We start from the raw sequence: 283,475 nt of genomic DNA, 5'->3' as shown, positions 1-283,475 counted from the left end.
TTTATCTTTGGCTTTAATAAAATGTAGCCAAGCCTTTGACCGTTTCGTGCGTTCTGCTATCGTAACTAGCAACAAAATGATAAATGAAGCGAGCTCGTTACTAAGTAGGTAGCGCTTGAGGCAATAACATTCTTCTTTGTTTAGTTTAAAGGCGGTTGGCAGGCCATTCAATTGAATTTAGTCATTTTATTAGTTTATACGTTGTATGTTTGTGCACAAGCGATTTGATTTAAATAACATTACTTATTTCTCGAGACATAAGTCAATGTTACATTATATTACTTGGTCTCGATAGCGGTATCGATAAGCTTGGACCTTATTGATATTCGGGTTTTGAGAAATTTGGAACCGGGTCCTTACAGAACCGGTTCTCGATACCCATCCCTAGTAATGAGTGGAACAAAAGATGAAGGAAAGTGGCATTTTATTTTGTGTGAGTTTTAACTTGTCCAGTGGGGCAAGTACATTTCTCTTCCACTTGCCCTACAAAAAAAATCCACTTGTCCCGGACAAGCCTTAATGCTGAGCCCTGCCGTATTTGTTTTTTATTGATTATAAATTATGAATTTTATACACATCCATTATGCAAGTACAATGTATTGTGACAATACAATTTGATTAGGTTATAATCAACAAATAATCGTGATAATTAATCGTGATCTCAATATTGATCAAAATAATCGTGATTATCATTTTGGCCTTAATCGTGCAGCCCTATTGCATTGTATTTATTTTTCACCAGGAAATGGCTGAGACGATTTCCTCTGTGCCATAGATGGAACGACAGTGGGGATATATGTCGTGAAAGACACTGCCAGCAGTACATCAGAACCCTCTGATGTCAGGATAGTCTTCGAGGGTGTGATGGTGCTTCAAGATCTTGAGAGTGTAGGACTTGCTTCTGCAATGTTGTTTGGGCTCTTTTATGCCTTGAACATAGCCTGGGTGCCAGCCAAACTTAGCCCCGCCCACATAAAAATGTGGTCAGGAAGTTGGATCTGGGGTCGCTTGGTTGGGGAAAAACTATGTCCGAACAAGAGCTGTTCGGACCAATCAATTGTCAGGGCGAGTTTCATACGATGATGGACAGATGATCAACAGAAACGTAATCAACCATACGTCACCAAAGAGCGCTTGGGTTGAATTTGTTTTCAACAAACAACATACTACGTTGCCCTGATTGGTTGTAGATCTATCCAATTGAGCGGAGAGGCAATTTTTTCAGAATTCGGTTGAAACACGCCCCATACTCACAGCCCAATGGAGCGGTATCAGACTCATTATCTGACTAGAATTATGAGTTTGACAACGTCAGGCTACCTTGAACATGCACTACCCTACAAAGCTCCGCTACACGTTTAAGACATTTCAAAAATCATCATGGAGCTGGATGCGAGTGAACTGTCAAGAAAGGCTCATAGCTGGAAAACAAAGCTATGCCAGTGAAGAGACATTATCGTTCTCCCCCTCACCCCTTCTCTCCCTTGTGTTCCAGTATGAGTAGAGAACATGGTACATTGTAGACTCTACATTCCAGGACTGAGTGGTGTTGCAGCCTGGTTTTGTTACAACCAATACAGTTTTTTAGAGTTGTAATCACAGTACAGCTATAGACAATTAGAATTTTACTATTCCATGTGTGTATGTATGGAGTGAACTAGTGTTGCACAGTAAACCTGTACTAAAAAGAGACACTCCTACATAGTTTCAGTGTTCCTGTGCAGACAGGAGAACCTAGCTGAACGCCATCTCTGTAGCACTCCATCCAGTCCAGAACCCGGGGTCCTGAAGTCTCGACTTTTACGATACTCAAACGATGCGATGTTAATATACCTCTCTGATCTGACGAGTCTGACTAGCTGTCGTGACCTCTCAGGTGGGCTTTGGCTACGATGGAGAGATGGTTGTTCTGCTAGGTTCTCCTGTCTCCACAGGAACTGCAGCTCTTTTGCAGTGATGTTAAGGAGCCTAATGATGAATCATGGTCATAATTATGTTGGCCCATGCTACAGCCCATCACCATATATATATATATATATATATATGTAGACACATTGTTAAAACATCTTGGCACATTGTTTTTTTTATGTATTTATTATTTTTTTTAATTGACTTTCTTATGTCTTTAGCAACAGGTCTCATTAGATTTTATTTTCATCATCAAAAAATGACTTGAGTAGTGCAATACATTTACATTTAGCAGACACTCTTATCCAGAGTGACTTACAGAAAGTACAGGGACATTCCCCCGAGGCAAGTAGGGTGAAGTGCCTTGCCCAAGTACACAGTCATTTTGCACAGCCGGGAATCAAACCGGCAACCTTCTAATTAATAGCCCGCTTCCCTAACCGATCAGCCACCTGACCCCCCAAATACTCAACTCTCTCTTTCTCTTGGCTTCAGATTCCCACAGTGAAGACATGTTTTTATGTATTTTATGGTTTTATTCATTCCTTATAGTACCATACCATTAGTAGAATAGAATATCTTTATAGTCATTGTATAAAAAATGTAACTTAGAAAATATATTCTATTCTATATAGTACTAATGGTATTTGAGCAGCCAACAGTAATGAAGAGCAGCGGTCCCCAACCTTTTTTGCGCCACGGACCGGTTTAATGTTGCAATATTTTCACGGACCGGCCTTTAAGGCGTGGCGCATAAATACATAAAATAAAATGATACGACCGGCATACAAACGGTGGCATTTTCTAAATACAATAATAAACGTGAATCCACTGTGTACTCTTATGCAACTTTATTAGCAGCGGCCTCGTAACATCGTGCCAACAACATAACATGAATCCTCTCTGCCCTTATTATGTCCATGTCTCTGCGGCTCTGCCCCGCTCTGCCCCAAACACTCTCTGGTCGCTATGGTAATATTTAAACATGCCTTCAAAATAAGACGCAACACAAAAATAAATATTTAAGGTGCATGAAAAATACATTTATTTTTATTTTTTATAAAACTGAAATAATGTAATTATTTATTCTTTCTCTGCGGACCGGTACCAAATGACCCACGGACCGGTACCGGTCCGCGGCCCGGGGGTTGGGGACCGCTGATGTAGAGTACTAGGGAGAGTGCGTCAGATGTTACCTCTGGCCTTGACCACACAACAAACAACCATCAATGCCCAGAACATCAGTTGGGGTAAAGATGTATACAAATATGTTAAGCCTGAGAATATATATCACTGTTAGGGCTGCAAGATTAAGGCCTAAATGATAATCACGATTATTTTTTATCAATATTGAGATCACGATTAATTATCACGATTATTTGTTGATTATAACCTAATCAAATTTTATTGTCACAATACATTGTACTTGCATAATGGATGTGTATAAAATTCATAATTTATAATCAATAAAAAACAAATACGGCAGGGCTCAGCATTAAGGCTTGTCCGCTTGTCCGGGACAAGTGGATTTTTTAGTAGGGCAAGTGGAAGAGAAATGTACTTGCCCCACTGGACAAGTTAAAACTCACACAAAATAAAATGCCACGTTACTTCATCTTTTGTTCCACTCATTACGTTTATTTTACCGGTTTGATTTAACCGAATTCTGCATGAGCAAAACACAGATCTGTGTTCGCTCGAGTGGCATAGTCCCAAGATCTCTACAGACCTTGCGGCTAATTTAATGCTCAACAATTGAACGGGGGCTATTACTTGAAAGAGGAATTATTTATTGTGTCGTCTTAGTTACACTAGGGCTTTGGAAAACTGTGCCAAGCTCAAATAAGATAATGGCTAGTAGAACATAACATTTCAGAATAATTTCAGTAAATCAAGCAGCGCTGCAAGACCCAGTTAAAAGTTATGCAGCTAGCAAACGTTAGCTAGCATCGCTAACGACATTGGCTAATTCAACTTCGGTAGGCTACCCTCTGTATTTGCAAGCTATCTAAACTTATACTGTATCTAAAATAATTCTTTAGGGATTAGCGAAGGCAGGTCACATGTAGTTTTTTTGTTTTCTTTGTTAAGATAGCAGCCTTATGACCGACTTCTATCTGTTGCGGAATTTTCCTCACGTTACTCTGTCTGTAACCGTCTATCTAGAAATTGAGCTGTATGGTGCAGGGAACAACTCTGACTGGCTCATGGAGGCGCGTGAACAGACATTAGGTGTATTCGACTCCACGCAGCGCCGCAGCCGGCTGCAACCTGCAGATTGGAGAAAGAGTTTACCATAGCCCAATACATAAAATGACAAATTTTCCGACTTAAGGAGCCGTTTAGAACTCCTCCCCGACAGCAAGCGGCAACTCTCGCTGGTCGTTTCATGCAGCCACAGCCGATGTCGAACGCACCTATTGGTTTACGGAGCGCTAGATTGGCTTTGCAAAAAAAAACTTTGATACGGAGCGTTCTATGAACGGAATGACGCATTTTAAATATCGCTCGATCACGCGAATTTGATCGTGGGAAGCCAAAATTGTGATCGTGATTAAAATTCGATTAATCGTGCAGCCCTAATCACTGTTATAAGTTATAGCATTTTGTGTGTCCTAAATGCTTTTACAGCAGGCTGTATATTGTAAGCCTGTAAACTCAATAGGTTGGAATGGACCTGGGTTTTCCTTTATATTGTAGTGTTTGGTTTAGAAAAGGATGGCTCTAGCAATAGTTATGTTTATATGTGTACTTGTGCAGTGTTCCCTCCCTTTTTTTTGCAGTTGGGGCAGGTCTGTCCGAACCCCCCACCCCCCCATCCAAAACAAAGTTCTAACCCTAACCCAAGAATTTGGTTCATTATCCATTGGGTAGAATGCGTTGTCTTAAGATTATTGAATATATGACTTTCTGGTAAAGATTGCAATTATTCAAAATGTTTGTTCTGCAAGCTGAAGCAAACGTCCAAAGTATGTATTGACTTTGTGCTATTTAAATAATGAATACATGTAAATAAAAAAGTATTTGCTTTTCATACCAATTTTGAATGTTTTTTGTAGCTACCAAAACTGCAAGTTTTTACTGTAAATGTTACAGTTCACTTTTAATTATACTGTTAACAGAAGAACATTTCCACCATATTTTTTCAGTAGATTTCAGGCAACCACAGCTGCCAGTTTTTTACCAACATTTTATGGGATTTAACATCCTACGGGTATTTATAAAAAGTACATGCATTTTATCCATTTTGAATAAATAGGGTTTATCCTGTAAACCTGCCTATAATGCATTTCAAACAAATAGTCTTTATTAACATAAACTTGCTTTTATGCATTTCAAACTAATACGTTTTATTACATTGACCAATACAAATCATATTAAGTTTATTAGTTTGTTTAAATTCAAACTTATGTAATGAATGGAAATTCTATATGCAATTCAATTACATAAATCTAAAAGATTAGGCTTAAATATTTCTGTGAGTGTGTAAAGTTGTACAGTGGCGTTGAAATATTTTGATCCCTTTTGATTGTCAACGTTCTAACATGGGTCTAAACTGTGGGTAACGTGACGTAATAGACCAATGCAGGTTCCCAGGCAGGAGTATTATGAAATCCAGCTTCATGACATATTTACAGGATCAGAGGTCAGCATACTCTTGCATAATGACAGATGACCACTTTCGGTGTATGCCTACTAAAGTGTCTAGTTCCTACATGCTTGCTTAACCTGTCGGTCAGAAAGTTAGACACAGCAAGCACAACATGTGTAGGCTTAGTGCAAAATTCAAGTGCAACCTGTCTGTGTGTGTGTTTCAGAGAAAGTGACAGAGAGTTCCTCCCAATGTTTTCCAGGCATGTCACCATATTGCAATACATTCCCTAATCCTGCTGAGAAGAAGCACTGCCGAGAGCACAGGTCAAAGGCAGAGGAGGCCAACAAAAAACAGAATAAGGTGTCCAGAATAATGTGCCCAGCTCATTCCTGTTAAGACAGCAAACCACAAGCAGCAACCAATTTCAATTAAACCTTAATATTTTACTATTAATATTTTATCAAACAAAGGATGCAACCTGGCCTTGATTGTGAAAATCCGTGGCTCTCTTCAGTTTGATATTGTAGCTCATATTCTCTCTAAAGTTGCATTACTATGCACTGGTGAGTTCTGTATCAGAACTTCTTACTTTACTTAAATGTGTTTCAAGTGTTTTTAAGATATGGGGTGGATGGCAACAAGATTCCAAATGTAAGAACCTGTACACCATATGGAAGTCATTTGAAGTTGGCTATTGTTTAAAAAAACAACTTTTTACATTAATCTTTTATCTCCATTTTCTCTGCAACACTTTAAAGAACTGTCTACCGACTTATCCACTCCTCTGAGCAAACTGAGATGTTCAAATAAGTGAGCAAAAAGCCAAGAGTTGGCCTAGAGCCTAGCAACAAATGTTTTGACATCCAGAAATATCAGTTGCAACCATTTTATTAAACATTGCAAAATTACCAGTTTCCATTAAATGACAATTTGACCACAGTTAAAATATGCACTAATTGATTATACAGAAAGTCAGCTGTAGTTATAAGTGCTTTGAAAAAAGAAAACATGCTTGCCTTAGTCAGATCATTAATTTCATTTTCATGAAACAGCTCTTTGTGACCTGTCATACAACTACAAATGACATGTTTACATGAGTGTGTCATGTTCATATTCACTCAGCATTTCCTAGTGGAGACATGGGCTACAACACGTATTACACAGTTACTTGGAATGCATGCTCGAAGCAAGATATACGCACATGAACAGTTTCTTCCCATCCGCTGTTTGCCACTTTAATAAGGCCAAGGACTCACACTGACTTGAAATCACAAGCTGCACAATGACACCCTACACATTGCAAATTGCACTATTGTATTGTTCTTTTGCACACTTTTTTGAGGTTAGATTGTAAATTATGACTACTTATATTTTATTTTTGATTCCCCTTAGTATTAGCTAGACCCCCCTTAGTATTAGCTAGACTTTGCTCCTTTTGTATAGTTAGCCCACATATTTAAGTTTCAATATTCCTATATGTTTAATGTATGCACCTCCCTGCCAAAGTAAATTCCTTGTTTGTGCAAACATTCATGGCGAATAAAATCCCTTGTGGGATGAAGCAGACCTAGAATAGTGGCTGTACAAATCATGCCTGAAACAGACAGACAGGCTACCCTACCTACCCAGCTTTGAAGTTTTTATTAAGCTTCTCCATTCACACATTTTATCATTTTCAAGAGATTTGGTAAAAAGAGGCCACCGTAACAATCTGGGGTGGTTAGGACTATTACAGCCAAATGTCAGAGGTGCAGTCTCCACCGGGGTATCGGAGCTCGTGGGCTAACACAGGACCTCCAGGTTCTTTCCCAAAGTCAACCAGGAAGTTTTTGTTAACCTTGAGGCCACCATTGGCTGTGTCTACGTCCATCTGCATCATAACAGAGCCCTCCCTACAGAGAGGGGGAGACAAAGAGACAAAAGTTTTGTATTTAGATCAGCTTTGACCTAAATCTGAAATGTACTTAGAAAGTAACCAGTAGAATAACTGGGTTTTAATATTAGGTGGTAAACACAATGTAGAGGGTCTGACTTAATCATTTTGGGGTAGAACTGCTTGTCCCATGCGCTGTAGAGAGATGTGGTCACATATAGCCTCTTCCCATCCAGACTCAGCTGTAACATCTGGGGGCTCCCCTGCACCCTTTTCCCCTGAATCACACAAACGTGTACACACACACACACGTCAGAAATGTTACCATGCTACCTATGGCATATAATATCCTGGAAACACATACAGTAAGTTACATATTTTACCACAGCTATTTATCATCTATAGCAACACAAAAAAAAAAAACTTATATTATATAAAGATACAGACCTTGATGATGCGTGGAGGAGGCTGGCTCTGGTCCTCTGGATCCTCCAGGACTTTGACTGGCCCGTCGTTCAAGATGCTGCCACCCAGAAAGATCTGGAAACAACAAAGAAAATATGCATAACTTAACCAGTGTTTGCCTGGAGAAAATGTCATAATCACAACTACTTGCTTACAATTTTAAACTTATTGTACAGCATCACAGTCCAGTTTCACCACACCAATTCAACATTTTAACTCCAATAACTGTTTCATTATTGAGTCGTCATTTTGAACGTTTTTGTATAAAATATATTTAGCATGTTATGTGGTATTCTATGTTCATAGTGAGGTATTCTAGTGATTATAAAACAGAATGTCACCTGGCCAGTCAAACGAGGGTTCTTCCTGTCTGTAATGTCATACTGTCTTATATCTCCATGCAGCCAATTACTGAAGTACATGAAGCGGTCATCAAGAGAGATCAGGATATCTGTAATCAGACCTGAAACAGATCAATCATAGACTTAGTCAAAGAGCATTTAATAGGTTAACAAATCACTCATCTACACTATCATCTCTGGTGCTGCTGATTAACTATATATAAATATCAAAGAGTTTTGAGCCTGTGATAAACCAATGAACTCTAGTACAAAATCGCCTTCCTACAACTAAATATGGTATGCACACATGCGCACACACACACCTGGCATTTCAGGTAAGACCCATCCTTCCACTTTCTTGCTGGGAACCTTGATGACCTTCTCTGCATCCCAGTCCCCTTTCTTAAATAGAGAAAACATAAATATAAAATGTATTTCTATTCATTTAGTGCCGTAGTTCCCTTTTGAGTGATCTGACATGTGAACTGTCCTGCACTCACTCACCTCAGTCCTAAAGAAGTGGAAGACGGTACTTGATAGAGCACAGCCCACATAGCCCTCGGCAGCAGCAGGGTCATGCAGGAAACGGATCTCGAGGGGGACCAAGCCCTCCTCCCCCAGGTCCAGGGTCTGCAGCTTCTTATGGGTGGTCCAGTCCCACACGTGGATGGAAGAGCCATAGTGACCTACACCAACACATTTAGTCAATATTTGGTGACATCTTTATTTGATTGTATTCTGTCTCTTATGTTCACACTGGTATTCTCATATTTCACATGGTTGGCCTACTTCCCAACTATAAACAGACTCCTCAATTTATGCACCTTCTTTGACATGTTCCGGGTTGAAGCCGTTGGCGAGAGCTTTGGGAGCGCCCCATTCACTGCTCATCATGACATTGTGTCTAGGTTGGTACCAGAAGTCGTAGCCAAAAGGTGCAGCCTCCCCAGGAAGTTCCCAGTTACTCACCACTTCAAACGTTTCACCGTCCAGCAAGGCAAATCCTCCTGGGAGCAACAGCACATATGCCTCATTAGGTAATCAGGGTGTTGGTTCCTTTTGGATTCACTGCTGTCTGATTTGTATATGGATTGACCTCACTAATATAAAGTGGTCATGCTTTTCAATATAGACTCAAAAGTTCCCATCTCCTGATGGGTCTCCTACCCTTGCCATTGCCAGAGGGGTCTCCGATGCAGCCTATCATGATCTGGCCATTGGCCAGGCAATGTGTAGTGTGGGGGTTGGCCAAGTTACACTTCCAGAAAAGTTCTGTGGGCTCCACTACCTAGGGGAGCACATCAACTGTTTTAGGTTACATTACTTTTGATTGGGGAAATGTATTCTCGGAACTGAAAAATACAATACAAATATATATATATTTTTTTTTTTACATATATAACTTTCTCAGCACAGTATGTGTCGAACTCAAAGTGGATAACAAAGGCTAAATTGTTGTCAAGAAGATATGAAGTTTTAGTTTTATACTTTTCGGTTGTGAGAAAATCAGAAAAAATTATGCATGCAAGTGTGCATGCACTATGAATACCATTAGAATTCTAAAAAACAGACATGAAAGTACAAGCCAAACATAAACCCAAACACTGCTTGACTTGTTACCTTGTGCATTTTTGGAGCACGGGGGTTTGTTCCCACGTCCACAACATAGATCCGCGAGGAGATGAGAGCAGGCAGGATGAGGCGATTGCGCTTCTTAGAGGAGTCACTGAAACAGCTGCTGCAGGCATTCCAGCCAGAGTGGTGGAGCTCATCCTTCATGTTGGGCATGGGCAGCCTGTGGATGACCTGCCAGGGGGCATCCACAAGGGCACTAAACACTTTATAGTTTCTGGTCAATTTCTTGTTTGTTTTTAGTTCTATTTGCATACTTTTTCATTCAAAAAGTGACTAAAACTGTAATATATTTCAAATGTAACTAAAGATTCCTTCTACAGACTCAAAAAACGGAAAATGCATCATCTGTCACAACACAAACTGACACATCACAGGGGATTATGTCCAAAGGCTTGAAAAGTGTTGCATGTAAATCACAAACTTTAGTACCTGACAGTAGGTGGTGGACTTGGGATCCACATCTACTGTGGCCAGGTAATCTGGTTTCTCGATGTCTGTGTTACGATAGATGCAAGGCAAATACACAATCTTCTCCCGAGGCCCTATTTCAGAAGACACATGATAACTAAACATTCTCATATTCTGCCAATATCTTTAAATGTTGTCAAATGTTTCAATATGCAATTAACTCAAGCCTTTAGTGGTCTCAGTAGTGCGTCCTACAAGTGCAGGGTTTTCACTCACCCTTCATGGCATCCAGGGGGCTCTTGTAGCCAGGACCACAACATGGGCGCTTGGCTGTTAAGATAAACAGGAAAACAGCTGTTTTTCTCACTCCAGTCGAACGTTTGCAAAAAGATAAGCCCAGTTTCTCAGTTAGTTGCCAAATTGAAGTGAATATGTTCTATACTTTACAATATTTTAACATTTTCCCTCAAAATATGCTGCAATAACAATATGTCTATCATTTAAACGATACATTGTTTGAATTGCCTTTCCATCAATATGGAATATCAGCCTCAGTATAGGCTAGTGCATATTATACTATAGCAGTGGCTTTTATGTTGTAATCTCGGTGTAAAAAATATAGCAAACTTCTATAGCACATTTATAAATGTCGCGAACTTTGGACAGATATCCACTTATTTTTACATTTGTTCAAAACATATACAAATGTATTGCGTTTAGAGTAACTTTCGCTGCACAGTTCAAAACCAAATGAACGACTCTGAGAAGAAGTATTCGTAGTTTCTAAACCGTTCGCAGCTGGGGGAGAGATATGCAAAAGTTAATTTACGCATTCTACCATTAAGAACAAGCCTACAATTTCTTTGTATAAAATCCAAACAAGCACTAATGCATGCACAAATGCATAATGGTTCAGTTAAGTTATTACGTTAACAACAAAGTAGAAGTAATCAGGCATATATCCTACTAACCCATCCTGCAGTTACTTCAACCAGGTTCAAAGTTCAGTCCGTAACTGATCTCAGTGTCATTCGGTGAGAAAATGGAAATGTTGTAGCTTTTGTAGAAGCTGTTTGAGTGGTAGGACGTTTATGAGGTATGGTTCATGTAAAAATTAGGCCAAGGAGATAGGGGCGTGTTTTGGCAACTTCGATCCTACATAATACGAGAAGATTTTCTGTCGACTGCCTTTTCTCCAGCTGACATGATTTGATAGGGTCTGCGGCTGGTTTCCTCTACTTTCCCAAGATGAATATTTGACAATTCCTCAAAACAGCACTAGTAAACGACATCCTTCTTCTATTCTGGGCCAAAAGTTGTATTCACTATTTAGTAAAGTTTTATTCACTAGTGTAGTCAATAGGCTACTATAACGTGTCCATCAACGCACATGGGAGTGTCTTGCCAATCCAATCAAAAGTTATGAATTTCTGTTGTTCAGCCAATGGAAAAATAGTACAGAAAATACCAGTGCCGTTTCTAACTTAACTGATTGGATGGGAAGCCTACAGAGACGGCCAACGGCGATAGGCCTACTTGATATGCACATGTGATACGGCTGATAAATTACGTTATGCTGGGTAGTAGGCTACACACTAAAATGTTGTAAATCTTTTAAGATTTTCAAAATGTGAGAGACCACAAACATTAGGACAAATCCTAGATTGAGACGTTGCTCCTATAGTGTGTGGTGTTTGTCCTCGAGGTCCCCCCCACACATCAGGATTTCTGATCGTTAATATTTAACATGTTCGCGATCGGGGCGGATCCGACGTTCTTCCGAGCAAGTTTGCATGGTCACTCTTAACACACATCAAGCCTAGGGAAAATCTGATAAAATAATCTGTAGATAATCGTGACAATACATAGGATTGTTGGGACATTACCTAGGTTTATCGGATTTGGGGAATCAGCCCAAAATTAGCCCTATTATCTTGTGGTGTGTACCCAGCATTAGACGCAATGTCGTTTGATGTTTAATTAAATCTGAAAGGAAGATATGTCACATGGTGATCCAACAGCGAATTTGATTCAGACATAAGCCTATTGTTGCGGGCATCTCAATGAGGGAATTATGAAGAACATAAAACAACATGAAGACGTATGTCAACTGCATTATACTTTATTAAAAGTGAAACAGCATCTCTACAAATATTAACAGCCAGGTTCAAGCAATATACTTTTTAGGATGTATCACACGTCAACAGATTAAGTTTGAGGGACATTTCAAACTTTTGACCCAAAATTACATTAAATAATAGCAAGACTTGCATGGGGTCCATATGGAGTCTGTTTTTTGGGGTGCCTTATGGCACATTGACCAATTAACTGGAGAAACCGATTCAATTAGAAAATAGTGTTGCAGAGTAGGAACCAGAGAGGAAAACAAGATGTTTTTTTATAATGGACGCTGTTGGGGCTGTGTGGTAGATACTTCACCTCACCAAATTGTTTTACTATAATGATCATAGCCCATTTTTGTCCTCAACTGCAATCTAAATGGTTATTGTCATACGTTTACCTAATCCTCATCCATTTTGTCCTCATCCTCTATTACATCATCTTCATCATCAGTTTTTTCGACATCTTCCTCATCCATGTCCTTCTCAAATTCAATTTTGTCCTTATCCGTTTCCACAAGGGGCTGTGGTAAGACATTATCCACCTTCCCACCTAAATCCCTTTCTTCACTGTGTGTATCCTCTTCATCCTCTTGCTCAAATGCAGCCAACTCTGGCCCCACCAGGACTCCTGTCAGAGTAGTCAACAGCATGGACTGGGCATTTTCCAGGCTCTGAATGGTCTCATGGTTCTTCTGCTCAGTGAGCAGCCCAGTAATGAGGAAGGATTTCCAGACCAGTTCGGGCTGATCAGCTAAGCAGGATAGAGCCTCCACCAGCCAATTTGTCAGCAGCCGAACAACATCTTTGCATGAAGCCCCTGTCAGCCCATCCTCAGTTGCCAGCTGGGCCCAGCGGGCAATCAGGAAGCGTTGCAGTATCGGTCGTATGCACATCTCTAAAGGCTGAATACGGCTGGTACAACCGGTAGGAACAACTGCCGGCAGTGTACAGCTGTCACTGAGGGTGCCCAGAAAGTGGTCAGACACGTGCTCGCAATTGCCATCGAGGATTAGCATGGCTTTATTGCTTTGGCTCTTTTCTGGCATGTGCTGCTGCCACACCCGAGAGAGCCATAGATCTAAGTCATCTTCCCTGGTCATGCACTCTTGCTTCGCTACCAGTATGACATGATTAGATGGGACCGAGTCAGGCAGCGGCTCCTTTGTGAGGACCAAGGTGGGCAGCAAAGTGCCATCTGCCAGTGCAGCCAGGTAAATAGTGAACAGAGGATCCCCACTCCCAACCATACGAAGGGCTGCATGCTTCCCCACCTTGGTCTTGTCTGCAAGCCACTTGAAGTCCACAAAGACAGACAGCTCATCCATGGCTGCTATGGCGGTGTGGGGTATCTTGTGGACATGGATTACTCTCGAGGTGAACTTGGTGAAATCACTGATGTTGTTCTCCATGGAGCGTGGCAGGCTGAGGCTGACTGTGGGGGCCCTGCCTGGGGGACGCAGACCCAGTTTATGCTGCAGCATGAATCCCACAGCCCAGTCGTAGGAGATACGAAAGGAGCCGCTGAAGCTGCCCTGTTTGTGGATCTCCGAGGCCTTGTGGAAGAGGTTCCTCTCATTGACAGGCAGTTGCAGCTCACGCTGGGATAAGACCCATTCCACAAGACTCTCTACTGCCTTACCTCTGTCTTGTTCCTTGCTATCGTGCATTAGTTGCCTCCTTTTGTCTGCCAGCCATTTTTGGATGAGCTGGGGTTGGGTGGAGAAGTCTGCTGAGGCGAGGCTTATTCCACTACATAGGGCACATAGAGCTATCCTCAGCTGGCGTGCTGAGAGCACTTCTACATTGTCTTTAACCACCGGCAGCTCTGTTTGAGTTTCATCAGGGGGCTCTGCTGGCATGGGCAGCAATAATGGAGGTTTAGATTCTCTTTGATGACTTGTCTCCTCGCCAATGACCTCAAACTGGCTATCATCATCAGTATCTGAGTCCATCTCCTCAACTGGGGCCATTCCAAGGTCTATGTCATCCTCCTGGTCTGAAGCGACCCACTGGTTGCTTCTGCTATGATTAAAAAAAAAGTATAAAAAATGAGTCACTACAGAGGACACCCAATTTTGGACTAAAACAATATAATTTTATTTGTAATAATGTCTTAACACAATACCTTGTTTCATCTTCAACAAATCCAACCTTTGTGTTTCCTGTAGTAAAAAGAGGTGAAATGGATGAAAAAAAAGCTATCACACAAAATACATTAATAAAAAATAAGTAGAAAAAGAAATTGTGATGATAAAATGATTCATAACCATATTTGAATGACCCATTTTCAAATGGAGTGACCAACCTTGAGTATTTGGTGGGTAGCCATGGTATTCCCAGAAGCAGGATGTCCTCTTGCAAAGGTTGATTTTGCAAATGATGCATCCATACACGCTCTCGTGGCGGAGGTTCTTCAGATGGCAGGTCCGGCACCTTCTGGTCCTAGGGGTGAGTCTGACCATCCTGTGTCTGACAGTTTTCCTTCCGTCTCCATCTAATTGTAGTGTTGAAGCTTCTGTTTTCACCTGAACTCTCAATCTCTTTTTCTTCTGGACTGTATCCGCTTTAAACTCAGAGACCCAAGTGCGTTTCCGGACGCTCTTCAATAATTGGTTTCCTAAGCGCTTTCGAAAGGCGACCTGGGTGAAAAGTCCATCCTGCACCCACTGTGGTGGGTTGTCTTTACGGCTCTCCCGCAACACGATGAATGCATTGACGATGCTCAAGTTAACCAGGAAGCCAAAAAGACTTTTCCAGTACTTGTTGTGCTGCAGGCCTCCGAGTGGGTTGCAGGCTAACAGCTGCTTGCAGATGTCCACACCCCTCATGTTCTCCTGGAGGAGTCTGAAGGCCAGAGGACGGTTGATGGGGCTCAGTTCACCTACTTTAGTCTGGGACTTTCTCCACACCGTGTCTGGCTTCCCGGGCTTGGCATTTGTGGACAGGCAGCCCATCTCCTTGGTGTCCATCCAGCGGGTGGCCAACAGGGGGCCATACTGCCTCTGCAGGAAGTCCCCAGGGTTCTCCAGTCTGCCCTGCTCCCAGATCTCTTTGGGAATGATGGGACTTTGAGTGGGGAAGGAGCTTGAAGAATATATGCCCTGGTCTAGAAGCTTCTGCATGAGTGGCACAGAAGTCAAGGAACTGGCCAGGAAGAGTTGGTGGTGTTTTTCATGAAGGCCCTCCACCAGTGGGGAGACGACACTGAACCCCAAATCAATATTTTTCTCCTTCTTCAACTGAATGAGAAACCTGTGGCAGTAGCCTGACTTGGAGTCGCAGAGCAGCCACACCTGTGGTGGAGCCTTGGAGTCCCCTTTGGTGGAGCTGGTTTTGTCCTCATGACTGGGCAACAGAGCACGGTCAATGGACAGGCACTGGTTGGGCTGGTAGGCGTTCCACATGGCAGGGCCCAAAATGTTATGCATGGGCTGGAAAATATGGAACTTATCACTGCTGGCATTGCCACTATGCTCCTCCGTCAGGAGACTCCCCATACAGATGTTAGAAGATATCTGCTGAAAACGAATGATTGTCATGGCTCGGAAAAAGGTGTCACACTTTGCATTGTGCTTCCAGGACCAATAATGTGGTAGTTCAGCAAGGTTCTCGAGGCCCATAAGGATACTTAGACCAATGAAGACTTTGATATCATGGGTGGTGACAGGGATCCAGTTAAGGTCATGCCAGCCAAGGAACTGGCAAGTCTTGACGTGTGCATTGGTCTCGTAAGCAATGAGTTCAATGAGCTCCTTGGGGAAAAGCAAGTTGAAGTAGTCTATGGCATCACTGTTCTTGGATAAGGAATGTTGAGGGCCAGAGTTTACAGTGAAGTTAAGGGTCTCGGTAATGGCACCGTCAACGCCGGGAGGGAGAGGTTTTGTCCAGTGTTCTATTAAAGCCCAAGCAGGCTTCTGCAAGTCTTCATTCTTTTCTAGTTCCTCGTCTTGGCAGAATCCAATGTCAAACTCCACATATTCTGAGGAAGGGGGGTAGAAAATCACAAAGCCAGCTGTTAGTCTTGTGCTTCAGACTGCCATGATTTCACAACCTCGATTTCATAAGGTCAGAAGCCTCTGCACTATTCTCAAAGAGCAAAAGTATAACACAACTGTTTAATATAAACAAGGTTTAAATAAGGATTTATTCCCCATTATACAATTGTCCTCACTTGATTCAAGACTGTTCCTGTTTATTTACCTTACCAAACCAACCAGCTAAATGTGTAAGAGATGCCATCATCACTGCTGTGAGAAGCTTTTTGGTTGTGCTTTTAAGTTGAAATAGTTAAAACAGAAAACACACAAAACAATACAAACTGTCGATTATTCAGAGTGCACACTTACTCTTTCGTTCACATGTGCTTTTTTTGTGGTCTGGGTTTTGGACCAAGTGCTTGGCCATGAGGTCACCAGTAGGGGAGGAAAAGTCACACCCACAACACTGTAGCTTAAAATAACTGAGAGAGAAAGGGAAGAAGAAAGCAAATAACCTTTGCAGAGAGATTTTACACATACCTGTACAAAGAAAGAGACATTAAAACTGAGCATGACCGATCTTACCAGGGGGGTGGCTTCTTATGCAGAGGAAAGGACTTGGTGTTTGTTTGAGGTACATGGTTGCTGCAAGCAAGATAAATTACAATTATTTTACTTTTCAAAATACTTAACATACGCAAAACTCATGCCTGTCAGAGATTGTGAAACTGAATTACTTCCCACAAATGTTTTATACCTATAAATGATTATCAGAACTTCATATGTGCATAATTGTATGCATGTATGAGTTGTAAAATTAACTTTTGATGGAAATTTCTACACTCACTCGATCATGTGGTCAGCATAGGAGCGGGAGCAACAAGTCTTGTAGGTGCACAGCAAACACCGCACGGAGGTAGGGTAGTGGTCGGGGAAACTGGCCACACCTGTTCCACACTCCATACACCTCTGGTCCAGGAGCATGCCACTGGAAAAGCTGAATGGTCAACTAACCTCATACAGACAGAGCATACACACAAACACCTTAAGAAGTTGTATACAAAAGTCCGAAACAGCAAAAAAAAAATCACCTTTTGTCCTGGAACTTTGTCAGCATATCCAGCATTTTGCTGACTGATTTTCTTTTGTGTGGGTTGCCTTTGCCCTGCTGAGATTCTATGGACAATGGAGATTTTTTGGGTGACTTCAACTTCAGAAGTTTCAAGGCGCTGTAGTGATGGGCAGGTTCTTGCATGGGAAAAGGGGGGAACTCAGGATCAACGGGCATGAGTGGGTTCCTCCTGGCAACTTGGATCTCGTTTGCAGGCCGGGCCCTGATGATCACCTTATGGGGCACATGAATAGTAAGATGATTCAATTGAGGTGTAAGCAACACAACGTAGAGTAAGTAGTGAGCAATGTTGTTTTTATATATTCAAAGAAATGGGAACAATAAAAAAATGAATAAAAGGTAATGACTGATTCCAAGAAATTATATTTCTGTCCACAAAATTACTCACTTTAGTCCCTGATGGCAAGCCTTCCAACTCTTTGGGCTTGCAAACAGTGCGGTGGTGCTGCGTCTTGTGCTCTATCAGGTCCTGTAAGAGGATGAACTGGAGGCGACATTTGTTGCAGTGGAAAGCTTTGTGATTCTATAGAAAAGAATATAAGAATCAACAAAAAAGATGGTTTTAGGGTCCATTCACAAGCAATTCAATGAAAGGATCCACATGATTCTTGCAATATCAGCATTTTAAATACATATTTTTGTTATTTACCTGGTGGCGCAAAAAGTGTTGTTGGTAGGACGTCTCGTTCCTGAAAACTTTCAGGCAGTAGACACAGAGCAAGTAGACTGTCTTACGGTGATACAACAGGAAGTGGTTATACACATGTGAGAAGAAGGATGAGCTGTATTCGCACACCTGTCAACACGAGAAGGAGAGGATGGCAGATTGTGGAAGTTATTAGTTTTTTTGCACGAAACTCAAAATGGTCTGACAGATTTGGGTCATCAGGGTACAAGGAGGTCAAAGTTCACCAACCTGGCAGACGTATGGCATCTCGCCTGGTTTGTGGGTGGCCTTCATGTGGTTCAGGAACACATGCTCACTCTCAAACACCCACTCACAAATCTTACATATGCCTGGTAGGACAGAGACATTCATTTATTTCAATACAACAATAAGTATATTTCTGCACAAACATTTTGCAGTTAATACTTACAGGGATATTCAATGGGACTGTGGACTTTGTCTAAATGGCATTTCCATTGTTTGGTTGAGCAGAACTGCCGGAAGCAGTACTGGCAGGACTTGAGTGCATTCGACAGACTACTTTGTGACCCCTGATTTGAGTGGCACCACATGTGGCTCATCATGCTGTGAAGGGCAAAGACAAAACAGGCTAAGAGCCACAAATCCAACAACACACACACAGAACAGTATCTTAGCATGAGCAGTGTGGAACTCAAATATAAAACATATAATAATATAATAATACTGTAGTACTCTCACCTAACGTTATCAATGAGTGTCATGGAGCAGACTTGGCACTTCATGGGGGTTTTCCTGATGTTGAGATCCGGCTCATGATAACCCCTCTTGGTACCATAGTAAAAGCACTCCACATTCATGACCAACTTCGAGGGACTCAAAGTGTTGACAGGAGCCTGGGAAGCGTTTGCAGAAACCACCCTGCTAGGAGACCCTGCTAGAGTGTTGACTGTGGTGCTACTGGCGTAAGTGGTGTTTACAATGTCTGGACAGCAGAACTAGGAAGGGGGAAGTCACATACAGTAGCACCTTTAACGTAATTGAATTAATAACCATCTGATCAACCAGATTAGTGGTGGTGGCTCATGAGAAGACATTAGATAGTCCCATATATTGAAATTCCAATGACCAAACACCATCATCTCTCTGAATTTTACTAAATGTTGCAGTGTAAATACATTTTTTTTTGCCTAGGTGTACAGAGGTTTAACAATAATCATATGATTGTGTAACGTCATACATATGTCATTATAACAATTTCACACAATTTCAACCTTTTGTGTGAGTAGGTGGGCGGGGTGTTGCATAAATGTCAGTCATTGAGATGCATTAAAAGTCCTTACACACATGTGTCCTTGTAGGGCTGCTTGCATTTTGAAAAGGCTTCCACATCTAGGACACTTCATCTGCTGAGAGGATTTAGAAACTGGAAAAACAACAACGGCATGTTAGCTGACGACAGAACTGCATTTAAGTCGAGTTAAAGGCCTAGTTCAAGTTGTTTTCATGTTATGTCAAAGGCCTTCTGTGAAGGCCATCGTTGACTTCAAATTGAGTATGTGTACGCATACGCATGATGGCTGCCGTTGTGCTGGAAGTGTACGCATGTGCAAGGCGCAATACAAGCAGAGATCGTGTGGCAGTATACCAAAGATCCTCTGACAGCAAAATGGAAAAAAATAAACATCAAACAAGTAATAGTACACAATGGCAGAGCATTTTGGAGAAACTGGCACCACTGCCGCTGTTTCTATCATCTTGTTAAGACATTAACAACACCTCCTCCTCCGTCACCATGTTTACTGTTGTAGAAATCAGAAGTAGTTGGAATGCATGTCCGGACAGGTAGAAAATGTTGTTGCTGACCTGCCTTCTAGTGGACATAACATCCATTTCAGGGTTTCCCACTGAAAATGTGTTAGATAAGGTGGTAGGATGGGGTTTGGGGGGAGGGGGCAGTTTTCACGATAGACTAAAGGGAGGGGGGATAGTTTGTGCGATAGACTAATGCGTTCTGCAGAAAAGGGAGACTGGCGTTTTGGAATGGAAAGGAGAAAATAGGACAGAGGAACATGGCGGATTTTGCTATGTGTTGCTTAGGCGGCCGCCTTAACTGAAAGTGCTGTGGGAAACCCTGCATTTAGACAGAGTACGCAGTGGATTTTGTAAGCAATGCAGCTTGTGTTGTGTTTGCGTACTGTGACAAGGGGGTCTTGTCGGCCATAGGCCTGGCAGCCCGTTACCGATGCAAAGCCTCAGCCCGGCCCTTTACTCCTGGGCTGGGGAAGAGAGCCTCAACGAGGCACACCTGTTGCTCATCTACCCCACTCCTGGTGAGTACAAAAGGGGACAAAAAGGGGTGATATGTTGGTTGATGTGGACATGTTTTCTGCTACACAGACTTGCCGTAAACAGAGAAGAACCCTAAAGATTGAGCCAGGAGGGCCATAGGCTAAGAGACTTGGCGACCGAAGAGACACGCCGACACAGCTTTTTCAGTTTCCTTATTACTGTATTTGATTTATACCAAAAGGTGCTATTAAACACCTAGGGATTACCTTCTCTCTCGTGAGTCTGTCTCAGTGCTTCACAGTACGTACACTTACAAAATGGAAGTGTATTAGGGCCTTGGCTTTTGCCCACCTAGTAACAACCCGAAAGTTTAAGCTTTTCTATTAAACTTACCCGACTGTGTCTGTGAGTTCAGGTTCAGTGTACTGGTGGCAGCAGTTGACAGGGTGTCCGTGGTATTGGAGGTTGCAAAGGTAACCTTGCTGGCATTGCCAGCTTGGCTTGTATGGATGGTGAGGGTGGCAGGTATCTTGATGGTAGGTATATTGATGGCCATGGTGGTTTTTGGTTGCACAGGAGCAGTGGGGGGTCTGAATTGGTGGATCGGAATTTGGGGTCTCACCTGGGCAGGCTTGGCCCTAGGGACTACCTTGGGCACCCCTACCACAGGTCGAAGCACATGGGCACCAGGAGACCCTGGGATATGGGGTGGAAATAGTCAGCACACAAGAAATGTATAGATAAGTTTATGTATAGAAAAATATCTTGCACTCCCATTAGTATCTTTAACCTTACAGAGGATATAAACGCCAAGCAATACATTTGTCTCTACTTGTAAAACATTTTACACAGTACTGTGAAAATGCACCTAATGAAATTGTATTAATAAGCTTATATGTTTACAACACTGAATTACCAGCAAGCAGGGTAATAGGCTGAAAAGGCTGATTTGGCATGTTCAACACAAAGCCCATTGGGTTGATTGTGTTCTGTGCAGGACGTACATTCTGGACTGGGAATCCCTGTGAGAGAATAAGGATCAACATTATGAAACGATCTTTCAAGTTTCCTCAAACCAATAAGAACTAAATCGACTGACGGCATTTTATCTATGGTCGCTGAAAAGCCGTGATTTATTTGAATCACTTGCTGACTGGAACTGAATTGAATGGGTTAAAGTTAAGGAGGAGGGCCTTACCTGTGAAGTCAAGAAGATGGGCTGGTTGATGGATGAGTGGGTGCCAGGTTTGCCCGTGGGCAGCAGTATGGTGCCCAGTCCTGATGAGGTTTGTGTCAGGAACAGCTGTTGTCCCTGGGCGATGCCCGTAGGCACCAGAGAAGCAACAGCCGGTATGGGGGCAGATGCCACTAGGGGAGCAGAGGGGTTGGGTCGCACTGATACTGTCATAGAAGCTGAAAGCCAGAGCAAGAGACAAAAAAGATAAGGAAACAGTCACATTTTCCAAAAGCTATGCAACTACTCATTCTGTCTGACTGGTTCAATATTATTTTCTCTGCCATTAGAATGGTACAACACTTGACTCACGCGTTGTAGTGGAGAGCAGTGTTTTGATGGTCCCCACAGACGAGCAGCCTGCACTGAGGACAGTTTGCTGTGCTGCTGTTGGAGTAGCAGAGGAAACAATGGGACGTGAAGTCTCAGGAGAAGGTGTGAGGGCAGCATTGTTTGCTACAAGAGATACACATGCTACATGTTCAAGTTGAACATTTAAAATGCAGGCAAGAGAGACATATCCACAGAGGCTACAACTGCACTACACATCCAGTTGCACTGTGGACAGTGCCTGCTCAGAATGGGTGTGGCAAAATCTTCATTGAAATGGTTGAGCATTGACTCACCGTTATCGTGACACTCCATTATATTCTTGTCATCTTCCTCCACATCGTCGTCAACCAGTTGCCATGGCTCCAATTCCTCTTCCTCACACTCCATAAATAAGTCAGTGTCCATGTTGCTGCTTGAAAATCCAAGTCAATATATTGTTTGACTATTGCATGAGGAAATTAAAAACACAAATTGCCTACGATATCATGCAAGCAATAAAAGTACTATCTAGGGCAATTCATTTATTTAGCATATTGTTCAGTTACTCAGTGAATAAGACATCGTTTCTAAACACTGCTAGATTGTAACGTGGATGCTGGGTTTCAACACCCAACATCTCTTTTTCTTTATTGCAAGAAACTGTCTGAAAGTGAACCAAATCTCTGAAATAGGCTACTCGCCAAACTTCCCATTACAACCACAAGACAATTTCAAAAGGGGCGGGGAGAAAGTAGTTCATTGCATATATGGCTTGAGGTAAGACTAAATGATAAAATCGCTCAAATAAAACTGCAGTTATATGAATTATAAATGCACATGTTCGTGTCCGCAATGCAGAATAGTAATAATCCCACTGTTTCGGAAAACGGGGTTATTGTTCCACGAACGCGCAGTGATACAAAAGAAAATCGCGTGTTGTGTGTCCCTGCAAGGAGACAGAATGTGATAACATTTGTATTTGATACACATATTTAAAAGCAGCAATCTCGTGTCAAATTTTAACAAATTAAGACGATGGACTGTTTACATTATATACATACCCGTTGGGACAGTCCAATCTGACAACTAAAGAACACGCAGAAATTCTAGGCGCGATTTGCAGAATCCATTTGCAAAATGACTGAGAAAGGGGCAGGAATAGGCTCTTTCAGGAGCTCCCATTGGTTGACACAACACGTGTTGTCATTTCCGCTTTGTGAAGGCTATTGTGATTGGTTTTAAACGCAAAAGACGCCACTTAAAGGCGGTGCGAAGTTTCAGGAAACATGGCAGTTTTTAGACAATTCTGATGTTTATGAAAAACATACGACTCATTTGGCTGTTACCCTGTGGAGGTTCATGCATTTGAAAAAAAATTGAACAAATTAAATAATCTTATTGAGCTAGAGCTACTTAGGTTGTATTGATAGATATACATGTAGCAACTTAATAATTATATTACAATTTGAACACGATTTTACATGATGTATAGCAATTCATTTAGGATAAACCTGAATGGCCATGTTAAATCTAGCTTGAACAGATTGTTTAGGCTACACGCGAAACAACGCGTGTGGACTGAGTAGGCTAATACAGTTGGCTACAAACTGCTCTATTTTCTTTTTCATTGTCCCTAATGCCTCTACTGGCATAAAATAGAAGCACACGTTCGTATACCAGCTATGACCACATTATGAATAGGCTATGCATTCTTGGTTTGTGTTACTACCGTATGAATGCTTCTTAAAGCGTAACTATGGTAGCTAGCCTACATGTTATTGATTTTCTTTATTTTTGTGCTATCCCCCTATCTCAGTGTTTCCCATAGGCTATGTCGAAGAACTGGATCCAATACTTTTATAAAACATAGGCATATAAGTTAATTATGTGTAGGTAGGCCTACATACCGTGGGTTTATGCTATTTGCCCACTTTCAATCAGTCGTCTGTTTGAAAACAAATCGATCTGATTCCAACTCCCAAAGGGCATTTTACACTTCAGGTGAATTTTCTAATGTAATTGCTTCTCAACATTTATTTCACCCTGTTTGCCAGCATTTTAATTAGTTTTCTTTAAATGCATTTGGTGGCACATAGTTGCATTGCTTTAGTTAGTAGGCTAAAAAAAGATAGATAATGCATCCCCCCTCTGCATTTAAAATATTATGAAATCTTACAGTAATATGTGTAGCCTATGTTCTGTTTTACTCAGTCCAGCATTTGCATTTATCCCTAACGGATCGGATACGGATATCCCGAGTGATTAATGTAGTGCCTGTATAGCCTACTCATTTGAAATGATGGTAGGCCTGTTTCGATTGATTCGCTAGACAGTCCAGTCCAGCTAACATATCAGTCCTGCAAGCATCAGTGCGCCTGTAGACGCGTATTGTCCAGGACACATAACACACTATCGGGGGTAATCGCTTCGTAATCTGAAGACAGGCGCTAAAGCTTCTGTTTAAGTTCTTTGACCTGTTCATAGCCTCAATTCGACCGAAACGTTGCCGACGAACACCGATTCACTCGATGAAGAGGGATCCCCACGGAGGGTATTCGGTCCACCCGTGGTCTGGTGGGTCCGGTCCTACGGAGAATATGTGGGATGAAGTTGATTTGTCTACACCGGCGAAGTATGGCGCTGTCATTGCTATGACAGTGATCTGTAAGTCATGGCCTTTATGGCTCTCGCTTCTGTTGTGGTGTCTGATGATTTAAGTATCAACAAAAGTAGCTTATTACTAACAGAATGTTGACCTACGAGGACTGAAACAATCACACGTAAAAAATGTATCGCAAAATGTTTTAAATAAAGTACAAAGATGGTAAAAACCAGGTCAGGTTTTTCCGGAGCATTGTTATTCTTTGTATTTGACCGTGTTTACTTGTTTTGGCTTTAATGTGTTTTTCCTGCTTTTTACGATAACATAAAAAAGGTTGCTGTTATTTTGCTATACAAAATATATGATTTATATTATATATTTAGCCTATTATATTACAACGGGTCTTGAAAGTTATTTGCAATACATACAGGTACTTACACACACGTACACCACTACTGTGCACACAACAACCAAAAGCAATATTTCATCTAACATTTTAAATTCAACATTCACAACGTGCTAAAGGCAAATTTAGACAATGCAAGCCAAAGATCACTGGACCCAGACCTAAATGTGCCCATGCACATGAATATAGTACACTAAACTACTGAGACATTTTAGTCTACCTATATTGAATAGAAACATCACACAATGCTCTGACCAATCTTTCACTGTAACTACAATGACACTGATACTGTGAAAGAAAATCAATCGTTTTACAACCTCATTGTTTGTGGACCCTCTGCCCCAAGGCTTTATTCTATTGAGAAAATGGATAGCTGGTGGTGTGTGTCGATGTTCAGTCCGACTGGAGGGCAAGACAGTGCTCATCACTGGCGCCAACACTGGGATCGGAAAGGAGACGTCTCGTGACATGGCACATCGAGGTACAGTATAGGTTGGGCTCAGCATGGGGCCGTCAGACAAACTCTCAATAAGAGGTGTGTGTGTGTCTGGATCTGAGTGTGGGTGTGCATTTGTTTTCATTATTTTGATTATATCTGTGTGTGTATTAATGTGACCATGTACATCCCTACATTGTATACGATTATGGTATTATGGGTTATCCTAACCAGGCAATGAATCCCTACCTTTAACAATCCAAACACAACCATCCATTGGTTATTAATGATTCAGCTATTATCTCCCAAGAGAGAACAGCATGGAACTGGCTGTGGAATCATTTTATCATCAGAGATCGCCATAAAGCACTCTGAGAGAGAAACCTCAATGGACAAACCATTTCTCCATGACTAGATTATCAGATTATGTGTGTCCTGTGCCATATTTCTATCAGATTATGGTGTGTTGGTTTTTGCGTGTTAGGGGGTTGCATTATTTAAGTAAAGTTGAATGGATGTTTTCTGTTAGATTACTGTGTGTTTAGAAGGGTGAGAGAGAATGAGTTAATGTTAGTATTAGAGTTTATGCAGTTGTATGTGTGCATGTGTGAGTAATTGAAAACACTATCAAACACCTATTGCTGTTGTGGTCCATTTTGGATGCAGGGGCAAGGGTGGTCATGGCATGCCGTGACTTGACGCGGGCTGAGAAGGCGGCAGAAGAAATCCGCCGTTCCACTGGAAATGGCAATGTTGTGGTCCGCCACCTAGACCTGGCCTCGCTGTACTCCGTCAGGGAGTTCACCAAGGAGTTCCTCGCCAGTGAGGAGCGTCTGGACATACTAATCAACAACGCAGGTGGGTGTCAAGAAAACGTTAGGTGTGCCTAATCTTCAAGCAGGGGACCAATGTGATTTTTGTTTCATTTTGATACTATTGAAAGTCACACTTATGAGCCCATCTTAGAGGAGGATGTTGCTCAGTCATTATTGTACTAGATTAGATGTAACTTTAGGTAAAGGTTGAATTCAGGTAACAGCAGCCCAAATTAAATACACTGTACATCAAAAGTATCAAGCATATACAATACAAGTATACATAGTAACATTACAAGTATACACTGTGATAATACAAGTATATACAGTGTTAATACAAGTGTACACAGTAAATTCATAGTATTGCCTACAATAAAACAAAGTTCTGGTGTGCATTGACCTAAGAGTGAGGTCAGAACTAAGTGTAAGTGTACCTGCAGCACTGGCTCAAAGACCTGAGCGTCCAGTACACAGACCATTGTGCAGTCTGATGGCAACTGGCAGGAAGGACCTCCTGAAGTGAGTACAGTTGAGTACTGTAACAGAATGAGTCTGTTCTTGAAAGTGCTTCTGTCATCAACCAGGCCTCTGTGCTCCTCTTCATGATCTTCCTTTACACATCCAACAATTGAGTTGTCCCCTAACTTCTGCAGATGGCATGTCTTACAGTTGTATCTGAAGTCCGATCTGTAGAGTGAACAGGGCCTCCTGTGGGCCCCTTGTGTTGCTGTGTGAATATTGATGGGGCAGAAGGAGTGGGGGAGGTGGACATGATAGTGGGGTGAGAGGGAGAAGGGGGAAAGCGTTGTTAGAGTTGCAGACACCCTTGAATGACAGTGTGGAATAAGGGTTGGGGAGGGTTTGGTTGCGGGTGGATGTGAATCAAACCTGTTAAAAATATAGTTCCGCTCGTTGACCCTGTCTAGACCCTCCTCCGCTAGTCGTTTGGTTTCTTTGTGTCGTACAGGTTTACGTCATGGAATGTACGAGGACTTTAAATGTTTCTGCCAAAGAAATTGCCTTTATAAATGATTATGTACGGTGTATCATGTTTTAGATGAATGTCAGGTAGATTGATCAGATTATCCACTGCATTTACAGTGGGGATTATGTGGATCATGGTGAATTTATCTTGTAACTGCTGTTCATCAGGTGTGATGATGTGCCCTAAGTGGATAACAGAGGATGGCTTTGAGACACAACTGGCTGTCAATCACTTGGGGCACTTCCTGCTGACCAATATCCTTCTGGACAAGCTCAAAAGCTCCGCCCCCAGCCGGGTGGTGAATGTGTCCAGTATTGCACACCGAGGGGGTAACTTGATGAACTTTATTTTTAAAAACATTTACAAGGACAGTATTTTACACTGTCTACATTTGTACATAATTTCTAATGTTGTAGTCTAATGTAAACTATTGATTACATCTGATTAATTATTTGTTCATTGAACACAGGGACATAGGATTGTTTTCAAATGTTGGAGAAAAATAAATAACTTTTAAATAGCTGAGGAAAGGGCCCCTGATTGGACAAAATTGTAATATTTAAATTTATTTTATAAATTGATCTACTGAAAATGATGACATGAAGTCTATGTTTGCTCCAGGAAAGATCCAGTTTGATGATCTGTTCTTCAACAAGAGGCCATACAACTCTCTGATCAGCTACAGACAGAGCAAACTCGCCAATGTGCTGTTCTCCAGAGAGTTGTCCCGTAGGATGAAAGGTAAACACAAAGACGTCACACACTGGTTACTGGATATCACCATAACTGGTTTCACCTCCTTTAATTTCACCCCTGTAACCCTCAATGTCACCACCCTCTTCTCTCACGTCTCCTCTGTAACATGTCACCCGCCCCCACATCCATATCTCCGTATCGCTCTCCCTTGGCAGGGACGGGGGTGACATCCTACAGTCTGCACCCGGGGGTGATCAAGACGGAGCTGGGCCGTCACGTGGAGAGCTGGTTCCCCATGCTGAGGGCCATCCTGTCGGCTCCCTCGATGCTCCTGATGAAGACCCCTGCCCAGGGGGCCCAGACCTCCATCTACTGTGCTGTCACCCCTGGACTGGAGCCCCAGTCTGGCTGCTACTTCAGGTAACCTACTGCCACATGCCCTGCTGTGTTCACAATTTGCCAAGTTGTGTTTATTTGTCCAGTTGTGTTCACTTCACATTTAATTCATGTGGTGTGTGTGTGTTTTAGTGATTGTGCTGTGAAACAGACAGCCCCTGAAGGAAGAGATGATGAAGTGGCCATGAGACTCTGGGAGGATAGCGCCCGCCTGGTGGGATATACTGAGAAAAACTGAACTTTGACCCAAGCAAATCAGGGTACCGCAAAAACTCTAGCCAACATGCCAGGAGTGGAACCTGAATCTCAATCTTCTCACCCACTACTTTAATCCCAGATTATTGTAAACTATTGCTGAATTTACATATAAACGAAGACTCTGTGACATTTGCCTCTATATTGCTACAGGTGAGACATTTTCCATTTTGTTACATTGTAGGTTAAAATTCAGATAAGGGATAATATATACATTTTATTGTAAATACAGGATTAACGATGCCTTGACATAGGTAATTTATAGAGATCTTTGTGGGTATCAGGTTGTTAGATGCGATAAAAAACTTTTTGACATTGTTGGTAGAATTTCATATGAAAATAAGTGATTTGTTTACTAATTGATAATTTAAATTACATTATGTTGATGGCCATTAAAATGTCTGTTTTGGTCTTCTGTGTACTTACTGTAATTAATTTAATGGAGCTGACCCCAGGTTATGGTAGAATCACATTCGGTCCAGGGACTGTAATACTGTGTATTTGTCATGTTTTTACCACCAGAGGGCAGAAGAGTCTGCCAATAAAACAAATATTTTCCATTAACATTTCTGCCCGAAAATTAGGTCCTGGAGTTAAGATTTAATGTTACTAGAATATCCAAAACAGACAGAAAATGTTTCACTCAGACAGAAAATTATACAAAGTAGTAGACATTTTTATACTTGACGGCCTATTAACCACTTTTAAACAAAGTATGCAATTTAATTTCTAACTATTAGTTCAAATTAACACATCAACACATCAATTTCAACTGGTTTTAGTTGAAACGGTCATGAAGACTAAATGTGAGAAATAATGAACAACAAGCACCATAGAGAGGCAGTAGTGCTGTAAGTGTTTTGCTGCTTCATGCTGAAGAGAGGAAAGTCCATGAACTGTGAACCCAAGCCCTAATCTTGTTAAACGATCAGGCTCTTTCACCTTCGGAGGCTTCCAGGTCCTGTGGCCACCCTAACTGAGGAGCTTGACCTGTCACGATTTATAACCAGCAACAGCTGACAGAGGTCAAAGCTCATGTCAAAGATGAGTGGTGGTAGTGGAGCAGGGGGGGGGGTTACTTTGCAGAAAACTTTGTCAAAATACTTTTCAGAGATACTGGCCACTTGTATGAGGATGCCTGAAATCGAGACAAACAGATCAACCCTTCTCTACTATTTAAAACCAAATCTTAAGTATGGAAAGCTACAAGCCAATAGGTCTAAGTCCAGGAAAGTCTATTACATCGGCTTTTCGGGTGAACAGGGTGTTTGTTCTGCTTAGAGAAACAGTTCAACAGTACATTAAATTACACAGGCTCAGGGCAAAATGCAATTTCCCTGTGACTGCCTGACTGGAAAAACACTCAAACAATCAACAGTAAATCTATATGCAATTCGCTGAGCTCCACTCAAAACATACTGTATCACCTCATTACCCAGGCTGATGCTTGAGACAATAGAAAAGCTCTTATGTTATATAGCTGCTGTTGGGCGTTCAGATGCTGACCTCAATGCCTCTTTGCTCAACCCTAAACATATGATATTCTCATTCAGGACCCTGGACAGTAGCCCACGTAATGGCCTCAGATCAATGACAGTGCCAGGGCGGAGCCCCTCAGAGTAGCTGTATGCAAGTACTCTCTCTCTTTCCTTCTCTCCCCCTCTTCCCCCTCCCTCAGCCCCAGAAGGCCTATGTGTTCTGGGCTAATGCAGTCTGGTGGTGTGGGAACATTGATCAGGCTGGGGGGCATTAGTGAAGGTAATGAGGATGGCACCAGCTAGCCACTTACCGCTTACTTTTATAACCTCCTGTCTGGCTTCTGCACTCACCCCAACTCACCCATGTTTCCCCCATGTCTCCCTCATGTTTCCCCCATGTCTCCCTCATGTCTCCCCCATGTCTCCCTCATGTCTCCCTCATGTTTCCCCCATGTCTCCCTCATGTCTCCCTCATGTCTCCCTCATGTCTCCCCCATGTCTCCCTCATGTCTCCCTCATGTCTCCCTCATGTTTCCCCCATGTCTCCCTCATGTCTCCCTCATGTCTCCCTCATGTCTTCCTCATGTCTCCCCCATGTCTCCCCCATGTCTCCCTCATGTCTCCCCCATGTCTCCCTCATGTCTCCCTCATGTCTTCCTCATGTCTCCCCCATGTTTCCCCCATGTCTCCCTCATGTCTCCCTCATGTCTCCCCCATGTCTCGCTCATGTCTCCCCCATGTCTCCCTCATGTCTCCCTCATGTCTCCCTCATGTCTTCCTCATGTCTCCCCCATGTCTCCCCCATGTCTCCCTCATGTCTCCCTCATGTCTCCCTCATGTTTCCCTTTTGTCTCCCCCATGTCTCCCTCATGTCTCCCCCATGTCTCCCCTATGTCTCCCCCATGTCTCCCTCATTGAAGATATGAGTAAGACACATTTAACTCCAGTCTTGCCTCTGTCTTGTTCAGAGTTCCACACACAATATTTTGGGAGCAGTCACAGTTAAGTCTGTTCTATGTGCTTTAAACCTGTGAAAAGGTGAAAGACATACTACCCTTCTGAACTTATGTATGACAATACATGACCTAAATATTTGTTTAAACATTTTTTATTTACACACACACAACACACTCAACTCGTGAACACTCACAACTCAAATTGTCATACACATATCCAGTCAACATGCATTGGTAGCATGCAAGTTTACTAACCCATGTTATTACACAGTGCTTAATTTGACGTCCAACAAACCAATAGCACTGATGAAGTTCTGAAAACAGACCTGAAATAATCATTTATGTTTCAGCCATTCACTTGTGTTCGTTTTCTGCTATACGCCACCTTTTATTGGTATATCATTGTCAGAACAGCCCATCTGTCTCTGTACCTTTCCTATGCTGCTAAACTCTCTTCAGGGACTGAAGCCAACAGCATGCAGAAAAGGAGACAACCTTGTTAAAGCACTCAAGAAACCCTGTTAGGCTAATTATTTAGTACAGCTGTGTGAAAAATGTCAACAAACGGCGCCTCCCTCTACTTGAATATACTCATTATTCTTTCTTGTTTAGTTATGAGTGTGCTTCAAAGAGATGAATTAAGGGACAATTTACTCAAAAGCAATGTCTCTCAAAGGCTTTTCCCTGTAAAAGGTCTAATAGCGAGATAGACCAGGATTGAGCAATGAGGATTTTGTGAATACAGCTATATTCCTCAAGACCAAATACAAGAATCATGTTTAGTGAGTGAATGCTTCTACGCAGTCTGGGGCTGCACTTCAGAAGCAGACAAAAAGAGAGGTTAAGGGTGACCCCTACACACAGTGGGTGAGTGTCTCTCACAAGAGGCTAGGGCTGTAGGAATGTGAGACTGTGACCTAACGGGAAGTTGATGGCGACCAATGACGCACTTCAGCCCAGACACAGAGAAAGGAAGGGTGATGAAGGAGTCATGAGTTGGTGAAAGGGACACGTCATTACGGCTGACCCCATGGTGTAATGGTGAACCTCCTGGTGGGTGTCTCTGCGTTCCCCAACAATACCCTCAAGGATTCACTTGTGAGCTCACAGAGACACACACAGAGACAGACACACACACACAGAGACAGACACACACACAGACCCACATGAACAAGCCCAGTCTCACTTATGCCAATAAGCATGGCAACATTATGCACATTGCCATATAGGCCCAAGTACATAGGACCATTACTCTGGCAGGGTGAGATGATTTGCCATCCACCACCCATTAGAGGTCGTCATTTGGGCTTGTGTAATTTACGAGTTCCCCTATCCTCAACCACCCAGATTCCAAGGCCTCAGGGCATGCAGGCGCAGTGGGGTGCTAAGATGAAAGAAGGCTAATAAAAATAGCCTGAGGGAGAAGAGCCAGTGTGTTTGTTTCAGTGTGCAAGTGCCTGGGCATGAGCCCTCTTGTCATGTAAATGAAGCTTATTCAAATCTGAATTTGTGTGAGAGGAATACTCAAGAGATATAAGAAGTGAAATCCAAGATAGAAAGATGGAGAAAATAGAAAGTTTGGTGAGGGAGAGAAATTGAAACAAAAATAAAAGGACATTTCAGGAAAAGTACCCAAGCAACCGGACCATAAGGAAAAGTCTGTCATTCAAGGGGACACCAACATTCACCTGCAAATCTGAAAATTGTCATTATATTAATTATGAATACCAAGTGTGTTAAAGCATCAAGTATGCATCAAAAAGAGAGAGAGAAAGAAATAAAAAGAGAGAGACAGAAAGAAAGAAAGAAAGAAAGAAAGAAAGAAAGAAAGAAAGAAAGAAAGAAAAGGGAGCCCAACAGGCTTGAGGATCAAACCGAATCCATTGGGTGGGCCTTATTTCATTACAGTGACCTTTCCCTCAAAGGATGTAGCCACTCTGGGCGATTGTCGAAACGATGTTTGGGGAGATTGGATTTGGACGACTGATCGATTGGCCTGCGCAAAGAACACTTCAAAGAAGCTGAGACAAGACAGCTGGCCATGGCCTTTCTTTCTTTCCTTCTTTTTTCTTTCTTGTGTTTATTTTATTCCGCCTCTCTTTCCTTCTCTTCAGGGGAGTGTAGTGTGAAAGGAGGGAGAGTAAATAGTATTTTGGATTTGTCGCTCACTCCACATTAGCCCTCTTCTAATTCTATCATTTCTCTCTCCTCCCTCTCAAATGCAAACTCTATCCTTATTTATGTCCCAGATTACCCAGATTTGTGGACATCCCCCTCCCGTCTCTCCTCCCCTCTCTATCGCCTTTAAATGCTGTGTAGCCCAGTGGTTGGTCTTGGCATCATGTAGCTACACCAGATGATAGGAATCCCTTTGGGCTCAGAGCCAGTGGCACACAGAGAGGAGGGGAGTGGGAGAGGAAGAGGGAGACGGAAATATGTGAATAAATGTAGAACCACACACAGACAGCTTCCACACACACACACACACACACAAACACACACACACACACACACAAACACACACACACACACACACACAGCTTGTCTGGTCTAGACCAGGTCAAGGAGGCAGAGCTGTCCTATTGGCAGAATGTTGGTTTCAGAAATATGTACTGTCCATGCTGTTAGCTTTCGCTTTCAGAATCCCCCTGAAGGTCAAGTATCCACCTTTCTTTCCCCTCCTCTCATCATATTCTTATTTCATGGTCAGTGATGTGAAAGTGTGGTAAATTACATTATTTATCCCCTCCTACGTTCTCTCCCACTGTTCTGTAATGTTCCTGACTTACTGGGTCAGATGCCTTGCATTTGATACCTGCTAAAGCTGGATTGTGAGGTTGATGATTGTCAGTTAATGGGGGAGGAGGAGAGATGGAGAGATGGATAGAGAAAGAGGGTTAAAGAGATAGAGCTGGAGATCATGTCTGATGTGTAATTAAAGCCAGGCTCTGAATCATAGCTCATTGTCGTGTGTGTGTGCATGTGTGGTTGTGTTTGTTGTACACCCACTCATGCGAGTGTGTTACACTGTAGCTCTTTGTGAAACACACACACCAACACATACATAAAAAGCCTATGTCTGAACGTTAATCAGACACATTTCAGTAGTGAGAAAGAGGGGCAGTGTGAGGCCTTTAACAGCAGATAGTCTGGGAGCTGGCTCCTCTTGCTGACAAAGTCTGCCAGAGAAAGAGGCACAAAGGTGTTCCTCTCTTTCTTTCTATGTACCATCTGTCGTTCCCCCAAACGCACATGCGGCGCAGTTAGTTTCTGCACTGGGTATCTGACACTGTGTAAGTGTATGTGTGTGTGTTTGTGTGTGTGTTTGTGTGAAGGCATTTTGCGGTGTATCTTTGTGAGTGTATCTGTGTCCTAATTAAAACTGTACAGTTTGGCAGTCTGTCCAGTGCTGGCAGAATACTTACCTTTGAGTGTGTGGTAGTTTCAATAGAGGGAACATTCTACTGTCATTCCCTCAGCTCTGCAGTATCAAGCTACACTAATATTGCTTTTTAACCATTTCTTCTCCTCTTTATGTCAATGCTGCTACCGATTTCTGTCAAGTGACTAAAGTGAACAAAAGTTGGGTGAAAGAAAAAAACGACAAAGCTACAGAAAGTAATAATTTGAACCTGCATCCGACAACAATTTTGTTTTGGGAATGTCTGTCTGTACTGCATTTAACCTGTGGATGTCGAATGAGAGGTGATATTTTGTAATGAAGGCACAGGAAATCAACCGGAAATCAACCACTGTGGTGGGGGATAGTATGATTCAGAGAGAAAGAGAGACAGACAATGGCATTAGTACAATCAGGTTGCATGCAGATTATGCAGATTATACAACATAACATGGATTAGGGTCCATTTACAAATGTGTCACAGCTGTAATACTATGAGATAGCCTTAACTGTCAATATGGGTGAACGGTGTCGGACATTGTCACTCACGCATTCACACGCACACATACCAGAACGTGCATTCACACATACACACGTGTACATATACCAGCACACACACTCACACACTCACATACGTCCACACACACATGCACACACAATGCCTCTTTACTGTGAGATTTATTAAAGAAGTAATGATCAAAATACGTCTCAGTCTGACAGTCTGAGTTTTTAGACAACAATATGTCTCTATGGACTCTCATCAGACAGATTATTGTTAAGATAAAACACAGTTTCATTTCTTTCATAGCTTATTCAGGGCAGTTTCCATCAAATGTAACCATTTTCTCAATGATCAGCAGTGATGCATTTTTTATTCATTTCACTTACAGCTTCACAGGGGGACCAAACAGTCTGTTTATCCAAGATTCAGGAAGCTAGTTTGGAGTCATGGGAAAGTCCTCATAGGAGCATTGTGTTTGTCTCATGTTTGGAGTCTGTAAAGAAACGAAACACTGATGCCTTTTTAACTTGGAATCAGAGCAGCACGTGCCAGTTAGTTTAACATTTTCAGTGAGAGAGGAAGAAAGATTGAAATGGAGAGAGGAACAGGGGTGAGAGAGAGAAAGAGAGTGAACTGAGATGAAGGGAGAGAAAAAAGAGACAAAGGGATGCAGCCGCTGTATTGATTAAAGAGGTTGTGATTGGTTACCTAACATGAAATAGCTGGCAGACATTTCCATTGGCCTACATTGTTCCCTTTGATGGAATAAAGCCTGATCTCTTGGTCTCACCAGGACCTAGCTCAGCAAAGAACTCACATTGTGAGTCTTAGGTTAGCCAAGCACATTCAATGGGTTTTTCGGTAATGTAAGCTCCAGCATGCTTTATATGTCAGCATTTACATTGCAGGAAATGTGTTGCATTTTGTACTGTAACTGCCAATATTTTTTATTTGCTGTAATCGGGACTGTTTTGAAAAAAGATGCTGGTCTTAATTGGACATCTGGAATAAAGGAAAGCTCAATAAAACGTTTTGAAAGATAGAAGATAGTTTGAAGGAGAGATATTTTGAAATTCTAAACAAGCAAAGTGCCTGGTACAGTTCCTCAGTGTGCAAAGTATATGTGTGTATGTGGGAGCAGGGACTCTTTAAAACAACAGATTATGTAACAGTGTCAAAATATAGATTACCCCCTTGGGATAGATTGATATATTACATCATCTTCTCATGTAATATTAAGGTCATCAACTGAATCTTTACCACTGCTGTGGTCATATGATTTTCAAAGGACCGGATTGAACCAAAATGGGGAGTAAAGTGAGGATCCGAGAGACCGAGCAATTGCGAGGGCATCAAGGCTGGCATGCTCCGAGCCTGCGGGACTTTGTGGCACCCCGTGAGCTGACAGGGCAACAAAAGAGACAGGCAACAGGAGAGAGTCAAAGGGTGGAATGGGGGAGAAAGACAGACATATCGCCTGTCCTGTTCTAGGCCATACAAGATAAATAATGGGTGAGCCAATAGAAGATGGTTTAATTATAGATGGATGTCCAAAGGGCACAACCTCTGTCGAAATGTTAAAATGGGCATATACACATTTTATTTGATCTATGGTCGTGGGACCCATTATCACCCCATATTACGGTCATGTCAAGCACTTTGTGTAGCAGGAAATTTAGTGCACATAATAAATGTAATAACAATAAATTATGCAGGGAAAAAGTCATCATTTATTTTGTTCTAATGAAACCATAAAAGGGATTAAGATACCGTGTAGAGAGTGAGAATTCAACGTTCTCATTAGTAGTAAAGCAGTGTAAGTGTATGTGTGCCAAACAGGTGTGTGTGTGAAAGGTATGCGAAACACTTGTGTGAAATGTGCAGGTGTGTGTGTGTCCTCTTCCTGTCTCAGTAAATGTCACCGAGGTAAAGAGACACTCTCCTTTACAGACACCCAGAACATCTGCACACAGTCAGACTAATCTGAGGGTGAGTGTTTAATCTAAACAGGGAACAGCCCAATCAGGACATTTTGTACAAAGCGCACCACTATCTAATCCACAAACCTCTCACCCAACGCAGTATTCTCATTTGAACCAAGGTAGATTTGAATGCCCATTCTATTTATTTGTTTTGGAGCTTCACGATCAGAAGTGTGACTGGACCTCCACTCCAACCATCGCGGCCGAAAGCATGGCCATAGAGCAGCAGACTAGAGCCTTAGGGAAGAGTAGTGTTACACTGAATGTTTTATTGGCTCGTGCTAGATAACAAAGCACAACTGATCCACAGGGGGACAGAGATATAGGGAGAGAAAGGAAAATAAAATAAAATAGGAAAGGAGAAAGAGAGAAGGTTCAAGAGAATTTGTGATTGATTTATTAGTCATATTTGTTTTCAGCTAAAGTACACTCAGTATTCCAAGGAGTGAAAACCAAGCACCAATTAAATATCTGAGAAATAAGGACTACACATTTTACCCTATCAAACATTCTAGGTTTTGACATTTGTGAAATAGCCATTCAGAAAGCTGAAACACATGTAAAAACATTTGCTGACAGTTCAGGATGCCTTAGTCAACACTCAGACAGTCTTGCACGGGTAGAATAACAGTCACACAAACACACATAGTCACATGCTCTGTGGTGATCATTACATGTTGGTTCTTCAGACCTGCCATTGTTGCATGGAAAAGGTGACACACATCTTCCTCTCCCTTACCAGTAAGTAAGGACAGAATGACGTGAAGAGAAGTCAAACTTACACAAAAAGACCAGAAATCCATAGTTTGCTTGATGTGTCAAATGATAGTGAGACGTAAATGTAATGCAATGGAGTTCCATACACACAAACACACACACACACATCTTTACACACAGTGACTACCAGCAGACATCCAGACCAGACCACACAAAGCAGTTGTGTGGTACGTTCTTAGCATTCCACACCCTGGGCCCTCCTCTAAATCATCAGTGTTCCCTGGGAGAAGCTGTTTATTTTGGGTGTCTAAAATTACACGTCGGGAGGAAACCAAAATGCTCCAGTGCAATTGTATTGACTGTTTACCGAGGATGTGAAGGGAGCAAAAACTTTAACTTGAGAGTCCCTAAGCTTGGTGGGAAGTGATCAGTGATGACATGTGCGGTGTGAGGAATAGCCTTACGAAGATACGACAGCCTATATTGTATTCTAAATATCAGTTTTCATATGTGTGTACACTTACAACACGTATATATTCAATAGCATGAGAAGTTCCCATCTCCAAAGAATACAGTAGTGGATATCTAAACTGCGTAGTAGGCTTTGCAACCAGATCTTCCGTGAGCAGTAAATAGATGATATAGTAATATACACATCTAGTATACTGTGACTTTCGGAACACAGGAGCATTGTAACCAAAAACATATGTGGCCTTACAACTGTCTTACTTACTCCTAGATGGCCTATATTTAAGAACCTTAATTTTTGTTCCTCCAGTCGGGAGTACTCAGACGAAGAAGTGGAGTATTGCCCAAACGGGCATGGCTGAGGGAGGATGGGAGGGGGTTGTTTTTTCAAACTCCCTTGTTTTTGCAGAGTCAGCCCACTTAGCATTGAATTGTGGGTTTTGTGTTTTTTCCTCGTGCTGTGAGTCTTAGAGTGTAAGTCAAGGGGAGGATAGCTCAGCTCTGCAGTCGATGTCCTCTTTGTCCTCATGCAGTTTGTACAAGACTGGTGCAGATATGACACTTTTTAGTTTTACTAGTGGAAGATAATTATTCAATACAGTATCAGCATTCGTGGAAAATGTGCAAGAATAAGATGTATAGTCTTTGTCATGTGTTCAATTTGGGTTAGATCTTAATGCTCCACTGAGTAAATATCATTACATTGTTTTGTTTTTATAAAATCAATTAAATTATATTCATGAATTTACAGGCCGCACACCAGTTTCATGTTTTTTATATTTTGTTTTGAACAATGTTCAATATTTGAAAGCTGTCACATGTCCCAACACTCATCATTATCACTGCTGACATGAACAACAATCTTGAAACATCAAATTTATAAATGGTGACATGACCACACACTCAAATTTCACTTCCTCTTAGAGAAAATAGGCCAGCATAAATGGCCTTATGTGCATTTGACAAAGTTCTCACAAGCTTATTTTTACAATGCTAATGCTAATTAGAACAGATCAGATACAACTGCACAATGACACATTCAACACCTTGTAGGCTACGACATGACAACTCGCTATGCTGTTTTCTCGCTCTCATCATGGCTGTATCTGTTGTACATTGCTGTACATCTAACGTGCTGACAGAACCTGTGGTACACTACAACACCAATCTCTCAGCAAACCCTACTCTGCCGACTGCAAGGCTGGAGGTAGGGCTATCACATGACGCAGACAGAGATGGGTTTTAACCTCAGATAAATACTCCATGGGTGGTTGAACAGCAAACGGCCTCACAAGTTCTGCCGATGTTGGCTTTATGGAGACCATCAATCTTAACTGCGTTGGCTAATTTGAAGGAGAAGGGAGCAGCGAAGGTACTGTAGTGAAAAACGATGCGTCCGCCCTACAGAGGCACAGCATGACCTTGATGTGGAGATGCTGGGTTGGGTGGGCTTGAAGCTTGAGTTTAAAATTGGGTTTTGGGAAATGGAGAAATAAAAGTCAACACATACTTAAAAAGAAATCTATGTCGACAGTCAATGTTTTTCAACCCACATTGTCAACTCAGTTATTTGCTGAGTGGAGGAGACCATAGCAACACTGAAGTTCAAACTTGATTATCACCACCCTCCAACTCCATTTAAACGTCCTTGTGGACTCCATTTAAACGCAAGGGTTTAACAAGTGACAAATTCCTTGTCTCTTCTGGCTTGCCACTGCATAATGAGTCAATGGGGTGGGGTGGGGTGGTCAACCCCCTCTCAGCATCTGTCTATGGTTTTTGTCTCAAGATTAAAGAGAATAAGAAGCATCTCCAATCGGATTTCACACTGCAGAATCCCCCCCACCCACTGAACTTCAACTTCATCACAACCACTGGGGGATGTGGAGGTTGCCTGGTTAATCAGGTTCCTCGTACGTGGTTTACTCACTGCCCTGATGACCTCAAAGGTCAATCCACTGACACAGTATTAGATGGCGGTGTCAGGGTTTTACGAGTCTAATGCTTGACTTTACCTCCCACCCAAATCCCCTCGCCAAGGAGTGACCGCCTCTTCTCCCTGCAACCCCCCTGAATCCCTGTTGTCTGGCCACCACTCCCATCACGTTCTCCCCAGGGACCGTCTGTTGTGTGTCCAAACCCTGGTGCCCTACATTGGTGGTTTACACCAACCGTGCCCCCACCCTCTGGCCCACCCATACCATCTGCATCCCTCTTCAGCGCCCACAAAAATGATTCCCAGACTGGCGAGACCTAATCTCTGCCCTGCCCTTCCTAATCCCGTTGACAGGATCCAGTGGCTTGGCATGATCTCGACAATAGGGGCTTCCCTCTTTAACCCCGTCTCACTTTCCTTTTGGGGTACTTTCCTTTTGAGGAACATGGGATTTGTAGATTTGCGGATCCTCCAGTTCCCTATGTAAAGACATTATGATCTGACAGCAGGGACATGCACAGGTACGCCCTATTGCAGGGAGTCAGATGGCTGAGCGGTGAGGGAGTCGGGCTAGTAATAATATAAGATCACTTTAGAACATGCAGGGGTAAGATTAGAAGTTTTATAGGATGTTTGAGAACATCCTATTACATTTGTGCATGTTGTGTCCAATTTGATTATCAAACATTCACTTTAAGCTTCTTTGCATCTAAGTCAGAACCTGAGCATTCAGCAACTGTTCAATCTTCTTATGATAAATAATTTATCAACAATAGAATGTTGAGGATTGAAAAATATTGTTAATATTTGAAACCATTGCTTTCTCTCTGTTTTTCTGATGCAATGTCAGACATAATCATTTAGATTATTTCCTCATGAAGGTTAAGCTTGGTGTGGCAAACACCAAACCACCAAAACAGCTTTGATATGTTACTTTCTGTTGCAACAAGAAAGCCAAAGGAGTCCTAAACATGCTTGCTTTGAATCTGAGAGTAACTGTTGACTCTTGTGAGGTTATTATAAAATGATCTTCCTTTATTGTCCCCGTAAAATGTACACTGCATTTGAAATTAATTTACATTCATGTAAACAAATGTATATTTATTTTCATATTTTCTACTTTATCCAAACAGATATGTGTAAATATGTTTTTTTCTCAGCATTCATTGGTACTTCAAGCATTCCTCCCCTGAACTCATTGCATGGCTTTAATTTGGTTGAGCTCTGGTTGAGAATCTCTTAAACTCCGCCATCAGAGAGTAAACACCTCCATTACAGACACTGACTGTCTCCCCACCTTCAAGAAAAGGCTCAAGACGCACTTGTTCTTGGAGTACAACGGTACTTAGGAATGATTGGCTGTACCTGATGTTTCCTCCAGGATCACAATGACTCTTATTGAGAGACTTGTTGCTCTTGTTGTAACTGCCTTGTAACTATTGTACTCGCTATGAAATCAAAGCGACTTCATATATATATTTTTGTTGCTTCCTTTTTTTCCACAGGAGGTTCATGTTGTTTAATTGTAACTTGTTTAACTACATGCTCTCATGGTTCTTCCCTTTGGGAGTTATTTAGTTTTCACAATGTATGTTTCATGTTTTTGCTACCCGCAATGTTTGGGGCTATCTCGTTGTTATGATCAGTGACCTATGCACTTTTGTAAAACTCTCATTTGGAAGTCGCTTTGGATAAAAGTGTCTGCTAAATGCATAAATGTAAATGTAAAATAAAAATGTAATGTAAACTCAAGACATAAAGAGGATGCTAAATGAGGGCCTGTGTTGCATGTAGTTGAATGCATTTATGTTGGCATGTATTGGTTGTAAACACTTCATGTCTGTTAATGCATTGTAATTGCAGCCTTTATGTCCAAGACAAATTTCCCTAGGTACCATAAAGTCATCTTAAATCTTGAATCATGAGGCATTCGAATGCACCACAAAATCTCTAACACTGATGCTCACAGGTGGTCTAAACAATGACATGAGTTAATCATGGGTGAATCAATGTGCTATGATCCAATCAGTAGATAATGTAGCCCTAACACGCAAATACATCCTATCTCCTCTGCCAACTAAAGTGGCCCTGTGGTGCCTCTATGAGGCAATCAGACTAAATGTTCTCATTATTGCAGGGTCATAATACACGTACATGCACACATGCATATTGTACACACACAGACACGTGCATTCGCACACTCACACACTCAAACACACAGGTACATACACCCACACACAGACTCTGTCAATCAGTCGATTCTGTACTTCTGAGCAACAGGCTGACACACACACACACCCTTGACATGGTGACAAGTGATCTCTATTTATAGGGGTGACCTTTTCCAACGCAAGAATGAATGTCTGAAGGTGATCACTTGAAGCGAGTGGGCTCTGATCTCATGCATGTCAGGGGATTGTGGAGGATGAGGGGGGAGGGCTGAAAGGGGGGGGGGGGTGATTATTGCTTAAGATGGGGATGGGGCAAAATAGAGAGAGTATTGGAAAACACAAAAAAGGAAAAGAAAAATAATCTGAATCCCAAAACCTAAATTGAGTCAAGAACCAGCTCATTAATTGTGTTGGTTTCCATTCACTTTTTTCCATTCGTCAGTTTGCTTGGACACAAACAACATGGGTTGTTTAACCCAACAAGTCCACACATATGATCTGAAAATATTATTTATCAAAATGATTAAACTCCAGTTGCGGTCGAATTCGATTTTAAAGATGGATTAATGGTGGATTATTTGGAGATTATTAGAATGCATGTGAAGAGTTACAGTATGACATATAGGGGCTTTGACTTTGGACATTTTTTACCATTGCAGGGGTCATTACTACTGTGAACAATGAACTCCCTCAAACATGCACATATTTATTTTAAAGAGCTATAGGTGCACGCACACCACATACACCTGAGCACAAAACAGTCCTTAATAAAACATATTTTTTACACACATGCACACAAACATTTGTGCTCTTTTCCTCTCTCTGAACTACACTCTCACACTGTATTTATTTTGTAGCCCACGTAAGGTTATCTCATTTCCAGCGTCATTGTGTAAGAGAGTGAAATGTATCCTACCACAATGACAGGAGCAAGTCTTACTGTAACTCGAATGGATTAACGGGACTGTTCGGAGATTACTCTGACTTCTTCTGTTTTTCCAAGACTGGATTTCTCTCCTGAAGCCGGCTTGTATCCTTGGAGAGAGAGGGGGGGGGGGGGAGAGAGAGAGAGAGAGAGAGAGAGAGAGAGAGAGAGGGGGAGAGAGATGGAGATGGAGATAGACATAGACATAAACATAGACATAGATGTAGACATAGATGTAGACATAGACATAGACAGACTCAGACTCTCTCCCAGACTGTATACATCATGATCAGCCATTTACACTTTCCCAGAACTCTGGTCATCAGGAACTGCACTAGGCCCTTCTGTCCACAGTGGAGTAAAGACTCTCTCTCTCTCTCTCTCTCCCTCTCTCTCTCTCTCTCTCTCTCTCTCTCTATCAGTCTCGGTTCAGACACAACATTCTGTGAAGTGAATACAGATGCTAGGGGCGCCTGGCTTGAGACAGAGCAGACACGGCCCCCATTGAGTGAGGCCGCTCACTGGATCTGACATGCAGCATTCAGCACATGTCCAGCTGTGTAAGAAGGAAGGTCATACAATATATTATTCAGATGCATCAGTGGCACCCATGCATGCATGCTCTCACACATGTACACGCACACACATACATACACACGAAACTCATTAATTAACCTCCCGATGCCCCATTTTAACTAGTCTCCACTAACTCCCAACCCTAAAATGCCAATAATAACACGAATAACAGATAAGTGACAGATTTGACAGATACGTTCAATTGGATCATTCATCCACAGTAAGTGAGAGGCGAACAAATATTGACTTGATTCTTTACGTGTTCGGTTAGCATTTTAAAAAAACAAGCGCAAATTGACGACAGACTAGCAAAGAATAAACATGAACGAAACGGGGTCGCCTGAGTTTGAAAGCAACATTATTCTGTCGACTATGGTGACCAATATAAATAGGTGGGCTACATTCATTTAAGTGTATTTTAATACATTATTCTACATAGGCCTATTAGCAGCCCAGTTTTATTAATGTTCATAGTTTCCACCACTGCCAACCTATGTCTACCAATCCTCTTCCAACACACTTTGTATCCAGTGTAATTACCACGTCCAGAGTTTTTGTCACGATTCCCCTCGTCTGTATTTCAAGTTTTTTTTCTGCGATGACATCACACCAATATTGCTTGGGCTATAGATGGAGCTGTCGGGTTACAGAGAGTACTCGCGCCACCGTTGCAAATTCTTCATTTACACCAGTCTCAGGGAGGAGAGAGAGACTTAGTAGGGAGGCAATGTACACTCATCGGCGTTATTAGACACTGCCAATTCACTTCGGTGTGCACAGACAAGGCAAGCGAAAACAAAGAACACTCACATTTAGTTATTTCTTAAGGTTTTGCGAAAGCTACAAGTTTAGGAGGTGTCAGGAATAACTGAAATAGATATTGAAGGGTTTCCACGGGGATTTCACCCCGTGTCCCGACTTCGAAGCCTACGTCGATTTGACACCCGAAACGCATTGTGCAAAATTACGGACTAAAAACTGGGAGAGGTCCGAAATAGCTGCCGACAGTTCTATCATCCCATACAATGAAGAAGAACAATTCTGCCAAACGGGTAAGTGCTTTTAAAACGTTATCAGTGTAACTGAGTAATCATCTTTTGTGCTACAGGCTACGGCGCTGGCACACCGCATGCAATTGCTTATGTTCACGATACTTGATCGTTTCTGACTCGGTTACACTGTGGCCTCAATGAAGTGATGGATTTGTAAGACTTGCTTGTTTTGCTTTCATATTTTTTTTTACTAAAGAACATTCTAAAGTTGCACTATTATTTCTCTGTCTTATTGTGTGTGTGATATCTAACGGATGCGGAGGGTCTAGCTGCTATTGCATTAGGGCTGATTAGTGTGTTTTTAAACATATTTCGTATTTGTTGTTGTTGTATCACTGTTGTTGCACGCAACTGATGTAGGATCCGATGACAAAACACTGAGCTTGAGAAAAACGGTGCGCGCGAGGAATGTGACAGCATCTACATGACAAAGGAAATGACAAGGGGGTTGAGTCGCCTTCACAAAACCTCTCCCCTCATTTTCTTGTCTGTATAGCTCCCCTTTTGAATCTAAATGAAGACCACTTGCCATTTCGTTTCGTAACGACCACCAATTTTTTTTCCTTTCATTGAAAATGCAGGGCCCGCAGGACACAAACCAGCACCCTACCCAGCCTGACAAAATCGGATGGCTCCGCAAGTTTTGTGGGAAAGGAATATTTAGAGAGATCTGGAAAAATCGCTTTGTAATACTGAAAGAGGAGCAACTTTATATCTCAGAAAAAGAGGTGAGTGACTGTTGTTGATGCCATCCACTTTTTGAAACTTTATTTTTGAACACGTTTCATGTTTGTCCGTGTCTGTTTTAAGTCAACTTTCTCTAAGCAACGCTTAACTGCTGAGGTGCACCTTACATAGAACCAAACATAATGGCTTATGATATCACATATGCATACAAAGTGCATAGGTAGCTTAATTACACGTATACTACGTAGGTCTACATGTCTTTAAAGCTGAATGAATTAATGTAGCACCGAATTATATTAACAGAAAGAGGATGTTTTCGCCTTGGTCAGGTGACAGGACATCTGTCAAAGCAATAACCCTACATGGCAATACGTTGAGCGTATTGGTAAAAGAGAGCAAAGAGGACAGAACAGAGTCTCTAAGCATAATGACTGGGATTTTTGTTGTGATGTGTTGCCATATCAATACCCCAATTATAACTCTGGTTACCTAGTGACAGAGACAACCTGCAATGTGTCAGGGTGATTGCCCTAGATTATAAAAGGGTTGTGGGTGTATAATTTAATAGGAAGTCAGCCTCACTTAGGTGTTTAGTTCAATGCAGAGAAAAACTGTTTTTTATGCCACTTCATGAATGAAGAAACAACAATTTTATGTGTTTTCATTAATATACTGTAGTCACATTACTGTACACTACTACATTATTTATATATGTTGAGAGGTTTAGGCTTAAAATGCCTAAATAGTTGCCTGTCTATGTTCTGGGATCTGTGAGCTGGTTTAGGGGTGCTTGACCCAATATTCACATTCCTCTCTATCAGTCTTGCACACACACACACGCACACACACACGCACACACACACGCACACACACACACACAGAGTCACACACTGTCAACAGTTCTCCTCTGGATTGTTGTTGCGAGGTGCAAGGGTATTAGAATTCTGCCGAGCTCAGCTGCAGCTTACTGAGGGATGTGTCGGTTGCTTCGTAGGAAGAGCTTTAACACCTAGATCCAATTGTAAACAGAACTCCAGGGATCACAGCAGAATCTGACAGACATGGAAGATTCCAGGCCGCGATGCAAGCTAAGATGACATATTCACACCTTTGATGGGATGTAACCTCCCCCCCTCCTTCCACTTCACTGACACCCCCAGAAGTTGAATATGAAGGCACACGGCAAAGAGATTGCCTGCTTTTTCTCTAGTCTGTCCTTTTGAACAGAAGCCAATCCACCATTCCAGCTGATCCGTAAAGAAGTTTCGGCCGTGGCGTGTTACTCATATATCAAAGACACTGACTGGAATACCCCATACGAGCTAAACTAAATAGACTCAACCATATACAGCCTCTGGGACTCCCCTTCAGAGCAGGGGTGTGCTTTTATCGACGTCTGATAGCATGAATTTATGACTTTTCCCCATTTTACATTTGTCCGGTTGCCCATAAAGGTGCATGACGTTAGTGCAGGTCATAAATTCACTCTGTTTGATTTTACTGGCTATGTTGTGTCAGCAGTCTTCTGACAGAATAGTGAATGAGGTATTGTGAGTCATACGACTCATCGACTCAACCCATAGCATCCAGCTGTAGTAGCCCCTCCGTGCCCCCCTCATAGATCTAAGAAGATCTGATAGGGAAAGCTGAATCTGCTTCTGGCTGTATGTGACGTCATGTGTACCTGTCCTTGCGCTTTAAAATCTGGGGCTCTGGGTGCTGTATTCAGACTGTGTGGTGCTTCAGCAAATGAACATCTACCCCAAACACTCACTTAAAGCCTAAAGCGATCTTGTTATTGGCCCAAATTGCATGATGCAGGGCAGGTCCTCCTCATCAGCATGATATCTGTAAAGCTATCTCTCTACAGATAGGGTTTAAAAACAAGGCAGGCAACTTTTAAACTGAAACCATGAAGCCCTGTCTTTAACAGGGTTTGTGAGCAAAATAGTATGCCGTGCTCCCATATCAAGTGGCTAGGAGGTAACCCTAAGGTAAACAGCTTTCAGGACCTTTTAGGGACAAATGTTAGGACAGACCTGCTGTTCCGTGCCAGAGTGGGCATGGCAAGGTCGGGTTTCTCTGAGATCTGAGTGGAAAGGCCTCCCCAGAGTTGGGACAGCTGTGAAGAAAAAGTGTTGGCAAGAGGATGAGCTCAAGTTTCATCCTGACCATAATGGACAGCCTGTCTCAGACTGATTTGCATGCTTTCATCCTCATCTTCACTCAGTAGTGTTCTTGAAGACGTGGAGGTAGACAAGTCCTACCTGCTTTTAGGGATGTCACTGGGGAACAGAATGTGCTTTTCAGACCTATGTTCATAGTTTCCACTGCATGTGGTCAGTCATTTCAGTTTTCACTTTGACCAACCATATAACCCCTCTTTAGCAGTGAAAGACATGATTGTTCAAACTGAAAATGTCAAGCAACGTCAAGTTCCTTTTTGACTATTGTTCACTGTTCATATGAGGAAGATTCAACATCCCTCTTGGGTATTTTGAAACTGTATACTGTTCTGCTTTTTTGGTAGAGGTTAGTGGTTGTGAAAAGAATGTCTGTGGCGCTAAGCAACAAACAGTGCTTTTTAGCAACGTACTGCATCTTGATCTTGAATGCATGTTGTAATGTGATGGACAAACCTCAAACTACTTATCATCTTTGTCCTAAAGCTAAATTATTAGATCAAACCTGAGTTATTCCAACATTGTAAGCCTGTCTTTGTCTGTCAATTACCAAACCAGATAAAATAAACACGCCTTTGATTGAGATGCTGGTGACCTGGGGCAAGGTAGTGTCATCAGCTGAATGTCTAATAAAGAACCTAAGGGATGCAGTGAGGGCTCACATAACAGAATCAAACAACCCCATTTTCCTGTTCCGACCGGCTAGGTTGGATCATTTTACTTCCCTTCAACGCATCCCATTGGGGACGTTGAAAATCGTTTTGCCTGGTTGGCCACTCTCAAGCAGGATTATCAGCCAGCACACACCATAGTTCTGACTCTTCTTAAACCCAGTCCAACACCAACATCGTTCATCAGACTTTTTCCTGGTCAAGTTATTATAACTGCGTCCTCAGTGGCCTCATCACTGACACTGTTGATTTGAAGTAACTTGATCAGTCTTGGGAAGGTATGAGAGAGAGCATGAGAAACGTCTATCTGACTTGCAGATGAGGCCCCTTGCATTCTGAACCCTGACGAGATGTTGACACATCGTGTATCCCTATAATTAACCGCGAGCTTCCTGCTCAGAGTTAAAGGTGCATTATGAGTTAGAACTTAAGTAGAAGTGTGTGATGACACAGACACAATCCTAATAGTTGTCTTGAAAATAAAGGTTGGCATATACAGTATATTACCCTTAAACCAAATATTAGGAGTGTTGTGGAAGCTTGCCTCTAGTGAAGGAAGCTATTTCACATGGGAAGTTAAGGATTGGAGGAGAATAAAATTAATCATTTTGTTTGACGGGTTGGTGGTATTATAAAGATCAGAAAAAGAAGGGATGCTTCTTTTTGAAGTCTACTTCTTTGTACAACATTGTCAGGGAGCGTGCCGGCACTGCCGGCCTAACTTACGCTAATGTCTGCCAGCAAGCAGTTCATGCTAGGTTTAAGCATGCCAAAGGCCAATTCATGGAAAGTATGTCATTGGGAGGCCCCTTTTTAAACATTATAGCCACAATCCATGATACAAGCCACATCCAGCATGTGGGCGTCTTTATTTATATTGAAGTTGGGATTGCTTGCTGCGTGTTTGTCTTTCTCTCCGTCTCTCCTCTCTGTCTCTCTTTTTGACGGGACAGAGATAATTAAATCTGTCTGATTGTTTAATCTCCCCCCCTCTCTCACCTCCTCCCTGGGTGTTTTTATATTGGATCCGTGGGCTTGTGCCAGTTCGTCTGCAACTGCCGATCAGGGGTGTGTGTGTCTCTGTGTGTGTGTGGAAGGGGGGCTAAATGAGGATAGGGAGGGCAGGCAGGGGTGCTAGTTTCCATGCCAACCTATAGAAAGCCTTCAAAGCCTGGCACGGGGCAGACCTTGAAGTTCCCACTCCCCCCCCCTCCCCAACACTTTCAGCAATCCACCATCGCAAATCTAATAATGGTCAGGACACCAGGTGTGAATGAGATGAACAGATATATGACTGTCTGGAACAGACTGCACAATGCAAATTCATATGCAACACTGTGCATTTGCATCTGAGAGATATTCTTCTTGACATAATTGTCATGTTTTTAATATTTCTGGCTGAAAAAGGTACCAATAAAGAGATAAAGTCACATGCCATGATAAATCAAGCTGTACATTGCAATTTAATCCTAGATTAACTGAAAATGTCATCATTGCTTTTATTCCAATCCAGATATCTGGACATAAATCTTGATCTTATTTAAGTAACGATTTAGAAGGTGTCTTCCTTGTGGGTTAAGGTTGGTTGAGGGGCAGTTCTATGGGCGTATGTGAAGCCTTCTGTGACATGCTTGTGTGTAAAAAGGGCTATACAAATACATTTGATTTGATTTGAAGGTGGATCATGATAGTGATGGCTCTTCCTTGAAGATGATTCATTACTGTCAGGTTATTAGATCTGCCTGATGACATGCTGTTATTTTACCATTTGTATATTGGCCATTAAACTCACAGGGAGGATGATGGAGCCAAAAAAGCTGTAAAAAGCTCATGGCACTTACCCTCATTTGAATGTATTTAGGTCACACTCGACCATAGCCAAAACGTTAACCCTGCATTCAAATGCATTTTGTTCCCTAACAGGAGAAGTTAAGGGCTTCTGGATGTTTGTGTGGTTTTAAGTTAAAAGTTGTAGAATAGTTGAGCATTTTTGGCAAGGAAATTTACTGAATGGTGTATAAGGCACTGGTGTAGGATTAGGAATGTCTTAGTGGGATTGTTTTTGGCATGTTAAATGAGAGTTGCTAGTTGGAGAGTTCATTAGAAAACCCTTCTACTTGATTAAAAAGGACTAAGTCTTACATAACGGGGAAAAATGGAACCAAAACAACATGCTCATATTTTCTGTTTTGGAGAAGTGAGATGTTTGATATTTGAGGAATGACTGAGGTTCGAGTAGCAGTCGGAATCATTTTTCTCCCTTTGGATGACACTACAACCGTCCTGCTCTTACGTTCAGAAGAAACCACACCAGAATGACTCGCTGTCCTCTGGGTCTAACTCATATTCCTGTAATTGGATTCTGCTGAACCTTCTGTGGCAATAAACACCAGTGTATTCCCAGCACAGAACTCATTCACAGCCCAAAAACAATAGACCCTGCACACTAACATTTCACACAAACACACACACACACACACACACACACACACACACACACACAGTGCCATACATTTAGTTATGAGGTTGTGTTTTTGCTACAGGTCTGGGTAGCCTATTGGCCAAAACAGTTATGGATTTGCACTGGTTTAGTTTTGCATGTCTCACTAACATTTAAATGTATTTCAGAAGTTTGTTTGTGAACTCTTACTAGATCGTTCTCTCATGAACTTTCTTGGATCTTCTGTAATTAAGCTCAACGTAATAAAATCATTTGTAACTAGGTATGCCACTGTCAGTAGAGTACCAAGACCTGTGATTCTTCCTCTGGTATTAGCCATTGCTAACTTACTAATTCTCTTCTTGTAACACGAGTGAAGAAAGTGAAACTTGCTAAATAGATCAGAATCAGGACTGCAAAAACTAGGGGAGGTAGTAATTGGTTTTGAGCTGGACATTACTCCAGTCACTGTCTGGGAAGCCGTCGCTCAGCTGATTCAGCCAAATATCGTGATGATTCACAGGGATGCAGTGACTCAGTGTGATTTGAGTAGGAGGAGAGTTTTCACATTAGAAAACACTGAGGCAGAAACAGGGTTCTGGTTCACTCCAAGGCACACGCACTGCAAGCTGAGTAAAACATCTGTCAATTTGAGTGAATAAATGTAAGGAATGCTAGTATGTTCATTTGAAAATGGCCTAGATGTGGTTAGCCAACTAGTAAGCGCTTCCCCATATGAGGATGCTAGCTTGGACATGTACAAGCCTCATGCCTCAGTGGATTGTGTCTGGGAGTCTGTTGTTTGTTTGGACAAGGCAGTGAATACTTTTCATAACTTCGGAGAGAGGAGTGAAAGAGAGAGAAAAGGAAGCCTAGAGTAGGCTACTTCTCTTCCTGTCAAACCTCTGAAGAAACTAATCTCTCCTGCTGTGTGTTCATTCTCGACGCCATGCGCCTCTCTCCTTCTTTTCCACCTCTGGTTCTGGCACAGTGGGAGCTCACAGACACTTCAGCATTCCTCTCTGAAGCATCTCACACTTTATTTATCTATGAATGCAAATACTTTGAACTCCAAGCTTTATATAGATAGGAGATTACAGATTTGAGCCTTTCTAGAGTGTGTGTGTGTATTTCCGGGTTAGGGTTTAGGGTTATACCAATGAGGGATGGAGTCAAGCCAGTGAAACACTTACGGTCCATAATGTAGCTTGTGCAGTGGAGGATGATCCTATTATATGACAGGGTTGACAGCCCATGGTCAAGCTATGTGTTGGTTAGTGACATGGTCAAACCGAAACCTTGCCTCAGTGGAAAAAGCTATGACCTTTACAAATGAATTGCACAAACCTTTGAAACAATGTATTCCCTACAGACTCTTGACTCAATGATGGTAGTGTGAACAAACTATTAGCCCCACTGTCATCCTCCTCAAAAGATTGACCTGTCAGTCAAGATTAGTGTACATTCAGGAGCTGGTCGAACTCAGTACACCTCAGAGATTAGTGTATAAATAATATAAGAACTACCCAGGGGGGTTGAAGAGGTCCCCTGGCGAGATGCAAACACCAATTACAGGGTTAGAGCCACTATGGACTGTCAGTGCAGGATCTTCCAGGGCTTTTAAATGTATCCAGGATATGTTCCTGGAGTCAAATGTATTTGTAAAGTAAATCATTCTTGATGGAAACATGTTTGATGCAGTTGTATTTTCAGAAGGCACTCCAGAGAACTGGACATTTAAAAAAGGTAGGGCTACACAGAAGCCTTAATTAGATGCATCAAAAATGTGAAAGATGCGACCAATAAATGGTTCCCAACCCCAAGCTATTGTTTTACTCTTTTGCTGTTGTACATGGTGTGTACTGCATGTTGTGGTAACTTTGAAAGAATTTCCCTTACTGGCCTAGCTTCCTGTGACCACAAACGGTATATGTTGTATTGCACATATATTAAAATATTCACTCCCATTTCTACCAGATTTTATTTAGAAGACAATTTCAGGAAGCCGTTTTTTAGAGGTTGATGGCATTTTTGTCAGTGGTTCATCCTTTTTGGGGAAAGTGTTTCCTGAAAAGGGATGCCCCTACTTAAAGCTTAATGTAATAAAGGGTTCTCATAAAAATTGCATGACACCCCCCTTGATGGTGCGCAACGGAAAAGGTCCCCTGTAGTTTAGTCCGCACTGCATGTCCTCATGCCAGAATTAGCATCTACCATCTTTTGTTTGCGATGGTGGCTACTTGGGTTTCTCCTACCCAAGAGAAGCGATGGGGATCTAAAGGAAGACGGCCAAGACTTAGAATAGTTGCATGCCACAAAAGAGCTCAAACAAAGCCTGACAAGATGCTGTTTTCCGATTTGTTTCTCTGTAGTCTAGTACCACAGGCGTATGACACGCTTGGATGTTTTTCCAGCCTTCAAAGATAAACCTTTGACTTGACAATAGTTCTTCTTACAATTGAATGCAAACCATGCTTGATAAGCCTGATGTTTATACCCACTTTACTTGGCATGCAGAAAGGCGTCTGACGTTTGGTCAAAACCTAAAGGTGACATTTGAGGGGTTAGCTCCGGTCTGTTGTGAGCTTGTCAAGCAGGTGTCTCCAGGAAAATTCCGTTATTACTTTCGAAGTGTACCAATACTTGCTTGGTGTTTTGTCACTAGTCACCTGACCACAACGGAACTCTTGAAGTATTGTATGACTAACCACCCGTTGGGTCGGATGTCAATGAGAGGCTAATTGTGGCCTTCTCTGGTGTGCTAAGTGACTGAGAACGCTGACCCAGTATTGTAAAGTGTGGTGTAGGCCTATTCTGTTGTTCTTAAAAATCCTGTAGCTCTGTTACCCGTTAGCCTACCTAACGTCCAATCTTAATCCTAAACTTTTACTGCCTTCACTGAGAGAATGAAACACAAAAATGCACACAAACACACACACACACACAGAGATAATGTTAGATCTGTTCATTACATACAAAGTGTACCTGACCTCCTGCAAAAAAAGGCTTTGCCCTTAGCATCCCACTATGACCCTGTTGTTGTCTAACCATGGTTCCAGCCATGCATGCACCCTTAAGGGCCAACACAAAGGGTTTGATCTGGCCTTGTCCTGCTCCACTAATGGAAATTGATTGCCACTTAGCAAGGGGCTCTTTGTGCCCGGGGATGCTCTGCATGATGTCAAAACCAGTCCCAATGTGCATTTTAAAGTCTGTGAAAAAAAGAAAACCGGTTCAGAGAAAGGTTTCTGCGTGGTAAACACACAAGGGTGTGTTGGTGTCCAAGTGTATGCACCCTTTGTCTGGTCTCCGTCCCTAATACTTTGTCCTGTTGTCAGATATTGAATTGAGTCTCGTGGGTCAAAGATCTTAGGACAGGCCACCAGTAAAAACAACCAGATCAAACAAAAGAATTACAAAATCCCTTTGCACACCTGGTTGAGAGAACAGTCCATCCATCTACTGAAGGACATCTCAAGACACTGGGCAGACATTGATGCTTAGATTGGGATTGTAGAAGCCCTCAGTGGGGTAGCAGGGGAATGATCATTGAGAGGTTGGGGCCCTTGAGGTTTGCGTCTCCAAAACAACTTAGGTCAGAGAGAGACAAGTCAGGAGAACAGCAAGAGCAGCCACACCACTGTCTCTCTTTTGGAACCCTTCCCTCCTTCCAACTGCCATCCTTCAATGTGTCCACTGATGAAAAGTGACAGAGTGTGATGAGGGAAGGGGAGTGGCTGAGAAAGAGGAGAGGGAGGGAGGGCAGTGTTAGGGGAGGAGGCAAAGCAGGATTCAAAATCAGAGTGTCAGTGCTGAGGGGGACATTTGGGTGAAGAAGGGTGGGGGTGGGGGGTCATGCGGGGGTACGATATCTCCAAAAACCTTCTGTCGAATGCCAGCTACTCTCTAAATCACAGGCCCTCAGCCCGCAGCCCCCCCTCCCACACACCCCCACACCCACGGCACACTCATACACCCACCCAGAGTAAGCAAAACATGTCCCTTAACAGCTGGCCAGGGTAGCTGTAATCTTATTGGAAGTGTACCGCAGCCAAAACAATTATGTTTATAGAAAGAAGCCAGAGGACGTTTAAGTAACAGGACATGGAAGTGCTAGTGTTTTGTTGTTTTGCACTGACTGAATGAGGAGATTAGGGTTCATATTGTTTTCTGTAAGTACTTAATGTAAGTAAGTGACCATCATTCTGTTTACTTTGCTTTTCTGTTTTCCAAGCAGATCATAGTGAGATTCCTTGTATTTAATGTCATTTTTTAAAGGTGGATTTTTTAAAGGTTGATTTATGAGGTTTGGAACAAAATGTCAGTATGATGTGGTAACTCCCATAGCAGACTGTCTTTTGGTGGGAGGGGGGGTGTAGGGGTGGGGGGTGGGGGGTGGGTTCGAGGGCAGTGGGGTTGTCTGCCACAGCTGTGCCCTCATGTGGCAACTGCTGCCCTGTACCTAACCTCATATGGGAGTCAGTGGAGTCAAACATACAGTATAACCTTACTTGGTGCTATAGACTTCAATTACTGCTTTTGGTTTGCTTTTGGTTCTTTGCCTTTTTATATAATCTGTTGCGGCCTCAGTACCAATCATTGCTTTGCTCCTTTTCGAATCAACAATCAAAATGTCCTTGTATTCATCACACATAGTTTGAGTAGTTGTAATTCTGGTGCAGAAAATACAATTTGACTAAACATTGTGTTAAGCTAAAGGCTACTTTCTCCTGTAGTTGTTGAGGGTATCCAGCCGTAGTGATGCAGCAGAAGAGCTTCAGGATCAGGCCTGTGCCTACTGGGCACCACGCCACGTCGACCCACCTGGGGAGGCTCGGAGCTTGTGACCCTTTGTTTACCCGGCGGCCACTGTGCCAAATTGCTGGGTCATAGCCACACCACTGAGCTTGATAGGATTAAGTTGCCCCAGGGAGCCTGCGGCCAAGCTACACTGCGCTAGGCTAGGCTAACTGAGGCGTATGCCTGTATCCATGTCCGTGTGCCCCAGTTGGGGTGTCATGGTGGGACTGTACCGATGTAAGGGAGTGGGGGTGCAACACAGACATAAAGCCAGAACTGACCTTAATCCAATTAGTTAGTCGGCCGGCAGTGGTGAGTGCCGGCGAGTGGGCTTTGTTTTGAGTCGTTATGATGGTGGTGTTTGTTGACAGTGTGCGTTGGGGGGGAAAAGGGGGGCACTGAGATTAATATCAGCATATCCTAAGTACACACGTCACCCAAACAAGACCCTGGGAAAACAAAGAGTGTGTGTATGTGTCTGTCTGGTGTTTAAAAAGTCTGCGTTATGGTGGATAGGTAGATTAAGAACTGTACTCAAAGAGCCCTAGGGTCAAGGGAAACAAACAACTACCACTTGGGATCAATCAAGTAACCTGACAGGCTGAGCTCATCAGGAATTGATGGGTTTTTAAGTTCACCTTGCAGTGTTATTAGTGAGCTTGGTTGTATTCTGGGAGCTGCTCACTCTGGTCCCGCCCCTACCGTGACCTTAAACATGTTATTAGTCCTGTTGCTGTTGACAATGCTGTGTTTCGCTGTGAGATCATAGCCGACTACTTTTCATCCCACTGCTAATTCTAGCTTGCACTGTAGTTACATAGTAGCTCCCCCACAGGGTCGTAGGAGAGGATATTATGGTTAGGGAGACCTATAATAGCACTAGCATGGACAAAATGCATGCCCTGCTTTCCAAGAAAGGGCAGTTATTACTGATTGGATCATCCAGCTAAAACAAGTGGAATACATTAGTTATCAGTGTGGAAGAAATTTAGATTTCCTGTGTGCTTACATTATTCACTAATCAAGAGAACTAGTCATTGGATACTAGTTAGTATGTTCTCATGTAAGCCTGCTATTAATAAGAGTAGATTGTGTCTATGTGTCAGGGTTAATAGTCAGGTACAAAATATAACGTCCTGTTTTCCTAACCATTGTTTAAGTGATTCAATTGATGATTCAATTTATGATTTGATTAAGTTGATTTATAGTCTTTCTATCCCAAAGCTCAAAATGTTTCCTGTTATCGTTGTTTCTCCTTCAGGTGAAGGATGAGAAGAAGACCCAGGAAATGGTGGACTTGACAGACTACGAGCGATCCGAGGAGCTGAGGAAGGCCAAAAGCCGCAGCAAGAAGAACCACAGCAAGTTCACTCTGCTGAGGTCCAGGACGCCAGGGAACAAGGTCAGTCACCGTGGGATTGGAGGAGAGGGGCCGAGGCAGAGGGATGGGGGTGGGACAGAAAGGACATACACTGGGCATAAGTGCAGATAGTGCAGCAGTTCTAGCAGGCAAGATCAGGACAAGGAACTTCTGTTCATTAAAGGGATGTCCCTGCTGGACATTGTCAAGCCTCAACCCTGCCACAGAGCTGTGTTGTGTGCTTAGCTATACTATCATGCCACGTGCAGGTGTGGACTCTGTGGCAAAGGCTCACAGGTGTGCTGTCTCTGGGTAGTGGAAGGGTAGGTAAGAGGAGATTATCAAGTCAAGCTGGATGAGCGCAAATGACTATGGACAGGACACCCAATGAGACTGGTCAGGCCATGGCAAGCTCTGCCAATCAATCTGGCTGACATAGCTGATGTAACATCACTTTGTACAGTATGTTCCAATACACTGTTTTTTGTTATATAACTATAGGGCCCCTAGTGCAATGGCCTGGGAAGAATGGAATATTCTGTCTCTTCTACATCGCTCTGTGCATTACAGCTGTAGGTTTTAGCTGGTCAGGATGCACATGCAAAATAAAAGGCAAGCAGGCATGAAGACAGGCCATATCACATAGATGCACTCAAATATAAACCGATTTTTCAGCCATCTGTAGGCAATTCCAGAACGCCTATTAGCAACTGGAGGCAGGAGGGTAGGGTGTCATGACAGGCTGCCAGTGGCAGACAGCGTCTATGTCAGTGCATCACACACACACTCACACACACTAAAGGAGCCGGGTGAAAGAGCAGCATATGGTCACATATTGTATGTGTGTGTGTCTGTGCTGGTCTGTACACTGTGGTGGTAAAATGTTTTGGACATTTTAGCAACAAAGAACCAGGAAATTGAAAACCACCATTTGATCTTTCACTCCCATTAACCACAACCTGTGTAAACACTTTGTTGGCTCACTTTGTGTCTTGGGTGCTCCAACATGTCAAAAAAACATATGTCAAAAATTCTAGACATAAATCAGACCAAAAGCGAAACCTCCCACCCCCTACTCAAGCCCTCCATACTGATCCTCTCTTCCCTGTCCTTCCCCAGGTTCCAAACCTCGTATTCCTGGCTGTCAGTCCAGAGGAGAAGGAATCTTGGATCAATGCCTTAAATGCAGCCATAACCAGAGCCAAGAACCACATTCTCGATGAGGTGAGTTTGTCTCCCCACCTTTCCAATGCTGATCCACTTGCTGTGGTACACATCCATTGGCGTTCAGGTGCTGAATATAGCCCTGTCCAGGTTTTTGCATTTAGATTACTCTCACTACTTAAAACTGTTTTTAAATGTGATCTTTTTTGGGGAGCTGTGATGGAATGAATCACTCTCCCCACCACATATGTCTGTACGGATGGAGTCTTACGCACACACACACCCTCTCCCTCATCTTATATACATATATATATATATATTTAACAGATTTCCTGTCGAGGGCATTAGCTCTTTTTCAAGCTAGCTCAACACGCCATCTGCATCCTGGCCACTGCGGACACACAGGCACTTTCTCTCAGACACATACTCACTCACACACACACACACACACACACACACACACACACACACACACACACACACACACACTGTGTTAATGACCGGTGTAGAAGACAGCATGGCAGTGGCAGATGTGACTCTCCTCAACAGCAGTGGCTCATGCTGATCAAAGCATCTCCCTCCCAGCTCGGTCTCCTGTTTGGGAATGGGTGTGGATTCATTCAATACTATGGGGGGGTCCATTTAATTCAGCAGCTTGCCATAGAAAAAAAGACCTGCAAAACCACTTTTGGTCTCACACTCGTGTCACGTGAGTCCCATGTTGATATGAGGACATGGGATCACATTTGGAGGCTTGTTGTAGTATGAGCTGGAGGTATGCTCTCAAGCATGTGAATGCAATCACACAAAGACACAAAGCATCACCACGCTTTTAGGATCACAAGTGTTGTTGGTCTCCTAAAAATTCTCAGCAGGAAAGGGTGCAGACACCTCCCTCCATGACGATGGTGCCCTTTTGCAGCTTTTCCATCTCCACACAAATGGTTTTGTCTTTCGAAAGGATAAAAACAGAGCGAGACTCGCCCGTCTCGTAAAAACCGGACTCATTTGTGGGTGCAGCAGGGCATGAGCGTCGCAGCATTTCAGCCCGCGCATCGTTGCACCCGTAAATGAGTCCATGTTTTTGTTTTAAGAGGGTCAGGTCTCGTTCGGTTTTTGTGGTTTGCCATCTTGCTTCGAGACGGCGCAGTCGAACTCTGTTTGGTAGACGCACCCACGCGGCCCGAAGTCGTCTGCACGCTGGAACGCTGAGACTGAGACGGTATCGGTTACCTGCGGAGCTCGAGTGTCCTCACCGCTCAGTGGTTGTCAACATCAGAGGCGTGACTCTCTACAGATGCATGGGATTTCTCTCTGTTCAGTCGCAGGCTTAGGGAGGGGGGAGGGGGGGGACAAAATACAAGACTCCTGCTATTATCCTGCTATTGTCCTTCACAGCATTTAGTTTCCTAGAGGCGTACCTAAACGACACAAACGACACCGAGCAGAAAGAGACGACGCCTGAAGGCCACGCGGATTGCTCTTCTGTAGCATAAGATGAAGAATTGGCTGCATTGGTTTACAACAGATCAGCTATGTACTGAATAGAATGTGACCTTTGACCAAACGGTTTTCCCGCAACGCTACAGGCACTACAAGACATTTCCGATCTGGATCAGGATCATATACAAAGAATCAAGATATGGATAGAACAAGTTTAGATTAAAGAACAAGACCGGATTATTGTTCCATAAAACCCACTGCACCTAAATTGACCTTTGACCTCTTTTTCCAGACAAATTGTACTCCTAGATCCAGTCTGTTGTTGTACAATACAAAGGATGATACAAGTGTATCAAACCCCCTCCAAGCCTGCTTGGACAAATCCGGACATTATCCAGTCGCTTGCTTTACATCGAAATCTTATCAGATAAGGAAACATATGCATTAGCAATGTCATGCTTTATTCATTGTGAGCATTAGTGGGTAAGCAGGGGGATCCAAGAACTTTACCAATCCACTGAAATTACTCTGGTGGGTGATAGAAGGGCTTACATCATAGATGACGTACACATTCTATTATTGGCAAGAGACGGAGGGCTTATGGAGGCGAGCACAGGATTGTCTATGTTTGTGTGCGCAAACAACAGCTGCATGCAGTAATTACTGTCAGACACGAGAACCCGCCGACAGTCACGTTTACACACTGTACATATAGAGGCTGGGTTCACTGTCCAAATCAAGTAAATCCCTTAAGAGCTTGGAAAATAAGTGGCACTTGCTCATGAGGACTCCCCACTAGCTTGTGAAACCACAGATCCCCTCACAAAGTCCTGTCCAACTGCATGAAACACAGATTAAGCACATGTTTTCAGATAAAAGGAATCCCAAATCCCACATTTAACCCTAAATGACACTGAATTGAGGACAAAAGTCTGGCCTCTTAAGGCACACATATGTCGTTCAGCTCACAGACCCTTATACTCTGTGGTCATTAAATTCTTTAATAATAATTTGATATATTAGAAGGAATATCTACATAGGAAATTACTTAACCAGCATAAGGTTCACTGTCACCAACTCATCAAGAAAGTGAAGATTCTATTTTAGAGGATTTCTGTTAGTGGGTAAATTGTAGTTATTGCTAGACAAGAAAATGATAAACTCCTAGCATTTTGTTAGTTTAGATAATGGTGGGTCAGTGAGCATCTGATTAACATTGGGTTAGTTAAGGTTTTGGCCCCATGAGGGGTTACGCAATACAGTGGGGCTTGTTTGTCCCAGCGAATCACATGTTCACACATAATCTGGAAATAGGTCAATAATCTAATCCATAAATGTACCCAGGGCAACATACACACAGAAGTCCCTGATATTTGTGTTGGAAGTTCAACAGCTCTTTGTTTCACCATGTTTCTATTTCTGACCACTTCCTCTCTCTGTTCAAGGTTACGGTTGAGGATGACAACCATCTGTCCCATCTCACGCGGGACCGGGCAAAGATCCCCCACACACGGCGTCTGCCTACTAGAGGTCACATCATGGCTGTGGTAGGTCTCACACTGCCCTCCTCAGTCTTGTGTTGGGCCGTCATACTGACCTCCAAACAGTCACATGACCTCTGTCTTGGTAATGAAAGATCATTTTATCCCTGTGCCAAGAATCAAGATATGAAATGATACAAAAAGAAAGAAAGAAAAGGACGAAATATGCTTCGGTAGATGTGTCTGTTGCTCTCACAGTGGCAGTCGTTAATGCTTTTTTCCTCCTGGCCTCTCGTCCAGGCATCCCAGTCGTCCTCGGACGGCATGCTGACGCTGGACCTCATCCAGGAGGAGGACGGCTCCTCGTCAGAGGTCGGGGGCATCTGCGACAGACCCTTCCTCGTCGACAAGGACAAATTGCACCTCACCCCCGATTGTCCCAGGTCCAAAACTGACGGCGCCCTCTCTGCCATGACCGCGTCCGAGGCTTCTGGGAAGTCCCACAGCCTGCCTCGCGAGACAGGGGTGGCGTGGGAAGACAAGCAGCGAGGGGAGGAACGCAGAGGGGCAGAGAAGCCCTCCCTCCACACCCCCCAGCCGGGTAAGAGGCTGACACCGGCCGAGAAGAGCCGGTGTGCCTCCATGGACGAGATCTTGTCGCACTCAGAAACACGGGCCACCAAGCCAAGGAATGGCGGGATGCCTTATTCTCCGGCATCGGCGCCCACAGGAAGCTTGGTCCCCATCAGCCAGCTCCAGGACCTCATTTCCCAAAAACTGGAGAAAACTCAGGAGCTGCTGACAGAGGTGCGAGGCATCCAGAGCGAGGAGGACTCGGCAGAGCGAGGGAAGGCCAAGGGGAAGGACTCACCCACCGGCTCAAAGGGCTCGTCCGAGGACGCCCGCGCCGAGGCGGAGAGGCTGCTGAAAGAAGCGGCGTCCACGTGGGGCCAGGCCAAGGATGTCCTGGAGGAGGTGAAGGAGCTGAGGGCGCTGTATCGCCAGCTGGACTCACCGACGAGCACTGCCAACGGCACGCCCTCCTCCCTCTCGCCTCACACGCCATCACACAGCGCCAAGCAAACTCCCTACAGGAAGAGCCTGATGTGACGACCAGATTGCTGAAAGACTCTGAACATGAGCTGATGTGAAAAGGACAAATCCTGCAGCAAAAAAAAAACATAAAAAAACATAAATCATGCAAAGCCACAAAATTGTAAAGAATGTCTGTTGTTTCTACCCCTTCTCTGTCTTACTGTTTCATTTTACTGATGCTGGGACTTTGCAAGGACTCTCGTTTCTCTAAGTAACTGCTGTGCCCGTACACATTGTGAAGGGTATAGAATAGAATTTAAGGAGAAGGTAAACACTGCATAGGTTTGTAGGGCTGTCAGTTCATGCAGATGTATGGTACGGACATGGTAAAGAATGGTCACTAGTGTCAATAAATAAGTGGTGGTCAGAACTGACAGTGGTAAATACTGGATGCTAGTAAAGACTGCTTGTCCTACGAATGGTACTGCTAACGTTACCATAAAGAGAGTAAATGCTATTCTTAAGGTGATCATTAGTGCTCATACTCAACTCAGTAGTTGGTTCGGAAGCCCAGAAACTAGGGTGTTGAGGGGAGTCTGGAGTTGGGACACAGTAACCGCCCCTCCTTGTAGTCCTCCTCTGTGTCCCAGTCCTGTTGGAATGTGAATGTTCTTTTTGGGGTTTCATAACGACCTAGAACCTCCATTAGATCCTACAGGTTCCCTAAAGTCAACAGCAGCCACAGCAGTGTCTTAGCTAGCATCTTCCACTTCCAGTGATGGCTTAATACACTGGTGCTCCTAGAAAAATAGCTTAATAGCATCACTTTGAACGTTTCCTGAAGTCTGTGACCCAGAAGAACTTAATGATATTGTATTTTTGTCTATTAACTGAAAGGTACGCAAAAGGTATCTTTTCTGTCCTGTCGCTTATTTTTCTGCTAGTTCATGTAAAACTTCTGTGAAAAGAATTAAAGAGTGAGGACCATTTGCACCATGCTTGTGGTCCTCACAGCCATTCATCTCAACTACTCATGAAGACTTGAGCCAAGATGGCGTCCATTGGCATGAGTAACTTCAGTGGCTGGTAAGAAGTAGGATATGATGATTTGATGCGGTACTGAAAAGAAGCAACAGATGAAGTACAGTAATAATAACATTGCACTATACAAAATAAGTCAAAAAAGACAATATGGTTGGCAAATAAGAAGTCTTTCAATTCATAAAGACAATCTAACTTGTAAGGGTTTACAGGCTGTACAGTTTTTATATTGTTATACCGAAGATGGTTCTTCCTGCTTTGAAAATGAATGCCTCAACCAATCAAATAAACAAGTGGAATCTCAACTTTCCTTGCTTGCCAGTTCAACTCTGCTTGTTTTACAGTCAGTAGCTAGGTATGAAAGCCGGCTAAATTTATTTGCACAGTGCTGTGGCAATATGGCTAACTCTGGATGGTCAGACAGACGTTATTATAACAGTGTTATCATTTTGTCACAGTTATTTGTACTATTTTATAATGCTGTTGTAGGAAGTTTTTAAAGTGGGACAAAATGCATAGTTTGTTTGAGGGATTGTCAAAGTTTGAGGTGTGTTACCACTTTTTTCACTGTTCATTGACCATCGAACTGTTCATTCTCAAACACCAGAAACAGCAGTCAAATGTTTTGTGAATATTGTTATTTGTCCTGAAGAAGGGATTTGGGGCAGTCCAAAATGGAAAGAATGAAAGGTTTAGGTTTAACCTAAATACAAAGTGGGCCATGAAATAACTTCTGTCAGATGATCTGAGTTGTGGTGGGATCTGAGTGTCATACTAAAACCAAACATTGCTGAGACAATTGCTGTCCCTGTCTTCTCCGATTGGATAGTTTTAAATATTGCATTTTGCAATTAAATCAATCTCAAAACAGCAAATATCCTTGAAATTAATTGCTTATTGATAAGATAACCATTGCTGATCATAGCTGGCATTGCTGTGCTATGAGATACAGTGCCTCTCGGAAGAGCAACAGTGCTGTTTAGAACCTATGTCTAGTTTGTTCATGTAGGAACTAGATTTGAATGTCCTGAATTGGATAGTTCAAGCTTGTCTTCTGGCTCAGTGGATTTTTACCTTCCTGCTTGATCCTACCCAATTCTTTCGAATCTACACAAGTTTTCTAGAGATGCATGGCTAAAGATTGTCTCTAAGCCACTGTTACTACTGGTGCAAACAAAAATGGCTTTGCACTGAAATCATCACCTCTGGGCTCTCTCAATACTTGAGACAACCACTTGTGCAATTATAACAAACCACCTCTATGAACAACTATAGTACAACAATGAATGTTTTTTGTTTGATATTGAAAACAGTCATGCTGAGAATTTTAATAAATAGCTTATAATTGTGTACGTTCTGTATGAATGTCTATCGGAAATTGGTAGGTTGTTATGGCAGGAGAAGATTATAATATGGTCATTTTTCCACTTGTGTAAATGGCAGCAATAATAGTATCCAGAACCAATGCCAAAGACATAACATAATTGTAAGGTAAAACGCTACCCTTGAAATGCATCAACATATATAATTAGAGTTTTCCGTGGTGACCCAGTTACATTTTGACAACATTTCCTACTCAACCCTCTTTTCAAGAACATTCAATATAATTTTGTTGAACTTTTTGGCATTTAATAACATGTTGCCAGTTAGCAAGATCCAGTGTACGTTGCATTATGCTCTAACTGTAAAATGTCTTCCTCTCTATATATTGTTTTGCCCCATCATCAATTTTCCTTCCAACTTCTTTTCCACTGTCTGACATTGGGTTCCTGACATCAGATAGTAGCTACCGTAGCCTTAAAACAGAGGATTATGGAAAAGTTACTTAGGAGCTGTAATGGAGGTCTAGACATTGACAAACATTCAACTCCTGTGTGTGTATGTGACGGGCTAGTTGAGTAACAGTGTATGAGGCAGGGTTGATTGACTTCCAAGAAAGTTTGAAGAGAACATTGTACAGGTTGAAATCCTGATTGCTCAGGGTATTATTCAAATAAATGTGCTAAAGAAATTAAATCTGTTTTAACAAGCACTTTTCATTTTGGGCTTGAATGGGTTTTGCTGCTTGATTAGTAATACAGACATGAAAAAATACAAATACAAAGATAGATGCACGCACATTTATGTAGCATAATGATAATCAACATGCTCTGTCTTGGGTGAATTGATTTTGCACCTCATGCCATGTGGCAGTAGCAGCTGCTATTCCTGCACAGGGTGCGTGTCTGAAAGCCAGTCTGTGTGTTGTCACTCAATGCCACATACAGAGATGGTGGCACCTCATTAAAATGGGGTTGAAATGTCACACAGTTCACAGCTCTTCGGGCGGGAGGAGGAGCACAACATTGACTTTTGGCAACATTCACTCGCAATAAGAGAATATTAACAAACACTGAATAGTATTTTCTACTGTATAGATTCCTTAGAGTAAGTTTACATTCAGGTTTGTACAGAAAAAAGAAACTTCTGTCTGATATCTTGTGGTGACATCACTCTCTGAACCATACTTGACAGATAATAATCAGGTTGCATTAGAAGAAACCAAGAGAGAATTGGTTCATGTGCCTTGCATGTCGTGTGCATAACCCAAACATGCACACCCAAAAGGTTTTATACAAAGACATAACAACCAACATAACAACACACGTCAGCCACACACATGCATACTGAACGCTGTTGCACAGACACAAACATATGCAGTGTGAACACTCCTGAACTCCCTCAGGGAAGAACTGGTCCCTGTCGCCATCACACCAGCTCCAGCTCATTAAACACGAAAAGAAATCCCACTGGCTGCTTTAATTAGCCTGTCTCTATTTGTCTGTCTAACTAGAGTCACATCCCAGATGTTAGCACTTTGTCCGACAGCGCTGCAGACCGGAAACTACTATGTGTAAGGATAATGTATTTAATAAGAAAAAGTGTATCTGTGTGTTTTACGATACATTGCATCTACTATACCAATTTAATATGTGTACTTTGGAATGTGTTCCCTCACACTTCCAAACTCACACTTCCAATCTAGCAGCATGGAAGCTTACAGCTGTGAGCTCACTGGAGTTCTCCTACACACCTCAGACACCCCCGAGGAAGTGCTAGTCAGAAGGGCAGACCAAGGCACGCACACACATCATTGGGGTGTGTTTTTTTACCAGTGTGTTTTTAGTCACACAGGGTGTCTGGAGCCAAGGGCTTGAGCTGATCATCTTCCCCCTCAGAGCATTGTCTTTCAAAGAGTCTCAGGGCTTTGCTCAGATCTTAGTGCTTGAAAGTGTAGTCCTTCTTGAGTCAGTGCTGGTCACTTAAATGGGACCTTTTGTGAGAGTATGTGTCTGTTTGTGTTTCCTAGCAAGGTAGCAATGAGACCTCATCAAAACACTGACATGGTCACCAAAACGTCCCCAACCAGAGGCTGTGCTGCTTCAATGTACAAAAGGTACTCCTATACACACACACACGCATTACCAGTCCAGTAATTGCAAATGTCTTGTCCTATTTCTGCGCTGCGGGAAGAGGACAGATGTCCTGCTAGGCATGCTGGGTACCGAGTGCCCTCTTTGGCAAAAATGCAAAGTGACTCACAGACTCTCTTTTGCATACATTTGTTAGACTCAAGGTGTTTTGACTTTGGAATGGAAGAATGCCTTTCGCACTAACGACTATCAACACAACCTTCCCCTGCATGCCTGGCATGGCTGGTTCCTCGAGGAGAGTGACAGTGTGTTAGTTGAGGGTAAAACAAGGTCAAAACAGTTTTTCCGAATCAGGATCAGAAAGGGATTTGTTCGCCATAAAAGTTTGCACAGACAAGGAATTTGCTTTGGCTTTCCTGGTGAAGTGATGGTGACAGTTTTAAAGAAGACTGTGGCTCTGGCTTTGGCCATTAACAAATCAACTGGATAACTGACTAAACTTGACCTTAACAAGACCAGTTGGTGTATGGGTGTTCAAGAAGGCTTGTTCTTTAGTTTTACATAGCTACTTTACATACATTCTTATTTCCTTTTACCTGCCTATTCAAACGCATTTGATTGTACTTTGCATCGTGCCAGAAAGCAAAAAACATAATGTAGGATACCAGACTTAATTATAAGATGTACCTTTAACACATGCAAACGTATAAGCGCATGACACGTAAGGACAACGTTGCTTTTGGCAATACTGTGTGACAGTTCAAGGGGATTTGTTTTTGCTATGATCACCATGGAGATTTGCAATGGAGTCCACAGGGAGTGGTATATGGATTAGGGTGAGAGGAAGGGAGAGAGAGAGAGAGAGAGAGAGAGAGAGAGAGAGAGAGAGAGAGAGAGAGAGAGAGGAAGCTTGCAGGTCCAGGGGGACAGACTCACAGCTGTTGACTCTTTGTCCCCGTCTGACTCCACTCCTCACCAGGGACGGAGCTCAGACTCTGGCCACTGGGGAGTGGAGGAGGGGTGGAGAAGGTAAGACATACCAGACAGACTTGGGTCACTTGCGTGTGGGAGAGTAGAAAAGAGAAAGAAACTCTGTAATGCACCAGCAGTTTCATTGACAGCTACATTTTTACCTGAAAAATAGCTGTCCCACATGTCTGTCTGTCGGTCTCACCGCTATTTCATAGCGGGTGTGAAACGTTTTTGTGTCCTGTGTTTCCTGAAGAACATGAGTTCTTTCTACGCTACTGTCCCAATGGAAGGGAAGCACAACACATAGTGTGCGTTTCGCTGATGCGCTCCTTTCCTCGAAGCTTCCTTGCTTTGCCGTGTCAGCAGTCTGCCAGAGTCTAACAGGACAGCTGAAGCTCCAAGTGTATTCATGTATCCTGTTCACACACACACACACAATCACCCTGTCCTCCAACACCCCCCCCCCCTCCTCCTCCATACACACACACACAATTCTTTCCAGGGGGGCATGTTGTCACAGGTTCAAAACTCATTATCATTTTAAGGATTCTATTGATCCTCCTGACCTCTCCTCTCGCAAACAGCTTTTGAACGAATTATAAAGAAACAGATATAACTCTAAAATACAAGATTCTTAGTAGGGAATTACAAAACAATATATATTTTTAAACTGTACTGTAAGTATATGGGATAAATGTTTAGTCTAATGTTTGAGACTTTCCACCTAATCCTCTCTGCCGGGCGCACAGCAAATTGGAGCAAAATGGGAGATTCAAAAATCTTCCATTGAGATGAATGCATGATTTGCAAGTGCGTCCCAGATTTGCGTGCTTATGTTCTAGCCTGCAAGCATGGAGATGTTCTGCGGTATTATGGGTAGAAAGACAGACGCTACATCACAAAAAGCCCAGCGTTGTTACGCTGGGCTGGGGGGCTCCCATGGAAATCCTTCCCCTTAGAAACCCCATCCACTCCATATAAGGCTTGAAACTGCTTGAGAGTTGCGATTCGCTGGCTTACAGATTCTGGTGAGAAGTGGAGGGGGGTGAGTGGGAGGGAGCAGAGATGTGGGGTGGTGTTTGTTAATCATGGGAGAAGGGGGGGAGGGTGTGAATCACGAGAAGTCTGTATGTGTGCCTATGTGTTTGTGCATGTTTGTGAGAAAGAGAGAGACAGGGAAGCATGATTGTGTAGTGTGTAAGGATTGCAGAACTGTCTGTGCGCGCATGTCTGGGCTCTTGCAATTAAGGGGAAGTCAACGTTGATTAAAAAACAGATGCATTTTGTGTGCATGGACATAGGTGTTACAAACAGTGTCACAGTGTGAACCTCACACTATACCTACTGGACTTCACTGAATGTCAATGAGTTTGTGTTGTGTGTGTTCATGTGGTGTGAATGTATGTGTGTGTGAGAGAGTGTGTCAGAGATTAATGGGGCTTGAAGGGGTTAGTTGTTGCAACACTTGCGTAGTGACAGACTTATGTAACTGCACTGGCAGCCAGTCTATTGATCAGAGTCCCTAAATGCTGATTCAGGTTAGAGAGGCCTCTCTTTTCCCTCTCCAACAATCTGATAATTCTGTGTTTACAAGCTCTCAAGCCCTGTATGCAACACTATCCATCATGAACGCACGCTCCCATTCGCACATTATGCTCCCACTCTGTGTCCAGCTTGGATCGAATGATGGACCTCTCGACAACTCAATATCTGTCTATTTCTACCTCTCTTTCATCTTTCTGTATTTCTCCCTCTCCTTTCTCCAGCTGACAGAACCTTGCTTCACACCGTTTTCTGGAAACAAATATTCCTTTGTTTTTGTTCCTGTCTTTTCTTTCTTCGTTGTCAGGAACTCAGCAGCAAGTCCACTCCCTTATCTGAGAACGCCAGTCTACTCCAGAGCAAACACAGATGAAAAAGGATATTCAGTTTTCTATCTGGCTGTCTATAAGTACACCTGCTGAATTCATCTGCCCATCCCTTCATTGTTCTTCTCTTTTATCAATCTACTGTACTTATCTTTCACCTCTCCATCTAACCACTCATTGTTTCTGCGATTCTCCACCCTGCCACCCACTCCCCTGTCAGGCATACTGTACACACACACACGCACACACGTTAAGTGGTGCTTCCTCCCCAACCTGACAACAGTGACAGATCCGATGTCCACGATACGGCTTCTGTGTACATGCATTATTCAGAAGCTAGCACAGAGCCCTAACCCTCATCGGTTATCTGTGACTATGCAGAGAGGGAGAGAGACAAAAAAGACAGACAAATAGAGATAAATGCAATCCACAGGATCCTTAAGACGACATTTCAACACCAGTTCTGCTCTGCTTGACTCTATTAGCTTAGTTGCTACTTTCCCTCCAACACAAATTTGTCACTCAATTGACCAATGACGTAGCCTCGTAGTCTGCATTTTTTGGTCAATATTTGATGAAAATTGCCGTCCCGTCTAATGCAGGATGCCAACTGAACACATCTATTAAATACTTGGGACAACTTTAATCAGTTCTCTTTCACACAGTACACACTATCCTCCACTCTCATTGATCATGTCAGTGGGTCAAGACAAATTCTTCTAGAGATTCACTTGGAACACGCCACCACTGAAGCTCACACGCCCTCATTAGTGTCTTTGAAACTCCTTGAGACCAGAGGATCCTCATAAAGCAGACTTTGTGCCCGGACCCCTCGGTAGCCCCCAGGGCTAGAAAACGACAGGCTGGGATGTGGCCCTAACTCTGGGGGCGTTGGGGGCATCTGGAGAGGGATGGCAGGGGGGTGGGGAGGTGTGGTCATCTCTGGTCAACGTGCTTCAGTGTCTGGTTTATCTCGCCATGGGCTTCTGCCTGGGGATGAGAGACAGAGGCAGCTTCTGTGTGCTGTTGGATGAGATGGATAGGATCATGGTTGAGTTGGGTGGTGGTGGGGAGGGGCTGGGCGGGGGGGTCAACAGCGGGGTAGGCCCCCCCACCAGATGTTCCGAGCAGACGTTCCGCAGCCAGACACTGCTTGTCGGGATGGTGGAATGCAGGGCGATGAGTTACGATCAGTTGCAGGGGATTTGTCTCTGGCTAGGTCATCTGATTCATCCCTGGATGGGGGGTGACAGGGATTGTGAGTTTGTGTGTGTGCAAGGGGGCTCTGGGGGGCAAATATCTGATAATAGATGAACGGCTGTGTATGTGTGTGAGAGAGGGATCTATCTTGTTTACCAGTAAGGCTAACCCTCTTGGCTGAGCCGTGACCGTTGGGGTGCACCTCTTAGTGCCACCCGTTAAGCAGCACTGTATGCCTGTCTCTCTGCCAGCTACTGTTCACCTAAACTCACTGGCTTTGCTCAGTGTTGCGCTGGGGCAGGGATTAGACCAATGACCTACCTTTTGTTGTACTGTGTGGGATTATACAGTTTTAAAAGTACACAACGTAAGATATGCTAGATCACGGAACAATGTAATTAGAGTAGCCTACAAAAGGTAGGCTGGAGAATGGTACACCAGCAAACACCATCTCCAAGATGTTTTTAACAGATTAAACCATAGGTACAAATAAAACCAAATGTTATGGGGTAGACATTCAACACTACCCACATGTAAACATATATTTGTAATGTAAGTTTACATTTTGTCATCTTTGTCTTGTATTTAGCATGTCATTAAAATGTGTCGAAATATACTTGTTCAAAAGGAATCAAACTATGAATTTGATCTACAGCAAATACACTCGGTCAGTTTTTAGAAAGTGTCCATTGTCCATATAATCTCCAAAACTGGTTCCAGCAGCCAATTGGTCCAGGCAGTGGGAACAAAAAGATTTGGAGAGCAATATATTATTAAAGTACTGTCTCCAGCACCACCACGTGGTCAATACAGGAACTAGATAAAATTGCAGAACAAGATTAGGTTTCTCAAATGTTTTGGTTCGTTTCACATATTACAGTATAATATTATTAAACTGGTAATTCTAGATATTTAACATTGATTACACAATGTGTTTATTTTCCACTCCACTTAAACCCATGGACTGAGCAGAAGCATCATATAAAACATTCTCGGTCTTCTGACTGAACATCAGTCAAGATGCACTAGACATAAATTTGTAACAGTTCACAGAATTGAATTATTTTTTATTCAAAAACACTCTTCAGAGGATTACAACACACACACTTCAAACATTACTTTCTTAACAGCAGAGGACCAAAACAAAAAATAAAACCACATTGAGGGTTGGGGTCAGAATCTTTACATCCTGACCTGTGCTTTGTGTTTATTACAAAACAGGACAATTAATGTAAAATAAAAACAGGACAAAGACATTGCAAGTTCAAAAAGACCAAAGCAAATGCTACACACACACACACACACACACACACACACACACACACACACACACACACACACACACACACACACACACACACACACACACGATGAGTCAAGGTCTATTTACATTGTTATACAAACACGTTTAAAATTCTTGCGCAGTAAAAACAACAAACTCAAAATGACAAAGCTGACAAAGAAAGGATTGTTTGTTGCAATTGACAGAGTGACAGAGTACAGAGTTGGATTCAGGTTAGATTTGAGATGAACAACTGAGTTCCCCGGATATAGTCAAGACCTTCTTAGAGATAAGGTCCACCTGAGCATATAGAATGTCAACTAAGTGGTCCAAAACTAAGTGTAGCTGCAAATAAAGTATTGAAAACATTTGACCTCCTGGGGATCCTTGAGGAGTAAGAGACCTGAAACCTAAATAGCCCAAAGTTATTAGAGGCCCCCAGGAGTACATAGAGGGATGAACTATACATATATGCTGTTGTTTGACAGTGTAACAAAGGAAATTGATAACTAAGTGATTGGAACACACTCAAGGGCATTGAGACTGCACAAAAACCCTTAGAACACGGCACAGACACACAGAGGTCGCAAGTGTCTTGTTGGACGACACAGTATCACAACTCACTATCCAGAATTTTCCATTAGTCCAGATCACTCAACACCACTTAATGGTCACGTGTCTACAAATAAGCCTAAGAGCTGACAAGACACAAAAGGTTTTCATTTCTCTAGATTATATTTTGGGAGTAACAAGGATGGCAAACATCTAGACATGGTTTACACTCTAACCTATGTGGATGGGTGCACATCTTTATCAGAGGGGGTTTTAAATAGGTGAGTGAGTTTGGAGTGGGAACAACTCCATTCGGCAGGGGCAAATATGCCACTACATGCAACCAGAACATTTATATGCCCTAGTATTTAAAAAGCTTTGAAAATGGAAAATGTCTAAGAGTCTACCTTATCCACATTGCATTGTTAATTTTGGAATGATCAAGAAAAAAATAAAATACAACAAAAAAAACACAACAAAACTTTTGTATGGTATGAAGCTTACCACACACATAAAAAAAACTAAATCTACATGATATTTTTACTATACAAAAGATTTTGTTCACCATTTTCTGTTGTTCCGCAGCTTAAATGTGAACTCCACACACAGTGGCAGTGTGTTGTTCTGAGGAAGGCTAATCATCGTCTTCATCGTCATCATCGCCCTCATCCTCTGGATCCCGCTTTCTCTTCTCACCCTGGACACCTGCCCCATCTTCTTCTGGGGGCAAACACATTCATCAAAAGGCTTACAAAGTTGTTGCACTTGTGCAGATTTATGTGGACATGCAGAATTAATTCTTGATCGTCCAAAACGATCTTTTACACGTTTGACACTTTGAAATAACACTGCATTTATGCAAGTCTCTGGATTCACATAAGAAATCCAAACATACTTATATGGCATTAGAATACATACCTCCATCCTCATCCTCTTCCTCTTCAACATAATCATCATCATCTTCCTCATCCTGCAGACGAAAACAAAATATGACCTCAGTTAGGGTGTTTGAGGAAGCGGAATTTCTTATCCTTACACACTATTCACAGTTTTGTTTGCTTGATTGTTTATTGGGCGGAACTGCAGGACAGTCCTTGGTGCTTCATAAAGGACAGATGTGCTCTAATAAAGTGCATTTATTCTGTTCACTTTGGCATACCAACATGGTTAATTTGATAAAAAATATGTTGATTACGACAACAAAGTGGATCAATAGCTAGGTTTCTTTACACAACCCAAAAATGTGTGTGGCGTGATGTGGTACTCACTTGAATGCCTTCCTTCATCAGATAGGACAGACCAACCTCCTCTTCACCATCAGAAACGTCCTCATCATCATCGTCATCTTCATCATCATCTTCGTCGTCATCTCCAGTGGGACCTGCAGCATGATCGTCGTCTGTAGGTGGGAATCGCAAGTACAATCAGTTGAAGAAAAATGGCTCCAACACAGGTGCAGCCACAACAGGAAACCAAGAGAAACCTTCACTTCCACCAGATTTCCTTGCACAAAAATCATGCCGAGCAAACAATACAAAGTTCTGCTATTTCCCCTGTTCTGAGTCCCAGAGTACTCTTAACCCCCGCCTCCCGCTCGAGTCCCTCTCTCTCTCACCATCATCAGCCTCCGAGTCGGGGACCTCGTTGTCGTCCTGGTCGTACCCGTCCAGGTAGGTGACCTGGGGCAGCAGCTCAAACACGCCGTCACGGTAATCCTCCAGAGTGGTGATCTCACAGCTGTACAAGTCCAAGCTCTTCAGGTTCTTCAGGTTTTGCTGTGTTTGTGTGATGACGGATAGGAACCAATCAGTCAGTGGGACAGGGACATTAGGTGAGCTAACCCATTTCTTTCAGCAATGAGCTTTGGCTAAGAGGCATTACAGAATACATGTAATATGACCATGTACTGACACAGCAAACTGGGCTTGCATCCGATCACTCAATTAACTTTTGTACAAGATCATACTTGGTCCCCGTTTCATCAGCATCTCCTAATCAGCTTCCACATTTCAAGTTAAGTATTAAACAATGAAAGTATTCAGCGACTGTCGTGTTATATTAAAAACCCTAAGATAAACTGTGTGGATGATGCCATGTTAAAATGTAAAAGGTTGGGCGATGAACTTACCAGGGTCTCCAGGGTGCTCAGGTCCTTTATCTTGTTGCCACTTAGGTTGAGGTAAGACAGGTTGGGACACTTCTCCGCCAGCTTGTCTAGACCCCCGGAGATGCCATTATCACTGATCTCCAGCTAGAGAGAGCACAAAATTGAGACACAAAACAAAAATGAATACAGACTACTCAAAACTAGTCTTGCAAAAGTAGGTAATGGGGTGTGGTTATACCTAAATAAGCATTAAAGATACGCTATAAGAATTAACTAGTCAAACTGGGCATATCCAGTCTATACTGCATTTCATATGCGGTGAATTGAAACCATACATGATGATGCATTGCAGGGCTGTAAGTGTTCTCACCTTGCGCAGTTTGGGCAGTGAGGGAAGCTTGGCTAGGGAGGTGAGGCCCACATTCACCATACTGAGTAGCTCCAGCTCCTTGTAGTCATCTGAAAGGCCTTCCACCTCTCCATCACTAGACCGACAGTTGTCCACCACAAGCTCAGCCACCTGCAGAAACACATTGTAGTTGGTTTCCCTGGAGACTGAGGCTTGCAGTGTTTTAGGAGGTGAATAGTTTGAAGCGCAAAGCAGTGTTAAACCATGACTTAAATGCTTTTTAAAACGTTTTATTAATATATGAATAGTTTTAAGGTAAGTAGCGTAAATGCACTTAAGAGCTCAGTGTCAGGAACAAGATTAAGCCAATTTCTAAGCATGAATAAAACAAATTATGTTCATGTCCTCCATCCCAATGCAGATAAATCTTAACACGATACACTATTTTGGTGGCATAAATAATATGTACATTAACATTCTTTACACATTTTCTTCACTGTTCCTTGTACATTGCATTAAAAGGAAACGCAGAGCAGAGGCCTGAAGCACGAACAACCCTCAACTGGTCAGAGTTTACAACCATCATTTAACCGACGGACTATATGCAAAGCGGGCTGACACCATCCTTGCGCTGGTTAGCAGAGCGTGATAATACCAACTGGGTGACGTGAGACGAGTGACACTACAGCATAACAGCAGGGTAGCCATGTAAGACGCTACAAAATGTTATCGTTAGTGGGATTTAAATGGCTGGACGAAGATTCAACCGCAACAAGTCTATTCCCCAGCAACTAACAATTTGGGTGCAATGTACATTATGTTTTGAACAGGCGGTCTTTTTAGGTCACGTCGAAGGACGACAATTTGAGCGGCAACTGAGTCGCTGATCTTCACCTTTCGAAATTTTCATGCGGGCGCAATATTGCTCATACACATTTGTATGTGATATGCTGCCTCAACAGTAGATATGCCTACTTTTCGGTGACAAGTTTAGCTCTGTCCGTCGGACTACTGACATCAGTTGGTTTCTTGTATGCGCTTGGGGCATAGCAAGCTGGACAACTAGCTAATGTATTACAATATATTATAAAATATATTTTATTAGTCTAGCAGTTACTTGCAAGCATAGACATTCCAAATCATCGCAGTAGCAAACGTTATTGTTATGATAGCATGTGAGTGGCAACTCCATTATCTAATCCGTAACACCACACATCGCCATTAGCTACGTGGAGAAGATAAGCACAACTCCATTAGCTAGCCACAGGATAGCTGCTAGGGCTACATGAAGCTTGCGCGAGCAACCTGGCAAGCACGAGTTTGGTGCAAGCATTCAGCACCTTACTATTAATGCAAAACACAGGACCAAATTGTAACGCAATGGCCTCGCGCAGCACACGCCAGGCCAATACCGAGTAATCTAGCAACCAGCCCTACTGTTTAGTTATTTTAACAAATTCCATGAGCATCGTCCGTTCGTATCCATGGTCGACTTCGCATCCTTCGCGAAATTCCTTCAGAAATAATTAAATAAAGACGTAGTTGTGTACCTCGGCTGGGCTCTTGTTCCTCAACTCCAAACTAATCCTCTTCTTCATCTCCATTTCCAGGAGTATAGAAAGTTTGAAACACAACCCAAACAGAGGAAAACTGAAAATAAAAACTGGAAAACTCAAGCACTCTTTCACGTTGCCTTCTTCAGTCAATGGCTGATAGGTGATAACTAAACCTCCATGTTACCTCGCACCCAACCCCCTTTGCAAACACCGCCTCCTTTCTCATGAATATGAAAACATTCTACATACTAAGATACTATTGATCAAATATTGTGCCATTCACTCAAGGCCGCCCAAAGTTATAATTTATGCATTGTTGGAAGTTATGATTGGTCAATTTTGAGTATCTTTGTACTACAACTAGGCCAATGAGATGGCCGAAAGTAAAAATTTAAACTCAGCATACGCCCACTCTTTGTTCTTATTGGCGCCATTACTAAAGATCGACAGTTGAGGAAATATACCCATTAATATGTTCACGATCGAAATATTTTATCATATGCACAAACTGACTCCCAATTAACTGTATGTAACATACCTGTGGTTGCATATTCACTGAATAATAGTATTAACTCGTCATTGGCCAGTACTGTATGTCCAAGTAAAAGGTAATGTAAATTAACCCTGTACTAGTTTATATAATTAAAGTTCATTTTAAAAGGATGCTAAGAAAAAGATAAATGCCTTCCAAGAGGGCAGGGCAAACGGTTTATTTGGTTTACCAAAGTGTTTACCATGCAATAGAAAGAATGGTCACTAGGTGTCAGGCTACACAATGTTGTGTAAATAATTTATTTAAAGGGGCAATTGACTGCAAAACCGATTTTACCTTGTCATAGTTGAATAACGACAGTTTGGTGGGTAAAATGAACATAACGTGAATATCAAAGTCCATTGACACCTCTTTCCTATTCAAATCTCAAAAAGAAAAAATTTGGCTGTAAAACGCTAGCTTTTCAACAAAGCTACCGGTCCTACGTAGGACCGGGGACCGCCCTTTTTGGCTCTAGTCTGTATCTTTGTCACGCCCCCGAATTTACATCCAGACCAGCCCGATAGCGTCTATCTACGATAATAGTTTAGCTGCATGCTGCTCTCTGTAAGCTACTTATAAGGAATTACAAAGAAGAACGTTTTGAATTATAACAAGGATATTGAAAATGGACCACGGATGTAAATGCTGTGTTCCAGGCTGTACAGGGAAGGCTAACACTCAGTCTTCCCAAGGAGCCAAACATTCAACAGGCATGGCTGCTGTTGTCTTATGAGAAGATCCCTGCGAAGTTCGACACTCAATCATTCATTTGCTTTGAACATTTCACCCAAGACAGTTTTGACAACCTTGGACAATTTCAAGCAGGATTTGCTAGGAAGCTGAACCTGGAAAGAGGTGCTGTTCCGACCGTATGCTCATTGCAACCGCAAGCTATAAGGACAGTATGATGTTGTGCTAACAGTTATTAGCAATGCTAACGTTTCCTGTATAATATAGCATACCAGGTAGAATGCTAAATACGTTTCTACACACATCAAATGACTCTAGCTAGACAAGCTGTAGTCGGCATTAGAAGGGAAGCTTCCGAAAAATAGCCAGAAAACAAACAGCAGTCTGGCTTATTGCTAACGCCTATCTATTTGAAAGAACTGGAGAAAGGCAGGTGCTTGATACAGGATACGTTAGCATTGCTAGTAACTGTTACTAGTAACACCTAGACTAGGGTGACCAGAAGCATGACCCTGAAAAGGAGGACACTTGGGTCCAAAAAGGAGGACAAAGGGTCAAAAAGGAGGACAACCCCAAAAAGTTGGGGTGGGGGGGACTAACTGGTTTCCCAGCGGTGCGTGCACCTATCAGTCGGGGGGAGGGGGGGGGGACGGCAGACCAAGCATTATCCTTGTGCAGTTGCGTATTGCAGGCATGCTTAAAGCCCCTTTCCCCCTACTACTCACGTCAATGTCAATGCGACAGAACTTACAGAAGGTATGATATTGCTCTTTGCTGCTCTTATGGCAAAGCAGAGTTCTGAAATACGTACGTTAGAAGGAGGTCTTTCCTTTTGGCATCGGAAAACTAACGCTAGTGGTAAATTGCAACGGTGGGCAGGAAGGGTCAAAAAGGAGGACAAAAGGGCGAAAAGACGGACACGCAACAGCGGTCCGGACAAAAGGCTTGAAAACCGGACTGTCCGGCCGAAATCCGGACGTCTGGTCACCCTAACCTAGACTGTAGGCATGTAAACAAGTTTAGCTTGCTAACGCAAGAGCATAGGTACAATGTGTGATAATTTAGCCTAGTTTATTGGCAATGGGGCTAACGTTGATTCATGTTCCTGACTGTGTTTCATTCAAATAAATAACCTGTGTAATGTAAATCTACAATTCACGATGCATGTTTGTCCAGATCTTGGTCATGTTATTTTTCAGCAAGTTATTTAGAGCTAGCTAGCTAACTGAAGCCGAGTATAATATGGTTTGGTTGCTAAGCTGTAGCCTAACGTTCTACCCACCCAAGTCAATCCAGTTTGCCTCAACAACAGAAATGGAAACAAGTAATGTTATCGTTTCAAATGATATATAGTCAATCTGTTGAAAACAGTGTTGTGTAGACACAATAGATTTATTTGCGCGTTTTTATTTCAAGTCTCCAACTTCAGTCTTTCAGCGAGTGCTGCTGTTGGCCGTGTTGCGTTTTTGCTCCCCAGCTTCACTCGTTGAAAACCAACCAATCAGCGCACAGCTTATCTAAATATTAATGAGCACACCATAAAAGGAGAAAAGCTAGTGATTTTTCCCGGGAACATTTCAGAGGATCTGTCAGTGGGCATAGGACAGCACCCGGGCCATTTTCAACCTAACCAATGTTACATACCCTATTCGGAGACCTTAAGGAACAGTGTGAAATACCCCAAAAACCCAGTCAATTGCCCCTTTAAAAAACTATAAGAATACCCTAACCCTAAGATTATTTGGCATTAAATAAAAATAAAAATCTGTTTATCCAATTTGAAAACTAGTTCATATTTTGCTGGGTGATTAAGTAGATTAACCATTGAATCTGAAACACTGAATCACCCATTTCAATAAGAGACAACATGCAAAAATATGTAAACCAAATACCATACAGTTTAAATATATAGTAATTTGTGAATTCAATGAGAGTTTAATGATCATTTAAGCATAGAATTATGTGGCCTATTTTCTTTATTATAATTTCAACCATATACCTCTAATACAGTACACAATTATACAAAACAATGTTCCCCCAGGACCAAGGTGCAACATAGAACAACCCATCGCACATAATATACCAGTCCAAAAGCCACTGCACCTCCTCTCTGTATAAAGACTTTGTTCTTTCTGATGAGACCCACCACTGTCGTGAGTCAGCAGAGGGAACAGCAGTGGGCTGAGCTCACATCCCTGGGGGGCCTCAGTGTGATGGTGTTAGAAGTGCTGCTCCCGATCCAGACTGATGGAGGTCTTCCAGCCAGAAAGTCCAGGATCCAGTTGCAGAGGGAGGTGTTCATCTTGTGCATGTGAATCATTATAATCTCTGTCATTCCTTTTCAAACTTATCCTGCCCCCTGAAGCGGCTTGTCTGCTTTTTATTTTACACGAGAGAGAGAGATCTGCGTAATGTCCCTGTGGGTGTATACATAATGGCAATCTCTAGATTGATTACAGTGCATCTGGGATCCCTCATTATTTTTCCACAGTCTGCTGCATCCAGTAAAAAAAAAGTGATGAGTGACTAGTGTGTGTGTTCCTCATGTGTTACATGTAAAAGCCTGTGGAACACAATTAACACCCTGTATTTATTCACTCACTCACACTCACTCACTCACACTGTTTTGTCATCCCATTCCTGACACCCTGTCAGACTTTTGAAAAACAGAGGCTAGTTATCTAGGACATTGTGTGTCATACACGCAGCAAAAGGAACATTAAAATAATTTCAGACAGGTGTCCATCTGTGAAACCTTCACAGAATTGTAAGTACAAAAGTTCTACCTTTTCCCTTATAGTCATATTGTTGGTTTAGGTGCAACATGACATGTCATGTAACATGTCAAAGAACAGACACATGCGGCCATGCATGTACCTTTATTGAGACAAGTAAGTAAGCCAGACCTACTTCCCTCCTTAATTGATGGCTTGTTTTACTTCCCCATAGAGACCCATTCCAGCCACCTGGACAGCAGTTCTTTACACCCCTCAACCTCTGACCCCCGTGTGACCTCTTCCAGATGTGACTTACAGGAGGAAGTTCGTTTTTTACGGCCCCTATCATTTGGTTCTGGCCCATGGTTTACCGTCAATGTGAATCTTCATGGAATGTGAGCTTTCTTATGGGAGCGCAGAGATTTCCCAGAAATTGTCGTATTCTTCAATCAGACAGGCTCTATGTTGTCAGTCATTGTGACGTTTTCTCACTAGTGACTGAGAAATGAAGGGTAGCCATCACTCAGTCATGTGACAGCAATTGTAATCATCTGAAAGTGGCTGCTGACACCCGGTTTAAATGTTTCATGCATCCCATTCTGATTTTATGCTCAGATTAAACAGGCCAAGAAGGTCCATGTGCTTCACGACGTGAAGCGTAAAACAAGCATTTACGAGAATGGAGATATACACTTAAAGGTCCACATATCAAAAGTTAAAAGAGGATGTCTCAGAGCTCCAAATCCTGGACAAGATGAAAATATATGTATTCTGTAATCACATTGTCAACAGCACATGCAATTTACTGAAGCTACACTGGAGAGGCAACTGACCCTCAAGTTAGTTCCAGGGTAGTTTCAAGTATGGTAACATCAAACACAACACAACACATACACCCTTGGTACACATCTAGTAGACTTTTTAAATGTCTCAATCTGGTAATTAAAAGGGGACCTCCGCACAATAGGACACCACATAGAGTTATATTGTCCACAGGGTGTTGGAAAATATGAAAAGTCCACCTGAACACACAAAGCAATAATTTTCCCTCACAATATTTCTGGTATGTCATTGCTAGACGGCAGGGCAAGTCTTTAGCTTACAACGCGTCAACACCACAACCCCCCCAACATCTCAACCAGAGTTGTAATTTATGCTCATTGCGATGTGGGACCTTAGCGAGAAAAACAGCCCCTTCGTTCTAAATCGTATACCAGCACGTCACACACTGCCAGGTCTGTGACTTATCAGTCTCCACAGACATTTAACAAGATAAAAGCTATCAAAGAGCAATTGTTGTTTACTCTAGAACACTTGGTTCATACATCAACATGCCACTGAACATTTTGCACCCTCAGTGTTGATTGTCTACCTCATCCATCATTCTGTATTCTCAGGTACAGAGCAAATACAAGGCAGCAGGTTTTTTTTTTTTTTTTTTTTACATAAAAATGTGTTTCTCCCTTCCTGTTAGGGTGAATTTTAAATATTTTTGGGCTGATAAAGGTAGAGATTAGAGAGTGAGTGAATAAGTAAATAACTGAGTGAATGAAAGAGAGAAAGAGAGACAAAAGGAGGCCATGATCTAGACCAATGGTCAGAGGACACGTCTGCCACAAGAAAGGGTTTGTGTCCAAATGGATCTTTTTTGTCCAGTCGTGGGGTTGGAGATATCATTAAACAGCAACAGTGTGAACTCTTGTCTTGCTGTCTCTAAGAAGTTCCTTATGTGACCACTCTGACCACCAAAACTTCATTAGACTCCACAGGAAACTCTCATTCAAAAGATGTCTGTACAACAAAACCAGTCTTTCACAGCAATGCGGTACTAACTGTGTGGTATGCACTTGGCAACCACTTGATTTAATATTTTATTTTCATCAAAGACAGTCCCTTTACACAGCCTTACACAATACTTGACCCAAGCATCACCATGACCTCCAACACAGCTACTGGTTAGTGTTTGTTAGCATTGAGAATACTGCACTCAGTTACCATTTTTAACCAAGATCTCAGCACTTAATGCTGTTATTGTCTCTTTAACAGACGTCAAAAATTGGATCATTTGAAGAGCAAGGTCCCTATATTGATGGAAAATCAATCATACGCACATCACACAACGTGTGAGGTTCTTGTTAATTCCAAAATAGATGAGCTTTCCACTGGCACCAGCGCAGAATAACTAAGAGATAAGAGAATAATAAGCTTTCTTGCAATCTTAAAATACAATAATTCACACTTTAATCTGCCCGCTGTTTACAATTAAAAAAAAACAGTCCGTAGTTGTGCTTCTCCTTCTAGGGCACCTAAAACTAAATCTGCTTGTTGCTGATGATTCAGTCCTTGTGCCCTCAGCATGGCTTCCACCTGAGTCCCCCATCCTACAAATGTTGCTTTTTCCCCATCAAATTTAGGAATCCAAACAGCCCCCATAAACCATGGCATTACAAACTGTACAGTTGCGGGTGGTATAGCACTACTCTGCTGGGCGGCTTCCATTTTTAACAGTGAAACTAGTATCCTGCCGACTACGCCAAATAAATGTCACACAACGTGTGAAGTTCTTGTTGATACCAAAATAGATTAGCTTTCCACTGTTAAAAAGAGGGTACCAACACTAACAACAATACTAGGTAAAAATCCATAGTTTAAAACACACTGACAGATGACCACTCGCAAGATGTGCAAAGAAGTCCCAAATGTCCTTAAAATCTAGATCCCTGAGAGTAGGGTTACTATTGCTACAGGGGTAGCGTAAGCATGGGCCAGCGTCTGCCGTCCGTCACTCGTTGTCCCACGCGAGTTCCTCAGTTCCCCCCTCTGGCCGTCTTGTCACTGTCACTCGTCTCTAGCTCGGCGGCGGTGCTAGAAAGGTAACAGATCCTTTAATGACGAATTCTAAAGAAATATCTACAGAAATGGTGCACAAGTATAGCACGTTTTTTTTGCTTTGTTCACTTCCCTTTACTTAGCTGTGGTTTGGGAACTGCCAACAGGTTGTCTCAATAACTGAACAGTTGCTGTTGAAACTGATAAACTGACAGACTTCAAAGACTGATTAAGGTCAAGTGGCTAAGCATCCTGTAATTTAATTGCTGTATGTATCTGTGTGAGAGAGAGAGAGAGAGAGAGAGAGAGAGAGAGAGAGAGAGAGAGAGAGAGAGAGAGAGAGAGAGTGGGGATATGTCATCAGTCAAACATTTTTGGTGTCCTTAATCTACCTGCGCTGCCTGTTTCAAAAACAAGCAGTCCCCTCAGAGACAACTGTTTGAGCTTAAGTGATCTTCTGACATCATCACAGTAAAGTTATCTGAGAGGAGAGAGAGGGAGCTAGAGAGAGAGACAAAACTAGAGGCACATTTTTACCAGTTTGATAATTTACATTTACATTTATTCATTTAGCAGACGATTTTATCCAAAGCGACTTCCAAGAGAGAGCTTTACAAAGTGCATAGGTCACTGATAATAACAACAAGATAGCCCCAAAACATTGCGGGTAGCCAAAACATGAAGCACATATTGTGCACAACCAAAAATAAGTGCCAAAGGGAAGAACCACAAGAGCATGTAGTTAAGCAAGTTACAATTAAACAACATGAATCGCTATAAGTGCAAGTGTACCTGTAGAAGAGCAAGCAACAGTCAAAAATAAGATAAGTAAAATATTTTGCAGCGAGTACAACCGTTTAAATCAGTTACCACTAACCAACAAGAGCAACAAGTCTCTAAGCTTGAGTCGTGATCCTTGGGGAAACTAGCATTGGGTCCAGCAAACCATTCCTAAGTACCATTGTACTCCCGGAACAAGTGCGTCTTGAGCCTTCTCTTGAAGGTGGAGGGACAGTCTGTGTCTCTGATGGAGGTGGGGAGTTGATTCCACCGCTGGGGGGCCAGGCAGGAGAAGAGCTTGTGTTGGGACCGGGCGGTCTTGAGCGGTGGGACCACCAGGCAGATGTCTAAAGAATACCGTAGGTGGCGGGTGGGGGTGTAAGGCTGCAGGAGAGACTTGATGTAGTCGGGTGCAGTCCCGTTCACTGCTCGGAAGGTCAGTACCAGGGTCTTGAATCTGATGCAGGCCGTGATGGGTAGCCCCATCTCTTTATAATCTACAATAATATCTCTTTATATCTTATAAATGAGTAGTCCAGAAGGAACACAAATGTGTTGTGAGGAAAAAGCTATAGTTTTCAACATAATGCTAATTAGCCTTTGTCACTCCAAACCTGGCATCCTCATCAAACACTTCTGTGAGATACATTCTGAGTCACTTCTTTTGTCACTAAAAACAAGTACAATACTAAACATTGAAATGATTCATGATATTTTTCTTGTGATTTCTCATGATAAGAATAAGTTATTGTCTTAAGACGAGAGAACGAAAACAAGTTGTAACACCCCTAAACATTTGCATGTGCACATGCAGAGGCACGTACACACACGTGCACACACACACACACACATACACAGAGGCACCTTCTTTATTATCCAGTGCCACCAGTCTACAGAAACATCAAGGCACTCCTATGGGTTGTTCTCCCTGCGGCAACCCAATACTGTATGACATCATTTATATGCGACAAAAACAATCCAGCTGTCATGGGTGCATGTGTGGACCATGACATCTAGTGAAAACAAGAGCTGTGGCCGTGTCTTGGCCATGGCCATTTTCCCATGGCAATTATCTACAAGTATGCTGTGCAGCGATGACGTTTTGCCTGCTTGTTATTTTAGAGTTAGTTGAGTGTGTTTTTCTTGCAGACTGAAATTTCTTTAAGTTTCACTGAGTTGGAAGATAGACAGATTGTTGAGTACCTTTAGGCAATGCAGGTAGATCAAAACTGATATTGCAATCTTGCATGGTAAGAATTTGGGATCTAAATGGTATTCCCAAATATAGTTTTTAAATATTGCAGCTCATTTCTTTAAAACATGCAGGTACCTGTAGTTTCAAACCCAAGACTCAAGCATGGAGGTCCATTGTTCCTTTTCACCCAATCAGAAGAGAATGTTTTCAAAACTGGAATTTCTGTGAGGAGGTTTGTGGAGGTTAGGAATGTCCACACCGTACATGTCAAAAAGAGAACCATAAATAGAAACTAATGCACACTAACTAAAAAACATCCCCTTATGGAGCTGGTTCCTCATTTCATTGAATCGCAAGATCACAAGACTGAAATGTAGGATTATCTAAGTGAAAGAGAATATGCCTGGTGTTAGACTCCACTTGCTTTGATGCATTTTTCTCTGCAGATAATAACTAGTTTTTACCTTCACAAACCTCTATCCACTTGATCTAACTCCATGGGGAGGTGGTACAGTTATTGTGACTCTATCCTAGGTGAAGCCAAGTGATTAAGCATGTTGGTCTTCACATACGAGCAAACTACCCCCCCTCCCAAACTACCCCCCTCCAATACTAAACCCCCCTCCCATACTACCCCTGCTAATGCTGCCCCCGTCTATAACACCCTTATCCAACACTGTGCCCCCCAAGGCTAGGCAGTCGCGGAAGTGATGGATAGATACTTGCCAGGAATTCTTCCCTGCAGAGCAACAAACTGTAACCCCCTATGGAGGAGGACATGGGAGGGGGGACAATGGATGAAGGACCCTGTGTGTGTGTCTGTGTGTGTGTGTGTGTGAGAGAGAGAGAGAGAGAGAGAGAGAGAGAGAGAGAGAGAGAGAGAGAGAGAGAGAGAGAGAGAGAGAGAGAGAGAGAGAGAGAGAGAGAGAAAGAGAGAGAGAGACAGAGAGAGAGAAAGAGCAGGAGAGTGTGTTTGTGTGTGTAGGGGGTCTGGGCTGGGGGTACAGTGAATCTGTTTCATGTCTAAGGGAGGGAATTCAACTTCCATATGGAGGGGAAACCCATTAAAGACGCATAAGGATGTCTCACTCTACAGAATTAATTTTATGAAATAAATGTATGGACTAAATTAAAACCTTATGAGCTACCAAACCATAACAAACCCAGAAAATGTGACCACTTATAAATGACTACACCTTGCGTAAGCAATCAGCCAACTGCCAATTTTCAAATAGAAGTTGATCTTAAAATGTCACGTCTGTTGTCAAGCAATATAGGATGACTGAAGTTCAAATTCACTGTTCACTGAGGCAGCCCTACGGAGGGCAAGACTGGCAGGCATTCTTGTTAACATGTGTATGCAGCTTCCCTAACCTTCTGCACACTCAGAGTATACACACACAGCTGCACACACAGACAAATATACATGTGTAAATGTGAATGTTTTTTAACTTCCTGTTGCAGCATGAGATCCCAATATATTGATCCTGAGTCAAAGCCCCCAGTTAAATGTAAACTGACAAAAGTGCCACCAAGATCCACAATTTGATCATCTGTAAGGGATCGCTCAGAGGTTCGGAATCTGTGGTGGTTCCAGCTAGGATTGTGCAACAGATATATTTGTTTACATACTGACACTCCATTCAACTGCAGCATGCGGTGTGGAGAGCTATATGAGTGGAGAGCACCCTGAATGGGAGAATGTGCTGGGTAGAAGGAAAGAAAGACAAATCTGTGTTTGTGTGTCTGACTCTCAGTGGTCATCTTCTTACACCCACGGTCAAACTCACGCATGCCCATTAGACAGCTGTGACTGTTTAAGACAATCAGGGGGAGGCTATGGGGAGGATATCTACACTTCTTTACTGGGAATCTCCATTCTAGAAGGGAGGGTTTTTTGGAAGGACATGGGGGAAGTAAGCAGAGGATAGTAGAAGGGGCTGGCTCCCAGACCTTAGCCCTTGAGAAAGGTGTTTATCTTCACTTCTCACTCTGACTGTTCATGTGATCTTCCTTCAACGCAGGATGGAGGAATGCCAAAGCAGCACCCAGACACACATACACACACTCACACACAAGTAGACAGAGACACGTTGCCAAACTCCTGTTAGTCCTCACAGACTATGACAGCCTGCATTACAGATAAAATGTGCAGGTACAGCACAAATCATCCTTTTGTGTAGAGATCCAACGTCAGATTATACAACGACTGTAACGTGTCAGGATCTGTCTGAGGTGCATGTTTACTTTCACTGGTGAGTTCCAGTTTTACCTGTTGGAAAATCTCTCACCAGCAGTACAAGAGGGAGAGGGGAACAGAAAGTGACCCATGTTAAGGAACTGAGTTAGGAGTGCATTTAACATTGCCTCTGGCTCTGGTCTCCAAGCCCCACCTCCCTGTCACACCAACATGCACGCTTGTTCATTCAAACACCACTCCCCCAACACATAGGCAGTGTCTGCATTCGGTCTTCCATCTCCCACTCTTCCTCTGTCTCCCTACCAGCATGCACAGGCGATTGTTCTATCTCTGGGTAACTGGGGTCCTGGTTCTACCCTTATGCTGGGGTGAGTACTCAATGACCTTAGAAGTTTGCCTTGCTTTGAGGAACCCCAGGGTTAATATCTCAGTGTTGCATTACTGGTATGGAGGGTTGCATGGTATACACTACAGCATCGATGTTACATTCATCGAAGGACCGGTGTCCTAAACGTGAATATATGGAATATCAGACATGCAGAGAGGGAGTAAGGTTTTAAGTCAATCTCACACACTGGGCATTTTGAGGAATAATAAGCATCCATCCAGCACTCTGCAGAGTTGATTCAGAAAGCCACGAGCTGTGTTATTGTAACCCTACCGTGAGGAGGGATGAGTTTTCTCAGGCACCAGGGGAGAGCTTCCGCAGGAGGGAATAATAATCAAGTCTTTCCAGCAGATCCCCTATGGGGATAACGTTTTTTTGTTCTTTCCTCCGTGAGGTCTTTATGCTGTGGAAGCTGTCCATGGACTAGTATAGACTTGCTTCTCTGGGAAAACACTTCAAAACCTTCTTGTTTTTGTTACTTTTGGCTCTGGCTGTCTTGTTGTTTGTCTTGTTTTGGCTGGGGTCCCCCTTGTCCACTGCAGACGTTTGTCTTCATTGGTTTTAGGGAGTTTGCAAGAAAGAAACATGCCAGGAAGTGGGAGAGTTTTGTCCCAAAACTGGTCGTTAGCAGTTTGGTCGGGTGATTCACGTTGCTGTTGGAGAAAGCACAGAGGAAGGTTCAGAAGAAGTAGGCAGCTTAGCTATAAATTGCCAAAAGCTTTTAGGAGTTTATTCTGCAAATTGTTTTTCGTCAAGGTTTTTGACTGACGTTTCCTTTATTACATTGTCATTGTTGTGTAGATTATTTTGTTACTTTTTGGGAATCTCTACTGCCACATGATCTTTCATGAGGAATTCCACCTGATACACTTACTGCTCATTGTCAGACATACCTGACAGTTTAAACATGAAAGGAAACCTATTGCATTGCAAAGACAGGGATGCCTGAACATGCATGGGGTTATTGAAAGGTACGTTTTATACATGGACATCCTGAATGTTTTCAGTCAATTTTCCCATTGTACTTAACATGCCTTCTGGCACTTTTTAAGTTGAAGAGTCCCTTGACATGCTGGACAACAAAGACTGATACAGAAGTTCATGGAGGTTGCAATTATGTTTGTCTCTTAGATTTTTTGCTCAATACTGTGTGTAAGTGAAGGCTTCAACAGACTCCAATCCAATGCGCTGGCAGTGCAGAGATAACCACCCTGTCTTCTTATCAGGACCAACTGTTCCCCTGTGTCTGGCACCCGTCATGTAGTGTATGATGTCATCACCAGGAACACCATATTTCTTTTGTTTTTTAGTAAAGTTCAGAGTAATGACCAATTGATCTATTTTCCCTGAATTAAATTACAAGTTCTACAACTGTTGGGCACCAGCCTCCCAAGTAAATGCAAGTAACTGTACAACATTCGAGAAATAATGACAAGATCAAACATGTTTGGTGAATGACCTGGACACAACATCTAAGGTGTGGTGCTGCATGCAGAACGTCTGTCAGTACACTTCAGGGCCCTCCTCGTCTGCCTGTGGTTTACCATAACTCTGGAGATCTTATCAAAGCTAAAAGGAGAATTTATTAGGTGTAGTGGGGAAAGTGAAAGGCTGGGAGAGTCTTGGTGGGACAAGGTTTTGTGGAGAGTAAGAGGGTAGTGGTGGGTGTAGGGGGGGGGGGGGGGCAGGCAGTGGTTGTCTCTGTGACAGACATCTGACAAGGTTGAGAGGTCACTGTTTGCTTAACTCTGTAACAGGAATGCTAAGATCTGAAAGACACCATCTTTGGATGTGCTACATGGTCATGAACCCAGTTGATTTGCAAAGGCACGTAGAGTTAAACAAAACAGTCAATATGGAAATGGTATTTGACTAATGGAAGTGTTTATTACACATTGTGGAGGAGCATGGAAAAGGATGTTGGGGCTTCCCAGCCACCTTGGGAAATCCCTCTTTCCAATCTCTTCAACCCTCCACCCCCCATAGCCACCAGTAATCAGTTGAGAAGAGTAATCTAATTTTCACCTTTCCCTCAACCTTTTGTCTGACTGAATGGTGAACGGATTCCAGTTGTGACACGTCCAGTACCGGTGTTCCAAGTCAACCAATGGACTTGACTCACTGGCTGAGTGGGTTGTGTCGGGTTGTGACTCATTAAAAAACTGACTGAACAAGCTGATGCTGGAAAATGTAAACCTTATCCCAACCAGTTTGTCACAACAGGCAACGTGTTATCACAGAGACAGTTAGAGACAGTGTTCTGTCTGAGCGTTGCTGAGAGTAACCGCCCTTATCACCAATGAAACAGGTGAACTAAATCCTGAGGATACTGCAAACGGCAAAGCCAACATTGCTCTAAAGACATATCAATTTTATATACAGTATGTGTATATATGTACAGTATATACTGTATATGCACAGTATATACATGCAGTATGTGTATGTATTTATAAAAGAATAAAACACTTTATCAGAAACCTACTGGATAAGTATATTTTAATTCAGTTTGTTTATAATATCTAGTCTTAGAATTGACTACAAATAAAGGATATAAAAGGAAATATTAACTTTAAATGGAAAGTATGGTTTAAACATTAAGACAATAGGTGGAAGAACTACCAGAACAAAATACATTTCCTGCCATTGAAATAAATCAAGGTAGGAAGCTAACTGCTGTTGACTTCTTGAACTACTTTTTCAATGTCAGGATTCATATTTAAAAGCTTTGTTTGTCTAATGCTGTGTACTGGCTCTTCTTGTTTCCACAGTGTGTCATATCACAGTATTGCAGGCCCATTAGTATTACAGTTTGAAGGCTCATTTGGCTCACAATTACTTCCTCTGTTTTTTTCTTTCTTTTTTTCTTGCATTCGTTGAGTTGAATACCCTGTGGTTGGATATAATTGGCTTTTCACTTTGTAAATACACATTTCTCTCAGTCTAAGAAAAAAATATAAAAAATAAGTACAGGGATGTCTTTTCTCCAAGTTAAAATGTACCCAGTGACAAGTGCAATACATAAAATATTTTCATAGGAGGTGGATTCTTTATCGAAATTGCTCAATCGAGAGTTTCATAAGATGTCTGTTTGTTTTTTGGTTCAGCCAAAGAGTGAAAGCTGAAACTCATTGTAACAACACATCTCTGTCTGTAGGACCTTGTCTACAGTCCCTGCACACTTGATTGATGGAAGACATGTTCCTCCTTGTATTGTCCTTCTGCCAACTCCACCATGGATCGTCCTGGGAGACAAACCACCCTCACGCTTCCATTGTTCGCATCGCTTTTTAAGAGTCCATAACTCACACAAGGTGTCTCTATTTGTCTTGGGCAAAGGGACCAAAAAATGCAGGCGCACCTGAGTGTTTATGGCTCCCCCAGGGCAAGCCAAACAAATGAGGTGGGGTTCCCCGGACCCACCTACAACAAATCCGGGGCCCATTGTGTGTGTGCAGTGAGAAAATGTAATCCACATGTTCAACAGGGAATCAAATAGGTTTGAAACAGGAGATGCTGAGGAGCACAATGGTGCTATCCAGAAATACAAATATAAGTAATGAGGTGCAAAGTAACCTTTTGTTTCAAGGCTTGCCAGGTTGTTGACAAAAATGTGTCACTTTTTCCCTCAATAGGAAACCAAGATGAGGAATACGATGACGTTACTCCAACACCAGACTATGACTACAGTGCCACTTTGGACTACATATTTTACAGTAAGAAATTGTCAAATTAAGAGAAGTTTGGGAAATATATTTTTTGTTTCTATGTACAACGTTGATGTAACTGTACTGTTTGCAAAACTCTTTCCATCCTGCTTAAGGTAATAGCAGCCAGCCAATTGACTACAGTTTGTTTGAAACAATAGGGGAGGAGAATGAAAATGAGCCAGGCAATCCTAGGAATGAGGTACCTTATGTTCATTAAAAGCTCTTAAAGGGCACACATGGTCACACTGTTAAGGTATTCGGCACCAAGTGTGTCAACAAAATTATAATATACAGTGTTCTCCATTAATACAGTATATTAACCTCACTATTGCATTCAAGGGACTCACTTCTAAAAGCAATTACTTAATGCCTGTTAAGTTCCTCACATCGTTCCTAACTGGCATGTCATGATCCAAACTAGGCTGCTGTGATTGGCCAATCATGCCTAGTGCTGATCCTAGGATTGGCTGCTCAACAGATATGTCGCTTAGCATGAAGGAGGCCATTCAAGACAGAGCATAGGTAAGACACACGGCTAGGGCATAACAAGGTAAGACATGTGAGATATAGAAACATTCACTAAGAACATGAGGAAATTAGGGAATTCAAGGGGAGAGTTTCTATAAACTCATACTTTTAATCAATAATTTTTAGTACCACTACATGCCAGGTGAACAGTAATAGAAAATGAATAATCTTCACAGTATCTGTGTATGAGAAGAAACATTGTTATCTCCAGTACACATTTCACACACGGGGGTTGACACCTAACTACAAAGGTCAAAGGTCTCCAACACTTTATGGCCAATACCCATATTTCACAGCCATAAAAGTAGTGCTCTCTAGATGCTTAAGTGAAAGACTCAAGTAGGCCTGAGGGCACTGACATAAACATTATCACTTAAAGAAAATAATCTCAACGTAAGCACCATGAAGTGTTCTTTAATACTTTGGAGTCTCATTACATTTTCTGTGTCTCTTTCCCAGAAATGCTGGATGTCGGACAGAGCAGAAGCCTACTGACTGACCTAGTTTGTCCGATGGTTCATATCAGTAGTGCAACCAGAAAATGCAGCATGTGAAGTTTCTCAGCACGATGATAATACAACAATGATTGTATGGACTGTGGAATTTCCTCTGGCCACCCTTTAGGGCACTTTTTTTTTGGAGATGCTATACATTTTTGAGTGTACACATTTGAATATTACTTAATTGTAATAAGGATCCAATCGTTTTTTACTAAATTGAAGGTAAATACAATTGCCTTGATAGTGCCGTTCAAATCATTTTAATTCAATGCAAAGCCACAGTCATTAGTCTATTAGCCCAAGTCAACAAAATGTTTCACCCCACAGTACTTTCGCAGTACTTTGTCTTTGAGAACATTTTCTACAACATGTTTTACTGCTTATACAATAAATACATAATTCAATTTTATGGGTCATATTTAGTAATGCATATCTTTTCATTTCACCTTTCATTTCAATTCAATGTTCTTTGGGTAAAAAAAAGAACAGCTGTAATGTTTTAGAGTTTTCCCTGCCACAAGTCATAGCTAGCTCTAGATGCGTTAACACCTGGGTGCATTTTTCTATTCTCTGTGGTCAGTACTTCATAGTTAGGATGTAGGTTTTAAAGCATTGCAGATGTTAACTGGAAGGAGTCAAGTACCATGTGTATTGATAGTAGGGTTCCAATTATCCTCCCATCCTTAGAAAAGCATTAATGTTGAAATTATATGTTTACCATAAAACAGAGAGGCCTACAGTGGGGTGGGGATAGGATGTGGGGGGGGGGCATTACAGTGCTACTCAACAAGCTGTATTTATTTTATTTTCTCCTCTATTCTTGCACAATCTCTGAGGCTGTATATTTTCCCATTCAAACACAAAGCCAAGGATTTGTAAAGGGAGCGTATTACATTCTGGGAAACGTACAGCCCAAGAAATGGTCAGAGGGCTGGGCAGCAGGAGAAAACCATTAGGGAGGCAGAATAGTCCTGGTGTGATGCCTCCTTCAACCGTCATCTGCTGATCATCATCAAATGAGGGGGAGGTCTTGCCATGTACTGAGAAGGCGGCATCAATGAGCATACTTAAACTTGATTTTCAAGTGAAGAAATCCAATGAAGTCCCACTGCATCAGCAGTATTTGACATGTTTTAAAGTACTGAGAAGTTCCCCCTCAAGTAAGACGTCTATCCAAAAAAGAGTGAAGCCTCACCTTTTTCTCCTATCCATACTCACCCACCCCCTGCTCTGACTTATCCAAAAATGTGTCCCCTCCTCACACACGCACACAACCTGTAAATAACTTCCAGCTGTAAAAGTATTAAAGTCAAACATCTGCATGTCTCTTATACATCTCTATTTATACTGGCACAAACTCCCCTCTGAAGCACAGTCTGTCCCCATGACTCAGGACATGCACTCTGTGGGAGAGCTACGGGAAAGCACAGACCGGCAGATAAAGAGAAGGGAGTGAAAGCATTAAGAGTTTGCAATTACCATACAAAAAGATAAAATACAAGCATTGTCTGCCTATACTGTAGGTCTACTAGTGTAATACAACTTATGAGCGTATCAAGCACAGCACTATCAATATTATATAAAATTGTATTTGGCTAAATTGATCATTATAATGTATTCATAGTATGAGATACTAAGTCGTTATAAAATAAAATAGTAATCTAAAAATGTTATGGGAAATTGATTGAAATCCGCAAAATCAGACAGAATTTCAGAGACCCAATACCTGGAACTGATTGACGTCACATGGAAGATGGTCAAGGCGGCCGACGAATACGTGCCTCTTGACATCATTACTGGGCTATTAAAACCATCTAAAGAAGGAAAAGATTACACCAAGGACAGCCAAGAGATTAAGGCAAGCGGGGTGTTCCCTTTTTATCGCTTTATATAACAGGTGCCGTAAGGATGAAGGAGTGGTCTATAACAAATTTCATTCATTAATTGTTTTGTTTCTTAATGCATTAAGTAAAAATCAACCAGCCCACACACATCCTTTGTGATCCATAAAAAACGAGTCTAAACGTCGAATTACAAGTTGTCATATAAAGTTCACTTGGGATAATGGGTCTAATCCAATTTAACCCAACCAAACCAAACATGTTTTCTTAGCGTAGTCCGCAATCTCTCATCGTCAGCCTGGGGCTGCAACTATGGGATTGATGACATAAAAGAACAGATCCAATGAAGTAAGTGGGTGACGGGTGTGTAGGTGTCTGCTGGGCGATTTCCCAGTACTGATACCTAATTGAAGCTCATTCAACGGAGGAGACCAACAACTAAACCTGCTGCTCTTTTTCAGTACCTTGGACAGCGTAGCAAGAACAGCGAGAAGTCACTTTACTGACTGCATTCCATCCAACACAGAAATGTCAAAACCAGCAGTTATGCTCCTTACTTTTGTTTACTTTTTGTACATATTATCTTCAACGTCAAACGTGGCTGCAGGATGGACTGATGAAAGGTCACCATCTAAGCATGAAGCTACCAAGGACACAAGGGAATTGGTGAGTTCTGGCATACAATCAAATCGCTGGAACCAAGTAGGCTACTTTAGAAGTTAAAAAAGATCCTCATGGTTATTGTACCTTCTGGCCTCTATCTGCTGATAGTGTTACCCCAAGATGTTTTCCCGTACACCTTGTATCATGAAGCTATTGTTGTGGGCTATGAGAACGCCAGACCAGTTCACCAGATCTGTTCTAGAAGCAGCACAATCCAAGACCAAGGAAAATCAAATAACCTAGATAGTGGGTAATTTTTTTCTTTTTGTGATTAAATTTGTGAGCCAATATAGATCTGTTTCAGTTTGTACTACAGCTGAGAATGTTGGCACTAAAATAATACACTATCACCACGAATACTTATGGTTGTTACTGGACATAACCAGGGGTTTACTCTGTTTTTCATCAGCTTGGTGTTCTTCACAATGTTCTAGAGAAACTTCAGAACAGAAGAATGGATTCATGGGACAGAAGACAGAGCCGCCTCCCTAGTGTAAGTCCAATAAAAGGTTATATGTGACAGATTCCTTACAGGTTATATCTCAGAGGATCTCAGATTTTCACATCTTCGACTGTTGAATAAATATAAAAACATTTTTGTCTGTGCATCACAACATAACTATAAAGACAGATTTGTAGTGCCACAGACAAACAACAATTTATCAACTTTAAAACTGGTAGCCTTAGTACAAAGTGAAAATTCACTATACCCAACATTATTTAAAGATTGAATTACACACTTGTCATATGAGGGCATCTAATGGTTGATTGGAGTCTCACAATGTCTGTCTGGTTTTGGGGCTATTAGGAAGCTACAGCAACTGCTCGACACTTCAGCAAGCAGATATAAAAAGTATAATAATGTTATTTTGCTCTCTATTGTCTGTGCATATGTGTAATTTCTCCAAAATGTGTTTGCAGTGTAATGTTGGTGATTTCTGCACAGCGAAAAAAGGACCACGATTTGGCCAACTATGTGACTGTCCAAGAGGGTCAAAGTGCAACCACTTCTTTCTCAAGTGTTTGTGATTGATGGCATTTCATACTGGATTTGACTATTCTTGTCTTGAGTTTTGATTTATATATTTTATCATCTAACATGCAAGTGTTCTTATATAATTTTCCTGTGAAAAAGTTTTGAATTAATGTTCATGTTTATTTGATAAACTGTAGGCAAATACTTTATTTTTTAAATAAAATGTGGTTTACATTTGTAACCGTTGTTGGAGAGCTTATTTGAAATATGTTCACAGGCACACATACCAATTTCAATTTGTATTTGAGGTATGTCCTTCTTGCATGTTGAGATAAGGTCCAAATATTTTTTTACAACTTGGACCAAATCTAGGATACTTGTGAATGAACCATAAACATGCGGGCAAATATATATTTTTACATTTTAATTACATGCAACAACATTAAATGTTATGTAGTACTTTAGTTCTCAGGTTATGGATATGTTAACAAAGCATTGGGACTTTAGTAAGAAGAAACATAATAGATTACATCACAACCTTAAATAACTATATATTGTTGTACTGCATTAACAGCAAGCACTTTGATCTCAAACTGAAAACTTAATACATGATAAGGAATTATACAGATGACTGATAAATAACACCCTGTTTAAACCCTCAATATAATCAGGTAAGAAAGACACATTTGTATCCATAAACTATTACATCTTGGTATATACATACTCAATACGGCCACTACATGAAGAAATGACATTAAAGTGCAGTAAAATGCTCACAATGGCAAATGAGGTAGTTCAACTTTGGAGGAGACTATATGGATTCGATCTGCCGACGGACCTTCTCTGAGGCAAGGCGGTCCAAGCCACGTTGACGGACAATCACAAGTAGGATGAAGACAACTGTCAGAGTCATCATAACTCCCTCAAACTTCCAGAAGAGCTTTTCCTCCTGTCTTAAAGAGTGGCAGCTGACAGAACGATGGAGAATTAAGACTGATGCTAAAGCCTTGAGTCTGCTTCACAAAGCTTAGTGCAGTATCTCAGATTTAATTTATAAATTGTCATATAAATTCCAAACAAGTTCCTTTCCCTGTAAATCCATTCCAAAGTGTTATATTTGTTATTACAGCTACTTTTAATCTTTTAAAAATTCTAATCATTTTCATCAATTCAATGTTATTTAAGAAATCAAGGACAACAAGCCTACCTCTTATGTTCAAGTTTGTTAGACTTTGAACAGTTAATCTGCTCAATGAATCCAGTTAAGTGACAAGGTGGCCACGATTTCTAGGAGTGGGGTAATAAAAAAATCGTAAAATTTGACAATCAAATAATATTTCTGATTAAAATGGGAAAATATGTGTTTTCTCTTACCATCTGAAAAGGTGTACACTGGGCACACACTGCCAAAATTGTAAACTCCTCTTCCTGCCAGCAATGAAGGGATGAAGTGCTCATGGCTGCAATTAAAATTAGGAGTTATTCTTGTCTGCTATTTTGCTGTTGGCCCGAAAACCCGTTGAGAGATGTACACTAATTAAGAGTTTTGGGTAGGTAGGTAACTATAGGACTACTGTAGCTTTTGAGTTCTAGATCCACTGAAAAACTGACAAAGGGTAATACATTTAAGTTTTGTTTTTAAAAGAAAGAAAAACAGACAACGGGTAATGCATTTAAGTAAAAAACAACAATTGTAGGCCTACCTGTTGCACGTTCTTTTAATGAACGAGCAGCACCGTAGACACTTAAAGAAAGCACACTGTTAGAGACTAGGTAAACTCGGTCAGTGTGGTTTCCACGAACACATTCAAGCGGGCCTACCTGAGCGGCAAGCAGATGGCATAGATCGACAACACTAAAGTTGGTGAACAGCGCATTCTGCTGGCCAAAGGGCAAAGGTACAACCACGAAACTGCAACAAAACTTCTAAAAGAATATTTCGACAAAACATAAACAAGTATTTCTAAATAATAGCAAATACGTGTCTTAATAAACGAACTACCTATAATATACTTACACACCAATCACATTCATGCTGTACGAAGTCGTAACTTTGTCTACTTTATCAATACACCGCATGCTTGCTCACACATAGCATTAAGGTAAATACACAGTTTAGTGGCTTACCCCAAAATGAGGTGCTTGTATTACAGTGTTTCCATTTGACAAATGTAGATAGTCTTTTCACGATTTCATTGTAAGATAACCGCGACTGATAAATGTTTGCTTACAAGTCAGTAGCCATCTTGCATTTCCTCCAGTTCCTGCTCAGTTCATGTGACCATGTTTTCAAACATTAATGCCGTTTACTTAGCTAGTCACTTTGTTAGTCGCCCGACGTCCGTTGTTAAGAAAGCTAAGCTAATGTTCTCTCATCGCCAGTATTAGGACGGCTATGGAAATGAGAAAAGGGTGCAAGTAAAGTTGCATAACCACTCTGTTTAGGTTTTTATTTAGTTAAACTGCATGCATGTTAAAATGTTAAAACAATATGAAACCTTACATCAAACATTTTCTTGATCAACTAAACTTTTTTTGTTTTGTTGCATTTTTAGATTCACAAAAACACTTCTAGACTGGTTTGATGACAGTTTAGTCTTTAACGTTTAACTTTTTTTTTTAACTTATAACAGTATCAACAACTTTTGCAACTTCAAAAACAAAACAAAAAGCACCAAATATTCAAACTGCTGGCAAACCTGTCATTACCATAGTTGTCTTGCACAAAAACAAACTATTTCATAATCAGAACAAAACTGATCATGCTAAACATCACCCCCCAAAAAAGTATACAGTTGTAGCTCTTACATGAGAAATTGCTTTTTAAATTTTTTTTAACTTCAGAATTTTCATTTAATATCCAATATAGTCTGCACCGGCCATAGACATGTAATCATCCAGCTGTGCATCCAGATTGCTCTTGGACATGGACATGTACTCGTCAAGCTCGTTGTCCAGCTGCTCTTTGGTGATGACCAAGGGTCCTCTAAAAGTGCCACGACCTCTGTCTCCAAAGGCTGCCCTGGCCCTGAAGCCTCCCCTCGTGACGGAGCTTCCCCTAGCACCAAAACCTCCCCTAGTACTGAACGCTCCCCTGGTGTTGAACGCTCCCCTGGTGTTGAACGCTCCCCTGGTGTTGAACGCTCCCCTGGTGTTGAACGCTCCCCTGGTGTTGAACGCTCCCCTGGTGTTGAACGCTCCCCAGTCTCCAAAACCATGCCTAGTGCCAAAACCACCGTGCCCTCTTGTGCCAGTCTGATCCAGACTGAGACCAACTCCTCTTCTTCCTGCAGAGGGACATAAGGAACAGTGTATTATGCATGCTGAATAATGTGTGTTTCTTTCATAATCCATGTGCAACAATCTGAAATAGTGCTCTCACCTCTTCCTCTTTGGTACCAGGCTCCTTGGGTTAACAGCGCTCCAGAGCTGGTCACCAGACCACCCTGCATCCTCAGCGCAGAACGCAGCTTCTTTCTGGCAACACTGTTCCAGCCGTGCCTCGGACCCACTCCTGCACATTACAGAAATGTTTGACAAGGGAAGCGCTGGTCATTGAAACTATTAACTCAAACCTTCATTGTAAAGTGTTGCACTTCAATCCCTTATTTAGACCATGAGCATAAGCTGAACAAATCAGTTAAACAGCTAGGGTTCACGTAAGGATGAAACCTAAGGATACCAAAGGAACACTTGCTCTGACCAGTCCCGCTTACACACAGAGGGGAGTCCTACTACACATATACAGATTCAGATAACCTCATTCATAAGCAGCATGAAAAATAAACCACATATACTCACTTCTAAAATTGAAGCCTGGTTTAAAGGAACCCTCTCTGACCATCCTCCAACGGAACCCTTCTCTGGATGTGTCTGGCAGTTCCCTCATGGAGAACCGTCTGCCAGCACCCCTCCACGATATGGCCCCCAAGGGCTGGCCCAGCCTGGCCAGCACATTGGGTTTTCCCAGACGGTGCTTCAAACTCTGCAGAGTATAGCATTGGGGAGAATACATATCAAAAGGTCAAAAAAGGATTATATTGGTAAAGGTATTTGATGTGGAAAAGAGATGTAACATTTCAACAGATTTCCCTCAAGTCCAAACCGATAGGTCAAGAGGTGGGGCTACTGCTTATCCAGACTACATGCATTGTTTCCCTCTTCCTCCAGAGTACCCTATGCTGCAGGGCAACCAGTACTGATGGTCTGTCTTCCATCTGCAGGACAAGCTTTCTGTTCCTGAAGCTGGCCTCCTTCTGCTGCAGGTTGGCCTCCACTACCACCTGGTCAGGTTGACTCTTCAGCATGATGGTGAAGCTGTCAGGGGTAACGGAGGGTGATGGACAGAGTTGAGGGATGTAGAGAGGCGAGTATACCTTAAAAGTGAAAGCTGGTTCAAGGAGTATGCATACTGCTAAGAGGGCAGCAGTAGGGCAGAGGCCTTAATCTGTCCAGGACATTTGGGAGGTTGTGCAAGTGGAACAGGCCTATGCCATTCCTCTGCACCGCCTTCTACAACTCAAAATGTGGTGGCTTACATTTCAGCAGGTGTGAAGGATTTGAAGGGATATGTATGCACCTGGTACACACCATTTCTCACATACATGGAAACTCGGAAGGTTTTGCGAAAACAAAATGGTTGTAGCGTGAGAAGAATAAAAGGCGATTAAAGTAAGCGCTGTATATTTTCTTACCGTTCATGGAGAGGTACTGTTGAAGTGCTGTTAAGCACGAGTTTCTCAGCAGTTGGTGGCAAAGACATTGCGTCCTTGATGGTAGAACTAGCCAGCAAGAAATAGTAATATATTTGAACTTTTAAGGTGTCAGTATTTAATCACAGATGTATCTCGCATGGTACCAGTTAGCTAACGCCAAAGCTAGCTATCAGGTGACCTAATTCTTGCTATTAAACTGGTATATTGTCGAAGAAGCTGACTATGAAAATTCCTAGGCCATTTTGGTCAACAGGCGCTGTTTGCTAACGTAACTTTCGTTAGTTGCTAGCTAACGTTAACAGCGTCAGAAAACAAAAGCTTTCTCAGCCTATACTCACCTCCACCAATAAGCAAAAGATGATATAGCTGCTCTAACTTTAACCTCGTAGGACTTCCCAACCTCTTAACAATGACCAGGGGAACTAGAGCTAGCTAGCTGACTTACTTTCGACGCGCTAGTGTTTAGTTGCTGACTGTAAATTTCAAAACTACGGAGAGGCCGAAATGTCAAACCTATAATCAAACATTGGGACACCTATATTTAGGCCGCCAAATATTTAGGGGAAGTTGCTAAAGGCAGTTCAATTAGTTGCAAAAAAATTGCTGAATGACGTTATGATGACATTAGGTGTGGCTGCATATCCAGTCCTGTACATCTCTGTATTTGTACAGAGACAATAATAAAAAAGAATGGTATTTTGTATAGACATAGACGTATATAGAGTACGTAAACCCAAGTCTGCACACTTTGCCATGACGGTATACGAACTAAAACAATGACATTAGAGAACTACAACTCTGCATTTAAGCAATAAGGTACGAGAGGCAGTACTTTATCGCCAATAAAGTACGTGTTCAAGGGTGTTGGCAAACCCTGGAATACGTACTTTATTGGCGATAAAGTACTGCCTCGAGTACCTTATTGCTTTTATAATACGGTTGCCAGCGAAATTATGAATAGTAAATAAATAGTAACCTGCCTTTCAGCACAAAATAGTTATAGACAACAAACATTGTGTATCGCATTTCAGTAGCCGAGAGAAAATAGTCCCTGTAAACGGTGGCTGTTGCTATGCAACGGACAAACAGCATTGTGCACTGCACGTTTGTTAGCCTAGCTAGATCTCGCACCATCTCATTCATTCAATGCTCATATTATAAAAGCTACCTTTAAAATAACAACGACTATGGGACACTTTCAATAAAATTATATTTAATATAAACACTAGGCCTAAACATTCTAAATCAATCATTAATGTTTCGTAGGCACTGGGTGTAAGGTAGCTAGCTAGCCTACTAACCTACATATGCTGTAAACAAGTTACGAGTGACTTGGGACTCGATAGACGAACATTAGGCTGTTGTTAAGGTTAGCTTATGTTGATTTGGATATCTCCATTAATTGTGCATCCGTGGAAAACGTTGTTTTAAGAAGCCAAGTCCAGGTCATGTAATTGCGTGGCTACGAAGCTCAAATTAAATAAGTGTAGTCTAGTTAGCAACTATAGACCTGAGCTTCCGTCCAACGTTTCAGTAGCTAGACCAGCTAGCACTGATAGCACGGGACAGTGCAATATTATTGCTCAAAAATTAACCGAATGTTGCTAGTATAGCTTGCTAACCAATAATTGCTGCATGCCAGTAGTTACTTGTAGACAGTCTTTTTCTACGGCAACATTTTGGTTATTTTGAGTGCGCACTAATATGGAACGCTACCGTTTTAAGGTAAATGTAAGGCATACCAGAGCATTCTCTGGGCGTACAGTACATTATGCTCAATAAAGCACACCCGGTGACTCACTCTCAACCAATCAGAATGCTTGATTTAAACCACCCGTATTATAATAATCTGTTTGACACGCCCCGAGCGTGGTGAACTGTGTAAAGGCGAGTGATGGCAAGCTGCAGTGTAAACTTGTAATGTAAATTTAAATGTACATTTAAATGTAACCATAAACGTACCGAAACTCCTCCCCAACTGCAAGCGGCAAATCTCGCTGGTCGATTCGTGCAGCTGCAACCGACTGCGGCTGCGGTATGGAGCTAAATCAGGGCCAAAATGTTTTGTTAATTCGAAAAATGTATTCAAAAACCATGTATACCATTTTTTTTCAGGTTAAATAACATTTCGATTACATTTTGGAATAATTTTGAATACGTTATTAATTTTCATTATCACTTTCATATTTTCACATATTTTCACATTTCACGTTTTCAGATTCAAAACCTTTTTTTTCAGGTTTTTTTTCAGTTTCAGACTTTTGGCCCCGATTTTGCGGAGGGGGCGTGGCTTCAACTCAGAGGCGGGAATTATAAGTGACAGCATAACCAGAGCCTGTTTAAGGAGAACATGCCCCGAATTTTGTTGCAGTTCCACCAGAGTTCCACTGGGAGTGATCGCGGTCGAGTGCAAAATGAATGAGAGTCTATGGAGCTAAACGGCTAAATTTGTCTCTTTCGCCTGATTGTCATTGACAAATCTCTGATTTGATTGTAGTTTTCTTATGTTCAACATGGATTACAGGTCAAAAGTTGAATGAACGAGTAGTTATGTCCTTTCGATTTCTTACAGGGTAAGTCGTTGTTGCCCATAACACGCTAGCATTCTGCTAACGGATGCTGATTGGTTAGTGAAAGACTGACTACGACAAGAGATCCCGCTTGATGGCATCCGAAGCAGAAACAGAATGTCAGAGCATTAGCAACATTAGCAACAACATTAGCGAGCCAAAACTCTTTCTAGCATGTGTATTGACAGGGAGAGCCTAACCTGCCAGCTGTGTTGTCGATGCCTCAAGAGAAAAGTGGAAGTAACCAGAGCTTAACGTCAAGCAGTAGCACTGGTCGTACAATTTGTTTGACGTCAATGCCGTATATATCTATGACACGGGTTTACACATCTATTTTGCGTGTCATAGATATATACGCAGAAGTATGAGCCTAACGTGTCAGCTGTGTTGTCTATGCCTCGAGAGAGAGAAAAGGAAGTGACCAGAGCTTGCCATAAAGCAGTATCTCTGGTCTACGATGTGTATGACGTCATTGAAAGGCTAAAAGGCTTTCTAGGACAAAAAAGCGACTTTAATAAAATCTAACATCCAGCAGTGTGTATTTATTTTGCCTCCCCTTTTGAATTCAACGTTCAAATTACTAGACAAAAAAATGTTATCCTGAGAAAAATGGATTTTGAGGGCTATAGCTCCATAGACCTCCATTCATTCTGCACTTACCCATTAGCGTCCTCATATGGAACTAGGGTGGAACTGCAACCAGTTCAGAACCCGGAAGTTTCCCAAGAGTCACAGTCAAGCCCCCACCCCTCGCCCCTCGGCTTGTAGGTGGATGTAGGTGGTATTGCATTTACGGTTAGGTTTCCGACTATTCCAGTCGTTTTTATTCTATTAACTCCAGTCAACATTTACAAAACTATCTCCCCCAATAATTTTTGTTCGATTCTTGAACCTGGCTCATACTACTAGCTTTTTCATTGAATAATTTTTCCAGATTTTTGCTAAGTTTGAAACCAATCCGAAATGGGTAAACTAGCACCCCATTTATTTGCCTACGTCAATAAAAGTTGCCTGCAAATGTGCTCGCGGATACTAACAGGGCACGAGCACAAAAGTTCACATTGGCCAATAGCCGATTTACATTGAGCTGAATGAGCCAAAGACTTATATTGAATGAGCACAGGGAGAAATGGCTTGAGTTGCCTGCCTTGTTGTAGCAAATTGTTGTCACACATACATGAAATGTTGTTAATATAGTTTATTCCCGTTATTTTAAAAACAGATTCGATTTTTTGTAAAAACGTTCATGACATGATGGCAAATATATTAAGCTAAGCGCGAGCATAGATTGTTGACATGTCTATCTGGAGCAAAGATGAAGATTAATACTTTAACTGTTAACCACAATAGAAAATGATATATATTTAAATAATATTAGTCTTGCCTTCAGAAGCTTTTGTTAAACACACCCATTATTCTTTTTTTGATTGTGTCATCAAGCCAGACTGCTTTTGTGGGACAATGAAGGTCCTCAGTGACTATGTTTCACCCCCACTTACATCTGATGGAAACGTCTTGTAGCCTAAATGGTTCTATGAATATGCCCCTTTCAAAGGCAAATGTTCAATAAAGTATATTTTAGACACACTTCTCAAGCTTTTATTTATTACATTATTAACTTGTTAGATCACGTTATATCCATTAATAGACGTTTGGTTTTCTAGGTTGAACATATAAAACACAGGTCACATTTCAACACTGATGTGAAATTTAAGGCAGTGAGAAATTCGATGCATTTCGTTTGAATATAAAGTTGACGGCTAAATATAGGGCTATTCTAAATGGAACTCATCACATATGTTGCTTTTTTTCTTCGAGATATGAGTATGATTTCCAACGCATTGTATCGGATGAAATGAACTGTTAACATGTACAGCTCCGTCGTTGTTCTCGCCAGGCAAAGAAAGCTTAATAGTTATTTTGGTAACCAAAATCTTCCATAATGCAGACTTACTGTAGCTTACTGTCAACTTTATATTCAAACGAAATGCCACGAAATTCACACTGCCTTCAATTTATCATCGGTGTACAAATGTGGCCTGTGTTTTATATGTTCATCCTACAAAACCAAACGCCTATTAATGGATATAACGAGATCAAACAACACTTGGTAATACTGTAATAAATAAAAGTGTCATGTCCCCGGACCGGGTTTTAGTCTGTTCTTCCAGGTCCAGTCATCCATTCCACTTCTTCACTCCCTCCCGGTAACTCACCTCACCTGCGGCTCATTCCCTCATCAATACCACAGCTCTTAAACCCCGGATTGTCACCTACTCTCGCCAGTTTGTTGAATTACCGACCCCACGTCTGTATTCCTGCACTGTAAAATGTTACCAGGATTTAACTGCAATATTTCACAATAAATCATTGTATTATAACTTTACAGGCTTTAACTGCAATAATCTAGTGATGGGGGAAACGAAGCTTTCCGAAGCAACGAGCTATTTGACACAATTATCTCGAAAAAGTATCCCTTTTTCGAAGCGTTCGATACATCTTCTCCATAGGGACATCTGCTGGTCAGTTTATGGTATGACGACTGTATCGAGCGATGGAAGGAATCAAGTGACGTCAAGTCCTCGAGACGTCAGTCTCACAATCGTCATTGACAACTTGATAAATAAAGGTTATGTGATAAATGTTTCGATTGGCAAGTGTCAAAAATATGTTATCATATTGTTGTATTATAAACAACGTAACGTCTTTACTACTTTACATTTATAACATGTATTTTTATGGTCTTATAACGTTAGTTCCACTGAGTCCAACTGAGTATGGCCTCGTGGTAAGAGCGCAGACCCCCATTGAGGCATAGTGAGATCGCATCCGCTCATCCCGTTTTAGTAAAGGCTATGCTAAATGAATACATTATTATATGATAATGTAAGCTAGCAGTTAAGGTTTTGGAACATGCTTTTGCAACCGGAAAAGGGATGGCCACATTTGAGGGCTGGTAAAACTAGAGAAATATGTAGGCTATGTGCTTGTGTACACCGACTATCTCATATCTGTATCTATCTCTGTATATCTAGCTCTGGCAATCTATCTGTATCTCTGGCTCTGTCAGTGAATGTGTTGTTGTAGCTTCGGACGTCACTTCGATACTTCGACTCTGATCACGTGGTTTTTGCCCATCTGAAGCCACGCCCGACGTTTCGAAAGGTCGATACCGCTTCGTGAGCACGGTATCGAGCTTAACATCACTACAATAATCCCAATATCACGTTGTAATGTAGAATTTACTGTGAAATCAATGTAGACACAGTAAGTTACTGTAAATGAAACGATACTGGGATTTCACAGCATTTTGTTGGGTTATTTCACAGTAAAATACTATTTTCAAATCATAATTTGAGATAACCCACTACATTACTGTAAAACTTAAACTAGTTTTGAGGTGGAAATGACGTCAGTTTTGGCGCTTTCCCAACCGTTACTCTTTTCCACCATTTCACCTCGGCGCTGCCTGCCAGGATCGTGACTTTTGCTCTGTAACGGTAAACTATCTGCAGGCATCCAATTTAGTTGCTAGTAATCTCTGTGCGTACTTATGTTTTACTTGTGCAGTTTATACGTACTTGACTGATTTGAGTAATCAAATCCAGTAGCGTTAAATCCGTCATGATTGCAAACATTTTCGTCTAGATTGATGGCTAGGTAAGTCTCACATGGTCGATGCTTCAGCTAGGGTTGCTGGCGTCAGTGAAATAGGAACAGAGTATGTTGCCTCAGCTAAAGATTCGTAGCAAGTACTGTTCAAATTATACATACAAATTTGTAGGTTTTTGCCACTCCAAATTTAGGATGAACTATTAGCTAACTCTTCTCTGGGTCAGCGCGAATGCTATTTTTATAGCGAAGTATTAACATTGAAGTGAACTAGCTAGTGTTGCACAGAAAACCTGTACTAAAAAGAGACACTCTTACATAGCGTCAGTGTCCCTGTGCATACATGGAGACAATCACTGCAAAAGAGCTGCAGTTCCGGTGCAGACAGGAGAATCTAGCAGAACGCCATCTCTGTAGCACTCCATCCAATTCCAGAACCCGGGGTCCTGAAGTCCGACTCTTACGATACTCAAACGATGCGATGTTAATATACCTCTCTGATCTAACGAGTCTGGCTAACTGTCGTGACCTCTCAGGTGGGCTATGGCTGCGATGGAGAGCTGGAGAGATGGTTGTTCTGCTGGCTTCTCCTGTCTCTGCACAAGAACTGCAGATATTTTGCAGTGATCGTTAATGAGCCTAATGACGAATCATGGTCAGAATTATGATGGCCCATGCTACACCCCCTACAATGGAAGCCAATTCCAGGTTGATGATAAACAATATAAAACAGTACATGGGAAGTCCAAAAGTTAAATTGTTGAATTTAATAGTGAATTTAATACTTAAATTAGTTTTGTCTTTGTTGTCTTTGTTCATGCTTTGACTTTTAATTGAGCAACTCCAAAGCATGTTTGTGTGGTAAAATCACAGTTAACAAGTCAAATTTGCAGTGTTATTTAAATTTTAAATGTACAGTAAATTACTGGCTACTAGTTGCATTACTTTTACAGTAAAAAACATAGAAATACAGACAATCACTGTAATTTATATACAGCAAGACGATGTAATTCCACAGCTACATACTGCTATATCACAGTAATCCAATGACATGACAACTGTGAAGTTACAATATACCGCTGTAGTTGCATTGCATTTTACTGTGAAATGTTTACAGTTCATTATTGTGAAACATGTGCAATACATTACTGTGAAATATTTATAATAAATTACTGTAAAATTACTGTGAAAGTAATGCAACTAGTAGCCAGTAATTTACTGTAAAGTTACAGTAAAATATTTTACAGTTTCCGTGTTTTTGGACCAGTCTATGCCTGTTTTTTGTGCTGACCTTTGTTCCTGTTCCACCACCAGATCACCGCTTCCAGTCCTACCGGTACCCTGCTCCACCATCCACCAGTTACCCTCAACAGTCCTCCCCATCTCTCTCTCAATAAAAGTCTGCGCACATCTAGAACCTTGTGTGTCGTGCGTTTGGGTCCTCAGTACAAACATGACAAAAAGCTTGAGAACTCTGTCTAAAATATACTTTATTGAACATTTGCCCTTGAAAGGGGCATATTTACAGAACCATATAGACTACAAGACGTTTCCATCATATGTAAGTGGGGGTCATTACAAGGTCCAAAAGAGTTGACTTTCTGTGAACACATGTAAAAGAAGTTACCGGAATCAATCAAGTGTTTTTGTTTGTACAGGAAAGAAAAAAAGTTTTTAAATCTGGTCAGGATTCTCGTATTGGATGTCAAGGAAATCAGCAGTCAACAACAGTCACTGTATCCAAACTGCATCGTGTGTGTTTGTATGTATACAGTGTGTGTGTGTGGATCCATGGGTGTATGTAGTTGGTCATCACCAGACCACCGTGGGTCTGTTGTTGTACTCTAGTTGGAAACTTAGGTACTGTCTCCCAAAGTTTCAAAAATGTTGATCTAGACCAGTATGCATTTAAAAACAATACCAATGTAGTTATTTATGTATATCACATGAATGTAAAAACAGTAAACATTTTAATAATAATAATATTTTAATATCAAGTGACTATGGTCAGATACAATTCAATTTCACTTCAGTAGCTGCTCAAATTTACGTGCAAAAAGTGATTAAAAAAATTGTTAAAACTCTGTTATAACTTCTAACTTACAAAACCCTCCAGAGGCTTCAGTGGATGTATGTGTGCAGTAATGCCTCATGAGAGGTGTTTTTTCTTCTGCTGATGTTGCCATATGCGGTCATTGGCAACCTCTACAATCTTAGTCATAGCCTCCAACACCAGGACATCCATGTCATTGTTCAGCTGTGTCTCTTCATGGTAGTTCTTCACTGGCAGGATGCAGGTCATTGGAACACCCAGCATATTGCTGCAGGTCTCCATCTGGAAGGAAATGAATAGCAAAGGGCTTGGCAATGACCAAAGAAGTTACATATTTATATTTTGTTTATGAGTCCACACAGAGAAGAACTTAACAGTCATTTGATTTTTGTACCTTAGATTTGATCTCCTTGCTTCGGTAGATATTTCTCAGATCACGTGCCACTTCTGGACAAGCAGTGTCTACCATGGTCATGACAACAATTTGAGAAATTCCTATAATTAGATGAGTGTTTGATGTTACAAACAGCCGTGTTCAGCATCCAGAGAATCATAAAGAGTTTCTGATGTTCACTTACCCAAAAAGCTGGCCTTTTGCCTGACAGTTCTCATCTTGTCTGTAGTCTCCTTTGACATCATAGACATTTTGTCTGCAGACACAACACTCACCAGACAGTGAACTTTGTCACTTAGTTTAGGATCCTTGACGTATTCTGGCTTTGAATTTGTCAAAAATGCATTGGGCTTAAACTGTAAAAACAAAATATAAGAAATACGATAAGATAATCCTTTATTTGTCCCGCAGTGGGGAAATTGCAGTTTGTGAAATTGCAAATGGGGTTAGGAATTAACAGGTAAGAATCTGAAAAATATTTTTTTACCGACTGAAAAAGTCAAAGCACACGCCTCGTAAGAGACATTTCCTTCTGTGAAGGCCTACTGTGGGTGGCAGTATACCAAGTTGTAGGCATATTGGTGGGGTCAACCAGATGTGCTTGACTAGTTTTTGACAATGTCAACTGGTGATACCGTGAAAAGCTGTAAGCATTTGCCTATAATAGTAGCTAATCTGGCTATTTAAGAATGGCAGGTTTGTGCAGTAGGCCTGTGTCCCATGCTGCAATTCTTTCTGACAAATCAGTATTCTTCAGTGTTCTCATGGCACGTTTGGTTATCCCTTCAGATCGCTTGCAACCCCGACGGAGTGGTTCCAAGAAAAGTACCAGATACTAGGTTCCATGGTGGCACAATGGAAAACCAAAAAAGTCGAGCTGATCCGAAATCACTTAGTGGAAAAGCATCACAAGGGTAATGCTTTGGATCTTGTTAACTGGCAATGGACAATGCACTATGTGGCTCTTATGGTTCTTCCCTTTGGCACTTATTTTAGTTTTTTCACAATGTATGCATCATGTTTGGCTTCCGCAATGTTTGGGGATATCACAGTGTTATGATCAGTGACCTTCGCACTTTTGTAAAGCTCTCTCTTGGAAGTTGCTTTGGATAAAAGCATCTGCTAAATGAATAAATGTAAAGGTATGTGGAACACGCGGCAAACTCGCTATCCCCCTATCAGTCAACATACAGTGAATTCCATGATCCAAGGTAGTCCATGAATAACAATGCTAATTTTAGTGCATGTTTTTATGTGTTCAGGTTTGGTGTACCTCATAGCCTTCTGGGATATGACCTTTGAGTGCACTGATTATGTCGTCAATGTGCACCCCTCTGGATTCCTGTGGCTCCAGACCCATGATATCGTTGAACACAAAAAGGGAACGTCCTTCTCCCTCTATAATATAATGTGTTTCATACTACAACAGCAAATGAACTCCTTTCAGATTATTTGTATTCATTGTTTAAATGCATGATTTACTAAAGTGTGATTGCGTTTATTGTATAGTATTATATATAGGGAGTCAGGTGGCTGAGCGGTTAGGGACGGGGCTTGTTATCTGAAGGTTACCAGTTTGATTTCCGGCCGTGCCAGATGACGTTGTGTCCTTGGGCAAGGCACTTGAATGTCCCTGTACTTACTGTAAGTCGCTCTGGATAAGAGCGTCTGCTAAATGACTAAATGTAAAATGTAATGTATATTAATAAATATCCTTATGTTTGTCATTCAGGTTTACTTACTTTCTTGGTAAAGCTGAAACAGGAAACAGCATCTACCAGCACACTCGTAACCACACGGCCAGCAAAGACACTTTTGACTGAGTTGATGAAGCTGGACTTTCCTGCCGCAGGATTCTGATCATGCCCAATTCAGGATCATTCAGCAGGAATGTTCTTAGTTTATCCACCATCTGGTCTTTATCACTGTAAGAAAAATGCATTGTTTCACAAATTAATATGCTATGTAATATTTATTTAAGAATTTGACACAGTTTGTGCAAGTACAATAGTTTCTTGCCCATGTATATATATGTATTTTTATCAGTCCTCGCGTCCAGACCGTTTCCCTCCAAGGTTTTTCAAGAAATGTGTTGTAAAAAAAAAGAAGGTAGAATTAATAATTGAATAGCATATTGCTTTGGGGTTTACCAATGTATCAGCATACATGAGAAACACTTTTATAAGGTGAACACTTCATAAGTTCAATTATTTTAGCGTATTGCAGTGCCGTGGTTAATATGGGACTTAATGGGAATAAATGGAAAGTTTACAAAACTGCAGGTTATCCTAAGACATGGAACTTGTATGTAGTTGAAAAAACATCTTGCAGCATAATCTTGGTAAAAACTACGGTGGCCCTGAAGTGCAAATCACACCCCCTAATATGAGTACATCCCCCAAATGAAAACGCTCCCCCCGAATACGAGTCAACTCCCCCCAAATCGGATGACTTGTTCACCTCCCCCCAACACAAAAACATGCTCCCCCAAGATGGAAAACGACATTACATTAACTCTGAACGGAAAGGGTAGGTACTACACTTTAGCGTTGATTGGATGCAGTAGACAAAACTATAATTCAACGGAATGATGTGAAAACCAGGGTTGATATACTTCGGGGCTGATGAGTTGATGGGAGACAGGTGTGGAGACTAAGGCAGTGCGTGTGGGTAATTGGGACTGGAGACCCTGGCCACCCTCACCCAGCGGCGTAACAATGACTTTGCGGGCCCGAGTGCAGATCTCACCAACGGGCCCCTTAACCGACCTATCGTCAGGCGAAATTATTGAGGGTTGATCTTAGTGAGGCGCATGGAAATTTACTTATCAGTGTTGCGTCTGAACACGCTCATGAAGTAGCTCATTATTTTGGTGAACGTGAACTGAACGTAGCCTACTGTATTACTGCCTGATGAACGATACTGTGCAGTGGACACATTCATTCTGGTCTCTGTGAATGGCACGTTCACTCTTTAATTTTGTTTAATAAGGTGTCAGATTTCTAGAGACTTCCAGGCTAAAAACACACCGTTAACCGTCTTGTGTCCAGGGTTACCCAACCTGTTAATAGCTGCGTGTCCTTCCTTCCTTCCGTTAGTTTTATTATTATTGTTATTATTAGGGTTCCTCCATTAGGAGGAAACCTATTGTTTTCGTTAGTTTTATTATTATTATTATTATTCCTCTTCTCCTTGTGCTACAATAACTCAACATGATATTCGTAACTAATTTTCTAATTTGGCGCAGGGATACTACATCTGAGTGGGTACCCCCACACTAACTATGGGCTACATCAGACTATAGGGGGCGCCACAGGAAACGCCCAAAAGTCCGATTTTCAAAGTGATAGCATTTCCACCCCATTGCTAAACTTCTTCTGAAACTTGGTGTGCATTCCTTATTTCTCATGGCGAACAAAAAAGCCTCAAGGACCCATAAGGTCCACCGGATCTATTTTCCTGTAAAGTGATCATTTGGGAAAACCTTCAAAATACCTTTTCTCTTGAACCAAAGGTCTAATTAACTTGAGATTTTGTACAGATATGTATCATTGACATAATTAAAAAACTTCACTTATAGCAATTGAATAAAATACAAAATGGCTGAAAGGGGTGTATTTATATAAATGTCCACATTACCTCAATATGTTTGTGTCACTAAATCAAATGTCATTTTGAATGATGGGTTTTCAAACCTAATAGACTTTAAGGTGACACGCCCCTGAAGTACCATAACAATTTCACCTTGATATGTCAAAATATGACTGAATTACAGCTGTTTGAACTTGGACCAAATCTGACAATGCTCACCATTGGAGAAACAGCTTTTTTTCGTACAGTAACTGAACATGCCAATACTCAACACTAAGAATAGCTCAATGAGTTGGAACGGTGACCTGCAAAGTATAAGGTCGTAGGTTCGAATCCAGCCACACTGAGTCTGTCTTAAATTAGAAAATATGTTTAGTTAAACAGGATGACATCGTTCTGAAGTACCATGCACAATTTCACCATGATATGTCAAAAGATCATTGAATTACAGCTGTTTAAGCTTTGGCCGAAACGAATAAGCCATGCCACAGGATATACAGGTTTTTTTGTTTTTGTTTGTTTTTTTGTTTTTTTTTGTTTTTTATTACAGAAACTGACCAAATTTTCTAAGCCTTGCGGATAGCTCAATGGGTTGAAATGTTGTACTGCAAAGCATAAGGTTACAGGTCCGAATCCAGGGACTGTCTTTTGGCCTGTCATAATTTTGATTACTTGTTTAGTTAAACAGGCAGACATCATTCTGAAATACCATGCACAATTTCATGCAATTTAACCTTGAAATGTCAACCGTTTCTTAACCTTTGTCCCAAAGCTGACAAAAAACTAATACTCATATCACGCAGTCGGAGCACTGCTAGATAATCAGCGGCAGCATCCTTGGGTACCCAGCATGCAGTGCAGCATGTCCAAAAACGCAAAGACTTGTGGAAAATAGTTTGGTTACAACAGCCTTGCGAGGGATTTCAGTTGGTGTGTTCGTTCAGTTGTTTGTAATGTTATTGTTGGTTAGTTATTATAATCTTGTTGGTCACCCTGATTGTGTATGTTGTGTAGTTTAATCGGACCAGAGAGTCGGCTGATAAACTGTCACAGGCTATTCGTGCAAAGAGCTGAATATGAACGCTGCCCTAGCCCAGTTGCCCACATGACTTTGGTTAGTTGTGTATTGACTGAGAGTCTGGAATTGTTTTTGGCCAAACATGAAGTCGTTTTGCTCTCTTGTTGTCCAAGTCTCGATCTTCTGCAGTGTACATGTTTATAATATCTCGCCATTTTGCGGAGGAACCCGCATTGCTGCTTGCAGATATATTTCATTATTTGGAGCTTTGAACTTATTTCAAAATTTTGAATTATGAACCATGAACTGAACTAGTTAATGTAGAAAGTGAACTTTCCCAACACTGCCTATTACAATAGACATTGTGAATTGATTGGTGAATCTTTGATTTTATTTTTGTTAGCTAGATATGCTAGCCTAACATTTAGACTATCTAGCTTTAGCTATTTTCCAACAACATCCTGCACATTGTTTTCAATATCTAACCTGGCTGCTGGCTTATGGATCATATGTTAACCTTTCTGTGATTTACGCGGAGCGAGGGGCCCGGTCAGTTCTTCAGGTAGAGTTCTCACTTGAGATCGAGGATGGGCCCCCTTTCGCCACGGGCCCTAGTGCAGCTGCACCCCCTGCACTCCCTATAGTTACGCCACTGCCCCCACCCCAGGAAGACACAGAAATAAACAAAAAAACACCGCAAGGTGGCAGAGGTAGAGGGCATGATAGGAAGTTAATCAACATGTAGTACATTTAATTATGACTTATGTAGCTTGATGTGAAAGTCAAAAGATATGGCCTGATAGCATATAAGAGTGGTGAAGACTATAGCCTCAGTGTTTTCAAAGTAAACTAATCGTTGAATACTTTTTGAAAATGATATATCTATTTTTCTGCTTCCTTCCCATTAATTGATGGTGACATGCTTAGTTTGTATTAGTTTAATCAGAAAGCATTCGAAGATGAAATAAATATGTTTGTAAAAATATTCAATTCCACACACACCTCTCTGGAGGTTACCTCAGCTGGTCCCACCTTGACGTAGGCTCTGAGCTTCACATAAAGCTTAATTCATCTCCAACTCTCTTCACAAAAAATAGGTAATTAAACATTTCCCAAGCCCCATTACAGTATATATCTAGGTAGCACACAGCCTTATCCACCTCAGGAATCCACATAAGGAAACAGGAGTAAGATTACTGGAACAAACATGCCTGTTAGTACTGGAACAAACATGCCTGTTATGATAATGGACACTCAGAGGTCAAAGGTCATTGATTCAATAATTAAAATGCAGACAAGGGAACTTGACTTAATGACAAAAAGGAAAAAGGAGCTGACTGTTCTGTAAGAAAGACAGCAGGCTCGTTGGTCTAGTGTATCGGGACGGGAGCTAGGGACCATGTTGGCCATTCCTTCAGGCCTGTGGAGGAAGAAGGAGAGGAGGTAAAGAGAGAGGGGTCCTCTGCTCTGGACCTCCACAAAAGATTGTGTCTTCTCTTGTGACTGTGCCTTCCCAGGATCTCTCTGAGACAGAAACCACTCTTGTGGTCCCCTTCTCCATTGACGATGCCAAGGAATCACCCCCTCTGACTCCTCCTACTCCTGAGGCCCTTCTATTCAATCAGCAGGTGCTCCAGGCTTTGACTTCATTTAACCGTGTCACCGTTGGAGTTTTGATTCCTACCAGGTCTTAGACTCCGCCCACTGTGAAGTATTTACTCCACCCCCACAATCCTCACCTGGCTCATATCACCAACTTGACCTCTTACAGTTTTTCACAATTGTTAACACACAAAAAGCAAAACTTTGGCACAATTTTCACAACCTTAACGTCATGTACCAATTGCTCGACAAAATTGATCACTACTTTACACTCCCTTATCTGCATTAGACTCTGACTTTCCTTGTTTACACTCTGATGTCAATTACACATCACCTTGTTGTCAAAACACTACACACAATGTTCAGTTGTTGCACACACTTCTCAAGTAAAGTCTCAAAGCATCAACCTACAACACACAACTATTCAAATCTCTAAACACTCAGGTCTGGTGAGCAATTTGCGATCAGGACTGTAGCATAAAAAGGGCTTTGAGCATCTGTTTTGTTTGGTGAACAATGGAGAACTTAGAACATATCAACAACCAGAGGAGGAGAGGGGTAGGAGTGAGAGGAGGAAGAGGAGGACAAGGAAGAGGACAAGGAAAAGGACAAGGAAGAGGATGACAAGGAGGAGGAGGAGGAAGAAGAGGAGAAGAAGAAGGAGGTGGAGGAGAAAGAAGAAGCAGAACGGTGATCTCTAATGAGATTCGGGCCACCGTGGTTGACCATGTGCTCAACCATGGTTTGAGCATGAGGGAGGCTGGCCAGAGGGTCCAACCAAATCTCAGCCGCTTCACAGATGCTGCCATCATTAGAAACTTTACAATGGAGAATAGGTATGAACCACAACTATGCCACATTCAGAAACATCCAGACCGTTACCCTCTCTACACTGTACCGTTTTCTCCGCAGGTATGCCAAGCGGATGAAACAAGTGTACAGGCTCCTATTCGACCGGAACACATCAAGGAGTTACGGCAAGAGTTTGTAAGTCCCATACATTCAGCACTGATGCATGTATTGCACTTGTAATGTGTCTCACTGTACCCCACTGTGTTGAACCATCTGTGTCCATACTATACAGTAACTTACATTATCATGCTGTCTGTTCCAGCAGATCCAGGATCATGACACAGCTAATGATCTATATGAATACATGAATACATATTCATTGATGATGTTGGATTCAACCTGGTGAAGAGGAGGCGCCGGGGCAGAAATTTCATTGGCCAGCGCACCATTGTTGAGGTCCCCGCCGAGCGTGGTGGGAACATCACTTTGTGTGCTGCAATGGGTTGAGCAGGCCCGTTGACAGTACTGTACTGTTCAAAAAAATACAACCGTTGTTGCTGCATATGTGTGCTGTTTTATGTTTGACTATGAAAAAATGTGGCCTACACTGAGACATTTTACAAAAGTTGAAATGGCTCATTCTCCAGTGTCATTCCTTCATATGGTGTGTTCCATTTTGAGAATTGTGTTTTCAATTTTGCACTACTGTGTGCTGTGAATGCTTGGTAGTGTGCAGCAAATGCTTTTTGTGTGTACTGTTATGAATGGTATGTTTGTGTCATTTGAAAATATGGCTTTCATTTGTACCAAATGAGAACACGAGTTCCATTTTGTGAACAGATGAGATATTTGATGGCAAAGAGTACTCTTGCAAAGGGAGTGTCAGGTTTAGCATTTTGTGTGTGAGGTTTTCAGTTTTGTGTGTGCAGTTTTGAGAAAGACGTTATTGTTTTGAGAAACGTGTGTTAACAATTGTGATAAACTGTAACACAAAGAAGCTGCTGCAAGGAGGATTAGAAGAATTCCAGCAGGTGGGTAATTTTCATCATAATATATGTGCTTGTATTTATTTTTCCTTTTGATTAAAGCAGTAGTTAAAAGCTACAACTTGTCTGTTTATTTTTTGGTAGCCATAAGCATGATGTTGGCTATGATTTGCCAAAGATGTTGAATTTAGATAATGCTGTGCTGTCTGCCACAGCCGTGCCCCCCCTATTGTTTTTGGTTTTGCCCTGTCCTAGTGTTTCCCTGTCATTGTCATCACCTGTGTCTCGTTCAGTTCTCGTCAGTTTCATTGTGTTCACCTGTGTCTTGTTTGTTTCTGTGTATTTAGTAGTGCTGTCAAACGATTAAAATATTTAATCGCGATTAATCGCATTAATGTCATAGTTAACTCGCGATTAATCACAATTAATCGCACATTTTTATCTATTCTAAATGTCCCTGATTTCTTTTTGTCCCAATCTTTTTTCAAATTGTAATGCTCTTATCAACATAAAAAAGTGGTTCGGATTGCCTTGTGCAAATATTTTTTTTATTGAAAACAACATTGCAATCGCCTGGCTTTGACGAGGGGGCAGAGAATTCGCATCAGCTGTGTGCTTGGCCATCAAGTGGTATTTCAGACTGGACGTGCTGCGATGATAGCTCAGTTTACAACGACAAAACACACAGATCACTGATCTTGTCAATAGAACCATTTGGCAACTTTTTAAAAGCAAACTTTCCATTCAGAATCTTATTGGCATCCATTTCGGCATCTCGCGCTCGTCATGCACTCAAAACGTAACGTTAGTCTACTACCAGAGAATGTCTAATATCCGTAAACGGGCTCTGCTACTACTCTTTAGCCAGCTCGCAAGCCAAACGAGTGTTTGGCGTGCCTGTTGTTTTGTTTCAGGTCTAGCTAGATCCGGTGTGGTGTTGTAGTTTTTCTAACGTCGGTAGTTGTTGCAACAGCATGTGAAAAAAACTACAAAGTTTGCTAGGCCAAAAAGAGCGTTAATCGCGCGATAAAATAATTGACGCCGTTAATTTGGGTTTGCGTTAACGCCGTTAATAACGCGTTAAACTGACAGCACTAGTATTTAGGTTCCTGTTTGGTGTCCAGTCTTTGTCTTAGCATACCCTTTGTCATGTGAGTACTCTTCTGTGTCCCGTTTTGAGAATAAACCTGTGTTCCTCGCAATGCCTCGGTACTCTCGTGCATTTGGTAGTGATGGGGGAAACGAAGCTTTTCGAAGCAACGAGCTATTTGACACAATTGTCTCGAAAAAGTATCGCTTTTTCGAAGCGTTCGATATATCTTCTCCATAGGGACATCTGCTGGTCAGTTTATGGTATGGCGACTGTATTGAGCGATGGAAGGACTCAAGTGACGTCAAGTCCTCGAGACGTCAGTCTCATAATCGTCATTGACAACTTGATAAATTAAGGTTATGTGACAAATGTTTCGATTTGCAAGTGTCAAATGTTATCATATATCTTGTTGTATTATAAACAACGTAACGTCTTTGCTAGGTTACTTTACGTTTATGATATTTATTTTTAGGGTTCTTATAACATTAATTACACATTCCTTAACTGTGTATGGCCTCGTGGTAAAAGCGCAGCCCCTCACTCAAATGTAGTGAGATCGCATCCTCTCATCCCGTTTTAGTAGATGTATATGCTAAAAGAATATATTACTAGATGATAATGTAAGCTAGCGGGCAAGGTTTTGGAACATGCTTTTGCAACCGGGAAAGGGATGGCCACATTTGAAGGCTGGTAAAACTAGAGAAAGATGTAGGCTATGTGCTTATGTACACATACTATCTCATATTTGTATCTATCTCTGTCTATCTATCTCTGGCAATCTACCTGTATCTCTGGTTCTGTCATTGAATGTAGTGTCCTTAAATAGGCCTATGTCTCCTCTTTATAACCTACGAATATTAGTGATGTCTGATGTCTTGTAAGCGTTAGAAAAAAACGCAGTTTGTCTCAACTGTTCGTGTGACGTCCGATGCTTCGGACGTCACTTCGACACTTCGACTCTGATCACGTGGTTTTTGGCCATTTGAAGCTATGCTCGACACGTTTGTATCGGTACAAATTGTTTCGAAAGGTCGATGCCGCTTCGTGAGCACGGTATCGAGAGTAACATCACTAGCATTTGGGTCCTACCCCACCTCACAACCTGACAGAATGCTAAGACCATGAATGGACCCAGCAGAGAGATCTTTCGACCCTTTCCTAGGGACCCGCCTAGCCTTCGGTGGACCCCGAAGCCTGCAAAGGAAGACCAGGTCCTGGCTCCAGCCCGAACCCCCACTCCAGCCCCGTTCCTGCCCTGTGCCCCTGCCTCGTTCCTGCCCTGTGCCCCTGCTTCGTTCTGCCCTGTGCCCCTGCCTCGTTCCTGCCCTGTACCCCTGCCTCGTTCCTGCCCTGTGCCCCAGCCTCGTTCCTGCCCCGAGCCCCTGCCTCGCCCCGAGGTTGTGCCGCCCAGTGCCAGGCCATTCGAGGACTCCTGGCCGCCTTCTCCTCCGCCCGAGGACTCCTGGCCGCCTTCTCCTCCGCCTGAGGACTCCTGGCCGCCTTCTCCTCCGCCCGAGGACTCCTGGCCTCAGTCTGCACTCCTGGCCTCAGGAGCGCTCCCATGCGTGCCTGCGCTCCCGGGCGCCCCCTCGTCCGCGCTCCCGGGCGCCCCCTCGTCCGCGCTCCCGGGCGCCCCCTCGTCTGCGCTCCGGCCCTGCCTCTGCCCTGCCTCCGGGCCGACCCCCGGACCTGGCCTCTGCCCTGCCTCCGGGCTGACCCCCGGACTAGCTCCAACCCCCCTGCCCTGCAGGACGTCGGGAGCCGTCCCTTGAGAGGGGGTTCTGTCACGGCCACAGCTGTGCCCCCCCTGTTTTTGGTTTTGCCCTGTCCTAGTGTTTCCCTGTCATTGTCATCACCTGTGTCTCGTTCAGTTCTCGTCAGTTTCATTGTGTTCATCTGTGTCTTGTTTGTTTCTGTGTATTTATGTTCCTGTTTGGTGTCCAGTCTTTGTCTTAGAATACCCTTTGTCTGTGTCCCGTTTTGCGACTAAACCTGTGTTCCTCGCAATGCCTCGGTACACTCGTGCATTTGGGTCCTACCCCACCTCACAACCTGACACTGATTTTCACAAAAAAGCATAAATCACAATATGCACAATAACTGACTGTATAAATAGCGGACTAATTAACTTGTTATCTTTGGGTCATTGTGACCCTTCAGTCATTGTGACCTCCCCACATGTTGCGACAATTTTACCTCATACAAAAATAAAGTGAAGCATTTTCTTAACTGTCGGGCTGTCTCACATCCCCCAGAGCGCAAAGGTTAAAAGAAAATGCTTTTGTATTGGGTAATGTTGTTGCAGCACAAGGATGGGTTATTGTGACCCAAAGGTTAAAAAGAACCATGATTTAATTGGTTCATTGCAATTTTTTCTCAGCTCAGTGATTTTTCCATGGAAGCTTATGTTCTGCTTTCAGAATTTTGCGAAAGAGGATTGACAAAGGGGGAAAGAAGGCCAAAGCCCAGTCATGCATCAAACCACTGACTGTGGAGGTAGTCAGTGAGAAAAAACAAGAGGAAGATTCAGAAAAGAAAGTGAAGGAGAAGAAAAAAGAAAGAAGAATGTGGGAAAGGTGAGGACAGATAGCAGAAAGGCTAAAGGTGGTCATAAAATGTGGTTGAAGACAGCAAGGCCCTCAGTGTAAGGATGTGAGAGTGCATATTGGTATGGCAGATTTAATTTTATATTTATTCTTATGACTGACAGGTTTTTCCAGTTGCTGCTGCTCGAAGTCAGATGTGACTGTTTGGATGTTTAACAAACATCACACACACACATACTGTCTTTCTCTCTTTCTCTTTCACATAGACATACACACGTTTGACCAATCATCTGTTACACACCACCTTTCCTCAGACTTATTTTTCATATTACAGATGCTTCACCAAATTTGTTCTGAATAATATGTTCATAATTTTGGGTTCTCTTTGGTATTGCTTTGATAACTACTTGATGATTATTACTGAACTGCTTCATGTGGGCTTTCTGTAGTGGAGGTGGCCTACACTGAGATGTGTTACGTATCTGCATGGCTAGCCTCCTCATCTTGGGAAATAACCTTTTTCAAAGAGGTTCCAAAGTCAGTGTCAGCTGCAGCAGATGTGGTGTGTTTTCTTCTGGGACTCTGATAATCTAGTCTCATAGTCGATCTATAGGAAGTTAGATTCCTCCGTGTCAACCATAGACTCTATTTGGTCAAAACACTTCTTGAAGTCACAGTTTAGCTATCTGTTTACTGTTGTATAGGAAGGGACGGACATACTAACCTGCAAGATATAACATAATAATATAGATAAATAACGGATCAGGAAAATGAGAAAGAAAACGGTTTTAGTTATGTAGTCAGTTTCTGATCAAACATTGTATTTTACAACGCCATTTATTGAACAGCTAGAAGCTGGCAGCTAATATACCACAGGCTGTATGCAGTAAACTGCAAGCCAACTCGCTAGCTATGGAAAATTATAGTAGTAACCTACAAGGCTTGAAGTCCGATGATCAGTTCATTCTGAATACAAATGTATTCATTTATAGTACATCATCAAAGTTCTTGTAATATTTGAAAAAGTAGTTTTACATTAACATGTGTAGTTTTTGGGGAAAAGCTTAAAGCATGAAGTAAAGTGGAAGTGTGCACTTCTCAAACCATTGCCAAGATAGTAAGCAGTGAACTGGCAGTTCTTTACAACAGAAACCTAACCTACTACTCATGCTCAAACCCCTTTGGCTCACAGAAGTGGGGCATCGTGACACAGGTTACGCTCAGTCATCATAAGCAACAGAACTCTAGTGGCATGAGGAAAGAGGTCTGCATTTTGACACTTCTATTGTAGTCAGTACTGTAGCTTACTGGTTAACCAGTTGATGGCGCCAAAGACTAATTTGGTGGATTGTTAAGTGTGAAATCAGACATGATACAATTATTGGTAGTCTGAAATTAAACGCGGATTGGCGTTTTGACTGGAGCAAAGAAGAAAGACTGGCAATAAGCATTTTTTTTTTACAATACAGAATCTTCAGAAATACATTTATTTTTTATTTTTTATAACATTGTTTTTCTTGGGGGTCCTCAGGATGCTACTGGCCTTCTTGAGTTGTAGACTTTGATCCCTTTCTGCATGGATGAGCGGGCATACTTAGTCAAGAGAGCTCCAGTTGTCTGCTTTTCCCCACACAAATCCCTGTTGAAGGATAATATAGTTTTTAGATTTTTCTGGGAGGAAAGATTTGTAAATGTGTGTTAGAGTTTGTCAAATAGTGTTCATGTCACTGGGTTACATTTTTATTGCCACATAGACTATATTACGCCACTGACTGTATGTAGGGAGTGATGTCCTCCTCTGTCCACTTTTCCCTCATGGTGAAGAGGCGGTTGAAGCGCTCCAAGGTGTCTTCTGGTAGGTCCTCCACTCTGAGCAGAGAGATCGTTTCTGGTCTGGAGCTACGATCCACCAAGGCCAAACTCTGGAGAAGAACATCACAACAAACTCAGTGAAGTGCTTGTAGTTAACTCCATTTCAGTTTGACTGATTCAATTCCAAGCACTAAGCTACTTGAGGAGCTGAAGTACTAATAAAACCAGTCTGTCTCCATCCAGACCAAGTACCTAAGGCAGCCCAAACTCACCCTGAGTTGGTCCAGCCGGGTGCCCATGCCCTCAGGCACGCTCTGCTGCCACACCTCCAGGAACTCAGCCAGGTTGAACTTGACAGCGTTCTGCAGCAGCATAAGAGCTGTGGCCCGGCACACACTGTCCTCATCCAAGGCATAGAATGTCTCACCTGGAAACAGAGAAATACCACCACTCAATGAAACAGGAATACACGTGTAGATGTCTATGAACATACGCAGGATTTTGTTTAATGGCTACACACCGATAGCCCCCCCTACCGTGTTCTGTATAGCGTCTCCCATAACAGTTCAAGCAATGCTCGATCATCTCCCTAGCAGAGCAAGAGAGAGGGAGCGAGCGAGACGGTTATATTATACAGTAGTAAAATGCACTCACTCCATGGTATAAGTACAGACCACCCGCGCCAGCGAGAAGCTAGCTTTTCATTGGCGTAGTTGGTAGTGGTCACGCTTGCGGCGTCAGTGGGCAGTTATTAAGTGTGTATTAAGCTTGCGTGATCACGTTTGTTACAGAAGGAATCCTGCAGTTACCTGGGTTCAAGGGGTGCCAGTTCCTCCAGACTGACCCTGAGGGAAACCTTGCTGAATGACCATGACTCAGAATCTACCAACTGGGTCACATGTCCCAACAACTTCATCTCATAGTCAAAATCCAACATCCTCCAGTAGCCTGCAGAGACAGAGGTAAACACTGGTACCTTAAGACTAAACACCCTTTTTAGTTTCAAGTCATGAATAATCATAGTGTGCACACTCAATCCATTTAACTTATTTCTTTTAGTCATTCTCAGTGGCTAATGAATGGCCATAAATGCTACAAGACCAGGTGATACCACCCATCATGGGCAGCAGGAAAAAAAACATGCTCAGTGTTTATGAAGTGTACCATCTATTTCACAGGCGTGGATTGTCTTTAGTTGGGCCTTAATCTCCTCTTCACTGGCCTGGATCCTCTCCAGTAAATCCATCCTGGTGTACTATGAGAGTAAGAGCGAGAGACAAGGAGTCACAACTGTGCCCGACATATTATCCAAATGCTTTTTCATAGGCATAAAGAGTGATTAGGTGTATTGAATGTCCAAATAGTAGAACATAGACCCGGCAAGCAGGTGTTCTGTTGCAGGATGTCTCCTTTTGTGACATGAGACAGCCTAGAAAGGACGAGGTTCCTATAAAACGAACCTTTTGCATGGTATATGTGTCTTCCTCGTAGGCTGGCGTTGGACCTTCATAGGGGTTCTCCATCAGCAGTTTCTTCAGCTTCTTGAGCCTGGGACGTTGCTTCCGCAGCTCCCAGTAACTGCTGGATAAACCCCATATCTGCAGAGAGATCAATGTACAGTGTTTGTACAGTGGACAAAAAGTGCATAATCTCTAGCCTAAACTACAGCATTACAACATCAAAGTTAAAACAGAGGTGCCCAGAGGAGTTCTTTCTTGAAATGTTATACAAACTTATTCTCTTGCTAGTTAAGTTCATCTTAAACAGATATGTCGCTTGTTATCCAATAATACTAGTTCAATGATGGTCTTAGCAAAGCCAGTTTCTATACCTGTGCATGGACCAGTTGAGAGATCTCCGAGTCTGCACAGGCAGCTAGCTGCTCTGGAGTCTTGCAGCCAGGGACGAAAAGCAAGAGGTTGGAGGTGTCGGCGATCTTCAGGTCGTAAGTCTGGTCCTCACTGCAAAGTACAGCTCGCTCGTCTTTGTCACCCCGGATCACCAAGCTTCAACGAGAAGAATTACAATACTAACAATGTAGCGAATGTCAAGAACAAACAAGGGTTGCTGAGTTAGCTACCTTTTTCCAGACTCTATGTGTTTACAAAGAGTGTCATCCAATTCCATTAGGCAGTAGTCAGTTGACGAGATGCTGTCCCCGAAAGACAGACAATGAACTGTGCTCTGCAAATCCTCCTCCTTTAGTTTAGCAATTTGCAGGGTAGCCTGCACCTCCGCTAATGTTCTCATTTGGTTAAGTTTTAAATATGAAAACTACACGTGGAGGCAAGGTTTGGAATTAAGTTCGTTCCCTCGATGAACGTAGTGAACGAACATCTACAGCACAAATTTTCCCGCAATGTATACCGGATATCCTGAACATACTGTATCTGATGGACAAAAACATTTGCCAATGAAAGACTAGATGACGTCACTTTTCCGCCATCGTTGTGGAACTCGATTTGTATATCAAACTAGCCCGAATCAGGTACCGGTTGACGGAGTTTACGAAGTCTGGCTTTTTAAGAGGTTGAATAAGCCATTTAAAAATAGAAATATGAATGAAATAGTAATACAATAAAAATAAATTCGTTTTTCAACACGATTTGGTGGAATGTGTCTCTATGCGATGTTTAAAATTACTGGCATTAGAACTCTATGTACAAGCCGGCACGATCTGAGATTCATATCGAAATAATAATAGTTTGCATATACCCCGCCTTATCGGTTGACTCCCCTTAATGCTCCCCCAATCCACTGTCTACTTTGCTTCACCGTGGTTAGAAACGTGCGTTCGGCTGTTATTCAGGGAGGCGGGAGTAAACAAAATAGCCACGGATGCGAACGCCTAAGAAAACTGTTAAAAACAGATGTTATATAACAAAATACAGTTTTCTTAAGTACTATTGTATTATTAATGGAAAAACGTGCACGACTGAAGAAAATACGGCCAGAGACTTTCTCGGATATAACGGAATTTAAGCTGAACATTTCTTGTAGGTATAAATTGGAGGCTATTGATTACTGTATACCAGACACATCTGTTCCGGCATCAGTCCAGGTTTAGCCTTGTTGGGATGCCCTCCTTAACAACAACCGACATCGAGGAATATCCTTAAACAGTTTTTTCAATGGTACTTTCAAGGTACATTGTCCGTTTATCTATTATTTAAAAAAATAATGCTAATTTCGTTTGAAAATGCTAATACATGGTGTGCTATACTAATTCATAACATGAACAAATTTCAAGTTGGTCAATGTAAATAACAGTTGACCATTTGTACTGACAAAAAATGAGTCGTCTGGCACAATTGGGCTGCTCTTTTCAATTAAAGCCTGCGGGCAACCGTTGCAGGGTCGTTTGTCTGCACTGACTTTCATTTGACTGATGGGATTCAATAAAACTGGGTTCTCTTTCTCTTACAGTTGCAAAGAAATGGATGGGATTGGGAATACTATGCAAAAGAAGGCTGCGGAGCTCGAGCGCATGGCCGAGGTCCTCGTCACAGGAGAGCAGTTGAGGTAGGTGTGGCGCGTGACTAGAATCCTGCACTGCACTCCACCGCGTACCACTGCAGAGATGGGAACAAAGGAGGATGCTCCTTTCCAAATCGCTGCTTAAATACAAAACATCGTATTTGCATTGTAGAGCATGAGGGTGGCGTTACCGCTCTATTTAATTTGGTCAGTGTGTGTATTTGCAGCAAAAAATATTTGTCCACAGTTCAAGGTGGCATGCTTTGGCGTGATAGTGCGCCAGAGCTATTTGTGGTAAAGTACATTCTGACAGCGTGGCCCACATAATAGGTCATATTAAAATATTAGTAAGAGCCAGGGTAGTGAGTAACAGAACCATTCGTGCTGGCATTGCTATGGTTGCTCGCATTGCCACTTTCCCTACAGTGTGGTGAGATAATTTGCTTCCTGATAAAATCTGTTAAATAAATCATTGTACCACCAACCTAGCATTTTAATGGAGGAGTAATTCACCAGGTGCACCCACCCTGACCAAAGTTGAGTGGCAAAAGAAGTTGATCTTACTACACACACCCACTTTCTCCTTGCTACATTGCAACCAAAATATATTTTCTTCTAATTGAAACGGTAAATGGAGCTCCTCATGTTCAAATGCTGTCAAAACGACTTGCGATACTGACACCAGTATCAGATATACCAGACGTTTTCTAGAAGAAAGAGATGGAGACAAACTTTATATTCTAGATCATTCACCTCAGTTCAACTAGATGGATGACACATTACAGGACCAACAAAACATAAAAACTATCTAGAGGAAAGGCCATGAGAGTAATCATATTGAGACTTGACTGAAGGTCAAGGTTCAGTTTGAAGCCATTTAAGTCTAATGTTTTGGCTGTACTCCATCTTTGAAAATGTGTGAATCTTAAGTTAAGCACAGGAGATGTCAATGCGCACCAGCTCTAACAAGTTTGCAACTAGTTCTAACCTTTCATTTCCCCTAGGCTGCGTCTTCATGAAGGTAAGGTTATCAAAGACAGGAGGCACCACCTCAGGACCTACCCAAACTGCTTTGTGGGGAAGGAGCTCATTGATTGGCTGATTGAACACAAGGAGGCATCGGACAGGGATACAGCTGTCAAGATTATGCAGAAGCTGTTGGACCAGAGTATAATTCACCATGGTATTCACCCCCCCCCCTCTCTCTCTTCAACTGTGTTTCTCTCTCTTGCACCCCCGCACCCCCACAACACGTCTTTGGTAACTTATGAGCTTTGACAAATGTAAACACATGGCCTCTTCCTCTTTCTGTGCTACAGTTTGTGACGAACACAGGGAGTTTAAAGACATGAAGCTCTTCTACCGTTTCCGAAAAGACGACGGAACCTTTCCCCTTGATCATGAAGCCAAGGTGTTCATGAGAGGCCAGAGGATCTACGAAAAGTACGGTTAACTCTCTTTGTTAACAAACTCTGTGACCAAAAGGGTGTATTTACAATGTGTGTTTGTGGATATCGCTGTTTTCTCAGCTCTTGTTGCATGCTCAGAATTGACAAGATACAACAATATATACAGTATGTTTTATAGTTATCTTGTCACTCATTCTGAAAAGTTACATACAAGTCTTGTCAAAGCATTCTACTAGAGAAAAGTAACTAAGACTGAATGATCAAATGTACTGTAAATTAACTCTAAATTGAAACTGTTAAGGTACTCTTATCAAATCAAATCTGCGACAGCAACATGTAGTATATCTATACAGTATGCTGCTGTCATCTCAGATTAAATTTAACAAAATAGTTGCTTTTTCTCTCAGAAACCAAGTGTGGAAAAGGTAGCATGGGTTTTGTCAAAGCATTGTATGTGAGATTTCTTTCTTGCACTCTTATTGCAAGAAAGGACAGCTTGAGGGTTCTGTTGCTCACCACAGTGTTGGGCAACAGATGTAACATGTTTTTTGGTCTCAGTAACTGTCAGGAAAAAAACATGTACCTATCAGAGTGATTGTTTTGACTCACAGCATCAAATGGCTTTCTATTTTTAGATGGTCTGGCTGTTTTTGTTATTGTGTCATGTTTTGTGGCGGCATAAGTTAATTGTTCCCATAGAAACAATCTCCCCATGTTTTAGCTACATGCTGTGCCCATGCTAACAGCTGAACCCATCTAGCACATTTTTTCCCTGTAAGTTCTTGAGGGGCAATTTAATCCCCATTATTGTGCAATGAACAGACTTGATGCATCTCACATCTGGTATATGGTGGTACATGTGTTGGTACACATGAGAGAATGATGACTGTAAAGATATTGTGGCAAGCTCAAACATGCCTAGCACCTCCTGTTTCTACAGGAGCCCTCCATAGCCCCCTGCCTCTCTCTTTTCCTTTCTTTTGCAATGTGGGCAATTGGATGGCTGACGTGTCCTGTAACATATCCTTAGCAACAGAACTGGGGACATTTGAACTCCCGTTTCTAATTGGTTGACTTGAGTTGGGATGTCACATGGATATGAAAAAATGACAGCGCTAAAAGGTTTCATACTGTCTCACTGCCATTGTGAAATGAATGGGAATTCAATTCAGATTGGATTTGCAGATACCAACAGAGTTGAATGTTAGCTTCATAAATCTGACCGCTGCCCAAAAGCTGGAAGAGAAGTGACATTGTTTAGTGAGCTGTATCCAAGCAACAAGGAAAAGTCTATGGGTTCAACGTGCTAGCACCCTCGCTTACAAACTATTGTCTTCCTGTCCAATGTGAAAAGGCCTGGAAGCCTTTTAAAGCGTTTGACACCCTATGTCTATTTACTCTGTGTACACAAGCTGTAGTTCTGTGTGATTGGTAAAGGCTTCTCCCGTGCAACACAAACAGTTAACTTCGACTTGCCAGCCCTTCCCCTCACGAGGAGGGTGGCCTCAGTTGAGTTGATGAAAGTGACAATTTACTGGACCTGTTCTAGATGATGACGTTTCCACTTGTTTCATTGCAAAGACTTCCAATGGACAATGTAAATGATAGCTGGGAACGGGCCTATTTTGTCCTGGATGAGATTGCAATAAATCTTCGCTCAAGGCCTCTACATTATACTGTAGGTTGTGTCTGGGTTCTAATGCAGCGTATCTAGTTTTTGAAATGTCTTGTAATAAAACGGTAGACAAAGTTGGGAATGTATATGGAAGATAGGCAATGTATCTTGTCTCTTATTCTTAGTTGTAAATGGGTTTTGATCCAATCTGGAATGAACAGGAACCGCAAACATCCAAAATGGGGATTCAGCTGGTGAAGTGACAGCACCTTACAAAAAGACACAAGGGACATATCTCTCCGCTATCAAATATTTACACAAAAGCAATGGCCCAGTTAATGAGAGATCTGGTCTGCCAACTGCAAGAGAAAGGACGGGGTGAGAGAACCATGGTCATGTTCTCCAGCTGTGACAGGTGCTAAAGCACTACAGATCCAATATGTTTGGCTTCTGTTTCATCTTAATAGAAAGAAAAAGACAGTTTTTCTGTACTCTGTCATCGTGTGTGTGTGTGTCTGTCTGTCTGTCTGTCTGTCTGTCCTTTGGGCACCTATTTCCTTGTGGATTGGCATCATGAACACAAAAATACTATAATAATGTGGAAAAAAGTACTCTCTTTCAATAATATCTAATCTTCCCTTGTACTGAACTTGGGCTATAGCACTTTCTGTGAAGAAAGTTATACGCATATCCAATTGATGTTGCATCCATTACAGTACAGTCAGTAGGCAGATAGTTTGGTTTACACATACCTACCCTTTTTCTTTCAAAAGGCTGATGAACACCGAGAGCAACCTTTTACAGAGCAGAGAGGAAGAGGGCGGGACGTTTGAGCGAACACTGGTGGCCTCTGAGTTTGTGGATTGGCTGTTGCTGGAGGGCGAGATGGCCACCAGGGACGAGGCGGAGAAACTTGGGCGGAGACTTCTGGAACATGGCATCATTCAACATGGTAACACACCACAAGCATGACAAACAATTAGTAGTTATTTTTCTAATAGTGGACATAGTGTTTTGGAATGAACCACTCCTTTTTGTCTGATGCTGTGTGACACACTTGAACTTGTGTGACAAATTCAGTCTGGGGTCTCTGTAATCTAAACTGACCTAACCCATGGCAGGTCTGAGGTCAGCCATTTTCTTTTGGTTCTCCAAGTAGCACACTGTTTTACTGACATGCTAATAAGTATAGCATGCTGAAAAACTTAATGAGGAACTACGATTTTACCTTAGCTCATGACAACCAGTTACCACATGTTGCCTTGTTTGAGTAAAATGTTATTAGTTTAGCCCTTTTTACAATTAATGTCACAGAAGGCTTCACATATGCCCAGAAAATTGCCCCTAAACCAACCTGTTTGAAACGCGTGTGCAGTCTCATGACCCTAGAAAACTTAATTTGAAAAACACGGGTCTTGTATCTGACCATGTCTGCAGGAAGGACAGCAGTGTCTATTATAATCTGTTTGCACACTCACAGGACCCTTCCATGATGGCAGCACCACTCTCTCTTTTGTCATATTCATTCATTGAAGGTATTCTGGTAGTGGAGCTCTGGTTTCAGTCCTGAGAGGCAGAGGAAGATGATCTCTGTTCTCTGGCCTTAGCCCAGGGTAACACCTCTGCTGACCAGAAGCCTGAGAAGATTACTTACATGCATACGCATATGCATACGTTGTACACATTAGAACAAACACGATGTACTAGCACACCGTGGCACATACTTGTGTTTGCACACAGAGTTACACACACAGACTTCTAACTATGTTAGACACTCTCCCTTGGCAGCTGTATCTGTGGCAGTTATTTTAGTAACAGTTAGGGAGGGACTTTATTTCAGTTCCAATCAAAAAATGATGTATTTCCTCCTCTCTTTCTCTCCCTCTTTCTTTCTGCATGATCCCCCATCATCCTCCCTGTGAGGGAGCCCAGCCTGGCCATCTGCTGCTACAGGGATTAGTTCCTCTCCCATATCCTCTCCTTTTCTCTCTTCATATGTTACGTAATCTGCAAATAATCATCTTAATATATACAAAATTCCCTTGAGACCTTTTTGGTACTTGTCTTACCAATGTCTTCAGAGACTGGCAAATGGAAACTCCTGTTGTCCCCTCCACCGCTACTGAATTATGTTTTTTTAAGATCTCTGTAATTGGAAATTAACTGGTGGAGACTCCTCAACACTATATGGACTTCCTGGGAGATACTGCCTTACTAGGAGGTCAGCTGGTACCAGGTTGGTAGGAGAGGAGGTCAGCTGGTAACAGGTTGGTAGGAGAGGAGGTCAGCTGGTAACACGTTGGTAGGAGAGGAGGTCAGCTGGGAACAAGTTGGTAGGAGAGGAGGTTAGCTGGTAACAGGTTGGTAGGAGAGGAGGTTAGCTGGTAACAGGTTGGTAGGAGAGGAGGTCAGCTGGTAACAGGTTGGTAGGAGAGGAGGTCAGCTGGTAACACGTTGGTAGGAGAGGAGGTCAGCTGGGAACAGGTTGGTAGGAGAGGAGGTTAGCTGGTAACAGGTTGGTAGGAGAGGAGGTTAGCTGGTAACAGGTTGGTAGGAGAGGAGGTCAGCTGGTAACAGGTTGGTAGGAGAGGAGGTCAGCTGGTAACAGGTTGGTAGGAGAGGAGGTCAGCTGGTAACACGTTGGTAGGAGAGGAGGTCAGCTGGGAACAAGTTGGTAGGAGAGGAGGTTAGCTGGTAACAGGTTGGTAGGAGAGGAGGTTAGCTGGTAACAGGTTGGTAGGAGAGGAGGTCAGCTGGTAACAGGTTGGTAGGAGAGGAGGTCAGCTGGTAACAGGTTGGTAGGAGAGGAGGTTAGCTGGTAACAGGTTGGTAGGAGAGGAGGTTAGCTGGTAACAGGTTGGTAGGAGAGGAGGTCAGCTGGTAACAGGTTGGTAGGAGAGGAGGTCAGCTGGTAACAGGTTGGTAGGAGAGGTCAGCTGGTAACAGGTTGGTAGGATAGGAGGTCAGCTGGTAACAGGTTGGTAGGAGAGGAGGTCAGCTGGTAACAGGTTGGTAGAAGAGGAAGTTAACTGGTAACAAGTTGGTAGGAGAGGAGGACAGCTGGTAACAGGTTGGTAGGAGAGGAGGTCAACTGGTAACAGGTTGGTAGGAGAGGAAGTTAGCTGGTAACAAGTTGGTAGGAGAGGTCATGTTGTGTAATTTTAAGACGTCAGACAAGGAAGGAAAAAACCTTAATACACTCCCTCTCATCTTATCTGTGAAATTCACTTATGATTGATACTGTCACTAAACACTCCAGGCCTCCAGATAAGGTGTGTGTGTGTGTGTGTGTGTGTGTGTGAGAGAGAGAGATAGAGAGAGAGAGGCACAGAAAGTGAGCAATGAGGGCACAGGAGGTGAGGGAAAGAGAGTAGGGAGTGACAGAGGAATAGGGGTAGAGTTAGAGAGGGAAAGAGGAAGAAACTGGAGTGGGAGATCTTATCACAGCTGGGGAGAGTGAGAGGGGCCTGTCACTCGACCCACGTCTGCATTCCGGCATTCCTCCACCCACACACACAGCACTTTCTGTGGTTGAAGTGTAGAACAATACCGGCCAAGCCTGGATTTATCCACATTGTGCTTGTTTGGTTTAGTTGACCTGCAGTATGGCTGCATTCCTTTATATACAGTCTCTGCACCCAGCAACTGTTTGTGTCGATGGACAGTTAACAAGCCTTCTACTCTACTATATTATAGGGGTTGACCGATATGCGATTTTCTTCTAACAAGTATTTGGCTAAGACCTGCCTGTAACATGTATGGTATTATAATGTTGAATCTTAGTTGTTCACCTTATGTAGGTCGACGAGAGAATAGTGGTTTGTCACATGCAAGAGACTCCAGTTTGTCAGTGAACTAACCAGCAAGTCAGTCAGCCAGTCTGTCTGTCACTATATTAGCCAGCAACCTATTCAGTCAATAAGTATGCCATTTAGTCAGTCAGTCAACCAGTGTCTTTGAAGGGACAAAGTTCTTGCAGACTTTCAAAGTTAGTCTCCAAGTTGAGAGTAGCTTTGGCCCAAAATCTTGTCGCGTCCTCTCTTGTTTGGAGTGTGTTGGGCAGTGACAGATTAAGAGGATTAATGGATTCCTGGCACCAAGTTGTTTAATCTCTTTGATTGGAATGATTTAAGCTGTCATGAGTTTGATCGCATTCTATTTCACCCACTTAATTACATATCTGTTCAAGTGTTTTTAAGTTCTGTGTACAGCCTTTCGATTGTACTTGTTCCATAATATATCTTATATGGGAACCAGTTTGTTTGGGTTGTTTATAAGTCATGATAACTGTGACTCATGACAAAAAGTAAAACACGAAAGATGATTTTCTTTTACGAATATTTTATCGATACCTTTACCTCCATGTTGGAGAGAGAAATGCATTTAATCACAAACAAATTATATTATATTTTACCAATACCTTTACCTTCATGTTGGAGAGAGAAATGCATTTAATCACAAACAAATTGAACAGAGCCACTCTCTCTCCCTCTTAGTGACCAACCAGCACCACTTTGTGGACGGAGGCCTGCTCTACCAGTTCAGGATGAACTTCCGGCGGCGGCGGCGTCTGATGGAGCTGCTAAGCGAGCGCTGCCGCACCATCCCAGAGAGCCACGACAGCCCCTTCTGTCTCCGCAAGCAGAACCCCGAGGGAGGCAACACCAGCTTCCTGTCTGGTGAGACGGACAAATCAACACTCTGGTTTTTTAGTTGCTTCATTCAAGTCGACGAATTGATTATATTCATTTCATAGGGGAATTCTTGCCGCTTTCCTAAAGAGATTCACAATGTGCGCTAACGCACTAGGGTACCAATTGTATCGTCCTCTCCATGCTGTCTAGCTGCTTGTGATAGTGACAAAAGCATTGTTTTGAGAGCATGCCTGCTATGTGTGACACCTACAGGTAACTTGTGTAGATGATCCAGACAACCAAACCCTAGCACCAGAACTTTCCTCCTGGACCTCAGGTCACAGGTGTGTGGAGCTGATGACGGTTGGATGGGCTGCACCGCACTGCCAACACACTCACCCACTTGACCTTTGTTCTAGAAACAATTTGAGGCATTATTTACAACAAAGAAGCCATAATGAGCATTGTTATCACACACAAAGACGGATAAGGGCACACACTTTGACACACAAGACGTAAACTCTCTGACACACACACAAACACAGGGGAAAACTTTCTGACACACTCATTTGCCCACACTGCACCCTTGTCCCAAGCGAATTCCTCACCCTTTCAGTCTAACCCTAAGAAAACACAGGTGCACCACGATAGCACGGGTAATGTGAACCATGTGTGAAAGCCTGCATTCAGACCGGTCACCCTGCCTTTGTTGCTAGGCGAATCTCGCCGACACATTATCTGTTGGGCCCCCAGTGAGACTTGGCAGTACAGAGGCCACAGGTATTGCCTGGAAAAAGAGCGAGAGCTCTCGTCTCAAACTGAGATAGTTGCTGGCCATGAAGTGCATTGGTCCTGTCTTAACCATGTTACCTCACTCTGCTGTAACATTCCTTCAGGCTACTACCTTGCCTTGTTTTTGGTGTTTCAATTATTCCTGTGTGGCAACTCTTTAATTGATGCAATGATTTTTGCTGAAAACATTTTTCAATTAAATAAGTCTTAACTGGCAGCAACATTTTTTTTTTTACAAAAGGTGCTCTAAATTAAGCTCACATTTGCTTTATATCACTGGGTATCATTCCTACAAGTGACAATTTGTGGCGAATTGAGTACACCTCAGGTATTTGACCTAAATCTGGTCCATGCCCATATCTGGTGATAACCAGGCAACAGCACAGGGCTCGTCCTTCAGCCTTGTCTTTGGTCCAATGTTTGCTTTTACAGGAAGACAAACATTACACTAGCTCTTTTTTCCTTCACCACCATCACTTTGACCTTCTCCGGGGAGAAGGAAGTCGGTTCTGTGCCAAGTGAGGGAATCTCTGCCACTCGTTCTGGGTACACGTGTGAATGCATTGCAGGGCATTGAACCCGTTTCAAGGACGGCGCTGACATCACATGATGTTGAATGTCCTTGCATTTTGATAGACGGGTAGTCCTTTTGATAAACCAGTACTGATCAATCTGTCGGTCTGTCTCGCCCCCTCTCCATCCTTCTCCCCCCCCCCCAGTGAGTCCCACCAAAGAGATCAAGATGGTGGTGGGTGTGCGTCGCAGCAGCATGAGTAGCAGCAGTGGAGGCAGTGGCTACTTCAGCAGCAGCCCCACCCTCAGTAGCAGCCCGCCCGTGCTCTGCAACCCCAAGTCAGGTAAACCCCCACCCTCCCCCAATCACTCACTCACTCACACGTCACAGGAATAAAGTATCTGCTTCCACAGAGAGCCCTGGGTACTGTAGCCTCCGTAACTAATCACGATCCTCTGTGCTTCAGTTTTCTCTCGCTTGCCTCCTTGCCAACCCCACCCCCGACACACCCTAGTTGGCCTGAGATTGAGGGCAGGGGATGAGCTGAGGCAACACGCTGAGGGGGGTCAGATGGATGAGCAGTTAGGTAATCGAGCTATTAATCAGAAGGTTGCCAGTTAGAATTCCCGGGTGCGCTGAATTACGTTGTGTCCTCGGGCAAGGGACTTCACCCTACTTGCCTCTGGGGACTGTCCCTGTACTGACTGTAAGACGCTCTGGATAACAGCGTCTGCTAAATGACCAAATGTAATGTAAATATAACACGGTTAACTTCCAGCATGGGTGGGGGTGAGAGAGACCTTGGTTGTTTTTTCCTTTGGACCAGAAACAAGCATGTCTGTCGTCCTTGGCTCCTGAGTCACTAGGCCTATTAGATGTGGGGTAGTTGCAGTGAGCGGATTGGAGGGGACTGGAGAGGGAGGCTGGAGAGGGGCAGAGGTCTGTGTCAATCTCTCTGTCAGCCTATGTCCCCCTCTCTTTTCAGGTGTAGCCAGGGCTTGTTGCTGTTTTCTGGAGGGACTATGTTTCCATTCAGCCCTGCGTTGACTTGACAGATGGACTAAAGGAAATGTGTATAGATCGATTCTAAAGCCCCACCTGGTTAAGTCCTGCGGTGGATCCCTGGGGTGTTTTTGTTATCAGTTGCTGAGATAAGAACAACTTGGTAAAGAATGACTCAAAGCATTCCACAGTGTTTTGCTTGGAAATTCAACAACATTGTTGTAGACAGCGTTTTCCAATTAACTCCCAAAATGTCACATATTTGTCATCATTCACCCCATTCTTTACTTTATATAGGCTTCCAGTTGCCCCTTCCTTCCCTAGGAGCAACATTCTCCCAGATCACCTGGTTCTACTACTTTCAACAACACTGCATTCAATCTTTTTTGTACTCAGTGCCTTAACTGAACTCTCACCCTCTGAAGTAAGAGCTTGTTGTGTGCAGACAGAACTTTATTACCCAGTAACGGTTGCTGTTGCAACTGTTTCAGTATGTGTGTTTGTGTGGGTGTGTAGAGGAGCATTCGCCTTGTGAGTGAGAGTAGCTGGCAGGAACACACAAGCCCTAAGGGATCGACAGGGAACCAAGCCAGCAGTGCAGACTGCTCTCCTCGCCCACAGGGAACAAACAGAGGAACTATACTGTGTCTCTCTCAAATTTTCACACAAACACACACAAATATGGCCTTTTGCCCCATACACATATCTCACACACTTTTCACTTAAGAAGCCTCTCACACACACATGCACATTCACACAGGTCCCCAAGTGTGACGTGTCACTGGCTTCGGCGCCATGGCAATAGCAAGAAGGTCCCTGCTATTGATAATAAATCAGGAAGTTGTGCTGGAAGAGATTGCCTCTAACACAACAGCACTCTATCTCTGCCTTGGAGGGAAGGGAAGCTTTCTTCACAGACAGCAGCAACCCCCAACCCCGATCATAACACAGACGAGTTTTAGCATCAGATACAGTAGTCCTAGTATGCAATCTAGACATGTCGTGTCAGGCGGTGTCACCCAGACTTCATCCCTGCAGCTTGTCTCAGAGAGAGGGAATGAGAGGGATGCAGCAAGAAAGAGAGACAGAGAGAGAGAGAGACAAAGAGAGAGAGATAAGCGAGGGGCCTAGCCAGTCAGTTGGCTTTTTGTCGATGAAAAGAGCTTTAAATAGAGAGTGGTTCTGGGGAGGCCTCTTGTGATCCGGAAGAGAGCGCACAGGAAAGCTTTGTGTTTCAGTTTGTTTCAACATAAGGAGTCGTTCATGTTTGTTTTTCTTTGAAAGAGGGCCATGGAGCCTCTCCCAAGAACATGAGGTACAAAACTGTACTGTAGAAACATTTGCTGTCAAAACATAATCGAGGTCAGTTGCTTCATCTGCCTGAAAAATACCTTGTTTTTCAGGCTGCTACTGGCTCAAAGAATATTCTTGTTAATGACTCAAAGAACATTATCAGTTTGCTGCTGTGGTTTCCAACCTCATTCTACAGCAGTGTTGTTGGAATGAAAGGCCTAAGCCAGATGAGCTATGTCTCATTCATTTGGTGTCTGGGCCATGTTGGTGATATCTTGTATTTGTAGAATGACTTGTCAATGTCAGTCACTGTGCATACATGGAGATAAGGTTGGATCAGGAAACAGACCAACATCTCGTTCTCTCTCTCTCTCTCTCTCTCTCTCTCTCTCTCTCTCTCTCTCTCTCTCTCTCTCTCTCTCACACACACACTTACTTAATCATTACTCCCACTCTCTCTGTCTTTCTCTCTTAAAAATGTGTGAGATTATAGACGTTTGTCAGTCTGACAGGTAGTTATTCCCTCAGTGACAAGCTATACACTATTGAATGCTCATTCATTGAGTTACAGTGTAAATGTTAAGGTTATTGGTGGATAGACTGTGTGGCTTACTGTGTTTGTGTTTGTGTCATAGTGCTGAAGAGACAAGTGAGTCCTGAGGAACTGCAGACCCCTGGAGGTCCCTACATAAAGAAGACCTTCACTGTAAGTTGTTCCTCCTGCACACACACACACACACACACACACACTTACATTTGTGCAGGCGTACATACACATTGAGCGATCTCTCTGTTCCAGCAAACTGCCCTTTAAGATACATGCACAAATGCCAAGACACACAAGCTGAGACACTAGACACAAGGTCATATATTGTAGTCTACTTGTATAATTTCATCCAAAAAAGAACATCTGAGACAGACAGATACAGTCGAGGAATTACCATTCACAACTATGGTGCTTTCTACCAACACACAGACTTGTTATCAAATACATGCCGACACAGACCACTCCCACAATTTGATAAGGTTGCTCTCTGCCTCTTACCCATGCAACTAGCACTGCCACATGAAAACAAGCCCCACGACCTCTGCAAGCCTAACAAACTGTTAGCAGAGTTGTTCACATTTTGTACAGAATGTAAATGTTTGACACGGACTATACACAAACATGCTTTTTGTTTAGTCCTTACAGTTAACGTCCTTTAGTGCTAACAGTTAACGTGGGTGTGTTTGTTTGATCTTTTCTGAGATTGTGGGCGACGCCGTGGGCTGGGGCTTTGTGGTGCGGGGCAGTAAGCCCTGCCACATCCAGGCTGTAGACCCCAGTGGACCTGCAGCTGCCGCTGGCATGAAGGTATGCAGCCCTTTACTGGACAGTCCTGTGGAAGATGTCACAGTTCATTTGCATTTAATTCATTTCCATTGAACTGAAGATACAAATTTGATAGCTTCATTGAAAGCTACATTTTTCCCAGAGGGGGATTTTGGTCGCAATAGGCGGTAGCTGTATGCCCAATTTTGCATTCTATTCACAGTCTAGTCGAAGGATGTCGAGATTCAAGACAATTGCTTTAACACTTAGGTGGCGTGCAGTGTTACTGTCACCGAATCATTGAAAGCCACCTCCAACATAGATGGGCAAAGTCTGCTTTAGGTAAACTGTGAATTCTCACAGAACACATAATTTTTAAAGGCTCAGAAGGAGGAGAGGGGAGAGAGAAGCATGGAGAAGAGAAGACAATGGAATGGGGCAGAGGTTATCAGATAGAAGGTCAAAGGGGAAGGAGTCAAGTTTAACAACAAAAAAAGGAAGCTTTTTTTGGGAACATGGACGGTATCACTTCAGCTTTTAAAGGTGCTGCAAAGCTAATTCCATGATTTGCTTCTCAGTACATCATGTACGTGTGAAATGAGTTGCTGAAAGCATGTGCAAAGCGTGAAAACTTTGTCACACTGAAATGCGGAGTGAGACCGTTCACCCGTTTTCAGCTCAGGTTTTGCATAGGCGGGGCAAAACCTGTCTACGTCACAGCCACCTATCTACGTCAGATCACAGACGGTTTATATGACCTGCATTCTGTTACTCAGCTGGTACGATGCAAAGACAAAGTAATTAACACATAAAACACTCAGACTGCAGGCAGGTCTGTTCTGATATCTGCAATTGAAGTTGTTGCTGTTGTTGCTAAATTCAATCAATTAGATGGGGCAGAGCTTCAGCTCCTTCAGGCGAGACGCCCCCCCAGTATCAAGCAGGGAAGACTCACGGTTTCCAAGCTTAATTTAACATACTTGTCGGTATTCACATTCGAATTTGGATGGGTTCTTTTGGACCATTCTTCTGTGGTGTGATGAACTGAAAACTCATTTTCAGTTCTGCTTTACAACCACTTTAATGCATTTTTCCCCCTTTAAAATCTGTTAACAGAAAAACAGTCTGTTAATGTGGCTTATCCAATGTAACTATTCTATTGGACTTCAGGCATTTTTATGAGGTAAAGGTAACATGTGAGGTTGATATCATAAGTCACACATACACATATCCAATCTTCATATTGGCAACAAGCTTATGAACATTAAAAGTTTAAAATAAAGCTCTCATGATTTACAGTAAAAGTAGAATACGTCTTGACCCAGCGGTAGGACCGTTGCAGATGGGGGAAGAGTCAGTTCAGAGTTGACTGCATACTCTATATCAAGGCCTGACTACATCAAGTCATTCCTAGTTTGCACTCGACGCAAAGCCGACTTTTCCCTCCACAGACGCACGTCAAAATGACTTTGCGCTCCCGTGGGTGGTTCAGCGAAAAAGGAGGCGTGTTCCGGCGCAAACGTTTCCTGGTGCTATTTTGCAGTTTCCGAAAAACAATTCCGCCACTGACCATGAAAAACATGGTCTAAAGTCAATGGCGTATTATTCAGACGCTATTTTAAGGGCGCAAGCTTGGTCTGTGTGCACCGCTGGCAAGGCCAGGGTCTTCTTTCTGCGAAGCTACGTCACATTGTTTTGATTTATGGCGTGTTACATTTCTTCAATGATTATAAAAATATTTTTATGAGAAACGCATGAAACGCATCCTCCCACGCATGTTTAACCGAAGCTAATTTGGGTGGGTTTCTTCTCCCATCTCCATCAGGCTCAGAATCTGAATCCGGTTTATTTGCCATGTAGCCTCTGTTACACAAACACGGAATTTACTGTAGCAGGAAGGCGCGAACAATAAACATATAGGGCCCACTGGTCTTAAATTAAGTAAAGAAAAAGTACAATAGTTAAACTAACTCTAAGAACTAAACAATTTGAAAAAAAATAACAATTTAAAAAATAAAATACAAATATATGAAAAATAAGAATTTGAATGAACAACATGAGCAGGCAATTTAGTGCAATGAGAAAACTGCTCTGCCTTTCCCATACAATGTAATTTCTCTATCTTTATGGCCCTGAGGAGAACGTCGGTCTCCTCGGCTGTGAACCTCTCCTGGCATGCGGCTGGCAAATCCGCCGTTATAATAGCAATCTGCCATGGAACAAGCGCTGCTCTTAAAGGGAATGTGAGATGATGCTCTGATTGGTTTATTGCACGTTACACCCAAACCACACCCATTATTGGTTTATTGCACGTTACACCCAAACCACACCCATTAGTAATGTAGCTCCTTCAGACCAACCCATTTTAGATTTGCGCCAGGCGCAAAGTCATTTATCCCGCCGGTATAATAGCAACAGCGGTGGAGTCCCGTCTACAAAGTTACTTGCACTTTGCGTTTTGATACTTGCGTTTCAGATCGTCAAAATAGGGGGGTTAGAGTGACACGGTTTTACCATGGGTGAACTACTTTGTTTTTTCTCAATTTCTAAAATACTAAAAACCATTGGCTGATCAAAGTTCTCAGTTGCCTGAACTCATGTAGCTAATTGTGCAGTCTGTTGTCAATACCTTAAACCATTTCACATGGTAAAACACAATTTGCAGATCTCACTTAGACTTTTCAGCAAAACTCTAACACATTCTCATTCTCAAAACACATTCTGCACTCTAATGCACGTCATCCATACTGGTAAACTCAAATGGCAACAATCAAATACAAATAGAGAAAACATGTCATTGACAAAACACAACCACTCAAAATTGATTTCAGTTGTTTCTAAATGACCCAACCAATATAAGCCAGTTCAGACAGCAAACAGGTTGTTGAAGGTCGGAAAATATTGCTTGTGGTCGCCGAAGTGCTCTGGCCTGACCCAGCCGAAAGACAAGAATTGACCACGTTTACTCCTTTTACTGTAGTATTGTATACTGTAGTACAGTGCATTGTAGGCTGTATACTGTACAATAAACAGATTGAATGGCCCTGAACATTGTGCTTTCCATTTGTTACAGTAGCAGTACTGACTGCTCAATAGATTTTGACTGGTTGCAGGTTCATATCAACAAAGAACAAGAGTGAGTTGTGAGTAGTGAGATGCAGGGTACAGTACTGTATAGGGGTGCAAGGAGGAGAGAGAACAAAAAACATTGCAAAGAGAGCAAAGCAGAGTAGTAATTTCTGATCAATTTTGTGCTACTATGATAGAACATGTTTTCGTTCATCAAAAGACAATGACGGATATATATGAATTTTGTTTTGAGTTTTAAAAAAAATTACCTCTCCCTGAGAACTTTATCTTTTCTATTTTTTGGTGTTTTGTTTACTGACTGCTTGATCGCTTCTGTATATGATTTTGATAACTTTGTCTATGATTTGAGAGCAGTGTTTGATTTTGAGCACAGGTAAAACTGTTTTGAGGCGAAAGTTTCATTTTGCAAGAGGATTCAGAGGTTTTATAAATAGTGCTTGAAGATGCGGTTTTGTGTTTACAGTTTTGAGAAAATGGGTGACTGTTTCAAGAAATGTGTTTTAGCAATTGTGAAAAACTGTAAGACACTGAGTCTAACACTGTGGTGGCTTACAGCGTTGACAGTCTTCATCTATGCATAAGTGCCTACGTATGTGTAAGTATAGCCATCAAAATGACCAATTGCCTTCGATGAAAGGAACGAATAAAGTTTTATTGTATTGTATTGGCACCTCATGTAGCTCTGAGACACATACTGATCCTGCTAGCCACCACTACCGAGACACTACTGATGCTGCTAGAGACAAGCATACATTCAGAGCTGAGCAAATATCCTACAGGCTCTTAGCCTCAGCTAACGGAGCAGTTACGCAACTGAATCGACTAATGTGCTGCTCCCATACTGTATTTACATCCATTTTAATGCTCCTTATGTAAGCGTTGAGTGCAGGTTAGTCAGACTGAGCCTCTGGCTTACCAGTCTGTGGTAAAGCAGGGGCTTTGCTACTAAAAGGCAAAGGCGCTCAATCAGTCACACATCCTGCTTTTGCTGCTGTAAATGAACTGGGATGTTGCTCTGCGCCATAATTTACGCTGGCCTCATTGGCTATAATGGAGAGGATGATTTAGGTATATGGACACAGAATGGGATGGTTATGAGTTTGGACCATTGGCTATGGGGATAACCTCTGTTTCATGCCTGTATTTGAAGGTGGCCAAAGAGATTTCATGCAGCGTTGTATGTACAGTCGTGGCCATAAGTTTTGGCAATGACAAATGTGTTTTGCTAAGTTTACTATTTGTATTTGAAGATTTTTCACGTTTTATAGAATACTGGAATACAACAACGCACATTTTATATTTTTTAAATTTTCAATATATGCAAATTGTCCCCTCTTTTACAGCAGTCAATCTGCTCTTAATGATTGGATTGGATTTTCTAGCCAGGTGATTTCACCTGGCTAGAACTAGTTCACACTTTCCCCTGTGCTGATGACATGACTTACTAAACTTATGTTAGCAGTCATTTTATGCCAAGGCACAGCAAGCTTTGCAAACACAAAATGTATGTCGCTCCCAATGCTTTTGTCCACAGCTGTACTAGTGACACCAATGAGTGAATCCATTAGTTTCTTGGAAATCCCAAAATGTGCATGAAATGTTTGAGAAGGGGCTCAGTGTTCTTGTTAGCTGTAGCTAAGCCAGGAGCGATAGTGACTGACGGTAGGAGATTATGATTGTGAAGTTGGGTAGAGTGTTTGTGTGTGTGCGCTTGTAGGGAAAGAGAAGCAGAGAGTTTAGACCATAGTGCATACACTACACCACAATACTCAACATTGTTTCGCAACCACAGCAATAAAACAGGACAGGCATGTTATGTTTTTGCCAATGCTGCAGAAATGACGTGAGTCACCTCAAATAAGGCAGGCAGGCGTGGTCGGGTTGCCACTCTTTAGGGCTAGGCTGAGGCCCTTCAAAAATACATTCCTGACCTTTCTATGACGTGGTTGGTGAGATCAATTCACAAACAGTTGGCTTACACCAATCCCCACAAGTATTTAAACATTCATTCTAGGTCAAGCAATAGCATGCTTTCAATGCAAATATGCTCATGTATATAACTCCCCAGTTTTGTCCAGCTCTCTTCTAATGTAAGTATTGGTTCCCTCTTTTCTCCAGGTCTGTCAGTTCGTGGTTTCTGTCAATGGTCTGAACGTGCTGTCTCTGGACTACCGCACGGTGAGCAACCTGATCCTGACCGGCCCCAGGACCGTGGTCATGGAGGTCATGGAGGAAGGCGACTTCTGAGGCTGGATTAAGAGCGCTGTACAGACAACAACTGCCTCGCCTCTCTCTCAGATCTGACACACACAGTCAGCCTCTGCCGGCCTTCCCTTTTAGTAACTTAGGTACACTGCCACCTGCTGGGCGGTGGGGGGACGGACCCCGGGGAGGAGCCAGATCCCTGATGAGTACAGTTTCACTTCTCTGCTCGGGAGTTGGACAAGACATCATAGAAACTCAACAGGCCCCATAGAGATTAGTTTTAACAAGGAGAACGTTCCCGCCATCAACCGCAACATCTGACCGTGACAGTCCAGGCCACCTCCATGGTGACCAGCTATGTGTTTCCGTACATACTCACTAGCACACAGCTTTGCTGTGTATCAAGCTCTTCAACTGGGCAGCTGGGGTTGTGTCTCCTAGGATGGTGAATACAGGAGGGTAGGAGTGCTCGAAACATGTATCATGCATATAGCAACTAGCGACTGCTCTGAGCCCCTGCTATTGGTTTTCTGAAAGAACTTTGTGTATTGTACTGTGTCAATGTTGTCCTTAAGTACACCAGTGTTCACTGGCTGCACCAGTCTTCAGTCATGATGATCATTTTGCAGCTAGCCTCAGGTTAACCCAATATATAAATATATATTTTATTTTAATTCTTAGTTTCCTGTTAGTTACAGTGCAGCTTTTGAATCCCCTGTCTTTATTGTGAAACAGTTTATTGGACTGTTCTTTACCAGGCCAGAACTTCATAGTTAAGTAGAAGTATCATGATTTATTTTATTTTATGAAGTCATGGTTCCCTTTAGTAACAATATATGAAAGTACAATACATCCTGATTTATCCACCCTATTTTATAAATTGCATAAAATAGTATTTTATCAACATGAATATTGAACCTACATTTTAATAAAGATCTTTGGATTTTAGTGTGATTTAGCACTTAAATGATACTGCTCAGATCTGTAGTGTTGTTTTTAGATGAAAATGTTCAAGTATTGATATGACATAGTCCTGTATCATTCTGTGAGCAGTCCAATACATGACATTTTAGCATTGACCATCCAGTCAGAATTACAGTACCAGAGTACATTTTGTTGAACTGTGATCACATTCAGAAAATGACCTAGTGCGGTATTTCAATATATAATATAAAGTTAAATCTATAACAACTGTAGATCAGTTAAAACGTGTTTTAAGTGTCAAATTATTTCTATTAGAATATAACCTGGATAAAGTACCTGAGAAGTAGAACATCATAGATAGCGAAACAATGAACTAAGATTAAACTTCAGATGTTCAAGTGTATGTTAATGATTCATGGTGTTAGACTACCGCAAGATGCAAGCTTGCCTCGTTCCACCTGATGTACTTAAATGTTTAAAGCAGTTAAATGCATGAGTTAATATATGTTTGTATAGTGTTAGCATCCAATCTAGAATATTTACTCTATCCAGGATTAACAGGCATTGGTGAAAGTTGCATGATGTCCTTATGGCTCGCTCCTGTTTATTGTCCTATAACTAATGTTCATGTACTGTATGTCTTGTAAAGGATTTGCAGAATGTGACCATTAATAATCAAGCTTGGGTTCCCAGACACAGTTAAAGCCTGGTCTTGGATTAGATATCCGTACAATGATGTTAATGTTAGTCTTAACTAGTTTGGGAGTCAAAAGGTCCTGAGCGGTTTTCTGTTTTAAGGAAGAATATTCAGAACTGAATGCTATCCCTGAGTCCCAAACCAACCTCTTGCCCCTACCCACACATCATTTGTATTGGTATATAGATGATGGTTTAGCAAAGGGCAAAATTAAGCCACTACACTGCTTACAGTTCTCCAAATGATTTTAGATTTACACAAGAGTCTAGGATAAGACTGTTTTGTTCTCTATCTGAAGACAGATTGGGACTCAGGTCACAAGTCACTCATGGTTCATAGTTCTCTGTGCAATATGCAACTCTACAATATAAACTTGAAACATTTGCCTTAAGAACTTTGATTTTGCTGCTACCTTGGTGGTCATTTGATTCTCTTGGATCCATCCATGCAGTCTGTCTCTTTCTCCTGTTCTATAATCTCACTGACTCAGTGCTCACCTACTGAGGTCTTTCCTGACAATCAGTGTTTCTCTGTACACACACAAGAGCACAATGGCAGGACAGCAACTGCAGTTGCCTATTGCTCACTGCTTCATTTTCACATTGGGGATATTTATGGCTTTTATTGATTTTTCTACCAATCATTTAAATCACTGGTTTAAAGAGATTGATCTAGTGCCTCCGCACACCCCTATATATACTATAGCACTTAGTGAAACAATGACATGTAAGAGAGTGAATGTCTGGGCAGAAAGACTCAAGCTCAAGGTAACAAACTTCTGTGTTTTGAAATGCAGCTAAAAAGATGATTCTTCTCAAATGTTAGTTCATACGTGTTCAATAAAGATACTTTGATTAAACTCTATTTTGTTGTCGATTTATAAGGTTGTTGGTGTGACTCAAATATCACAGTACGACTTGGTAATAACGTTTATATGTAAGAATTATGTAATGACAACTACTGTAGCGGCAACCCTCCGTCAAATGATGGGGGCTTACTGCCACCGTGTGGAGAGAAAAAGATGTTGGCATGTTCTTGTTTCAGCTTTTTCGTTTTTGTTTTTCATCAGCAGAGAGCAGCATAGATCAATTGTTCTATTGAAAATGGGATCAGTCTCTTCAGCTGTTAAAATTAAAAGCTATTCTACCGACATTTGTATTTAATGCTGGTACTCTTTCTGGATATTGGATTTTTTAATACCTACTATGTTTCTCCAAGTTGCAACATACCTGCAGGATTTTCATTCACCCCATTGATTATTTATGAGTCGCGTGCAATTGCATCCAATTAGCCTCAGAGTAATCCCAAAGTAATTGTCTGAAATATCAGTCCATGTCATTCATCCAGCTTCCTACGCGAGTATTACATTTACACTTACATACCTGAGTAAGTGAGTGGATGGATGAGTTAGTTACTTGGAACTTTTGGACCAGTAACCAACTGATAGATCTGAGGCCTAAATACCACACCTCACTGGGAGTGAGTTTGATTTTGTACCAGTTCCACAGCTCCTCAGTTTTAAAGCAGCGAACCATCCCCTTCCCCCAAACACACATACAATACAACACCCCCTACCACACAACATGTCAACCCACACCCCAGGATGAGTGACAGTCAGGTGATGAATGATGTTTATCACAAAGGAACATCTTATCCATCTATCTGATAAACTGCATCTCAACTGCATCTCCTTCCCCCCCTCCTTTCATCTCACCTTTTTTGTACCCATCTCAAGACATACAGTTTATGTATGGTGTATAGGTAATAGAAATATAGCTACCATGTAATATATATAATCATATATATATATATATATATTTAATCAGTTTTCAAAAGGCTCAGTCCTATTTCACAGAACACAAAATGTCTGCATACAAGCAATCTCAGTAATGCAGACAAATTAAACGAGACATTTGGCTGATTCTGTTGATGTTTTTGGAGGGTCTCGGTCTCCAGCCTCTCTGGCACACAACAAACATATTAATATGGAATCCGAAAAGCCAAGAACAGAATAAAAAAATGGAAAAAGAAAAACTAAAATTAAAACAGACAAATAAAACTAAAGCACATGTGACTGTAAAAGACTACCGGAATATGACATTCTAGTATTTGACATTGTTCTTACTATAGTGACTGGACAGTCTGGGAGAATTACCTATACCTATAGAATTGACTGGGTCTAAACTGGGGAAAACACTCGCAGCCACCAAGAATTCTATTTTGAGCTCATTCACACTGGCCCACTAATAGGGGGTCTTCCTTTGTAGCCAGAGGTGTGTCTGTAGACCCCCAGCCCCTGACAGAAACCTAGCTACAATGTAAACACACTCACAGATAACACAAAGTTTGACCCACTCATTCAAACAAAGCGGGCTATTCATGGAACAGTGGACAATCTTCAGAGTTTGCAATTGCTTCAGTACTGAGGAGCACACAGTAAGTTCACACAAAGTTGAAACAGAGAAGCCGTACTGATTTAACTGAGCAGATAATTACAAGATGCAGGCAAATGTCATGGTGCTAGTTGAGTTAAGTCACTAGGCCCAATGATTAGTACTCTATACCTGGGTGTTAAATGGCTTGTTATTTGGGACCAAGTTTCTGTGAGTGTGAGAGAGGTTCCAAAGTCACCGTTCGGGAGAGACGGAAACAGGTGTCTCTTTACTGATGCATCCATGACTGTGAGATTGTTAAATAATCCCTCATCTAACTTCAGTAATAAAGTGAAATGGTGTAATTAGTGGGTGGGGAGACAATGCAATTTACTTACTGTGCAGCTACACAAAATACTAAGAATTACATGATTTCCTGTGGAAATTTTGAATTTCTCCCATTCATACACAAAATGTGATGCTTTGTGTCGTAAGAACTCCACTAAGGCTTCCACAAAGTGGACAGATAGTTTTCACTCAAAAATTATTTTCAGTTCAGGTCAGAAAAAAGTGTCTCTCATGGTAAAGATTTTTCTTTTCATATTCATTTCCCATTATTAACACGTTTGAGTACAAACTGAACTCTCTAAACTGGTATTGCACATTCCATTCTGTGTTACTTATATGACTTCCATGGGACCATATGGCTGGGCTCAGTGAACTATAGATAAACTCTGAAGACGCTCCTTAATTAATTTATTCATCATTTCTACAGTATTTGGAGGATGCAGCACGTCAGCAGTTCATCCACAGGGCAGGTCTGGTCTGGTCCTTCATCCACTGGGCAGGACAGAAGTTCTCCACAAACAGACACACAGAGATGTAAAAACTTGTAGAGGCTGTAAACACATGTACACACACACACACACAGATAGATATATGACATACACGCACAGAAAACATACATACTGAGATACAAAGGAACAAAGACGTCATTGTAGACCCAGGGAGAACAACTCCATAAATAAACATATATTTACATAAATATAAAAATATAAAAACATTTTAATTCATTTCAAAACTCCCTATTATGATAAACTCCATGTGTTTCACTGTGGTGTCTCCTCACTTGGTATCATAAGGATGCATATGTAGATTCATACATTCACTTATTCAACCTAAACTGGAACGTTTGATGTTGTGCTAGTCAAATATAAAGTCATGATAACCACAACATTTAAGTTACGAGAAGACTACTTTAGGAAGGAATCAAACACACACACATGCACACACATAAGTCCTGGCATCATTCCCTTTTACACACATCCCAAAGATACAAAATCTCCGTCATTCCTTCTTGATTGATGGTGTACAAAATGAGCTGATTCTTAGGCAGCAGCCAGCCGTTCATTCACTGCACTGCAAAGACAGACAGATGATGTGCCAAGTATCATGTGGACTGTCATCCCATCTGGTTTTTCTCATCCTGCAGGGCTGGGGAAGTGGATGGGGGTGGGAGCTGGGGCGTCATGGTGGGGGAGGAGAAGTACCACCAAACCTGATTACAGTGTCTGGACCCAGAATGCTTGATGGGGTGGAGAGGAAGGGCAGGTAGGTTACACCTGGTGCACTTCACAGACATGCCATGCTCCACTCTTTGCTTCCCATGTCTCACATTCCTAAGCCCTTGAGGCAAGTTAAGAGGTGTCTTCACCATTCCTTTAGCCGATAAAATCAATAACTTCAGTTGGCGTTGGAGCTTCCAGCTTGCTTTTACCAATTAGTAATGGCACGATTAGCCCAAGGTAATTTGTTGAACTTTGATTTTAAACAGCAACCAGGCATTTTTGTTACCTCTGTTTACTGCTTAAACAGATGGTTTATCTGCAGAGTTTTTACATTGTGGTAATTCACGTTTCTAACATTTCTAAACATCCTCGGTGTCAAAGCGCCAAGAGCATCAGAATGAACCGCGCACCTGCCACGCGATACCCTACTAGAAAGAAAGAGAACATCAACTTCAGAGGTGCCTGGCTCGTATCGGACTCATGTTAGTAAAAAGAACAAAAGACAATTGAAGTGTTCTTGTTCGCGAATAGATTCAGTTAAATATGTGACAAGTAGTGACGAGGGGAAACAAAAGTGCCCAAGGGCTGTGGAATTGAACCCTCAGTCCGCGCCGTCCTGCACTGCAGCAATTGGTCGCATAAAAAAAAAAAATTCTGCTCGTCCCCGGGATGAAATGAGGTGAAGTAGAGGGTTGGAATAGCTGGAGGGATGGGTGAATAACGACGAAAGAAACACCCACCACAAGATCTACTCTAGACTGACGGAATTCGAACCGGAGAGGGACAGTCGGAGAGCCCGTAGAGGTAGTCACACTCTGGGGTAGTGAGAGACAGCTACGCCGCGGGTAAAAAGCACGAACATTGGATTGATGACTTGTGAGGTATGGGTGATTGCCTTTTCATTCGTTCATTTATTGATTGATTGATTCATTCTATGTGACATGTTTAAGACTAGGTGTGAGCAAGTGACTCAACGTCTGAATAATGAGTTTTCTCTAGGACATTTGTAGCAAATCATACAATTGCCCTCAAACTGGCCTCAAATTATGTGTGGAGACCTAGTTCACAATTAACTTTTAGTTGTCGATTTTTTAAATTCTAATAAAAAATATAGGCTCATGGGATTTAGGTCTTGCATTTTACTACTATAGCTCCTTAATTTACTTTCAACATTAACGTATCCTAAATTCTGTGTCTGTCTCTGAATTAGTTATTGACATTTGAGGACTGAAAGTGTGTCCCATGATAACATTGATGTGTGTTTTTTGCGGCATTGATAACAGTCTACATTTAAGTTTTGGCATAAACTTTTGGTGTGATTTCTTGAAACTATATGGCGAGGTGCTATGTGGTTTGCAGGAATGAAAATGATGAAACAAAGTAACAATGTACATTTTTGTAGCAAAGACGTTCATTTTATGAGCGTTGACGTTATTAAATAAAGTTTAAATAACTGACATGACTCAGCGTTAAGCCACAAAATGATTTCAAGAACCTAATTAAAATAAAGAATTGGACTGCGATATGCATTTAACTGACTTCAGCAATGTATCGATGTAGAAACAGTTCTGATAACTGATTTATCAATTAAGTGATAAAACGTAGTGGAAAAGATTACTAAATGAAGAAAGGGAGGGGCAATGAAAGGAAGAAAAGGAGAAACGAAGGAAGAACAGAAGGAAAGAAAAGAAAGAGGAAGGAAAGAATCCAATGCATGAACGCTTTGTGAAGTATTCCCGTCTGAAAAAGTATATCTAGTGAGCGCCATCTTCATTATTGCCCTAAGTCACAATGTCAGCACAGCGCTGAAGAGGAATGGCAGTCCATCTGCTGTTTCAACCAGCCTGTTTATTCTCCCTCTAATGATGAGTGTCACTCTGAAAGGAGAACTGCTTGGGCTCATTGTCAACGATGGCACTCAGGAAATCTTCTCTTGAGCCTGTCCATCAAAAGTTAACAACATCCTCCACTGTGTTCCTAGATATATTGGGTGGTGGTAGTGGTGGTGGTGGTGGTGGTGGTGGTGGTGGTGGGGGTGCTCTCCTCCTCTAGCCCCACTCAGAGGGTGATGGAGTGGGGAGATGTTGCCCTAAAGTATGGGTCCAGTCCTAGTTCAGATGAGCTTGTCTCCTGTAGTGGTGAGAAGTAATAGCAGTAGAACTAATGACTGATTCTGGATCTGTGCCTCAAGGCAACAAAACCTTGTTGAATCTACAGCACTCTGTTGCAATGTCCACTGGTGAACTCTCTGATCTCGTTATCTATCGACCTTTTTATCTCCCTCTATCTCATTACCTCCCCCTGCCCCTCAAACTCTGGAAAGGGGTATAATTATCTCTTTCTGTTCTCTAGGTATAAAAGGATCAGTACAGTATCAGTGCAACGAGGGTACTGGTTCTCAGATAGTTGAAGATGTGGGCTCCGCTGCTTATCCTGGCTCTCTCTTCTCACCTCCCTGCCCCTACCCTGGGTCAAGGTATGTCCCAGTTTCAGCCTGAATCCCTGAAGTGGCTTCTGCTTCCTCTTTATCCTCTACTTTTGATGTCTAGGTTTGGTCTACCAACCTCTCGTCTTCATGTCAAAACACTGCTTCACCCCACTGGCTTGTCTCTGTTCTGCTACCGGCAGTGGTTCGGCGAGGCTTAATGTTCATTTCTAATACTTATGTTATGTATTGTTATGCTTGCTTATGTTCAAGCATAAGAATAACAAACAGCTTGAGAAAACAGGATATTACAGAATTGTATCTGATGACTGCTGTGATCAGACTGTGGATAATATCCATCAGCTTGATCTCCTCAAGGTGATTGTTCTCACTGTGGTGCTCTCTGTCTTAGGCCGCTTGCTATTTGTCCTGGCCTTGGTCTTGCAACACTGAGAACAGGAAGTGGTAAACTATCCATACTGAGATAATATCTGAATGGCAATATGTGACTGGTCAAGGACTCCAGGGAGATTGAAACATTGAATTTCCTATGAGTGTGCGTGTGTTGTGTGCTCACATTCCTTCTTGGCCTTGGAGTGAGAGAAACTATAGACGGTCATAAGCTATTTAAAGAAATAATGAAAAGAAAAACAAATCATATCAATCCCACAATCCCACACCAAATGAACAATATCAGCACAATCTAGACTGACTATGTGTTCCGTCAATCATCTCCGGGCTTTGTGTGAAAAAAAAGTTTGCCGAGCTGTAGGGATCTTGGAGGGATTTGTTCTGATGATCCCATTTGAATATCAAGTAGGTCGCAAAGCATAAAATAATGATTTTATTTCAACGGTCACCATTTACGTTTTCCTCATCTCATGAATATAGTATTCCACGGTGTGTCTCCACTCAGTTTGCTTATCGTCTACTCTGATAATCCATCTTAATCCTCCTTTTCTGCTGTGTGGCGTTGTTAGGCATCTCGACTCTGCTGATTATGACAGCATCGTTAAGTGTAATGATTCACTATTGATTGGCTGTCTGGGCAGGTCAAGGCCGTGCTCTACCGCACAGCATCACATTAGGTCTCAGATTGGCTCATTTAAAAGCAGCGGAATTTTTTGTTTGTGTGTGTGAAATTGTGTGTGTACGTGTGCGTTTCCATGTAGATTGCTGAATTAATGTGGGCAATGGGTCGTCTGATTAGTAATTAGCAGTTTTGACAAAAACACAAAAAAGCGTCCTCACAGCAAATGTAGGGAATATCTAAACATGTCTGTGTACAATTAAAGCACACAAGCCGGATTCTTTAAAATCCTGCCTGCGTTTAAATGAAGGAAATCATTAAATAAATACAATATTTTGCCCGAGTCCTTAAGACTGGAAAATTTGATTGAACGGCTTAGAGTAAACCTGTCAAACTCTACTGCGCAGCGTACATGGGGATCAAGCTGAGGCCTACATTTTCATATACTGTGTATGGATTTTCATGTTGCTGAAAAGATAAACGTTCCAAGGCGATGAGGCCTTCAGCCAGGTAGACAAGCGGAAGAACGCTGATAAAAGACTTGGTGGATTTGGGTGACGTCTTATCTTCCAACACTGAGGCAGGAGTGTCCTCACACAGTACACAGATAAACCACATCAAAGACTGGTACAGAGTCGTGGAGCACTGCTCTAATGAATAGACAGCGCCCGCGTGCACACACACAAACCCACGCATACAACTTCGCTTTTCAACCTGTCTCCTCAACAAAATGACAAGTCAGCACTTGTCACAAACTCGCGAGGAAAACACACCAGCCTGCACAAGCTGTCACAGACTTCAGGGTTCATTTCTGAGGAGCAAAAGTAAAGGCCAACTTGGAAGAGGGGTAGCTGGCAAAGAACCCATTCTCAGGGAGATTCACCTCCAGATCCCAGATTAGCAGCAGGCTAATCAGTTATATTCATCCATACCATGAAGTTCCTGATCTCTCCATACTGAGAAAGTTCAGACCCAAAGGTATTTGTTTAATTATTCACTCTTTTACTCTTGTTCTATGGGTCTTTTAAGTCACGGTTGGGAGACACATTCCAACTCAACCCAACCCAAGCCCCCAGCCCCCAGTCCCCGAACCCCCAAGCCCTCAGCCCCCCAACCCCTACCTGCCCATACCCCAGCCTTCATCCCACTCAAGCCCCAAACCCCCAAACCCCCAGCCCCCTGCCACTGGTGACCATACTCACCAAGTTATTAGCGGTTCTCCGTCGACCCAATTCATGTGCAATCACTCAGGCTTAAAGCGTAAATTTGTAGTGCTACTTATTCTTCATTCAGCATAAACCCAAAGGAGAAATTATAAGAATGACAGTTTCGTTATGCGCTTGGCTTTAAATTGGGTTTTAGAAAGTGGCTCGTTTACGAGGTTCCTTTATGGCCACATAAAACATGCCTTGGCTTTTCGCGTGGGTAGATGTCAGCTCACAGGTGGACGGCCGAGCACAGGTGTGAAGCACAACACAGGTGTGCACGCTCACACAATGTTCAAGTTATGGAGGAGGTTGGATTGCCACTTGACAAAGGGATACCCATCAGGTTTGTGAGCATTGTGTCTCCCTTATTCACACTCCTCTCTTATCCACAACTTCTTTAACTGCAATGCTATAATTTGTTTGCCCAATAATCCTTATATGTCTTCACTCTGGTTCTGATGGACACAGATTGAAAATGGACCATTTGTCATCTTCAAGAATGTTGACATATAAAGATGACAATTGACGCTCCTTCCTCTCAGAGCTGGTTGATGAGGAAGCAAATGGTTGTGGTTTTTGGTGGGGCTCGGGTGTGATTAACAAAAACCTTTTGTTTAACATCCACACTTTCAGTGTGGGAAAACAGTGGTGTGGTTGTGGGGATTTACGCCGTTACGTAAACTAACCAACTCAATTAGGTGAACAGGTGACAATGACATGAATCAGTAGTAGAAAAGTATTCTATAGCTGAGAAACAATTTGTCAAGCTGTAATCTCCTCTCTGCAGCTACTTCTGTTAATGCCATCACCATGCCAGAATGCAAACTGTAGATATCAAGCTGGATGTTTCAATGTCATTCTGAGGAGACACTGTTGAAGTTTCCACTGTGACAGAAGGAAAAATATCATACGGTTCCTACCATAGATGGATTCTCCATGGAACTAAACTGTATAGATAAAACATTCGTTGATTTTAGAATCTGAAACACCTGCTGTCTTGGAAGGATTTGCAGATGATGTAATTGGCTTAGAGACTTCCATCTATTTGACAGAATGTATTGAAGGAGGGAGAGAGAGACGGTTGGCAGCACAACCTCGTTCACCACTGTGTCTTTGTGCCGTGCACTGTTTGTTGCCGGGTTTGGTTCATTTAGTTGCAGATCTATGTGTGTGCGTTTGTGTGTGAGTGCATGAATGTCACTAACAAAGCTAATGTCTCACATTTGTTGCATAAACACCACAGGATTGAGTCATATTCATCAATTTACCAGATTTATTACAATGACACTGTGTTAATAGGACATTTTATTTTTATTCTAGTTCCAAGTCCACGAAGAATACGTTTTAAAGAACTGGGAACAAACAAATTACATGTCTCGTGGAAAGAACCTAAAGGAGATTTTGACAGCTATATATTTATATACGTCACCAAACCAGGTAAGATGCACGATGACCTTTCATTCTCAGAACCATTTATCTGTTTATGGGAACCCTCAAAATGAGATGTCCAAGATGGAACCCCCTTAAGGTCAGGGAGAACCTTATGGGATATACTGTATGTAGATATGTGCTTCCTCACATAACTCTGTCAAAGGCTGAAACTAGGACCCAAATGTTTCCTGTCAGACGGTTCTACCCCAAACCTTTTTATTTCTTATTTTCCCTAAAGGCACAGGTTCTACATAGAAGATTCCTTCTCTGAGTGTACCTTTTCCTATGATGTCTGTGCATACTGCACTGTTTTTTACTGCACTAAAATAAACTATTATATTCTCCAAGCGCATTTTATAAAAGACTTCCTCTGAGGGAGTAGGGCTTATATAAATACTGAGGAGTATTAGGAGATGTGAAAGTGACACATTTCAGTGCGGAGGTATATTCACCTTGTTTGACTTTGACTTGAAATTCCGAGCCCATAACAAGCTGGGATTAAGGAGTGATCTGGACACAGATACTGTCACTGCAGGTTTTGCTCAGCATGTGGCCAACAGTGTGTTATCAGACCGCCAAACTGGCCCCTCGTTTTTAAACCGATACACTTTAGGAACAAAAAGCAACAAAGGAATCTGACATGATTGTGATTCTTTGAAGGACATAGGTCTTAATCCTGAATGCTAACATGCTTCAGAAAATGAACCTTTCTCTACTACAGTATAGTTGATCTCTTGCACTGAAGACATCTGCAATGAGAAACATTTAGCCAAGAGAAAGGAGTCTTGTAACTTCGGTAGATCTTGCAATCTATGAATCTTTTCAAAATACATTAATAGCCATATGCTATCAATAGTCAAACAAAAGCATATATTTAGGGTTAGCTGAGTATTGGTTCTTTATCTACAGACACTATATGAAGGGCCTGTCAAAATAAGGTAATAATACACTTTGTTAATAGTAAATAATATATTCAACCAGGCCAGCTAGCTTGGGCAGTGTACAGCCGACTCTGGCTATATGTGTTCACTGTGCCAGGTCTTCCGTAAAGTGGAACAGATGCCAGATCCCAGATCACAGCGCAGAGTCAACCGCAGCATATCATCAGGTTGATCATGTTTCTGAAGAAAGACCTGTCCGCATCAGTGAAGTGCGGTCTCCCTCGCTGGCTACTCTCACTCAGTCTCCCTCCCTTGTTCCCCCTCTGTCTCATCAGGCAGGTCTTCAGGACCACCCAGTGGAGTTTTAGAAACACACACACAACTGCACACGTGTACGCACGTTCTAAAAGTCTCGTATTGCATTTTCAAGTATGAGGGGAAATATCTTTGCATTGTACCGTGTGTGGTGATATTATAGAATGAGGTTAGGCACACTACTGTTCTGAGAATCTACATCAACTCTCTATGCTGTCTTGACTTGCAGACTTGCATTTACTGCTGTGTGTCAGCATATTAGCATGGATTTCTTTGCAATGATTCACAGAATCAATGCAGAATTCTAGTCTATTCGTATTTGTCTGGCCACTCCTGACTTGACACTTTCAACACCCCTCTGGAGCAAGTAGTGTGATTGGAGCTGATAAAGCAGGCCCAGTCCATCTGTCTATCGATCTCCACAGGGCTGGGGGATCTGAATGAGCCTAATTGGTCAATAATGTGACCTGAAGTCCACTACACAGTAGATGTGCTTGCCAAGGTCTAGATGAGAAGAATGGATAGGAATAGAAAGGAGAGGACAGGAGAAGAGAGGATAGGGTGTTTGTATGTAACCCTAAATGTATTGTTGATTTTACATTTCTTGCTATGATTAGTAACTTAGTTATTTCCTCACAACAGACGCAATGCTGATGCGTGCTGCATCAGTAGCGATCACCTTTGGTTTTAGCTCTGCCCTCAATGCCCAACACACACAGCTCCAAACACACATACACACACAGGCTACTGGCAACAAGACTCCCAGTAGTCAGTCCACTGTTGTACACAACAATGCTTGACATTGAAACTCCCTGTGCCTGAACGTGTAATGAACCACTGATTGCTTTGTTAACAGTAATGAAACATGGAGGTAGTGAATACTGATGCCGTTCCTCATTCCTCTACCAGGTGGGAAACAGATCGAGTTGCGCATTCCAAAAGGGGAGAGTAAAGTGGTGATAACAGATTTTGATCCCACAAAGGAATACACGGTCAGTGTCATCGCCCTGAGTGGGAACCAGCAGAGCAAAGCTCTCCAGGGAGACTATACAGGTAGGGGACATCATGTACGTCTCTCTGGCATGGTGGCCTTTTTTGTTGGATTGAAATTTGACTGTTAAAAACGGTTGCTCCTGTTCTCAGTCTATTACCTAAAGGGAGGTGATGGTTTCCCAATGGTATTCTATTCTTCTACCCTATTCTATTCTGTTATTTGTATTCTGTTATGTTCTAATCTTTGGGATTGGAACTGACTCCAGTTTACCTGACTGTAATGTGTGCCCCCTACACCCCCAGCCCAGGATGAAGACCCAGAGGGAGAGGATGCCCAGCCCCCAAAGATGAGTGAACCACCTGGACTTGAACATATCAATGAGATCTCTGGAGGTATGTGTGTGTATGTCTTTCTATTTGCAGGTTCTTTCTCCCTCTCTCAAACACACACACTTTTCAATACCATTCCAATACATTACATTTACTTTCATGGGATGTTAAAGTTAACAAACTTGCCAAGTGGTTTACAGCAGGGAGAGGGGGAAAAATACAATTGCGGCAATACATACAATCATAAAATATGTGCCTCACAAATTTTGTCAATTTGGGGTTATGTACAGAAATTGTATGTATGGTAAAAAAGATTTTTTTTAAGGAAGTGTGGCGGGGAGGTTCGACTACGCCACGCTCACAGATGGGTTGAGAGACCCTTAGTTGGAAATACTATATCCAAGACTTGTGTTCTGTCCAATCAAATGAACTGTACAGAGGCTGTGGTATCAAAAGTATACAAAGTTTTATTTTATACGCAATAGTAAAATCAAATGGTATGTAATGGTACGTTATAAAAATAGTTCACGACAAGCCAAAGCACACAAGGTAAACACATCAAACCACTCCTCAAATCAAACAACTTGAAAACAAAAGATTAAAAAATGTGCGAAAAACTGTGGCAGTCGCTCCACACTCCCTGTGGTAGAAATACCCGTATTAGTTAGATACAACAGCATTAGTACATAAAAAGCTCTGACTGACATTTAACCAAACATACTGACACTTGTCCACCATCAACGTTCACCTGAAAGGATCTCTGAACTACCCAGAGCTAATGCCTAAAGCATTAGGTAAAACCGCCCAGCCACTAATTGCCTCCGGTACACAATTTAAACCTTTGCGGGCCTCATTAAGGAACCAGCACGTCAGCTGTGGGCGGCCTAAAAGCTCCTGGGTCCTAAAGCTACCCGGTTACAGAAGCTTTCTGTAACTGTTTTCCTTTTTTTAGCTTGTCGCCACTCTAGTTTGCTGAGACACAATGAGCTCATGACTCCAAATGAAAGGAAACGGATCTCATTTCAATAGAGTAAAAACATATTTGTCTCTCTTTCTCTCTCTCTTTTACGCTTTTCTCTCTCTCTCTCTCTCTCTCTCTCTCTCTCTCTCTCTCTCTCTCTCTCTCTCTCTCTCTCTCTCTTTCTCTCTCTCTGTCCCTCCCTCCCTCCCTCCCTCCCTCTCTCTCTCTCTCTCTCTCTCTCTCTCTCTCTCTCTCTCTCTCTCTCTCTCTCTTCTCTCTTTCTCTTCCCCCCCCCCTCTCTCTCTCTCTCTCTCTGTCTCTCTCTGTCTCTCTCTTTGTCTTACTCTCTTTCTCTCTCTATCTTCTATCTTTCTATATACCGTATTTCTTCGAATAAACGCTGCAGCGTTTATTAAATAACGTTCATTTTTGGTGCAGCGTTTATTCGAGGGCAGCGTTTATTCGAGGGCAGCGTTTACAGTAATTAGTAAGAGAGATTTCGTGAATTGTAGCTGCAGTACAGCCATAGACAACTTTGTTGCTGGCATTGAATCATGCAAATGAATCATGCAGCTAAAAACGCAGGTTTAATTTAATGTAATTCCTCCTTGTTTATTAGTTGTTTGTCTGGTGCGGTAACTCCCTTTCTCATTGGCTATCAATTAGGTGTGTCTTAAATACAAGTGTTCTACATTGTGTAGAAATTTACATTTATATGTATTCATTTAGCAGACAATTTTATCCAAAGCGACTTTCAAGAGAGAGCTTTACAAAGCGCATAGGTCATTGATAATAACAATAAGATAGCCCAAAAAACATTGCAAGTAGCCAAAACATGAAGCACATATTGTGAACAACCAAAATAAGTGCCAAAGGGAAGAACATGTAGTTTCATGTAGTTGAACAAGTTACAATTAATCAACATGAATCGCTGTAAGTGCAGGTGTACCTGTAGAAAACCAAGCAACAGTAAAAAAAAAAACGCAACGAAACGTTCATACACATTAGCTTTCAAACTGAAAGCTGTGCAGAAAGTTATGTACATGTGTAATAAATACTGGGGTTGAATTTCAGAATTTTTTGGTGCGGCGTTTATTCGAGGGCGGCGTTTATTAAACAACGTTCATTTTTGGTGCAGCATTTATTCGAGGGCGGCGTTTATTCGAAGGAATACGGTATATCTCTCCCTCTCTCTCCCTCTGTCTTTCTTTCTCTCGATCTCTCTGTCTTTCGCCCTCTCTCTTCCCTTCCCGACCAGCTGACTAATGGAAGTATGTTTATTTGGTTGGCAGCAAAATGCCCTCTTTTGCTACTAAATATGTTCCCCCTCTTCTCTATGAAACCTGAGAGTGGAAAGGAATGCATTTGCTGAACTGGGTGGAGATAGTGTGCTATGTGCACCCCTCCAAGCCAAACCCTGATCTCTTTACCATAACGCGAGGGTCGGGGGGATCGATGGCCATCAGACGAAGACTCAGACATGAATCTTCCTGTGGCAGGCTCTCAGAAACTAACTGGTGGTTCTGTGTGAAAGTCTTTGTTTTTACAGTATTGAAAGTCTCTTTGGCAGGCATTTCTTGCTATTAACTCCTGTAAACAGGGGTTTGTTACTGGTTGGTAGGAGGTTACTGATGGAACATTGATGCCGGGAATTGTGGGTACTTTGTAAGAGCATGGATGATTGAGTTAGGTTTCATTGTCCGTTGGAACAATATTGGAAAAATAACTTCACTAGCTGGGTCGGCCTCAGTCGTCCCAATCTCATACGACTCTCCATTTCATGGATGTATTCGCTTTGAGATACTACTGTCGAGGGCCTTGTATCAGACTTAATTATATAACTCACTGTATAGTCTGCAAGGCTGACTAAACTGATGGCCCTTGATGCAAAAACAAAGCAAAAACAATGAACACAGATGTTTGCTTTTAGCTATTAGCTACTGATATCCTAATAGCGTGCCTATTCACTAATTTGTGTCATCATAAAATCGACACAAAGCTTTCATTAGTCGCTGTGACCAAAAATAGTTCTGTTTGGCTAAGTGGTCTATTGGTGAATCTTTCCAGACATCAAAAAACTTCTGGCTGGACGGGATGTGTCTGCTTCCGAACCCACTCTCCCCACACAAAGTAGGAAAGGCCAGATGAAAGGAATGATTGGAAAAAGAGAGAAAGTAATAAAAAGAGGAACGAAGGAGGGTGGAAAGAGAAGGAAGTTTGGAATCAACGACATAAAGAAAGGAAGGAAGTACAGTACTTAGGGGTGTTTTAAGGGATAGGTGTCACTGAGCTAGCATCCCGAAAAGCCATTAGTTTGAGCGCCTGGATCTAGTTGATGCAGCCTTGGGGCAGACTTTGTCTGGACCTGCAGTAGGAGGCCTGACAGATCAGAGGGCACGTCTGTCTCACTCACAAGCATCCCATAATAGGTGTGGGGACTTGGGCCTGATAATGGTCTGGGCTGACATGCTTTGTTAGGGGGCAGGACTGAGAGCCAGGAAGTACTTGGAGTTATTGGTTGTTACTGAGGAATGCACAGACACCTGCTGACAAAGACATTTTACAATTTGTAAAATCTGCTCTTTAATTGTTTCGTTTTGTTGTTGTTATGAGGTTCGTTTTTTTTAAATCATTAAGTATCCTATGCTTGACAGTCATAAGGTCTTGACTCTCTTAATCTCTCACTGATTAAACAACTGTATGAAGTTTCCCTGGAGATTACAGTAATTCAACAGCAGACTACCCACTAATCACTGCACCCATATGGCTAATCCACACAACTCTGTGCCTAGCTGGCCCAGCTAAACTGGTGTACACACCGACCATCATCATGCTTCATCATTCAGCCATCAACATCCAAAATCACTGTAGTGACTGTAGTGAAAGAAATACAGCCATGACCCGATTGTGCTTGTATAAAAGTTATTTTTATATTGAAGCGTAGTCTCTAAAATAAAATGTAATCATTTTTCAATATTTTGTTTGGTTTCCCTATGTAATCAAAGACATTTTTAAGGTTAAGAATTCTTCCCTGCTATTCTACAAAAGCAGTTATTTTGTGAAAATAACTCTTACAGGAAACTTGTTGCTACTTTGCTTCTTTGGGACTAAAGAAACAAACAAAAATTCACAGTCAGCATTGTAGTCAGCAGTGCTTTTTCGTGTCTTGTCCTTGTGCAGAAGGAAGGTGGGGGAAGTGGTGAAGTTCGTTATTACTGTTTGCAAGGTTGCCAGGTTTTTCATGATCAGTGCCGGGGAGGTGTCTGGCAGGTTATTGTTTTGCTTAACATCCCTGACTTTAACAAACTGTAGGAGTGGCCCTGACCCCCCCCCCCTCTCCTTTCCCCCACCAGGTGCAGCAATTGAATATACTGTATATGGTTCTATGACTGGAACATATTTTTCAAATACAAGTTGTGTAATCCCCCATGGGTTCTGTTTATTCTATAAGAAGCCGTTTCATTTACACACACACACATACACACATATATATAACCCGTCCTTCACATATAAAGACTGGCAATCTGATCCAGGGGATGGTTGAAATGGAGGGCAATGGGATTCTCTCCTCATGCATCTTCCCACCACAAGGCACCATCCTGGAGTGCCCCCCCCCATTATTAATAGCCCCCTTAATTTCTTACATGATCATTTATTTTGTCTTTGCCTCCCCAGTCGTGGATCTAATGACAGCCTAGAGTGTTAAAAACCTTCTGACAAAACTGTTTCAAACTGAAACAAACTGAGTTTCAAACTACCTGACCCACAAGGTCAAGTGGGAGAGGGTGAAGAGAGAGACAGAGTGGAGGTGAGGGGGGGAAAGGAGGAAGAAAGGGGGGGGGAGTGAGTCAGAGAGTGAACATGAGGGTCCAACGGTGTGTGTGAGTGAGTGTGTGTGTGTGTGTGTGTGTATGTGTGTGTCTGTGTGTAGGTTGGATGGGGTCATTATGAGACCACAGAGAGTTTTGATGAATAGATGGACAGTCACTGGTAACAGGTGATGTCTGGGGAGGTGGAGTGTGAAGAAGCACCTCTGAAAGCCAGGGACCAGCCGTGACCTCCAATCTTCAGCCTTGAGGGAACAATGCAGAAATACACCCGCAATATATCCAGTCTTTCTGTGTATAACAATAGGAGAACACATTTAAATAGGTAATCCTATTAGTGGATCAGTTCAGTTCTTCTATTTTGTGTTTTGTTTGGTAGTCCTGTTCAGCTCTACATAGTGTTTGTTTGAATGCCACGAGATCTTGCAAGCTGAGATGCTGTGACTCCTCAGTTAAACACTATCAGTATTCTGGAGGAGAAGGTTTGTGTGTGTGTGGGGGGGGGGGGGGGGAGTTAAAGTGGAGTGGGGGGGCTAATCCCACAATGTGTCGTTACCCTACCATTCTCTGGACAAGGACTCATTATCCCAGAGGTCAATTATAATCATCATCCAAGATTCTTCCCCCTTTCCTCACTTCCTGTCTCCCTCTCTCCCCACTCCCCTTAACCTGTCTCAAGTGTTGTGACCGGAGAAGCAGACAGAATACAGAGCAACTGTTCTCACTGCAGGGATTGACAGAAAAGGGACGCTCAGCTTGGATGTTATTAAACACATTTTTTCTGCTTTAAAGGTTACTGTAGCTGTAAAGCTACATACACAGAATGTGTCAGACTGAAAGTGTAGTGCCAGATGTTTTGTCAAAGGTAACTGTCATAATGGTGCTTTGCAGCTCCTTCAAAAAAGGCTTTATTCACAATTGGATGAGGTTACATTTTAACCAAAGATAGAAAAAATAGTTAACTACTCTTTGGCTAATAAGAAACTATGGAAATGCAAATACAAATTGTTTTGAAGTCAGTCTGTGCGTGTGTATGTGTGTATGTGTGTGTGCCTTGGGGTGCTTGTGTGCTTGTGTATGTGACTGTGTCTGGTTTGTGTTTTAGTGTCCATGGGACAGAGGCTTGTGTTGTGGTCATATAGTATGAATGAGTGTGTATTTAATGTATTTGCTAACATGTCTTTGAATAGGGAAGGAACACTCCCTGCCTTCCCTACAAAGATGGAAGTGAACTAGCCAGTGAACTTTAAACATGTCTCGTTTCTTGGACACAGCTGTTTCTTGTTGTTTTTCAGGCAATGCTGTTTCAAACAACTGCTTTCCTGTTAAACTCTGATTTCTGGTCTGTTGCCACAGTTATTTGTTATGTGAAAACACTCAACTAATCAATATTAATCTCCCACCTTACAGTGCCGGATCCAGGGGGGTCTGGGGTGGACTGCACCCCCCCCCCCAGATTTCTGCCGCGCCCCCCCCAAGCTCCTTCTGACTTCAGCCAATATGGTTACATGTTGAAGTTATGAAAAAGTCTGTTAGTGCTTTCAGTAATATGCTTTCTTTTTTTTTTTACCAATCTTTTAAAAAGATTCCCCAGTGATTGTCTGGTTGATAATGGGCAACGTAGGTTAGAGCTCCGCATCCACGTTTACCGATAAAAGTGAAATCAACCTCGAATCTCTTGCCACTCACTTGTTCTCGAAGTTATGTATATCGGTCTTTTGTGGAGGATTTTTGACGAATAGTAAAGTTTAGCATTGGTGTTTAATGTTAAACCCTGGAATTTCATACTTCTGTTTCAGTTTTAATCTGTTTTCGTAGAAGATACACAGGTTAAAGACGTTTACAGTAGGCTAGTCTTTTAGCTTCGTTAGCCGTCGATTGTTCTTTGCGTGCGTGTTTGTACCAACAGAGAAAAACCTTTTATCATGCATCAATTTCTGATCCCCAAACCATCTACTACTGCCCCTGCTACAAGGGATATTAAACTCATAGCCTACTCCAGAGCAGGCAGAGCGTGCTGGTCCTAGTGGAAGCACTTCCCTGTCTCTCGGTACCAACGTTACCGCTGCTGTGGTTGAAGGCGAGCATGGTTTGAATGACAGCAATCCAATGCAGCCTGTTCTGCAAACGTGCACATTTTAGCCAAGGTAGGCATCGCACTCATAGGCCTACTTTGTTAGAGTACTCAGCCAAGCTACATGCATGTTTCTGCTTACCCTGACGATAATTTGGAGCCAGAAATGATAGACATCACCTTCATAGACAAGGTCTTTACCAAAGGAAACGGCGGCGGTTTAATTTACATAGAGCTCAAAAAACTATTTTGCACTCAAATTAATGCCCAAAGATTTTGCTCGCGCGGTGCGCGCGCTCGCACTGTGGACGATCCTATATCCAGCATCACACCAAACCCAGGATATTCAGGGAGTGCAGCTGCACTAGGGCCCGTGGCGAAAGGGGGCCCGTCCTCGATCTTAAGTGAGAACTATACCTGAAGAACTGACCGGGCCCCTCGCTCCGCGTAAATCACAGAAAGGTTAACACATGATCCAGTCCAATCAATTCACAAACGTCTCTCAATTATGGTGTCAGTTATTCTCACCTGCCCAATAAACATTTTAACAATAGTCAGTTTTAACAACAGCAAATAGCCTAATTCATATTTCCTCATTTGCCTTTTGCTGAATGAAACGAATCTCGTTTTTATTAAGTAATATTGTCTGGGTAATATGTTGTCAACGCCCACCCACACGTTGTGATCGTTTGCCATCCTGTTGTGTTGCATTGCCTTGTGTGTTGAGTAATTGCAGTTAAGTTACCCCATGCCCTTCATTCAAAAACACAAAGGTGGCTGTAGGAAGCGGCACGAACGCAAAGAGCAGGATGAAAGGGTGGCAACGCTGGCAAAATTATCTTCATTTGGATTTGTGGCGAGGTGTTCAAGAGGACGCTATGTCTGACCCCCAGCCCAACAGCAATGCGTGAAACTCAGCCACCAGGGTAGGCTAACATTTACTGTCTTGTATAGCCTATTGAATGCATTAAGACATGGCTATTAAACGTCATTAAATGCACATATAGGCACAAGGCAGCAGCCAGGTTAGATATTGAAAACAATGTGCAGGATGTTGTTGGAAAATAGCTAACGCTAGATAGGCTAATCAATCAATTCACAATGTGTATTGTAATAAGCAGTGTTGGGAAAGTTCACTTTCTACATGAACTAGTTCAGTTCATAATTCAAAATGTTGAACTAATTTAATTCTCCAAATTACGAACTAAGTTAGTTCAGTTCTTTTTTTCAATATGTGGCTGCCGGGTTGGGTAACCCTATACACAAGACTGTTAACTGTGTGTTTTTAGCCTGGAAGTCGCTAGAAATCTGGCACCTTATTAAACAAAATTAAAAAGAGTAAACGCGCCATTCACAGACACCAGAATGAATGCGTCTACTGCAAAGTATCGTTCACCAGGCAGTAATACAGTAGGCTACGTTCAGTTCACGTTCACCAAAATTATGAGCAAGTTCATGAACGTGTTCAGACGCAACACTGATAATAAGTACATTTCCATGCGCCTCGCTAAGATCAACACTCAATAATTTCGACCGACGATAGGTCGGTTAAGGGGCCCGTTGGTGAGATCTGCACTCGGGCCCGCCAAGTCATTGTTACGCCGCTGGTTAAGCCCCGAATGTTTATAACGTATGGCTCCGTGCCTGATTAACACTCGGATCGTGAAGCAGACTCAAATATGCTAACATAATGGTTATATAAAAAATTATACAACCCCCTTCCGTTATCATGATGCCCCCCCAGAAATGTTCACTGCCCCCCCAGTCAAAGCAGGCTGCATCCGGGCCTGCCACCTTAGTAAAACCTGTGCATAGTTTAGTGTGTTTTTCTGCCCACTAATAAGATCACTTTAGTAATGGTCACTCAAACTCCAACATAAATAAATTATCTAAGCAACAACAAAGTAGGCCAACATCATTATCTGTAATCATCAATAAGGAACATAACATTCAAAACAATTATAATATTTTGGAAAATGCTAATCTTTATGAAAAACAGCCAACCATAGCGTTATTTCAGTATACATGGCCTCTACCAATTATGCACATTATCCATTGCATTACATTACACAAGACATTTTGATAAATGTAAGACAGTTAAATAAATAATTATTCTTTGACATTCTCAAGATCCCAGAAAGTTTTGCTGACTGTTTCTTTAACTACAGCAATCTCAGTCCCTGAGAAACAATCAGGCCAGAGGAAAAAGAAATAAATAACGTTGCAGATTACAATAAACTCCATCTGATCCCCAACAAAACGGAGGTCATCCATAAATCATTCTTGTCAAGGGGAAATACTTGTTAATAAAATGAAGTTTGAAGGAAAGGAAAGAAGGGAAGAAATGCCCTTAAACACATTAACAGGATAAAGGCTCCCTACTTTGAATGATTAAGTGGAGAAAAATATGCCATCAATGAATTTCAGGGTTTGACAGAATCATTTAGTAGGAGTGGAGGGAGAAGCCAGGGCAGCGATATACACCGCCTGATGGATTTTCCAGTAGGGCAGACCCGCTGTGCCGAGCAAGCCTGTGTGACCCGGGGGGACAGGATTACACTGTAATCATTGCTGTTTTCAATTAGTCTGGTCTGGAATCTGTGTGTAGGCGGGACCATGCCCCCTCGTTACTGTTCTGTCACAGGCAACGGTCAGTGATATGACCTGACTGGTGTCTGTCTGTCTGAATGTCTGTCTGACAGTCTGTCTGTCTTTCTATGTCTGCCTGATAGTGTGTCTGTCTGTCTGTCTGTCTTTCTGTCTATTTGTCGGACAATCTGTCTGTCTGTCTGTCTGCCTGTCTGTGAGACAGTCTGTCTGTCTGTGTGCTGTTCTCTTTCTGACAGAAAAGGATGTGAGAAGCCTTTGTGCAAGTGTGAAAGCAGGGAACTACAGTCAAGGACATTGTCACATTCACAGCCACATTGTTTCATTCAATCGCTGACATAAATTCAATTGCCCACTGCCACACACATGGCCAGACAAACGGAGTCAGACCTGAAACTGGAGAGTTTACGTGGTTATGTCATTGTCTGCACTGTGCAGTGTGTATGGATGAAGTTGACTGATTAAGTATGCATGCAGTGCTTCACAAAGACGGCCTTTCTTTCTTCAGGCTCTGCCTCTCGGGGCATAGAAGAGGTTCCCAGAGGCTTGGCTTGTGTCATAGGCATCACAGGCAGGCCTATTCACAGTGGCTCTTGTGTCAGACTGAGGGAGAATAGGCAGCAGCCTTGCTGTAGTAGCTACTTCTGCATGGAGGCTGACTCAGGGTTCTGAAAGGATTTAAAAGTACCTATGATTTTCTGACACCTTTCTTTCTATTCTCTTCCTCTTTCTCTTTTTCTCTTTTTCTCTTTCTCATTGTCTTTCTCTCACAGACACCCACAGAACTAGCATGGTGTTTCTGTTAGTGTTCTGTACTGTAGAGTTATACTGAATACTGGATCCCCTAAACCCACTCTAATAACTTGAACCAATTAGTATTCCAATCTTGAGACAAACAGCAGATTGTTCATTCTCAAAAGGCCCCCGTGTCTGTGACATGGCAAACAGAACATTCCATTCCAGTATGGCGGCAAAAAAAGGCTTGGTCTGTTTTTATATTTGTTGTTTGCATAGAGCCTATCCCTGAGCCCACTGCAAAAGTCTTTCTGCAGTTTTACTTCTTATTAGACTTTGTTATTAGATATTATTTTTTGCTTGTGTTCCAGCATTCATCTAGAACAATCTTTTTTTCTGAATTTAGCACGATTTAGCATTTGTCTGTTATTTAGACAGCACATACACTTGTTTCTATGTAGATCACCATGAACCAGAGGCTGTTTTGTGTACTTTTTTGTGGTGAGACATGCAGACCTGTTAACTGAGTGTTGTTAAGGCCAGGACTTCCCCTCCTGTCTTCTCCAACCAGTAGGCGCTGCAGCGCTCTTAAGGACCTTCCACTCACAGGATTACATTCTAAATCCCTTGTCTCCTTGACCGCATGGAACTAAAGAAAACACACTTTCTCGCACACACATACCTACACACAAACATACACACACCTATAAAAACACACGCACACCACCCGAAATCACACCGTCTCTCACACACATACCGACATGCACACAGTCCAGCCTGCTGTGTTTGATGTGTGGGCTAGGCCCTGGAAGGCCCTGCTATTATCACCACACCAAACAACTAGCTGTCCTTTCATGTCCTGCTGCAGTGGTGTAGGGCACCAGCTTCCCATTGGGAGCAGTGAGCAGACAGAGGAGCGCAGAGCTACTGGGGCTTTTAGCCAGGGTCCTTGAAATTAGGCTCAGTTAAGTCCCCGATGCGTCAGCCTTTCATATCTGGTTTTGCTGTATCATCATTTAAAGGAGTAGGAAGTTTGGTGTTTAGTCTCGTTAACGTGTCTCTAAGAGTCTCTCTGCCTTGTCTGCTTTGTTGCGGTAAGTGATTGGAGGCTGAGGGAAAACAGGAAACGATGGGCAGCTTTTGTTCCCGGGGTGTGGTATGTGTGAGCGTGGGTGCATGTATGCCCGTGTGTGTGGAAGGCTCGTCTGTGTGTGTGTGTGTGTGTGTGGGGGGCCCGTATGAGGGTGTGTGCTTGTGTCGCTGTTGAAATAAATAGACGGTAATCCCCTTACCCCCCCATCTGTCTCAAAAATGAAATGTGCCATGAGCCACAGGTACAGAGAGACCTTCAGGATGATAATACCATCAAATGAGCCACAAAGTCATTCATCCTAAGATAATGAATTTCCCCCGACACTGTTGACATTCATATACAAAAATCGACATTGTTGTTTTTAATTGACTTCTTTTAGGAGTCACCAATCTGGGGAATGGTGGAAAAACCGTCAAGGCGGCAGAGTTTCTCTTCAAAGCCTCAATCTCGACTGGCTCTCAAGCCCTAGGACCGACCGTACAACATCCATAGAGTGGAGTTTAATAATGTTGTCATTGTCATGTCTTGTTCACGTCTCTCCCTCTCTTCTGTTCCCCAGAGCATTGTGTTGTATGCTGCGGCTGTTTGTGGGAAAACCCACTTGGTGATTAATCATCACAGCAAAGCACTGCTGGAGATCAAGGGGATTCTGTTTTCACACCTGCTATTGTACAGCGCATCACATCTGAGGAACCATTTACAGGTTTAGTTTCCTGTGCTACGTTGCAACCTTCTTCACCCGACACAAGCTATAGGCCCCAGGGAGAGTGCGCTATAGCTGAGTTTAGCATGGCTATCCTTACAAAAAAGCCTTACTTACCTACCCTTACTTTTTTTGTACTAAGTAAACTGAATTGGCCTACTTTTTAGGTCATTTAGTACACTTTAAGGTACACTTATTGTGTATTTCAAGGTTTACTTTTGAATACTGCAAATTTGCATGTGTAGTGCACTTTCAGTTCATCAAGTATACCTCCTAAAGTACTTCCAAGTATACTTTGCAATACTTTCAAGTGCACTTTCATTTAATGTAAGTACTTCAAGAAGTAAGCTTTTAAATTTAATTTTATTATTACTTTTTAATGTATTAAAATGTTTAAGGGCCCCTCAGACGCCTCAGATCTTAATCACTTGGCGAGAATGGGCCCTCACAACATTTCCCTGTAGATTCTTAGCTGACAGAAAGCTATTCACTACTTAAGCTAAAATCTGGCTTGAATCCAGCTGTTCTTATGAAATATAACATATAATATATATATGTCATTTAACTCAAGGTTACAATGGTAAACCAGCACAACAATGACAATTACCACGCGACAAAACACTACATTATAAGCAGACGCATTTAAGAAACAAAATTCACGAAGTTACATTTGTATTTCGAAACAAACGGCAAACTTATCAGCAATTTTTAACACTATTTACCGCCTTGCATCATGGGAATTGACTAGCCAATGAGCCACACTATCTTCATTATTTCACGTCGTTATTTCGTTCTTCAATCAGTTTGACAGTATAACCTTCAAATGCATAATGCAACCCTTCTGTCTGCTTCTTTCTCAAGTAGCTTTTTAGTTTTTTCCATTTATATCAAAAGTGAACTATTTTCTAAGTATACTTCTCAAAAGTGAACTATTTTCTAAGCATACTTCTTAAAAGTATATCAAAAGTGAACTAAAAGTGTACTATTCATATTTTAGTATACTTATAATATACTTTAATATACTTTTTTTTGTAAGGGTAGCACCAGACCTGTAATCTCAGAGCTCAGGGAAAATGGATGTTGGCTGCATGGCTAATGAGACATGCAAGTAAAATTGAAGAGCACTACTCTACAGCTTGTTCTTTTGAGTCAATCTCTCAATCTCTAATTATCACAATGTCCCAGCAGGCTTATCAGTGGAGATGGTCGGAACAAAATGGCACAGTTTGCTCACATTTCCAGACAGACTGAGTTGAATGACCATGGTGTAATGCTAAGAGACAGATTATTTCTCTGTTTGCTGATAATACGGAAAGCAAAGAAAGGGAGTACACTTGAAATGATGACATTGACCTTTCTTGCCCGGAACGTGCTGTCATCTCCACTTGGCTGATTCCTTTTAGATCAGTGTCGTTTTCATTAAAATGCATAACATTCTCATTTTGTTGGTGCTTTGGTATCCATGGAGTTACGTAATCAAGCAGCCAGCTAGTTAAAATGGACAGTTCATTCAGATTGTTAGAGGGCCAAATCATCTCACCATCCAGCCTGCCAGTTTTTAGGAACCTGACACATAGCAACCAACATAAACTCCTCCAAACTCCAGCCAAATTCCTTTTAGAACAGTTTACAGCTCCAGGGAAGGTTGGGATGGGACATCAGTGTTCGGCAGCCCTGTTCCTCCCTAAGCTACTTCAGCAACCATCCATCACCCTGGAACAGGAGTGTGTGTTTATCCAACTCCAGACTTTATCCCTCACTTCTTTGGCTGTCTCACTGACACAATCTAACGCACACATACAAACACACACACATGCACACATACACACACATACACACACACACACACACACACATTCTGTCTCATTAAAGCTCTACTGGATCTGGACAGTCTTCACAATGCCAGACTCCCTATCTCGGCAGTCTGTGGTTCTTAGAAGAAATGGTCCACAGAACATGAACTTAAAATGGATAGATTCGCATAAAGCTACAACAATGCTTTGTGTCATTAAACTGTGTGATAAATGTGCTGCTCTGGCAGCCACTGTTCTGCATGTTCAATAAAGATATCCTGATCATCCAACTTTAAAATGTGTGTCTTGTCTTACATTTTGAAAACCTACTTTTGTCATTATTCAAATAACTCCTTGGACTGTTTTGAAGCTGCACACCAAAATACAAAATAGTTTGTTTCCCTCAGCAGTGTTTGTCTACAGGATGTGCTTGGATTGAATGATGGTATGTAGTATGTGCAGATCTGCGTAGACATTGTATTGTATTGCATTCATGTCATGTATATGTCATATTCTGCCTCCTCTCCTCCGTGCTCTTCTGTGCTGTAGAGCCATTTGTGTGCAAGACAGCGGCCATTGCTGACATTGTCATCTTGGTGGACGGCTCATGGAGTATTGGCAGGATCAACTTCAGATTGGTCCGCATGTTTCTGGAGAACCTTGTCAAAGCTTTCAGTGTGGGCATCGACCAGACCAGGATAGGTGAGCCCTTGATTTCAAAAGCTTACTCTTGCTTCCTTTAACTAAATGATAAGTGTTACTAGTGTATCAGTTCCTGATACTTCTATTTCCTCTTGCTAACTATAATTGTCTGTAGCTAACTCTCACTTTCTGCTTCTCCAATATAATCCCTCACAATTCACTCACTCTCATTACCTGTAGCTAACACTGACTAGCTCACTGTCATTTCCTGTATTTATATCTCACTTTCTGTAGCTGACTCTCACTTCCTGTAGCTAAATAGTAACATATCCAGGAACAAGATGTGTTAAATAATTGTTTTACATGAATAAACCCGAAAGTATGTGTGTGTGTGTGTACTGTAGGTCTGGCCCAGTATAGTGGGGACCCAAGGATCGAGTGGCATCTGAATGCCTTCACTACCAAGGACGCTGTGATTGATGCTGTCAAGAACCTGCCATATAAGGGTGGAAACACTCTCACAGGTACACGCATTATTTTTCCAAACATGCTGTCTGAATGTGCCAAACATTCGGGTGAACCACACCTGCCAATGTCAGTTTTTTTAGGAACACGATACAGTAACGCCAGCATGAATTCAATTCTATACGTGTACCACTACTCAGGCCTGGCGCTGACCTATATCTTGGAGAACAGCTTCAAGGCAGAGCATGGCTCCCGGCCCGGAGTTCCCAAAGTTGGGATCCTGATCACGGATGGGAAGTCCCAGGATGACGTCATCCCCCCTGCGGAGAGCCTGAAGGCGGCTGGCATCGAGCTCTTCGCCATCGGTGAGACACGCGGTGCTGCGGGGTCACGCAGACATGCCTCCGGCCTCAGGCTAGAGATGCCCGCTGTTAAAACACATTGTTGGTCTGTCACATATGTTGTCAAGCCTTGTTTTGTGCTGGCTGACACATTTGGATGAAGCCATTTGGATTTCATCCTCCAAGGGTTTTGTACCACAGTGAATGTATCGTAAGAGACCGTTTTATCTTGATGTGTACAGGACCACACAACAGTCATTGTCATGAAAAACCTGCTTTCTGTCAACATATCTGATAGAGAAAAAGAAAACACATTACCGTCACCATCTTCTTCCTATGTGGTTTCTTCCTTTCTCCCTTCTCCCTGTCCAGGCGTGAAGAATGCCGACGAGAACGAGCTGAGGTCCATCGCCACGGAGCCGGACGACACTCACGTCTACAATGTGGCTGACTTCAGCATCATGAGCTCCATCGTAGAAGGCCTCACCATGACAGTGTGCGACGGCGTGGAACAGCAGGACAAGGAGATCAAAAATGGTTTGTCTCCCAGTCAGGATATGTGGACTTGCTAACGTGTCGACGATCTTCCTAATATGCATAATAATGGTCATCTTCACCTACGTTGGAGTACTGCTACCCTTCACCTCACTTGGAAGATGGTGCACAGATCACAGTCCACTCATACCCTCTTACACAATAGATACACATACACACACACACCCGTGACTGTATCCACTAGCTGATTCTTTATCCCTGCAGTTGTGCCCTCCGAGGAGCCGTCAGGCACCCCTAGTAACCTAGTGACCTCGGAGGTCATGGCCCGGAGTTTTCGAGTCTCCTGGAGCCACGCCCCTGGCCGTGTGGAGAAGTACCGCGTCGTCTACTACACCGAGAAGACGGGTAGACCAGAGGAGGTGACAGTGCACGTACACACACACACGCACTTGTTTCCTTCCCTACACCTCCATTCGGTCATCCAGCAGCCAATGTGTGCTGATGTGTTTATCGTTATTTATGTGACTTTTAGTCATTTCCTGTACACACTTATACACTTGTGTACTCCACTTACTTGATGGAGTCCAGATGCATGTGGGAGGGGGGCGGGTGCGGGTGCGGGGGCGTACGAGGAATCATTTCTAAATCCGCAGCACGAATCTCGTTGAGCAGATATCCTCAGATCAGATTAGAAGGGGCCAAGTGTGCAGTTTCTCTCCCAGTGCACTACAGAGGAGGACATTCTGTCACACGTTAATCCCTCCTACAATCTTTTTTTTTTTCACCCCCTTACTTTCTACTTCTCTCTTTAATCTCTCTTCCTCATCCTCGCCCCCTTTTGCTCCGGTCGTTTCCACAGGCGGTTGTGGAAGGCAGCGAGAGCTCGGTGGTCTTGCAGCACCTCAGCGCTCTGACAGAGTACCAGGTGGCTGTGTTCGCCGTGTATGCTAGTTCCGCCAGTGAGCCGCTCAGAGGCTCAGCGACCACATGTAAGATCCCACGCCTGCCGCCTGGCGTCCCACAACTCACACACGCGCTCACTCAAGGGCCGAATGATGAAGAAGCTGAACTGTCCTGTTGGCTCTGGTCAAACCTCATGTTCCGGCTCTGCTTTGTGTGTGTGGGGGCTTGTGTGTGTGTGTGTGTGTGTATGCATTTTCGTTTTAGTGGCCCTTACCAAGGCCAATGGACTGGAGCTGTATGATGTTACCCACAATTCCATGCGTGCACGCTGGAGCAAAGCAGAGGGCGTGTCCGGGTACATGATCCTCTATGCGGCGCTGACCGACGACGGAACCTCCGGCGAGAAAGAGGTGAACCTCTGAGCACTTTGAGATTTGTTTCAAATGTAAAGTGCGTTACAAATAAAATGTATTATTATTATTATTATTATGAACCTCCCAACGTGTGTGTGTGTGTGAACAGTTTTGCATGAGTAATTACAATTTTGTGTGTGTGTGTGTGCAGTTTTGTGTGTGCAGATGTATGTGTGTGCAGTTTATGTACCGAGGCGTTAGGGTTTATCTTCCTGGTAGACGTAAACAATGTCCTTCAGATAAGGACATTAAAGGGTTTCAGCTAATCAAATCCCCTTCTGTCCTGCCAGGTGAGGGTGTCAGAGACAGTGTCTGACCTGGAGTTGGAAGGGTTAACTCCAGACACAGAGTACACCGTGTCGGTTTACGCTATGTACGGAGAGGAAGCCAGCGACCCCATCAACAACCAGCAGACCACCTGTGGGTGACCTCTGACCCTCTCCTGACACACTGGATTGTACCAGAACCTTCTTTGAGGCCTGGACTCAACATTGGTTTCATGAATAATTGGCATCTGTAAAAGTACACAAAGGCTCATGAGTAATCATTTGCCTTCCTGTATTGAACCTAACAACCAATGCATTATCAGACTCCATGTTAGGCAGGATTGGATAGAACTATTCAAGGTTACTTCTTCCAAAGCACATGAATAAGGTTTCACTTGACTTAGCATGTAAATCACAAGTACTTCCCAGCCACATAATTGTAATTACAAACTTAAGCAAGTCTTACTGGTGTCGCAACATGCCATAGACATCAGGTGTGCTAGAAAAAGTGTGCCAGACACAAGCTCCATTCCTTGTGATGTTGAGTGTTGGTTGATTGTGCTCCATTCGCAGTGCCCCTGACTCCACCCAGGAACCTGCAGTTCTCCGACATTAACCACAACTCAGCCAGGCTGACCTGGGAGGCGGCGGCGAGGGAGGTCGTAGGTTACCGCATCATGTACGTCAAGACAGATGGACTGGTGACAGAAGAGGTGATCCTCATGCTCTATATTCTGGAACTCTGGAGATGGCACATTGACATATACATACCATTCTCTCTCTCTCTTTCAATTCAATAACATTTCAGTTGCTTCATTGGCATGTTAGTAATAGTATGCATACATACATACAGTTGTGGCCATAAGTTTTGGCAATGACAAATGTTGTGTTTTGCAAAGTTTGCTGGTTCTGTATTTTAGGAAAAGGTTTTCACATGTTTATATAGAATACTGGAACTGGAATACAGTAAGGCAGATTTCATATTTTTTTAAGCTTTTTTGGGGCAAACATTTTCAATATATGCAAATAGTCCCCTCTTTTACAGCAGTGTATGAAGAATGATAGTGATTTCACTTGGCTAGAACTAGTTCAGACTCTCCCCTGTGCTGATGATATGACTTACTGAAACTATGTTAGCAGTCATTTTATGCCAAGACCCAGCAAGCTTTGCAAACACAAAATGTATGTCGCTCTCAATACTTTTGGCCATGGCTGTACACTCATACATAAACACCTATATATATAGACATACACTATATGTATATATACACACACACTATAGATTCAAATAATCATTACATGAAGTGTAAATAATAGAGTTCAGAAATTGTTCTACTCCATGCAAAATGCTTTGTTCCCATGGCTGTCCATGAGGGGATGGCAGGTTTCCACATGCACTTGCTGTCAAATTTGAACAGTTAGGCTTGTCCCTTAATAAGTAAACAAATGAAAATTAAATGTAAGTAAACCATTTTCTCTCCATTTAAAGTTCCACATTCTTGTGTACAATTTAGGAGAAGTATGTTGTTTTGTTGATCTTCTATTTTAAGTTCACATACTGGTAGGAAAGGGAGCTCCACCTCTCCCTGTGAGCAGAGAAAGCCTCTCCTCCTTGGGTAGTCTGGTCTGCCTGTGATGGCCTGTTTCTGTTTCCAGACTGTGCTCACTGAGTCTGTTCATAGGGTTGGGGTTGGGGTTTTCCTTGGTTTTTGATCAGACACAGTGGTCAGGTAGTCTGTCACTGTGAACTTGTTTTTTTTGTTACTTCTTTCCAATAGATTTTCTTTGTCTTTCCTTGTAGTTTTATCTTTCTCTCACTCTCATTTTCTCACTCTTCACATACACTTTTTCATGCGTTTTAAATAGTGTGTGTGTTTGTGTGGCGTTGTTTAACTATTCTTGTGGGGAGCTGAAGTCTCCACTAGTAAAAATAATAATAATTAAATTGTGGTAAATGTTCTTGGTTCACACAAATTCTGTGCAACTGCTATGGGTTTTTAAGGGGGTTTTAGGTTATGGTTGCAGTGACTGAATTGTGAGTCCCAACATGGATAGCAATACAAACTATTGTGTGTGTGTGTGTGTGTGTTTGTATGATTCTATCCTCAGGTGGAGGTTGATCCAGTCACTTCCTGGACCTTGAACGACCTGAACTCTTTAACAGAATACTCTGTAGCCATCTTTGCCATTTACGATGAGGGCCAATCAGAACCTCTGACAGACAGCTTCACAACCAGTAAGATTACTTTGTTTTATTGTGCTTATTATTATTGCGCTTTCATTTTCACTGCCTGAGTCACAGACAGCGCTTATCGTGAGACTGCCAGGCTCTCTCATTCCTGTTTGGTTTGACCTTTTGTCTGTATTTTACTCTAGCTGTATTCTTTTCTTCCAAATTCCTCCTGCCCTCTTCTCTTCTCAGCTCTGAGATATTTCCCACAGCCATGTCGCCTATGGGAAAAAAACACTCCGACGTCACTTAAAAATGTAAACTTAAATTACGTGGTGTTAAACAATTTAGAGACTTCGTGAAATTTCATTACCTTTCAGTGATGTTTCATTGCCCTCACCTGAATGGCCAGTGAAATAGAAAGGTTGCTCTACAGCCATTAAACTAAAACCCCATTTTACTGCATCCCTTGCTGATTTTGCACAATGTAGCTGTTTGTGTGAAACAATCCAACCCTCATTTTTGTGACACGAGGGGGACATGATCCCTAAACTCGATTTTGGAATTACTTTAGCCTCTCCCTGCCCCCCAACCCTTAGCTTAAAGTCACACGGAGCTGAGTTTAATTTACTTTGTTAATAAAGTTCAATCATTGGGCACAAACAATTAAACTTCCGTAACTTCTTGGGTACGAGCTATTGAAAACAACACTGACATTTAACGTATTACAGAAGGTGCGTGAGGGACGAAACGGGGGTTGGAGGGGCGTGTGGGAATGTGATGCCCCATAAAACAGGTCAGTCCTTGTCCCGTCATTTCTCTCAACACTGTGCAACTTCTCACCCCCCCCCCTCGCCCCCCCCTCCAACCCCCATCAGCACCTGTGCCTGGGCCTCTGAACCTGCGAGCCAGCGAGGTCACCACCAACAGCTTCCGGGTCACCTGGGGTCACGCTGCCACGGACATTGCCCTCTACAAACTGTCCTGGGCCCCTCTAAACGGAGGAGACACCAAGGAGGTCAGCAGTGCAGTAACATCCACCTGTCTGCCTCTGTTTTTGAAGCAGACTGAAACGTTGGTGTCTGAAAACAGTTTGGGATGAGTTTGGCTTGAAGCAGTCTTTAAATGAGTTGGATTTGAGTCCTCACAGCAGCTACGGGTTGTTTTTTCAGTAATTTTTGTTTGGATGTTGGTTGTCAACATCACGCATCACCAGAGAGAGAACCATCTGGGTGTGGTCATGTGATCCGCGCTCTAAAATCGTGAAAGCCCCAGCCGTCTGCTAAAATAACCCTCTGTCCATCTAGTGTGACATCATCATTGCCCGCCGCTGAGTTGTGGGCTGCCAGACTCTGGACTGTGTAGGTGGTCCAATGCACTATAAGCTTTAACGACAATCTGACTTCCCAAGCCAGCTGTTTTTTATAGATAGGAGCTCAGGTCGATGTGTTTACCTAGATTCACTGGAGCAGAAGAGAGGGATGGAGAGCAGGAGAGAGAGGAAGGAGAGAGTAGCAGAGAGAGAGAGACAGAGTAAGAGAGAGGGAGTAGGAGAAATGGAGAGAGAAGGAGTCAGACTGTCTTACTCTGTCTTACTCTGAGTAAGAGAGAGGGAGTAGGAGAAATGGAGAGAGAAGGAGTCAGACAGAGTAGGAGAGAGGGACAGAGAAGGAGTTAGACGGTAGGAGAGAGGGAGAGAGAGTAGGAGATGAAAATAGTATGAGAGAGAGAGCATGGAAGAGAAATTTAAAAAAAGAGAAAGATGCATACTATTAACGTGCCAATGAAGCAACTGAAATTGTAATGAATTGAAAGAGAGAGAGAGAGAGAGAGAGAGAGAGAGAGAGAGAGAGAGAGAGAGAGAGAGAGAGAGAGAGAGAGAGAGAGAGAGAGAGAGAGAGAGCGAGAGAGAGAGCGAGAGAGAGAGAGAGAGAAGGACTGGAAGGTCCTGCCATCCAGACCAAGAACATTTCAGTGAACATTTCACAACTCACAAGCAGACGTTGACGTTTGATGTTAACAGGCCTATCCTGTATGTACTCAAACATTCATAATGCCTTAAAGTACAGTATATCTAAGAGGAAGACTCTGTCTCTCTCCAGGTTGTGTTGAATGGCAATACAGCCTCCTACCATCTGACTGGCCTGAGCCCCTTCACAGAATATGAAGCCATGCTAACTGCCATCTTCCAGGACAAGTCTGAGAGTGCCACTGCGTCTGTATTAGAGACCACACGTAAGACCATACACACTTTCCTTTGAGAAGAAACCAGACCAGTTGTATTAGTCTTTCATTTGGATTTTTTATGTGTACTTCACTACAAAGTCAGATATTGTTTTTGTACCTTGGACACTAAGTTGACAAATGGAAACAGTCATTTCAGTTGCTGTTATTGTATTATAATAAACTTCTATTGAATTTTCCCTTTTATGTGACTGTTTTGCCAGTCGCCAGGACGACAACGGTTGCTACCACAACCCCAGGTAATAAAGGCCCCAATTTTTGTAAAAAAAGAATTACGACTGATTAGTTTATGGAAACGCTTTGTGTTTTCCCACGACTCCCTCCCTACCCTCCATTTGCCTCGCTGGGTCTCCATCTGTTCTCTGTTGCGCAGAGTTCCACACGAGTAAACGCTGTTTGACTTCTTTAAACCTAATTCTGTTGAGATAATAAAAGCTACTGGCTTGAACATTTTTGTTGCAATTTTGGAACTATTTCATGATTTTTTGGATAACAAAATGAAGTGAAACCACACCTCATATTTAAGTGATGTGCTTCCTGTTGGGTCCACTCCATGGCTTTATCCATTCTGCATGATACGCTACTTAAATGTGATACTCTACATATGTGTTTCTTTGTGTCTGGTCTGGTCTAGTTGTGCGTCTGGGTGTGAGGAACCTGCAGATCAGCGACGAAACCACCAGCAGCCTAGATGCATCCTGGGAGCTCGAGGACCCATTGGTGGACCAGTACAGGGTCACCTATACCAGCCTCAAGGGCAACCGCGCTGAGGAGGCTGTGAGTATGGAGAAGGTAGACTGTCCTTGTCTGACAGACTGAGGTGCCTGTGAATGTGGAGGTAGACTGTTCCTGTTTAACTCAGGGATCTGTAGGAGTCTGTAGAACAGGTAAACCTGGCAGCTCTCCATACTTATTAAAGACAGAAAGGAATGTTTTATGTAAGTAAAAGTTTGTGAAGGATTTTAATTGAAATGACCAGCATAAATACTACTGTAACAATGCACTGGAAAGGTTTCACAGCACAAAGCTATTGCACAACAATGTAGCCACAGTACGTTGGTCAATCGGTCAAACATCACGTATATCATGAAACACCTCGTTTGTACTCGTTCTTAATACAGTAATGCTGTAACAACTTTGAAAATATTGTCTAAATAGTGAATTGTGAACACAGGAAAGTACACGTAGAAATCTGACTATAAGTAGACCTGAATGTCTAGTTAACGGTTGATAGTAACACTGTAGAAGTGGAATCCACTAATGTGAGTAATTATCTGTTTGCATCTATAAACATACATTTGGAGCCTGTTTGGTAGATTAACTTTAACTCAAAGCAAATAGGTAATTTGGGCAAATGAGAAAAGAAATTCAGGTCTCGTCCTTTACTCTCCTGACCATCTCTCTCCTTCTCTTCCTCCTCCCTCAATCTTCACAGAACCCTTGTGCCCAGTAGCCTTGAGTGACTCTGATTTTAAGATCTATTTCTTTTACTTTCTCTCCCCCTCCTCTCTGTCTGTCTCTTGTTCTCTCGTTCTCTCTTCTTCCTCTCTCTCTCTCTCTCTCTTCCTCTCTCTTTCTCTAATTCTCTTCCTCTCTCTCTCATTCTCTTCTTCTTCTTCTCTAACCAGTTTTAATTTCCAGCTGGAGTCTGACCTGTCTCTGGCTGGAGCTGTGCAAGAGGGAGGGATAGGACATTCCATTATCTTTTCAAGAACCATTTAGTTCACTGAGAAAAGGAAAGCACACAAACACACACACATACATACATACAAACAAACAAACAAACACACACAGAGATGCACGCATTCAATCGTGCACACACATACAAGGCCATACACACTCACACACACGCTATAAAGCAATCCATTGTCAATACTGTAGATTGAAGTCTTGTGAGGACGTATTGCTGAGAGAAAACTGGGTTGTTGTTCAGCCAACTGGCTGTCAGGCAGGGTTCAGCACCACAGCTCCAGTGGACAGCTCCTTTAAGACTAAATGACTACATGTAACAGGAGATGAATGGCAGGACAGTGCATCCCAGGGTCTGGCAGGACAGGTTAGGACTGGGATAGCACCCTTAGACACTGTTCCTCACCATTCTCCTGTGTGACAGAATCCTTCCAGTTTATCACTCTCTGTCTCTCCCTCTGTGTCTCTCTCCCATGGGCACACACTGTCTCTCTAGCAAGCAAATGCACAACGCCCCCTCCCTCCCTCCCAAAAAAAAACATGTGCACACACTCACTCACGTGTCCCGTTTGGCTCCCTCCTTCCAGATTGTGGTTCCAGGCCAGCAGAGGAGAATCCTGCTTCAACCCCTGCTGTCAGACACCAAGTACTTGGTGACAGTGACCCCCGTCTACCCAGGCGGAGAGTCGGGCGTCAGCGTGTCGTCCGTGGGATCCACGTGTGAGTACACACCCCTCCCTCTCACTCACTGCTGGCTCATCAGTCCTTCCAGTCATGGCCTATGGCACCGAGAGTCCATTAGAACCCATTTGATCAGCTTGACGAACAAAAGTGTAAACAGTCCAAGAGTGGAAAATGTCAACAGCAGCATATGTAGGCTAGCCTGCACATGACATCAGCTTTATGAGGTCTCTGTGGGTCTCTTTTGGCTACCCTTGGTTTAGTATGATGAGTGAAATTGGATCTTTCTGGGTTTGATTCACACTGGGACCATCTATTAACAGTTATGAAAGGCAGTCATACGCTGGATAGTTCCAGTGCGAAGCCCTCAAATATGTGTTTTATTAGATTTCATGAGTTATTTCTTATGATTAGTCGGTATCATGTCTTCCTTACCATTCAGTTTTGAAGTGTTAAAGTAAATAAAAGCCAGAAGGGGAAAATGCAATCCCCTTCAGAACGATTCCATTGTAAATACCCACCCCTGTCCCTGTAAAACGCCAGCAGTTCATGAATCACATGAAAAGCAAACACACAGATGACATCCATACCTCAGTTTTACAGCTGTCTTTGCTCATTTCAAGCCTGTGGTTTACGCATCCCTTTGAGCTGTAGACCATAAGCCTATTAAAAACCAGTGCTGGCGGATATCATCCAGTTAAGTTCTCTGTAGGTCCCTTTCTGCTTTTCTTGGTTAAGTATCATGATTGAAACTTGACAGTTGTGGGTTCAATTCCCACTAGGACCATCTATACCAGATACAATTGCTACACTTAGGTTGGATGGAAGTCTTAACCTAATGTCTTGCCATGTATGACCTTATGTAGGCTGATATAAACAAGTAATCACTAACATTAACATCTACTCTATCTTATCTTAGTGGCCCTCTCAGCTCCCAGCAACCTCAGGGTGTCCGACCAGTGGTACAATCGCTTCCGTGTCACCTGGGATGCTCCCCCCTTCCCAGCCATGGGCTACAGGATAGTCTACCAGCCCACCTCAGGTACACACACACACACACACAAAGACAAATGCATACGCACACATACGCACACACGCATGCACACACACGTCTTCTTAGATACCTGCTACAACAAACCTGGGACCTTCCCACCTCAGGCAACTGCACCGTGCACACACACCCACGCACACACGCACACAAACATACAGTACACACACAAACAGACACAAATCTGGACCAGAACCAAAACGACACTTTCCTAAATTCGGTATAATTTGTCTAAAATGGACAGGCATGCTGTTCACATTAATGCTAATGTACTGTATACTGTTTCCACCTTTATCTCAGATATATCCCACATGCACTGACACACACACACACACACAAATACATACACACACCACTCCCTAACATCTTGGAGTGTCCTTTAACAAGATGAAGTTTTCAGCGTGTATATTTCCATGACTGCCAGACAGAAGTAGACCTAACACCATTACCCTGTCTGCAGTTTCCAACGGCTATATAAACAGAAAGGCTTGATTTGTTTGTAGAACAAATTGGGGAAAATATCCCACTGTTATGGAGTCCACATTGGCCCTCTGTTCTCCATTAGAAGCTGTGTGGTTGAGCAGGCCAAGCCCTCTGCCTCGATTTACAGGCTGCTAAAACACACAGGACAGGAAGCAGAGTGATCTCTCACTAGCGCCAGATTAGATGGCTCTCATGGTGAAGGCTCCATTCCTCTCTCTCCCTACCACCCCAGCACAATGTCCCTGCGTCCTGAGCACATTGTGTGTGTGTGTGTGTATGAGATAACTTGCACTTTTTCACATTTTATTTCGGTCTCACCCAATGAAAGGAATTAGAGTATTGTGGTTCATGACCTAGATACATTAATACTGGTTTTGTTTCTGTGTATGTGTGTTTGTGTGTGTTTATGCGTGATTATTTGTATGTCTTGCTAATTTACTTAAATACCTTATGGTGACATCATTACTTCAATCAGTTGGATAGACCATCAATCTGTGCTGTCTGCTTTGTCTTGCATAATGAGTTGCAGTAAATGCATACAGTCGTTGAAACAAACAGTGGATGTGTGTTTCTTGTCCAGTTCCAGGGTCAGCTCTTGAGACTTTTGTGGGTGAAGATGTGAACACATTACTGCTCCTGAATCTGCAGACTGATACAGAGTACAGCATCAAGGTCATCGCTTCCTACACCACCGGCTCCAGTGAACCCCTCTCTGCCATAGGCAAGACATGTAAGTATCTTGGTCTAGGGCTGTAAGTACCTTTCATGTAAGTTATTAAAGTGAAATCAGAAAACGCTTCTGGGAATTATATAGTTGCCTGGAGCAAACTTTCTAAAAACAATCTGACTTGTTTTCTTTGAAGTAATTGCTCCCCCGACAGACTAAGGAAAACATTTATATTCCGACACTGCCATGGAAATAACATCCTTTGTGCATATGAATTTTATACTAGCAGGTGCAACACAACCCAGAACATTACTTTAAGCTTCTCTCTTAAAAAATAACACAATTCCTGGCTTGTAGAATCTTTGTGCAGAACATCTGCATGGATCTGTATTCTACTGTATGACCAAGTTAAGAGAGTGTTTTAAGTGTTGTTATTTAGGATTAGGCTATCACACACGCAACCACACACACAGACGTAGACAGACACACACACTCACACACACACAACAACACACAGGGCCGGCCCTAGGGTTTTGGAAGCCCTAAAAAAAACTAGTGTATGGGGCCCTTTTGATTGGCAAATCTACCCCCAAAAATTGTGTGTATGTGTGTGTGTGTGGGGGGGGGCGGCCCTGACCACACACACTCTCTCAATGTATTTGCCTCCCTGCCTCTCTCTCTCTCATACTCATCACTCACTCACGCTCACACATGCTCACACACATTCACACTATACTGTATCCAGGTGGTCATAAACCACAATACCGTCTCTCATGTGTTGGATAGATAATTATTCTTAATAAGGCCCAAGCCATCCCATTTATACAGCACTGAACTTTAGGTTACGACACCAAGCTCTAAGAAAAATACTGTCTTACTTTTACCTCTGCCATAGTTCATGTCTCCTTTTACAATTATATCAGCATATTCGTGGTAAGTCACATCAATATTTAATGAAAATTTTAATTGGACCTTTTAATAACTAAAGGGACAATACACTATTTTATATTTCTCCATATCAGGGTTCTGTAGCAGTCAGAAGCCGTCCATGCATACATACAGCTCATTACTGTACTAGGACTTGCATAAAGAAGTGATGTGTTCAATGCATTATTCATACAGTATAGAGATAATCCTACTGACATATGTTTCTCCTGATTTTCTCGGCCATCATGAAAGAGATTCTATTCACAGCCATGTAAATGAGACATGACTGTAGAGTCCCATACGGAATATATAAGGCATATATGTACAAGTCATATATGAAACCTATTAGAAATGGGAACAATTTCGTAAATCACTTATGTATTAAATTATGTAAATGTCTTCCCATAAAATCTTCATATATGGCTTATATACTCATATAAAACAAAATACTATGTAGAAATCATATATGAAACTTGTTAACCAACAAATTAAGTTAAGAAGGTGTTACTGTAAATCATCTGCTATACTTGCCTCAGCAATGTTTGTTCATACCTTTGGACAAGCACAAATGGGATTATATCATGACTTGTAATCATTATGAGGTGACTTTTTAACCCTTTCACATCTGCTGCTTACAAAAGTAAGTTTTGACAACCTTGGACAATTGCAAGCAGGATTTGCTCGGAAGCTGAACCTGGAAAGAGGTGCTGTTCCGACCGTATGTTCATTGCAACCGCCTATAAGGACAGTATGATGTTGTGCTAAGCAGTTATTAGCAATGCTAATGTTTCCTGTATAATATAGCATACCAGGTGGAATGCTAAATACGTTTCTACACACATCAAATGACTCTAGCTAGACTAGCTAGCTGTAGTCGGCATTAGAAGGGAAGCTTCTGAAAAATAGCCAGAAAACGAACAGCAGTCTGGTATTGCTAATGCATGTATAGATAATCTATTTGAAAGAAATTGAGAAAGGCAGGTGCTTGATACAGGATACGGTAGCATTGCTAGTAACTGTTACTAGTAGTAACACCTAGACTGTAGGCATGTAAACAAGTTTAGCTTGCTAACGCAAGAGCATAGGTAGAATGTGTGATAATTTAGCCTAGTTTATTGGCAATGGGGCTAACGTTGATTCATGTTCCTGACTGTGTTTCATTCAAATAAATAACCTGTGTAATGTAAATCTACAATCCAGATCTTGGTCATGTTATTTTTCAGCAAGTTATTTAGAGCTAGCTAGCTAACTGAAGCCGAGTAGAATCAGGATATGGTTTGGTTGCTAAGCCTAACGTTCTACCCACCCAAGTCAATCCAGTTTGCTTCAACAACAGAAGTGGAAACAAGTAATGTTATCATTTCAAATGATATAGTCAATCTGTTGAAAACTGTGTTGTGTAGACACAATAGATTAATATGCACGCTTTTATCATCCAACTTTCAGTGTTTTAAGTGCTGCTGTTGGCCGTGTTGCGTTTTTGTTCCCCAGCTTCACTCGTTGAAAACCAACCAATCAGCGCGCAGCTCATCTAAATTTTAATGAGCATACCATAAAAGGAGAAAAGCTAGTGTTTTTTCCCGGGAACATTTCAGAGGATCTGTCAGTGGGCATAGAACAGCACCCGGGCCATTTACAACCCAACCAATGTTACATACCCTATTTGGAGACCTTAAGAAACAGTGTGAAATACCCCAACAAAACAGTCAATTGCTCCTTAAACCCAATGCAAACCTTAATACTTACTTCAAATACAAGCTACTGCTTGTATCGGGACACACTTTATAAAACCAGGAGCTGGGCGGACCAATGAAATTGCCAGGGCTGGCCTTATACGATGATGGACAGATGATCCACAGTAACGTAATCAATAACTCACGAAAGAGCGCTTGGGTTGAATTCGTTTTCAACAAACAACATATTACGTTGCTATGATTGGTTGTAGGTCTATCCAATTGAGCGAAGAGGCATTTGTTTTTCGGTTGAAACATGCCCCATAGTCAGGGGCACTTGTATTACGGCGCGCCTTTGCGTACTTGACTGATATAATCTAACCTTACACATGACATGTTGGTTGTCAACTATGGTCAGAGATGTCCAAAAATCAATAGACATTCAGCAGTTTCCTTGGCGTTTCGCCATCTACAAAGAAACGCCAACTGGGGCCAGAGCCGAAAAAATCCAAGATATGCAGCTCCAAGATGTGCAGTGGCTTGAAGCTAACGATCATGAGCGCACTGAAATGTGGTGCAAGATTTGCGGCTCAAATCCACATCTAGCAAACAAAACAGGTCCTTTTTAACCATCCTTTATTTTACAAAAATGAAAATAGCAAGCAGCACATGAATGTGGCGCAAGCCATCGCTAATAAACAAGCTAGCCGAGAAATGTCTAGTCGCCCACTTGCCAGATAGCGAGACTCAGTTTAATATTTTTCTCCTCGCCTTCCTTAAAGCTAAACACGCACGTCCCATGTCCTCCTATTCTGAATATATTACTTTGCTGAAGCAGCTAGGAGTAAATGTCGGAGGTGCATATGTAGGCTATATCATCCACGTGAAGGGGGCACACGGATCAGAGCATCACTCACACAATCGGGGAGTTACGTGCCATGTTGCTGTCTGCTGAATTTTGGGGGCTGCGTACCAGACACAATCTCCGGGTACTCACCTGCGTAACCCACTAAAAAAGTTATGTGCACCCCTGCCCATAGTCACAGCCCAACGGAGAGTTATCAGACTCATATTCTGACTAGAATTATGAGTATGACAACGTCGGGCTAGGTTCTATGGTTATCCAGTGGACTAAGTTGTCTGCTTCATCCACAGATCTCTTAGCTTGGTTTGTGCGGACTGCTGGGGGTCATCAATGCTATAAATAACTGGCATTTTTCTTATATATGTCACGGCCACAGGCGTGCCCCCCTGTTGTTTTTGGTTTTGCCCTGTCCTAGTGTTTCCCATGTCATTTGATGTGTTCGACTTCATGCAACGCCGGCGTCGCCTGCAGCCCGACTGACTTGAAGCAGCCAATTGCATTCTCAGCTCCAAGGCAGCCGGCTGCAGCCGACTATCGGCGCCGCCGTGGCTGCATGAATTCGAATATACCTAATGCCTTAACCTGTCTCGTTAGCTTCATTGTGTCCACCTGTGTGTCGTTTGGTTCTGTGTATTTAGGTTTCTGTTTTGTGTCCAGTCTTTTTGTCTTGTCCTTACTACCCATGTCCCTGTGAGTAGGCTACCCTGTCTGTTCCCCGTTATGACATTAAAACCCCTTCTGTTCTACTTTGCCTCCCAACTCTCGTGCATTTGGGTCCTACCCCACCTCACGTCGTGACAATATATTTACATGTTAAATGATAATATGTTAAAATGATGGGATTTTTACTCTGTATAACTTGAGACAACTATCATCTCAGAATTCCTGCGCCTCGTTCATTAATTGTATATTGCGGGACAAGTTATCCCTTATTTCAATGCCTGTGAAATGCAAGGTGTTGCGCGAGAGCGTGAGAAATGGCTGAAATGTGAATCTCACTGCAAATGCGTGAGACTTGAGAGTTCTGTGATGTGTCGTTTTTTGTGTTTAATATCCTCCGTGGCGACTCCTTCAATGTCAAGCCTTTTGTTGTATTACTGTTTTGTCCAGTCGAGCCATCAGAACAATGTTTGTTTGCTTTCACTTGCTACTTTTGTAAGATAGCGATGCGAGCTGAACTCGACTGCTCTCAATCAGACTGTCAGGTTAATCATCCATGATTCACAGTCTCTGCTTAGTGACGATGACACATTGGCCAGGGCTCAGCCATAAACACTTCTCCATTTATCATGGACAAACAGACATGGCTCCGTAATTCATTCGTATTATGCTGTGGTAGCTAATTAAATTACATGTTTAATGCTTACTGTGATCAATTGTGTATTTAGGAAACTGTCTAGTCGGCTATGTCAGGACCATCAACAAAATGTTTCCACTGGAATTCAGTTCTCTCCCTTAATATTACTCACTTGTACACTGTCTATCTCCCTCCCTCTCCAGTGTCTTTGGGGGTGTCTGGTCTGAGTACCTACCAGGTGCGCTCGACCAGTCTGTGTGTCCAGTGGCAGCCCCATCGCCAGGCGTCTCTCTACAGGGTGGTGATTGAGTCCCCACTCAGTGAGTACCCTCCAAATCCTGATTCCTCCAGAATAGGGAGACACAACTTTACCCCTTGTGTGCTGTTTACGTCTGTGGGACTTTTTTATGTTCATCCAGAATCCGGATGTTACATGATGTTACACTGTAGATACACACCTACTGTAGATACAAATCTACAGTTTATAACATTTGAAATACATTGTATAATTTATGATTTATTACAACATTGTAACAATGTTACAACAATGTTAATGTTACACACCCATCACACTCACCCATAACATTTACATTGACATTTATTCATTTAGCAGACGCTTTTATCCAAAGCGACTTCCAAGAGAGAGCTTTACAAAGTGCATAGGTCACTGATAATAACAACAAGATAGTCCCAAAGCATTGCGGTGTAACCAACCTGTTATAGTGACACAAGGGAGAAACAAAGATGTCAGTATAGTTCCTGTGTCCTTATCTTGTCTAGTCAACCTTGCCTAGTCAACATGCTCTGACAGCACTCCTACACCCCTCCACATCACTTTGTCCGAGACATCCTCTCTTTTCTACTGCTCGTCTTTGATGACCTTGCACAATTTTCTTTTCACGGACACCACACCCGGGCTTATCCTCCAACACCCCGCATTCTCCACAGCCCTCTGTCTCCCGGCGTGAGGCAGGCCCGGATCAGCAGCGCTCGGCTCAGGAGATCTGAGATAATCTCCGATATTAAAAACAGAACCCGACTCTAAATTCCCACGTGTCTGAGCGTGGTCATTGATCACGTAGTGTTGGGAATAAACCAAGCAGTAACTGTTACATTTACTGACCATTGTCTTATTATCATAGGCATCCTGTTGGCAACCCATATGGGCACACCATAATTCAATTAGCACTCATGGCTAATTCACTTTTGTGCGTGCACCTGTTTTCTAGGTGATTCTTGGCTGGGCTGACCGGCTATTAGAGCCGCTGACTGGCTGACTGCCGTGTTATTGTACTATGCGCATGTTTGCTAGGTAATCCTTCAAATATATTTTCAAGAATTTCACAGGTTAACCATGATCTTACTATTTTATTCCAGCCAGAACATTTTGAGAGTTCATTGTAAGACCTCGTCAAATAGCAGTATGGCTTAGAAAGAATCCTTTTCCATGTCATTTTATAGCTTGATTTGAAGCAATGTGTTGAGGTGGTTTGGGGACGGCAGTTAATTTTCCAACAAGACTTTGAATGTTTTCCAGAAAGCGTCCTCTCCCACTGTTCCTACCTATGGAGCAGTCTGGGTCCAGATTACATTCAGCAGGTTTATTGGATTAGAATTTCTGTGGTTCACGGTGACTTTGATTGCAAATGAGAAGCCAGACTCATAAATCTTAACATGTATGGGATGCCGGGACATACGATATGATCGTCATGATCTGTTCCCAATATCAGATTTTTTTTTTATTCCCTATTTTCGCACTTCCATGGACAAAAGAAAGAAAAGCTTTTTCCCTTTTTCCATAAGTATCCCATTCCTGGTAGTCCTATCAAAACTAATTTCTGTATAGAGGAACATAGAATACAACCAGATGGAGACATGAAGACAGTGTGTGCTGAATGGTTTTGATACAGAGAAAGAAGAGATACAGGACTAAGCTGCCTCTGCCTGCATACCTGTTTTTCTACCTGTTTACCAGCCTACCTGCCTGTCTATCTACCTGTTTACCCGCTTACAGCTTGTCTTTCTACCTGTTTACCAGCCTACCTGCTTGGTAGCCTACCTGCCTATCTCCCTGATTGCTGTGCAGCCTGTCTGTCATACTCTGGAAGGAGATCAATCAGGGGAGATTAAGGAATTAAGATTCAGTAGCAGGGGAGGCAGATTTCCAGACTACATCATTGTGTTTTGAGTCTCCTGGCTGACTGACTGACTGACTGACTGACTGTCTGGCTGACTGTCAGACCTGCTGCCTGGCTGGCTGGATTGGTAATTTGTAATAGTGTTAAATCAATGCAGCTCTTCTAGGGTCTAGTCCCCAATGGCTGGTGCTTTATCATGAATCTAGCCAGAAAGACACCTTGTGAGAACCAGATGGCTAATTATAGCTGACTAATGGATAACATTAGTTTTGTCATCGACTTGTGTGATGACACTGTTGACGCTAATCCACACAACTCTGCCTCCCTTCTCCCCATCCCTCCTTATACAGCTGTTCTTGATTATGAACCATTAAAATGTCAAGCACAGCCCTCCATCCTCAACTCTTCTCCTCCCCTCTCCCCCCGTCTAACATCGATCAAAGAAAAATCTACTTTTTGGATCATTTATAACATTAGGCTTCAACAGCACAGCAATGAGATAATTGATGATAAAATAATATATCTATTTTGCTTTTCAGATGGACAGCAACAAGAAGTCAGTGTTGGGGGCGGAGCCTCCAGGCAGTGTTTCTATGACCTGTTTCCCAACAGCCAATACCAGATCAGAATTTACACCCAGCTCCAGGACATGGAGGGACCCGGGGTCATGACCAGCGACACCACACGTACGGAGCAGACTGGTTAAATACTGCACACCACACTCTATATATACTCCAGCTGTATACTGCACACCACACTATATATATATACTCTACCTGTATACTGCACACCACACTATATATATATACTCTACCTGTATACTGCACACCACACTCTATATATACTCCAGCTGTATACTGCACACCACACTTCATATTCTTCTCTTATCCTCTTTCATCTCTCCTCTCCCTCCAGCTTCAATGTCACTTAGCAGGTATAATAACAGGCTAATGATGCAGGCCATTGGTTAGCAGATGATGTGGAGAAAGCTCCTGCTTTAGGGACAAGAACAGCTTTCTCTGTGACTGGCTTATAGATAAAGAGATGGATAGATAGGTCTGTCTGCCTTGGAGTGCTGCCGGTAGAAATAGGATTTTCTCTGCCATCTCACGGGAGCAATACACGCCTCTTATCAGGGAAAGCGATGTGTGGGTTTATGTGTGCGCATGCGTGCGTCTGTTTGAGAACGAGAGATGCCGCACGACAGGTCCTGTATGAGCTTATGCGCGTGGGGCCTGTGTGCTCGTATTCATTTGTGTGTGTGTGTGTGCGTGTGCGTGCACATGTGCGTGTGTGCCGCGAATGACTCTGTCATCATGATTTATGTTCCTGTTGTATCTATGTCTAGTCCCTGCTCCCACCCAGCCCCCCACGGAACCCCCCACCACCCCGCCGCCTGCAACCATCCCAGCAGCTAAAGAAGGTAAGAGAGTGTGTGTGTGTGTGTGTGGACGTGTGTGTGTGTGTCCAGCTGCTTTCTATGTTCTCTGACCTTTGTCAAAGCCACACCAAAGCGCTTCTGACAGCTAACCTTTCCCTTTCTGGTTGTTTGGGTTGCATATCACGAGGGGCTGTAAATATGTCTCAGCTATCACCAAATTGAACCACATAATCACATCATCTCATGGCTGAGGTTGCTTTTTTTAAACAACCTTTTTTTGGGGGGGGGGGGGGGTGGCTGGAAATATGACTTAGAGAAACACGTCTTGTTCCTCTTGGAGAACAGCCCATCAATCTCATCAACCATTCGCCATGCAGCTCAAACCCTCTGGGTGCTGTGTTGACACAGCGCGGGTGTGCAGTCGTGATCAGGGTCGCTGGAGCGGCTCTCTATCCTCTACTGACCTGCAGCTGAACCGTCTAACACATGCCCTCCAGACTCAACACTGTAGCCCTCCAGACTCAACTCTTGGGATTTGGGCCTGTTTTGTACCAGGACGCTTATCTGAAAAGTGAAAGGTGGTCTGTGTGTGTGTGTGTGTGTGTGTGTGTAAGGGTGATGTATCACTGTCAGTGTGTAAGGCTAACAATACACTACATGTGTCCCTTCCTGGCTGTCAGTGTTTGAGGCCAATGTAAATAGTACATGTGCACCTGTTTGCCTTGTCAGTTTGCAAGGAAGCCAAGGCTGACCTGGTGTTCCTGGTAGACGGGTCCTGGAGCATCGGCGACGACAACTTCCAGAAGATCATTCGTTTCCTCTACAGCACCATGGGAGCGCTCGATCTGATTGGTCCAGACGGCACCCAGGTGAGCCTTTAAGGATCATATTAGAGTGTGTTAGGTTAACTAAATTTGATCCAGTTGTGCCACATATAAATTTACATTAAAGCAACTATGAGGAGTGGGTGCGAGCTGTAAAGTAACTGTTACCTGGCCCTGTGATTACAATAAATACAGACAGTTTGAAGATAAACAGATTTTTTTAATTTTTGGCAATGATGATGGTTTATATATTTAGATAGCTATTTCACAATGCTAGCCCTCATCCTCACTCCCATCACTGTATCCCCCAGGTGGCCATTGCCCAGTTCAGTGACGACGCAAGAACGGAGTTCCAACTCAACTCTTACAACAACAAAGAGACTTTGCTGGAAGCCATCCAGAGGATAGCATACAAGGGAGGAAACACAAAGACAGGTGAGCAGTACTGCACAGGCCCACGGGCGAGCTATGTCCACAATGTACAAGTTGTTCAGCTAATATAGCTGATGCTTTAGACTGGACTGGACTCTGGACTCAAATGCTGAGATGTTCAGATCCGGTATTTTTCCGTCTCAAGCAATGTTAATTCTCGAGACCCAGATATTTTGCCAGTGTATAAAGATATCTGTTGACCGCCGACTTCATTCTAGCTCGTCTAGCCCTCACAGTTAGCCAGCCTCCCCCTGCTTCCCTCTGCCTCCCCCTGCTTCCTTCTGCCTCCCCCTGCTTCCCTCTGCCTCCCCCTGCTTCCCTCTGCCTCCCCCTGCTTCCCTCTGCCTCCCCCTGCTTCCCCCTGTTGTGTTTGGAGGTGGAAACAGGTGCTCACTTTGTTAACAAGACTGACTATTTGAGTTAGCTCGCAGCCAACTTGCTCCTTGTTCCTTTAGAGTGGAAAGATGGGATTTCACGGTTTATTCTCCACACAGCCCTTTGATGTCTCAAAAGAAATTCATTTTTGTAATGTATTCTTCTCTCTGGCCGAGATGGTCATTCTTTATGATGTCCTAATTTTAAAGAGGCTGATAGCTTTTTTCTAGATATCAGAGGGAAATATTTTGGACTAGATTTTTCATGGAAAGTCTTGCACATTTGCAGAGTGAATTTGTATAACCCTCCGACCTGGTGTTGTAACAGACCACTTTGACGACATACTATATGTTCTGATAGATCTTCCAAACACCTGCTTCCTTCTTCCACCGGGAGAGTGGAGGACTAACAGGAAAATAGAGCAGTTACAATTTCTGGGGAAATTGTAGGGTGTGCTTGCTTACTTGCGTTGGTTGCAGGGGTCCGTATTTAAATTACATTTCTGTATATTTTATATTAAAATGCATAGCCTACTTATTATTTATAAAGATTACATAGATTTAAAAGCATATTTATTTCTGCTCATTTACAACTCAAAATACTAAGAGTGAAGAGTAGAATGAAATAGTTGTCGACTCATTTCCCCTGCAAGAGGGAATGGTGATCAGCAACCTCATAGTTGAATCAAAACGAATACATTTGGCAGACCGGTGTAAAAATTTACCTAATCTCTATGACTTAAACGTCATTGTAAGTTTTTCCCTTCTCGTAATATTTTCAGGCATTTAGCCTACTCATATTGCATTCATTTAATAATAAAGAACCCCCTTTGAAGCTTATTTTAACAACGACGTTACCAGCAGCTATCTCAGAAGGAATCGTGATTCAAATAGTACCATTTGCTAACTGAAAATATGCGTCCAAAAACGTAAATAAGCTTGACATTTATTTGCGGGAAAATCACTCATTCATAAAAATGTCAGTGGTAGCGATCATTGTCAGTAAAAAGGAAAAATGCGATATAGCCGTGTGGAGAAGCTGCCCTGGTCAATTGTAGGCTACAACTAGGCCTACTGCTACAGTAGACAGTCTTGGTAGCAATTGCGTTGGTTGAATTCGATTTAACGTTACTTCCGTTGTACGTTCTTTTCCTTCGTTCTTTTCGTGAACAGATTGAAGTTTAGGCTGTGGCAATGAAGTTCAGGTTAGTAGTCACTAGTCAGATAGTTTCACCTATTGAAAGACTTTTGATTTAAGTAATGGTAGTGCCGAACATGTGCCGTTTGACTTCCTACATAGGCTACTGTACTGTAAACAGCTGTGGAGATGGTTTTTTTTTAGCTACTGTACTAGACTAGGCTACAGTACAGCGTTGCAGTGAGCTACACTGGTTTGAAACCACAGGTAATGATAATTTCACCAACAAATCATTTACTTATAATCTAATGTCATAATAAATCCTACAACGAAAATGTAATTGTGAGGAATGTTTATTTTAACGATTGAAAACAGATGCATCATAGACTGCTGTAGTATGTGTTGCCCGGACAACAGAAGCTAATGTCATGATGCTAATGCTTCAGTGAAATAGTAGACTACTGTTTCCGAAAGTAGATATAACTACTTCCTTATATCAGCTTATATTGTTTTTCATATCACAAAGTAAAATTTGTAAATAGTTATCACCCTGTCCTATTTGCTTGTGGCGTTTCTGCAGCTCCCTTGCAGTAAAGCAGTTAGCCTAGCTATCTCCCAGAAGTTAACGAGCTGCTAAACTAATGTTCTGCTACAGGTAGTTACGCGATATTTCGTGACGTTAGGGACATCAGTAGTGTCAAGTGACTGTGGCTAGCAAGTTAGCCACCGTTAGCTTCACTTTTGCCACAAAAACTTAATTAAAACCTAAACCGTGCAACGGTACATAAATCCCAATAGAACCAACGCAATCGCGACCAAGACGAACCTTTTGACATCGACGTTGTCTATGTAGTCCAAATATTGACTGAGCCTTAGGGGCGCGAAAATAAACAATAATAATAAATAATAAATATATATGTGAGATTACAATGGTTTGTGCTCTCCGAAGGCAAGCACACCCCAATAAACATTATTGTTCCTTAAGGTCCTGAACACTGCACTTCTGAACAATCCCATACACTACCCACAATCCCATAGTTTCTTTCCCAATCCTATGAAGTACATACTGGCTACAGCATCACTCAAACCCAATTCAACCTGTTGGATCTCAGTCAAACCCTGAGAACTGTACCAATTACAATCCACATTAAGCCCAGCAAACTGTACACAGCAATCACAACAAAGGGATTTCAATGTTTGGAGCTGAAGTTTTCCCTATTGTCATACTAGGCTGCAGACTGGGGGAGCTGTGTTTGTGTGAGCAACACATTTTTGGGTAAAACTGCATGAACACAGGTGTTTAGTAGGCTGTCTGTTACTTCAAATCAAATGGATAGGCCAATCACAAGTAATGCCACAGAAGGTTTACTTCCTAATTTACCTTTTTTCTCACACCAAATGTGTGAGCAACGGCCAGTCTTCCCCCTCCAAAATACTCAGTAATACCATGTCTTTGTAGCCCGGCCCCTAGGATGGAAAATCTCCTTGGTGCTGTGTTTATACCATTGTCACCTCCATCAACCTCCTACATGAGTTTGGATTCTTCTTGCAAAACTTAACATCAAAATGTGCCCAAACTAAACCTTTAGGTACAGTCCTGAGCATTTATAGAATCAATACATTCTCACACACTTGACTAGGAGGGACACTTGATTGATGGTGTGGTGTTGAGCCCAGGACCCCTCTGTCTGCCAAAACTAGGCAGGAACAACTCTTCTCTCTCTTCAGGGCCACTTTCCCTCTTCACGCCTGGCAGGGTTTTATATTTCCAATTTGACCCTGTTTAATATAACAACGTTTTGAAACAGATATAAGTCAGACAGTTTCAGACTTGTGGAGACTGATGTTTACCACCCTACGCTTGTCATTACTCTTCTTCTCTGACAGGAGCAGTGTAGTAGAACGGGAGTGGAAGTAGAAAAGAGACTGAAAGAGATACTGATTGAGAGAGTGCAAGAAAGAGAGAGAGAGACAGAGAGAGAGATAGGGAAAGAAAAACATAGAAAAAGAGAGAGGTCGAGAAAGATGGACAGATGAAGAGAAAGATAGCTCTGAGGTAGTGAAGGAGAGTCAGACACCAGCAGCAGGCAGCCAGCCGGACCCCCTCAGCTCCCCTCAGATTAGAATTGATATTCCAATTGTTAAAAGGCCTCGGTGATGCTCCCCCCCCCCCTCACTCCCCCTGTCACCCCTCCCAAGCCGTACAGGGCCCTGCAGTCACATATATTATTCAGAGGAAGGCCCTTGGAGGTTGTTCAGAGCTGCTTTAGGCTGTAAACTGGGCAGTTACAGAGATAGTACTCGTGCTGGCTCTAAGCAGTGCGGCTTCCTTAATGTTCCTCTCCTGACAGGCCCACAGATCATGTGTTTGGGGCCCAGTTTTTGGGAGCACTCTGCCGAGAGGAGCGTATCCAGAGACCCCCTGCGGACTGTTCTGTCCACCTAGTCACAATCCAGGCATCTGATAAGTCTGGCTGCTGCTGCTCTCTATTCGTGTTTCTATGTCACACTTGATTAATCTCCGTAGAAGCATTTTAGATGGGTGTTTATCAGGAGCAGAAATCTGTCAACAAGCACTTTGTCAGAGCCTCTTGTGAGCCATTTAGTGAGGCGAAACCTTTCGTGATATGAAATAATGTGTCCCCCCAGGTTAGTGACAGGGCTTTAGCTCACCGGACTAACAATTGTATTCTCCCTGACTTTCCAAATCTATCACCATGCCTCCTCTATTCTCCACTCTTTCCTTGTCCTCCCTCCCTCCGCCATTCCCCACCTGACTTCTCCCCACCCCCTCCCCCCTGTCCCCTTCAGGCCGTGCCATCAAGCATGTGAAGGAGGCCATCTTCACTGAGGTGGGGGGGTCCAGGAGAGGAGTCCCCAAGGTGCTTGTGGTGCTGACTGACGGACGGTCCCAGGACGACGTCAACAAGGTCTCCAAGGAGATGCAGACCGAGGGTGGGTATCGCCATAGCGATGGAATAGTACTTCCTGTATCTCCACATCATTCGTTTGGCTCCTGAAACCAAACCTAGGCGTACTGCTGGAAAGCAGAGCTGAAAATTCACCTGAAGAATTATACATTTCTGAAATAACCTATCAAGAAAAAAGACAAATAACAAAAACATGTTTTACTGGGTCTTTTAAAACGGGTGCTCATGGCTCTGCAGGACACATCATCTTCGCCATTGGCTTTGCGGACGCGGACTATGGAGAACTGGTAAACATTGCCAGCAAGCCCAGCGAGAGACACGTCTTCTTTGTCGACGATCTGGACGCAGTCAAAAAGATTGAGGAGCAGCTCATCACCTTTGTCTGTGAGGCCGCCACCGCAAGTAAGGACAACAGTCCATCAGTCCAACTGTGTCCTCACTGTCCCAGAATGCATCGCATTCCATGTATTGGCCTCTTAATCTGAATATAAAGGATGCTTAGAAACATTTTGCTCACAATACAATGATGTACAAGACTGTCTGTCCGTGGTAAAACTTTTGTGTTTGTGTTGCAGCTTGTCCCTCTGTCCTGATGAGTGGAAACACTGTGGCAGGTGAGATTTGTGGACTACACCACAATGCAATGGAAAATGGCACTGCTTAATAGTAATCCGGTGTCTAATCATTTCTAATTGTGTGTTGGTGACAGTGGTAATGTTTATACAATGTAGATATTATAATGATGCGAATGATGATAATGACAACAGGGCTAATGTTGAGGATATAAGGATATCTATGATGATGATGATCATGATAAAGAGAGGGACAAGGATATTGATGGTGATGATGATGAGAGTAGGGTGAAGATATTGATGAGGACGAAGAGGAAGAAGACGAGGAGGGTTAATCAGATGTGTTTCCTGTACCCCAGGCTTCAGGATGATGGAGAAGTTTAACCTGGTTGAGAAGGAGTACAGCAGTGTGGCAGGAGTGTCTCTGGAGCCTGGCTCCTTCAACAGCTTCCCCTGCTACAGGCTGCATGGCGACGCCCTCGTATCCCAGCCGACCAAGTAGGCCCCTGCTCTCCGTCTCTCTCGACCCAACAAAAAGCTTTTGACTGTCTAAAAAACGTCCATTCTTCCTTCTTCCCACCCATAAGGTCCTTAATGACTGCCGATAATTAGTAACCATCCTCCCTCTTGGCCATCCAGACACTCTCATTTAGTCAGGGGTAAGATCACTAACTTCTAAGATCTTATTAACGACAAGCACATTGGAACTATCTTGTTACCGACAACGTAGGTGTCTTATTTTACCTGCAAAGAATGTTTCCATTCTTCTAACCCAGCAAGTCTCCACTCCATCCACCCACAAAGCAGCTCCCTTTTTTGGCTCTCTTTTTCCCTCTTAAACACTACACTCACTTATACCAGCCTCCATTTACTGTTGCCAACACCTTGAAAATAGATCTTAAATTTGAACTCACACATTGACATAATTTCATGATGTATATACATTTTATTTGATCACTTTGATTAATTATTGTCCAGAACATTTCTTTCCTCATATTTTTAGGAGCATTTTTTATCCTCGACATCTAACTGCTCTGTGCCTAAAACAGCCCTCAAGAGCCTGGACATTGTGTCTGTGTCTCACTCTGAGATGCATATGCTTCAAAGAGTCTAGGGAGGAGCAGGAGCGAGTAGCTTAGCTGGAAACAAACAGCAGAACTCTTTGAGTCAGGAGCCAGAATCTAAACTCAAGGCTCAAGGTCTCTCCAAAAATCCATGGTCCTCGCCAACAACAATGATCAGGAGAGGCCTGGGGCCTGGTTAACCAGATGTGAAGTAGTGGTGGGCGGGTGGGCGGGTGGGCGGGCGGGCGGGTGGGCGGGTGGGCGGGCAGAGGGTACTGGATGCTGGGGTGTGTGCGGCGTCAGACCTATTCCCTGTGTTGACAGACGTACTTGTGCTCCCACTCGAGATAATATTGAACCAAGGCCCGCTTTCACATGTTGAGATGGGTGAGTGTTTTTACAGTGGAGAGTTTCAGCACCTTTAACGGTTGAGGTCCAGTCAAAAAGACATGTGTTCACACAGAGGCTGCCATCTCATGAGCTTTGTGTCTAGACCACCAGCAAATGGTGTTGATAATGGTATTGGTGCTGTAGGAATAGAACCTGCTGAGTGCCCCGTTGTGAAATGCTCGTAAAAAAATAAAGGCATTGAAGAAGAACTTTAACAAAACTAAGTTTGGGGGTGGAACCTTCCTTTGATAAAAAGTCTCTTGAAAGCAGCTCACCATGAATTTGCCCGTAGCATCACTACATTACTTCACTGTACTACTGTACCAGGCACCTAACAACACTTCCTGTCTGTGTGTCAGGTACCTGCACCCTGAGGGTCTGCCATCCGACTACACCATCTCCATGATGCTCCGCCTCCTCCCTGAAACGCCACAGGAGCCCTTTGCATTGTGGGAGATCCTAAACAAAAACAACGAGCCGCTCGTGGGCCTCCTCCTGGACAGTACGTACAGCATTCCTCCCTCCACCCCTTCACTTCCTGAGTCGAAAAGGAAGTTAGATGCCAGTCACGTCCTGCCATGATAGACGGCATGCTCTTGAAGGCCTCAAGATTAACAAAAGCTCTCAGGAATTGCTGTTTTGAAGGGACATTTTAGAAATACTGTTGTGTACTAATAGGTCTTTGGAACAAGAATTTTTATGTGATGATGTTAAAACCAACGCTGGTCTCTTGCTGCAGATGGAGGAAAGACTCTCACGTTCTTCAACTACGACTACAAGGGAGACTTCCAGACTGTGACATTTGAAGGTCCTGAGATCAAGAAGATCTTCCACGGCAGTTTCCACAAGGTCTGGTCTCTCCGCCACACTCTTTCTCTAATCTCTCCTCCACTTCTCCTCCACCTCTCCACCACCTCTCTTCAATCCCTCCCAAGTCTTCAAGCATCAAGCCGATCATGCTACTCGTGTCTAGCTCTCGGTGAGAGAGCGGCCCAAAATCTACCTTTTGAAAAGGAAATGAAGAAAGCCCATCACCTCGGTCGTCTTCTCGCCCTCCCCTCCCTCCTTCTCTCCACTCCCTTCTCTCTGAGCTTCCAGCTGCCTGAAGGACTGTGAGAGCCTGTCCATCACGCTTTCTCTCCCCCCTCTCGTTGAGCCGCTCGGCTGTTGTGAATGAACGCTAATATATCCCCCCCACCACCGTCTGCGTGGTGCGTGTGCACACTCTGCTGTGGAGGTGCTCAGCCCTGTCTTCCATCACACAAGATGACAAGCAAGAAGGGGGTGGAATAGGGTGTAGGGGGGTAGGGGTGGAGGGTTGGAAGTAGGGGATTGTGGGGGTATGAGGAGGGGATAGGTGGGGTGGGCGATTGGGAGAGAAGGACATCCAGCTGTATTTTCCCCCCCATCACTCTCGGTGTCTTCATATGGTAAATCCCTGCTCGGCCTGGTGCATGCCGGATGCTACTGTAGCACTTTGTGGCTGGAAAGGGGGAAGGGAAAGGGGGAGAGAAGGAAAGGAAAAAAAAATGACAGAAAGAGGACAGGAACTGTTTTGATAGCAACACTATCTGGGAAGCCCAGTTGTTATCTGAAGGGAAAGGGAATATGTTTGCACCCCTAAGAGGGCCCCACCCACCGGCCAATTCCCTCGTTCCTTGTTGCCTGTTGATGGGGAAAAAAAATGAAAAAGAGAGATGGGTAAGAGATAAAAGCTGGCCGGATGGACAAATGCAGCATGGGACTGGTCCCTTTGCTGTTGGGGGTTCAGGCACTGCGCACACTGTTGAACCTGACTCCTGGCCCCAGTGACATTGAGAGACTCGGTTTATATTCTTTCCATATTCCTCTCAGGCTCAAAAATGAGAACAGAGGCTGTTATGCAGGCGTAACAGTCAAATCAGATGTTGGGAACATTGCTACCAAGCTCTGAGTGCTATTTAGTTTTCAATTTTCCCAGCAGGGCTCCGATAGATGCATTTTCTACAAAGATTAGCATAAGGTGTGCGTGTGGCTGTCAATGTGTGTGTGTGTGTGTGTGTGTGTGTGTGTGAGTGTGTGTGGGGGGGGGGCTACAGAGCTCAGGAGTGTGTTAGAGGCAGTGAGCTGAATATAATGTCCAGTATCTTGTAACTGGTAATGATAAACATATTCTATCTAACTGCTGCTGAAGACAGACAAAGCCCAGGGTTGATCTGGCTCTCACTACTAAAACTGGAGCTGACCAAGCACACACACACAACATTATCATAACAGAATCTAAACAAACCCTTGCACCAATAAAGCATCTCATTCTGTCATGTATGTTTGACATAAAGACTTGTGTGTGTGTGTGTGTGTGTGTGTGTATTGTTATTGCACCATATAGCAGATTTTCACCTCATCTGTACCTCACTAATGGAGGTGAGCTGGGGTGAATATGCTAATCCCTCCCCTCCACTCACCTTTCTCTCCTGCCTTGGGCATCAAGGCAGGAATACATGGAATACATTGAGGTAAATGCTGATGCCCAGTTTTTAGAAGGGCCTTTACTAAAAGCTCTGGGAGTTTGCAGGGTTACTTTCTGTCTCACAAAGATGAGGTAATACCAAATAAATGCACCTGAGGTGTTACCAGAAACACCTGATAAGTTTGAGCTATGAAAGTCAAGTGCACTGTAGTTTCGATACTGTGGATAGCAGAGTGCAGGATTTTTTTATGGCGTTCTTCCTTGTGGAAAAATTGTTTCATTAAGTGAGGCAGGGGGGGAGATGCAAACCTCTCATTTTATGTAGTTAGGAGAGAAGCAGAGGCATGAATCTGGCACCTCTGACATTTTACACACACATGCTCACACACACACACACACACACATGCTCACACACACACACACACACACACACACACACACTCACACACGCACACACACACACACACACACACACATGTAGACACACACCATCAGACCCACTGAACCACAGAGAATTGGGTTTCAGACCAAAAACCCATTAAAACTGGATCACGGACGTCACTAGAGAAATGGATTCTGACGTTTGAATATGAACTTTGTCTAACTCTGGATTATTCTTGTGGTGTTAGCGGTGTCGGAGACAAACCTATTACTGGAAACATGATTTTGATGAGGTTGTAATTCTCTGCTGACAGAGTAACATTGGGAACTGCAGACCGGTACACCAGAGCAAACAGACAGTGATGTCTCCAGGAGGCTCCTGGTCTACTGTTAGGATGAAACCACGGTTTGGAGCGGGATGAGGTGACAAAGCTGCTCATTAACACGGATGAGCCCTTCCATGTACCTCAATGTCCCTTAAAGGGATTTGTATTTATATGCTGTCTTTTTAATATGTGCAATACCCATATTTATTATGTGCGATATTTATATTTCATGTGGTATCTATATGCCTTTATTTTTATTTGCTCAGCACAGGAGTACTGTTTTTTTTATTTTTAGTTAGAGCCCTATTTGGGAGCCAGTGGAACAGCATTTCGTTCTTATGTGCACTTAGCTGTACTGTTGAATGACAATAAAAACGATCAGATATTTGGAGCAAAGAGCAGTGTCCCCCCTGAACTGTAGCAGTGTGAAAATGTGTGAAAGTTCTCACAAGTTTAATGCTAACGAGTCGGTGGGTGACACGACATCCCATCTCCTTGTCCCGTCTCCTCTCATCTTCTCGTCTCTCCCTTCTTTCCCCCACAGCTTCACGTGGCCATCAGCAAGACGTCGGCCCGGGTGGTTGTGGACTGCAGGGTGGTGGGGGAGAAGGGCATCAGCGCTGCTGGAAACATCAGCACGGACGGCCGCGAGGTGTTGGGACGCATGGTCCGCTCCAGAGGGGCCGGGGACAGCTCTGCTCCGGTCTGTACCCTCTCCCTGCTCATCTCCCTTTGGGCGAATTTCAATTGGGAACCTGACTTTGGTTGGTTCACGAGTCACAATCCCGGCCTCTGTTGGTGTTGGGTCACAGTAACTAGGGTCGTTCAGATGGATGGAGGGAAAGAGGTGGATGTGACGAAGGGAGGAAGGGTAGAATCTGCAGTGGGCCTTGAACACATGACCTCGGCAGCCAGCACACTGGAAAAGCAAGACTTGTCGAGACAGTTGTCACCATTCACAACAACCCTAGGCCTTGTTCTCCTTCCACCCCGGTGACCTGTGACTCCCAGAGTTATACCACAGAGCAGCATGAGTCTCTGTTAGGAATTCTAGCTGCCATGTAACATGATGAATCCCTTGCTTCATTGTCTATGTGTGTGAGGCCGGAGGCTCTGAAATTATTCAAATTTGACCATGCCTCAGCGATGGACTCGTGGAAAGTGTTGAGCACAGGGATATCTCATCTTATTAGGAGAAGTTTAAATTTTGTTCAGTCAAACATCTATTAATACCTGTAAAGCTCGAAATTAATTTAATCTATCTTTTCCTTAGATTTTCCACCAGATCATGAGGGTGCCTTTGTAGTATCTTTGCACGCTGTATATAAATGTACATGTGTCTGTGTGTGTGTGTGCGCGCTGGCGTGCGTACGTGTGTGTATGTCTGTGTGTGTGTGCGTGTGTGTGTGTGCATGTGTGTGCATGGATGTCTGTGTACGTGCGTGTGTGTGTGCGCGTGTGTCTACTACAGTTCCAGCTCCAGATGTTTGACATCATCTGCAGCACGTCGTGGGCTGGTCGGGACAAGTGCTGTGAACTGCCAGGCCTGGTAAGAACCAACAAAGCATTTCAGGCTCTGAATCTAGGGTCAGTTTGCAGTGTTTCCCCACTAATGATTAAAGTCAGTGTCTGGTGTGGTAACGCTTATTCCAGAAAAGTGCCTGGGGCCATTTTATGCCTGTAGCCATAGTCTGACAGATAGAAAGCAGAGAAGATCACAGTGCCAATTCCACAGAAGAACACCCTGCAGGTTCAGTGGGTTAGACGCCCTGACAGACATGACACTCACACACACACACATACACACACACAGAAAAAGGAAATTGGAAAGACATGTTGAGGATTGACCTAGACGTTGAACATCAACAAACTGTATTCAAACCAAATACGTTCAAAGTTTACTTTCAGCCCGGGAGCCTGTCTGTCAGAAACATGTCCCTGGCAGGGTCTATGACACGTTCTACTGCCACACTCACACACACACACACACACACACACACACAGACTTCTCGCTCAGTGCTCACAGACCTATATATGTGGGTCTCCAGGAGCACTTTCTATTTATTGGGAAAGGGACAGGACAAGAAGGTAATGATAACTGTGTTTATGGCAGACCACTGGCCACCAGATAGCTGTGTGTGATGTATGGGCCTGCCCAGAGCTGAGAGTGCTCTTTTCTTCCCCTGACAGACTGATGAAACAGGGTAGATAGGAACCTGAAGCCTTCCAGGCTGCGCGCACACACACACCCGCTCACATACTCACTCACACACACATACACACTCACACACACAAAACACCTAGAAATTGATGTTTTAGGAGATTTTTGGAGGGGGTGGAAGATTGCTCATTGCACCTTATTTATAACTTTGCTGTACATTTTCCATTTTAGCGTGTGGAGGAGGACTGTCCCGCCATGCCTCAAGCATGCACCTGCTCCCAGGACAGCAAAGGCCCTCCAGGACCCTCTGGACCCCCTGTAAGACTCTGCCTCCCACTTCCTCACTCTTATCTCTATCCTTCTGTATTCCTCCTCCTCCTCATGTCGTGAAAAATATTCTACGTCTTCAACCAATTCTCAAAGTTTGAAACAGCACTGGAACTCAACAAGGTTTGATGCAAAGTGTTTATTAGAATTCAGAGTGACAGAGATTCCAACAAACGTGAGCAGATCCCTGGATCAGACTACAATATTTCTCTGGACATTCCTCTTGTATATCAAAACCTTTTTATTTTCTGTTATTTTGCTATTCGTACAATATTGTTTGTCACAGACGCATTATGCATTTCCCACACCATTGGTCTCTTACTCTGGGGCTTCAGATTACAGTTGCATAGAAAACTCTCTATGCAACTGTTATGCAGTTTTTTTAGGCCTGCTCCAACCTTGAAGGCCAGCTGCATTAGATTCCTGGGCATAGGGCCGTAAATTTGCCTCATGATAGCTGGGCCTTGTAGTTTTCTTATGGAAGAGGCATATACACATAATCTCTCGCCCTCAGTCTCTAATTATCCAGATTTGCACTTTGGGCTAAATATCTTCTACATTTTAGTGGCAATACTACGGTGGCCCACGGGTGCACACCACAGCAACATTAGCAAAGCAAACAAAAGTTGAAAACACAACAACATTAACACACAACACAACGACATTAACAAAAACGAAACATTTATAAAAAAGCTACATTTACATTTACAAAAAAGCTACATTTCAAAAACAATCTACTACTTACAACACAACAGAATTGGTTCACACCCCCAACATCAGCCGAGAACACCGCAGCATTAGCCAAGAACACCGTAGCATTAGCACAAAACACAACGACATTTGGAGAAATGCTGCATTTCAAGTTCACACCAAATCGTTCTCCAGACCACCAGTTTTACCTGTTGTTGTAAAATCAAGTGAAGTAAATTAACTCTACTGGACCATGCTTACGTACCTCTTGGAGGTTTGCTATCGAACAGTAGCCTACAAAATCATTGAAACTAAGAGAAGGCGTGCATTTTGTAAAACATAAGATTATAATGAAAATATTATAAAACCAACTTTTATTGGTGAATTTAAGTTGTGTTCTTGTTTGATGTTCTCGATTTGATTGATTTCAAATTGACCGGCTGTCAAAAAGTTCATTTTTATTTTGGTGAGAACCCAACTAATTCCACTTTGCACTGCCCCTAGTGGTCTGGAGAACGATTTGGTGTGAACTTGAAATGCAGTTTCTGCAAATGTTGTTGTGTTTCGAGCTAATGCTGTGGTGTTCTCGGCTAATGCTGTTGTGTTCTCAGCTAATGCTGCGGTGTTCTCGGCTAATGCTGTTGTGTTCTCGGCTAATGCTGCGGTGTTCTCGGCTAATGCTGTTGTGTTCTCAGCTAATGCTGCTGTGTTCTCGGCTAATGCTGCTGTGTTCTCGCCTGATGTTGGTGGTGTGAACCAATGCTGTTGTGTTGTAAGTAGTAGATTGTTTTTGAAATGTAGCGTTTTTATAAATGTTTCGTTTTTGTTAATGTCGTTGTGTGTTAATGTTGTTGTGTTTTCAACATTTGTTTGCTTCGCTAATGTTTCTGTGGTGTGCACCCGTGGGCCACCGTACAATACTACTCAGTCAACAGCTTTGCATCTGGTTTTCAGTAATATAACATATAAAAGTAAAAAAAGTGATTAAAAGGTTCATTTTCAATCAGTACATCCATAATCATTACCCATCCTTATAATTACAACAGTGTGATGTTTTTCCACAACACATCATCCTCCTCCTCATCCAGCACTCATTCCATTTACCTCTCTGTCTCCCTGTTCACACTCCCAAAGGCAAAGGACTGCAGTGGAGCTATTTCCCTGGCCTGTAGTCTGGACCTTTGGACTAAATAGGACATTAATAGTGAATTTCTAGTTCGGATCAAGAATAAGACCTGATGTAATCTCTGCCGTGGTGGCGGTGGAGTGTGGGGGAGGGAGGCGTGCATGCGGGGGTTGAGGAGAGGGTGTGGAGTGGGTCATTTTCCCTCATGCTGCAGGTGAAACCCAATAGTGTAAATAAATGAACTCAATTTAAGCAGCACTGCTGTGTAGGTATAGGACTCGGGGTAGGGGGGTTTGGGGGGGGGGGGGGCAGAAGCATAAGGCCTGGCTGTATCAACACCGAGATGTTTGAGAAAGTCATTATATGGAAATCGATTTATCAAAGCAGATTAGGCAATAGACTTCCATCCACACACACATACACACACACGTGTGTATATATATATATCTCCAAACCCACTTTCCATCTGTTTTTTTTCCCCAGTCTCCACTACCTGGCTTCTGTTTCAGACATCCAGAAGATTAAATTGTATTTTCTCTCTGCATCCTCTCTGGCCATCCTCTTCATCTGTCCTCAAAGCTCCAGTTTCCTCCACCGTCATCACAACCATCATCTGAGTGCAGGGTGAAATGTAATCAAAGGCAGCCTCAGTAACTACTGAGTTAAATGTCTTACTTCAGGAGCTTTTGGTAAAGTGCTGATTGAAAACAGGCCTGGTAGATGGAGTGGCTGCCCCTCCATCACATCTGCTCTGGCCCTGCCTCCACAGGACTCTGTCCTGTCAAGTAGGAACTACTTGACAGTCACCCTCTTCCCCACAGGGGGGCAATTAAAGTAAACACAGGAAGAGGAAGTCAGCCAGATAGGACAATTACTTGCAGATGCCTTCAGCAGTGCTGAGGAGTCAGAGAGCTGTAGAGCAGGCTTAAGGAGGGCCACTGGGGGTCAGTTGGGGGTCAGCTGGGGGGTTACGTGGGGGTTCCTGGGTTTACTGGTCCCCAGATCTGCAGCAGAAGATCTGATCTGAGACCACTCTGTCACTCAGCCAGGGGTTCAACTGTTTCAACTCTCATTTCAACAGCTGAGGTCAAAAAACATTATGAATATATCTTGAGAATATATATATATATATATACATATATACTGTATGTATACTGAAATGCTTTAAAAACATCCAAATCAATATCACCAATCAACAACATTATGAGGTATTTACAGTATGCATTATATTCCTAATGTGAAATATAGTATATAGACTAGTGTTATAGTTTATATTTTGTTGTCATATGTACTTACATTTGTTACAGCCTAGTTCAATCATAGAGACACCACATGCTGAGTTGTAGGCCAATCAAATTATGTTCATCAAATTTACAACAAATGGTCCGATGAGGCGTGACGGTCAGTAAATCAGTAGTGTCGGTGAGTGGATGACTGGTCAGTCTGTAATGAGAAAATGTTGGAAGGTGTCAAATAAAATCCATGGGCATCAGCCCAAGCCCCACATGAGGCTAACTGAGCAGTCCACCACTGAGAGTAGTGAGAGCTGGAGAGAGTGAGAAAGAGCCAGTCAAGGATGGCTTTATATGTCCTGCAGTTTTCCCAGGTGTGCCCTATCAGCAACCCTCCCTGCTCCCCCCACCAATCGGCTGCAACAAGCAGCGTAGAACAGGAACCAGCAGGCTGCCTGGAGGGACGTCACACATCATATAATCATGTTTTACTCTGTTGTGCACGTGTGTGTGTGATCCAGGGAGGTCCCGGAACCCGAGGAGCACGAGGAGATCGCGGGGAGCAGGGCAACACGGTAACATACACAGTATACTCTCTCATTTACTCTCCAAGGGCTGGAGTCAGTTCTCAGCCTAGTATAGTGCAGTATCATGCACACGGGGACCACCCACGGCTAGGACTCATAGACACACAAAGGAGTTTCCAAAGAATAGCTCTGAAACGGTGGAACAACGTGCAGATTCAACAGTATACTGCATATGCATGAAAGGGGTGAATTCAGTTTTTCTTGGAGTGGCTGTTCTGTGTTTTTTTTCTTCTTCACACTGAGCAAAGCTTTGCCATGTCATTATCTGGCTCTCTGCATCATATCCAGCTTCAGACATTGTAGGCTCTGGAACAGTCGAATCATTCCATCTCACTGTGGTTTATTTGTGCATTTTTGTGTTTTTTGAGGTTCTGCTTTTGTGGGAGTGTTCAATTCTGGGCTCAGGGTTATTTCTTCTCTCTCTCTGCATTTGTCTATGCTGAAATCCCAGCTTCATGCATTCTAGCAAAGTTACAACAGATGTGCAGTGCCATAATAGGAGCTGGGGACTTTGCAGTCCAACATAAACCTGACCCTGGCTGGTTTAATATAATTAAAGTTATACTGGCAATGGCTAAATCAATTTTCTAGAGCATAGTGCACTCTTAAATAAACTCTAAATGCTAATGACTGCCCCCAGAGCACAGACAATATGGCAGACTGGTTTGGACTGGTTTGGATCAATATGTTATTTATTTGAGGCACCCTTATTTAAATGTGCTGAACGTAAGCATCTTAATATTTGTATGTGTGTGTGTGTGTGTGTTTTTCACAGGGACCCGCTGGTCCTTCAGGAGAGAGAGGTCCCCCAGGCCCTCAGGGCCCCCCCGGTCCTCAGGGGCCCAGTGGACTCTCAATACAAGGGCCTCCAGTAAGAAACGGCACAGCACTGTCAAGTGAAACAAACAAACCCCATACAGTCAAAACGTCTCGCATAGACGTATCCCATATCCCCTTGAGTTTCACATGGTGTCTGTGAGTCTGTGTCTGGTCAGTCAGTGAGCTATTCTCCTGGCTCGTGTCTCTCCCTCAGGGTGGTCCGGGGGAGAAGGGAGAGCAGGGAGAGACCGGTGCTCCTGGACATCAGGTAAAAACTGCTGTGTACATGCGCACACACACATGCACACACACACTCGTTCTTTCAGTGTTAACTGTCTCCAAAACAATACAGAAACCTCATTACCTCCCCTCAGTCAGAATCTCATCTCTACTTTCTGGCTGAAAATGATATATTGCAGAGTTTTTGGATTGTGGATATTTAATTCTCGGCATGCACAGCCAGAGGCTTGGGAATTAAACAGCGCCTGGCAAAGAGAGAGGTGAGGCGTTGGGGAAGATGAGGCGTTGCACTTCACTGGCCTCTAGCAGGTGGTGCCATCCATGCTGCTGTTGCTAGGTGTCGGCTGTACTTACTGAGTTGCCCCCCGTCACTGGTGGTCTAATGGAATCACTCAGATGAGCAAAAACTTTTTTGGAGTTACAACATCATCAATGATAGAGAGAAAATATGGTAAAAAGGTGCAGTGGTGGTTGTTCTTTAAGTGGCTTGGGGCAGGGTTTGGTCAGTATGGAGTTAGATTAGTTTCATAATTCAAACAAACAAACGTAACACAATTCACAAATGTATTTTGTGATTCACAAATGTAACGCGATTCACAAATAAATGACCCCCATTACATTCGTTTGCAACCTGACAAACACAAGTTAGAAATCGGAGAACACGAGTTAGAAATCGTGACGCGCTTAGATTCACAAATGCACTTTTTCTAAATTAAATTCTCTGCAGCCTATCAGATCGTCTCTTCCAATTTTAGCCAATCACATTGACGTGTCTTTGTGGACTTGAACAACCTGCCATAATGACGGACATCGTCTCCTTCAGTAGGTAAACCATTGCTTGTTAATCTTATTAAACCGATGATCATACGTGATTGAATATTCTTGAGAATAGCAGGATTCATGTTTAGTAATTTTCCGTGTTTCCTAGGCTAACGTAGAGCCCGTTTACCCATATTAGACATTATCCGGTGATTGGCTAAAATTGGAGACATCTGATAGGCTGCAGAGGATATCTTTTAGAAAAAATGCATTTGTGAATCTAAGCGCGTCAGGGAAGTTCCAAAAATCCAACGAATGCAGGGATTCACACCAACGAATCAATACAGAGATTTGTAACTCGTGTTTTCCGATTTGTAACTTGTGTTTGTCAGATTGCAAACGAATGTTATGGGGGTCATTTATTTGTGAATCGCGTTACATTTGTAAATCATGAAATACATTTGTGAATCACGAAATACATTTGTGAATCACGAAATACATTTGTGAATCACGAAATACATTTGTGAATCACGAAATCTATTTGTGAATCGTGTTACGTTTGTTTGTTTGAATTATGAAACTAATCTAACTCCATGGGTCAGTGCCATCGAAGAAGCAGGTATTGGTCTTTACATCATGACACACGTGCAGGGAGAGGCAACAAGGAAAAACATACACATGCAGACTGAGAAGGAGTAAGAGGGATGCTAGGAACACCAGAAGGGCAAAAAATACAATTGTTTCTCTTTAATTTAACAATTGTATCTTTTATTCTGCCATTCTTTTGCTTTTACGTGTATTCTGTGCTACAACTTCCCGAGCTTAATGGTGCATTCCTTATGTTATACTCATGGTCTCAAATTAACTTGTGTCTTTGTTTGTTCCACATTGTTGTTCGAACATACTTCCACCCCACAACACTGTGTATACTTGCTGGGCCAAAGCCCAGAGACAAGAACTTGGATAGGTTCTCTGTCCTAAAACAGAGTGAACCCACTGGCTAGCTGGACCACCAGCTATTCCTCCAGTCCAGCCTCACCCAGGCACTTACCATGAATAAAACACTACAGTCGCACCTCTGCCTCATACACAACTGTGATACAAGGCAATAAGGTATTTTGTCAGGAACAGGGAATACAGATGGGTGAGGAATATTGCACCCTCAAGGCCTTTCTGTAATCTACAGCGGCTGCAGAGAATATCATACGTTTGGAACATCCATTACAGGATTCCATTTCTCTTTATCTCTCTCTCTCTCTCTCTCTCTCTCTCTCTCACCCACTTCCTCTCCCTGCAGTGCTCCAGTCTGCAGTAAATACAATATAATCCTGTCATGAACATTCCCCTCTCTCAGTTTCAAATTGACATTGAAAAATGCATGTGCAGCCACTTCAATGAATAACAGTGTGTGTGTGTCTTTTTCTTGTGGAGTTGTTTGTGTGTGTGTGGGTGGGAGACATTGTGTCATTATGGTGTCAGTTAGTGTCCATTAATGCTTTGTGTCGTGTATCTGTGTGTTTGACTGTGTGGCTCACAAGGGTTTTGATTTAATCTTGGTCACCTCCCTGATCTCTCCCCGATACATTGAGTATCTGCTTAGTCCTTGTCCTCCAGTCTTCCGGGCTGATTTATCAGGGATGACTGTGGCAGTTTGTCCGAGGCCGGGCAGAGTAACCAGGGCTAATGTCATGATAAAGAAACACTCAATCTGGAGGGGCCCATGTCTCTCCCACACACAAAACCATATTTTAGACACTGTGTGTGTGTGTGTGTGTGATTGGTCGACAGGGTAGATATCATTACCAGTGTCTTGAAGACAAGGTGCTAGGAGTACCTGGCCCTATATAACACCACAGCATTAATAACGCCTGGCTTATCCCATCCCATACATTACACCCTTGCTTTTACTACCTTGGTTTACGAGGCTGTCTAGTAAGGTTGCAGCAAAATGATGAATCTTACCCAGCACCCTATCTACAGTAATAACTATGTATAAAATGGAGGCCGGCTGCTGGTGTGTGACTGTTACACATTCACAGATGAATGGAGTAGAGAAAGTTGTGAATGTTGTGAATCAAGGATGTTATTAGATTATAAATGTAATCCTACTCTGTCTTCTTGAATCAGTAGCTTTCCACTATTGGTGAAACGGGGACGAGGATACTGAACATGATAATTTATTGTTAATCTGGCTCTGTGTCAGAAGCAACTCAAATGGTTTTATAAACCTCTTAAGTCACACCCCCTTCTTTCAAAAATCTGGAAATGTATTTTCTGAAAGGTCACAGCATCAATCATCCCTTTCAGAATTCTTCTTAAAACTTTCAAGGTATCATTTCTTGTGAAGTTCCTACTGAGGCACAACCTGTTTGTCAAAATGCTACCAATGAAAGGAAGTAATGTGAAAATAAAACAACCTAAACATACTTTTCCTTTTGACGTTTAGTAGGTCCTGCAGCTGTGCTGACACAGTATGGACTGTTGTAGGCAGTGTGAATACACTGCAAACTGTTAGGGACAGACTGTGTCTTCATACTGTGGAGGTGCACCTTTAACAGATGCAGCAGGTTGTTATTTGGCTGGTCCATTATCCTTGACATTTCTTCCACTCTGCAGAGGGAGTCAGAGTTAGGAGTCAGCCTAGCCCAGAAAGCCTTGCTACTGTATCTTCTATACTGTGCTATCAGATCTGGCACTGAATTTGATCTTGGCACAATGTACTACTTTGTACCTACTGTACACCTGTACATCCAGAATATGGTGGTAGTTATAATACTGAAACCCAGCGCTAGATACTTGCTTGGTTGATTGGTTCCAGTTGGTTGCTGATGAGTTTAGGAGTCGCTCCTTTACTGACTGGTAAGCCTCTAAACTTCAGACCAAGATGCATGACTTTGTTACTTGGTTCACTCTCCTTACATTACAGTACGTCCTTTTCAACAGATCACTGTTGCCTTCTCTAACTTCACTATCATTCAGAATGCACTAACTCATGCTTTAATATAAAACATGTCTAGGGTGTTCCAGGGTCTGCAGGCTCCCCTGGTCGAGACGGCCCAACAGGACAGAGGGTAAGACGATATATAATCACTGGCATTCAAATATGATTGCAGAATGCTTGAATTATTTATGATGTTGTTTTTTCCTGCAAAACAGTACAGATTGCTCTGCAACCTGCTCTGATGCTCTGAGAACAAGCCCCAACGTGCTTCCTTTCAAACTGCTATATGACCCTGTCATTATGTTTCCTTCCTCCTCAAGTACGACCGTGTAGACAAACAACCAGTGCTGTTTAGAGCTTTGAATCAGAGAGGTTAAAAGTGAATCCCACCAATTAATCCTTGTTTGCCACTAGGCTTAATGATATGACCATATGCCTTTCACTGTCTCAGGTCTCAATCACAGACTACTTTATTATTGCTGAAGTACTCGGACAGATATGGAAAGATACACAGAAATGGGATTTCCAGTCTGTCATTCCACATGGTTGAGTCATCAAGCAAAGGTCAGAGGCTTTCCTTGGCCTGGAGGAAAATACAAGGCCCTTATCTTCACAAACTTCCTCATTGTTAATATCCAGTACTCTTTGGTATCCAACCAGTTATCTACAGTTACATCTTTTGAAGATACAAACTACAGTGCGTGCATTTCTGATTGTGATGAATAAAAATAGATGGATGGAGGTCTTAAATCACTTGTTTTACAAGAAATGGATGGGTTTATTAGTGCGATAGTATGCCATAAAATAAACAATTATGATGATTGGGAGATAGATAATAGAAGTTTCAAAACCCTGTGTCACTTTACAACTGATGTATGCATAGATTAGTGCCAGAATATTCCATTCACAATGATGTTGATATTAGCAAGCTGCCAGTCGTGCTGGAGGACCAGACTGTTACTGCTCACATCTGTGTAATAAAACTCTAAACAGAGTTTTTAATAGTGCCAAATCACACTGTCTACTCATGGTTACGTTTCAGAGTCATTTGGAAGGTGGGAAAGCTAAAAATCATAGCTAGGTCTTGTCGTGTTAATAAAATAACGAAAAAAAGCCACGGTCAACAGGTGGTTTGTTGGTGTGTTAGCATGAAGCCTCCAGGGTGTTGATGACAGATCCCAGTTCTGTGCGAGGGTGAAGCTTAAAGTCTCCAGGGACCTAGAGCCAGCTCAGGGCTTGAAGGGGGGCGGGGTGGGGGGGGGGGGGCTTCCATCCCATGCAGTGTGTCGTTCCTCCCTGGCTCCGAGGTTAGTCTTGAAGTTGCAGTACTAAACCGTTGGAAGGAGAAAAGCTCACGAGTAAGGATCTGTGTTGGTTAGGTGACTTTGGCAGAGTTCTTTCCCTAATAAGCTTGTTTTGAAGTAACATACTGTATATTCGTTGGATCTCGGTGCAGCTGTAAGTCATTTGGATGTTGTAATGCCAGTCAACTTGTGTTGTAGCCAGCTGTTGACTGGTGTGGCGTTAAGAGCTTACTCAGTATGTGACCGGCAAAGACGATGCTGACTGTAGCCAGCGCTAAGAGGTCAGCCAGAGGAATACAAACCTTGCCAAACACCGTCACAAATCTAGGAAAGTCTGGCTTCACGAGCAGCTGTCATGTAAACAAACTCGGACGCTCACTGGACTCTCACCAACCCATCCTCTGCCTTCGAGCTGACGAGCCTCGCACCTCCTTTTAATTCTGTACCAACTCTGCATCAAAATGTAATTGACGATTTGGTAAACCCCTGCTATGTTCCTGGTCCCAAAGGTTAAAAGCACTGTGATGACTCACCCAGAAATAACGTCCTCCTCCTTCTCTCCCCAGGGTCTGACAGGGAAGGATGGGCCACAGGGACAGCAGGGCCCTCCTGGACCTTTAGTAAGTGCTGCCCCACCCCCCCTCCCCCACCTCCACCACCACCATACAAGCCCTTATTCCTCTCTCTTCTATTAAAAAAAACTAATGACAAGCCCATTTTACCCTCAATTGGACAATTTTAACTTAATACTTGGAATTAGGACAATTTGTCATGTCTACATTGTAGGTGCTATGTGTGTGTGTGTTGAATACAGATGATCACTGGCCCTCTCCCCCTCTGTCACAGGGAACCCCAGGGGCCCCGGGAGTACCGGGGCCCAGTGGACCAGCAGGGTCAATAGGAGACCAGGGGCCACCAGTAAGTATCCCGCCTTTGAATTGAAGATATCTAGGGGGCCGATTGCTTTATGGTAATCTGTGCAATGAGACCAATGGATCTGGCCAACTGTGAGCCAAAGAAAACACACTTGGCTTTCAAATAATTTCGAGTCACTGATCTGTGTAATTGATCCAGTTCTGCACCCCGCCCTTGTGAGTTGCCTGGCACCTGTCGATGTTTCATAATGTGCTGCATGTTTGAGATGAGCTCTCACACACATAGGCGACTGGCCTTGCTTCTCTCTGTATGAGGGGCTTGGTCATCAGGGTCTTAAAAAGTCCTAAAGAGGTCACTACACCCGTGGGACCAAGCCAGGTCTGAATGATGAAACCTCATTGCACTTTCTTTTCTCATATTCCTCTGACATGTCAGTGACTTGTCAGAGTGTGAGAGGGCGAGAGACACCAGAGGGAGAGTGCTGTAGAGGCTGGAGGTAGTTTGTAGTCAGAGAGGGAAGGCATGGTGATCTCACCCCTGGACCCCTCTCCTCCTATCTGTGTCCAGTCCTGGCACATCATATAGAACACATGCTCAATACACACACACACGCACACACACAAATGTTTGGTCAAAGACAGTGATCCATGAGTCCATGTTTCCCCTCTGAAAGCCCTGTGGTTAGGTCCAACAGTTTTTATGATATCAGCATAGCAAAACGGCCACAGTATTTATTTGAGACTCTTTCCTGCTTTCCCATAGTGTTTGCTCAGATATGCGTCCATTTTACTTTATGTGCTTGGCAGTATTGGAAAGAGTTCGATCCAGCAGGTCATAAACTCACAACAGTCTCTGTGTGTCTCTGAAGGCGCTGACGACATTGCCGAAACACTTGTGCTCTTATCTTACAGCTGTTGATTCAGAGAAACTAGCACTTTTGAATAATACAAAAGGAGGACTGTGAATCCTTCTCATACCCGATCCAAACCCTGTGTTTATTCTCGTTTCAGGGCACTGCTGGTACCAAAGGCGATAAGGGAGAACGAGTAAGTTTTCCGACCATTTTTCCAACCGGAGTACATATTCCAGCTGAGTGTAACAATACTCAAAACTTCAGCCAGCGTCTCATTGTAGTTTTGTTTTTTAACTGGCTGCGGATTTGCGGAGGGCCTCTCGAACGATAACAAACTGTCGCAGAGTAGATGAATCAGCAGCCAGCAGGCTGTTCATGCACCGCCAAGCTCCTCTCACAGCCCCTCGCTGTGCTTTATAGCTGTTAATGCAGCCTCCTCGAAAGCTAGTAAATTAACCCAGCCATTCAGGTACACAGTGTGATTTTCCCAGCTATACATGGTGGTAGATGTTAAATTCCTTTGACAGAACCTCTTAACTTGACTGCTATTCGACTCTTTGATTGCTGGCTGCTGCACAGTATTCTCACTGCGAGGGTGCTAAAGGTGGAGGATCTCGCTATTTAACGCCTACACAGGCTAGGCTTGTGCGTATGACGGACAAATAGTGTGCGTGCGTGTGCCTGTGAGAGACCACTCAAGTGGAACAGCAGTGTCATTCCCATGATGTTTGTTTTGAAGGGTGACATGCAGTCACAAGCTGCTGTCCGCTCCATCGCCCGCCAAGTGTGTGAGCAGCTGATTCAGAGTGAGTTTCCCACTTGTGTGTGGGTGTATGTGGGTGTGTGTGGATGCATGCTTACAACTCGACATCAAAACATTGTAAAAACAATTAGAAAAAAATTGGACAATATCATTGTCATTTCATGGTTTTTAAGGTCACAGGCCGTAACATAACAGAGTGGACGTACAGTAACTGCTCTCCATCCTCCAGGCCACCTGTCGCGGTACAACTCTGTCCTGAACCAGATCCCCAGCCAGGCAGTGTCGGTGCGGACGGTGGTGGGTCCGCCAGGCGAGCCGGGCCGGAGAGGCTTACCAGGACCCCAGGGAGAGCAGGGCCCTGCAGGCAGACCGGGCTTCCCCGGAAGCAACGGGCAGAACGGCCGGGCAGGGGAGCGAGGTATGGATTTAGAGGGTACTGTGTGTGTGTGTGTCTGTTTGAAGTCTCTAACCATACGGTACTATGAGCTATGCATGTGCCGGAGTAATTTTACTTAAAAGAAACACAAAAACCGAAAACCTCCACAGAAATCCCTAATACACTTAAACTGTAATACTTTTTGTGAGCCATAATAACAGTCTGATTGTAGTAGGCAGTAAAAAGGGCTCAGGCTGAGAGAGCTTGTTTCTAGAGCAGTCTGATGGTCCACACATCACCACCTAAACACACAAACAACATGTCAGATGGGTGTCAAACCCAAACCGCAACCACAGCCAGTCTGACTCAGCTGGACAGGGTTTGGATGGTGTGTGTGTGTGTAAAGAGTACACAGTACTGAGACAGGTTTTCATCCTGTCTGTGTGTGTACAAGTGTGTGCCTGTGTGTGAGTGTGTTTGTGTGCTTGTGTATGCATGATTAAGTTTAAGGGTTTTACATCTCTGGTTCAGAATGTCTGACACTCTGAAAACAGAGTAGAAATGTATTTTGTGTGTGTACAGAGCATGCTGGAAATGATTTTTGGGGAGGGCTGTGTGCAGGGATGGGTAGTATTTATGATACATGTATTTCAAATACATATTAAAAATGTGTATTTCAAAGGGCTGATGAAAATGGCCACCCTCCCGTTCAAACTGATTTCCCTCTGACCAGAATCTGGTCGGGTCAATCAAAACATTTAATCTGATAATGGACAAAAATGCCTGTACAGAGGAGCACCTTCATAACCAACCAAGATGACGTCTTGTTTCTCTGATTGGATGCAATTGGACAGAACTGGACAAATACAACCAGAGGCATTTTGGTTTGCCGTTGATAACGCCCCTTGGAAATCAAAATTAACTGAGATGTTCAATCCTTTTTAAATGGGTCTGGATAATATGTATAGGAAGAAACAAGACAAGTGGATTACACAGCCATCTGGTTTGTGCCTCGCCAGGTTTGGTGGTATGAAAGCTAATTGTTTGTTCTGTGCATGCGTCTAGGTCTTTCAGGAGAGAAGGGAGAGAAGGGGACCCCAGGAGTGGGAATGCAAGGCCCCCGAGGGCCCCCAGGACCCCCAGGTAAGGACCTACACATGACCATGAGCCTGGACATGAAATAGATAGCCTGAGCTAGTGTCTGGTTGACTGACTGTCTGTCTGGCTCAAACAAACACGCATACACTTGCACACATACCCCTTGGGACCAGATAAACAGTATACTGAATTATGCTGCCATTATTGCTGTTGCATTCACGAATCCCCATTGGAATTTCACCTTAATAAAAAAACAAAAAATCTGTTTTATAATTAGCAAATAATAAGAGTTTTTATTTATGGTGGGGTTCTTAAATATTTCACATTGCTCAATGCAAGTACTAGCATAGATTTTACTTCTTGCAGCTCAGATAAAAAGTCAACAGTAGACATTGTTTTAGATTGCTGTTAAATCGATACCCAATGCTCACAAACTGTCTGGAACTTCTTAACAACTAAGCAACTTAAAACAAAAACAGTAAGATTGTGGCTTCTGGAAGAGTTTTTGTCTTTCAGTAGAACAAATATTAACTCCAGCCCCAGAAGATCCACAAGTTACTGGCAATTGAAAACTCTGAAAAAAGATTGGTTTCATATTTTTGGTGACCACTAGAATGACTGCACTTTGGACACAAAGCTCACAACTGTAGTTCTGTATTTCTTTAGTTCTCTATTCTGGGAGATGTGGAAAGAGAGTGTATGGTACTGTAGAAACTAGACTAACAACCAGTAAATCATGGGAAAACAGATTTAAATGATGAGCACAGAACCTCAATGGTCGGTTGAAAGCACACAGCGACCATAGGAAAGATCACTCTCAGACGGGAGATGGGGGGTTTGGCTTGATTGTGTCTCCTCCCTATCAGGGCTCCCTGGTGAGGGCAGGACAGGCAGCCAGGGCCCTCCTGGCCGGCCTGGTAACCAGGGAACCTCCGGGCGACCCGGCACCCCTGGCCCCACCGGTCCTGCGGGAGCTGCAGGGTACTGCGACCAGAACGCCTGTCTGGGTTACAACGTAGGAGGTAAGGAATTGTACATTCAACTGAAACGTCTTTGCAGACAGCCTACTAAACAGACATCTGGCACCAGTTCCCTTACTAAAAGGAAGTCCACAATAAATTGCATATTTTTTTATGAGAATTGCCATAGACATGTTGACTTCTGTCTGGGACTGGCACTTTACACATATAGTAGGGACACTGTATCTGGAATGATAACCTGGCAACCCATTCAACCCTCGAATCGCTCTGTCCACTATAATCATTCTCCACCGCTTCAATTATGGAATAATTGTACAAGTGGCACAAAATAGAATTCAGGGTTGAGCTCTAAGATGATACAGGTAGAGCGACTGTCCGGAAACAGGTCGTTCGTAACACTTCTCTCCACAGCAAAAGAAGAGGAAAACTGCATTTGTAATTGAATTGTTCCTCATAGAGACAAAATGACTGGACAATGATGCTCTAATGTTTTTACTTTCTAAAACAATTCAAATTGTCTGGCCCAGCCCTGACTTTTTATCCAGTAAAACATCTATTCGTAGATGGTCCTAGTAGGATTGAAGTGGTCATTGTATATACAGCATGTCTGTACACTGTTCTAGCCATCTGAGGGTAATGGTGAAGCTTGTGTTCTTGTGAGAACTTTATGGGGAACTATTCACCATTGGGCTTTAACAGGGCTGACCATGTGTCTGGTCATTTCTTCCAGACTGTAAAATGTCTGACAGACTTTTGACAAGGCATCCTCACAGTTAAAAAACTCACAAAACCTGATCCTGAACATATTTATTGGCAATTTCTTGAATTAAGAAAAATAGTCAATACAATCTAAGGACATATTGTCCTAACCGGATTGTTATGCTCAGTTTCAGACATGTATCGAATAGTAGAATCTTACATTCTGAAATAGTAATAGTTCTTTCTGTCTGGCCTAGGGTTGCATGTTAAATGTATGAATAATTTTTGCACTGATAAACGTGAAATGTTTTTCTTTGTTTCTTTCTATCAACCCCAATCTTCCTCCTCCACCCTGGCCCTGACTAAAGGCCAGCAGGAGTATGAGAATGACTACTGAGGACCATTCTCCACACTCCAGCTACTCCTTCCAACCCTCCCACCACCACCACATGCACATACCTCTTCTTCCCCTTAACCCAGACCAGTCATGCTAACTGGTAGCAGCTCTGTGGTGTAGCTCCTTGTGTGTATGTTTGCGTACTTGGCCTCCTCCCTAACCCCCAGTCCTTCAATGCCATGATGACCCAGCGGCTGTGTTTCCCATCCCTCATGACCCCCTTTCTCTGTGCGCCGTGGCTGCCTTGTGAATCTGGAACACATGAATCCCACTAACTCTCCGCTGTTGCTTGGCCCTCTTTCCACACACACACACACACACACATACAAACACACACACACAGACAGACACACACAGGCACACACACACACTGCTGTGCCTTCTATTCTCCCCTGGCTATACCCTGCTGTGGGTTCTATTCTCCACTGGCTAACCAACTCGCACTAACCAGCCATCTACCCTCCACTAATTTACCCATGTCAATCAGTGGTGGTGGTGATTAAGGTAGTTATAGTTATCACTATTCCAAACTGATCCCAATGTTCCCTTAGTCCAACAATTGCCTCACGGCTCGTACCAAGGCTATAACCCTGCTGGTGCTTACAATGAGGAAGAGGAGGAGGAGGAGGAGGAGGGGGAGGAAGAGGCGCAGGATCCGTACAGAGGCTACCCCCCTCAGTACTATCAGCCCAACTACCCCAGCCCCCGCCACCCTGGCCCCGCCCACTCAGGCCCCTTCAACCCAAACCCCTCCCACTCCGAGGACACAGAGCTGAGGTCGCCGGGGATGAGACGGTTCTACCGGGATGTGATTGGACGGAGCAGTGTTCCAGCCAAGACCGAGGTGGAGGAGCCAGTAAACTGACAACCCTCTCACCTGCCTAAAACTCACCTGTTACATCTGCAACAGGATGAACCAAAACCCACTTCCCACCCAGTCTGGAACATATGGTGTAGTCCAGTTGTCGAGAAAAATCCCTATTTCGGTGTTCCAGTGATCCAGTCCACCTGGTTAGATGCTGTATGCAGTCCAGTGTTTCTCTCGACCTCTGTATGTTAGGACTGCTAAAGGGGGAATCTGAAAGTGCCTGATTTATGCAAATAGTGCTGGGTAAGGGTGTAAGGGAAGGGGGTGTGTTCATTAAATGACTGATCTTTTTGTGACGTTGCATGCAGCCTTTGAGCCAGGTTTGACAGTGTAACTAGATTGTGTACCATTTGGTAGTTTAGTTATTAGCTAGCAAATATCATTTTTTAATTTGGGGTCATGATTTGATAACACTTGTACAGGCTTTTTTTGTTTTTTTTACAACAATAGGTATAATTTCAGTCTCTATGCTTGTTGACTGTCCTTGGTCCTTGTTAGTTGTCTTCTCTTGTCAAGGCAACTTACACTATTTGTAAAGTATCTTTTGTTTGAGTTAAATGACTTTCAATCGTGTCTTCTACCCATGTGTACAATATGTCAAAGCAGATGTCTTTCATCCCACTCAAGACAAAAGTAATGTTAGGGTGTCATATTTAGCTATGAGTCCATTCAAGAATACATTATCACAACATTTAGTAATATCCTTTCTGTTGATTTGAGGAGGTCATGGAACGAACTGGACAAATGTGTTTTGTCTTCCCATGTGTTGTTGTTGATTATGCAACGTGTGGCCTGGTCACTGTGGAGTTGTCGTCGAAACGTTAGGCCTGTGGTCTAACACCTGCTGAGACTAACTCGCAGCATGGGGTACAGGTGACTGTGGAATGTCTCACCGCCAATCCTGGGAAACCAGGAACTTATTTATTTCAACTTTTATGATCTGTTTTTATATCCAATAAAACTGTAATACAACAGTTATTTGCTGCACTGTATTTCTATGGTAAGAGCATTTTTTATATTGCAACGCTATGTTGGGCATGACTTGACAAAATCTTCCTGTAGAGAGATGGCCCAGCGAGTAAATGGTAGATTTCCACAATAGTTTTATGCAGGCCGGCAGACTTCACAAGCCTGCGTTTGCATTACACAGGTCCCAGAGAGGCATCTGAAATCAATTTAGGTTGAATGGCGGTTGTATTAAGACAAAGATCAGACTTCTGAAAAGACTGCAGAAATACTCATTGGCAAACAGCAAGGGACAAAGACTTTCTGTTTAATATTCTTCGGCTTGTGTCAGAATGAGGCACGCAAACCGCACGGGCGCACTGCTGCCGGGCGTCTCAGACCATCAGGATTTCACCACAGAATTATTTTTGACGTCATCATTTATTCAAAAAAGAAAAAACTAAACAATAGGCAATAAACGTGTGGGTTTCACTGGTATGGAATCGACTCAATACAACGTAACAACATGTAAATCAAAACATTGCTTCACTTGTATTTGCTAGCGTACATGTCGACTTTGTGTAATATCAAAACAATGGTACTGTAGGGCAATGATGCCAGGGCTACAGTGGGAACTACATGAACCAGAGGTCTGTGATAAGATGACATCACTTCATCCTGTAGTCTTTAGGCCTAAGGAGACAACAGAAAACAGACACAGTCAACACTTGACAACGATTTAAGTAAAATTACTTTATAGTATTCCATAAGCATATGTATGTGTGTGTGTGAGTGTAAGTAATAAGGAGTGGGCCCCATATCGAACACCCAGTGTGTAGTCTGCCGTGAATGTTAACTAGCTTGGTAATAGGGGCTGGGGTTAGCTTGCCCTTGAATACCACACCACCTCTCCTGAGAGCTCGGACATAAACACACCAACTGATTGTTTCTGAAGATTAGGCCAGTAAACAATGAAAACACCTCGTTTATCATCATAGAAACATTCTGACAGGACAATATACTGATCCCTGATTGAAAGGAAAGGGGGGGGAGGGTGACTCAACAAGGCATCTTGAAGCAGACAGAGAATCGGGGTTTGGAGATAATGAAAAGAAAGGGAAAAAAAAAGAGGGGAGAAAATGACTCAAAGGGTTGTTCCAGCAGGGCGTGGAGCCGTAATTAACTTCGGCGGCACAACATTTTTATATTTCAAAAGTCCCTTGGGTTGAGAAGGCTTAAAACACTGCGAAGGCAGACACAATTAAATCAAATTGAAACTTGGAAACTTTTCTAGATCCTTCGGAGCTTATTCCTGCCTGCCTAACATTAGGGCAAACGTAAAAGGTCCAGTTAAGCTGTGGCTGTCATCGCATATGAAGTGTTCACATTAGGCCTATTACTATGCCGGAATACAAAATGTCGAGAGATATGACCATTTAATCTCCCCCTCAGATTTTTTTTTTCACTAATAGGTGAAGATTCCATATATTTTCAGCAGCCAATTTGACTGGGACAGTGGTTGAACCTCATTAGGTTTTCTCAGGTTCCTTTTGTTTTCTTCTATATGCATTGGACAGAAATCCTGGTTTTCTCCCTAGAACATCCTTCTCCAAAATGTTTTTAACTACGGCAAGGATAAAGGACAAAAGGAGTCAAGGACTTCTTCACCCCTGCCACCTTCAGTTGGTGACTACTGTCTTTTAACAGTTGTGGGTGGCCCTCCATCGCCCCCACCTGTCCGCTGCTGGCCAGTGCAGCCCCCTGACGGAGGAAGGCAGGTGGGAGGAGGTGAGCAGCAGACTGATTAGACGGATGACCCATTTCCACCGCCTCTTCCTACAACACATCGATCACCCCCTGACATCGCAGCAAGCTCCTCACCCCCTTGCCACCTCTGTCGCCATGCCAACAGCCTAGCTCTTTAATCTGTACTCCACAAAGGACATCTGGAGAAAATGGTTACCCTCCCCCTCCCCCCTCAATATCACCTCAGCGACAGGTCAAGTTAAAAATAAGTTGGGTTTGTAAGGCAGAGATAACACAGCAAATCTCTGTTGACTTTTTATCAGAAAAGGGGAATTCTTAAGAAGCTTTGGCTACTTTACAGTACCAGTGATTTCCATTGATTTCTTAGCTTCCGCTTAAGGTTGTAGGGAGGAAAGGGGAGGGGGTTGGGGCAGTAGGCTGTGGAGAGACCTGGCATGGGCGCTGTGTACAGACAGGGCAGGACCGGCCATCCCTCACAGTGATGGAGGCTGCTAGTGCCACGTCTGCCCTGGGCACGATGCCCTCCCTGCCACACACCGACTCTCCAGAAAAGTAATGGCAGCCTTTCAATACATTATACTGCTAGGGCTCATGCACTGATCTGCCTTCTGGTCTAGCAGGAAACAGTAGCTTCTCTAAACCAAGTTAATGCAGACGTTCATGCTGATTCATTCCTAGTAAGACTTCTGTTTTCTAGTTTTAACTACAAGTTTTGCCGGCAGAACGAGACTGAGACGATGTTCTTGTGCCTATACGTCTGCAGTCACGGGGCACTTGAGTCAATGACAGCCAATGCATTCCGTGAAGGGTGAAATTGTTATTTTACCGAGCACTTGCATTTCTGCCAATACTGGATCAATACACTGACATTTATTGTGGCCAATTATTTGCCCTTTCCTTGTTACAGTCTCCAATTTTGCAAAATGTTGTAAAATGTGTTGCTTTTTCTCCAAATGACTATAAAGTGGCACCTGAACATGATGCATATTAACGCACCACACATCCGTGCCTACCTGGGCTTGCACATTTTATGATGTAAAATGTCATGTTCATGCCCGGCGCTTGATATGCTCGTCCTTCAATGATGCCGTAAATGGATCCAGGACACTATTTCTACTGTTCTTGGTTCAAAGCTGTTTACAGCAAACCCACTGAGAGAAGGTATCAGCTGGAGACAGTGTGTGTGCATGCGTAGGGCTTAGGGCCCACATCGAACATTTAGTTCCCATAAATGTTAACTAGCTCTGTTATACAGTTTAAAGTGTCATCAAAAGGTTCAACTAGACTGCGGTATCGTCTGTGCTGCCATCGGCACACACTCATAATTTACACCCACATGTCTGCAACCACTCCACAGGATTGGGTTTCTGTTCTGCCGTCGTCACATTCGCTTCCGATACAATTTTGTCTGGTTCTCGGAGGGGGAGGTGAGACGTCTGGACCTGACCGAACATTCCCTCTTTATTCACATGGGCAAAAATCCCAAGGAGGATGGACTCACACACAAACACACACTCCTTAGAAAAATAGGATTTGTTCCCTTTGATATATCACTGGAAACATATCTAAGTAATATTCAATATTGATGATATGCCGTAAAGGCAACTTTTGATGAAAAAATGTAATTGTGCCCCCAAAAGTTGATATCTGATTTTCTCCACTGTTTCCTCAAACTAACTGACAAAAATGCAGAACGATTGGTCTTCAACAGCTTTGTGTGAGCTTTTCTGTTACTAAAATCATCAGCCTTTTGCCCATTTCTCACATCAATTTGGAGGGCAGGCAGTTCCAATAAGATAAACAGCATAAGATGGAGCAACTTCCCAACAGAGAAGGGGGGGGGGGGTCCTGAACCAGACGCATTAAAAGGAGCATAGTATAAACAACAAAGCACATATAGCACAATGTGTGCCTATATGGTTTGGTTGGCCCAAAGAACAATTTCTAATATATTTGCTGTATCACAACCGATCTCAAAGCACTTTGGCTCTCAAATTGTGTTTCCAGCCGCCACTGGAATTGTGTTTTCCAGCCGCCTCTACTGAAGCATTGAGAAGTTTTCAAGATAGACATCCTTTCATAAATTTAGCATTCTGGCTAGCTCCACACATTACTCCAGCTAATTAACTACCTCAGATTGCTAAAGGTTCCGAGGATTAGCCATCGGTAATATACTGTAGGTCCCAGTGCAGCAGCTAATTTAGAGGTAAGGCCTACTTAATTATTAACTTTATTTTATTTCACAAATTATAAATGACCCTCCATAGACAAAGCGTTGAAGTCATTAGCAGGGTGACAAGGCTGCAGGAAGGGGCATTAAAGGGCAGGGTGCCGAGCACCTTAACTGAGGATATGCTAGGATAATCTTGATGAATGGGATTTTAATAACTGTTACAACTCATGCCAAGAAACAGATTAGACGTGAAGCCAGCTAGCTTGCCACAACTACAGCATTTCAGAGAATGACAAGCCAGCTCTAATGAACTCCTTGCTGCTATCAGTACATCAACAACTCGCCTACAGACATCGAGCGACAGCTACTTTAGAATTACATTTGGTTCCTGGTGTCTGATTTGACATATCATTTATTTCTCCCGAGAAACTCTTTCCATTGTTTAGGCCCTTGCTGAATTGGTGGGCAATGGCCAGGCAGCCAACATTCACTGCATATTTAGCAAGCTAAGTTAGCTAGATGAAATAGTTAGCTGTGTAAAATCCCAGATTTTTCACATCCCTGGGTGAAACATCATTTCTTCAAGCAGGAGGAGGGTTCTAAATTCTGCCAATGCAGTCCTGTTGTGTTTGGAGGAAATTGTTTGGCCGGCTAGAAGAGTTAGTGACCAACGCCTGTGTTTTCACGAGTTTATGTGTTCTGCATGTGAGCGAATGAGCCCGTGTGTGTGATTACGCATGCGTGTGTGAGAGCAAAGCGTGTCTGAGAGAATGTGTGTGTGTGTATGATAAGGCGTGTGCGTGTGTGTGTCGGAGGCTACGTACGGTGTCCAGAGCCTGGGGAAGGCGTCAATCTCCTCCTGGCTGTACTCGTTGAGTTTGCGTGGGATCTCTCTGGGCTGAGGGAGCTCCTCTGTCAGGTTGGCCAGGATGTCCTCTGGGAGCTCCTACAGGGGAGGGGAGAGGTTGGAGGATGAATAGGGTGGGAGAGGAGTGGTTAGAGGAGGAGCAGGGGAGGGGTTAGAGGAGGAGAGGGGGTTAGAGCAGGGGAGGGGGCAGAGGAGAGCTTAGAGGTAAGGACAAGGGAGAGAAGGAGCATGGGAAGGGTTAGAAGATGAACAGGGAGGGGTTAGTGAGGGGAGGGATTAGAGGATTTCAGATTGGGGTTAGAGGGGGAGCAGGGGAGAGGAGGAAGAGAGGAGAGGTTAGAGAAGGGGAGGGAAGAGCAGGGGAGGCCAGGTGGAGTAAAGAGGAGCACGGGTGGAGTTAAACCAGGTAGGGGTAGGATAAGTTAGGGAGTCTTACATCTTCTGAGAAGAGGTGCAGTCGCTGCATCATGGTTCGTCTGGCCAAGTTTTTAGGGAGCATTCCATAGACAGCCAGCTTTACTATCTGGAAAAAGACCCAAAGATTGATTACTCTTCCCACATTTTACAAAAGACCAACTTATTCTGGCCTCCGCAACAAAACAAAGAATAAAAATGAAAATTCTCCACACGACTGCAATTCAATGCAAGTATGCCAGATAAGAAAATCGCCAAAGTGTGCAAATGTCTCTTTCGCTCCTGGGACATTTCTTGTCATCTTTCCCCTGTTTTAATCCTTCATATGTATATAATAAACACCACCCCTGATGGCTTAATTAAAGGCTTTGCCTATCATTTCTGACCTGCTGCCTTAGTGATGGATGAATGCTGTCTAGGGAAATAATCACTCACCATGATACCAAGGGGTGAGTGTCTGTGTGTGGTCAAATGCTGGGATGGGGCTCACCCCCAATGTGATCATTACCCACAATTACCCCTGATAGATTCCTACCCTGCTGGAATAACTCAGCCAGGAGATGGGCATTCATCTAATTAATCGAGGCTAATGTGCCAGAGAACCAGAGAGCAACAAGAGAGAGAGAGAGCAACGAGAGAGAGAGAGAGAGAGAGAGAGAGAGAGAGAGAGAGAGAGAGAGAGAGAGAGAATGGAGATTAAGAAGGGGGGTGGCCAGGTCAATAGGTACGTAAAAGATAGGGTTGGGAAACAAGGGCCATGCTGTAACAGTATGGGATGTAACAGAGTGTATAGCTTTGCTGAGATCCTGCAGGCACAATTAGATCTACATACCGCTTTGGGATCTTTCAAATGGAGCTGGGTGGCTGTGACTTGTTTGAATCCACCCGGATATCTTTGAGGGGCAGAGGAGAACACAACTGCTTGAATCGCATAAAACACTAATCCAGACAAATGTATTGTGGCTACACTTTATAAACTGTAAATCAATGTAATTGCTCGTATATAATTCGTATATATACTAATTCACAGGTTTGACAGACATTTTCATTAACAGTTTTCATGTCGCCGTTCTGTGGAATAACAGATTACAGTTTTAGGAGGAAGTCAATCATGTTTGAAAGAGGACCTGAGATTAAGTGCATTAGGTGGAAAATCATGGTCAAAACAACATTGACAAGCAGCATAGTAACAGCTACTAGACAAAGGCATATTGAACTGGGCCACAACACGTAGTCTATGTTCAGAGAAGAAACAACACAGTAAACATTACCCAGAGTGAGTGGAGTAGACTTTCTGTTCCCACTTGTTCCCAGAGAAAGCTATATGTCTAGTGTTCATTACTACCACATGATCCCCACAGTCACCTGGAGAAGAAACACACACAGTGGGGAGAAAGGCTTACAAAGTATACACCTTGTATCCTCCAAGTCCCTTTCCAGTCTATCCAAAAGCCAAATTACAGGTAGGTAGAAGACATGCTTTAAAACGGTCTGGAATAAATATCTGATACACAGATAAAACACTTCTCAACACACATAAAGACCAATTCTTTTTGGATACCCTTTACAACAATATGATATCAAATAAGACAGACAAGCTGTTCTAATGCTGATAGTGCTTGTGATCTTTTATCACCACCATGTGGTCATTTTTATAGTTACATTACAAACGGGAACAGGCTCCATAATCCTTGTGAAGGACACTGTTTATCCATTACTAAAAGTATGTAGTTGTATTAGATAATTATAATATGAATGGCAATTTGGGACTTACTTAGTGCGTGGTAAATCGGCTTATGTTTGCCCTTCAGCCTGATTGCACACATGGTTGCAATCTTCCCCGGAGGCTGCATCCTGGCGTCGATCAGGTACCACGACCGTGCAAAAGTGGCCCATTGCTGAGTAAAGGTGTAAAACCAATCAGACACAGCACACAACGCAATCATATTCAATCATCTTAAAGGTGCTAAGCCTGCTCTACACTGTAGTAGTCTACGATTACAAAAACCATATCACTCCGACAACATAATCCCATGATCAACTAATTTAGCTAGAAAATGAAACAGCGACATATAAACTCCTAAACTGTTTCACATAATGAATATAGTATTACCTGGGCAGATTTGGTAAAACTCGACATTTCTGGTTAAAGCTCCACCGGGCACATCCTTACAATTTGACCCCCAGCATGTCAGTCAGTGCACTGTTTGAATGGAGTCGAAACTTGCACTGCATTAAACTTTCGTTCCTGTGAAAAGCGTCTACCTATCCAGTAAAACGTGGGTATTATATATGGGTCTTATATTGTAATAATTTTCTTTTAGCATGTATATGTAATAATTTGAATTGCATATAACAACAGAAAATACATATTTTTCATGTAAATTCCAAATGTCAGGTTAAACGGCGTTTCCAGACGGTTGTATTTTGAAGTAACTCCATGACACTACGACGGAATTTCACAATATTTGGTAGTCGCTCACTTCCTCTTTACAGAGCGGGGAAATTTAACAGGATAGCTTGCTAACTAGACAAGGTAGTAAGTCAGCTAGAGCGCGCAAATAATATTTTTAGGTTACCAGAAAACCAATGATTTGACGAGATGGACCGGTACGTGCTGGTTGTGTCTTTTAACCAAGAGGACAATACATGCTCGGATGGTTTTAGACGTAAGTCACCCCGATCTACTGCCGTGGTAGCAATATGCAAGCGAGGCTTTTAGCAAATATCTGCATACAGACAAAGCAGTATCTGGCACAGATTACGTGGTCTGCTGTAGCAGGAATGTACTACTTGACTGCGCAACCCTAGACCCGTTTAGATACTAAACCATTTGTGTTCATATTGAATTTGAAGAGCATTACGATGAAGTTAACCAAGAGTTGTCAAAATTGTCCTTTATTTTTATCTAGCTTTGGACGTTGCCAGGCAGATATATAATAAACTTGGTGACATCTCAAGTCGTCATTCAAAAAGGAAGGTTTCTCCTATTCCAGGTAAGGTCATTTGAGCTCATTAAAATATAGTTGACAGAATGTATTGAAGATACGCAGCTCACCCGGATCTTGTCTCTGCAGCATGCTCTCTCAGTGGAGTTCCAGCAGGTCAGAAGTGGTACTTTGGCATTCAGGTATGCCAAGGAACATCTCAGGTAAGATGATGCTGAGGTGCTGCCTCAAGTTGTGGTGATCAGTATAATTACACTATTCCACCTTTTAGGAATTTCATCTTGTTTTCTTCCTGTTTCTTATCTCTAGTACTGCAGTGTGGAGTGGGAAGAGCTTGGGCCAGGACTGCAGAAGAGTGACAGTGAGGAGGAGAGTCCCTCTGCCTTGGAGGCGTGTCTAAGTGCCTTAGCAGACCAGGAGGAGCCGAGCAACCAGGCGGACATGCCACCTCTGACAGAGTGAGATGCAACTGCTCACTGCATGACTGTCTGGTCATGCATGCTAGGTCACCTGCATAGCGGTCATGCAGCACAGATATAACAAGAACATCATCAATGACTCAGAATACCTTGAAGTTAGACTAAGTATCCGTTGGGGCTTCAGTTGTGGAGCAAGATTGCTTTGATGAACAGAATATCACCTATTTTATTCATTTACAACCCCCCCCCTCATAATTCTCTCGATTCGAACATGACAACTTTGTCTGCTCCATTAGGCTGTATGAAGAAGCCGCAGAGGGACTACACCTGCTATCCGACAAACTTCCACCTCCAGGCACGCACAACATCTCTCTCGACAAATACAACTAGACTGTAGACTTTAAAAACAGACATGCATTCAGAAGGACAACCACAAAGACTGCCACACAAACATTTGACATAGACCAACATGAAATGTGTTCAACTGTGCCCTTGTGTGCCGTCCCCAGGCAAGGCCCTGCTGGATGTGATCCTCCTCCAGGTGGATGAGGAGCCTCCTGGCCTGAGAGACGTCCTCCCTGTGATGGGCGCTCTCAAACAGATGCAGACCTGGCACTCTGGCAAGGTGACCATAGTGACGGAACACACTGTCGGGTAAGGGTGCCTTTCTAACTGAGCAAATAGTGCTGTGTGTTTTCAGTGTTTCCCACAGATTAGAAAGCTATTTGTGGCGGGGGTGGGGGGGGTGGGGGGGGGTTAATGTTGGACCGGGGGGGTTCTCACCAAAAGAACGAAGGGGATCCCACTTGTCTAGCAGATTTAAGACATGTTTGTAGGTACCTAGTGAAAAGTTGGCTCAACTTTCCTAGACCTTTAGCTACAGTACTGAAGCTGAAGGTCTGTCTTACTAGAACGGTATGCATCGCTGCTAACATGTGCTGAAGTTGAGAGTGTGTGTGTATGTCAGAAAGACGCGTGAGTGACAGAGAGGAAATGCAACTGAACGTATACACTGCGTGTTTTAGCCTAAAAGAAAATTGTAACAAAACGCAATATGTGGCGGCCGGTGTTGATTCTGTGGCGCACCGCCACAAATTAGTCTGTGTGTGGGAAACACTGGTTTTGTATGATAATAATAATTTTTATCTCAACTCCACAATGGTGTACTGGATTTTATGATTGCTAAAAAAAGTCACATTCTAATGCAGGCATTTCCTGTCTTGCTTTCATTAAAGTTGTACAATAGTTGTGAGTGACTTGGATGTTAAGCTATGAATTTTAGAAGCTTTATAATTATATATAATTGTACCTGATTACACCAGATTTTTCTCAAAATGTGTCGTAAGATTTTGGCAGTAATAACTGCCTTTCGTTTGTAGATCTCAACCGTTCTCAACACTGAATGCTAAACATAATGTTGAAACCTTATTTCCCTAGTTGGCAGAAATCAGCTTCATACCTGTCTGCCAGCCTAATGGACCCCAGTGCTGTAGAGACCTGCATTGATGAGAATGAGCTTTGGAGAGGAGGGCTTCTCATCAGAGAGAAGAAGGTAATATCGGTACACCGTGAAAACGTCACTCTAACGATTGTAGCCTATAATTATAGTTCCAAACTACAGTATTTCTCAACCGTGGTGTAATTATGTATCAATACCACCAGGGGGTGCATAATTTTCATATATTCTTAGCGGAAACTTAGAAGAGATGTTGGGATGTCTTAACTAAGCTAATGATCAGTACTGTAGTGTGAGTGTGTAAACAGATTCCTAATCCAAAAATCTGACCTTGAATGGTCAGGCCATCTCCCTGGGTCTCCATCCCCAGCTCACCAGGCCTCAGCTGAGCCCTGCAGGGCCTGGGAACCAGCTGTCAGTCCTGTGGCCTGGCCTAGCCCTGGCCTGGACCCCTCCTCTCTGATGACTCAGCTTTGATTGATCACTCTTTTGGAAGATGTAGACTGACGGCGAGAGAACACCTGATGTATACCGATATACGTGCTGTGAATAATTTCCCCTTCCTAGTAGCCGGATAGTTACATCATGTTTGTTAGGGGCAAAACATGACGATAATCAAAACTACATTTTTAGTTGCATCCTTTCAGAAGGTAGACAGACCATACTTGTTAAATGACTCACTGTGTGAATCCCCTGGAACTAAAAACCGACTCCCATGGGTGTACAGGAGTGCCTGACAAGAGACACCCTGCTGTATAGGAAGGATTATAATCACTGCTCGAAAGACTGCTGCTAACCCACATTCTATCCATCTAATATTGCTGCAGACCTTGGCTGATTTACAATGCAAATGTAAAAAAAAAAACATGTAACTTGCTTGCTTGCTACAGACATGCTGTTTCCTACCTGGCCACCCCTCTCCAGTTCGTCAGTTTTGTTCTCTTTTAATGTGAAAAGGGTAGATAAATGTGTAATCTTTCTGTGTGTGTCTGTCAGGGTGTCGCAGAGCTAAGGTTCCAGGGCTTCTCTCTAAGATGTGGAAACGGACAGGCCTGGAGCAGCCTTATGACCTCTGACCCTGAAGCCCAGGACAACACAGACCTCAAACTCTACCCAGAGGTAACGAGCTTCCTAATGAAACTCTACCCCCTTGTGTGTGTGTGTGTGGTCACGTGGGTGTGTATCTTTTTAGGTGTTGATGGTTCGCTTGGCAGGCGTTTAAAAAACAGTTGCATCAAGGCCTGAAATATCCTGTTCAGAATTCAATGCGCACAAACGGATGAGAAGTCTATTACCGCTGAAGACTCGAGGCCGCTTTGATTAAACTCTAGGCAACCTGCTTCACTTCACACCCTAGATGTCATCAGTAAAGGGAGAGTGCGAAATGTTGTTCTAATGAGTTTTTGCAAAAACGATTAATCACATGCATTCACACTAGGGGTGGGCGATTGATTGAAATTGATCTTCAATTACGAGTTTGGCTTCCAACAATGATGAAAACAAAATTATCGAGAGAAAACAATTGTTGTGCCGCATTTTGTTTCAGCGATGCTCTCGTTTTGTCTTGTGTTATCAATCCAGTGCACCTCTTTCCTTTACAGCAGTGCACATTCTCTTCTCTAAAAGCCCAAACTCACTGTCGTCCAGGTTTGCTATGTGCATGTTACACCCCCAGCTCTTTGGTATCGGTTGTCGTGACTACAAATGTTTGTCAATGGGGAGTGCAGCAGTACTGACTACTGGTGCCTTTCAAGGTGAAGGTGTTCAAACAAACACCAATATAAAATGAGTTCTACCCTCCCTTAAAGAAAGCTGTGCTCTGTCGGATCTTCTCCTTTTATTCCTCTAGCTGGCAAACTGAAGCTGAGTATCAGCTTGGCCTCCATCCTTATCAGGATTCCCTGAGACTCTTAAGACAGGAGATCAGCTTTCGTAATTTCTTCTGGATTTATAAAATTTTAAAAAGTGTTTCACATCTATTTAAAAATTACATTTCTGTTGAATCATATTTCAAAAATCCACAGTAAAGATAAAAAAGAAGTTCCATAAATGCATGATGTATCCAATGTTGTTGAGTAAATAGGATCATAATCCTGATGCCTGATTATTGACCAAAATAACTGTGATTCTAATTTTTGCCATCATCGAGCAGCCTTAACTCACACGTGCACAAGCTTGCAGTCTCAAGATGGATAAAACCGTATATGACTTGCCCTTGAGACATTTAAGGCCCCCACATACACACAAATACAACACACACACACTTTGTGATTCATTCCCTCCTGATTGGCGTCGTTAGCGAAGCTGTGTTTCCAGCCATGGTTATATGATGCTAAGCGCTGCTGTGGAGTCTGTAATTGTAGTGAGATGTTATTCAGGGTCGCTGTGGTTATGGTTTAGCTGACGCAACGGCAGCCATCTGCTCCTCTCCATGCTTCCACCTGACAGCGACTGTAACCGAGTAAGAGAGGGGGAAATCTGCACTGTTAGTACTCTGGAATCCATGGTGGTATGGTGAGAAAGTTCAGTAATGTGAAGAGGACCAGTTTAATGAAGGGGAACACCCAAGTGAAAATGTTTGGGTTCTGAGGGTTAGCTGTGACATTTTTCATGAAATGTTGTCTTTCATTTCAACTTGCGGGTTGGTTTGAGTGGATGCTGTAAGGGCTTCTATCATCAGCTTGTGATATTAGGACAGCGCCCCACCTTGAGCTTAACACTAGTCTGATAATGAACAGAACCACCACAGACTATCACAACCCCCCCAAAAAAAATCGCAACAAAAGAGAACTGGGTTTCACCTTACATAAAACCTTGAAATAACAAGGTCAACCTGCATGTCTGGTTAATAGTAGATCTGTTTGGGAAGATTAGTTGAAAGGGTTTGAAAAGAAAAGTATTTGTTGTTTTTCAGAAAGTTAAAGTGTTAGAGGTAACAGTCTTTGGATCGATGAATTTCAATCTCTTCACAGTGACCTGTGAACAGTTCCTCGCTTTAGTTTGGGAAATCGGTTTTGGGGCTTATCCCGACCTCTGGGAAAGGGAACATTGAGCTGATTGGGTAAAAGCCATGCCAGCGACTTATTAAACCTCGCTCCGCTCTCTCTCGAACACACACACACACACACATACACACACACAGACGAACGCACAGCCTGTTAATACCTGACACAGTGGCTGAACAAAGCTGACACTGTTGGGAAGCGGAGGGTCAATAAAAATACAAAACATGCCAACAGCAGTTTTACCACTGTCACTCAACCCCTGTGACACTGAGGCATCCCGTTTTATGAAAGAACACATTTCCAGTAGGGAAATCCATCCTGTAGATTATTGGAGTTCTGCATCGGTCACATGGGAAAGTTTATGCTCACTCTCTCTCTCTGTGTACCTCCTTTTAGGTGTACCAGTACTACCGGCCTGTCCTAGACCTGGTCCAGATAGTGACCTTGTCTGACCTCCCCGGCTTCTTGCGTTCCAGCACTGAGTTTGAACTGTATCCTTCCCACCACCATCTCCATTCCTCCTCTTCTCTCTTCTTGTACCCTCAATGTGCCTTCAAGGTTGAGGAAGTGTGGTACTATGTAAACCTTTTTTATGTTATTATCCACCAGTGTTGGTCTCCATACAGAAACACTCAATAGATACTTTAGTCTCAAACACAGACAGTCACTTATTTACAGAGCAGACATAACCTTGAACCAACTTTTGGGGACGTTGAACCCAGTTTGCTGGGTAATGATTTGCTACTTGTGTCATGACTTGGCTGAACATTATCAACAGGACCTCTCAACAGCTGTCCTCTAGCTGGTCTTTATGGACGGATGTGTCTCCACTTTGTGCTAGGGCACTGTCTTACGTCTCAGCTCCTTAACTCATAACACCAGGGGACTTTCCAGCAAGTCGGTCAAAGCTAAACTGCTTCTGGACCAGCTCAGACCCTTAAGTGGAAAGGTAGAGTGGCCCTCTCATCATTCTATTAAAACTTCAGTCATTCACAGTAAAGCCTGTATAAGGTGCAGTTTTCAAATTCAGATGGTCCCATTCTATTGTGTGTGAATGTGTGTGTATCCAGGTGGGGGCGCTGTTCTCTCTGTCCTGTGTGGTCAGCAGCATGGTCCAGCCTCCATTCAGCCAGCTCAGCTCTCTGAGGTGGAAGGAGTTTGTGGCCCAGGGTCCCAAGACTCTGCCTGGTAGGTGGTCTGTGTTTAATCTCCTCTGGACCTGTCTGAGACAGAGCCGAGTCCACACTCAACAAATGAAGCTAAAGAAAACTACAATTGACAAATGTGAATTCTGTATTAATTTAGTATATAGGTTATCAATAGACCAGGCCTGTCTTTTTCTGAGACCCTAGATGAATGCTCTAATTATACAAATAGAAGATTCTAGACCAATTATCTTTTACCGCAGTTCCTGACGTCGAGGTGAAGGGGGAGACCGCTCACTACTTCCTGTTGGTTCAGGGGTCAGAGGCCGGGGCCTGCAGGGCCCGCATGATACATTCGGCAAATCAGATCAATGGAGCTGCTGCCATGGCGACAATCCATGGCCTATTGAGAGAGAAGTCTCTGTCGTCTTCAGGTGAGAGGCTGACAACACAACGGACTTAGATGAAAACTCAAGAACTGTATGTACAGTAGTAACTTCTAACCAGGAATAATTTATTTGCAGAAAGGGTTACAAAGAGGTTTGAAACTCCACCCTAGCCAGCTGTAGCATCCTGGGCCCTGTTTGAATACTGTTATCATACCACTTTCCTTTGTTGCTGCCTAGCACAGGGAAATTCCTCATCTGACCTGGCCGGATGAGGAACAACTGTGCAGAGCACTGGGTTTCACCTACCCAGTTAGGGTCCGATCAAAGATAATTTCAAGGAGGACAGGAAGGAAAGAGATTTTTCCTAGAGAATTCAAAAAGAAAGAGAATTCCTCAGAAAGCCTCCCCCCTCCCCCCCTTTCTCACCCCCTCCCAACCCCTCCACAGCTGTAAATCACGTAGTTGACTGAATGACTCAAACGACTTATGGCCTGACCAGTAACGGACCGCAGAGGTCTAGGTCTTCCGTCGGTGTCTGCTGTCGGGCTGATCTACAGCACCGTGGGACAGGCATGGCTCAGAGGCCTGCCTTTGTTGGGCTGATTTACCAAGCAGGGCTCTGCACTTTCTCCTCAGAGGGATGGCTGGAGGGATGGAGAGGGGAGGCAGGGAGGGCTTGAGGGTATAGACTTCTACTGATGTCTGTAGCCAGCTTCTCCTCCGTTGCTCAACACAGTGTTCTTTCTCCTTCTGGTGCTGGAGTTGTAAGACGGTCTCAGTGCAGTAGCTCCTCTGACTCTTCACCCCCTGGTTGCTCAGATGAATGGCAAAGGCCTGTTAGAAAAGGCAGCCTTAATCCTGGAGAGAGAGAGAGACACACAGGGGAAGGCAAAGCACTGTGCTGTAACACCTCTCTCTCTTTCCCTCACTCTCTGTAATGTCACCTCCCGCTGTCTTCAGATGGTGAATTGTGTGTGTGTGCGCGTGTGTGTGTGTGCCTGCGTGAACATGCAGGGATACGGATGTGTGCTTGTGTAATCGGAGCAGAAACTCCAGTGCCCTTCAAGGTCTTCATCTAAGATGGGACAGTGTCTCTTTATGGAAAATAGCTACAGAAGAGACACTTTCTTCAATGTAATACTTCCCTTAGAAACATTTCTCCTAGGTCTTCTCCCTGTTTGCTGTTATGTGTCTTATATAGATAATTAATATAGATAGCCTAGATAGTAGATGTTTTGGACATACTTATGTCAGTAATGACGACAGAACAGTATTATGACTTGAAATAATGTTATCAGTGACTAAAATAATTAGATCGGATAAGAGGTAGTCGGTGTTATCTTGACAGTTACCCAGAAGGCCAGAGTCTCTGCTGTCCCTAACTCCTCCCCCTCTCCCCCCAGCAGGTGAGGTTGCTGACTGGCTCCGCCCCCTGCCGCGGCTGACCGGAGACCAGCTGCTTCAGAGGGAGAGAAGCGTGATGAAGATGCAGACACTCGTCCTGAAGGAATGCCTGCGTGAGTCCACCACACCTTACACACACACACACACTCAAGTTTGTTTTTCTATCTTAGTGGGGCTTGACCATTCACTCCCATTCAGAATTGTGTTATTGCCAACCACTATCCCTAACCAAACCTTTAATGTAATTCTAACCCTAACTCTTAAACCCCATTAAAAAAGCATTTGAAGTTATAGGGCCCAGCAAAAAGGCCCCACAAGGTCAAGTTATTCATGTTTCACTATACTTGTGAGGACATTTGGTCCCCGCAAGGGTGGTTAAACAAGACCACACACACGTCAACATGAACCGCCAGCACTGTATACCTGTTCTGCTTGTGTGTTCAGGCCGCAGGTTGGCTGGCTCCCAGACTCCAGGCACCGTGCCTGTCAACGACCTGAAGGCTCTGCTGAGCCTGGCCCGGGAGCAGTACCTGCAGATCCACCAGCCCGGGCCGCCCTCCGCTGCCCCCTGTCTGCCGGAGGAGCAGCAGAATCAAGTCAACCCCTCCACCACAGCCACCAAGGCTTCCGGTAATCATACATTTTTTTCTGCTGTCACAAACATGCATGCAGGCAGGGTTGGATAATGGCACGTGTATGGAAAGACCGCACCCAGTATGTGTATAGGAATGTAAACACATAATTACACCTCTTCCTGACCACTTTAACTGTTTAAATGCTTTTAACGTTTTATTTTTAAACACTGTTTAACAGTTTTGCTCAAATCCACTACAAATGAGTTGATTGGCTGTTAGACCTAGCTCCAGATCTCAATGCCTCTGTTTAGCCAGCAATCTGTGTGCTCGGGCAGAGTCAAGGCAGCGCTCCAAGTCATCCGATTGGCCAGAGAGGAGCGTTCTGAAGAACCTTGAGAACCTGCAAAGTCGGCGCCAAAAGAGAAGGTCAGTCTCTCACGTCGTCATTCCACTTTCAGGAGGCTTACATGTTTACAGAGAGGGTTTTCACACACACACACACACACACACACACACTCTCTCACACACAAACACACCCAAACACAGCTCTCTGCTAGAGCATGGGTTTAGCACTGTATAAACAAAGTTAGCAGATGCTATCATGTCAACTGTCAAACCAAACGTTTCTGTGTGCCAATGAATCTAATGGTTTAACTCTGTGTGCGTGCGTGTGTGTGTCTATCAGATTTGGTCTGCTGTCGGGGCCTGGCTCCTCCGACAGTCTGCTGGGTCCTAAAGACAGCCCCAGGGTCGCCTCAGCCACGCTGGACGCCAGGGAGCTGCTCCGACACTTCACCCCCGACGGGCTGCCCACCGGAGAACTGCAGCCTCTACAACTCCTCAGAGGACAGGGGTACACACTAGCTAGTATACACACTACAGACCAGCTTCATAGCTGCAGAGTTTTAGTTTACACTCTACCTGTATGCGACTCCATATTTAGTACACACTGACTCACATCGATTCTCGAACTGGTACACACACATTCCTTCCAAACAGCAGAGAGATGCCTTACAAATACGTCTTATCACAAACACCACTTAATACCTAGCACGTATCGACAGGGAATACCTGTACCCTAGTGTGCAGAAACATATCCTACAGGTCGATCCTTTATCTAAAATGTAATAATTGGTATACTTTGTGTCCAGCCACTTTGAAAGCTGGGAAGTCAGGTTGATCACTGATTGAAAGGATGAAAGGGAGAGAACCTGATGTGCCTTAGCAGTTTTGAAAGGGCTGCAAGCGGGCCATTCATCTGTCACTATCCCCTCAGATAAAGGCCTCCATTTTTCTTCACAGGGAGCTGTGCTGTGAGCGTGAATTAGACACTCAGACATGCAGTCGTTTGGATTTCATGCGCTTGTTTAGTTATGTAAGAGACAAAGTAAAGAGTTTGTGTACGATTTATTACATTCTGAGAGCTACAACTAAGGGTGTTTTGTGTTTCTAGATTGCAAGTGGAGCAAGGCACTCAGAGCTAATGATTTCTGTCTCCAGTTTTAGGGGTTTAGCAGCTCTGAGCTGCCAGAAAATGTTAAATCACACGTACATTTGTCCATTTTGTAGACAGTTGGCAATGTCAAAGTTAAGTTTGTGTCTGTGTGCAAACATGGGTTTATGTCTTTTGAATTGTTTGTTGTTGTCTCCAGGGGAAATGCCTTCCAGCTGTCTCCACACTTGACCCCAGGGAAGGTGACCCAGCTATCATTCAGCAATGCAGCCAGCTCCCACTACCACGGCATAGAGTAGGTCCACCTCCCCCCCCCCCCCCCCCCCCCCCGGTGCAGACCCGTACAGGCGTGCCCTGGCCCTCCATCCAAACGCTCTCTTCCATTTCAACAGCCATTTTGTGTTTCTCCCCGCTTCCAGGTTCTGTCTGGACAAACACAAGGCACTGGAACGCGACTGGCTCATGGTCAAGCTACAATCGCGCCTGATTCGCTACGAGACCCAGACCACCTGCACCAGGGAGCCCTGCCCGCTCGCCTTCGCCCTCAGCCCCGCCCCATCGCCTGCCGTGCTGTCAGAGCCGGGCAGCGTCCCGGACGGGGAGTCGCTGCTGCTGCAGAACGCAGACGTGTCCCGCCTCAAGCGCCGGTCCTGGGACACAGACCCTGCTGGTTACCCGCGCAAAAGGTCGCAAACCCACACTCGTGGCCAATAGGCTGTCGGCGTTCGTAGGGTGTGCTTGATATATACACTTCCTCACATGCAGACTTGGTTAGAAAGATCTGGAGTTTAACAGCTACGTGTCTGTGTATCGTTGGTTTATTGGTAATAGGTTTTGATTCCCAGTGTGGGATTAGGCTTACTTTAGATATGTGTAATACCCGTCAATCAAGCACTCTTTTAAGGGAGAATTCAATAATCAAGAATGTTTTTTTTTTGCCTGGTCTGACAGACACTTAAGTGACTCCACAGTACCTAACGGTCTTAAGCTTCTCTGTATTTGTTGTCAGCCCAGTATCCTTAGTCAGCAGCAGTTCCAAGTCAGCTGCTGCTTGTAGATGGTTCAGGTGATTATTCCGGGTCAGTCAGGTTTATCTAGAAGGATACGCAGGACGTATCACCAGCATTGTAGCAGGACACATCCTCCTTCAGAGAAGTGTGTCGGGGAAGTCAAACTTGAGATCGTTTTGCATGTCTCAAGGGAATGAAATCAGAAATAACACAACAGCAGTGTCTCTGTTTTTCCAGACTTCTGCCTGTGAAGCACACATACTCTCTTTTTCTGTCTGTCTGTCTGTCTGTCTTTCACTCTCATTCTCTCTATCTCTCTCTCTTACTCTCTTACTGTCACACACAGACACACACGCACACACAGAGACTAACTCGCACTAACTGGCTAACACCAGCCTGTGTGAACGTGTGTGTTGCGTGCAGGCTGGTCAAGTCGGAGAGCAGCGAGTGTCCGGGCTCTCAGGGCAGCAGCAGCAGCAACACGCACCCCACCGTCCGGGCTCTGAGGCAGCAGCCAATCAGGACCCAGTCCTCCTCCTCGTCCTCTTCCTCCCCTGCTTCGAGACGGGCCCCCCTCCCCGACCCTCCCCCGGGGCCGCCATGCCCCCGGCAGGCCCGCCAGCCTCCCCAGGGAGGAGCGGAGGACCAGACCAGCAAGGAGTCCCGCTCTCAGAAACACATCAGGGTAACCCTCCCCCTCATTTCTCATGCTGTTTCTAGATGCTCCTGGGGACAGGATAGCACTTTTGCTTGTTCTTGATGGGAAAATGTGAAGGAGATTACCACACTAGACTATCACCACACCACACTGGTTAACACAGACACACAGACTGTTACAAGCCAGCTGCTCGGTATCAAGCAGAATGACCTTGGTTTGCAAACAGTTCCTATCAACTAGAACTACAAAAATATAAAGCCCAGTTGAGAAATCAGAATTATCTACTAGTTATTTTCCAAACAAAAAGGACCAACCCCCCACACACAGAGGTTTTTTTTAAATTAAGTTATTTCCTGTTTGTTGTTAAAGATGCTGAGAGAGGTTGTGGCGAAGACACTGTACCAGCACGGGATCACAGGCCAGCATGAGCACTTCAGCGCCTGCAGTCAGAGGCTGTTTGAAATCTCCAAATTTTATCTGAAGGTCAGTCTCACTCACCCCCTTTAGAGACGTTCCCTGTTTTGAGGGCATGGGTAAGGGGGGGCATAAAGCTACATTGAAACTGTCCAATGGAAACAGAGTGATGGCTACACTGCTGTCCTTTTTTTTTCTCTCTCTCTCTCTCTAACCTGTAGCTTTACCTTCCTTTAACAGTACTTCCACTCTCCTGTCTCTTACCCTACAGGCTTGTTTTATCAAGAGACATCCTTACTGAACCTTTCTTTAGCCTGCAAACTCAGAGTAGATGTCTGGCTCTCGTTCCCTCTGTACTTTTCCGCCTCATTTGCACTGTGCACGTACACAGACACAATGTGAAACTCGCCCGTTTAGCTCAGTTATGAGGAAGTCACGTGTCTGTCCTACTCTTCCAGGATCTGAAAACCTCCCGAGGTCTCCACGAAGAAATGAAAAAAGCTGCGCGCAGCAATGCCAAACAGGTGCCACAACCAGCAATTGATCTCAGTATTATTATTTTTTTACTACAACAAAGGAAAAGTCAAATGAATGAACAAGACAGAAATGCCTACACTAACCCCTAATAAGCAGGAATCGTTTTTTGTGTTCACGTAGGTCATTGACTGGGTTGTGGAGAAGGCCTCAAAGAAGTGAGACAAGGGAAGCCGTCTGACAGTTTTTCAACATGTTTTCGCACCGCGAACATCGACTGAAACTTCTCGTCTCCCCGGAAACATCTGCCAAGTCAGTTGAGATGCGAAACTAATTTGCATTTCTTTTAAAGACCCTCTCTGTTTTAGGATCTTTTAGAACAGTGACGCTAAGTAGCTGTCACATTTTAAAGTTGGTTAAACTCAAGGTATTTTGATGATTTATTATTTATTTTGTACATTTTTATTTCATTATGTTGTGCATGTCTTTTTATCCAATGTGTTTTAAACCCCTGTGTTGTTTTGAAAACCTGTATTTATTTCTGCTATTCACATGATATTTGTTAATTTGTGGTCATTTGTAACAAAATAAAATGTGGTAATAACCTTATCCGGTTGTTTGGTTGTTGTATACGTGTTTGCGACTGTACATTATCTTTGATAGCATTATCAATGCAGTCTATTAATTTTAACCACTCAACCATGAAATAAGCACCATAATGCATATAACACTCATTCTGAAACTGCACACAAAACAAGATTAAGAAAATATCCCTAACTGGATAGGATGACATCTTTACCGTCGTCGCTACTGCAAAATGACAAATTGCCTAAAGAAATCAATACCGTGGCTTTCTCATCACACAACATGGTGACAATTTAGATGGCATATGTTGCCAGTAGACTACGAAATAAAAACAAAAGTTGTATTGTGAATGCCTGAATTTTGTGAATCTGTAGCTCAGATGAGCCAAACTGGAGCAAGGCAAACGGTTTGCCCTTACACTCTCTGAAACCACTCCACGCCCAGCAATAAAACATACACGTGTGTTTATACAGCACATCAAACTGGTGTGTATTGTAAGGCTTACCCCGGATATTTTATAACAACTAACCATTACGGTCAACAGACATGGTTTTAAAACTGGTGTATGGAGACAAAGCAGCTGTTTCAAAGATTATTCGAACATGTAAGGATTTGAGCTTTCATCAAAGTCCCTTGATATTACCATGTTGGTGGAGCGTTTGTGCTGTGCCACCTCTACACATCTTTTGCACACACATTCACACAGTTAAATGCCCACACCATTTCTTTTATCACTTGGTTTCCATGTCCAGGAAGGGTAAAGGGAGGTGAAGAAGGTGGACTGGGGGGGGGCTGGAGGGTTTGGGGGATAATGTGGGGACTTGGCAGCCAGAAACATTCCTGCCCAACATAGGGCTATTGTTATCCATTTGAGAAAAAGAAGGAAGAAGGATGGGAACTAGGGGTCTGGACACTAGATGGCTCATGCTGGAATGTCATGAAAGACCAACATGCAATCATTCTGGCTGGGATTCTTCCTCTGTGACTGTACAATTCTGGTTGGTTATCATACAATTTATTGTTTGTTAATTGCTCAGGGACTATATGTATCTGTCATAGGTTTACAAATTTGTTGTGAATTGGATGTCAACATGTTACTTTCACCTTGTGTTTTTAAGTAAATACCAGTGGAGATAATACCATAGAAGTCTATAATTAATGTGTGTTCAGTAGTCAACTACAGTATATACAGTTGCTAACTGTATTGAGCCCAAGACCCTCTGAGGCTACACTTGACAATCACTTCTGGTGGAAGTGTGCAACAGCCGGTCTGAACCTGTCAGCTTGTCAGGAATGCAGTTGGAACAGTCTGAAATGAGACAAAAGGCATCTGACAGAGTTGCCAAGCCCCCTCTTCAACCAAACCCATACAGTCAAAAACACACACACATGCACACACACACAGACACCATGTACCCAGGCTTTCGTGGGGGCCCTCAGCATCCTACAAAGACCATGCTAATTGCTGATTGGAATTCCTACAGACCTCTCTTGATTTAGAACTTTGACATTCCCAGTCTTTCAATGCCACTGTGTATGTGTGTGTGTGAATGGCCCCGTCTGAATTATAGCTCTGAGCTATGGACAGGGCCTCTCTTACACTCAACAATAGTTTGTGTGGCTATGATACTTTCTCATTGTTCAGACCTGGGCATGTAAACACACTATTGTAGCCAAGAGAGATGAATGTGTGTGTTTGAGTGTGTATGTGTAGGCATTTTGCAACTGGCCAAATGTAACTCTTTGGTTGAATGTGACTAATGCTTTTTGGGAAGGTGTTCAATAAAGCCATAGGTATCTTAAGAGCACTTTTGTTTTGGATGGCTTCAAAATACTTAATTCCACTTGTTTCTCAACAACGGAGAATAATAAACTGCTGCCACTGCAGACTCTTGAAAATGTGTGAGTGTTTAATTGATGTTTTCAAGGTCTGTTGTTGGTTTGTTGGTGGGGCTTTGTGCCTTATGAATGTTGTGATGTTTCCATCTATTAAGACGATACTTCAATGACACACAGACAAACCAATACAAATTTTAAATATGTATTTATGTGCATTAACCAAGGTTAAAACTAAACCTTTACTAAACCTATACATCTGCATCATAGCTGCCAAAGGCATCAAACAATTACACATTTCAAGCAGCCTTTTACAACACGCTATATCTTCTGATTTGAACAGTAAGTGCTGAATTAACAAAAAATGTAGATTTAGAATTGGATGGCTGCTAAATAATACTTCCAGTATCTTTAGTACCAAAACAAAAGATTAGTGTTCTTTTACAGTGTAGGATTTTAACAAAACACTTAAACAGTGTCAATGATTGTTTACGGACTCACTGTGTATGTCATTTCATTGGTGATGCATGTGTTTTCTACAGATAAACAACTGAAGCTGTTGGACGAGTGACAAGGACTGTAGAGCTAGGACTTTGCCGTTGGATCCAATGTACCAGACACACTTAATCAAGCACAGATTCCAAACCATAAGTCTGATGCAGACCCAGTGTTTAGGTGGGGTTGTCTGTTCTCCTCTCTCCCTTCTGTCTGTTCTTCTCCCTCTCTCCATTCTTCTTTTATCCAGGTCTGGTCTGCCCTCCCCCCCCCCTCATCAGGCTACCAGGCCGAGCCTGGCGATCTTGGCGGACAGGAAGGAGTGTAGGATGAAGACGATGGGCTTTGGGCATGAGTGGAGGTCCAGCTGCTGGAGAGTTCAGAGTGAAAACATTTCAGGATTACATCAGTGCATGTAACACCTTATCAGAGATAAATAAAGAGAGCCAGTTGTGGTCTTTCCATTTACTTGGTTGAGCGGGTTGGCCAGACACATATTAGACCTGTGTCCGATCAAGCCTAATCCTAAACAAAACAGGATAATCATCTAAACTCATTACAAGCAATTCAATTTCATTGAATTGAATTATATGTGTGGTTGCTTCTGCTGTTCACCACTACGTTAACAGGGTACTGGAGAACGTCCCTACTTGGCTACTTGGCCAACCACTACTTGTTTCTGCTCACATGTCACATAGGAACATGGCTGTTTTATGTGCACAGCAACCAGCTGAACAGGATCTGAATACAATCATGAATCATATCCTGTCTAAATAACCTATAGGGGATTATGTCTGTGGAAAATGTGATTTTCCACTATTTGCATGTAGTTGCTAGAGCACTTTTCACAAACCATGAGTCATAGAGTTTTCCACAGAAATAATTGAAACAACGTGTTTCTGCTCCGCTGTTTCATACAGCACATGTATATGTGGCATGATTCCATTTGTGAGCTTGATCAGTAAGAACCTCTGATATACTCAGTTGATCGACGCACACTCACAATTTCCCCCTCTTTCCCTCCAAAGTCCAGGAAGAGCATCCTGACTCCGTCGTCGGAGGACATCTTGAGCTTCTCGAAGGAGTAGTTGAGGAGGGGTGGGGTCTGGCTGCTGTCCCCTGGGGGCCCCTGGTCTACCTGGTCCTCCCCAGGGTCCTGCTGGAGCTCGGCCAGCACGGAGAAGCCCTGCTCATAGTGGATCACCAGACGACACTCCCTCCCCTGGTACATGCAGCCTGGGCAGTGGACAGACACAGACGGCAAAACAGTGGGAATTGGCATCAGAAAGCAGAAACCTCATGAGGATGAAAGAGTTATGGAATGATTCAATAATCGGCAGGCGAGTAAGCAGGTGAATGAAAGAACAAACTAGAAAAAGACAGAACAAACAAATATGCGTGCGATTCTCGATTGCGGCATGGCTGTACAATTATAAAACAATGTTCCCACAATGTAAATATCAAGTCGTCACAAGGCACGTGTGTTCTTTCCTGTACCACATGTGGCTGTGTTACAGTTCGACTAATGACACATGTGACTAGTAAATAACATCCCAATTTACAGTAGAGTAGGGTGTTGAGTCATCGACTCTTCAACTATGTGGAGTTCAAATACAGTATCCCTTCCAGTCCTTGTCTTTAAAGAATGCTCTCTCTCACCTCTCAAGGGTATCCAATATCCCTATTCCCATGCTTTCAATTACCACCTCAACACAGCTCATCTGACAATATCTCTGTTGCTGAAAGGAGGATTTACCATCTCCATTCTCTGGATGTCAACACACTACTTTTGCAACTACTTAACGTTTGTCCTGGTAAAGCTCAGCAAATCACTCCCATGGCTGTGTAGTAGTGCGGCTTACTGTGTGCACCGCTTCCTTCTCGTCCAAAGTCTTTTGTCCAAAGCCAAGCCAGACCACAGCGCTGATAACAGGCACAATGCTGCTTAGGACGACTTTGTCTTCTGTGTGTGTGTATGTGTGTGTGCGGGTGTGTCTGCACGTGTGAGCGTGTGTGTGAGTGAGTGAGATATAGTTTTAGACTGGCTGAAGGGCACAATCTAAATAAAAGATTGGAAGTCTTCTCCCAAACAAGAAGTTTATGACAAGTTTCAGGGCATACGTTTTGTTTTTGTAAGAGTCACAATATGGATATCCTACCCTAGTCTCTGGTGCCTGTCATCCTGGTCCCTACCTGCACCCTCCCACCAGAGGGGCTTCGCACACAGGCGCTTTCAGCCCAGAACAAAGAGCCTTCTTTCAGCCTCGTTGGACATGGAGAGAGGGGGGCACAGACCTCCTCCAGCTAGGAGGATCAGGTTGGGTTGCTATGACGACCAGACTCCCTAAAAAGATTATTTACGGACAGAAACTTATAGTTCTTTAATCCCAGCTCACCTCAACAGCCTTGTCTCAAATCACCTTCACTGGCTCTAGTAAGAATAAAACACTGTTTACCTAGGCAACTGATTCTTTGTACAGCATTGTATGTGAAGGAATTATGGGCCTAGTTCCAAAAGCATTTATTTTCCTTTAAACAATTTCCCTGGACCATTATGCAGTTAAATCTCACGATAGAGGAAATATTAGTAACATTGCCAATAATTTTAATAAAAATATAAGACTGGTGTGACAAAAAAGAGTGATTATTGAAAGATTGTGATTATTAAAACTGGAATATCAATATGCCATTACCAGAGGGGGATACAAAGAAAGGTGGTTTGGAGGAAAGAAACAGAGCACATCAACCAAAAGAAATAAGGAATAAGGAAATTGGGGGAGGGGAGGGAAAGAAAGAGAAATTGTGTAGAATAGTGTGTTTATAGTGAGGAGAAAGGACCCTGAGGGGGATAAACTAGAGGAGTTCCCAGGCCAGTTGGTTTACCAGAGCCCAGTGCCCACCACTGACACACACTGGCATTCCATTCTAAAAATACACCCTTCTTTGTCAATGTTTCCCTTATGGTAGAGAAAGCACCAATGTCCACTTTTTTACCTCAAAGAATGGGACTGGGAATCCCTGTTCTCTTGTGACCTAACCTCCTTAAGAAAATGATAGGTATGTACTGCCGGTTGTTGAATGAATGCGACTTCAAAGACAGTGGCCTTGCCTCATTTACTGTGAAGAATGTGTATACAGGGAATGCATTTGTGTGTGTCTCGGTGTATGTGTACGTGCCTATGTGTGTGTCTGCGTGTGTGTGCGTGCCTATGTGTGTGTCTGTGTGTGTGCGTGTGCGAGCGTATGTGTGTGTCTGTGTGGGTGTGTGCTGCACAGGTCACATATATTTGAGGAAGACCTACTTGTGGTGACTTCCTTGATCATCTCAGCAGATGCGTGGCACCCGGTCACAATGTGCCTGGTCCACAGCGATAGGTCCTTGCAGGTCTCCGCCCTGAAGAGGTGAGCTTCAATGCCCAGCCTGGTCCCCGTTCGCGTAGCAAAAGACAGCTCCAGACCCGGCTGGGGGGAGCCTCGGTCTGGGCCGGAGTGGACCAGCCTGAGAACACACATACAGAGTCACACTGTAAGACATCATACGTCAAGTTTACAAACGTCAATATGGTCAACAGTAGCGGCGTTGTGTGTTAGCCAACCATGTAACGAACGAGGTGTAGCTGTGTTGCTGTTCGTGTTACCGTATAGATAGCAAGAGGTTTGTGTACTATGTTTCTTATTACATTGTAACTGAGTAATGACTGGCATTAGCCTATGTTGTAGGTATTGATATTGGATGTAATTGACATCTGAAGTACAGTCTACAAGGCTGGGGAAGGAGTTTCCAGTTTGGTGGGCACAAAATTCAAAAATTCAGAATGACTATTAAAGATGTCTTTAGGAGGCTGTCATTCATTTTGGTCTATAACTCTTTCAGTCACTTTATGACTCATTTAAATTCTACAACATAACAGAACTGAAAAGAAGATCTACAGGCAAGAAAAACAGAACTGTCCACTCATTCTATTGTTGAGTTTTGCTAGCCATCTTCCTTGTATCTTTACCTCTCACACGCAAAGTCTTTGTCGGGCAAACCAGACTGGTGTCTGGTTTGCCCAAACTGTGTTTATCTTATATAATTTGTTATTTAACATGTTAGCCTTACTCCTCACGTCCACAGACTATCAGGGATAGGAGTGAATTAGGATTTGAGCCTACCGTGTGGCTAGGAGGGGGTAGGCGTGTGTAGGGCTATGCCAGGCCTCCTTCATCCTGGGAAGGCTGTCATAGAGGAGCAGATCCTTCTCTGTCACCACCACCAGTACTGGCTTCCAATGCTGCTTTTCACTCTCAGTCTGCAACACACATACACCAGATTTATGTTATTCTAGAGGGTACACAAACCTTGGTAGACAGTTTGGGTCTGGGAATCAAATATGCTTAGATGTGTTCCTATATGTATTTCCTCAGCCGTCAAATAAAAACAGCAAATAATCTTTCTTAAAATACTTGCACACTAACCCGGGTAGGTTTTAAAGTTTGTGAGCAAAGACACAGGGTGCATATCTTTAAGGCAGCTTTGATTGCATTCTGGCCAGTAATGCCACCTTATTCGCTAAAGGCCTTGTGTTGATGAAAAGAGACTTTCCCAGTAAGTTTTTTCATTTTTTCCACAGAAGATGAAATTGGACTCTAAACATAGATCACAATGCAAAGCTCGCTCTTTTGTGTTTGTTGTTCACTGAGTTGGAAGTACATTTATAATAAAGTGTGGTAAAGTTGTGCAGACGTACTACCTTAGAGACATGATCAACTTTACATGCCCCCTCAAAGGCTGTCTAGACAGAGAGCTAGTGAGTATTGTTCAGCAACACCAGTATTGGTAAATGTATTGTGATCCAATTAGGAAAGAACTTTTGACTCTGACCCTAAATTAAACTCCAAATACAACACTGGCTTGCACTAAATAATGTAGCTAGCATTATCATTATAAAAGCTTAGCTGTAGCTCAATCCACGGAATCATATGCCTCTTGGTTCTCTTTGAAGTTCCTAGTCAACTATGAGCACCAAGCTTAAGGTGTGCATAGCCCTGTAACATCATGGACATACGTTGCCATGATACATGATACATGCAAATCAAGAAATATGTTAACACACAGGCATGTTTACACACACTCACACATGCACGCACACATTTACACACAACCACATGGTAGTGAGAAGTAGCAGGGAAGCTGAAACGACTGGTCTATAAGGAACGGGAATGCACAATCTACTAGAACTAGTCTTAGAACTTCAGCTACAGAGAGCCAACCGGAGGCATGTATAGTAAATGAGTCCTCTGCTCTTTGGCTGCTGGGTCATCTGTCATCACCAAGCAGAGCTTTTAAACGTCTGCTCACCGTCCTACAGCTAAAAAGAAGACTCTGGCAGGGTGGTACTCCCTACCCCCAACCTCCTCCCAGCCACAAACGAGGCCTTGTTGAAAGCTTTCACTTCACAGCAACTCGGCCGGCAACGCCGGCCAGGCCACCCCCACGACTGAAGAGCTCCTGGCCTCTGGCTCTCATAATTATTCATCAGGACAGTAGCTGGGAGGAGCAGGGCTGGAAGCGGACAGCACAAGACAGGTCAGTAACAGGAGACGCTAAGCTAAGAGAGACAGAGCCTCATTAGAAAACCCTGGGAAGTGCGGTGAAGCTCCTTCACAGCCCGCTGAAGTCCCCGTCCGGCAGAAGAGCCCTGTACATCCCTGGCTGCCCTTCCAGCCCAACTTGGCTAATGAGAGAGTGATGAAAAGAGGATTTAGAGGGAAGGGGAAAAAAATGCCCCCGGTCATGCTGAGAACACACGTTGGATCAATAGCTACTGAAAGGGTGCTGGACTGGATGCTTCCAGAGAGAAACCTTGGCAGACCAAATACCAAGTCAGAAGTTCTGTCTGCCTACCATGTGAATCTAAGTTATTGTGGATTGTAGGAAATCTTGTCAAGGGTTTGGCTGTCTCACTACAGTGCTCCTTCCTCATTTATTTAAAGGTTGATATCACAAGGATAGGGATACAGGGTGTTACAGTAATGCTGGAGGGAGAAGGGTGCACAGCTTTGAGAAAAAGCCTGGCACAGGAACATCAGCACTAATCATTAGACTGAAGCTCACTTGTGTTGAAAAAGCAATCATCGTTGGTGGATTTGATTCTATTCAGTATGGAGACACCCAAACAGGCGATGCCTACCTTCTCAGCCAGCCAACCCAAGTGTCGGATTTCACGACTCCCGGCGATGCCCGTCCTGCCTGTGTGCCCCTTGACCTCTGTGATGACCTTGGTTGCCAGGTTTGTGGTGGTTGAGTGCATGGCAGAGAACCAGGCCTGGGCTGAGTTGGTGTCGGGGCACCTCAGCACCACTGTGTGCCTGGCATCAGGAGAATGCAGCTCCACCTGCCTGGGACACACAGACGTGTTTGGGTCACCACACACACACACACTATAATATGCCTGGAAAAAAATTAACACACAGATAGACTCAAAGGACTGACTGTACAGTCCAATGCAATCCCTGAAGACATACAATCTCAAGCATGTACCGTAAATGCCTGTTGAACATGATGAGGGATTTTTTTTTACTTGAAACCTTGAGTCAACATTGATTTCGTAATGGCTTGCTTGAAAAGATTTCCAGGCTGGATACAATCCATTTTCACTTCAGACCCTTTGAATGATTGACATACTGCTGGTTGATGGTTATCCTGTTGATAGGGAGACCTGGAGTAACCATCCTTTAGATTAACTCCAGGTGCTCCCCGCTGTTAAAAATAGCAGCCTTGTTATTTAGTAGCAGAAGCGTCCAGATGTAGTTTGGCTCTGGAGTGTTTGCACAAGGCGCAGACTGAGAGGTTCCTGGAAGGGCCCCAAGGAGCTCTCCACCTTCCATCTCCTCCCCCTCCCCCATCGTCCAGTCCCTCTCTCTCCTACTCTCCCCCTCCTGTCCTGCTCCTCTGCCCTTTACCACTCCTCCTCCTCCTCTACTCCATCCCCTCTTCCCCCTGCCCTTCAAACTCTAACTGCAGACCATGAGAGGGAGGAGAGGGGGCTCCAATATGGGAACACTCATGACTGGTAACGTTGAGTTTATGGTGCCTGAATTAGAACAAGTAGGCTGATGTAGTCTTCATAATAGTGAGAGACCTACACAGACTTGTATTCCAGTCTGATATACTGTATATTTTCTTATTAAGAACACATCATTATATCAGGGTTGACAAAAGTTAAATGTTTAGTACCATCAATGGCTGATGAGTTCAACAGAATGTATATATAGCCCAGTCTAAACAAGATGGGACACTATACACTGACTGACACATACAATACAGTACTGTATAGGAGAGCAATAGCCCTGCTGCAAACCTCAGGGAGAGAAGGTGCTTCTCTCCTCTGCCCTCCTGTTCTCATCTCCTGTTCACCCTATACTCCTCTTCCCACTGCCTTATCTCATCCTCTCTCCTTTCCTCCTCTCTCCTTTCTTTACATTTATTCATTTAGCAGACGCTTTTATCTTAAGCTACTTCTTTAACCTAAGGTCGTAAGTATACGACTGCAGATACAGCAGTAATAATCTGTTGCTAGCAACACATAACTAAACAGAAACATTTTGTTTTAAAAAGTCTTGTAAATGTGAGACATATTGCCTCTCATTAAACAGGTTGCAGTGGAGGCCATTTTAGTGACAAAATTCCTGATCATGATGTGGTTAAACCAAGCTCTGGGCCACACTTTTATATATATATAATTTTTACAAATGAAAGTTGACCCTTGCAAAATGAATAAATATTTTTGCTGCACGTTACCTGAATATTCTAACAAAGAGCTCCTCAGTGATTCCCTTTGGGACCAAAATCACTTTAGGTTTGTGGTTGGGTTTTAAGCAGTCCTACAACGTGGGCAAACTCCGAAATCATTGTAAACGTGGACTTTGAAGTTGTCCTATTTAGCTTTGAAGTGAGAAAGGTTGACCCACTGAAAAGCGAAAGAGACTTCAAACATAGATGAGCAAAGGAGTAGAGCGAGAGAGGGAGACACTAGATGACATATTCAGGACTCAAGCTGTGCTTTAATGATTGTCAAATTTGCAGACGATTATACAAAGCAGATTCACCTTGTGAATAGAGCCACCCTCCCACCCCTGCACCCCCGCTGCTATTTCTAACGCTGAGTAACTAGGAAATTATGAAGAATTATCTAATCTTTGCCACAAATGTCTTACTCTGAAAACAATTCCAAAAACAGGCCAATCTCGACACGTCACGGACATTAATCATGTCAACTGAAAAGCCAGAGACAGAAAAAGAACTTCTTCGCTTCATCTCAATGTATTGTGCAGCAAAAATCCTCTATCAGAGTTAGAGTTAATTAAGTTGTGTCTCTCTCATTCTCTCTCTCTGTTTCAATTCCTCTCTCCTCTCTCTCCCCCCCCCCCCCATAAACAGTGAACTTGAGTAGTGAGTATCGTGAGTATATCCCGACAGGGACTTGAGAGGGTTTTACAGTAAGCAGCCAAGTGAGTGGTTCACCAATGCTGACGCAGGAAGAAACAAGAGTCGGCAGAAGAGATACAGTTGCAGAGGACCAACAAAGGGCATACAGTACAAACCAGGATTAAGATAAGTATTTTACCTGTTCTCTGGGTCAGGGGCGGCCATCCCTCGGGTGATGTAGCACATCCTTAGAGGGATGTACCTTCGGTCCCCTTGCAAGGACATGGTTGGGGTGCAGGGAGAGCCGCTGGGAGGGCTGCCCAGGCGCGGGGACTCTGGTGGGGGGGTCTCCCACCCAATCTCTGACACGGGGGACCCCTTCTTCACGTATGGGGTGGCTTCACGCATGTACTTTACTGCAACAACAAAAAGCTTTGTTCTTTATAGTGAATTATGTGACAGAGGTTGTCTGGTTGGGGAGCTTGGTTTGGAGTTTGTGTCTGCTGTGTGTGTCTCGAGTTTGTGTGTATTGTGTAATCAGGTTTTCTTTAGTTTGAGAAGATATTGGGACACCATGCCACCACAGTTAAGCTTCGTAGCATCCTATAAATCCCCCTATGGGAACACATCCAGGTGTAGGATTTGATCCTAAAACCTTAGAGGAAGGCTGTGATCTTGGCTGAAAGCCTTAGAGCCAATTAGCAATATTCCATATGACAGACATAATCTGTCCTTAGCGAAAGACTTTGACCATGTGATCCTTCCTTCAAGGTATTCACACGAGTTTATGAATGCACTGCATTAACCATATGAAAAAACACAATGCAAAACAAAACAAGAACTAACAGAATGCACCCCATAGTAATGGTGGTAGTAAATGGTGGTAGTAGTATTCCTTATAGTCTTCATACAGATCATTCATATCCTGATACCTATAGGGATGCAACAATTATAGATTTTGATGGTACGATTGTAGTCTGAGGACCAATAACGGTTCAAGATTTTTATGCATTAATTTATTTCACAACATTAGGGATGTATAAATTGACATGAACATTCTTAGATGTGAGGTTTTCATTTACATTTCTTTGGTGGCTTTTGTTTTTAACCGTTGCTGCCTTTAGAAACAGAAATCATAGTTACCAAATAATACAGTACCAAATAAATAAAACCGTAAATTAATGAAACAACTTTTATAGGTGCACTTCACAGGAGTAAATCCTGGTGCATAGCTGAGATAAGTAGCCTAAAATAATTAGGCTGATTATCATAGCCTACAGTGCAGCAACATAGTATGTGTGCCTGCAACAAAACCTAAGGTTGTGTTAAAACGATACACAATAGTAATATTAACTACATTCTATACTTAAAAGCCTGTATTTGCAAATTAACAAACAAACAAGAAATGTACCGTATGCTGATGGAAAGTAGGTAGCCTGCGTTGTCATACTCATAATTCTAGTCAGAATATGAGACTGATAACTCTAAGTTAGGCTGTGAGTATGGGGCGTGTTTCAACCGAACGCGTAAAACAAATGCCTCTTTGCTCAATTGTATAGACCTACAACCAATCAGAGCAACGTAATATGTTGTTTGTTGAAAACAAATTCAACCCAAGCGCTCTTTGGTGATGTGGTTGATTATGTTACTGTTGATCATCTGTCCATCATCGTATAAAGCCCGCCCTGACAATTTGAGTGGTCCGAACAGCTCCTGTTCGGACATAGTTTTTCCCAAACCGAGGTTCCCCAGACCCAACTTCTCGACCAAAACATTTTTGTGGGCGGGGCTAAATTGGGCTGGCAGCCAGGCTAGAAAGTAGGTACACCATAAACATAAGCGATGATAAATCATATACTATCAGCTAGCAACAGGAGAAAACTCTCTGGCAATGTTTGTTTAATTTTACTCACTGTGCAACTGTTGTTCATAGAAAAATAATGTACTGTAATGTCCCTTTTTTAGAGTAATAACATAAACACTCGGTCGGCATTTAAGATTAACCTACATTACAATCGAGACATTATTAATCGCGGTTAAAAGTAAAATTGGTTTATCGCTGCATATCTACTCATACATCAATTATTCTTACTGATAGGGTGTGATGTCTGTTCAAGTATTTATTCTTGAAAAAAATCTATATAGGCTAGTCAGTTTTTGTAAAAATGTCAAATGACTTTCACACCAAAACAAATCCATATAAATATGTCAAAGTGGTGGATTTAGCATTTTACAATGAAACACTTCAAATCGGTAAACGGCACTTTGTTTATTTCAAAGTATAGTTTAAATGGCTACTGTACACGGCATAATTACTGAAAAATGTATTTTTGAATCGAAGTTTGAACTGGATTATCACTATGCCAAGAGCAAGCTCGCCCTATGAGGTGACCAGCCTTTTTAATCTGCTGTACATGGGCTTGCTGTGTTAGCACATCAGTCAGGCCTGTATACACAGAAGATCTGCAACCTCAATAACAGGGAATTCAGCTGCAAATTACGGGGCGCTGACATCAGGCACACACACACCCACACACTCTGACATTATGTCACATCTCATCTTACAGTACTACCACACAAAGACTGTTCATTGTCACCCAATCTGAAAGTAAATGAGGTCAGGATTATCTATGTTCGGAGATTTAGTATGCATGTATAGTCTTTCCTGTAAAACTGAGAAAACAGACTAGATATCATCTGGCAAACATAACTGAAACATGCTTTTGGCTGAAACAATTGATGACAGCCCATGATAGAAATGTACTGCTGAATCTGCAATGGCACATTATCTAGTTGGAGTGGTGTCATAGGTACATTCATCCTCAGAATGTTTCAAGGCTGAAGTCATTATAGCAGATGGGTATTTCCTCTCTAGTTTTATTTTGCCTTTCTATCTAACTCTCTCTCTCTGCTAAAAATAAGCCCAAAGCATTTTAATTAACATGTATCATACAGTGTTGCTTTGCTCAAAGACTTATCGCTCTGCTCTGTTCTTCTGAAGGAATGACATGGCAATAGCCTGTGATATTAATATAATGATGAGATGCAGAACTCAACCAATCCCAGTGAGGTAAACACCCAGTCACTTGCATATGTTAAATATGATTCAAAAATAGAAATGTTCCATTTCAGCAGAGGAGAAAACATTAGTGACGGGGTCCATATGTTGATGATTATCACAGTGTGTGTACATGTCCCCAGTGTAAACGTATGCAGTTCTACAGTATGCCCCAACAACAGTGCCTGAATATGTTTCTCTACAAAGTCTGTTGAGCTAACTCATGATAAATGTGGAAACATATACTTCAATATCCATAAAGTCTTACAGAATAAAGATTACAGAATGTGGAAACAAACTTTCCTACTGCCTGGGAAAATTATTATAAAAGTGTAAGGAGGGTTTTGGTTTCATGTAAGACAAACATATCTTCTCACCCACATATTTCCTTCAGCTCACGTAGTGCATGTGACGTGGAAGGACGTCATTAGCCACCAGTGTTGGGGGTGTCTCTTTGGACAATTTACAGAAGTTTGAAGTGCTGTTTTTGCCAGTAAATAATATTTTGTTGGGGCACAGTTAGCTTTTAACTTGAATGTTTCTTCCAATATCTTAAATGAAGGCAGGGGCGGTTCTACACTGGGGCCTACATGGGCCAGTGCCCCTGTAAAAATGTCCCTGGCCCCCCCTGTGGCCCCCCTGAGCTGACTGAATAAAATCATTTTTTGCCCCAGTAAAAGTTAGAGAAACATATCAAGGTATTGAGAGAGCTGAATAGCTGGAAGAGGGAGAGCCAGAGCCATTTATATGATTTTAATGTAAAGCAAAATTGAAGTATTTAATGTTTAAATATAATTTGTTTCCGTTTTTAATGTGCCCCCTCTGATTAAACAATGGCCCCCCCTTAGCCCCCCCCCAGTAAAATTTGTCTAGAACCGCCACTGAATGAGAGCGAATTAGTGTGAATATTTCCACGTCGAAAATTTAACACGTTCTGCGGCCATTATTGCTGTTGTGTTTTCCTGCTGCGTGAATCAAAGGCAAACTGTCAGGCTACGCGCCCAGGGAGTGTCGTTTAGGCAACAAAGTATTTATAAGGCTATTTAATTTGTTGAACTAATGCAGTAACTTGGACAAGTAACTCAAATTACTTAAATAACTAACTGTAATAATATTACTCAATGTCAAAAAGTAACGCGTTATATTGCTTTGTTACTCACTTAAGTAATAATATTACATAACGCGCTACCCCCAACACTGTTAGCCACACTCTGTCATCTTTATAAAAAAAAAACCTTGTTCAGGGAAACCGTTGCAGTCGAGAGTGAAACGTATTAGTGAACTTCGGCAGCTCAGATCCACATTCATTGACACATCCCAAACGTATTGGAGTAATACATTCCTTCTAAAGTACAGTACAATCCCAAACAGAGGAGCCTTTTGTAGAATCTTGTGTTTCCCTCTAAAATAACACTGAACTCTCTCTCTCTCACACATCAGGTGTATTCAATGGCCTTTGTGCATCCCTTCTAACCAGTCACAGTCATTAGAGCTTGAAAGATTTGTGAAGAATGAAACTCTTTGTCAGGAAGCACAGGGGGAAAAAGAGAGAGAAACACTCCTCATTAAATTCAGAGAGGAAAAGCAGTGAATTTGACAAGTAACCTCTGGAGGAGGAAAATAAATAAACTTCTCTAACAATCTGTAATTGCAACACAGCCCTCTTTCTTTACGTCCTTCAGAATGAATGCAGCGGAACAGCACAAATGACCTTTAGAAACGGAACTTCAAGATATCCTTTTCCAACATTCAAACTGTACTCAGTTAGCTTCACCTTACCTGACCTCGAAGATCCTAGAGTTACAAATGAAGACAACCATGAATCAACAACATCTTCAACATTTCAACATCCAGCCTTTCATAAAGTAAACTATACACGTATCAACAAAGCATTGTTGTGTTTTTTAACGAACCCACTTCCCATGCATGAACGTCAGAGTTTCGTGGGAGTGAGAAACCACGTCCAGGCATGAACAAGCTCAAGATAAGCTTGAAGGAAATAGATCTTTAATCACACCTGCTGCTCTAAGCATCTACTTGGCCAGGTGATGACAAGGCCGTGGCAACTCTCTACAATGTGTGTATAAAAAAAGCTATGCCACAAAGACAATGCTGGTTACCTTGAATCAGCCAGGCAAGTTTACTGAAAACATGACCCAACACTGCACTACTGCTACAGTCGTATCACCAAGCAGGAGCGGACAGGGGTTCAATACCTTGCTTGATGACACCTAGCTGGTCCTGTCCCACCAGCAAGCGTCTGAACAGCAGCCAGGTCACCACCGTACAGGCCTCACAGCCTAATCAGTTTTATCGTCTACTCACTGAGAGGTGCCCAGGTGTGGTGAGAAGACTTCCTCTCATGACACACTGCCAGTCACTTACAGTCTAGCCTAAACAGGCACTGCACCTCCCACAGAGTAACAAGATGACACACAGGACAGTCAGGCCTCAAAGCAAATGCAGCAGATGTGGTTTGGTGACCACAGTGAGTAGTCTTGTCTGAGACTTTGGAGATTTGGGAAGATTTGAACTTTCCAATGTTGGCTGAAACCTACGTTCAATTTGGTACAAAGAGGTCACAGGATGGTGATTCATTTACGGATGATTGTGAAATGAAACTTGTGGATACATACTAGTGTGTTTGTGTTGTGTATGTTTGAGAGAGACACAGAGAGAAATAGAGACACTGTAAGTTTCCTGTCCAGTCACGCAGTAAGCCATGTCCTGTGGATGATGAGTTTTCCTTGTGTTGCAAACAGCAAAACAACTTCTGTCCTTGGGGACAGGGACTTCACGTTTCCACATCTTTTTATAACTCTGTTTTACCAGGGTTACTTGTTAAACTGAGTGAATTCCATACTTACTAAACTGTGTGTAGGCCTATTGTCTGTTACCCCTGTGCATCACAATAGCATTTCATTCAAGTGGATTACCCTTACAGTCACAAATACAGAGTGCACAGATATTACGTTTTTCATCTTTACTGCTACAGTTTATGAAGAGGATATTTCAAGGCTCATAATTATACATGTTCATAGCTTCTTATCTACACGGTCCCTTTGGTCATCGTGGTGTTTATTCTTTATAAAAAATAATCTAAACTTTGATCTTTGAGCCAGTAGATACAGCTGGTAATGTGTTGTATAACTATATCCGGATCGTTTGAAAAACAAAAATGATATGTGTGTACAGTTTTTCTCAAATCATAGCCAACATTGTCAATGCAAGATTTTCTCATAAACCTCAATTATCCAACACCTGCACATTTTTCGACATCACGGGATCTGATTCTACACTTTCTATTGAGTCGCCTTGGCGGATATGCCAATGGTAATGGTTTGCAGTGTTTTGAAATAATTATTCAAATAAAACATATTTAGATTGTTTGGTAGCATGACAAAAAAGGCTCTGTATCTAATACTTTACCCACATGTGTCTGCATAAAAACCTTAAGACAAAATAGACTCACGTAGACCTATTAAAGATCATTCTTGTCTCACCTTCTAGTGTCACCTCTTTCCCAGCTCGTTTAAGCGCCTGCACCGCCTCGTCGTGCGTGGCATCCCGCAGGTTTGCCCCGTTAACCGTCAGAATAGCGTCTCCCACATATAACGCTTGGGTTTGATCCGCTGCTAGACCTTTGAAAATCTTGCTTATTAAAATAGGCATTTTATTTTCTTTACCGCCCTTGATGCTGATCCCGAGTCCCCCGACCTCTTGTTTTATGACTTGGACACATCTTTTACGGTTGGCGATCGCTTCTGGCACTTGCTCCGGTAATTCCGTGAAAGCTGTCCGCACCGCAGTTTTGGGACTGCTAGTGGGACCGGGGTGATTTGTGTTGTTCCCGTATGACCCGTTGGTGATGCCGTTTAAGTTCACATTCTCTCCCAGATCCTCACAACTCAGAGTGAGGGCTTCTTCGTTCAAGTTGACCAAAACTTTGTGCCATCGGTCCTTTACCAAAACCTCCAGAAATCCACTTTTATGCACTCTGCGCCCAGAAACCGCTGTAGCTACCGCCATCTTTGGCGCATTCTTAAAATGCCATGTGATTATTATACACTTTCACTCAGGACTTTGCCCCAGAACTTCAACAGTTCAACAGTGTTCCGTCCCGTTCAGCTCTTTCTGGCACGTTACCACACTAGTCCGCTTCAACAAGACCATATCCTCTTTTGGGTGGAGCAACTCCGTTGGGCAATCCCACTGTAAGCAAATAAGACATTTCTCGCGCGCTACCGTGTTAAAGTGATATTTGCAGTATTTTCATGTGAATTAAAGTCGACTTTATGAACACAGCAATACCACAATTATAAAAGGCAAATAGAGACCAACAGCATGGTGCTCACTCAGACGTCGACGCGCATGCAAAGGAATGCACCCATGCTGGTTGGGACAGCTGAGACTTGTAAAGAGTTTGAGGTGACCGACTTGGATCTTTCAATGTCAATAATATTCCAGGTCTACTCATTGTTCTGTGCCTACAGACCGTAGCGTATTGTTTTGACATCAAACATTCGATGCAGTGTCTAGCTGTCTTTCTAGTCTGAACCACAGTAGAGTAAAATATAATGATAGTGATAGCACACTGGTGTTTTTTAGGGAAGAAGGGAAACTATCGAGCAGTATATTTGCGCCATCTTATGGTGATTGAAGAGAGATGACGGATATGGATATCTAAACACCGCTCCAGCATGCAAATAAACATAATGAGTTGTATACTCATGGGTTCTGATTCTGTACGGAAACCAATACTCTATTTACTGTAACACAAACATCAACTAACATGTTTAGCATATACTGCTATTAGGTTAATTGGGGTGTTCTCTCCAATATGAACCGTATATGCCTCATTGTGGCCCATAGGGTCCTCATTTACAAGAGAACCAGCTTATATCTTCTTAGATATCATGCCAATTTGGTACTGTAGTCTGTTTGGCTGAGCTAAAAAGTTAATTGTTTCACGGGAATAAAACACAGACAGATTCCTAATAATATCAAGTAGTGGCAATGTAAGAAATGCATATATTGGATTGGGAATCAAGCTAAATCTATCCTGGAGTCTTCAAAGTCTTTGCCCTCTCTATATCCCCTGGGTCCTTTGTACTCTCCTGAATTATTCAGTGATTTTCTTTCTGTTGCAGAGGTATAAATATAGTGTTACTCAGCTTGTGTGTAACAATTATTAAGTAATCAAATAATTTCTCTCCACTTCTGTTGTCAAAATTGATATGACTAGCTAACTAGGAAAATGAAAATGCCCTATAGGGAATTAGTATCTGGTCATGCACTTGACAATGCTTTGCAAACTTAAAACGTCTTGACAAAATGAAGGTAACACTAAAGCGTTAATGATTTAGGTATACCAAGTCATATAGTAGGAAGAAATTAGAGAAATGTGAGATTCCAAGAATAAGCATTTTAGTCTAATGAGGCATCGAATGGCTTATATTTTTATATGCAAATGAAATATCAAACAAAATGTAAAATTCTTTGTTGTGGTAATGACCTAGCAAACAAACAAAAACACTGAAGTTCATTATCAATAATTCATTTAGGTAGAATGTAGTCAGGAAATATTCTTTAGCAAAAGGGTACCATCATTATGCCACCTATCTACAAAAGTAGTTTACCCTGAAGTAAAACATTTAATAGTTAGGACCCCATCTCTCATACTAGAGACTAACCACCCCCTTCCACCCTTCCCCTTCAGTACTCCTCTGTATCAACTGACTTTATCAACTCATATGTTTTATGAATTGTATCCATTGAGAAACACAGTACACCACAACACCTTATGGACTACTCCATGATTCCACAAGGTAAATCCAGCATAGGAATCCTGGCCCACGGTGAATGATCATGTTTTTTTCATAGAAGAAAATAAAGATTTCAATCGAAATGTATAAACTAAGATTGCAATAAATCTACCTGGTTCTGTTGGCGATGCTTTATGGGTGATCCACTGTGGAACTACAATTGAGAGAAAAGAAGGATGGAGGATAGATGTTTAAAAAATAATAATGAAACATAGCTTACCTGTTCAACAGTATCTTGGTGTTATAAAACAACAGGAAACATGCATAGCTCATTAAGAAGATAACATGAACATGCTGCATGTTTAAAAGTCAGGAACACTGCTGAAAGCTACAGAGAAGTATAGACTTTCTCAAGCTAGTGAGTGTTAGTTAAGACTCCCTATAGTGTTACCAGTCCCAAAATGGAAATTATTATTTGAAGGACAGTACATCATTTTTGAAATGGATTCCTTGGTTCCTCTCCGTTTTCTCACTCTTTCCCTCTCTTACTCTTTATCTCCCTCTCTGTTACACAGATGCACACACAGATGCACACAAACACACACACACACACATACACACACACACACATACACACACACACACAGCAATTCATTCACATATATTGACTCGAAGTAATGTCTTACATGGTTGCATAACCAAGTGTTTTTCTTATCTATTGTAAAGTTTACACACGTTTCAACAGTGAGTGAGCACATAACCTCCCCATGCTGCCTTGTGAGGTACAGGGGGGCAATCTCACCCTGGGGTGAGTTTGTTTCGACAGTGATGTCATGCAATCATGCATGGGGTCATGGGGAGCAGAGAAATGCTTCCTCTGCAGTCTCCATGGTTCATCCACCAGCACCTCTACCGAGGTGGAACACAAAGAGGTGATGATGGAAGAGAGAGGGACGAAGCCATAGGGAAGAAGGGAGGAAGGAAGGAAGGATAAAAGAAGGAAGGAAGGAAGGAAGGAAAGAAAAAAGGAAGGAAGGATGGAAGGAAAAAAAGAAGGAAGGAAGGAAGGAAGGAAGGAAGGAAGGAAGGAAGGAAGAAAGACAGGAAGGAAGGAAGGAAGCAAGGAGAAACGGGAGGAGGGGAAAAGAGGGAGGAGGGTCTTATGATTGTCACTTCTCCCTCTGCTGTCTGTGAGCTATGAACACCAAGAGTGGTCAGTGAGCCAGGCTGGCTGGAGCCTGTTCAAAGTCGGTTCATCATGTCACCCCTCTCCTTTAGAGAGCCCTAAGCCCTATTGTACTCCTTCCCTTTCCCTCATCCCCACTTGACTCTCCATGTCCTTTGCTCTTTGCTGTCCCTCCCTCTCTCTCCAGCCCTCTCTGCCCTGTAAAGAGAAACTCTCTGTTCCTCACTAAGGACACCAAGGACTAAGCCGATGGGCTACAGTGCTGAGTGAAAGCAGGCGACTCTATACAACAATTGCATGCAGGGCTTCCGTCATAGAGGCAGGATGAACTGATTAGGGTGATTAGAAAGGAGAGTGTGTGTGTGTGTGGTGGGGGGGGGGGCAGGGGTATAGGCTTGAGGTGTAGAGGGTCCGAGTGTGTTGGGTTTTTCTCAGTTAGACAGACAGACAGACAGACAGACAGACAGACAGACAGACAGACAGACAGACAGACAGACAGACAGTCAGACCGACCGACCGACCGACCGACCGAGAGACAGACAGACAGACAGACAGACAGAAGACACAATAGATTGACAGACAGACCGAGTGGATAATTCCAGTAGACCAACAATATGTGTCTGTCCTGGGTGTTTACCTGCTCTCAATGTTCTTTTTTCCTTCAGGTTGTTTAGGTTTCCGAACCCGGAGTAAAACCCACACAGTTTTTTCTAAAATACGTAAGTGTACACTGGAATGCTGCAACAACTTGCAATCCACAGTCCATTGCAGTTAACAATCCCCATGTAACCTATTTAATTCTGTAGTTAAGATATTAGATTAGTTCATAAACCTGGAGAGGCCAGTTGAAGCCCACCTTCAGTAGACTAGTTCAATGCCAAAGACACACCTTGTAGATTACACTCACTGACACATGGTTGGCTTTGTTGAATACAGCCGGTTCTTGATCAGTGATGAAGTTCGTTCAGGGAGTAGACTTGCCTGTGTCTCTCAGACACAGGAGTCATGGCTTCTACAGTGATAACCTGGTCACTTTGAACATTGTTTGAAGTTCTTTCTTGGTTGTAAGAATGCTTAATTCCTAGTATAAACTATTCTAAATTAGACTACTGATTGTTGGTAAAATGTTATTCTATCATTACCAAGGAAGGAATTTCTAAGTTCTATAACGGAGTGATTAGAGTCTTTTTTCTTTTTCTGTTTTGACAAAGTGTCTGGAAATTGCAATTTAATAAACTAGATATATTCTGATGATTAACCTTTCAGAACTCACTTTATTGGAGGTAATTGACTGTGCTTACCACAAACTCTGTTGTACACCGCCAAACAGACAAGTTTATATGAACTGAATCTAAGTCAAATAAACTTGATATGCCTGTAATTATTCAAGTCAGTGCCCCTTTAGCTGGACTGACAGGAATTGACCACACGGGGGAGTAACGTGTCTTCTGTCTTACCCAAACGGCAATCCTCAGTCACAGTCATGCTCACGAACATCCTTATCTGTCTATTTGTGTGTATTTGTCAGTGCGCTTTCCTTGTGTTTGACACCATAGAAACCAAGAAACAGAGACCAATCACAACCCCGCCCCCCAAATCTGAACAAAGAAGGCTGAATTTGCCAAACGTGGGAACATTGCAATTCAATTTTGGAAGAAAACAGGCTGGAAAAACAAGATGTTTGCTGATGCTAAAGGCGCAACGGCGTCTCCTCTGTGTGCCCATGGAGCAGGCTGGGATGGTTCTGTAAGCAGACATGACTGGCACACCCCACCAGCAGACATGCGACCACTCCTCCACACACTGTGACACATTGTCACAGCATTTTCCCCCCTCATAGGATATCTTGGTTCTACCTCCAGTACCCCTTCCCCCCCCCACAAATGTCCAGACTAGCAGCTGTGGAGTTCTATGAAGTCAGACAGCCCCCAGAATGCATCAGTGCACTCGGTAAACACACAAGTCCAAAATGCCATCTTGAGTGGGGCAGCTCCGGACACGAGTAGCTCCATACAATGACACGTGCCAAAGGAATCCGTTCAGAGTAGTTCCTTGATCCTGTTCCACGGATCTGACATTATCATTTACACGCTTCCAACATGTTTTAATCCAGATCCAGTTCCCCGCTTATCTATCTATCTTTTTTTTTTTTTTTTTGCTCTCAACTAAACGGAAGAACCTGTGTGCAAGGAAAGGCATCCCTTCCAGAAGGCTCTGCTGTCTTGCCGGGCTTTCCTTTGTTGCGCTGAGTCGTCATGGTTCCCTCAGTCCTCGTGTCTGGTAGGATGATGTCAGGGAGTGGTTTAATTTGGCAACGGAGAGCAGTTGTACACTTGCAAACCCATCTGTGGCATGCTTCTCTCCGGGGGTGAGGGGACGAAAGCAGGGGCAGACCCCTACCAGCCCCTCTCCCACCAAACCCACTGCTCCCCCCCTTCCAATTACCTCACTGGCTCCAGACAGGGCTGAGGTTTGTCACCTTGGGGAGGGGGAGGTGGAAGTCTCTCAATGTACTTTTTAATGCAGCATTAAACAGCTTTGGGTGGAGGAGCCTGGCTTCAAGCCTGTCAGAAGCTGACTTCTCTCTCTCCGTCCCTCTCTCTCTCTTTCTTTCCCTCTCTCCCTGCTCCTTAGAATTTCAAGGGAGGCACCCATTCTCCACATCAGGAGCAACAAGGCTCACCTTTAGTGTCAGCCTTTAAAATGCTGTATTTGTAACATTCTATAAGACATTTCATCTATGTGGCTCTTCTCAATCTTTTCATACACACAGTATCTTCGCGGGAGTCAGATGGCTGGGCAGATAGGGAATCGGGTTGTTAATCAGAAGGTTGCCGGTTCGATTCCTGGCCATGCAAAATGACATTGTGCCCTTGGGCAAGGCACTTCACCCTACTTGCCTTCGGGGAATGTCCCTGTACTTACTGTAAGTTGCTCTGGATAAGGGTGTCTGCTAAATGACTAAATGTAAATGTTATTTCAGGAAACAGGGTGCAGAATAACCACGACTACTTAAATAGAACCACACATACCCATCTCAGTAGTTTACGGTAAAGGGCAAAACAGGGAAGTGAGAAGAGCATGTTCATTTACTCAAGTCAGTGTGTGTGTCTGTGTGTGAGAGAGAGTGTGTGTGCGAGTGTATGTATGTGCATGCGTGTACATGTTAATGTGTCAGTGTAGACAGGTAGACTACTATGTTTGGTTGTGTGTCTCTGCATGTGATGTGTGTGTTGATACTGTCGGTCTCAGGTTTGTCACCTTGGGGAGGGGGGTTGGGGGTGGCAGTCTCTCAATGTACTTTTTAATGCAGCATTTAACAGCTTTGGCTGGAGGAGCCTGGCTTCAAGCCTATCAGAAGTTGACTCTCTTTTTCTCTCTCCATCCCTTTCTTTACTCCTTTCCCCACCTCACTCCTGTTCTCTCTCTCTCCCTGTTTCTTCCCCTCTCTCTCTCTCTCTCTCTCTCTCTCTCTCTCTCTCTCTCTCTCTCTCTCTCACACACACACACACACAGACTGTTTCTTTCCCTCCCTCCCTGCTCCTTGGAACCTCAAGGGAAGCACCCCCTCTTTACATCCTCCACATCATGAGCAACAAGGCTCACTTTTAGTGTCAGCCTTTAAAATGTTGCATTTGTAACATTCTACGAGACATTTCATCTATGTGGCTCTTCTCAGTGTTTTTATACACACCCCAACTACTTAAATAGAACCACACATACTCATCTCAGTAGTTCACGGTAAAGGGCAAAACAGGGAAGTGAGAAGAGCATGTTCATTTACTCAAGTCAGTGTATGTGTGTGCATGCGTGTACATGTTAATGTGTCAGTGTACACAGGTAGACAACTATGTTCGGTCGTGTGTCTCTGCATGTGATGTGTGTGTTGATACTATCTGTCTCAGGCCCTAATTCTGACTAGAGCATCATGCAGTCAGACTATGTTGACCCAGACAGCACCACATGCTGGTCCATGGCATGTCGGTGGAATGTGTCTGGTCAGCTAAATGAATAATTGTAAAACTGACATGTCATTATGTTGTGGTGGTGGGTTGAGCTTTTTACCAACATGGATGAAAAATTCAGATTGTGTAAAACAATGATTGTCTTTAATAAGATGGCTGATCAACTTCAATGCATTAATAACTGTTTAGCACAGTGTCATAGCTACACAATTAACTGCATATTGATTAGACAATAAATAATTCCACATATTATGATAGCTAACTCTAAAGCTATCTAAAAAAAGATGTTGCATGACTAGAGCGCAATCAAATGAGTTTACATTACATTTAGTCATTTAGCAGATGCTCTTATCCAGAGCGAAAGTGCAACTATGAGGAACCACCATCATATTACTGAATTAAATACAATCTTTTCTTGACTGCATATATACAGTCATTGAGCCCAGACGTTGTAGAACACTTGTCAGCCCTCTGTACTGAACTATTTCCTCTGTGGTTTTACCTTCAAAGCTTCAGCTCTGGAACATTGGGTAAGTAAATACCAGGGGCCTTGTCTTCTTCTCTTCTCTCCTCCTTGCATCACTCCTCCAATCCCCCCTTTCGTCTCTATTCACTTGAACACACTCATCCACCATCTCTCCTCTTCTGCTCCCCTCTTCCTCTCTGTACACCCCGTTATTAAAGGTGAGGCCTCTGTCTTGTAATACTCCTCCACTCCCCTCTTCACCCCATCCATCTCTCCCCTACTGCATTCTCTGGACCCTAATGTTGACCGAAGCCAATGCCTGGAACAGGGAGGGGATCAATACTGTATCAGGCCTCACTGATTCCCATGATGCCAATCATCGACACACTCTAATCAAACAATGATGTGAGAGGAGCACACTTCAAGATCCCTGAGCGGTGATCCACACTGTTGGCTGACATCACAGTCAGGGAGGTCCATCCATATATCTACCTCCTCCAGCGGTTTGACTGATAATGTCGACTCTGGATCTGACAAGCCAAGATGGTCCTGATGAATGTACAGTCCATAGGAAAGGTCCCAAAAGCATTGCGGGAGAAGTGACATCAGATATCTGGCAGATGGAGCTGGTTATGAAATGGGCCGTTACGAGATTTGTGACTGGCCGTTGCAAATACACAGGTTGATGGATGGATGGATGGATGGATGGATGGATGGATGCAGTGCATGTGCTTGTGCTTGTACTTTGGATTCACTGCAAGTGACAAAAGAAAGTTATTAAAGAAAAGCACAGAAAAGAAAGGCAAAGTGCAGTTCAAGTTGTTTTCATTAAAACCTCAACAATAATTTCAGAACTTTTCATTTCTATCTTGGGAATCAGGCCCACTGAGAGAAGCTTTTTGAATGTTTATTAATATTATTACAGACACACCCAGCTTGCATTGAATGAGATACACCCAATGCTGTTTGATTTCGATTTCACTCTTTCCAAGAAGGGTCATAAAGTTGACCAGTATCATCAGCAAGCTATTATTGTAATGTGGGGTGAATTATAAAATGGTGGCAGATGAGAAGGGGCTGTAAGATGATCACCCAAAAGGATAGGGTTTATGAATCTTAACTGTACAATGCCATGCATCAGTATGAACGGAAGCATCACAGACAATGCATCTTGATTGATGCTCAATAGTTGACACAGCATTGTATGTAGCAACCCCAAGATAGAGTGAATTTCTTTGGTCGAGGTGGTCTGAGTGGTTTGTCTGCAGAATGTAAATACCCTCACCTTCTAGACTTTTTGTATATTACAAGCTGTGACCTCTGTGGTCAAACATGCCTCAGGTTAGTCCAGGTGGAAATAGACTCCATTCACACAGATGTGACTGCTAACCATGTGTGTGTGTGTTTTTCTGTAAAGCCTAGGGTCTTTCCTTTCCCCAGTCCCACCACAAACATTTTTCCCCTTCACAGAGGCTCAGTGTGGCCTCTGCTACACCAACAAGACAACCTCTCTCTCGGTTGATGCCTACCTTACGTCACCTTCCCCTACATCAGCTGTGGAAGGACTTGAGCACACACACACACACAAGCAAACACACACACACAAGCATACGCACACTAATACTAACACGCCCTTTTGTTCTCAGTGAGATTGGGATCTGTAAGTTGCTGCCTGTACAGTCATGACATAAGAATCAAAACATGTCAAGGTCTTTCTGGTAAAAGGGATTGAAGAAATCTACTTTTGCCTTGGATAACTGCTGCCTCTCCATCGTTAAACATGGACAGTATTACAAAAACATAACAAATCTTCTTAAACAGGAACAACTTGCTAGACCGTCACTCATCAGGACTCAAAGCCCAACGCTTGACAGAGACGGCTCTCCTGGCAGGAACAGAACTTCTGACCTCTCCATACATCCTGATTCTCTACGTCCTGTCTAGAAGAAGAAAAGCCTTAATTGTCCTTGTATTTGCATACAACGAAAGGGCATACAGCCTTTGACATGGTCATTCCCCAGCTTCTCACATCCATGCAGGCTGATGGGGTATTGGTGAAACCTGTCCCTTTAATAGTTCAACTCCTACTGGTCCACCTCAACACGTTTTCCGCATATCTTCCAGAATGCAGTCGCTTGTCTAATTTTCAAGTGCCCCCAATGACTCACAAACCAGTCCCCTGCTGAGGTAACTTCACTGGCGAGTTGCTGTTAGGATCAGGAACAAAACCCTGACCCCTACCTTTTCTGTTGCCGACAGGCCTCCAGAACACCATCCTAGAACAGACCTCCACATTGCGCTTCATTTTTTGTATGATGTTGCACTTGACAAGTTTACATTTTGTTATTTAGCAGACGCTCTTATCCAGAGCGACTTACAGTAAGTGCAGGGACATTCCCCTGAGGTAAGTAGGGTGAAGTGCCGTGCCCAAGGACACAACAGCACATGGGATATTGATGGGCCGGGAATCAAACCGGCAATCTTCTGATTAATAGCCCCCTTTCCAAACCGCTCAGCCACCCGACCCCCTGTACGTGTGATGTGATGTTATTCTTATTGTTGCACAGTCCTATTATCGATCCTATTACCAAAATGGTATAATATTTCAGTTGAGATTATGTTATTGTTTTACTGTGTATGGTAAAAGACAGACTGTTCCTTGGCGCAAACCTCTTTTAGAAATACTATTAGAAATGGTCCTTGATTGATGAAAAAAGAAATATGGGAATTTGGTTCTGATCTGGCTTGGTGGTCTTGTTGTCATCACATCATTTCTCATTGGGTTTTCATCACCTGCGAGGTGAAAAGTGTTACTTGAATGCTTTCAGCTGGATCTCCGTAATCATTAAAGGCTCATTAAAACATCCTGGGCTTTATTCAAAGGGTAAGAGTCTTTAGTGAGTGGTCTTGCTGTTGTTTAGGCTTATAGTGTGCTTCATCTGTGTCAAACAAGTTGTATTTTTGGCTGAGTAAATGGGGGATTTTAGGAAAAAACACTTAAGACCAAGAGAGAGAGAGAGACAAACAGTTACAGACAGTGACACACTGATGGGCTCTACTGTCAATGGTGGTTGGTTGCCATAGTGTTTGTTCCTCTGGCCTTCATCCATCCCCGTCCTCTGAGGTGACGCTGTAGGTGGACACAGAGGCTACGTTCAGCAAGCGGAGGGATTGTAAACATCTGTTGGTGAGAGGCTGTGGCTTTTACAGCCCTACCGGGCAGCAGGGGAGTCCTGAATGGACCCCTGTTCAGCCAGCTGATGTAGCTTGTTAGCACTCTGGGAGAGAGAGGTCAGGAGGCAGGGAAGGAAGTTGGGAGTTGGACGTGCGGCGAAGGTGGAGGTGAGAAGGAGGAGGTGGTGTGGAGGGTGGAGGAAGGAGGGGTGCAGGGTGTGGTTGCTAAGAAGGATGAAGAGGGGATGAAAGCAGCGGGAACAGGAAACTGAAGTGGGGGAGGGGTGGAGAGGGGACACAGGGGAGTAGGCGGGAAGGAGGAGAAGGTGAATGGAAGCAGAAAAGTTCATCACTGGCAAGCTTGACTGTACTACAAGTCTACATGACTATGTGCGCTCATTCGCAGTGGCATGATCTGCAGGTTAGGGTGCATGGTTGTTAAAATTGGATACATCCAATATAGTATTTACCTTAGCAAAGTTTCAGAACTTTTTTAAGTCTCTCCCTCCGCCTCTTCCCTTCTCTCTCTCTCTCTCTCTCTCTCTCAATATGTGCTTGCTTGCTAGTGTGTCAGGGATTTGGGTGTTCCAAAATGATTGATAGGGATAGGGAAGCAAGCCAGTACAAATAGAAACAATGTAGCATTTTCTCATTGTCTGTTTTATATTTTGAGGAGATTTTAATATTACTGATTGAAATCCATCTGGCTTTGGTTAAAAACAAGTCTTCATGGCACAACTTTTGTCTGAAAGTATTTATGCTCCGTAAGTTGGTTTTAATGCGTTTGTTCAGCTTGCTAATGTAAACTTGTCTAGGCCTAGTTAATCAACAGCTCTAAATGAAAGCCTGCAGGTCCAGTATACTGTACCCAGTCTATCCCAACACTATACTCAAGCACGGGCTGCATGTGCTGTCACTCTCTTTATCGCTCCCTCTTTTAACACTGACACATTCTCTCTTCCCTTTCCTTTCTCTCTCTCTATCTCTCCCCCCCCCCCCCCTCTTATTTGGAGATGTTCCATCTATGTGTGTCTTAAGACATCGGTTGCCCCCTGTCAGCCAAGAAGACGATCAATAACTATTAGACTGTTAAATGTACTACTTTTTCTATTCACATTGTAGTTGTTTAAACACCCATTCCTAAAGGGCTTGATATGCTTGCTTTGAAGGAATGTTTAAATGTTTTTCCCTGATCAAGTAATGAGGCGTCAGACAATTATCTGATGACAGCCAGGTTAAGAAAATATAACATATTTATAGCCTGTAGTTTGTTGATACTCTTTGGGACTGTTCTTTTAAAACGAAGTTTTACTTAACATAAAACTCCAAAAACATGTCACCGGTGATTCCTAATCCAAATACCCTCCTGGTTCTGGACTAGAGTTTTTATATTTGTTGATGGAAAGTAAGTCATTGTGTGTCCAAATACTATAAGAAGGAGTCATGACAACCTGGCCCCCTTAAAATAAATAATTGGTAATAAACAAGGCATTGTGGTCTTTATCAGTGGATTAGTCAAGTAAAAACAGAAGATTTAGGTCAGAGTATGTCAAAAATCTACTCTCAAACCATGTAAAATCTTACTACCAAAAATGTGTTTCTGGGTAAAGGCAGAACAGACACACACACACACACACCTTCAGTAATATAACTTCCTTTACACACACACACACACACACACACACACACACACACACACACACACACACACACACACACAGGATAAGTGATGGACATAAATTACACCAGTCGAGCAGTGGAGAACACAGACAGACCCTGGAGTGCAACAGTAGCCTTCACCCACACTCAAGCCATCTGAGAAAGTACTTCAACAAAACTCAGTGGACTTCAGAGGAAGCAGCTAGATGCTTTGAACCCAGCCATCTCTCTAGAAATGTAACCTGTGTACTTACATGCACTGACACAATAACTAGATGAATGGACATTGATGAATTCTCTGAGGCACCTCAGTGAAGTACAATTTTCTGTCTGTGGCTGGGGAATATGCCCAAACAGCATTTTACATTCACATCCCATTCAGATAGATGCACAACCGTTTAATTGTCATGTCCAAACATTGGGTTATCAAGGAATGACAGTTAGGTTCAGCCATTTCAATGTGAAATCCTCCCAGCACATCAGCGACACAGAGCACCAGAGTTGAAGGTATGGAGTGGCACCACTCCATACCTACCATCATTTGTTTGAAAACCCCTTTACCTCTAACAGAATGGCGTACGTTCTTTAAGACGGATGTAAACACTCTTCCAGATGTGGCTGTGTGCTTTGTGACAAGATAACTCAAGTAGTGTTGACTATACCAGCTGCATAATGTTACTTTAAAACAACCATAGGCACTTCCCCACCCCACCCTGTAAACACTGTCCCTCAAGGGTGTGTGTGTATGTATCATGGGAGGGTGCGCGTGTGTCACGGGTGTGTGTGTGTGTGTGCATACACTAGTGTGAACGGTGCAACTGTACTGGACCCTGATGCACCACCCTCTTCCACCAAGGCTGCCTATGTTCAGAGTTGCATTCACATAAAAGAGGAGGGACCCGCTAGATACGTGAGCAGCCGCAGAAACCAGGAAGTGTCCTTGTTTGTGTAGCATCTGGAACATTGTGGATCTACAGCCTCCCTTGGCACCCCTAAATCTCTGGCACATAACAGTCTGTCAGACCGGCAACCCATCCTCCACCATGTGAATGAGCTGGAATGGATAGACACAAGAGGGTGTGGTGGAGAGTGGTGTGTGTGTGTGTGTGGGTGTGTGTGAGAGAGAGAGATTCTTGGAATTAGGCTGATCCTTAATTTTTGATCTTGTTTTCTTGATCGTCGTTAAAAAAGAAACCCAGTGTTTTACACTGCTCTTAGAAATGAGGGTTCCAAAAGGGTTCTCATTGAAGCGCTGATGTTCTATCCAGAAACATTTGCTTCTGAAAAAAACTTTTAAAAATAATTACTGAATTTTTACTCTTGGTTTGCGAATAGTCTTACTTCATGTCTGAAAAACTGGCTGAATCTGTTGCATGGGATTCTATTGTAATAATAATTTGTAAGATATACTTTCACATGGGATAAAGTACCATGCCAGTGGGCCCAGAACCACATATAGGATTTGAAATCATAACCACACCACTTAGAAAGGCATGCAGGCTGAGATACAGCCATCTTAACCACCACACCACCCACCACTACTCACCAACTCCAACAAAAAATACTTTGAAGAGCAACTTCCACATGCCCTCCTCTAGAAAACAGGTGTGATGTATCAATTCTCATGACTTTGACGTCTCTACCAGTGGCGAAAATCTGCTATCACCTTTGGCTTTGGGGGTGGGGGGGGATTATATGACATTTTCTCAAGAGCGATTTCTGAGGGGGGCACCAAAATGATTGCTGTAATGCCTACATCGTAATATGTTAAATGTATATTGAGGCACCATAATTAATACTCCTGGATAATTTATAGATAGTAACTGAAGGGTTTTCTCAACTTGTTAAAATGTAGTTATAGTAGTGTTTCTTATCAGTCAAGTATGAATGCAGGTGTACTCCAGTATTTACAACCTTAACCTTAAGTCATATTAATATAATTGATGTTTTGGTTTTATATTGGATGGCTTCCCAGAATAGCTGGATTTGCCATCATATTTGCTATCGCCAGTTTACTCCAGATCGGCACACAGGTGCTTCAAAGTCTCTAGAGACGATTTAGCTTTTGCAACGAGACCATTTAAGATAATTATGACAATGGTAGAATATAGCATAGTTCTGTTCAGCAACGCTAACCATGTCAAATGGATTTCGAAGAACTACAAAATCCGTGCTGATCTTGGATTAAATTGACGATAGCAAAGTTTCCATCTTTTGACAACGCCAAATGGAATAGGTGCTAGCTAATGTTTGCTCCATTGGTTTGTTTGCTAGCTATGCAAATGCAGCTAGCTTAGTGTGTGTGAACCCTGCCAACATAGTGAAATCGCTGTGGTGCGATTAACTGGATACATTTCACGTTAGCTAGGCCTACCTGCATTTCAGATAGTAGACATTTAAGTCACCTTGTCAGATAAGAAACACAACTACTGCATTGCTAGTAGGGAGGACAGACCAAAAATTTCCTATCAGTTTTGCTCCGTTTTTCTTTCAATTCCGTGTGTAACCTAACGTAACTTAAACTAATCCGAAGTCAGATTTCAGTTACCTCTATTAGTTTTCTCACAAATCCAGTTTTTAGGCGTGATTTTAGGTCATTTTATGAAACGTTCCACCGCTTTAAACCTTGAGTTTTGTGGCACCGAGAAGCTGTCAAGCTCCCTTTAAGAACGCCATTGTTCTGCGTCACAGAGGTCTGCTTCTAGCCAGGGCGGGAAATATGACTTACATTTGTCATTTAGCAGATGCTCTTATCAGATTCTCTGATCTTATCCAGACTTACATTCTTTGTACATTGCGAGCTAATGCGGTGTCCAGTACTTCGCTATGAATAATTATGTTAAATCGAGACCACAAATATGCAAATGTTTGTCACGTTTAGCATTACTGCTGTAATGTACATTTTTGGCCACTTGGGGGTGTATTTAACATTGAACAGGGTATTTGTGTGTGCTTGTTGTGACATTGCCATTATTATTTTCAAATACCTTGATTTGAACACGTCTGTTTGTTTATGACGGACAAAAAGTATACACTAATCGTATTATAAATAATATACTTTATTTATAGGGATATGAAACTTATGGTCCAAAATGTAGTCATTGCCTGTGAAAAAACCAACAGGTTGATAGCTCTCAGAGGACAATTGGGCACCTCTGCATCCATGGTGAAGGTTCAGGGGAGCAACTTGTATCTATTACTTTTATACTAGCTATGACAGTTTGGCTTAACAGGGAGTCACCCCATTACAGGGCCCCCTGTCTCATATCACCAAACTGTACTACTTCTAATCGTATCTACTTTTATAGACATAGTCCGTTTTAATATTGCAAAGCTAAGTCTGTCCGTGCCGCACAGGCCCACTTGATCAGACAACCCAATGCTAAAACCAAACAAATACTACTACTACTTACCCAATGCAGCTATCAGATATTATGGCAGACCATTTGGCTTAACAGGGAGTCACCCCCTACTGGGATCCCCTGTCTCATATCACCAAATGGTCCATCATGAATATCCTCAAGCTACCACAAAGCCTGAATATTACATACCAATAGCTAAATGACACACTGCAAAGCTAAGTCTGTCAGTGCCGCACAGGCCCACTTGATCAGACAACCCAATGCTAAAACCAAACAAATGACTACTTACCCAATACAGCCTTTATATTACATACCCATCGCAAGACTACAAACCTATTTATGAATCCTAACCTCATTCTCGTAATAATCTGTGAGTAATGGGTATTCTACCACTGAGCTGGCTACTCTGTCATCTTCCTCCTATTCTATCTATTAAGAACCCATCTTTCCCATTAAAACTAACTACTCTGCCTGGCCACCAACATACACTATCGTCCTCACTGCTAATAAACATATGCGCTATTCTTTTCCCTACAAGATCCTCTGCACTAACCAGTATTAATACTGGTTTATTTTCCTGGTATTCGGTCCATAAGGGCAACCAGTACTTTTTTCTATAGCCATCATATTTTATTTTGAACAACATTTCATCTTTTGTTCTTTTACAATCTATAACTGTCCCATTAAACCACCTATCTAACCCACGCTCTACATACAAATGTTTAACTCTCTTACCAAGTAACTGCTGTGGCATTTCAATACTTGGAAGTCTGACTATACTCAACCCTCCCCTCCTCTAAGATGGGTCCTCTGTGGATGTCTACATCCTCAAACAGAGTGACCTCACCCTTCATAAACTGCCTGCTGTCTGCCTGCCACTCTCTAAGCTTTATAACAAGCGTTCTATACCTATCATTCATTGCTAATACATGTTCTTTCTTGGAAAGAACTCTCCAGAACAGTTCTGTAACCTGTTTGGAGATGATCCTTAATGCCCTACGACCTGCTATAAACTGACTAATATTAAGGTCAGCATGGACAACCTGAACTAACCTGTTCATTTTGAGATAACCGTGTAAATTCCAACAAGTCAGGGTAAAGATAGTAAACTCCTGCTGCATTATGGAACATTACATTAATACGGTTACCTTTGAATGGAACCAATGGAACATGATCAGAACTTGTGCTTATTAAACAAGAAGGTTCTGAACTGGACGGGTTTGCCACTCTTCTCACAGCCGCGCTCCTGCACGGTCTTACAAACAGAACGGATGAGCCTCACGTTACCGCTCTCCCCCCTGATTTAAGGGTTGAATCTAACTTTACGCAACCTACCTTATCTCCCTTAAAAACTAGTGTCTCCCACATATCTAAAGTAACACCTGTTTGATGTGCCAGTCCATCAATTACATGCATCCCACAAAACAATTCATTGACTACAGCAAGTTTAGACTTTTCTGAGTCAGGTAACTGAGTATAACCATCGACTATTTCTGGCAATATTTGCATATGGTACTGAGAGAGTATTTCATTAAATTTCTTCTTAGTACTTGCTTTATCGCCTATCAAATTAGTAATTTTTGAAAAGATCCTGTCTGAGAGCCCACCCCTATCGTCCTCTACATGCACCGTGTTGACTACATCATGCACCATTTCAACAATTGTGTCGAAAGTGCATTGGGCAGAGCCTACATGCAACTTCCCTTTGAGCTTTAAGGTGATCTATTTGAACGTCTTTCCTCTTAATTTTTCTACCAGACTTTGTCTTTCCGTAGATTTGATTAATTTAGCTCTAAGCGATTTTATTTCTTTCTCAGCCTGGTATATTTTAAGCCCCATATCTTTACATCCCTTAGTTAATTTATCTATATCTACTTCTACTTTTTGGTACTCTACTGTTGTTAACTATGCTAACTTGTTCATGTAAACCAATCACTAAATCACTCGCTTCTCTAACATCAAAAATGTCATTTTGACTTGTCTCACAGGCGCGCAGGGTGGAGTTTCTACAACTTTACGCCCATATGGAGGCGGTAGCTCAAACACCTCACCTAGACATGAGTCTTCACTAACTCTGACTAAATTATTAAATCGTTTTATCAGCTTACTTACCAAAGTATGTATTCTCTTCCATATGTTATCATCGAAGTCACATTCGTGGAGTTTAAAGTTATTTTTAACTATATTAAACGTTACAAGGTGCGCAGGCATTTTAAATGCTAATTTGTGACTACGGGTAATAATCTCGATCATGATCCCATTTGTTAATGTTTCTAATGGTAATTTGCCACAAACCCTACTATTTGGATCTAAAATGATACCTAAACTTTTGCAAGTGTTTTGCTCCCCCTCACCTGCGAATACAATTTCAGTAGTTCTTGTCTTTTTATCTGCCATATAATTTATTTTCTTGCTAAATTGATTGCTGGAAAGAAAGAAAGAATATTCGCGCTTGTTTTTAAATAGATTTGCATTTCCTGACAGACAAAAAAGTTAATGATTGGTTCCAATTGGTGCTACGTGACAACAACATTTGCATATCACTACCATGAATCATTTCGGTAGAAAAATTTATTTAAAAAGTCACCAAGAGAGGGGGTTTTATATGACCAATGTTTGTTTTTTGTTCTGCACACTGAAAAGATGCATGTAAAGTCTAAATATATATTTATTTTTAAACCAGTAACCATGATCAATACTTGCATCCACATACGGGTATATAAATATGGGCTAGCAACTCTTTACTGTGTAACTCAATCGGTGTGAGCATTTGAAGCAGCCTTGTCTGAGTCCAGCGCGGGAGTTTCTGAGGTACAGCAGGGTCTGACGTCATAGGTTGCAGAAAGACTCATTCAGGGAGCCAAAACACAAAATGTATGTCTTTCGATTTTCTTTAAAATTTGACTGTTGACGTCTTTATACGTAAGCTTGCTTTTCAGGAAGTGTCAGGGTGGTGCCGACATGCGGGAAAAAGTTACAAGGGAAAAACCAACCTTTTTCTCAATAGAACGTTCAGATTTCAATGCATTCCTATGGGATTTTCATCAACATGTCTTCAACTTGATTTTTCTCAAAATGTATTTGATTTAAAATTGACTAAATATACCTTATTTTGAAGAAAACAATCTACTCTTTCATTTAAGATATGTCTCCCGGTGGTGCCGACCTTCTATGAAAGGTAGCCAAAGCACCAAAAACTATAAACATTATTTTCATACACTTTCTCAATATGTATTGCAACCAACATTTGATAGCATTAAGGGGTAAGTGTCTACATGTTAACTGGCATGTTTGTTTTTAATATCTCGATAGTAGTCGCTAGTTATAGAGCTAAGAAAAGGACGTGGACCTTAAAATTCCGGTGCCAGATTTCTCAGTGGCGTTCTTAGCTACATTCAGGCTAACTTAGCATTCGATTCAATGCGTCTTCTACCGGCGTTCCACAGTATTTGACAGTTGGTTAGCCTTGGCCAAAAATGACGCGTTCTATTGTCCTCCCTATTGCTAGCTTCTCGCTGACTCTAATTCAAATAGCTAACATAGTGACCAGGGAAAATTGTGACAAGTTATGAATGTTTTATTGTATTGAGTGGTATTGTCAAACCAATCCTTTCTTACAACTAGGCTACTTATGCTGGGGACACACTAAACAATTTTTTTAATCTTGTAAGATTTTCAAACTGTGATAGACCACAAACACGAGGACAAAAAATTCTAAATTTAGCCGTTTTGCTCCTACAGTGTGTGGTGTGCCATGATTTGACAATGACAGCACACCACACACAAACAGATTTCCAACCAGTGTCCCGACTGTTAACACAAGAAATCTCGCGAAATCTGTCGACATTTAAGAATAAGCATGGCGGACGATATGCAGTAAGAAATTGCGATGATAGTGTTTGGAATGATTTTCAGTGTGTCTTTTTTGGTCCTCCTGTCTTCTACAGTGTGTTACCAATGCTGGAGATTGCATGAATTCACCTGCTAAGGACAGCCTGACATCTGTCATGTTGCTGATTCCAATACAGTGTTGGGTGTAACGCATTACAATGTAACACGTTACAGTAGTCAGACTACTTTTGTTAGGTAACGAGTAGGCTAATTTAACGCGTTACTTATTTCATTGAATGAATCCGTTACTAGTTCCTTGTTCAAACAAGTAACGCGTTACTCAATTTAGTCTTTTGGTCGAGAGCACTCAACATGTAGCTAAAAGTCTAGGAAAGTTGAGGCTACCTTTTGATAGCTACCTATGAAAACGTCTTAATCTGCTAGACAGGTGGGTTCCCCTTCGTTCTTTTGGTGCGCAGTCTCACGAGCCCAATTTACCCGGCGTCATGGAGCCGACCAGCTTAGTTATTTAAGACTTGCATGCATAGGCCTACGTAATGTCACATTAAATAATGTATTGAACTCAAGCTTGTGTGATATGTTGCTGTATCGTTCAGTGGTTTCGGTTTAGGGTTATATTACAGTAAGTAAAATAGTCTGGTTCAGTACATAGGCCTAAGTGAACACCATTTTGCCACCATATACATAGCTAGCTTAGCTTACTTTTGCTCCTAGATTCAAACCTCGCCCTTGTAGAGCTAGCTAACTAGACTTCTGCCTGACATTTTACAACATTATTTATTGATTAAAGAGTTTCTTGATTGAAGAACTTCATTAGCCTGGCTGCCAGCCCAACTTCTCCGCGCCCACAAAAACATGGATCAGGATCGAGACGTACCAATTAAATTGCCAGGGCGGGCTTTATACGATGATGGACAGATGATCAACAGTAACGTAATCAACGTCAGGCTAGAACGAGAGTTTTCAGACTATGAGTATGACAACGTCAGGCTAGAACTTCATGCAAATATTGCTTTTCATTATAGTGGATTATTACCTTGATCTGTCTTGCTGTAGGCTATAATGAGGATTGATCATGTTATATGCGAGTGACACTGAATATTCAGTACAATATGTGCTATTGCTGAGGTCAACCCATTAAATGTGCCTTCTGGGCATAAGAGTGACCAAGGTGAATTGTCTTAGATATAAAAGATTTTTTTTAATGTAACGCAAAAGTAATTTAACGCCTTACTCTCTACAGCAAGTAACTAAGGGTGTTTTCACACCTATTAGTCCGTTTGCTTGGTACGAATCAGTGGATGAGTTGCTTTGTTTACTTTGTTGCATTTTTCATTCGGTCCGGTTAGTGTTCACACGGTCCCGTTTTAAGCGAACCAACATTCGAAAAAAACAATGACATTTAAAAAAAACTATGACACGCGGTCATACAGATTGTT

The 283,475-nt window shown here is 42.8% G+C and overlaps 14 protein-coding genes and 2 long non-coding RNA genes across 38 annotated transcripts; 7 read left to right on the top strand and 9 right to left on the bottom strand.

Moving 5' to 3' along the window:
• Positions 1-7,129: 7,129 nt before the first annotated feature.
• On the bottom strand, positions 7,130-11,357 carry selenbp1 (selenium binding protein 1). Its single transcript, XM_084669555.1, has 12 exons — positions 11,197-11,357; positions 10,502-10,555; positions 10,247-10,359; positions 9,803-9,988; positions 9,350-9,470; positions 9,007-9,189; positions 8,687-8,868; positions 8,506-8,584; positions 8,183-8,304; positions 7,824-7,916; positions 7,536-7,654; positions 7,130-7,395 (listed from the first exon to the last, which is right to left on the bottom strand). Exons 1-12 carry the CDS (start codon positions 11,198-11,200, stop codon positions 7,233-7,235), a joined length of 1,419 nt encoding a protein of 472 aa, XP_084525681.1. The 5' UTR covers positions 11,201-11,357; the 3' UTR covers positions 7,130-7,232.
• A 974-nt stretch (positions 11,358-12,331) lies between these two features.
• On the bottom strand, positions 12,332-24,558 carry pogzb (pogo transposable element derived with ZNF domain b). Of its 6 annotated transcripts, none has more exons than XM_084705805.1 (19): positions 24,416-24,558; positions 22,256-22,374; positions 21,942-22,085; positions 21,594-21,808; positions 21,312-21,417; positions 20,789-21,091; positions 19,447-19,529; positions 18,845-19,101; positions 18,555-18,709; positions 18,374-18,474; positions 18,107-18,253; positions 17,846-17,980; positions 17,417-17,670; positions 17,173-17,313; positions 16,911-16,970; positions 16,695-16,807; positions 14,654-16,327; positions 14,474-14,510; positions 12,332-14,370 (listed from the first exon to the last, which is right to left on the bottom strand). In XM_084705805.1, exons 1-19 carry the CDS (start codon positions 24,421-24,423, stop codon positions 12,747-12,749), a joined length of 5,676 nt encoding a protein of 1,891 aa, XP_084561931.1. In that variant the 5' UTR covers positions 24,424-24,558; the 3' UTR covers positions 12,332-12,746. The 6 variants fall into 6 exon arrangements, with proteins under 6 accessions (XP_084561931.1, XP_084561940.1, XP_084561959.1 ...); XM_084705814.1 differs by having other exon boundaries at positions 12,332-14,367; XM_084705833.1 differs by having other exon boundaries at positions 21,942-22,016.
• crdhl (cone RDH-like) lies at positions 23,193-28,870 on the top strand. 2 transcript variants are annotated; one of them, XM_084705854.1, is made up of 8 exons: positions 23,193-23,942; positions 24,426-24,605; positions 25,296-25,430; positions 26,052-26,243; positions 27,353-27,514; positions 27,807-27,926; positions 28,097-28,301; positions 28,410-28,870. In XM_084705854.1, exons 1-8 carry the CDS (start codon positions 23,858-23,860, stop codon positions 28,513-28,515), a joined length of 1,185 nt encoding a protein of 394 aa, XP_084561980.1. In that variant the 5' UTR covers positions 23,193-23,857; the 3' UTR covers positions 28,516-28,870. The 2 variants fall into 2 exon arrangements, with proteins under 2 accessions (XP_084561980.1, XP_084561991.1); XM_084705865.1 differs by lacking the exon at positions 23,193-23,942 and having other exon boundaries at positions 24,470-24,605.
• Positions 28,871-44,347: 15,477 nt separating this feature from the next.
• Positions 44,348-65,016, top strand: plekho1b (pleckstrin homology domain containing, family O member 1b). The gene is made up of 6 exons (XM_084705796.1): positions 44,348-44,695; positions 45,277-45,423; positions 56,738-56,878; positions 57,956-58,060; positions 60,889-60,990; positions 61,225-65,016. The coding sequence occupies exons 1-6, from the start codon at positions 44,669-44,671 to the stop codon at positions 62,032-62,034; spliced, it is 1,332 nt and encodes a 443-aa protein (XP_084561922.1). The 5' UTR covers positions 44,348-44,668; the 3' UTR covers positions 62,035-65,016.
• A 6,487-nt stretch (positions 65,017-71,503) lies between these two features.
• On the bottom strand, positions 71,504-76,559 carry LOC146300756 (acidic leucine-rich nuclear phosphoprotein 32 family member E-like). 2 transcript variants are annotated; one of them, XM_084705788.1, is made up of 7 exons: positions 76,294-76,559; positions 74,765-74,914; positions 74,416-74,538; positions 73,903-74,062; positions 73,556-73,686; positions 73,206-73,257; positions 71,504-73,004 (listed from the first exon to the last, which is right to left on the bottom strand). In XM_084705788.1, the coding sequence occupies exons 1-7, from the start codon at positions 76,345-76,347 to the stop codon at positions 72,922-72,924; spliced, it is 753 nt and encodes a 250-aa protein (XP_084561914.1). In that variant the 5' UTR covers positions 76,348-76,559; the 3' UTR covers positions 71,504-72,921. The 2 variants fall into 2 exon arrangements, with proteins under 2 accessions (XP_084561914.1, XP_084561906.1); XM_084705780.1 differs by having other exon boundaries at positions 71,504-73,007; positions 76,294-76,556.
• A 10,924-nt stretch (positions 76,560-87,483) lies between these two features.
• LOC146300755 (uncharacterized) lies at positions 87,484-92,772 on the top strand. 2 transcript variants are annotated; one of them, XR_014729464.1, is made up of 5 exons: positions 87,484-87,613; positions 91,266-91,346; positions 91,454-91,539; positions 91,762-91,862; positions 92,328-92,772. It is a non-coding gene; the product is annotated as an uncharacterized LOC146300755 (long non-coding RNA). The 2 variants fall into 2 exon arrangements; XR_014729466.1 differs by lacking the exon at positions 87,484-87,613 and adding an exon at positions 88,121-88,604.
• Positions 92,773-96,026: 3,254 nt separating this feature from the next.
• On the bottom strand, positions 96,027-98,222 carry LOC146300754 (protein JTB-like). 2 transcript variants are annotated; one of them, XM_084705760.1, is made up of 6 exons: positions 98,080-98,222; positions 97,670-97,774; positions 97,552-97,592; positions 97,223-97,308; positions 97,056-97,135; positions 96,027-96,816 (listed from the first exon to the last, which is right to left on the bottom strand). In XM_084705760.1, exons 1-6 carry the CDS (start codon positions 98,091-98,093, stop codon positions 96,660-96,662), a joined length of 483 nt encoding a protein of 160 aa, XP_084561886.1. In that variant the 5' UTR covers positions 98,094-98,222; the 3' UTR covers positions 96,027-96,659. The 2 variants fall into 2 exon arrangements, with proteins under 2 accessions (XP_084561886.1, XP_084561894.1); XM_084705768.1 differs by having other exon boundaries at positions 97,976-98,139.
• Positions 98,223-98,267: 45 nt separating this feature from the next.
• LOC146300753 (uncharacterized) lies at positions 98,268-101,595 on the bottom strand. 3 transcript variants are annotated; one of them, XM_084705745.1, is made up of 6 exons: positions 101,544-101,595; positions 100,543-100,629; positions 99,994-100,165; positions 99,650-99,833; positions 99,231-99,362; positions 98,268-99,135 (listed from the first exon to the last, which is right to left on the bottom strand). In XM_084705745.1, the coding sequence occupies exons 2-6, from the start codon at positions 100,608-100,610 to the stop codon at positions 98,702-98,704; spliced, it is 990 nt and encodes a 329-aa protein (XP_084561871.1). In that variant the 5' UTR covers positions 100,611-100,629; positions 101,544-101,595; the 3' UTR covers positions 98,268-98,701. The 3 variants fall into 3 exon arrangements, with proteins under 3 accessions (XP_084561871.1, XP_084561862.1, XP_084561876.1); XM_084705736.1 differs by lacking the exon at positions 101,544-101,595 and adding an exon at positions 100,902-101,421; XM_084705750.1 differs by lacking the exon at positions 101,544-101,595 and adding an exon at positions 100,902-101,407 and having other exon boundaries at positions 100,024-100,165.
• Positions 101,596-108,217: 6,622 nt separating this feature from the next.
• Positions 108,218-111,580, bottom strand: LOC146300752 (interferon-induced protein 44-like). 3 transcript variants are annotated; one of them, XM_084705717.1, is made up of 4 exons: positions 109,377-111,580; positions 109,193-109,293; positions 108,850-109,080; positions 108,218-108,346 (listed from the first exon to the last, which is right to left on the bottom strand). In XM_084705717.1, the coding sequence occupies exons 1-3, from the start codon at positions 109,441-109,443 to the stop codon at positions 108,895-108,897; spliced, it is 354 nt and encodes a 117-aa protein (XP_084561843.1). In that variant the 5' UTR covers positions 109,444-111,580; the 3' UTR covers positions 108,218-108,346; positions 108,850-108,894. The 3 variants fall into 3 exon arrangements, with proteins under 3 accessions (XP_084561843.1, XP_084561837.1, XP_084561851.1); XM_084705711.1 differs by lacking the exon at positions 108,218-108,346 and having other exon boundaries at positions 108,404-109,080; positions 109,377-109,548; positions 110,935-111,580; XM_084705725.1 differs by lacking the exon at positions 108,218-108,346 and having other exon boundaries at positions 108,404-109,080; positions 109,193-109,260.
• A 9,141-nt stretch (positions 111,581-120,721) lies between these two features.
• LOC146300751 (uncharacterized) lies at positions 120,722-121,197 on the top strand. The gene is made up of 2 exons (XR_014764109.1): positions 120,722-120,850; positions 120,985-121,197. It is a non-coding gene; the product is annotated as an uncharacterized LOC146300751 (long non-coding RNA).
• Positions 121,198-122,288: 1,091 nt separating this feature from the next.
• dscc1 (DNA replication and sister chromatid cohesion 1) lies at positions 122,289-125,021 on the bottom strand. Its single transcript, XM_084705689.1, has 9 exons — positions 124,713-125,021; positions 124,464-124,638; positions 124,093-124,230; positions 123,797-123,887; positions 123,442-123,580; positions 123,169-123,221; positions 122,905-123,059; positions 122,594-122,742; positions 122,289-122,459 (listed from the first exon to the last, which is right to left on the bottom strand). Exons 1-9 carry the CDS (start codon positions 124,880-124,882, stop codon positions 122,348-122,350), a joined length of 1,182 nt encoding a protein of 393 aa, XP_084561815.1. The 5' UTR covers positions 124,883-125,021; the 3' UTR covers positions 122,289-122,347.
• A 371-nt stretch (positions 125,022-125,392) lies between these two features.
• On the top strand, positions 125,393-146,455 carry deptor (DEP domain containing MTOR-interacting protein). Of its 3 annotated transcripts, none has more exons than XM_084705671.1 (10): positions 125,393-125,628; positions 126,059-126,154; positions 127,114-127,292; positions 127,429-127,552; positions 129,907-130,085; positions 133,630-133,812; positions 135,279-135,416; positions 138,004-138,074; positions 138,618-138,722; positions 143,889-146,455. In XM_084705671.1, exons 2-10 carry the CDS (start codon positions 126,069-126,071, stop codon positions 144,015-144,017), a joined length of 1,194 nt encoding a protein of 397 aa, XP_084561797.1. In that variant the 5' UTR covers positions 125,393-125,628; positions 126,059-126,068; the 3' UTR covers positions 144,018-146,455. The 3 variants fall into 3 exon arrangements, with proteins under 3 accessions (XP_084561797.1, XP_084561806.1, XP_084561790.1); XM_084705664.1 differs by having other exon boundaries at positions 125,394-125,777; XM_084705680.1 differs by lacking the exon at positions 135,279-135,416 and having other exon boundaries at positions 125,393-125,777.
• Positions 146,456-150,221: 3,766 nt separating this feature from the next.
• On the top strand, positions 150,222-223,684 carry col14a1a (collagen, type XIV, alpha 1a). Of its 5 annotated transcripts, none has more exons than XM_084705625.1 (48): positions 150,225-150,417; positions 151,889-152,012; positions 155,520-155,636; positions 157,736-157,879; positions 158,123-158,212; positions 172,492-172,644; positions 172,989-173,108; positions 173,250-173,414; positions 173,763-173,927; positions 174,150-174,304; positions 174,745-174,874; positions 175,053-175,198; positions 175,492-175,621; positions 176,041-176,180; positions 177,577-177,703; positions 178,516-178,655; positions 179,740-179,872; positions 180,085-180,120; positions 180,516-180,658; positions 182,158-182,290; positions 183,171-183,293; positions 184,363-184,512; positions 189,415-189,531; positions 191,889-192,035; positions 192,698-192,772; positions 193,460-193,599; positions 193,866-193,989; positions 198,310-198,453; positions 198,666-198,830; positions 199,004-199,042; positions 199,360-199,498; positions 200,814-200,956; positions 201,194-201,303; positions 204,155-204,313; positions 205,082-205,159; positions 206,003-206,089; positions 209,668-209,721; positions 210,509-210,604; positions 210,767-210,820; positions 214,569-214,622; positions 216,363-216,416; positions 216,643-216,714; positions 217,683-217,718; positions 218,265-218,331; positions 218,518-218,706; positions 219,730-219,807; positions 220,629-220,784; positions 221,810-222,498. In XM_084705625.1, the coding sequence occupies exons 2-48, from the start codon at positions 151,949-151,951 to the stop codon at positions 221,836-221,838; spliced, it is 5,310 nt and encodes a 1,769-aa protein (XP_084561751.1). In that variant the 5' UTR covers positions 150,225-150,417; positions 151,889-151,948; the 3' UTR covers positions 221,839-222,498. The 5 variants fall into 5 exon arrangements, 4 of the variants coding, with proteins under 4 accessions (XP_084561751.1, XP_084561743.1, XP_084561767.1 ...); XM_084705617.1 differs by having other exon boundaries at positions 180,516-180,673; XM_084705641.1 differs by having other exon boundaries at positions 150,226-150,417; positions 222,390-223,684.
• A 275-nt stretch (positions 223,685-223,959) lies between these two features.
• On the bottom strand, positions 223,960-231,117 carry mrpl13 (mitochondrial ribosomal protein L13). The gene is made up of 7 exons (XM_084705653.1): positions 230,987-231,117; positions 230,648-230,771; positions 230,145-230,238; positions 229,706-229,766; positions 228,896-228,982; positions 228,416-228,537; positions 223,960-224,344 (listed from the first exon to the last, which is right to left on the bottom strand). Exons 1-7 carry the CDS (start codon positions 231,011-231,013, stop codon positions 224,320-224,322), a joined length of 540 nt encoding a protein of 179 aa, XP_084561779.1. The 5' UTR covers positions 231,014-231,117; the 3' UTR covers positions 223,960-224,319.
• A 244-nt stretch (positions 231,118-231,361) lies between these two features.
• mtbp (MDM2 binding protein) lies at positions 231,362-244,832 on the top strand. Of its 3 annotated transcripts, none has more exons than XM_084705600.1 (22): positions 231,362-231,542; positions 231,786-231,869; positions 231,951-232,024; positions 232,131-232,279; positions 232,537-232,595; positions 232,750-232,894; positions 233,678-233,792; positions 234,693-234,815; positions 237,098-237,192; positions 237,584-237,650; positions 237,772-237,889; positions 238,110-238,280; positions 239,642-239,752; positions 240,084-240,269; positions 240,526-240,640; positions 240,900-241,067; positions 241,867-241,962; positions 242,087-242,353; positions 243,101-243,362; positions 243,705-243,818; positions 244,208-244,273; positions 244,407-244,832. In XM_084705600.1, exons 1-22 carry the CDS (start codon positions 231,476-231,478, stop codon positions 244,443-244,445), a joined length of 2,691 nt encoding a protein of 896 aa, XP_084561726.1. In that variant the 5' UTR covers positions 231,362-231,475; the 3' UTR covers positions 244,446-244,832. The 3 variants fall into 3 exon arrangements, with proteins under 3 accessions (XP_084561726.1, XP_084561734.1, XP_084561717.1); XM_084705608.1 differs by having other exon boundaries at positions 239,639-239,752; positions 240,550-240,640; XM_084705591.1 differs by having other exon boundaries at positions 239,639-239,752.
• A 2,003-nt stretch (positions 244,833-246,835) lies between these two features.
• Positions 246,836-262,986, bottom strand: sntb1 (syntrophin, basic 1). Of its 2 annotated transcripts, none has more exons than XM_084705579.1 (7): positions 262,111-262,986; positions 255,749-255,965; positions 253,313-253,520; positions 251,295-251,431; positions 250,442-250,638; positions 248,143-248,375; positions 246,836-247,506 (listed from the first exon to the last, which is right to left on the bottom strand). In XM_084705579.1, exons 1-7 carry the CDS (start codon positions 262,634-262,636, stop codon positions 247,417-247,419), a joined length of 1,608 nt encoding a protein of 535 aa, XP_084561705.1. In that variant the 5' UTR covers positions 262,637-262,986; the 3' UTR covers positions 246,836-247,416. The 2 variants fall into 2 exon arrangements, with proteins under 2 accessions (XP_084561705.1, XP_084561698.1); XM_084705572.1 differs by having other exon boundaries at positions 246,836-247,509; positions 262,111-262,976.
• Positions 262,987-283,475: the final 20,489 nt, after the last annotated feature.

Source organism: Hypomesus nipponensis, chromosome 2 (assembly GCF_054491055.1).
Source record: "Hypomesus nipponensis isolate SF chromosome 2, ASM5449105v1, whole genome shotgun sequence".
Taxonomy (NCBI): domain Eukaryota; kingdom Metazoa; phylum Chordata; class Actinopteri; order Osmeriformes; family Osmeridae; genus Hypomesus; species Hypomesus nipponensis.
Note: the sequence above shows the minus strand (reverse complement) of the source record. Positions and strands in the feature narration are given on the sequence as shown.

Coding starts and splice junctions, on each gene's coding strand:
- LOC146300756 (XM_084705780.1), bottom strand. CDS start 76,347: ATGGAGATGAAGAAGAGGATTAGTTTGGAGTTGAGGAACAAGAGCCCA. Junction 74,539..74,764: donor CACTGCCCAAACTGCGCAAG/GTGAGAACACTT, acceptor TGCTCTCTCTAG/CTGGAGATCAGTGATAATGG. Junction 73,258..73,555: donor TGATGAAGGAAGGCATTCAA/GTGAGTACCACA, acceptor TTTCGTCTGCAG/GATGAGGAAGATGATGATGA.
- selenbp1 (XM_084669555.1), bottom strand. Junction 9,989..10,246: donor AGTCCACCACCTACTGTCAG/GTACTAAAGTTT, acceptor GCCCCCTGGCAG/GTCATCCACAGGCTGCCCAT. Junction 9,190..9,349: donor CCCCTCTGGCAATGGCAAGG/GTAGGAGACCCA, acceptor TGTTGCTCCCAG/GAGGATTTGCCTTGCTGGAC.
- sntb1 (XM_084705572.1), bottom strand. CDS start 262,636: ATGGCGGTAGCTACAGCGGTTTCTGGGCGCAGAGTGCATAAAAGTGGA. Junction 253,521..255,748: donor GCCCCTGACCCAGAGAACAG/GTAAAATACTTA, acceptor TGTGTGTCCCAG/GCAGGTGGAGCTGCATTCTC. Junction 250,639..251,294: donor TACCCCCTCCTAGCCACACG/GTAGGCTCAAAT, acceptor GTGTGTTCTCAG/GCTGGTCCACTCCGGCCCAG.
- mrpl13 (XM_084705653.1), bottom strand. CDS start 231,013: ATGTCGAGTTTTACCAAATCTGCCCAG. Junction 230,772..230,986: donor GTTTTACCAAATCTGCCCAG/GTAATACTATAT, acceptor ACCTTTACTCAG/CAATGGGCCACTTTTGCACG. Junction 224,345..228,415: donor TTCCCCAGGCTCTGGACACC/GTACGTAGCCTC, acceptor TTGTCTCCTTAG/GCCTAAAGACTACAGGATGA.
- LOC146300752 (XM_084705717.1), bottom strand. CDS start 109,443: ATGTCTATGATGTCAAAGGAGACTACAGACAAGATGAGAACTGTCAGG. Junction 109,294..109,376: donor GCAAAAGGCCAGCTTTTTGG/GTAAGTGAACAT, acceptor ATCTAATTATAG/GAATTTCTCAAATTGTTGTC. Junction 109,081..109,192: donor GCAAGGAGATCAAATCTAAG/GTACAAAAATCA, acceptor ATTTCCTTCCAG/ATGGAGACCTGCAGCAATAT.
- LOC146300754 (XM_084705760.1), bottom strand. Junction 97,593..97,669: donor GCCATCTGCTTGCCGCTCAG/GTAGGCCCGCTT, acceptor GCTTTCTTTAAG/TGTCTACGGTGCTGCTCGTT. Junction 96,817..97,055: donor AACAAACTTGAACATAAGAG/GTAGGCTTGTTG, acceptor TCGTTCTGTCAG/CTGCCACTCTTTAAGACAGG.
- LOC146300753 (XM_084705745.1), bottom strand. CDS start 100,610: ATGTCTTTGCCACCAACTGCTGAGAAACTCGTGCTTAACAGCACTTCA. Junction 99,834..99,993: donor GGAAGAGGGAAACAATGCAT/GTAGTCTGGATA, acceptor TATACTCTGCAG/AGTTTGAAGCACCGTCTGGG. Junction 99,136..99,230: donor CTGGTACCAAAGAGGAAGAG/GTGAGAGCACTA, acceptor GTCCCTCTGCAG/GAAGAAGAGGAGTTGGTCTC.
- deptor (XM_084705664.1), top strand. Junction 126,155..127,113: donor GTCACAGGAGAGCAGTTGAG/GTAGGTGTGGCG, acceptor CATTTCCCCTAG/GCTGCGTCTTCATGAAGGTA. Junction 127,293..127,428: donor CCAGAGTATAATTCACCATG/GTATTCACCCCC, acceptor TCTGTGCTACAG/TTTGTGACGAACACAGGGAG.
- crdhl (XM_084705854.1), top strand. CDS start 23,858: ATGCTATTTGCCCACTTTCAATCAGTCGTCTGTTTGAAAACAAATCGA. Junction 27,515..27,806: donor CAGTATTGCACACCGAGGGG/GTAACTTGATGA, acceptor TGTTTGCTCCAG/GAAAGATCCAGTTTGATGAT. Junction 28,302..28,409: donor CAGTCTGGCTGCTACTTCAG/GTAACCTACTGC, acceptor TGTGTGTTTTAG/TGATTGTGCTGTGAAACAGA.
- dscc1 (XM_084705689.1), bottom strand. CDS start 124,882: ATGAGAACATTAGCGGAGGTGCAGGCTACCCTGCAAATTGCTAAACTA. Junction 123,581..123,796: donor CCACGCCTGTGAAATAGATG/GTACACTTCATA, acceptor CTGTCTCTGCAG/GCTACTGGAGGATGTTGGAT. Junction 123,222..123,441: donor CTGGCACCCCTTGAACCCAG/GTAACTGCAGGA, acceptor TTGCTCTGCTAG/GGAGATGATCGAGCATTGCT.
- plekho1b (XM_084705796.1), top strand. CDS start 44,669: ATGAAGAAGAACAATTCTGCCAAACGG. Junction 45,424..56,737: donor TTTATATCTCAGAAAAAGAG/GTGAGTGACTGT, acceptor TTTCTCCTTCAG/GTGAAGGATGAGAAGAAGAC. Junction 60,991..61,224: donor GAGGTCACATCATGGCTGTG/GTAGGTCTCACA, acceptor CCTCTCGTCCAG/GCATCCCAGTCGTCCTCGGA.
- mtbp (XM_084705591.1), top strand. CDS start 231,476: ATGGACCGGTACGTGCTGGTTGTGTCTTTTAACCAAGAGGACAATACA. Junction 232,280..232,536: donor GACATGCCACCTCTGACAGA/GTGAGATGCAAC, acceptor CTGCTCCATTAG/GCTGTATGAAGAAGCCGCAG. Junction 232,895..233,677: donor GTGACGGAACACACTGTCGG/GTAAGGGTGCCT, acceptor TTATTTCCCTAG/TTGGCAGAAATCAGCTTCAT.
- col14a1a (XM_084705641.1), top strand. CDS start 151,949: ATGTGGGCTCCGCTGCTTATCCTGGCTCTCTCTTCTCACCTCCCTGCC. Junction 179,873..180,084: donor GTCTGTATTAGAGACCACAC/GTAAGACCATAC, acceptor CTGTTTTGCCAG/TCGCCAGGACGACAACGGTT. Junction 189,532..191,888: donor GGTGATTGAGTCCCCACTCA/GTGAGTACCCTC, acceptor TTTGCTTTTCAG/ATGGACAGCAACAAGAAGTC.
- pogzb (XM_084705805.1), bottom strand. Junction 22,086..22,255: donor AATGGAGTGTCACGATAACG/GTGAGTCAATGC, acceptor TATCTCTTGTAG/CAAACAATGCTGCCCTCACA. Junction 14,511..14,653: donor CTACCCACCAAATACTCAAG/GTTGGTCACTCC, acceptor TTTTTACTACAG/GAAACACAAAGGTTGGATTT.